This window comes from Haliotis asinina, chromosome 6 (genome assembly GCF_037392515.1).
Source record: "Haliotis asinina isolate JCU_RB_2024 chromosome 6, JCU_Hal_asi_v2, whole genome shotgun sequence".
NCBI classification, from domain to species: domain Eukaryota; kingdom Metazoa; phylum Mollusca; class Gastropoda; order Lepetellida; family Haliotidae; genus Haliotis; species Haliotis asinina.
The window spans coordinates 42,254,098-42,516,021 of NC_090285.1; the positions used below are offsets into that span (position 1 = coordinate 42,254,098).

A 261,924-nucleotide genomic window follows, 5' to 3' on the forward strand; every position below is an offset into this window, starting at 1 on the left:
AATCAAGTGGAGGGGACTGAGAACGGTGTGAGGTTTTGGCGGGAGTAGAAGTAAGTGAAGGGGAGGGTGAGGTAGTGAAAGTAGCTTACAGTCTTTCCTTGAGGGGCGTTTGTCTTTTTGCTGGTCAAGAGGTGGTGTTGAAGTAGATCCTTGGGATGTGAGAATAGGCCTGTCGTTTCGCTTTTGCTGCCGATCTAGGGATAGAGTCCGGTTTCGATTGGAGTGACCGTAGTTTGGACGCCATCTTGGGGTGTAATCGCGGGTGATCTGGGGAAGGTGGGTATCACTTAGGGCCACAGGGGCCAGGCAAATATCCAGAGGAGGTTCAGGAGTCTGTGTTGTAGACACCTGACTCGTAAAAGTATAACAAGATTGTCCAGATAAGACAAGAGGGGCATTCCAATCGCCAGTGATTTTGAACACAACCGCTCTCGGTAACATCGGAAGAATTAGATGATGCCTCTCCCCGACAGCCAGCCCGGGAGGCGCGGACGTCGGAGGTGACACCCTGCATATTCACTCATTCTCACTTAACCGGGACTATTGGGGTCTACTATTGTGAAATCATAAAGTCAAATTAATATGATCCATGTTAACGTTTTCAGTCAGAGGCATATCTGAAGCAAACTCCTGTAAAATTACAACACTCGGGGACAAACAGTTTTTTTCATTATCAACGCCTGAACATGTGTACTCCATTTCTGCTTTGTAATTTACGTTACAGTGCTTAATTACAAAAACTTAACACATAACTTAATTTAAAATTGTGATATCTTCGGTATATCATGGAAACAAACTTTTACATATTTTCATCTAACTATGGAGCGTCATCAATATTCTTAAAATTGGAAAATTAGAAAATCGGAGTAATTTACAAAGTGATATACTTATTCTCAAATATAAATTTCCCACATAAGTAAAATGTCAAATGTCACTTCTAATTTAAAGAACTGTTTAATTATATTTGAATGATCTTTTTCGAATTGTTTAATCCTCTTAATCTTACACTACTGACAGTAGTATATATATTGGAGTTTGCAGTTACCCTGGATTAGGTCATTTGTCTGTAACGTAAATTACTATGCTTACATTGTTTCAACACCGGCAATCAAATTCAACCACATAATTCAACTCTTATTTCAGTCAAAAAACTTTTAATAAATCTTTCAAATGATTCTCAAACGCAACACAAACAGCTTTTGAATCATCACAGTTTTGTTATTTAAATGAATAAACTTTCAGCTCTTTTGATTTTCCGCTTCAGTGTTGTACTTTGTGACATTAGGTTGGTTATCTCTCTGTTCGCCTTTCATACTGCTCTGCTAACTCTCTTTCTAGTTCTGTTCTTGGAAGATAACTGTGGCAACTTCACTACCATGGGAATAACAGCTGTTGTACTGGATACACCGTTGTCATCCTCTACTACGTCACATGTGGTTTGCCTTTCCTTTTGATCTTGATTTGATGCCACAGGAACAACATTTTGATCAATGTCATTTTTTCGAAAGTTTCACCTTTTGCCTGTATTTAGCCACATTCTTTCTTATTCTAATTCTCTTTTTGTTTTTATCAGCTCTTCTCAGATTTGCTGTTGATACGTAGTATCCTTTAACACGCTCTGTTTCCATTTTGAGATACACTGCTCCGAATTTTGCCTTTTTTCTTTCTCTGTAGTCATGCTGCTTTTGAGCCGCAGTTTTCGCCATGGCATCTGTAAAGTAAAAGAGCATTTTAATATTATATGATTTAATGATTTATGAATATGGTTTTTCTTTTAGCTATTTCAGTGTTATTGTCAACAGCTGCAATGGAACATTGGGTATGATTAGGTAATTTACGTTACCATCACGAATGTGCTGACCAAATAATGACCGGAATAATTCCAACATAATAAGTCGGAACATATTATCCTTTTGACAAGTAAATCTGACATTAAAATGTAACATACTGACATTTTCTTACATAAACAGACACTTTTTCTAAACATCACACATAAACTATCAGAAATACAATACGCTGTTCAATGACACGACCCTTTCATTATCCATGCTAAACAGTAATATTTTATGTAAGGTATCACGCTTCTAAATGCTTAAAAGGCAAATAAATTATTTCCCAAAGAAATTATTTCATTTCGATCACATTAAATGGATGTAAATGGATATCAAACCTTTCTTTCACTTTGAAGGTTCAGTAATTTGAGACATGAAAAACCGATGCTACAATGAAAAATCAGATATTTTTTATCTAAAATATGTCAGTTGAAGTATTATTTACCAAACTTACTTCAAGACAATCGTTGATAGCACGTATTTCCTCTCTTCCCAGAATATTTACTGCTTTAATCACTCGGAAAAACTGCCGTGACATGCCGTCTGTGGCCTGCAATGACTGGCATATCTTTGGGGGTTACACCTTTACTTCCAGGCCGTTTCCCAAAAACGGTGGTAACGTAAATTATTTCTGGTAATGAAGAAAATGTTGCTATATGGTATGAACATTCAATGCATGGTTAGGGCCAATGGCTGACATCATTCCACCTGGCTCCAAGTATATCAAGTCGAATACAACTGACAGAAGGCTAGGTTTTGAGTTATAACAGTAACGTATGATTACATCCTTAAAAAATCGGTACTTATGAAGAATATATCTGTCCACGATGGAGGAAAACTTGATGTTGATTAAGCTCATTGTTTGAAACTAATGAAAACATATCATTCGACCCATTGAGAAATGGCGTCTTTATTGATTTTGGCGGTGGTTTATCACAAAAACAGATAGAAACAAACAGAGGGTAACGTAAATTACCCAGTCCCTACCGACAAAATATAAATGCATTTTTTGTTTCATTCACGCGGAAATATGGACAAAGTAATATTTGCAAAAGAAACCACATATATGTTGTTGAATTTATGCCTATTACTATAAGGAAAAGTCTCTTGGTGTAAGTTTTATGCAAGTTCATTTGTATTTGGTCTCGACTGCCGACATTAGAAAAATGGCGTCATTGAACCATATAAATTTGTCTGACGCTTCAAATTGTTTTACTGCAAAGCGTTTGATGCTTGAAAATGACTGTAGATGCTATTATTTGAAATATATGTACATGAAAATATGTATTTATGCTCACATTTTAAAGTACAGCCAGCTATAAAGTAGGCGACAGCAATAGTCCCTCTTAATTGAGAATGCGTGATTGTGGCTGCTACCTGCTAGCTCGGGAGCGTGTGTGCTTTCTCGTGCATTTGTATCCGAATAATCACTTCTTAATCGAGAAAAGTGTCCATTTTAACTTCATGACTGGATGCAAAAATCATCTGGCTACATGTCTGTTACAATAACAACACTCACAGGTGAATGTTGAAGCCACACGGGCTATTTTCAGTGAAGCATCGAGGCAAAAATGTAGACATCGTTTGTTTCAAAAGCACATTTCGAGGCTTTAGACTCAAATTCAATCATTTCAAATGTTGTATGTCGTTTCTCAAGATATCTAACTATGAAGGTAAACCCCAACATCCCTCATTACTGCCTCTCAGACGCTAAAACAAGCACCCAAACAAAGGCAATGAAGCACGTTTATCTGACAAGTTCGCCATTTTGCGAGAGAAAACATTCGACACTATTACTGAACACATGATCTGGGGCACTACATTTACTGTTGAAATTTGCTTTTTGCCTCATAAGTAAGTAAGTTCGATGTTTCTTTCAATGAAATAGTGTTCTAAGACGCAAATCTCGGCACACAAACGGGGCTCGAACCCCAGTATGTAGAGTAAGATGGACATCTATTATACAAGACGCTGTACAGAACGATACCAGCAGTCGATCGTCACAGATTAACTATTTTTGCCTGCCACGATTAACCCGAGTGACGCTTTGTGATGGTTTTAAACTTTCTGTTTTTTTAGGGGGGAGTGACTGTGTCAGTTGACATTCTGTCAGTATCCATGCAATTGCGCACATGCAGGAAGACATCTGGTCATCTTCATTAACTGCCCTCTTAAAAAAAATAATTTCGACTTTGCCACGACCGTCCATTTGTCCATTATAGACTGAGTGTCTGTAAGAATGAGAGTGACTGAATCTACAACTCATTAACATGTGCTTAACTTTCCAAACTGTATTCCTGAAGGAAAAAGAAATAAAAATGTGTTCCTCCCTCGTCACATTTTTTCTATCAAAAATTAAAAATCAAAGTCTTACTCGTCACTTTTGAAAAGAATGTGCCTGAGAAACATATTTTTATGCAGCCTAAGCATTCCACACAAACAGAAAACCACTGAAACATAATGAGACATTTTAATTGTGTAACAGGTCATTTCAAATACATATAATAACATAATAACCTTTAGTTTGCCATTTGGCCATCAGGGCTTGCTGCCACTTGCAGTCTTTAAAGTCTGCATACCCATTTTGTTGAAATCAAACCAATAAAAACAAAATAGTCTTCATTGTAGAGAGTTTCACAGTCCCTACAAAATCCATTAGTGAAGTGTATGGAGCACAGAGAAGTTTACATTAGTTATAGACTGCTGACATTCCTATGCGGCACTGAATATATAATACTATGAGGTGAAACTGGAAGTTATCCTAACATGAGGGATCAAGGATAATTCCTGAACATTAATACAAATTATGGGCACGATGCTAGTTGAAAAGAAATGAGATCTAATTGACAGAAGATCACATGGGCCTGCAGATAACTGAAACTGTTGGCCTGATACATTAACAACCGACGCTGGGCCTCTGGGCTGGCGATCGTTTCGAACGCTGTATCAAAATTGTCACATAAACAGAGAGTCTTTGAACATTAATCCACACATGCATCATTCGGCGACAGGAAGTGTAACCAGCTTGTTGTGACAACATTCAGGGGAGCCTACTCCAATTTACCGAGTATTACTCCGGGAGATGCTGATAGTTTCCGACAGTAAACTGGTTGAAATACTGTTAAGCGCAGCCGATTTGCGCTGAGAACAAACCAAGTCGACGTGTGCAGTGGAGCATGACGATACACACGTTAATTAGTACAAATGGTAAGGAAAGCTAGCGAGTGACCAATCCCTGTTATAGAGTATCCCTGCCAGTATGTAGAGTAAGATGGACATCTATTATACAAGACGCTGTACAGAACGATACCAGCAGTCGATCGTCACAGATTAACTATTTTTGCCTGCCACGATTAACCCGACTTTCTTGACATCACGACAGTATGGGCCGTCATCGTTTTCAAATTAATTTTATTCGAAAAACAACATAGGCTGCATGCACGATCTCTATTGGGCGGGCGAAAACTGGATGTTTGGGGCGAGGGGGCGGGCGAAGTAGTGTGTCCTTTCTCGCAGCAGATGCGCACAGAAACAGCGTTCATATGTATCACAAGTACCAAATACTTGCCAGATACTGTAAAGATAACACTCCAACATGAAAACACATGATTGTGTAAACCCACTGAAAATGCGAGGATGCTGTTTGATCGCAATGTCCCTTCCCCACTACCCCGTGTGTATATGTAGCCGAAGTTTGCCAGTGAGCGTTGTCTACGGCCATACCACGTTGAAAACACCGGTTCTCGTCCGATCACCGAAGTTAAGCAAGGTCGGGCCCGGATAGTACTTGGATGGGTGACCGCCTGGGAACACCGGGTGCAGTAGACATTTTCATTTTCTCCTTTTTTATGTATATTTTTTTTTATTTGTTTGTATTTCCACCACAAGGTGCATGTGTATCATTGACATCGGAAAGTCATGATACATTCTATTTCGTTTTGAATGGGCAAACTCCTGCATGCCTGAATATGCTTGTGAACGATTTGTTCTTACACACTTACATACCGAGGACTTTTCAGTTATGCTTCTCACCATTTTCCCCCGTCAGTTCACTCGACTACTCATCATCTACTCTGAAGGCATGTATGTTTCATTCGCCACATGAAAGTGTCACTGTACTCCGACAATCAAACATGTCATTTACGATCTTACTTTCGTATATTAAAGGCTGCTTATGTCACATCACAATGTTGTTTGTATCAGGTCTCAGCGCACAACTCTTTGCCTATGCAGATGAGATAATAAGGAAAAGGTAAATCGCATTGAACGCCTGTTATAGGATTCACTGGTTTGCTGTAGGAAAATTACTTTCAAATCTGTGACAGCAAGCCCACAGTGATTCCCTGCTTTCTAAACACACATGGCATGACGATGCGGTTGGGTGGTGAATCAGTCAGCTATTTTATGTTTGCAGTTCTAGCTAGGTCACGCAGACGTACTTTACATGTATTAGACAGTATTTCCGTACCTTTACTTTGACACATAACAGCAGTGTTGCAGGCATTGGGGCGAATGTCAAACGCACACGCCTCACACGACCAAGGGTGCACAACTCTTGTCGCCCTAGTCCTGCATAGGCGAGGTGTGTGTCGGTAAAACACCCGGTGGATGTCAACGTGCTTGTGGAGCTACATGTACACACATAAAAGGAAATCTGTATTGACGATATCTGATATCATCAACACTTTACATGATGCATATACAATTTGCATTCTTTGCTTCACATCTTGCTTTGTTTATGTTAAACATTTGTAGTCTTTGCGTTTATTTTCCTTTGTTTATTTTAGGGTCGGGTATCTGGCTTGGGTGTAATGTGTATGTGGGGTTATGTATTTTGATGGGGCTGGATCTAAGTGAAACAAAACAAGACACACCGGCCATTAGATGGGGTAGGGGTTGGAACGCCCACTATCATATCAATGTAGGAACATACTTATCAAATCCTTCTTTGCTCAATGCTGTATATGCTTTTGCTCAATGTATATGGTTTTACCGACACCTTCCTTGGGCAACGGTTTCTTTGCCTCACCTTTACGGTTAAGGCTCATTTTTTAATTATGATCAGTCTAAGCCATCATTCACACTATACCTGCTATCGCTGACACGCATTCTTTGTTATTTCTATGCTGCTGAAATAAATGGCATTGTTTTGTTATCAGTGTTTTCAAGTTTTCTTTTGGGGTATTTGGATGGCCCTGAAAAGGGCCTTTGGACCACAGAAATGTGGAGCGAAGGCGAGACAAAGAGACCTTAGGCCTTCTTTGGCTTGGTGGCCTTCTTCTTGGGGGTCTTGACCTTCTTGGGTTTGGCAGCTGCCTTCTTAGGGGTCTTTGCCTTCTTGGGCTTGGCTGCAGCTTTCACCTTCTTTGGTGACTTGGCGGCCTTCTTAGCGGCTGTCTTTGGCTTCTTGGCAGCAACTGGCTTCTTGACTTTCTTGGGAGATCTGGCAGCCTTCTTTGGCTTGGTAGCAGGCTTAGCCTTCTTGGGTTTTTCGGCTTTCTTCACCTCGCCAAGACGGAAGGACCCAGCAGCTCCAGTTCCCTTTGATTGCTTCAGTGCACCATTCTTGACTCCATTTTTCAAAGCAACCTTGACGCGAGCATTGATGGCGACCTGGTTGTCACCAACTTTGTAGTTGGCCAGGATGTATTTCAGTATAGCCTGTCGGGAAGAACCACCCCTCTCCTTCAAGGATGAAATAGCTTTCTTGATCATATCCACATAGGTGGGATGTGCGGCAACCTTCTTCGGCTTGGCAGCAGCTTTCTTCTTGGGAGTCTTGACAGCAGCGGGGGCAGCAGCAACATCAGCCATAGTGGTAGGTTTGAGTGCAGAAAGTCACGTCAGCTACAAACGGAGCACGGAGAGCGAATGCCTCTCCCCGACAGCCAGCCCGGGTGATACTACAGAGGCGCGGACGTCGGAGGAGACACCCTGCATGTTGTGGCTGCTAGCTGCTAGCTCGGGAGCGTGTGTGCTTTCTCGTGCATTTGTATCCGAATAATCACTTCTTAATCGAGGAAAGTTTCTATTTTAACTTCATGACTGGATGCAAAAATCATTTGGCTACATGTCTGTTACAATAACAACACTCACAGGTGAATGGTGAAGCCACACGGGCTATTTTCAGTGAAGCCATCGAGGCAAAAATGTAGACATCGTTCGTTTCAAAAGCACATTTCGAGGCTTTAGACTCAAATTCAATCATTTCAAATGTTGTATGTCGTTTCTCAAGATATCTAACTATGAAGGTAAACCCCAACATCCCTCATTACTGCCTCTCAGACGTTAAAACAAGCACCCAAACAAAGGCAATGAAGCACGTTTATCTGACAAGTTCGCCATTTTGCGAGAGAAAACATTCGACACTGTTACTGAACACATGATCTGGGGCACTACATTTACTGTTGAAATTTGCTTTTTGCCTCATAAGTAAGTAGCTAGGATGTTTCTTTCAATGAAACGGTGTTCTAAGACGCGAATCTCGGCACACAAACGGGGCGCGAACCCCAGTATGTAGAGTAAGATGGACATCTATTATACAAGACGCTGTACAGAACGATACCAGCAGTCGATCGTCACAGATTAACTATTTTTGCCTGCCACGATTAACCCGACTTTCTTGACATCACGACAGTATGGGCCGTCATCGTTTTCAAATTAATTTTATTCGAAAAACAACATAGGCTGCATGCACGATCTCTATTGGGCGGGCGAAAACTGGATGTTTGGGGCGAGGGGGCGGGCGAAGTAGTGTGTCCTTTCTCGCAGCAGATGCGCACAGAAACAGCGTTCATATGTATCACAAGTACCAAATACTTGCCAGATACTGTAAAGATAACACTCCAACATGAAAACACATGATTGTGTAAACCCACTGAAAATGCGAGGATGCTGTTTGATCGCAATGTCCCTTCCCCACTACCCCGTGTGTATATGTAGCCGAAGTTTGCCAGTGAGCGTTGTCTACGGCCATACCACTTTGAAAACACCGGTTCTCGTCCGATCACCGAAGTTAAGCAAGGTCGGGCCCGGATAGTACTTGGATGGGTGACCGCCTGGGAACACCGGGTGCAGTAGACATTTTCATTTTCTCCTTTTTTATGTATATATTTTTTTTATTTGTTTGTATTTCCACCACAAGGTGCATGTGTATCATTGACATCGGAAAGTCATGATACATTCTATTTCGTTTTGAATGGGCAAACTCCTGCATGCCTGAATATGCTTGTGAACGATTTGTTCTTACACACTTACATACCGAGGACTTTTCAGTTATGCTTCTCACCATTTTCCCCCGTCAGTTCACTCGACTACTCATCATCTACTCTGAAGGCATGTATGTTTCATTCGCCACATGAAAGTGTCACTGTACTCCGACAATCAAACATGTCATTTACGATCTTACTTTCGTATATTAAAGGCTGCTTATGTCACATCACAATGTTGTTTGTATCAGGTCTCAGCGCACAACTCTTTGCCTATGCAGATGAGATAATAAGGAAAAGGTAAATCGCATTGAACGCCTGCTATAGGATTCACTGGTTTGCTGTAGGAAAATTACTTTCAAATCTGTGACAGCAAGCCCACAGTGATTCCCTGCTTTCTAAACACACATGGCATGACGATGCGGTTGGGTGGTGAATCAGTCAGCTATTTTATGTTTGCAGTTCTAGCTAGGTCACGCAGACGTACTTTACATGTATTAGACAGTATTTCCGTACCTTTACTTTGACACATAACAGCAGTGTTGCAGGCATTGGGGCGAATGTCAAACGCACACGCCTCACACGACCAAGGGTGCACAACTCTTGTCGCCCTAGTCCTGCATAGGCGAGGTGTGTGTCGGTAAAACACCCGGTGGATGTCAACGTGCTTGTGGAGCTACATGTACACACATAAAAGGAAATCTGTATTGACGATATCTGATATCATCAACACTTTACATGATGCATATACAATTTGCATTCTTTGCTTCACATCTTGCTTTGTTTATGTTAAACATTTGTAGTCTTTGCGTTTATTTTCCTTTGTTTATTTTAGGGTCGGGTATCTGGCTTGGGTGTAATGTGTATGTGGGGTTATGTATTTTGATGGGGCTGGATCTAAGTGAAACAAAACAAGACACACCGGCCATTAGATGGGGTAGGGGTTGGAACGCCCACTATCATATCAATGTAGGAACATACTTATCAAATCCTTCTTTGCTCAATGCTGTATATGCTTTTGCTCAATGTATATGGTTTTACCGACACCTTCCTTGGGCAACGGTTTCTTTGCCTCACCTTTACGGTTAAGGCTCATTTTTTAATTATGATCAGTCTAAGCCATCATTCACACTATACCTGCTATCGCTGACACGCATTCTTTGTTATTTCTATGCTGCTGAAATAAATGGCATTGTTTTGTTATCAGTGTTTTCAAGTTTTCTTTTGGGGTATTTGGATGGCCCTGAAAAGGGCCTTTGGACCACAGAAATGTGGAGCGAAGGCGAGACAAAGAGACCTTAGGCCTTCTTTGGCTTGGTGGCCTTCTTCTTGGGGGTCTTGACCTTCTTGGGTTTGGCAGCTGCCTTCTTAGGGGTCTTTGCCTTCTTGGGCTTGGCTGCAGCTTTCACCTTCTTTGGTGACTTGGCGGCCTTCTTAGCGGCTGTCTTTGGCTTCTTGGCAGCAACTGGCTTCTTGACTTTCTTGGGAGATCTGGCAGCCTTCTTTGGCTTGGTAGCAGGCTTAGCCTTCTTGGGTTTTTCGGCTTTCTTCACCTCGCCAAGACGGAAGGACCCAGCAGCTCCAGTTCCCTTTGATTGCTTCAGTGCACCATTCTTGACTCCATTTTTCAAAGCAACCTTGACGCGAGCATTGATGGCGACCTGGTTGTCACCAACTTTGTAGTTGGCCAGGATGTATTTCAGTATAGCCTGTCGGGAAGAACCACCCCTCTCCTTCAAGGATGAAATAGCTTTCTTGATCATATCCACATAGGTGGGATGTGCGGCAACCTTCTTCGGCTTGGCAGCAGCTTTCTTCTTGGGAGTCTTGACAGCAGCGGGGGCAGCAGCAACATCAGCCATAGTGGTAGGTTTGAGTGCAGAAAGTCACGTCAGCTACAAACGGAGCACGGAGAGCGAATGCCTCTCCCCGACAGCCAGCCCGGGTGATACTACAGAGGCGCGGACGTCGGAGGAGACACCCTGCATGTTGTGGCTGCTAGCTGCTAGCTCGGGAGCGTGTGTGCTTTCTCGTGCATTTGTATCCGAATAATCACTTCTTAATCGAGGAAAGTTTCTATTTTAACTTCATGACTGGATGCAAAAATCATTTGGCTACATGTCTGTTACAATAACAACACTCACAGGTGAATGGTGAAGCCACACGGGCTATTTTCAGTGAAGCCATCGAGGCAAAAATGTAGACATCGTTCGTTTCAAAAGCACATTTCGAGGCTTTAGACTCAAATTCAATCATTTCAAATGTTGTATGTCGTTTCTCAAGATATCTAACTATGAAGGTAAACCCCAACATCCCTCATTACTGCCTCTCAGACGTTAAAACAAGCACCCAAACAAAGGCAATGAAGCACGTTTATCTGACAAGTTCGCCATTTTGCGAGAGAAAACATTCGACACTGTTACTGAACACATGATCTGGGGCACTACATTTACTGTTGAAATTTGCTTTTTGCCTCATAAGTAAGTAGCTAGGATGTTTCTTTCAATGAAACGGTGTTCTAAGACGCGAATCTCGGCACACAAACGGGGCGCGAACCCCAGTATGTAGAGTAAGATGGACATCTATTATACAAGACGCTGTACAGAACGATACCAGCAGTCGATCGTCACAGATTAACTATTTTTGCCTGCCACGATTAACCCGACTTTCTTGACATCACGACAGTATGGGCCGTCATCGTTTTCAAATTAATTTTATTCGAAAAACAACATAGGCTGCATGCACGATCTCTATTGGGCGGGCGAAAACTGGATGTTTGGGGCGAGGGGGCGGGCGAAGTAGTGTGTCCTTTCTCGCAGCAGATGCGCACAGAAACAGCGTTCATATGTATCACAAGTACCAAATACTTGCCAGATACTGTAAAGATAACACTCCAACATGAAAACACATGATTGTGTAAACCCACTGAAAATGCGAGGATGCTGTTTGATCGCAATGTCCCTTCCCCACTACCCCGTGTGTATATGTAGCCGAAGTTTGCCAGTGAGCGTTGTCTACGGCCATACCACTTTGAAAACACCGGTTCTCGTCCGATCACCGAAGTTAAGCAAGGTCGGGCCCGGATAGTACTTGGATGGGTGACCGCCTGGGAACACCGGGTGCAGTAGACATTTTCATTTTCTCCTTTTTTATGTATATATTTTTTTTATTTGTTTGTATTTCCACCACAAGGTGCATGTGTATCATTGACATCGGAAAGTCATGATACATTCTATTTCGTTTTGAATGGGCAAACTCCTGCATGCCTGAATATGCTTGTGAACGATTTGTTCTTACACACTTACATACCGAGGACTTTTCAGTTATGCTTCTCACCATTTTCCCCCATCAGTTCACTCGACTACTCATCATCTACTCTGAAGGCATGTATGTTTCATTCGCCACATGAAAGTGTCACTGTACTCCGACAATCAAACATGTCATTTACGATCTTACTTTCGTATATTAAAGGCTGCTTATGTCACATCACAATGTTGTTTGTATCAGGTCTCAGCGCACAACTCTTTGCCTATGCAGATGAGATAATAAGGAAAAGGTAAATCGCATTGAACGCCTGCTATAGGATTCACTGGTTTGCTGTAGGAAAATTACTTTCAAATCTGTGACAGCAAGCCCACAGTGATTCCCTGCTTTCTAAACACACATGGCATGACGATGCGGTTGGGTGGTGAATCAGTCAGCTATTTTATGTTTGCAGTTCTAGCTAGGTCACGCAGACGTACTTTACATGTATTAGACAGTATTTCCGTACCTTTACTTTGACACATAACAGCAGTGTTGCAGGCATTGGGGCGAATGTCAAACGCACACGCCTCACACGACCAAGGGTGCACAACTCTTGTCGCCCTAGTCCTGCATAGGCGAGGTGTGTGTCGGTAAAACACCCGGTGGATGTCAACGTGCTTGTGGAGCTACATGTACACACATAAAAGGAAATCTGTATTGACGATATCTGATATCATCAACACTTTACATGATGCATATACAATTTGCATTCTTTGCTTCACATCTTGCTTTGTTTATGTTAAACATTTGTAGTCTTTGCGTTTATTTTCCTTTGTTTATTTTAGGGTCGGGTATCTGGCTTGGGTGTAATGTGTATGTGGGGTTATGTATTTTGATGGGGCTGGATCTAAGTGAAACAAAACAAGACACACCGGCCATTAGATGGGGTAGGGTTTGGAACGCCCACTATCATATCAATGTAGGAACATACTTATCAAATCCTTCTTTGCTCAATGCTGTATATGCTTTTGCTCAATGTATATGGTTTTACCGACACCTTCCTTGGGCAACGGTTTCTTTGCCTCACCTTTACGGTTAAGGCTCATTTTTTAATTATGATCAGTCTAAGCCATCATTCACACTATACCTGCTATCGCTGACACGCATTCTTTGTTATTTCTATGCTGCTGAAATAAATGGCATTGTTTTGTTATCAGTGTTTTCAAGTTTTCTTTTGGGGTATTTGGATGGCCCTGAAAAGGGCCTTTGGACCACAGAAATGTGGAGCGAAGGCGAGACAAAGAGACCTTAGGCCTTCTTTGGCTTGGTGGCCTTCTTCTTGGGGGTCTTGACCTTCTTGGGTTTGGCAGCTGCCTTCTTAGGGGTCTTTGCCTTCTTGGGCTTGGCTGCAGCTTTCACCTTCTTTGGTGACTTGGCGGCCTTCTTAGCGGCTGTCTTTGGCTTCTTGGCAGCAACTGGCTTCTTGACTTTCTTGGGAGATTTGGCAGCCTTCTTTGGCTTGGTAGCAGGCTTAGCCTTCTTGGGTTTTTCGGCTTTCTTCACCTCGCCAAGACGGAAGGACCCAGCAGCTCCAGTTCCCTTTGATTGCTTCAGTGCACCATTCTTGACTCCATTTTTCAAAGCAACCTTGACGCGAGCATTGATGGCGACCTGGTTGTCACCAACTTTGTAGTTGGCCAGGATGTATTTCAGTATAGCCTGTCGGGAAGAACCACCCCTCTCCTTCAAGGATGAAATAGCTTTCTTGATCATATCCACATAGGTGGGATGTGCGGCAACCTTCTTCGGCTTGGCAGCAGCTTTCTTCTTGGGAGTCTTGACAGCAGCGGGGGCAGCAGCAACATCAGCCATAGTGGTAGGTTTGAGTGCAGAAAGTCACGTCAGCTACAAACGGAGCACGGAGAGCGAATGCCTCTCCCCGACAGCCAGCCCGGGTGATACTACAGAGGCGCGGACGTCGGAGGAGACACCCTGCATGTTGTGGCTGCTAGCTGCTAGCTCGGGAGCGTGTGTGCTTTCTCGTGCATTTGTATCCGAATAATCACTTCTTAATCGAGGAAAGTTTCTATTTTAACTTCATGACTGGATGCAAAAATCATTTGGCTACATGTCTGTTACAATAACAACACTCACAGGTGAATGGTGAAGCCACACGGGCTATTTTCAGTGAAGCCATCGAGACAAAAATGTAGACATCGTTCGTTTCAAAAGCACATTTCGAGGCTTTAGACTCAAATTCAATCATTTCAAATGTTGTATGTCGTTTCTCAAGATATCTAACTATGAAGGTAAACCCCAACATCCCTCATTACTGCCTCTCAGACGTTAAAACAAGCACCCAAACAAAGGCAATGAAGCACGTTTATCTGACAAGTTCGCCATTTTGCGAGAGAAAACATTCGACACTGTTACTGAACACATGATCTGGGGCACTACATTTACTGTTGAAATTTGCTTTTTGCCTCATAAGTAAGTAGCTAGGATGTTTCTTTCAATGAAACGGTGTTCTAAGACGCGAATCTCGGCACACAAACGGGGCGCGAACCCCAGTATGTAGAGTAAGATGGACATCTATTATACAAGACGCTGTACAGAACGATACCAGCAGTCGATCGTCACAGATTAACTATTTTTGCCTGCCACGATTAACCCGACTTTCTTGACATCACGACAGTATGGGCCGTCATCGTTTTCAAATTAATTTTATTCGAAAAACAACATAGGCTGCATGCACGATCTCTATTGGGCGGGCGAAAACTGGATGTTTGGGGCGAGGGGGCGGGCGAAGTAGTGTGTCCTTTCTCGCAGCAGATGCGCACAGAAACAGCGTTCATATGTATCACAAGTACCAAATACTTGCCAGATACTGTAAAGATAACACTCCAACATGAAAACACATGATTGTGTAAACCCACTGAAAATGCGAGGATGCTGTTTGATCGCAATGTCCCTTCCCCACTACCCCGTGTGTATATGTAGCCGAAGTTTGCCAGTGAGCGTTGTCTACGGCCATACCACTTTGAAAACACCGGTTCTCGTCCGATCACCGAAGTTAAGCAAGGTCGGGCCCGGATAGTACTTGGATGGGTGACCGCCTGGGAACACCGGGTGCAGTAGACATTTTCATTTTCTCCTTTTTTATGTATATATTTTTTTTATTTGTTTGTATTTCCACCACAAGGTGCATGTGTATCATTGACATCGGAAAGTCATGATACATTCTATTTCGTTTTGAATGGGCAAACTCCTGCATGCCTGAATATGCTTGTGAACGATTTGTTCTTACACACTTACATACCGAGGACTTTTCAGTTATGCTTCTCACCATTTTCCCCCGTCAGTTCACTCGACTACTCATCATCTACTCTGAAGGCATGTATGTTTCATTCGCCACATGAAAGTGTCACTGTACTCCGACAATCAAACATGTCATTTACGATCTTACTTTCGTATATTAAAGGCTGCTTATGTCACATCACAATGTTGTTTGTATCAGGTCTCAGCGCACAACTCTTTGCCTATGCAGATGAGATAATAAGGAAAAGGTAAATCGCATTGAACGCCTGCTATAGGATTCACTGGTTTGCTGTAGGAAAATTACTTTCAAATCTGTGACAGCAAGCCCACAGTGATTCCCTGCTTTCTAAACACACATGGCATGACGATGCGGTTGGGTGGTGAATCAGTCAGCTATTTTATGTTTGCAGTTCTAGCTAGGTCACGCAGACGTACTTTACATGTATTAGACAGTATTTCCGTACCTTTACTTTGACACATAACAGCAGTGTTGCAGGCATTGGGGCGAATGTCAAACGCACACGCCTCACACGACCAAGGGTGCACAACTCTTGTCGCCCTAGTCCTGCATAGGCGAGGTGTGTGTCGGTAAAACACCCGGTGGATGTCAACGTGCTTGTGGAGCTACATGTACACACATAAAAGGAAATCTGTATTGACGATATCTGATATCATCAACACTTTACATGATGCATATACAATTTGCATTCTTTGCTTCACATCTTGCTTTGTTTATGTTAAACATTTGTAGTCTTTGCGTTTATTTTCCTTTGTTTATTTTAGGGTCGGGTATCTGGCTTGGGTGTAATGTGTATGTGGGGTTATGTATTTTGATGGGGCTGGATCTAAGTGAAACAAAACAAGACACACCGGCCATTAGATGGGGTAGGGGTTGGAACGCCCACTATCATATCAATGTAGGAACATACTTATCAAATCCTTCTTTGCTCAATGCTGTATATGCTTTTGCTCAATGTATATGGTTTTACCGACACCTTCCTTGGGCAACGGTTTCTTTGCCTCACCTTTACGGTTAAGGCTCATTTTTTAATTATGATCAGTCTAAGCCATTATTCACACTATACCTGCTATCGCTGACACGCATTCTTTGTTATTTCTATGCTGCTGAAATAAATGGCATTGTTTTGTTATCAGTGTTTTCAAGTTTTCTTTTGGGGTATTTGGATGGCCCTGAAAAGGGCCTTTGGACCACAGAAATGTGGAGCGAAGGCGAGACAAAGAGACCTTAGGCCTTCTTTGGCTTGGTGGCCTTCTTCTTGGGGGTCTTGACCTTCTTGGGTTTGGCAGCTGCCTTCTTAGGGGTCTTTGCCTTCTTGGGCTTGGCTGCAGCTTTCACCTTCTTTGGTGACTTGGCGGCCTTCTTAGCGGCTGTCTTTGGCTTCTTGGCAGCAACTGGCTTCTTGACTTTCTTGGGAGATTTGGCAGCCTTCTTTGGCTTGGTAGCAGGCTTAGCCTTCTTGGGTTTTTCGGCTTTCTTCACCTCGCCAAGACGGAAGGACCCAGCAGCTCCAGTTCCCTTTGATTGCTTCAGTGCACCATTCTTGACTCCATTTTTCAAAGCAACCTTGACGCGAGCATTGATGGCGACCTGGTTGTCACCAACTTTGTAGTTGGCCAGGATGTATTTCAGTATAGCCTGTCGGGAAGAACCACCCCTCTCCTTCAAGGATGAAATAGCTTTCTTGATCATATCCACATAGGTGGGATGTGCGGCAACCTTCTTCGGCTTGGCAGCAGCTTTCTTCTTGGGAGTCTTGACAGCAGCGGGGGCAGCAGCAACATCAGCCATAGTGGTAGGTTTGAGTGCAGAAAGTCACGTCAGCTACAAACGGAGCACGGAGAGCGAATGCCTCTCCCCGACAGCCAGCCCGGGTGATACTACAGAGGCGCGGACGTCGGAGGAGACACCATGCATGTTGTGGCTGCTAGCTGCTAGCTCGGGAGCGTGTGTGCTTTCTCGTGCATTTGTATCCGAATAATCACTTCTTAATCGAGGAAAGTTTCTATTTTAACTTCATGACTGGATGCAAAAATCATTTGGCTACATGTCTGTTACAATAACAACACTCACAGGTGAATGGTGAAGCCACACGGGCTATTTTCAGTGAAGCCATCGAGACAAAAATGTAGACATCGTTCGTTTCAAAAGCACATTTCGAGGCTTTAGACTCAAATTCAATCATTTCAAATGTTGTATGTCGTTTCTCAAGATATCTAACTATGAAGGTAAACCCCAACATCCCTCATTACTGCCTCTCAGACGTTAAAACAAGCACCCAAACAAAGGCAATGAAGCACGTTTATCTGACAAGTTCGCCATTTTGCGAGAGAAAACATTCGACACTGTTACTGAACACATGATCTGGGGCACTACATTTACTGTTGAAATTTGCTTTTTGCCTCATAAGTAAGTAGCTAGGATGTTTCTTTCAATGAAACGGTGTTCTAAGACGCGAATCTCGGCACACAAACGGGGCGCGAACCCCAGTATGTAGAGTAAGATGGACATCTATTATACAAGACGCTGTACAGAACGATACCAGCAGTCGATCGTCACAGATTAACTATTTTTGCCTGCCACGATTAACCCGACTTTCTTGACATCACGACAGTATGGGCCGTCATCGTTTTCAAATTAATTTTATTCGAAAAACAACATAGGCTGCATGCACGATCTCTATTGGGCGGGCGAAAACTGGATGTTTGGGGCGAGGGGGCGAGCGAAGTAGTATGTCCTTTCTCGCAGCAGATGCGCACAGAAACAGCGTTCATATGTATCACAAGTACCAAATACTTGCCAGATACTGTAAAGATAACACTCCAACATGAAAACACATGATTGTGTAAACCCACTGAAAATGCGAGGATGCTGTTTGATCGCAATGTCCCTTCCCCACTACCCCGTGTGTATATGTAGCCGAAGTTTGCCAGTGAGCGTTGTCTACGGCCATACCACGTTGAAAACACCGGTTCTCGTCCGATCACCGAAGTTAAGCAAGGTCGGGCCCGGATAGTACTTGAATGGGTGACCGCCTGGGAACACCGGGTGCAGTAGACATTTTCATTTTCTCCTTTTCTATGTATATTTTTTTTTTATTTGTTTGTATTTCCACCACAAGGTGCATGTGTATCATTGACATCGGAAAGTCATGATACATTCTATTTCGTTTTGAATGGGCAAACTCCTGCATGCCTGAATATGCTTGTGAACGATTTGTTCTTACACACTTACATACCGAGGACTTTTCAGTTATGCTTCTCACCATTTTCCCCCATCAGTTCACTCGACTACTCATCATCTACTCTGAAGGCATGTATGTTTCATTCGCCACATGAAAGTGTCACTGTACTCCGACAATCAAACATGTCATTTACGATCTTACTTTCGTATATTAAAGGCTGCTTATGTCACATCACAATGTTGTTTGTATCAGGTCTCAGCGCACAACTCTTTGCCTATGCAGATGAGATAATAAGGAAAAGGTAAATCGCATTGAACGCCTGCTATAGGATTCACTGGTTTGCTGTAGGAAAATTACTTTCAAATCTGTGACAGCAAGCCCACAGTGATTCCCTGCTTTCTAAACACACATGGCATGACGATGCGGTTGGGTGGTGAATCAGTCAGCTATTTTATGTTTGCAGTTCTAGCTAGGTCACGCAGACGTACTTTACATGTATTAGACAGTATTTCCGTACCTTTACTTTGACACATAACAGCAGTGTTGCAGGCATTGGGGCGAATGTCAAACGCACACGCCTCACACGACCAAGGGTGCACAACTCTTGTCGCCCTAGTCCTGCATAGGCGAGGTGTGTGTCGGTAAAACACCCGGTGGATGTCAACGTGCTTGTGGAGCTACATGTACACACATAAAAGGAAATCTGTATTGACGATATCTGATATCATCAACACTTTACATGATGCATATACAATTTGCATTCTTTGCTTCACATCTTGCTTTGTTTATGTTAAACATTTGTAGTCTTTGCGTTTATTTTCCTTTGTTTATTTTAGGGTCGGGTATCTGGCTTGGGTGTAATGTGTATGTGGGGTTATGTATTTTGATGGGGCTGGATCTAAGTGAAACAAAACAAGACACACCGGCCATTAGATGGGGTAGGGGTTGGAACGCCCACTATCATATCAATGTAGGAACATACTTATCAAATCCTTCTTTGCTCAATGCTGTATATGCTTTTGCTCAATGTATATGGTTTTACCGACACCTTCCTTGGGCAACGGTTTCTTTGCCTCACCTTTACGGTTAAGGCTCATTTTTTAATTATGATCAGTCTAAGCCATCATTCACACTATACCTGCTATCGCTGACACGCATTCTTTGTTATTTCTATGCTGCTGAAATAAATGGCATTGTTTTGTTATCAGTGTTTTCAAGTTTTCTTTTGGGGTATTTGGATGGCCCTGAAAAGGGCCTTTGGACCACAGAAATGTGGAGCGAAGGCGAGACAAAGAGACCTTAGGCCTTCTTTGGCTTGGTGGCCTTCTTCTTGGGGGTCTTGACCTTCTTGGGTTTGGCAGCTGCCTTCTTAGGGGTCTTTGCCTTCTTGGGCTTGGCTGCAGCTTTCACCTTCTTTGGTGACTTGGCGGCCTTCTTAGCGGCTGTCTTTGGCTTCTTGGCAGCAACTGGCTTCTTGACTTTCTTGGGAGATTTGGCAGCCTTCTTTGGCTTGGTAGCAGGCTTAGCCTTCTTGGGTTTTTCGGCTTTCTTCACCTCGCCAAGACGGAAGGACCCAGCAGCTCCAGTTCCCTTTGATTGCTTCAGTGCACCATTCTTGACTCCATTTTTCAAAGCAACCTTGACGCGAGCATTGATGGCGACCTGGTTGTCACCAACTTTGTAGTTGGCCAGGATGTATTTCAGTATAGCCTGTCGGGAAGAACCACCCCTCTCCTTCAAGGATGAAATAGCTTTCTTGATCATATCCACATAGGTGGGATGTGCGGCAACCTTCTTCGGCTTGGCAGCAGCTTTCTTCTTGGGAGTCTTGACAGCAGCGGGGGCAGCAGCAACATCAGCCATAGTGGTAGGTTTGAGTGCAGAAAGTCACGTCAGCTACAAACGGAGCACGGAGAGCGAATGCCTCTCCCCGACAGCCAGCCCGGGTGATACTACAGAGGCGCGGACGTCGGAGGAGACACCATGCATGTTGTGGCTGCTAGCTGCTAGCTCGGGAGCGTGTGTGCTTTCTCGTGCATTTGTATCCGAATAATCACTTCTTAATCGAGGAAAGTTTCTATTTTAACTTCATGACTGGATGCAAAAATCATTTGGCTACATGTCTGTTACAATAACAACACTCACAGGTGAATGGTGAAGCCACACGGGCTATTTTCAGTGAAGCCATCGAGGCAAAAATGTAGACATCGTTCGTTTCAAAAGCACATTTCGAGGCTTTAGACTCAAATTCAATCATTTCAAATGTTGTATGTCGTTTCTCAAGATATCTAACTATGAAGGTAAACCCCAACATCCCTCATTACTGCCTCTCAGACGTTAAAACAAGCACCCAAACAAAGGCAATGAAGCACGTTTATCTGACAAGTTCGCCATTTTGCGAGAGAAAACATTCGACACTGTTACTGAACACATGATCTGGGGCACTACATTTACTGTTGAAATTTGCTTTTTGCCTCATAAGTAAGTAGCTAGGATGTTTCTTTCAATGAAACGGTGTTCTAAGACGCGAATCTCGGCACACAAACGGGGCGCGAACCCCAGTATGTAGAGTAAGATGGACATCTATTATACAAGACGCTGTACAGAACGATACCAGCAGTCGATCGTCACAGATTAACTATTTTTGCCTGCCACGATTAACCCGACTTTCTTGACATCACGACAGTATGGGCCGTCATCGTTTTCAAATTAATTTTATTCGAAAAACAACATAGGCTGCATGCACGATCTCTATTGGGCGGGCGAAAACTGGATGTTTGGGGCGAGGGGGCGGGCGAAGTAGTGTGTCCTTTCTCGCAGCAGATGCGCACAGAAACAGCGTTCATATGTATCACAAGTACCAAATACATGCCAGATACTGTAAAGATAACACTCCAACATGAAAACACATGATTGTGTAAACCCACTGAAAATGCGAGGATGCTGTTTGATCGCAATGTCCCTTCCCCACTACCCCGTGTGTATATGTAGCCGAAGTTTGCCAGTGAGCGTTGTCTACGGCCATACCACGTTGAAAACACCGGTTCTCGTCCGATCACCGAAGTTAAGCAAGGTCGGGCCCGGATAGTACTTGGATGGGTGACCGCCTGGGAACACCGGGTGCAGTAGACATTTTCACTTTCTCCTTTTTTATGTATATTTTTTTTTTATTTGTTTGTATTTCCACCACAAGGTGCATGTGTATCATTGACATCGGAAAGTCATGATACATTCTATTTTGTTTTGAATGGGCAAACTCCTGCATGCCTGAATATGCTTGTGAACGATTTGTTCTTACACACTTACATACCGAGGACTTTTCAGTTATGCTTCTCACCATTTTCCCCCGTCAGTTCACTCGACTACTCATCATCTACTCTGAAGGCATGTATGTTTCATTCGCCACATGAAAGTGTCACTGTACTCCGACAATCAAACATGTCATTTACGATCTTACTTTCGTATATTAAAGGCTGCTTATGTCACATCACAATGTTGTTTGTATCAGGTCTCAGCGCACAACTCTTTGCCTATGCAGATGAGATAATAAGGAAAAGGTAAATCGCATTGAACGCCTGCTATAGGATTCACTGGTTTGCTGTAGGAAAATTACTTTCAAATCTGTGACAGCAAGCCCACAGTGATTCCCTGCTTTCTAAACACACATGGCATGACGATGCGGTTGGGTGGTGAATCAGTCAGCTATTTTATGTTTGCAGTTCTAGCTAGGTCACGCAGACGTACTTTACATGTATTAGACAGTATTTCCGTACCTTTACTTTGACACATAACAGCAGTGTTGCAGGCATTGGGGCGAATGTCAAACGCACACGCCTCACACGACCAAGGGTGCACAACTCTTGTCGCCCTAGTCCTGCATAGGCGAGGTGTGTGTCGGTAAAACACCCGGTGGATGTCAACGTGCTTGTGGAGCTACATGTACACACATAAAAGGAAATCTGTATTGACGATATCTGATATCATCAACACTTTACATGATGCATATACAATTTGCATTCTTTGCTTCACATCTTGCTTTGTTTATGTTAAACATTTGTAGTCTTTGCGTTTATTTTCCTTTGTTTATTTTAGGGTCGGGTATCTGGCTTGGGTGTAATGTGTATGTGGGGTTATGTATTTTGATGGGGCTGGATCTAAGTGAAACAAAACAAGACACACCGGCCATTAGATGGGGTAGGGGTTGGAACGCCCACTATCATATCAATGTAGGAACATACTTATCAAATCCTTCTTTGCTCAATGCTGTATATGCTTTTGCTCAATGTATATGGTTTTACCGACACCTTCCTTGGGCAACGGTTTCTTTGCCTCACCTTTACGGTTAAGGCTCATTTTTTAATTATGATCAGTCTAAGCCATCATTCACACTATACCTGCTATCGCTGACACGCATTCTTTGTTATTTCTATGCTGCTGAAATAAATGGCATTGTTTTGTTATCAGTGTTTTCAAGTTTTCTTTTGGGGTATTTGGATGGCCCTGAAAAGGGCCTTTGGACCACAGAAATGTGGAGCGAAGGCGAGACAAAGAGACCTTAGGCCTTCTTTGGCTTGGTGGCCTTCTTCTTGGGGGTCTTGACCTTCTTGGGTTTGGCAGCTGCCTTCTTAGGGGTCTTTGCCTTCTTGGGCTTGGCTGCAGCTTTCACCTTCTTTGGTGACTTGGCGGCCTTCTTAGCGGCTGTCTTTGGCTTCTTGGCAGCAACTGGCTTCTTGACTTTCTTGGGAGATTTGGCAGCCTTCTTTGGCTTGGTAGCAGGCTTAGCCTTCTTGGGTTTTTCGGCTTTCTTCACCTCGCCAAGACGGAAGGACCCAGCAGCTCCAGTTCCCTTTGATTGCTTCAGTGCACCATTCTTGACTCCATTTTTCAAAGCAACCTTGACGCGAGCATTGATGGCGACCTGGTTGTCACCAACTTTGTAGTTGGCCAGGATGTATTTCAGTATAGCCTGTCGGGAAGAACCACCCCTCTCCTTCAAGGATGAAATAGCTTTCTTGATCATATCCACATAGGTGGGATGTGCGGCAACCTTCTTCGGCTTGGCAGCAGCTTTCTTCTTGGGAGTCTTGACAGCAGCGGGGGCAGCAGCAACATCAGCCATAGTGGTAGGTTTGAGTGCAGAAAGTCACGTCAGCTACAAACGGAGCACGGAGAGCGAATGCCTCTCCCCGTTCGTTCGTTCGTTAGTTTAGTGCTTTTGAGGTCGCCTTCGCCGGTTGGCATGTCGGCAGACCTATCCCTCCTTGGGATGCGTGGGGTGTCCCTCTTTGGGACGCATGGTTGCGGACGTGGTTGTGGCTGCCAAGGGCTGGGGGTGTCCCACTTTGGGACGCATGGGCCGTTGCTGGTGTCGGTGCTTGATGGGGGAGTGGGGTACACAGTGGCCTGTGTAATGGGTTTTTTTTTTTTTTTTTTTTTTTTTTTTTTTTTTTTTTTTTTTTTTTTTTTTTTTTTTTTTCGTACGGGAGTAGACACGGCCACTCCCCTCGCTATTTGCTGGGGAGTAGACACGGCTACTCCCCGACTTCACCCTGGGAGTGGGCACGGCCATTCCCCTCGCTATCTACTGGGGAGTAGGCACGGCTACTCTCCGACTTCACCCTGGGAGTGGGCACGGCCACTCCCCTCGCTATCTGTTGGGGAGTAGACACGGCCACTCCCCGACTTCATCCTGGGAATGGGCACGGCCACTCCCCTCGCTATGTGTTGGGGAGTAGACACGGCCACTCCCCGACTTCATCCTGGGAGAGGGCACGGCCACTCCTCTGGCTATCTGCTGGGGAGTAGACACGGCCACTCTCCGGCTTGACCCTGAGAGCGGGCACGGCCACTCCCTTAGCTCTCTGCCGGGGAGTGGACGCAGCCACTCCCTCCCATACCTGCTTCTGGAGCGGATATGGCCTCTCCATTGTGGTTACCTATGCTTACCTTGTTCTGTTTTTGTCCCTCCTTGGGACGCATGTGGTTGTTAATTGCCGACACACGTGCAATGGTCCCAGACTATGGTGGGGAGTTTCAAACCATGGTGCGGTTGGGTTGAGACCTTGGGGATGGGAGCTTGGGTGCAATAATATCCCTGTGTCTGTAACAAACCGGAGGACTGGCTGATTGATATCATTTCTCTATATATACTGACATAGTTCACTGTCCAGAAGAAAGTTTGCTAGTGGCTTATACATTGAATGGTGCTCCGTGTGAGCCAGCAACTGCTTTGCTGTCAACGTATCTAGTTTGGTTTCTTCTTTAAGTGTCTGCCTGATCGTGTCAAATCGTAGGCAGTCCAGCATGATATGAGGGACGGTGGCCTTGGTGTGGCATGTTTGACAGTCTTTGTATGAGGTTTTGGTGGTACCTAGCCTCAGGCGTGTGATCATAATATCCACTCGCCTGTTTTGTGAGGGGCCTGGTAGCTTCCCTTTCACACTGGGGCGGAGTTGATGTAACCATCTGCCTTTGTCTGAGGTGTCCCATAGCCTCTGCCACTTGCTAGTGATTGAATTCTGGATCATACTTCGGATTTCGCTTTTTGAATAGGGATGTTCCAGTGACACATTCAATTCTAGCGCCTGTCTGGCTAGTTTGTCCGCTCTCTCATTGCCGGGTATACCAACGTGAGATGGTATCCAGCACAGCGTGACCTCCTTCTCATTTTCCTGTCTTAGTTTCTGAATGAGAACCAGGATCTCATGGATGGTGTCGGGTCTACTACTGGAGTGCTTGGTTGCCAGTGACTGTATTGCACTGAGTGAGTCTGAGAGGATAACCACTCTTTTCTCATGTAGGTTGCGACAATACCTAAGTGCATGGTGTATGGCTTCCAGCTCTGCAGTGTAGACCGATTGACCGTCCGGCAGGCGTGCCGAGATTGTGTGGTTGGAGGTGGCTGTGTGGATGAGGATACCGTAGGCGGTTCTGTTTCTCACGGGATCTTTTGATCCGTCAGTATATATGTGCGCCGAGTCCTCGTAAACCGTGTCAATCCTACTGAGCGCTCTGACACGTAGTAGCATTGGATTCTCACTTTTAGGCGGTTCATTTGTGAGAGTGGTGTCGACATTTGGAGACCGGAGTCTCCATGGAGGACATTGCACTGTCATTGGTTGGGTTGGAGGTTCTACCTGGTCGCATCCATGCTCTCGCCTTAGCTGGATGACCCTGAGCCCACCTGGCGTTGTGTTGGGTCTCTTTTTAAGCCACGCTTTGGTTCTACCAGAGTAGAGTTTCTCCTCCCACAACCTAGTGACGAGTGGATTGGAGCAGCGACTCCAATAGTTCAATGTCAGTTTCTCTCGCCTGAGATGGAGTGGTAGCTCCCCAGTTTCCACTAATAGGGCCTGGTGGGAGGTACAGGTCGCCGCGCCTGTGACCAGTTTAAGAGCTTGGTATTGAATGTTTTCAAGCCGGCTCAGAGCCGATTGGGAAGCACTGTGGTAGGCTTCGCACCCATAGTCTATTTTACTCCTGATTAGGGACTTATAGAGGGTCAGGAGTGTTTCACTATTCGCTCCCCATGAGCTGCCGGATACAGCTCTCATAGCGTTGAGGTCCTTCTGACAACTCTGGGTGATATTGTCTATATGTTTGGCCCAGGTGAGATGTTGATCGAAGGTTACCCCGAGAAACTTGGCTGATTTCTCAAATTTGACCTCTTTGCCCTTGAGTTTTAGACAGGGTGTGTGGCTTACACGGCAACCCTTACGCTTGAAAACCACTCCTACTGTTTTCTCAGGCGAGATAGTGAAACCCCATTTGTCGCACCATTGTTCCACCCCATCGAGAGCTTCCCTGAGTTGAGCCTGGATCTTGGATAGCTCTCGATGTCTGACCCATACAGCCCCGTCATCGGCGAACTTAGAGGTGTTGGTGTAACTGTCCCGTGGGACGTGTTCAAATAGGTCGTCAATCATGATATTGAATAGCGTGGGACTGATAATGCTTCCTTGCGGTGTGCCATTATCTAACCTGTGTCGCTCAGACAGGTGGTCCCCGAGGAGGACTGATATCGACCTTTCTTGCAAGAAACTTTGAACGTAATTTGCCATTTTCCCTCGTACACCAACATTCTCTAGTTTAAGGAGGAGTCCATCGTGCCATACCATGTCAAATGCTTTGCTGAAGTCTAGGAAGACAGCAGCTAGGTACTCTTTCTTGACTTGGGCTAATCTTATATCACTTTCCAGTCGGAAAATGTGGTCAAGACATGAGCGGTTTGATCTAAACCCGCTTTGGTCATGAGATAGGTGTCCGTTTGTTTCAAGGTGATGCTTTAGGCGTATATTCACCATTGCCTCCATACTCTTGCACAGATTTGATGTTAGGGATATTGGGCGATATGAGTTGGCGGACGCCTTCTCCTTTCCTGGTTTGAGCAGAGGTATGACTGCCGCATGTTTCCATGCTGCAGGTACCTCCCCCCTATCCCATATCAGATTGTACAATTGTACGACGACTTTGGCTACGCTGTCAGGCAACCTTTTTAGCATCTCATAGCTGACCATGTCCTCTCCGGGACTAGTACCTTTTTTGTGGTGTATGGCAGTTCTGAACTCCTCCACACTGAAGCATTGATTATAGGCATGCTGTTCGCCTGGGGGCTGTTTGGGCCGTTGCGGTGGCTTCTCTGACTTTGTAAACTCTTCAGAGAAGTTGTTGCTGCTACTGACAGAGGCAAAGTGGGTGGCTAAGATACTGGCTTTTTCCGGTATGGAAGTAGCCCCTGTTATCTTGGGATTGCAAGCGGACTTGCGTTTCCCTCTGATAGCATGTATCTTTTGCCAGACCTGTTTACTGTTTGTTTTGTGGTTGAGCGATCCACAGAACTTTTGCCATGAGTCAGCTCTGGCCTGATCAATGAGATCTTTAACTTTTTTCCTGGCTTCTCGGACTTGTCCTACGGCAGATTTGTCCCTTTGTAACCTGTTTAGAGCCTTTTTCCTAATGCGTCTAGCTTTGGCTATTTCCTCATTCCACCATGGGACGGCACGGGAGCCGTGTTTTGGCTGGGTGAGAGGTATTGAAGCCCGGGCCGCTTTGTATATAGCTGACGTTAGGTTGAGGCTGAAGGTTTCGATATCATCAGAGATGATTTCAGACGGGTCCAATTTATTGCATTCCGTACTGAATAGGGACCAATCTGCTTTGGAGAAGTTCCACCGCTCTCTAGGATTTATGTGGTGGTCGCATAGAGGAGGTGTGCCAAGGTGTGTGATGCACGGATAGTGATCACTTCCCATACTGTCATCATGGACCTGCCATTGGCAATCGTGGGCTAGGTCGTTTGTGGCAATAGCAAGATCTAGGCCTGTCCATCCGCCCCTGATGGGACAATGTCTAGTTGGAGAGCCGTCATTCAGAATTATGAGTCCTCGTGACTCCACCCAGTCCTCCACCATCCTGCCGAAGCAGTCTGAGTGTTTGGCTCCTTCGTCCCACAGCGGGCTGTGGGCGTTGAAGTCGCCGAGGATTAGGCCTGAATGCCCGACCAGGTCCATGAGTTTGTTAAGCTCGTGGATGTTGGTGGGTTCGGCAGTCCTGTGATAGACATTTGCGATTTTGATTTCTTTGCTATTTGCCAACGTGACTGAGATGACTTGGGTTTCAAGGCTTCCCACCTCTGATACGACCATACTGGATGTACAATTGTCGGCGACAAAAGTAACCAGTCCACCACCTGTCCGCCCCGTTCTATCTTTGCGGTATTGTATGAAGCCAGGCATGTTAAAGTTTGTTCTCTTCCCCAGTTTCGCTTCTTGAATTAGAATAACGTGGGGTGTCAGTGCCTTTTGCTGAACTAGGGCTTTGAGTTCGTGGCCGTTTGACCTCAGGCCGTTGGCATTCCATTGCAGTATTTTTAGGTACATGATGACAGTATTTGCCCAAGCTTTTTAATTGAGATTGTTAATCTGCTGTTTGAGATAGGTTGCAGATTGCCCGTAGGACAGCAGTTTGGTGGCCAGTTCCCATAGAATAATGAGATTTGACCCCTCATTGCTGTCCTGTCGTGTGCCTAGTTTGAGTAAGGCGGCACAAACGAATTCAACCAGTGTGTCTGGGATTGTCTGGTTGTGGGCTGCTTGGGTGCTGTCTGTACCTGGTCCAGCATGCCTAACGCCGTTTTGTGTGGTCTCAACGGTGTTGGGAGCCACTTTTGTTTGGCCTTTTTTGCCCCGTTTGCCTCTTGGCCTTCTCCGCTTGGGTTTGGTTTTACCCTCACCCTTGACACTGGTTGCCGCAGTGTCGTTTCGATTCTGTGGCTTGGCGGTTGACTTATCCTCATTTCCCGCCTTACCGCTTCCCTTAGCCGCTTGTGCGTGCTTTTTTTGTAAAGTCTCCGTGTTTAGACTTTTTCTTTTAGTCTGCCTGCTCCTGCAGAAGTTCGAGAGGGCTGAGTGCCCTTGAACTTTGCAGTTCCTGCAATAGGGTGAGCAGTTGCCCTTGCAGACACTCTCTGGCTTGGAGCATGTCCTGCATTTTGCCTCGCTGCGACAATTTGCTTTCACACCTCTCCCCGACAGCCAGCCCGGGTGATACTACAGAGGCGCGGACGTCGGAGGAGACACCCTGCATGTTGTGGCTGCTAGCTGCTAGCTCGGGAGCGTGTGTGCTTTCTCGTGCATTTGTATCCGAATAATCACTTCTTAATCGAGGAAAGTTTCTATTTTAACTTCATGACTGGATGCAAAAATCATTTGGCTACATGTCTGTTACAATAACAACACTCACAGGTGAATGGTGAAGCCACACGGGCTATTTTCAGTGAAGCCATCGAGACAAAAATGTAGACATCGTTCGTTTCAAAAGCACATTTCGAGGCTTTAGACTCAAATTCAATCATTTCAAATGTTGTATGTCGTTTCTCAAGATATCTAACTATGAAGGTAAACCCCAACATCCCTCATTACTGCCTCTCAGACGTTAAAACAAGCACCCAAACAAAGGCAATGAAGCACGTTTATCTGACAAGTTCGCCATTTTGCGAGAGAAAACATTCGACACTGTTACTGAACACATGATCTGGGGCACTACATTTACTGTTGAAATTTGCTTTTTGCCTCATAAGTAAGTAGCTAGGATGTTTCTTTCAATGAAACGGTGTTCTAAGACGCGAATCTCGGCACACAAACGGGGCGCGAACCCCAGTATGTAGAGTAAGATGGACATCTATTATACAAGACGCTGTACAGAACGATACCAGCAGTCGATCGTCACAGATTAACTATTTTTGCCTGCCACGATTAACCCGACTTTCTTGACATCACGACAGTATGGGCCGTCATCGTTTTCAAATTAATTTTATTCGAAAAACAACATAGGCTGCATGCACGATCTCTATTGGGCGGGCGAAAACTGGATGTTTGGGGCGAGGGGGCGGGCGAAGTAGTGTGTCCTTTCTCGCAGCAGATGCGCACAGAAACAGCGTTCATATGTATCACAAGTACCAAATACTTGCCAGATACTGTAAAGATAACACTCCAACATGAAAACACATGATTGTGTAAACCCACTGAAAATGCGAGGATGCTGTTTGATCGCAATGTCCCTTCCCCACTACCCCGTGTGTATATGTAGCCGAAGTTTGCCAGTGAGCGTTGTCTACGGCCATACCACGTTGAAAACACCGGTTCTCGTCCGATCACCGAAGTTAAGCAACGTCGGGCCCGGATAGTACTTGGATGGGTGACCGCCTGGGAACACCGGGTGCAGTAGACATTTTCATTTTCTCCTTTTTTATGTATATTTTTTTTTTATTTGTTTGTATTTCCACCACAAGGTGCATGTGTATCATTGACATCGGAAAGTCATGATACATTCTATGTCGTTTTGAATGGGCAAACTCCTGCATGCCTGAATATGCTTGTGAACGATTTGTTCTTACACACTTACATACCGAGGACTTTTCAGTTATGCTTCTCACCATTTTCCCCCGTCAGTTCACTCGACTACACATCATCTACTCTGAAGGCATGTATGTTTCATTCGCCACATGAAAGTGTCACTGTACTCCGACAATCAAACATGTCATTTACGATCTTACTTTCGTATATTAAAGGCTGCTTATGTCACATCACAATGTTGTTTGTATCAGGTCTCAGCGCACAACTCTTTGCCTATGCAGATGAGATAATAAGGAAAAGGTAAATCGCATTGAACGCCTGCTATAGGATTCACTGGTTTGCTGTAGGAAAATTACTTTCAAATCTGTGACAGCAAGCCCACAGTGATTCCCTGCTTTCTAAACACACATGGCATGACGATGCGGTTGGGTGGTGAATCAGTCAGCTATTTTATGTTTGCAGTTCTAGCTAGGTCACGCAGACGTACTTTACATGTATTAGACAGTATTTCCGTACCTTTACTTTGACACATAACAGCAGTGTTGCAGGCATTGGGGCGAATGTCAAACGCACACGCCTCACACGACCAAGGGTGCACAACTCTTGTCGCCCTAGTCCTGCATAGGCGAGGTGTGTGTCGGTAAAACACCCGGTGGATGTCAACGTGCTTGTGGAGCTACATGTACACACATAAAAGGAAATCTGTATTGACGATATCTGATATCATCAACACTTTACATGATGCATATACAATTTGCATTCTTTGCTTCACATCTTGCTTTGTTTATGTTAAACATTTGTAGTCTTTGCGTTTATTTTCCTTTGTTTATTTTAGGGTCGGGTATCTGGCTTGGGTGTAATGTGTATGTGGGGTTATGTATTTTGATGGGGCTGGATCTAAGTGAAACAAAACAAGACACACCGGCCATTAGATGGGGTAGGGGTTGGAACGCCCACTATCATATCAATGTAGGAACATACTTATCAAATCCTTCTTTGCTCAATGCTGTATATGCTTTTGCTCAATGTATATGGTTTTACCGACACCTTCCTTGGGCAACGGTTTCTTTGCCTCACCTTTACGGTTAAGGCTCATTTTTTAATTATGATCAGTCTAAGCCATCATTCACACTATACCTGCTATCGCTGACACGCATTCTTTGTTATTTCTATGCTGCTGAAATAAATGGCATTGTTTTGTTATCAGTGTTTTCAAGTTTTCTTTTGGGGTATTTGGATGGCCCTGAAAAGGGCCTTTGGACCACAGAAATGTGGAGCGAAGGCGAGACAAAGAGACCTTAGGCCTTCTTTGGCTTGGTGGCCTTCTTCTTGGGGGTCTTGACCTTCTTGGGTTTGGCAGCTGCCTTCTTAGGGGTCTTTGCCTTCTTGGGCTTGGCTGCAGCTTTCACCTTCTTTGGTGACTTGGCGGCCTTCTTAGCGGCTGTCTTTGGCTTCTTGGCAGCAACTGGCTTCTTGACTTTCTTGGGAGATTTGGCAGCCTTCTTTGGCTTGGCAGCAGGCTTAGCCTTCTTGGGTTTTTCGGCTTTCTTCACCTCGCCAAGACGGAAGGACCCAGCAGCTCCAGTTCCCTTTGATTGCTTCAGTGCACCATTCTTGACTCCATTTTTCAAAGCAACCTTGACGCGAGCATTGATGGCGACCTGGTTGTCACCAACTTTGTAGTTGGCCAGGATGTATTTCAGTATAGCCTGTCGGGAAGAACCACCCCTCTCCTTCAAGGATGAAATAGCTTTCTTGATCATATCCACATAGGTGGGATGTGCGGCAACCTTCTTCGGCTTGGCAGCAGCTTTCTTCTTGGGAGTCTTGACAGCAGCGGGGGCAGCAGCAACATCAGCCATAGTGGTAGGTTTGAGTGCAGAAAGTCACGTCAGCTACAAACGGAGCACGGAGAGCGAATGCCTCTCCCCGACAGCCAGCCCGGGTGATACTACAGAGGCGCGGACGTCGGAGGAGACACCCTGCATCATGCTGTGGCTGCTAGCTGCTAGCTCGGGAGCGTGTGTGCTTTCTCGTGCATTTGTATCCGAATAATCACTTCTTAATCGAGGAAAGTTTCTATTTTAACTTCATGACTGGATGCAAAAATCATTTGGCTACATGTCTGTTACAATAACAACACTCACAGGTGAATGGTGAAGCCACACGGGCTATTTTCAGTGAAGCCATCGAGGCAAAAATGTAGACATCGTTCGTTTCAAAAGCACATTTCGAGGCTTTAGACTCAAATTCAATCATTTCAAATGTTGTATGTCGTTTCTCAAGATATCTAACTATGAAGGTAAACCCCAACATCCCTCATTACTGCCTCTCAGACGTTAAAACAAGCACCCAAACAAAGGCAATGAAGCACGTTTATCTGACAAGTTCGCCATTTTGCGAGAGAAAACATTCGACACTGTTACTGAACACATGATCTGGGGCACTACATTTACTGTTGAAATTTGCTTTTTGCCTCATAAGTAAGTAGCTAGGATGTTTCTTTCAATGAAACGGTGTTCTAAGACGCGAATCTCGGCACACAAACGGGGCGCGAACCCCAGTATGTAGAGTAAGATGGACATCTATTATACAAGACGCTGTACAGAACGATACCAGCAGTCGATCGTCACAGATTAACTATTTTTGCCTGCCACGATTAACCCGACTTTCTTGACATCACGACAGTATGGGCCGTCATCGTTTTCAAATTAATTTTATTCGAAAAACAACATAGGCTGCATGCACGATCTCTATTGGGCGGGCGAAAACTGGATGTTTGGGGCGAGGGGGCGGGCGAAGTAGTGTGTCCTTTCTCGCAGCAGATGCGCACAGAAACAGCGTTCATATGTATCACAAGTACCAAATACTTGCCAGATACTGTAAAGATAACACTCCAACATGAAAACACATGATTGTGTAAACCCACTGAAAATGCGAGGATGCTGTTTGATCGCAATGTCCCTTCCCCACTACCCCGTGTGTATATGTAGCCGAAGTTTGCCAGTAAGCGTTGTCTACGGCCATACCACGTTGAAAACACCGGTTCTCGTCCGATCACCGAAGTTAAGCAGCGTCGGGCCCGGATAGTACTTGGATGGGTGACCGCCTGGGAACACCGGGTGCAGTAGACATTTTCATTTTCTCCTTTTTTATGTATATTTTTTTTTTATTTGTTTGTATTTCCACCACAAGGTGCATGTGTATCATTGACATCGGAAAGTCATGATACATTCTATTTCGTTTTGAATGGGCAAACTCCTGCATGCCTGAATATGCTTGTGAACGATTTGTTCTTACACACTTACATACCGAGGACTTTTCAGTTATGCTTCTCACCATTTTCCCCCGTCAGTTCACTCGACTACACATCATCTACTCTGAAGGCATGTATGTTTCATTCGCCACATGAAAGTGTCACTGTACTCCGACAATCAAACATGTCATTTACGATCTTACTTTCGTATATTAAAGGCTGCTTATGTCACATCACAATGTTGTTTGTATCAGGTCTCAGCGCACAACTCTTTGCCTATGCAGATGAGATAATAAGGAAAAGGTAAATCGCATTGAACGCCTGCTATAGGATTCACTGGTTTGCTGTAGGAAATTTACTTTCAAATCTGTGACAGCAAGCCCACAGTGATTCCCTGCTTTCTAAACACACATGGCATGACGATGCGGTTGGGTGGTGAATCAGTCAGCTATTTTATGTTTGCAGTTCTAGCTAGGTCACGCAGACGTACTTTACATGTATTAGACAGTATTTCCGTACCTTTACTTTGACACATAACAGCAGTGTTGCAGGCATTGGGGCGAATGTCAAACGCACACGCCTCACACGACCAAGGGTGCACAACTCTTGTCGCCCTAGTCCTGCATAGGCGAGGTGTGTGTCGGTAAAACACCCGGTGGATGTCAACGTGCTTGTGGAGCTACATGTACACACATAAAAGGAAATCTGTATTGACGATATCTGATATCATCAACACTTTACATGATGCATATACAATTTGCATTCTTTGCTTCACATCTTGCTTTGTTTATGTTAAACATTTGTAGTCTTTGCGTTTATTTTCCTTTGTTTATTTTAGGGTCGGGTATCTGGCTTGGGTGTAATGTGTATGTGGGGTTATGTATTTTGATGGGGCTGGATCTAAGTGAAACAAAACAAGACACACCGGCCATTAGATGGGGTAGGGGTTGGAACGCCCACTATCATATCAATGTAGGAACATACTTATCAAATCCTTCTTTGCTCAATGCTGTATATGCTTTTGCTCAATGTATATGGTTTTACCGACACCTTCCTTGGGCAACGGTTTCTTTGCCTCACCTTTACGGTTAAGGCTCATTTTTTAATTATGATCAGTCTAAGCCATCATTCACACTATACCTGCTATCGCTGACACGCATTCTTTGTTATTTCTATGCTGCTGAAATAAATGGCATTGTTTTGTTATCAGTGTTTTCAAGTTTTCTTTTGGGGTATTTGGATGGCCCTGAAAAGGGCCTTTGGACCACAGAAATGTGGAGCGAAGGCGAGACAAAGAGACCTTAGGCCTTCTTTGGCTTGGTGGCCTTCTTCTTGGGGGTCTTGACCTTCTTGGGTTTGGCAGCTGCCTTCTTAGGGGTCTTTGCCTTCTTGGGCTTGGCTGCAGCTTTCACCTTCTTTGGTGACTTGGCGGCCTTCTTAGCGGCTGTCTTTGGCTTCTTGGCAGCAACTGGCTTCTTGACTTTCTTGGGAGATTTGGCAGCCTTCTTTGGCTTGGTAGCAGGCTTAGCCTTCTTGGGTTTTTCGGCTTTCTTCACCTCGCCAAGACGGAAGGACCCAGCAGCTCCAGTTCCCTTTGATTGCTTCAGTGCACCATTCTTGACTCCATTTTTCAAAGCAACCTTGACGCGAGCATTGATGGCGACCTGGTTGTCACCAACTTTGTAGTTGGCCAGGATGTATTTCAGTATAGCCTGTCGGGAAGAACCACCCCTCTCCTTCAAGGATGAAATAGCTTTCTTGATCATATCCACATAGGTGGGATGTGCGGCAACCTTCTTCGGCTTGGCAGCAGCTTTCTTCTTGGGAGTCTTGACAGCAGCGGGGGCAGCAGCAACATCAGCCATAGTGGTAGGTTTGAGTGCAGAAAGTCACGTCAGTTACAAACGGAGCACGGAGAGCGAATGCCTCTCCCCGACAGCCAGCCCGGGTGATACTACAGAGGCGCGGACGTCGGAGGAGACACCCTGCATGTTGTGGCTGCTAGCTGCTAGCTCGGGAGCGTGTGTGCTTTCTCGTGCATTTGTATCCGAATAATCACTTCTTAATCGAGGAAAGTTTCTATTTTAACTTCATGACTGGATGCAAAAATCATTTGGCTACATGTCTGTTACAATAACAACACTCACAGGTGAATGGTGAAGCCACACGGGCTATTTTCAGTGAAGCCATCGAGGCAAAAATGTAGACATCGTTCGTTTCAAAAGCACATTTCGAGGCTTTAGACTCAAATTCAATCATTTCAAATGTTGTATGTCGTTTCTCAAGATATCTAACTATGAAGGTAAACCCCAACATCCCTCATTACTGCCTCTCAGACGTTAAAACAAGCACCCAAACAAAGGCAATGAAGCACGTTTATCTGACAAGTTCGCCATTTTGCGAGAGAAAACATTCGACACTGTTACTGAACACATGATCTGGGGCACTACATTTACTGTTGAAATTTGCTTTTTGCCTCATAAGTAAGTAGCTAGGATGTTTCTTTCAATGAAACGGTGTTCTAAGACGCGAATCTCGGCACACAAACGGGGCGCGAACCCCAGTATGTAGAGTAAGATGGACATCTATTATACAAGACGCTGTACAGAACGATACCAGCAGTCGATCGTCACAGATTAACTATATTTGCCTGCCACGATTAACCCGACTTTCTTGACATCACGACAGTATGGGCCGTCATCGTTTTCAAATTAATTTTATTCGAAAAACAACATAGGCTGCATGCACGATCTCTATTGGGCGGGCGAAAACTGGATGTTTGGGGCGAGGGGGCGGGCGAAGTAGTGTGTCCTTTCTCGCAGCAGATGCGCACAGAAACAGCGTTCATATGTATCACAAGTACCAAATACTTGCCAGATACTGTAAAGATAACACTCCAACATGAAAACACATGATTGTGTAAACCCACTGAAAATGCGAGGATGCTGTTTGATCGCAATGTCCCTTCCCCACTACCCCGTGTGTATATGTAGCCGAAGTTTGCCAGTGAGCGTTGTCTACGGCCATACCACGTTGAAAACACCGGTTCTCGTCCGATCACCGAAGTTAAGCAACGTCGGGCCCGGATAGTACTTGGATGGGTGACCGCCTGGGAACACCGGGTGCAGTAGACATTTTCATTTTCTCCTTTTTTATGTATATTTTTTTTTATTTGTTTGTATTTCCACCACAAGGTGCATGTGTATCATTGACATCGGAAAGTCATGATACATTCTATTTCGTTTTGAATGGGCAAACTCCTGCATGCCTGAATATGCTTGTGAACGATTTGTTCTTACACACTTACATACCGAGGACTTTTCAGTTATGCTTCTCACCATTTTCCCCCGTCAGTTCACTCGACTACACATCATCTACTCTGAAGGCATGTATGTTTCATTCGCCACATGAAAGTGTCACTGTACTCCGACAATCAAACATGTCATTTACGATCTTACTTTCGTATATTAAAGGCTGCTTATGTCACATCACAATGTTGTTTGTATCAGGTCTCAGCGCACAACTCTTTGCCTATGCAGATGAGATAATAAGGAAAAGGTAAATCGCATTGAACGCCTGTTATAGGATTCACTGGTTTGCTGTAGGAAAATTACTTTCAAATCTGTGACAGCAAGCCCACAGTGATTCCCTGCTTTCTAAACACACATGGCATGACGATGCGGTTGGGTGGTGAATCAGTCAGCTATTTTATGTTTGCAGTTCTAGCTAGGTCACGCAGACGTACTTTACATGTATTAGACAGTATTTCCGTACCTTTACTTTGACACATAACAGCAGTGTTGCAGGCATTGGGGCGAATGTCAAACGCACACGCCTCACACGACCAAGGGTGCACAACTCTTGTCGCCCTAGTCCTGCATAGGCGAGGTGTGTGTCGGTAAAACACCCGGTGGATGTCAACGTGCTTGTGGAGCTACATGTACACACATAAAAGGAAATCTGTATTGACGATATCTGATATCATCAACACTTTACATGATGCATATACAATTTGCATTCTTTGCTTCACATCTTGCTTTGTTTATGTTAAACATTTGTAGTCTTTGCGTTTATTTTCCTTTGTTTATTTTAGGGTCGGGTATCTGGCTTGGGTGTAATGTGTATGTGGGGTTATGTATTTTGATGGGGCTGGATCTAAGTGAAACAAAACAAGACACACCGGCCATTAGATGGGGTAGGGGTTGGAACGCCCACTATCATATCAATGTAGGAACATACTTATCAAATCCTTCTTTGCTCAATGCTGTATATGCTTTTGCTCAATGTATATGGTTTTACCGACACCTTCCTTGGGCAACGGTTTCTTTGCCTCACCTTTACGGTTAAGGCTCATTTTTTAATTATGATCAGTCTAAGCCATCATTCACACTATACCTGCTATCGCTGACACGCATTCTTTGTTATTTCTATGCTGCTGAAATAAATGGCATTGTTTTGTTATCAGTGTTTTCAAGTTTTCTTTTGGGGTATTTGGATGGCCCTGAAAAGGGCCTTTGGACCACAGAAATGTGGAGCGAAGGCGAGACAAAGAGACCTTAGGCCTTCTTTGGCTTGGTGGCCTTCTTCTTGGGGGTCTTGACCTTCTTGGGTTTGGCAGCTGCCTTCTTAGGGGTCTTTGCCTTCTTGGGCTTGGCTGCAGCTTTCACCTTCTTTGGTGACTTGGCGGCCTTCTTAGCGGCTGTCTTTGGCTTCTTGGCAGCAACTGGCTTCTTGACTTTCTTGGGAGATCTGGCAGCCTTCTTTGGCTTGGTAGCAGGCTTAGCCTTCTTGGGTTTTTCGGCTTTCTTCACCTCGCCAAGACGGAAGGACCCAGCAGCTCCAGTTCCCTTTGATTGCTTCAGTGCACCATTCTTGACTCCATTTTTCAAAGCAACCTTGACGCGAGCATTGATGGCGACCTGGTTGTCACCAACTTTGTAGTTGGCCAGGATGTATTTCAGTATAGCCTGTCGGGAAGAACCACCCCTCTCCTTCAAGGATGAAATAGCTTTCTTGATCATATCCACATAGGTGGGATGTGCGGCAACCTTCTTCGGCTTGGCAGCAGCTTTCTTCTTGGGAGTCTTGACAGCAGCGGGGGCAGCAGCAACATCAGCCATAGTGGTAGGTTTGAGTGCAGAAAGTCACGTCAGCTACAAACGGAGCACGGAGAGCGAATGCCTCTCCCCGACAGCCAGCCCGGGTGATACTACAGAGGCGCGGACGTCGGAGGAGACACCCTGCATGTTGTGGTGGCTAGCTGCTAGCTCGGGAGCGTGTGTGCTTTCTCGTGCATTTGTATCCGAATAATCACTTCTTAATCGAGGAAAGTTTCTATTTTAACTTCATGACTGGATGCAAAAATCATTTGGCTACATGTCTGTTACAATAACAACACTCACAGGTGAATGGTGAAGCCACACGGGCTATTTTCAGTGAAGCCATCGAGGCAAAAATGTAGACATCGTTCGTTTCAAAAGCACATTTCGAGGCTTTAGACTCAAATTCAATCATTTCAAATGTTGTATGTCGTTTCTCAAGATATCTAACTATGAAGGTAAACCCCAACATCCCTCATTACTGCCTCTCAGACGTTAAAACAAGCACCCAAACAAAGGCAATGAAGCACGTTTATCTGACAAGTTCGCCATTTTGCGAGAGAAAACATTCGACACTGTTACTGAACACATGATCTGGGGCACTACATTTACTGTTGAAATTTGCTTTTTGCCTCATAAGTAAGTAGCTAGGATGTTTCTTTCAATGAAACGGTGTTCTAAGACGCGAATCTCGGCACACAAACGGGGCGCGAACCCCAGTATGTAGAGTAAGATGGACATCTATTATACAAGACGCTGTACAGAACGATACCAGCAGTCGATCGTCACAGATTAACTATTTTTGCCTGCCACGATTAACCCGACTTTCTTGACATCACGACAGTATGGGCCGTCATCGTTTTCAAATTAATTTTATTCGAAAAACAACATAGGCTGCATGCACGATCTCTATTGGGCGGGCGAAAACTGGATGTTTGGGGCGAGGGGGCGGGCGAAGTAGTGTGTCCTTTCTCGCAGCAGATGCGAACAGAAACAGCGTTCATATGTATCACAAGTACCAAATACTTGCCAGATACTGTAAAGGTAACACTCCAACATGAAAACACATGATTGTGTAAACCCACTGAAAATGCGAGGATGCTGTTTGATCGCAATGTCCCTTCCCCACTACCCCGTGTGTATATGTAGCCGAAGTTTGCCAGTGAGCGTTGTCTACGGCCATACCACGTTGAAAACACCGGTTCTCGTCCGATCACCGAAGTTAAGCAACGTCGGGCCCGGATAGTACTTGGATGGGTGACCGCCTGGGAACACCGGGTGCAGTAGACATTTTCATTTTCTCCTTTTTTATGTATATTTTTTTTTTATTTGTTTGTATTTCCACCACAAGGTGCATGTGTATCATTGACATCGGAAAGTCATGATACATTCTATTTCGTTTTGAATGGGCAAACTCCTGCATGCCTGAATATGCTTGTGAACGATTTGTTCTTACACACTTACATACCGAGGACTTTTCAGTTATGCTTCTCACCATTTTCCCCCGTCAGTTCACTCGACTACACATCATCTACTCTGAAGGCATGTATGTTTCATTCGCCACATGAAAGTGTCACTGTACTCCGACAATCAAACATGTCATTTACGATCTTACTTTCGTATATTAAAGGCTGCTTATGTCACATCACAATGTTGTTTGTATCAGGTCTCAGCGCACAACTCTTTGCCTATGCAGATGAGATAATAAGGAAAAGGTAAATCGCATTGAACGCCTGTTATAGGATTCACTGGTTTGCTGTAGGAAAATTACTTTCAAATCTGTGACAGCAAGCCCACAGTGATTCCCTGCTTTCTAAACACACATGGCATGACGATGCGGTTGGGTGGTGAATCAGTCAGCTATTTTATGTTTGCAGTTCTAGCTAGGTCACGCAGACGTACTTTACATGTATTAGACAGTATTTCCGTACCTTTACTTTGACACATAACAGCAGTGTTGCAGGCATTGGGGCGAATGTCAAACGCACACGCCTCACACGACCAAGGGTGCACAACTCTTGTCGCCCTAGTCCTGCATAGGCGAGGTGTGTGTCGGTAAAACACCCGGTGGATGTCAACGTGCTTGTGGAGCTACATGTACACACATAAAAGGAAATCTGTATTGACGATATCTGATATCATCAACACTTTACATGATGCATATACAATTTGCATTCTTTGCTTCACATCTTGCTTTGTTTATGTTAAACATTTGTAGTCTTTGCGTTTATTTTCCTTTGTTTATTATAGGGTCGGGTATCTGGCTTGGGTGTAATGTGTATGTGGGGTTATGTATTTTGATGGGGCTGGATCTAAGTGAAACAAAACAAGACACACCGGCCATTAGATGGGGTAGGGTTTTGAACGCCCACTATCATATCAATGTAGGAACATACTTATCAAATCCTTCTTTGCTCAATGCTGTATATGCTTTTGCTCAATGTATATGGTTTTACCGACACCTTCCTTGGGCAACGGTTTCTTTGCCTCACCTTTACGGTTAAGGCTCATTTTTTAATTATGATCAGTCTAAGCCATCATTCACACTATACCTGCTATCGCTGACACGCATTCTTTGTTATTTCTATGCTGCTGAAATAAATGGCATTGTTTTGTTATCAGTGTTTTCAAGTTTTCTTTTGGGGTATTTGGATGGCCCTGAAAAGGGCCTTTGGACCACAGAAATGTGGAGCGAAGGCGAGACAAAGAGACCTTAGGCCTTCTTTGGCTTGGTGGCCTTCTTCTTGGGGGTCTTGACCTTCTTGGGCTTGGCAGCTGCCTTCTTAGGGGTCTTTGCCTTCTTGGGCTTGGCTGCAGCTTTCACCTTCTTTGGTGACTTGGCGGCCTTCTTAGCGGCTGTCTTTGGCTTCTTGGCAGCAACTGGCTTCTTGACTTTCTTGGGAGATTTGGCAGCCTTCTTTGGCTTGGCAGCAGGCTTAGCCTTTTTGGGTTTTTCGGCTTTCTTCACCTCGCCAAGACGGAAGGACCCAGCAGCTCCAGTTCCCTTTGATTGCTTCAGTGCACCATTCTTGACTCCATTTTTCAAAGCAACCTTGACGCGAGCATTGATGGCGACCTGGTTGTCACCAACTTTGTAGTTGGCCAGGATGTATTTCAGTATAGCCTGTCGGGAAGAACCACCCCTCTCCTTCAAGGATGAAATAGCTTTCTTGATCATATCCACATAGGTGGGATGTGCGGCAACCTTCTTCGGCTTGGCAGCAGCTTTCTTCTTGGGAGTCTTGACAGCAGCGGGGGCAGCAGCAACATCAGCCATAGTGGTAGGTTTGAGTGCAGAAAGTCACGTCAGCTACAAACGGAGCACGGAGAGCGAATGCCTCTCCCCGACAGCCAGCCCGGGTGATACTACAGAGGCGCGGACGTCGGAGGAGACACCCTGCATGTTGTGGTGGCTAGCTGCTAGCTCGGGAGCGTGTGTGCTTTCTCGTGCATTTGTATCCGAATAATCACTTCTTAATCGAGGAAAGTTTCTATTTTAACTTCATGACTGGATGCAAAAATCATTTGGCTACATGTCTGTTACAATAACAACACTCACAGGTGAATGGTGAAGCCACACGGGCTATTTTCAGTGAAGCCATCGAGGCAAAAATGTAGACATCGTTCGTTTCAAAAGCACATTTCGAGGCTTTAGACTCAAATTCAATCATTTCAAATGTTGTATGTCGTTTCTCAAGATATCTAACTATGAAGGTAAACCCCAACATCCCTCATTACTGCCTCTCAGACGTTAAAACAAGCACCCAAACAAAGGCAATGAAGCACGTTTATCTGACAAGTTCGCCATTTTGCGAGAGAAAACATTCGACACTGTTACTGAACACATGATCTGGGGCACTACATTTACTGTTGAAATTTGCTTTTTGCCTCATAAGTAAGTAGCTAGGATGTTTCTTTCAATGAAACGGTGTTCTAAGACGCGAATCTCGGCACACAAACGGGGCGCGAACCCCAGTATGTAGAGTAAGATGGACATCTATTATACAAGACGCTGTACAGAACGATACCAGCAGTCGATCGTCACAGATTAACTATTTTTGCCTGCCACGATTAACCCGACTTTCTTGACATCACGACAGTATGGGCCGTCATCGTTTTCAAATTAATTTTATTCGAAAAACAACATAGGCTGCATGCACGATCTCTATTGGGCGGGCGAAAACTGGATGTTTGGGGCGAGGGGGCGGGCGAAGTAGTGTGTCCTTTCTCGCAGCAGATGCGAACAGAAACAGCGTTCATATGTATCACAAGTACCAAATACTTGCCAGATACTGTAAAGGTAACACTCCAACATGAAAACACATGATTGTGTAAACCCACTGAAAATGCGAGGATGCTGTTTGATCGCAATGTCCCTTCCCCACTACCCCGTGTGTATATGTAGCCGAAGTTTGCCAGTGAGCGTTGTCTACGGCCATACCACGTTGAAAACACCGGTTCTCGTCCGATCACCGAAGTTAAGCAACGTCGGGCCCGGATAGTACTTGGATGGGTGACCGCCTGGGAACACCGGGTGCAGTAGACATTTTCATTTTCTCCTTTTTTATGTATATTTTTTTTTTATTTGTTTGTATTTCCACCACAAGGTGCATGTGTATCATTGACATCGGAAAGTCATGATACATTCTATTTCGTTTTGAATGGGCAAACTCCTGCATGCCTGAATATGCTTGTGAACGATTTGTTCTTACACACTTACATACCGAGGACTTTTCAGTTATGCTTCTCACCATTTTCCCCCGTCAGTTCACTCGACTACACATCATCTACTCTGAAGGCATGTATGTTTCATTCGCCACATGAAAGTGTCACTGTACTCCGACAATCAAACATGTCATTTACGATCTTACTTTCGTATATTAAAGGCTGCTTATGTCACATCACAATGTTGTTTGTATCAGGTCTCAGCGCACAACTCTTTGCCTATGCAGATGAGATAATAAGGAAAAGGTAAATCGCATTGAACGCCTGTTATAGGATTCACTGGTTTGCTGTAGGAAAATTACTTTCAAATCTGTGACAGCAAGCCCACAGTGATTCCCTGCTTTCTAAACACACATGGCATGACGATGCGGTTGGGTGGTGAATCAGTCAGCTATTTTATGTTTGCAGTTCTAGCTAGGTCACGCAGACGTACTTTACATGTATTAGACAGTATTTCCGTACCTTTACTTTGACACATAACAGCAGTGTTGCAGGCATTGGGGCGAATGTCAAACGCACACGCCTCACACGACCAAGGGTGCACAACTCTTGTCGCCCTAGTCCTGCATAGGCGAGGTGTGTGTCGGTAAAACACCCGGTGGATGTCAACGTGCTTGTGGAGCTACATGTACACACATAAAAGGAAATCTGTATTGACGATATCTGATATCATCAACACTTTACATGATGCATATACAATTTGCATTCTTTGCTTCACATCTTGCTTTGTTTATGTTAAACATTTGTAGTCTTTGCGTTTATTTTCCTTTGTTTATTATAGGGTCGGGTATCTGGCTTGGGTGTAATGTGTATGTGGGGTTATGTATTTTGATGGGGCTGGATCTAAGTGAAACAAAACAAGACACACCGGCCATTAGATGGGGTAGGGTTTTGAACGCCCACTATCATATCAATGTAGGAACATACTTATCAAATCCTTCTTTGCTCAATGCTGTATATGCTTTTGCTCAATGTATATGGTTTTACCGACACCTTCCTTGGGCAACGGTTTCTTTGCCTCACCTTTACGGTTAAGGCTCATTTTTTAATTATGATCAGTCTAAGCCATCATTCACACTATACCTGCTATCGCTGACACGCATTCTTTGTTATTTCTATGCTGCTGAAATAAATGGCATTGTTTTGTTATCAGTGTTTTCAAGTTTTCTTTTGGGGTATTTGGATGGCCCTGAAAAGGGCCTTTGGACCACAGAAATGTGGAGCGAAGGCGAGACAAAGAGACCTTAGGCCTTCTTTGGCTTGGTGGCCTTCTTCTTGGGGGTCTTGACCTTCTTGGGCTTGGCAGCTGCCTTCTTAGGGGTCTTTGCCTTCTTGGGCTTGGCTGCAGCTTTCACCTTCTTTGGTGACTTGGCGGCCTTCTTAGCGGCTGTCTTTGGCTTCTTGGCAGCAACTGGCTTCTTGACTTTCTTGGGAGATTTGGCAGCCTTCTTTGGCTTGGCAGCAGGCTTAGCCTTTTTGGGTTTTTCGGCTTTCTTCACCTCGCCAAGACGGAAGGACCCAGCAGCTCCAGTTCCCTTTGATTGCTTCAGTGCACCATTCTTGACTCCATTTTTCAAAGCAACCTTGACGCGAGCATTGATGGCGACCTGGTTGTCACCAACTTTGTAGTTGGCCAGGATGTATTTCAGTATAGCCTGTCGGGAAGAACCACCCCTCTCCTTCAAGGATGAAATAGCTTTCTTGATCATATCCACATAGGTGGGATGTGCGGCAACCTTCTTCGGCTTGGCAGCAGCTTTCTTCTTGGGAGTCTTGACAGCAGCGGGGGCAGCAGCAACATCAGCCATAGTGGTAGGTTTGAGTGCAGAAAGTCACGTCAGCTACAAACGGAGCACGGAGAGCGAATGCCTCTCCCCGACAGCCAGCCCGGGTGATACTACAGAGGCGCGGACGTCGGAGGAGACACCCTGCATGTTGTGGTGGCTAGCTGCTAGCTCGGGAGCGTGTGTGCTTTCTCGTGCATTTGTATCCGAATAATCACTTCTTAATCGAGGAAAGTTTCTATTTTAACTTCATGACTGGATGCAAAAATCATTTGGCTACATGTCTGTTACAATAACAACACTCACAGGTGAATGGTGAAGCCACACGGGCTATTTTCAGTGAAGCCATCGAGGCAAAAATGTAGACATCGTTCGTTTCAAAAGCACATTTCGAGGCTTTAGACTCAAATTCAATCATTTCAAATGTTGTATGTCGTTTCTCAAGATATCTAACTATGAAGGTAAACCCCAACATCCCTCATTACTGCCTCTCAGACGTTAAAACAAGCACCCAAACAAAGGCAATGAAGCACGTTTATCTGACAAGTTCGCCATTTTGCGAGAGAAAACATTCGACACTGTTACTGAACACATGATCTGGGGCACTACATTTACTGTTGAAATTTGCTTTTTGCCTCATAAGTAAGTAGCTAGGATGTTTCTTTCAATGAAACGGTGTTCTAAGACGCGAATCTCGGCACACAAACGGGGCGCGAACCCCAGTATGTAGAGTAAGATGGACATCTATTATACAAGACGCTGTACAGAACGATACCAGCAGTCGATCGTCACAGATTAACTATTTTTGCCTGCCACGATTAACCCGACTTTCTTGACATCACGACAGTATGGGCCGTCATCGTTTTCAAATTAATTTTATTCGAAAAACAACATAGGCTGCATGCACGATCTCTATTGGGCGGGCGAAAACTGGATGTTTGGGGCGAGGGGGCGGGCGAAGTAGTGTGTCCTTTCTCGCAGCAGATGCGAACAGAAACAGCGTTCATATGTATCACAAGTACCAAATACTTGCCAGATACTGTAAAGATAACACTCCAACATGAAAACACATGATTGTGTAAACCCACTGAAAATGCGAGGATGCTGTTTGATCGCAATGTCCCTTCCCCACTACCCCGTGTGTATATGTAGCCGAAGTTTGCCAGTGAGCGTTGTCTACGGCCATACCACGTTGAAAACACCGGTTCTCGTCCGATCACCGAAGTTAAGCAACGTCGGGCCCGGATAGTACTTGGATGGGTGACCGCCTGGGAACACCGGGTGCAGTAGACATTTTCATTTTCTCCTTTTTTATGTATATTTTTTTTTTATTTGTTTGTATTTCCACCACAAGGTGCATGTGTATCATTGACATCGGAAAGTCATGATACATTCTATTTCGTTTTGAGTGGGCAAACTCCTGCATGCCTGAATATGCTTGTGAACGATTTGTTCTTACACACTTACATACCGAGGACTTTTCAGTTATGCTTCTCACCATTTTCCCCCGTCAGTTCACTCGACTACACATCATCTACTCTGAAGGCATGTATGTTTCATTCGCCACATGAAAGTGTCACTGTACTCCGACAATCAAACATGTCATTTACGATCTTACTTTCGTATATTAAAGGCTGCTTATGTCACATCACAATGTTGTTTGTATCAGGTCTCAGCGCACAACTCTTTGCCTATGCAGATGAGATAATAAGGAAAAGGTAAATCGCATTGAACGCCTGTTATAGGATTCACTGGTTTGCTGTAGGAAAATTACTTTCAAATCTGTGACAGCAAGCCCACAGTGATTCCCTGCTTTCTAAACACACATGGCATGACGATGCGGTTGGGTGGTGAATCAGTCAGCTATTTTATGTTTGCAGTTCTAGCTAGGTCACGCAGACGTACTTTACATGTATTAGACAGTATTTCCGTACCTTTACTTTGACACATAACAGCAGTGTTGCAGGCATTGGGGCGAATGTCAAACGCACACGCCTCACACGACCAAGGGTGCACAACTCTTGTCGCCCTAGTCCTGCATAGGCGAGGTGTGTGTCGGTAAAACACCCGGTGGATGTCAACGTGCTTGTGGAGCTACATGTACACACATAAAAGGAAATCTGTATTGACGATATCTGATATCATCAACACTTTACATGATGCATATACAATTTGCATTCTTTGCTTCACATCTTGCTTTGTTTATGTTAAACATTTGTAGTCTTTGCGTTTATTTTCCTTTGTTTATTTTAGGGTCGGGTATCTGGCTTGGGTGTAATGTGTATGTGGGGTTATGTATTTTGATGGGGCTGGATCTAAGTGAAACAAAACAAGACACACCGGCCATTAGATGGGGTAGGGGTTGGAACGCCCACTATCATATCAATGTAGGAACATACTTATCAAATCCTTCTTTGCTCAATGCTGTATATGCTTTTGCTCAATGTATATGGTTTTACCGACACCTTCCTTGGGCAACGGTTTCTTTGCCTCACCTTTACGGTTAAGGCTCACTTTTTAATTATGATCAGTCTAAGCCATCATTCACACTATACCTGCTATCGCTGACACGCATTCTTTGTTATTTCTATGCTGCTGAAATAAATGGCATTGTTTTGTTATCAGTGTTTTCAAGTTTTCTTTTGGGGTATTTGGATGGCCCTGAAAAGGGCCTTTGGACCACAGAAATGTGGAGCGAAGGCGAGACAAAGAGACCTTAGGCCTTCTTTGGCTTGGTGGCCTTCTTCTTGGGGGTCTTGACCTTCTTGGGTTTGGCAGCTGCCTTCTTAGGGGTCTTTGCCTTCTTGGGCTTGGCTGCAGCTTTCACCTTCTTTGGTGACTTGGCGGCCTTCTTAGCGGCTGTCTTTGGCTTCTTGGCAGCAACTGGCTTCTTGACTTTCTTGGGAGATTTGGCAGCCTTCTTTGGCTTGGTAGCAGGCTTAGCCTTCTTGGGTTTTTCGGCTTTCTTCACCTCGCCAAGACGGAAGGACCCAGCAGCTCCAGTTCCCTTTGATTGCTTCAGTGCACCATTCTTGACTCCATTTTTCAAAGCAACCTTGACGCGAGCATTGATGGCGACCTGGTTGTCACCAACTTTGTAGTTGGCCAGGATGTATTTCAGTATAGCCTGTCGGGAAGAACCACCCCTCTCCTTCAAGGATGAAATAGCTTTCTTGATCATATCCACATAGGTGGGATGTGCGGCAACCTTCTTCGGCTTGGCAGCAGCTTTCTTCTTGGGAGTCTTGACAGCAGCGGGGGCAGCAGCAACATCAGCCATAGTGGTAGGTTTGAGTGCAGAAAGTCACGTCAGCTACAAACGGAGCACGGAGAGCGAATGCCTCTCCCCGATCGTTCGTTCGTTAGTTTAGTGCTTTTGAGGTCGCCTTCGCCGGTTGGCATGTCGGCAGACCTATCCCTCCTTGGGATGCGTGGGGTGTCCCTCTTTGGGACGCATGGTTGCGGACGTGGTTGTGGCTGCCAAGGGCTGGGGGTGTCCCACTTTGGGACGCATGGGCCGTTGCTGGTGTCGGTGCTTGATGGGGGAGTGGGGTACACAGTGGCCTGTGTAATGGGTTTTTTTTTTTTTTTTTTTTTTTTTTTTTTTTTTTTTTTTTTTTTTTTTTTTTTCGTACGGGAGTAGACACGGCCACTCCCCTCGCTATTTGCTGGGGAGTAGACACGGCTACTCCCCGACTTCACCCTGGGAGTGGGCACGGCCATTCCCCTCGCTATCTACTGGGGAGTAGGCACGGCTACTCTCCGACTTCACCCTGGGAGTGGGCACGGCCACTCCCCTCGCTATCTGTTGGGGAGTAGACACGGCCACTCCCCGACTTCATCCTGGGAATGGGCACGGCCACTCCCCTCGCTATGTGTTGGGGAGTAGACACGGCCACTCCCCGACTTCATCCTGGGAGTGGGCACGGCCACTCCTCTGGCTATCTGCTGGGGAGTAGACACGGCCACTCTCCGGCTTGACCCTGAGAGCGGGCACGGCCACTCCCTTAGCTCTCTGCCGGGGAGTGGACGCAGCCACTCCCTCCCATACCTGCTTCTGGAGCGGATATGGCCTCTCCATTGTGGTTACCTATGCTTACCTTGTTCTGTTTTTGTCCCTCCTTGGGACGCATGTGGTTGTTAATTGCCGACACACGTGCAATGGTCCCAGACTATGGTGGGGAGTTTCAAACCATGGTGCGGTTGGGTTGAGACCTTGGGGATGGGAGCTTGGGTGCAATAATATCCCTGTGTCTGTAACAAACCGGAGGACTGGCTGATTGATATAATTTCTCTATATATACTGACATAGTTCACTGTCCAGAAGAAAGTTTGCTAGTGGCTTATACATTGAATGGTGCTCCGTGTGAGCCAGCAACTGCTTTGCTGTCAACGTATCTAGTTTGGTTTCTTCTTTAAGTGTCTGCCTGATCGTGTCAAATCGTAGGCAGTCCAGCATGATATGAGGGACGGTGGCCTTGGTGTGGCATGTTGGACAGTCTTTGTATGAGGTTTTGGTGGTACCTAGCCTCAGGCGTGTGATCATAATATCCACTCGCCTGTTTTGTGAGGGGCCTGGTAGCTTCCCTTTCACACTGGGGCGGAGTTGATGTAACCATCTGCCTTTGTCTGAGGTGTCCCATAGCCTCTGCCACTTGCTAGTGATTGAATTCTGGATCATACTTCGGATTTCGCTTTTTGAATAGGGATGTTCCAGTGACACATTCAATTCTAGCGCCTGTCTGGCTAGTTTGTCCGCTCTCTCATTGCCGGGTATACCAACGTGAGATGGTATCCAGCACAGCGTGACCTCCTTCTCATTTTCCTGTCTTAGTTTCTGAATGAGAACCAGGATCTCATGGATGGTGTCGGGTCTACTACTGGAGTGCTTGGTTGCCAGTGACTGTATTGCACTGAGTGAGTCTGAGAGGATAACCACTCTTTTCTCATGTAGGTTGCGACAATACCTAAGTGCATGGTGTATGGCTTCCAGCTCTGCAGTGTAGACCGATTGACCGTCCGGCAGGCGTGCCGAGATTGTGTGGTTGGAGGTGGCTGTGTGGATGAGGATACCGTAGGCGGTTCTGTTTCTCACGGGATCTTTTGATCCGTCAGTATATATGTGCGCCGAGTCCTCGTAAACCGTGTCAATCCTACTGAGCGCTCTGACACGTAGTAGCATTGGATTCTCACTTTTAGGCGGTTCATTTGTGAGAGTGGTGTCGACATTTGGAGACCGGAGTCTCCATGGAGGACATTGCACTGTCATTGGTTGGGTTGGAGGTTCTACCTGGTCGCATCCATGCTCTCGCCTTAGCTGGATGACCCTGAGCCCACCTGGCGTTGTGTTGGGTCTCTTTTTAAGCCACGCTTTGGTTCTACCAGAGTAGAGTTTCTCCTCCCACAACCTAGTGACGAGTGGATTGGAGCAGCGACTCCAATAGTTCAATGTCAGTTTCTCTCGCCTGAGATGGAGTGGTAGCTCCCCAGTTTCCACTAATAGGGCCTGGTGGGAGGTACAGGTCGCCGCGCCTGTGACCAGTTTAAGAGCTTGGTATTGAATGTTTTCAAGCCGGCTCAGAGCCGATTGGGAAGCACTGTGGTAGGCTTCGCACCCATAGTCTATTTTACTCCTGATTAGGGACTTATAGAGGGTCAAGAGTGTTTCACTATTCGCTCCCCATGAGCTGCCGGATACAGCTCTCATAGCGTTGAGGTCCTTCTGACAACTCTGGGTGATATTGTCTATATGTTTGGCCCAGGTGAGATGTTGATCGAAGGTTACCCCGAGAAACTTGGCTGATTTCTCAAATTTGACCTCTTTGCCCTTGAGTTTTAGACAGGGTGTGTGGCTTACACGGCAACCCTTACGCTTGAAAACCACTCCTACTGTTTTCTCAGGCGAGATAGTGAAACCCCATTTGTCGCACCATTGTTCCACCCCATCGAGAGCTTCCCTGAGTTGAGCCTGGATCTTGGATAGCTCTCGATGTCTGACCCATACAGCCCCGTCATCGGCGAACTTAGAGGTGTTGGTGTAACTGTCCCGTGGGACGTGTTCAAATAGGTCGTCAATCATGATATTGAATAGCGTGGGACTGATAATGCTTCCTTGCGGTGTGCCATTATCTAACCTGTGTCGCTCAGACAGGTGGTCCCCGAGGAGGACTGATATCGACCTTTCTTGCAAGAAACTTTGAACATAATTTGCCATTTTCCCTCGTACACCAACATTCTCTAGTTTAAGGAGGAGTCCATCGTGCCATACCATGTCAAATGCTTTGCTGAAGTCTAGGAAGACAGCAGCTAGGTACTCTTTCTTGACTTGGGCTAATCTTATATCACTTTCCAGTCGGAAAATGTGGTCAAGACATGAGCGGTTCGATCTAAACCCGCTTTGGTCATGAGATAGGTGTCCGTTTGTTTCAAGGTGATGCTTTAGGCGTATATTCACCATTGCCTCCATACTCTTGCACAGATTTGATGTTAGGGATATTGGGCGATATGAGTTGGCGGACGCCTTCTCCTTTCCTGGTTTGAGCAGAGGTATGACTGCCGCATGTTTCCATGCTGCAGGTACCTCCCCCCTATCCCATATCAGATTGTACAATTGTACGACGACTTTGGCTACGCTGTCAGGCAACCTTTTTAGCATCTCATAGCTGACCATGTCCTCTCCGGGACTAGTACCTTTTTTGTGGTGTATGGCAGTTCTGAACTCCTCCACACTGAAGCATTGATTATAGGCATGCTGTTCGCCTGGGGGCTGTTTGGGCCGTTGCGGTGGCTTCTCTGACTTTGTAAACTCTTCAGAGAAGTTGTTGCTGCTACTGACAGAGGCAAAGTGGGTGGCTAAGATACTGGCTTTTTCCGGTATGGAAGTAGCCCCTGTTATCTTGGGATTGCAAGCGGACTTGCGTTTCCCTCTGATAGCATGTATCTTTTGCCAGACCTGTTTACTGTTTGTTTTGTGGTTGAGCGATCCACAGAACTTTTGCCATGAGTCAGCTCTGGCCTGATCAATGAGATCTTTAACTTTTTTCCTGGCTTCTCGGACTTGTCCTACGGCAGATTTGTCCCTTTGTAACCTGTTTAGAGCCTTTTTCCTAATGCGTCTAGCTTTGGCTATTTCCTCATTCCACCATGGGACGGCACGGGAGCCGTGTTTTGGCTGGGTGAGAGGTATTGAAGCCCGGGCCGCTTTGTATATAGCTGACGTTAGGTTGAGGCTGAAGGTTTCGATATCATCAGAGATGATTTCAGACGGGTCCAATTTATTGCATTCCGTACTGAATAGGGACCAATCTGCTTTGGAGAAGTTCCACCGCTCTCTAGGATTTATGTGGTGGTCGCATAGAGGAGGTGTGCCAAGGTGTGTGATGCACGGATAGTGATCACTTCCCATACTGTCATCATGGACCTGCCATTGGCAATCGTGGGCTAGGTCGTTTGTGGCAATAGCAAGATCTAGGCCTGTCCATCCGCCCCTGATGGGACAATGTCTAGTTGGAGAGCCGTCATTCAGAATTATGAGTCCTCGTGACTCCACCCAGTCCTCCACCATCCTGCCGAAGCAGTCTGAGTGTTTGGCTCCTTCGTCCCACAGCGGGCTGTGGGCGTTGAAGTCGCCGAGGATTAGGCCTGAATGCCCGACCAGGTCCATGAGTTTGTTAAGCTCGTGGATGTTGGTGGGTTCGGCAGTCCTGTGATAGACATTTGCGATTTTGATTTCTTTGCTATTTGCCAACGTGACTGAGATGACTTGGGTTTCAAGGCTTCCCACCTCTGATACGACCATACTGGATGTACAATTGTCGGCGACAAAAGTAACCAGTCCACCACCTGTCCGCCCCGTTCTATCTTTGCGGTATTGTATGAAGCCAGGCATGTTAAAGTTTGTTCTCTTCCCCAGTTTCGCTTCTTGAATTAGAATAACGTGGGGTGTCAGTGCCTTTTGCTGAACTAGGGCTTTGAGTTCGTGGCCGTTTGACCTCAGGCCGTTGGCATTCCATTGCAGTATTTTTAGGTACATGATGACAGTATTTGCCCAAGCTTTTTAATTGAGATTGTTAATCTGCTGTTTGAGATAGGTTGCAGATTGCCCGTAGGACAGCAGTTTGGTGGCCAGTTCCCATAGAATAATGAGATTTGACCCCTCATTGCTGTCCTGTCGTGTGCCTAGTTTGAGTAAGGCGGCACAAACGAATTCAACCAGTGTGTCTGGGATTGTCTGGTTGTGGGCTGCTTGGGTGCTGTCTGTACCTGGTCCAGCATGCCTAACGCCGTTTTGTGTGGTCTCAACGGTGTTGGGAGCCACTTTTGTTTGGCCTTTTTTGCCCCGTTTGCCTCTTGGCCTTCTCCGCTTGGGTTTGGTTTTACCCTCACCCTTGACACTGGTTGCCGCAGTGTCGTTTCGATTCTGTGGCTTGGCGGTTGACTTATCCTCATTTCCCGCCTTACCGCTTCCCTTAGCCGCTTGTGCGTGCTTTTTTTGTAAAGTCTCCGTGTTTAGACTTTTTCTTTTAGTCTGCCTGCTCCTGCAGAAGTTCGAGAGGGCTGAGTGCCCTTGAACTTTGCAGTTCCTGCAATAGGGTGAGCAGTTGCCCTTGCAGACACTCTCTGGCTTGGAGCATGTCCTGCATTTTGCCTCGCTGCGACAATTTGCTTTCACATGTCCATAGCAGAGGCACTTCACGCACTGCTTGGGTCGCTTGAGGTAGGGTAGTGTTGCCACTACCTTACCTGCCACTCTGATCGTGTCTGGCACCTGTGTGCCTATTATGGTGAGTATTACTACTCTGGTGTTTTGCCCTTGGCTTTTAATCCTATACATGTCGCTGATAATAGGATCGCGCTGGGTTGGGTCGATTAGCTGCTGGTCGCTAATCTTCTTGTCTAGATGCACCGCGCATCTGGCGTGAGAGACCCACCCTGGTACTTTCCATATTACCGTTTCGCCAAGGATTTTGTTGGGGAGGCGTAAGGATTCATTTACGTTGTTGCCGCTGACAACGTATCCCCTGTTTGCTTTATTTATTTTGTGGATGGAGATGGACTTGCTAAGCTCCTCCTTAAGGGCTTGGGCTGTGACCCTGCTGGTGAGGGTGAGGTTGTAGTCTTTACAGTAGACTAGCCTCTCCCACGCCAGCTGTTTTGGAGGGTTAACCTTAGCCGGGGCTTTGGTTTGTTTAGCAGTGTCCTTGGATCTCTTAGAGTTCCTGATCCAAAGCTCATTTATCTGTTCCCTTTCCGACAAGCTGAGCCCGCTGAAACTGATTCCCCCTTCAGGCAATTTCATCGCGGCTTGCGCGTATGAGAAGTTTGCCGTTGCAAACTTTCTCTTTTTAGGGTTCTCAGTTTCTGGGCTGAAGTGCAGCTTTGTCTTCCCGGGACGGAGCTGGGCAAGTTCTCCGTTTTCCAGAGTAGAGCTGTCTCTTATGGGGTTGGGCATTCCCCTCTGAGGGCTGGGCATTCCCTCGGTTTCGGACTCAGAGTCCATTTCTATATTTGGTGGGGTAGTCACGGCTACCCCTATGCGTGTATGTTGGCCCCGAGAGCTGGGCGGGCTCTCGGGCTCGATCCCCGTGGGAGTCGAGTCCTGGCCAGGGGGCGGCATATCCCCATTTAGGCCAGTTGCCTCTCCGGGAGCAGACACGGCTGCTTCCCCCGTTTTGTTGGGAATAGTCACGGCTATTCCCTTTTTGTAACAGCGAGCTCCCCCTCGCTTCTTCTCCCTTCTTTTCTCTCTTTGGGGAGCAGACACGGCCACTCCCCTGCGTTTTGGGGTGGTCACGGCCACTCCCTTCTTATTTGGGGTGGACACGGCCATCCCCTTCCTCTCCTTGCAGGGAGTGTACACGGCCACTCCCTCCTTGTCACCATAGGGAGTGGACACGGCCACTTCCTTTCCTTCACTATTGGGGACGGACACGGCCGTCCCCCTCTTCCTCTCTTTGGGAGTGGACACGGCCACTCCCCCCGTTACACAAAAGGCAGTGGACACGGCCACTTCCTTAGCCTCACCGTGGGGGACGGACACGGCCGTCCCCCTCTTCCTCTCTTTGGGAGTGGACACGGCCACTCCCCCCGTTACACAAAAGGCAGTGGACACGGCCACTTCCTTAGCCTCACCGTGGGGGACGGACACGGCCGTCCCCCTCTTCCTCTCTTTGGGAGTGGACACGGCCACTCCCTTCGTTACCCCGTAGGGAGCGGACACGGCCGCTCCCTTAGCCTCGCCATTGGGGACGGACACGTCCGTCCCCTTTTCCCTCTCTTTGGGAGTGGACACGGCCACTCCCTTCCTCTCCTTCGCTTTATCATGTTTCCTGCTGTGGACCTGGGCGGTCACTAAGAAGGTGTTCCCTTCCATTTCTGGTCGGGAACAGTCCCTGTGAGATCCTCACAGCGACTTGCCTTCTTGGTTTTTTCCTTCTGCTTTCCTCCGAGGTCCTTCTAGCTTCGCAGCTGAGCTGCAGATGCTCTCCCCGACAGCCAGCCCGGGTGATACTACAGAGGCGCGGACGTCGGAGGAGACACCCTGCATCATGCTGTGGCTGCTAGCTGCTAGCTCGGGAGCGTGTGTGCTTTCTCGTGCATTTGTATCCGAATAATCACTTCTTAATCGAGGAAAGTTTCTATTTTAACTTCATGACTGGATGCAAAAATCATTTGGCTACATGTCTGTTACAATAACAACACTCACAGGTGAATGGTGAAGCCACACGGGCTATTTTCAGTGAAGCCATCGAGGCAAAAATGTAGACATCGTTCGTTTCAAAAGTACATTTCGAGGCTTTAGACTCAAATTCAATCATTTCAAATGTTGTATGTCGTTTCTCAAGATATCTAACTATGAAGGTAAACCCCAACATCCCTCATTACTGCCTCTCAGACGTTAAAACAAGCACCCAAACAAAGGCAATGAAGCACGTTTATCTGACAAGTTCGCCATTTTGCGAGAGAAAACATTCGACACTGTTACTGAACACATGATCTGGGGCACTACATTTACTGTTGAAATTTGCTTTTTGCCTCATAAGTAAGTAGCTAGGATGTTTCTTTCAATGAAACGGTGTTCTAAGACGCGAATCTCGGCACACAAACGGGGCGCGAACCCCAGTATGTAGAGTAAGATGGACATCTATTATACAAGACGCTGTACAGAACGATACCAGCAGTCGATCGTCACAGATTAACTATATTTGCCTGCCACGATTAACCCGACTTTCTTGACATCACGACAGTATGGGCCGTCATCGTTTTCAAATTAATTTTATTCGAAAAACAACATAGGCTGCATGCACGATCTCTATTGGGCGGGCGAAAACTGGATGTTTGGGGCGAGGGGGCGGGCGAAGTAGTGTGTCCTTTCTCGCAGCAGATGCGCACAGAAACAGCGTTCATATGTATCACAAGTACCAAATACTTGCCAGATACTGTAAAGATAACACTCCAACATGAAAACACATGATTGTGTAAACCCACTGAAAATGCGAGGATGCTGTTTGATCGCAATGTCCCTTCCCCACTACCCCGTGTGTATATGTAGCCAAAGTTTGCCAGTGAGCGTTGTCTACGGCCATACCACGTTGAAAACACCGGTTCTCGTCCGATCACCGAAGTTAAGCAAGGTCGGGCCCGGATAGTACTTGGATGGGTGACTGCCTGGGAACACCGGGTGCAGTAGACATTTTCATTTTCTCCTTTTTTATGTATATTTTTTTTTATTTGTTTGTATTTCCACCACAAGGTGCATGTGTATCATTGACATCGGAAAGTCATGATACATTCTATTTCGTTTTGAATGGGCAAACTCCTGCATGCCTGAATATGCTTGTGAACGATTTGTTCTTACACACTTACATACCGAGGACTTTTCAGTTATGCTTCTCACCATTTTCCCCCGTCAGTTCACTCGACTACTCATCATCTACTCTGAAGGCATGTATGTTTCATTCGCCACATGAAAGTGTCACTGTACTCCGACAATCAAACATGTCATTTACGATCTTACTTTCGTATATTAAAGGCTGCTTATGTCACATCACAATGTTGTTTGTATCAGGTCTCAGCGCACAACTCTTTGCCTATGCAGATGAGATAATAAGGAAAAGGTAAATCGCATTGAACGCCTGCTATAGGATTCACTGGTTTGCTGTAGGAAAATTACTTTCAAATCTGTGACAGCAAGCCCACAGTGATTCCCTGCTTTCTAAACACACATGGCATGACGATGCGGTTGGGTGGTGAATCAGTCAGCTATTTTATGTTTGCAGTTCTAGCTAGGTCACGCAGACGTACTTTACATGTATTAGACAGTATTTCCGTACCTTTACTTTGACACATAACAGCAGTGTTGCAGGCATTGGGGCGAATGTCAAACGCACACGCCTCACACGACCAAGGGTGCACAACTCTTGTCGCCCTAGTCCTGCATAGGCGAGGTGTGTGTCGGTAAAACACCCGGTGGATGTCAACGTGCTTGTGGAGCTACATGTACACACATAAAAGGAAATCTGTATTGACGATATCTGATATCATCAACACTTTACATGATGCATATACAATTTGCATTCTTTGCTTCACATCTTGCTTTGTTTATGTTAAACATTTGTAGTCTTTGCGTTTATTTTCCTTTGTTTATTATAGGGTCGGGTATCTGGCTTGGGTGTAATGTGTATGTGGGGTTATGTATTTTGATGGGGCTGGATCTAAGTGAAACAAAACAAGACACACCGGCCATTAGATGGGGTAGGGGTTGGAACGCCCACTATCATATCAATGTAGGAACATACTTATCAAATCCTTCTTTGCTCAATGCTGTATATGCTTTTGCTCAATGTATATGGTTTTACCGACACCTTCCTTGGGCAACGGTTTCTTTGCCTCACCTTTACGGTTAAGGCTCATTTTTTAATTATGATCAGTCTAAGCCATCATTCACACTATACCTGCTATCGCTGACACGCATTCTTTGTTATTTCTATGCTGCTGAAATAAATGGCATTGTTTTGTTATCAGTGTTTTCAAGTTTTCTTTTGGGGTATTTGGATGGCCCTGAAAAGGGCCTTTGGACCACAGAAATGTGGAGCGAAGGCGAGACAAAGAGACCTTAGGCCTTCTTTGGCTTGGTGGCCTTCTTCTTGGGGGTCTTGACCTTCTTGGGTTTGGCAGCTGCCTTCTTAGGGGTCTTTGCCTTCTTGGGCTTGGCTGCAGCTTTCACCTTCTTTGGTGACTTGGCGGCCTTCTTAGCGGCTGTCTTTGGCTTCTTGGCAGCAACTGGCTTCTTGACTTTCTTGGGAGATTTGGCAGCCTTCTTTGGCTTGGCAGCAGGCTTAGCCTTTTTGGGTTTTTCGGCTTTCTTCACCTCGCCAAGACGGAAGGACCCAGCAGCTCCAGTTCCCTTTGATTGCTTCAGTGCACCATTCTTGACTCCATTTTTCAAAGCAACCTTGACGCGAGCATTGATGGCGACCTGGTTGTCACCAACTTTGTAGTTGGCCAGGATGTATTTCAGTATAGCCTGTCGGGAAGAACCACCCCTCTCCTTCAAGGATGAAATAGCTTTCTTGATCATATCCACATAGGTGGGATGTGCGGCAACCTTCTTCGGCTTGGCAGCAGCTTTCTTCTTGGGAGTCTTGACAGCAGCGGGGGCAGCAGCAACATCAGCCATAGTGGTAGGTTTGAGTGCAGAAAGTCACGTCAGCTACAAACGGAGCACGGAGAGCGAATGCCTCTCCCCGACAGCCAGCCCGGGTGATACTACAGAGGCGCGGACGTCGGAGGAGACACCCTGCATGTTGTGGTGGCTAGCTGCTAGCTCGGGAGCGTGTGTGCTTTCTCGTGCATTTGTATCCGAATAATCACTTCTTAATCGAGGAAAGTTTCTATTTTAACTTCATGACTGGATGCAAAAATCATTTGGCTACATGTCTGTTACAATAACAACACTCACAGGTGAATGGTGAAGCCACACGGGCTATTTTCAGTGAAGCCATCGAGGCAAAAATGTAGACATCGTTCGTTTCAAAAGCACATTTCGAGGCTTTAGACTCAAATTCAATCATTTCAAATGTTGTATGTCGTTTCTCAAGATATCTAACTATGAAGGTAAACCCCAACATCCCTCATTACTGCCTCTCAGACGTTAAAACAAGCACCCAAACAAAGGCAATGAAGCACGTTTATCTGACAAGTTCGCCATTTTGCGAGAGAAAACATTCGACACTGTTACTGAACACATGATCTGGGGCACTACATTTACTGTTGAAATTTGCTTTTTGCCTCATAAGTAAGTAGCTAGGATGTTTCTTTCAATGAAACGGTGTTCTAAGACGCGAATCTCGGCACACAAACGGGGCGCGAACCCCAGTATGTAGAGTAAGATGGACATCTATTATACAAGACGCTGTACAGAACGATACCAGCAGTCGATCGTCACAGATTAACTATTTTTGCCTGCCACGATTAACCCGACTTTCTTGACATCACGACAGTATGGGCCGTCATCGTTTTCAAATTAATTTTATTCGAAAAACAACATAGGCTGCATGCACGATCTCTATTGGGCGGGCGAAAACTGGATGTTTGGGGCGAGGGGGCGGGCGAAGTAGTGTGTCCTTTCTCGCAGCAGATGCGAACAGAAACAGCGTTCATATGTATCACAAGTACCAAATACTTGCCAGATACTGTAAAGATAACACTCCAACATGAAAACACATGATTGTGTAAACCCACTGAAAATGCGAGGATGCTGTTTGATCGCAATGTCCCTTCCCCACTACCCCGTGTGTATATGTAGCCGAAGTTTGCCAGTGAGCGTTGTCTACGGCCATACCACGTTGAAAACACCGGTTCTCGTCCGATCACCGAAGTTAAGCAACGTCGGGCCCGGATAGTACTTGGATGGGTGACCGCCTGGGAACACCGGGTGCAGTAGACATTTTCATTTTCTCCTTTTTTATGTATATTTTTTTTTTATTTGTTTGTATTTCCACCACAAGGTGCATGTGTATCATTGACATCGGAAAGTCATGATACATTCTATTTCGTTTTGAGTGGGCAAACTCCTGCATGCCTGAATATGCTTGTGAACGATTTGTTCTTACACACTTACATACCGAGGACTTTTCAGTTATGCTTCTCACCATTTTCCCCCGTCAGTTCACTCGACTACACATCATCTACTCTGAAGGCATGTATGTTTCATTCGCCACATGAAAGTGTCACTGTACTCCGACAATCAAACATGTCATTTACGATCTTACTTTCGTATATTAAAGGCTGCTTATGTCACATCACAATGTTGTTTGTATCAGGTCTCAGCGCACAACTCTTTGCCTATGCAGATGAGATAATAAGGAAAAGGTAAATCGCATTGAACGCCTGTTATAGGATTCACTGGTTTGCTGTAGGAAAATTACTTTCAAATCTGTGACAGCAAGCCCACAGTGATTCCCTGCTTTCTAAACACACATGGCATGACGATGCGGTTGGGTGGTGAATCAGTCAGCTATTTTATGTTTGCAGTTCTAGCTAGGTCACGCAGACGTACTTTACATGTATTAGACAGTATTTCCGTACCTTTACTTTGACACATAACAGCAGTGTTGCAGGCATTGGGGCGAATGTCAAACGCACACGCCTCACACGACCAAGGGTGCACAACTCTTGTCGCCCTAGTCCTGCATAGGCGAGGTGTGTGTCGGTAAAACACCCGGTGGATGTCAACGTGCTTGTGGAGCTACATGTACACACATAAAAGGAAATCTGTATTGACGATATCTGATATCATCAACACTTTACATGATGCATATACAATTTGCATTCTTTGCTTCACATCTTGCTTTGTTTATGTTAAACATTTGTAGTCTTTGCGTTTATTTTCCTTTGTTTATTTTAGGGTCGGGTATCTGGCTTGGGTGTAATGTGTATGTGGGGTTATGTATTTTGATGGGGCTGGATCTAAGTGAAACAAAACAAGACACACCGGCCATTAGATGGGGTAGGGGTTGGAACGCCCACTATCATATCAATGTAGGAACATACTTATCAAATCCTTCTTTGCTCAATGCTGTATATGCTTTTGCTCAATGTATATGGTTTTACCGACACCTTCCTTGGGCAACGGTTTCTTTGCCTCACCTTTACGGTTAAGGCTCACTTTTTAATTATGATCAGTCTAAGCCATCATTCACACTATACCTGCTATCGCTGACACGCATTCTTTGTTATTTCTATGCTGCTGAAATAAATGGCATTGTTTTGTTATCAGTGTTTTCAAGTTTTCTTTTGGGGTATTTGGATGGCCCTGAAAAGGGCCTTTGGACCACAGAAATGTGGAGCGAAGGCGAGACAAAGAGACCTTAGGCCTTCTTTGGCTTGGTGGCCTTCTTCTTGGGGGTCTTGACCTTCTTGGGTTTGGCAGCTGCCTTCTTAGGGGTCTTTGCCTTCTTGGGCTTGGCTGCAGCTTTCACCTTCTTTGGTGACTTGGCGGCCTTCTTAGCGGCTGTCTTTGGCTTCTTGGCAGCAACTGGCTTCTTGACTTTCTTGGGAGATTTGGCAGCCTTCTTTGGCTTGGTAGCAGGCTTAGCCTTCTTGGGTTTTTCGGCTTTCTTCACCTCGCCAAGACGGAAGGACCCAGCAGCTCCAGTTCCCTTTGATTGCTTCAGTGCACCATTCTTGACTCCATTTTTCAAAGCAACCTTGACGCGAGCATTGATGGCGACCTGGTTGTCACCAACTTTGTAGTTGGCCAGGATGTATTTCAGTATAGCCTGTCGGGAAGAACCACCCCTCTCCTTCAAGGATGAAATAGCTTTCTTGATCATATCCACATAGGTGGGATGTGCGGCAACCTTCTTCGGCTTGGCAGCAGCTTTCTTCTTGGGAGTCTTGACAGCAGCGGGGGCAGCAGCAACATCAGCCATAGTGGTAGGTTTGAGTGCAGAAAGTCACGTCAGCTACAAACGGAGCACGGAGAGCGAATGCCTCTCCCCGACAGCCAGCCCGGGTGATACTACAGAGGCGCGGACGTCGGAGGAGACACCCTGCATCATGCTGTGGCTGCTAGCTGCTAGCTCGGGAGCGTGTGTGCTTTCTCGTGCATTTGTATCCGAATAATCACTTCTTAATCGAGGAAAGTTTCTATTTTAACTTCATGACTGGATGCAAAAATCATTTGGCTACATGTCTGTTACAATAACAACACTCACAGGTGAATGGTGAAGCCACACGGGCTATTTTCAGTGAAGCCATCGAGGCAAAAATGTAGACATCGTTCGTTTCAAAAGTACATTTCGAGGCTTTAGACTCAAATTCAATCATTTCAAATGTTGTATGTCGTTTCTCAAGATATCTAACTATGAAGGTAAACCCCAACATCCCTCATTACTGCCTCTCAGACGTTAAAACAAGCACCCAAACAAAGGCAATGAAGCACGTTTATCTGACAAGTTCGCCATTTTGCGAGAGAAAACATTCGACACTGTTACTGAACACATGATCTGGGGCACTACATTTACTGTTGAAATTTGCTTTTTGCCTCATAAGTAAGTAGCTAGGATGTTTCTTTCAATGAAACGGTGTTCTAAGACGCGAATCTCGGCACACAAACGGGGCGCGAACCCCAGTATGTAGAGTAAGATGGACATCTATTATACAAGACGCTGTACAGAACGATACCAGCAGTCGATCGTCACAGATTAACTATATTTGCCTGCCACGATTAACCCGACTTTCTTGACATCACGACAGTATGGGCCGTCATCGTTTTCAAATTAATTTTATTCGAAAAACAACATAGGCTGCATGCACGATCTCTATTGGGCGGGCGAAAACTGGATGTTTGGGGCGAGGGGGCGGGCGAAGTAGTGTGTCCTTTCTCGCAGCAGATGCGCACAGAAACAGCGTTCATATGTATCACAAGTACCAAATACTTGCCAGATACTGTAAAGATAACACTCCAACATGAAAACACATGATTGTGTAAACCCACTGAAAATGCGAGGATGCTGTTTGATCGCAATGTCCCTTCCCCACTACCCCGTGTGTATATGTAGCCAAAGTTTGCCAGTGAGCGTTGTCTACGGCCATACCACGTTGAAAACACCGGTTCTCGTCCGATCACCGAAGTTAAGCAAGGTCGGGCCCGGATAGTACTTGGATGGGTGACCGCCTGGGAACACCGGGTGCAGTAGACATTTTCATTTTCTCCTTTTTTATGTATATTTTTTTTTATTTGTTTGTATTTCCACCACAAGGTGCATGTGTATCATTGACATCGGAAAGTCATGATACATTCTATTTCGTTTTGAATGGGCAAACTCCTGCATGCCTGAATATGCTTGTGAACGATTTGTTCTTACACACTTACATACCGAGGACTTTTCAGTTATGCTTCTCACCATTTTCCCCCGTCAGTTCACTCGACTACTCATCATCTACTCTGAAGGCATGTATGTTTCATTCGCCACATGAAAGTGTCACTGTACTCCGACAATCAAACATGTCATTTACGATCTTACTTTCGTATATTAAAGGCTGCTTATGTCACATCACAATGTTGTTTGTATCAGGTCTCAGCGCACAACTCTTTGCCTATGCAGATGAGATAATAAGGAAAAGGTAAATCGCATTGAACGCCTGCTATAGGATTCACTGGTTTGCTGTAGGAAAATTACTTTCAAATCTGTGACAGCAAGCCCACAGTGATTCCCTGCTTTCTAAACACACATGGCATGACGATGCGGTTGGGTGGTGAATCAGTCAGCTATTTTATGTTTGCAGTTCTAGCTAGGTCACGCAGACGTACTTTACATGTATTAGACAGTATTTCCGTACCTTTACTTTGACACATAACAGCAGTGTTGCAGGCATTGGGGCGAATGTCAAACGCACACGCCTCACACGACCAAGGGTGCACAACTCTTGTCGCCCTAGTCCTGCATAGGCGAGGTGTGTGTCGGTAAAACACCCGGTGGATGTCAACGTGCTTGTGGAGCTACATGTACACACATAAAAGGAAATCTGTATTGACGATATCTGATATCATCAACACTTTACATGATGCATATACAATTTGCATTCTTTGCTTCACATCTTGCTTTGTTTATGTTAAACATTTGTAGTCTTTGCGTTTATTTTCCTTTGTTTATTATAGGGTCGGGTATCTGGCTTGGGTGTAATGTGTATGTGGGGTTATGTATTTTGATGGGGCTGGATCTAAGTGAAACAAAACAAGACACACCGGCCATTAGATGGGGTAGGGGTTGGAACGCCCACTATCATATCAATGTAGGAACATACTTATCAAATCCTTCTTTGCTCAATGCTGTATATGCTTTTGCTCAATGTATATGGTTTTACCGACACCTTCCTTGGGCAACGGTTTCTTTGCCTCACCTTTACGGTTAAGGCTCATTTTTTAATTATGATCAGTCTAAGCCATCATTCACACTATACCTGCTATCGCTGACACGCATTCTTTGTTATTTCTATGCTGCTGAAATAAATGGCATTGTTTTGTTATCAGTGTTTTCAAGTTTTCTTTTGGGGTATTTGGATGGCCCTGAAAAGGGCCTTTGGACCACAGAAATGTGGAGCGAAGGCGAGACAAAGAGACCTTAGGCCTTCTTTGGCTTGGTGGCCTTCTTCTTGGGGGTCTTGACCTTCTTGGGTTTGGCAGCTGCCTTCTTAGGGGTCTTTGCCTTCTTGGGCTTGGCTGCAGCTTTCACCTTCTTTGGTGACTTGGCGGCCTTCTTAGCGGCTGTCTTTGGCTTCTTGGCAGCAACTGGCTTCTTGACTTTCTTGGGAGATTTGGCAGCCTTCTTTGGCTTGGCAGCAGGCTTAGCCTTTTTGGGTTTTTCGGCTTTCTTCACCTCGCCAAGACGGAAGGACCCAGCAGCTCCAGTTCCCTTTGATTGCTTCAGTGCACCATTCTTGACTCCATTTTTCAAAGCAACCTTGACGCGAGCATTGATGGCGACCTGGTTGTCACCAACTTTGTAGTTGGCCAGGATGTATTTCAGTATAGCCTGTCGGGAAGAACCACCCCTCTCCTTCAAGGATGAAATAGCTTTCTTGATCATATCCACATAGGTGGGATGTGCGGCAACCTTCTTCGGCTTGGCAGCAGCTTTCTTCTTGGGAGTCTTGACAGCAGCGGGGGCAGCAGCAACATCAGCCATAGTGGTAGGTTTGAGTGCAGAAAGTCACGTCAGCTACAAACGGAGCACGGAGAGCGAATGCCTCTCCCCGTTCGTTCGTTCGTTAGTTTAGTGCTTTTGAGGTCGCCTTCGCCGGTTGGCATGTCGGCAGACCTATCCCTCCTTGGGATGCGTGGGGTGTCCCTCTTTGGGACGCATGGTTGCGGACGTGGTTGTGGCTGCCAAGGGCTGGGGGTGTCCCACTTTGGGACGCATGGGCCGTTGCTGGTGTCGGTGCTTGATGGGGGAGTGGGGTACACAGTGGCCTGTGTAATGGGTTTTTTTTTTTTTTTTTTTTTTTTTTTTTTTTTTTTTTTTTTTTTTTTCGTACGGGAGTAGCCACGGCCACTCCCCTCGCTATTTGCTGGGGAGTAGACACGGCTACTCCCCGACTTCACCCTGGGAGTGGGCACGGCCATTCCCCTCGCTATCTACTGGGGAGTAGGCACGGCTACTCTCCGACTTCACCCTGGGAGTGGGCACGGCCACTCCCCTCGCTATCTGTTGGGGAGTAGACACGGCCACTCCCCGACTTCATCCTGGGAATGGGCACGGCCACTCCCCTCGCTATGTGTTGGGGAGTAGACACGGCCACTCCCCGACTTCATCCTGGGAGTGGGCACGGCCACTCCTCTGGCTATCTGCTGGGGAGTAGACACGGCCACTCTCCGGCTTGACCCTGAGAGCGGGCACGGCCACTCCCTTAGCTCTCTGCCGGGGAGTGGACGCAGCCACTCCCTCCCATACCTGCTTCTGGAGCGGATATGGCCTCTCCATTGTGGTTACCTATGCTTACCTTGTTCTGTTTTTGTCCCTCCTTGGGACGCATGTGGTTGTTAATTGCCGACACACGTGCAATGGTCCCAGACTATGGGGGGGAGTTTCAAACCATGGTGCGGTTGGGTTGAGACCTTGGGGATGGGAGCTTGGGTGCAATAATATCCCTGTGTCTGTAACAAACCGGAGGACTGGCTGATTGATATAATTTCTCTATATATACTGACATAGTTCACTGTCCAGAAGAAAGTTTGCTAGTGGCTTATACATTGAATGGTGCTCCGTGTGAGCCAGCAACTGCTTTGCTGTCAACGTATCTAGTTTGGTTTCTTCTTTAAGTGTCTGCCTGATCGTGTCAAATCGTAGGCAGTCCAGCATGATATGAGGGACGGTGGCCTTGGTGTGGCATGTTTGACAGTCTTTGTATGAGGTTTTGGTGGTACCTAGCCTCAGGCGTGTGATCATAATATCCACTCGCCTGTTTTGTGAGGGGCCTGGTAGCTTCCCTTTCACACTGGGGCGGAGTTGATGTAACCATCTGCCTTTGTCTGAGGTGTCCCATAGCCTCTGCCACTTGCTAGTGATTGAATTCTGGATCATACTTCGGATTTCGCTTTTTGAATAGGGATGTTCCAGTGACACATTCAATTCTAGCGCCTGTCTGGCTAGTTTGTCCGCTCTCTCATTGCCGGGTATACCAACGTGAGATGGTATCCAGCACAGCGTGACCTCCTTCTCATTTTCCTGTCTTAGTTTCTGAATGAGAACCAGGATCTCATGGATGGTGTCGGGTCTACTACTGGAGTGCTTGGTTGCCAGTGACTGTATTGCACTGAGTGAGTCTGAGAGGATAACCACTCTTTTCTCATGTAGGTTGCGACAATACCTAAGTGCATGGTGTATGGCTTCCAGCTCTGCAGTGTAGACCGATTGACCGTCCGGCAGGCGTGCCGAGATTGTGTGGTTGGAGGTGGCTGTGTGGATGAGGATACCGTAGGCGGTTCTGTTTCTCACGGGATCTTTTGATCCGTCAGTATATATGTGCGCCGAGTCCTCGTAAACCGTGTCAATCCTACTGAGCGCTCTGACACGTAGTAGCATTGCCTCTCCCCGACAGCCAGCCCGGGTGATACTACAGAGGCGCGGACGTCGGAGGAGACACCCTGCATGTTGTGGTGGCTAGCTGCTAGCTCGGGAGCGTGTGTGCTTTCTCGTGCATTTGTATCCGAATAATCACTTCTTAATCGAGGAAAGTTTCTATTTTAACTTCATGACTGGATGCAAAAATCATTTGGCTACATGTCTGTTACAATAACAACACTCACAGGTGAATGGTGAAGCCACACGGGCTATTTTCAGTGAAGCCATCGAGGCAAAAATGTAGACATCGTTCGTTTCAAAAGCACATTTCGAGGCTTTAGACTCAAATTCAATCATTTCAAATGTTGTATGTCGTTTCTCAAGATATCTAACTATGAAGGTAAACCCCAACATCCCTCATTACTGCCTCTCAGACGTTAAAACAAGCACCCAAACAAAGGCAATGAAGCACGTTTATCTGACAAGTTCGCCATTTTGCGAGAGAAAACATTCGACACTGTTACTGAACACATGATCTGGGGCACTACATTTACTGTTGAAATTTGCTTTTTGCCTCATAAGTAAGTAGCTAGGATGTTTCTTTCAATGAAACGGTGTTCTAAGACGCGAATCTCGGCACACAAACGGGGCGCGAACCCCAGTATGTAGAGTAAGATGGACATCTATTATACAAGACGCTGTACAGAACGATACCAGCAGTCGATCGTCACAGATTAACTATTTTTGCCTGCCACGATTAACCCGACTTTCTTGACATCACGACAGTATGGGCCGTCATCGTTTTCAAATTAATTTTATTCGAAAAACAACATAGGCTGCATGCACGATCTCTATTGGGCGGGCGAAAACTGGATGTTTGGGGCGAGGGGGCGGGCGAAGTAGTGTGTCCTTTCTCGCAGCAGATGCGAACAGAAACAGCGTTCATATGTATCACAAGTACCAAATACTTGCCAGATACTGTAAAGATAACACTCCAACATGAAAACACATGATTGTGTAAACCCACTGAAAATGCGAGGATGCTGTTTGATCGCAATGTCCCTTCCCCACTACCCCGTGTGTATATGTAGCCGAAGTTTGCCAGTGAGCGTTGTCTACGGCCATACCACGTTGAAAACACCGGTTCTCGTCCGATCACCGAAGTTAAGCAACGTCGGGCCCGGATAGTACTTGGATGGGTGACCGCCTGGGAACACCGGGTGCAGTAGACATTTTCATTTTCTCCTTTTTTATGTATATTTTTTTTTTATTTGTTTGTATTTCCACCACAAGGTGCATGTGTATCATTGACATCGGAAAGTCATGATACATTCTATTTCGTTTTGAATGGGCAAACTCCTGCATGCCTGAATATGCTTGTGAACGATTTGTTCTTACACACTTACATACCGAGGACTTTTCAGTTATGCTTCTCACCATTTTCCCCCGTCAGTTCACTCGACTACTCATCATCTACTCTGAAGGCATGTATGTTTCATTCGCCACATGAAAGTGTCACTGTACTCCGACAATCAAACATGTCATTTACGATCTTACTTTCGTATATTAAAGGCTGCTTATGTCACATCACAATGTTGTTTGTATCAGGTCTCAGCGCACAACTCTTTGCCTATGCAGATGAGATAATAAGGAAAAGGTAAATCGCATTGAACGCCTGCTATAGGATTCACTGGTTTGCTGTAGGAAAATTACTTTCAAATCTGTGACAGCAAGCCCACAGTGATTCCCTGCTTTCTAAACACACATGGCATGACGATGCGGTTGGGTGGTGAATCAGTCAGCTATTTTATGTTTGCAGTTCTAGCTAGGTCACGCAGACGTACTTTACATGTATTAGACAGTATTTCCGTACCTTTACTTTGACACATAACAGCAGTGTTGCAGGCATTGGGGCGAATGTCAAACGCACACGCCTCACACGACCAAGGGTGCACAACTCTTGTCGCCCTAGTCCTGCATAGGCGAGGTGTGTGTCGGTAAAACACCCGGTGGATGTCAACGTGCTTGTGGAGCTACATGTACACACATAAAAGGAAATCTGTATTGACGATATCTGATATCATCAACACTTTACATGATGCATATACAATTTGCATTCTTTGCTTCACATCTTGCTTTGTTTATGTTAAACATTTGTAGTCTTTGCGTTTATTTTCCTTTGTTTATTTTAGGGTCGGGTATCTGGCTTGGGTGTAATGTGTATGTGGGGTTATGTATTTTGATGGGGCTGGATCTAAGTGAAACAAAACAAGACACACCGGCCATTAGATGGGGTAGGGGTTGGAACGCCCACTATCATATCAATGTAGGAACATACTTATCAAATCCTTCTTTGCTCAATGCTGTATATGCTTTTGCTCAATGTATATGGTTTTACCGACACCTTCCTTGGGCAACGGTTTCTTTGCCTCACCTTTACGGTTAAGGCTCATTTTTTAATTATGATCAGTCTAAGCCATCATTCACACTATACCTGCTATCGCTGACACGCATTCTTTGTTATTTCTATGCTGCTGAAATAAATGGCATTGTTTTGTTATCAGTGTTTTCAAGTTTTCTTTTGGGGTATTTGGATGGCCCTGAAAAGGGCCTTTGGACCACAGAAATGTGGAGCGAAGGCGAGACAAAGAGACCTTAGGCCTTCTTTGGCTTGGTGGCCTTCTTCTTGGGGGTCTTGACCTTCTTGGGTTTGGCAGCTGCCTTCTTAGGGGTCTTTGCCTTCTTGGGCTTGGCTGCAGCTTTCACCTTCTTTGGTGACTTGGCGGCCTTCTTAGCGGCTGTCTTTGGCTTCTTGGCAGCAACTGGCTTCTTGACTTTCTTGGGAGATTTGGCAGCCTTCTTTGGCTTGGCAGCAGGCTTAGCCTTCTTGGGTTTTTCGGCTTTCTTCACCTCGCCAAGACGGAAGGACCCAGCAGCTCCAGTTCCCTTTGATTGCTTCAGTGCACCATTCTTGACTCCATTTTTCAAAGCAACCTTGACGCGAGCATTGATGGCGACCTGGTTGTCACCAACTTTGTAGTTGGCCAGGATGTATTTCAGTATAGCCTGTCGGGAAGAACCACCCCTCTCCTTCAAGGATGAAATAGCTTTCTTGATCATATCCACATAGGTGGGATGTGCGGCAACCTTCTTCGGCTTGGCAGCAGCTTTCTTCTTGGGAGTCTTGACAGCAGCGGGGGCAGCAGCAACATCAGCCATAGTGGTAGGTTTGAGTGCAGAAAGTCACGTCAGCTACAAACGGAGCACGGAGAGCGAATGCCTCTCCCCGACAGCCAGCCCGGGTGATACTACAGAGGCGCGGACGTCGGAGGAGACACCCTGCATGTTGTGGCTGCTAGCTGCTAGCTCGGGAGCGTGTGTGCTTTCTCGTGCATTTGTATCCGAATAATCACTTCTTAATCGAGGAAAGTTTCTATTTTAACTTCATAACTGGATGCAAAAATCATTTGGCTACATGTCTGTTACAATAACAACACTCACAGGTGAATGGTGAAGCCACACGGGCTATTTTCAGTGAAGCCATCGAGGCAAAAATGTAGACATCGTTCGTTTCAAAAGCACATTTCGAGGCTTTAGACTCAAATTCAATCATTTCAAATGTTGTATGTCGTTTCTCAAGATATCTAACTATGAAGGTAAACCCCAACATCCCTCATTACTGCCTCTCAGACGTTAAAACAAGCACCCAAACAAAGGCAATGAAGCACGTTTATCTGACAAGTTCGCCATTTTGCGAGAGAAAACATTCGACACTGTTACTGAACACATGATCTGGGGCACTACATTTACTGTCGAAATTTGCTTTTTGCCTCATAAGTAAGTAGCTAGGATGTTTCTTTCAATGAAACGGTGTTCTAAGACGCGAATCTCGGCACACAAACGGGGCGCGAACCCCAGTATGTAGAGTAAGATGGACATCTATTATACAAGACGCTGTACAGAACGATACCAGCAGTCGATCGTCACAGATTAACTGTTTTTGCCTGCCACGATTAACCCGACTTTCTTGACATCACGACAGTATGGGCCGTCATCGTTTTCAAATTAATTTTATTCGAAAAACAACATAGGCTGCATGCACGATCTCTATTGGGCGGGCGAAAACTGGATGTTTGGGGCGAGGGGGCGGGCGAAGTAGTGTGTCCTTTCTCGCAGCAGATGCGCACAGAAACAGCGTTCATATGTATCACAAGTACCAAATACTTGCCAGATACTGTAAAGATAACACTCCAACATGAAAACACATGATTGTGTAAACCCACTGAAAATGCGAGAATGCTGTTTGATCGCAATGTCCCTTCCCCACTACCCCGTGTGTATATGTAGACGAAGTTTGCCAGTAAGCGTTGTCTACGGCCATACCACGTTGAAAACACCGGTTCTCGTCCGATCACAGAAGTTAAGCAAGGTCGGGCCCGGATAGTACTTGGATGGGTGACCGCCTGGGAACACCGGGTGCAGTAGACATTTTCATTTTCTCCTTTTTTATGTATATTTTTTTTTTATTTGTTTGTATTTCCACCACAAGGTGCATGTGTATCATTGACATCGGAAAGTCATGATACATTCTATTTCGTTTTGAATGGGCAAACTCCTGCATGCCTGAATATGCTTGTGAACGATTTGTTCTTACACACTTACATACCGAGGACTTTTCAGTTATGCTTCTCACCATTTTCCCCCGTCAGTTCACTCGACTACTCATCATCTACTCTGAAGGCATGTATGTTTCATTCGCCACATGAAAGTGTCACTGTACTCCGACAATCAAACATGTCATTTACGATCTTACTTTCGTATATTAAAGGCTGCTTATGTCACATCACAATGTTGTTTGTATCAGGTCTCAGCGCACAACTCTTTGCCTATGCAGATGAGATAATAAGGAAAAGGTAAATCGCATTGAACGCCTGCTATAGGATTCACTGGTTTGCTGTAGGAAAATTACTTTCAAATCTGTGACAGCAAGCCCACAGTGATTCCCTGCTTTCTAAACACACATGGCATGACGATGCGGTTGGGTGGTGAATCAGTCAGCTATTTTATGTTTGCAGTTCTAGCTAGGTCACGCAGACGTACTTTACATGTATTAGACAGTATTTCCGTACCTTTACTTTGACACATAACAGCAGTGTTGCAGGCATTGGGGCGAATGTCAAACGCACACGCCTCACACGACCAAGGGTGCACAACTCTTGTCGCCCTAGTCCTGCATAGGCGAGGTGTGTGTCGGTAAAACACCCGGTGGATGTCAACGTGCTTGTGGAGCTACATGTACACACATAAAAGGAAATCTGTATTGACGATATCTGATATCATCAACACTTTACATGATGCATATACAATTTGCATTCTTTGCTTCACATCTTGCTTTGTTTATGTTAAACATTTGTAGTCTTTGCGTTTATTTTCCTTTGTTTATTTTAGGGTCGGGTATCTGGCTTGGGTGTAATGTGTATGTGGGGTTATGTATTTTGATGGGGCTGGATCTAAGTGAAACAAAACAAGACACACCGGCCATTAGATGGGGTAGGGGTTGGAACGCCCACTATCATATCAATGTAGGAACATACTTATCAAATCCTTCTTTGCTCAATGCTGTATATGCTTTTGCTCAATGTATATGGTTTTACCGACACCTTCCTTGGGCAACGGTTTCTTTGCCTCACCTTTACGGTTAAGGCTCATTTTTTAATTATGATCAGTCTAAGCCATCATTCACACTATACCTGCTATCGCTGACACGCATTCTTTGTTATTTCTATGCTGCTGAAATAAATGGCATTGTTTTGTTATCAGTGTTTTCAAGTTTTCTTTTGGGGTATTTGGATGGCCCTGAAAAGGGCCTTTGGACCACAGAAATGTGGAGCGAAGGCGAGACAAAGAGACCTTAGGCCTTCTTTGGCTTGGTGGCCTTCTTCTTGGGGGTCTTGACCTTCTTGGGTTTGGCAGCTGCCTTCTTAGGGGTCTTTGCCTTCTTGGGCTTGGCTGCAGCTTTCACCTTCTTTGGTGACTTGGCGGCCTTCTTAGCGGCTGTCTTTGGCTTCTTGGCAGCAACTGGCTTCTTGACTTTCTTGGGAGATTTGGCAGCCTTCTTTGGCTTGGCAGCAGGCTTAGCCTTCTTGGGTTTTTCGGCTTTCTTCACCTCGCCAAGACGGAAGGACCCAGCAGCTCCAGTTCCCTTTGATTGCTTCAGTGCACCATTCTTGACTCCATTTTTCAAAGCAACCTTGACGCGAGCATTGATGGCGACCTGGTTGTCACCAACTTTGTAGTTGGCCAGGATGTATTTCAGTATAGCCTGTCGGGAAGAACCACCCCTCTCCTTCAAGGATGAAATAGCTTTCTTGATCATATCCACATAGGTGGGATGTGCGGCAACCTTCTTCGGCTTGGCAGCAGCTTTCTTCTTGGGAGTCTTGACAGCAGCGGGGGCAGCAGCAACATCAGCCATAGTGGTAGGTTTGAGTGCAGAAAGTCACGTCAGCTACAAACGGAGCACGGAGAGCGAATGCCTCTCCCCGACAGCCAGCCCGGGTGATACTACAGAGGCGCGGACGTCGGAGGAGACACCCTGCATGTTGTGGCTGCTAGCTGCTAGCTCGGGAGCGTGTGTGCTTTCTCGTGCATTTGTATCCGAATAATCACTTCTTAATCGAGGAAAGTTTCTATTTTAACTTCATAACTGGATGCAAAAATCATTTGGCTACATGTCTGTTACAATAACAACACTCACAGGTGAATGGTGAAGCCACACGGGCTATTTTCAGTGAAGCCATCGAGGCAAAAATGTAGACATCGTTCGTTTCAAAAGCACATTTCGAGGCTTTAGACTCAAATTCAATCATTTCAAATGTTGTATGTCGTTTCTCAAGATATCTAACTATGAAGGTAAACCCCAACATCCCTCATTACTGCCTCTCAGACGTTAAAACAAGCACCCAAACAAAGGCAATGAAGCACGTTTATCTGACAAGTTCGCCATTTTGCGAGAGAAAACATTCGACACTGTTACTGAACACATGATCTGGGGCACTACATTTACTGTCGAAATTTGCTTTTTGCCTCATAAGTAAGTAGCTAGGATGTTTCTTTCAATGAAACGGTGTTCTAAGACGCGAATCTCGGCACACAAACGGGGCGCGAACCCCAGTATGTAGAGTAAGATGGACATCTATTATACAAGACGCTGTACAGAACGATACCAGCAGTCGATCGTCACAGATTAACTATTTTTGCCTGCCACGATTAACCCGACTTTCTTGACATCACGACAGTATGGGCCGTCATCGTTTTCAAATTAATTTTATTCGAAAAACAACATAGGCTGCATGCACGATCTCTATTGGGCGGGCGAAAACTGGATGTTTGGGGCGAGGGGGCGGGCGAAGTAGTGTGTCCTTTCTCGCAGCAGATGCGCACAGAAACAGCGTTCATATGTATCACAAGTACCAAATACTTGCCAGATACTGTAAAGATAACACTCCAACATGAAAACACATGATTGTGTAAACCCACTGAAAATGCGAGAATGCTGTTTGATCGCAATGTCCCTTCCCCACTACCCCGTGTGTATATGTAGACGAAGTTTGCCAGTAAGCGTTGTCTACGGCCATACCACTTTGAAAACACCGGTTCTCGTCCGATCACAGAAGTTAAGCAAGGTCGGGCCCGGATAGTACTTGGATGGGTGACCGCCTGGGAACACCGGGTGCAGTAGACATTTTCATTTTCTCCTTTTTTATGTATATTTTTTTTTTATTTGTTTGTATTTCCACCACAAGGTGCATGTGTATCATTGACATCGGAAAGTCATGATACATTCTATTTCGTTTTGAATGGGCAAACTCCTGCATGCCTGAATATGCTTGTGAACGATTTGTTCTTACACACTTACATACCGAGGACTTTTCAGTTATGCTTCTCACCATTTTCCCCCGTCAGTTCACTCGACTACTCATCATCTACTCTGAAGGCATGTATGTTTCATTCGCCACATGAAAGTGTCACTGTACTCCGACAATCAAACATGTCATTTACGATCTTACTTTCGTATATTAAAGGCTGCTTATGTCACATCACAATGTTGTTTGTATCAGGTCTCAGCGCACAACTCTTTGCCTATGCAGATGAGATAATAAGGAAAAGGTAAATCGCATTGAACGCCTGCTATAGGATTCACTGGTTTGCTGTAGGAAAATTACTTTCAAATCTGTGACAGCAAGCCCACAGTGATTCCCTGCTTTCTAAACACACATGGCATGACGATGCGGTTGGGTGGTGAATCAGTCAGCTATTTTATGTTTGCAGTTCTAGCTAGGTCACGCAGACGTACTTTACATGTATTAGACAGTATTTCCGTACCTTTACTTTGACACATAACAGCAGTGTTGCAGGCATTGGGGCGAATGTCAAACGCACACGCCTCACACGACCAAGGGTGCACAACTCTTGTCGCCCTAGTCCTGCATAGGCGAGGTGTGTGTCGGTAAAACACCCGGTGGATGTCAACGTGCTTGTGGAGCTACATGTACACACATAAAAGGAAATCTGTATTGACGATATCTGATATCATCAACACTTTACATGATGCATATACAATTTGCATTCTTTGCTTCACATCTTGCTTTGTTTATGTTAAACATTTGTAGTCTTTGCGTTTATTTTCCTTTGTTTATTTTAGGGTCGGGTATCTGGCTTGGGTGTAATGTGTATGTGGGGTTATGTATTTTGATGGGGCTGGATCTAAGTGAAACAAAACAAGACACACCGGCCATTAGATGGGGTAGGGGTTGGAACGCCCACTATCATATCAATGTAGGAACATACTTATCAAATCCTTCTTTGCTCAATGCTGTATATGCTTTTGCTCAATGTATATGGTTTTACCGACACCTTCCTTGGGCAACGGTTTCTTTGCCTCACCTTTACGGTTAAGGCTCATTTTTTAATTATGATCAGTCTAAGCCATCATTCACACTATACCTGCTATCGCTGACACGCATTCTTTGTTATTTCTATGCTGCTGAAATAAATGGCATTGTTTTGTTATCAGTGTTTTCAAGTTTTCTTTTGGGGTATTTGGATGGCCCTGAAAAGGGCCTTTGGACCACAGAAATGTGGAGCGAAGGCGAGACAAAGAGACCTTAGGCCTTCTTTGGCTTGGTGGCCTTCTTCTTGGGGGTCTTGACCTTCTTGGGTTTGGCAGCTGCCTTCTTAGGGGTCTTTGCCTTCTTGGGCTTGGCTGCAGCTTTCACCTTCTTTGGTGACTTGGCGGCCTTCTTAGCGGCTGTCTTTGGCTTCTTGGCAGCAACTGGCTTCTTGACTTTCTTGGGAGATTTGGCAGCCTTCTTTGGCTTGGCAGCAGGCTTAGCCTTCTTGGGTTTTTCGGCTTTCTTCACCTCGCCAAGACGGAAGGACCCAGCAGCTCCAGTTCCCTTTGATTGCTTCAGTGCACCATTCTTGACTCCATTTTTCAAAGCAACCTTGACGCGAGCATTGATGGCGACCTGGTTGTCACCAACTTTGTAGTTGGCCAGGATGTATTTCAGTATAGCCTGTCGGGAAGAACCACCCCTCTCCTTCAAGGATGAAATAGCTTTCTTGATCATATCCACATAGGTGGGATGTGCGGCAACCTTCTTCGGCTTGGCAGCAGCTTTCTTCTTGGGAGTCTTGACAGCAGCGGGGGCAGCAGCAACATCAGCCATAGTGGTAGGTTTGAGTGCAGAAAGTCACGTCAGCTACAAACGGAGCACGGAGAGCGAATGCCTCTCCCCGTTCGTTCGTTCGTTAGTTTAGTGCTTTTGAGGTCGCCTTCGCCGGTTGGCATGTCGGCAGACCTATCCCTCCTTGGGATGCGTGGGGTGTCCCTCTTTGGGACGCATGGTTGCGGACGTGGTTGTGGCTGCCAAGGGCTGGGGGTGTCCCACTTTGGGACGCATGGGCCGTTGCTGGTGTCGGTGCTTGATGGGGGAGTGGGGTACACAGTGGCCTGTGTAATGGGTTTTTTTTTTTTTTTTTTTTTTTTTTTTTTTTTTTTTTTTTTCGTACGGGAGTAGACACGGCCACTCCCCTCGCTATTTGCTGGGGAGTAGACTCCTCTCCCCGACAGCCAGCCCGGGTGATACTACAGAGGCGCGGACGTCGGAGGAGACACCCTGCATGTTGTGGCTGCTAGCTGCTAGCTCGGGAGCGTGTGTGCTTTCTCGTGCATTTGTATCCGAATAATCACTTCTTAATCGAGGAAAGTTTCTATTTTAACTTCATAACTGGATGCAAAAATCATTTGGCTACATGTCTGTTACAATAACAACACTCACAGGTGAATGGTGAAGCCACACGGGCTATTTTCAGTGAAGCCATCGAGGCAAAAATGTAGACATCGTTCGTTTCAAAAGCACATTTCGAGGCTTTAGACTCAAATTCAATCATTTCAAATGTTGTATGTCGTTTCTCAAGATATCTAACTATGAAGGTAAACCCCAACATCCCTCATTACTGCCTCTCAGACGTTAAAACAAGCACCCAAACAAAGGCAATGAAGCACGTTTATCTGACAAGTTCGCCATTTTGCGAGAGAAAACATTCGACACTGTTACTGAACACATGATCTGGGGCACTACATTTACTGTTGAAATTTGCTTTTTGCCTCATAAGTAAGTAGCTAGGATGTTTCTTTCAATGAAACGGTGTTCTAAGACGCGAATCTCGGCACACAAACGGGGCGCGAACCCCAGTATGTAGAGTAAGATGGACATCTATTATACAAGACGCTGTACAGAACGATACCAGCAGTCGATCGTCACAGATTAACTATTTTTGCCTGCCACGATTAACCCGACTTTCTTGACATCACGACAGTATGGGCCGTCATCGTTTTCAAATTAATTTTATTCGAAAAACAACATAGGCTGCATGCACGATCTCTATTGGGCGGGCGAAAACTGGATGTTTGGGGCGAGGGGGCGGGCGAAGTAGTGTGTCCTTTCTCGCAGCAGATGCGCACAGAAACAGCGTTCATATGTATCACAAGTACCAAATACTTGCCAGATACTGTAAAGATAACACTCCAACATGAAAACACATGATTGTGTAAACCCACTGAAAATGCGAGAATGCTGTTTGATCGCAATGTCCCTTCCCCACTACCCCGTGTGTATATGTAGACGAAGTTTGCCAGTAAGCGTTGTCTACGGCCATACCACGTTGAAAACACCGGTTCTCGTCCGATCACAGAAGTTAAGCAAGGTCGGGCCCGGATAGTACTTGGATGGGTGACCGCCTGGGAACACCGGGTGCAGTAGACATTTTCATTTTCTCCTTTTTTATGTATATTTTTTTTTTATTTGTTTGTATTTCCACCACAAGGTGCATGTGTATCATTGACATCGGAAAGTCATGATACATTCTATTTCGTTTTGAATGGGCAAACTCCTGCATGCCTGAATATGCTTGTGAACGATTTGTTCTTACACACTTACATACCGAGGACTTTTCAGTTATGCTTCTCACCATTTTCCCCCGTCAGTTCACTCGACTACTCATCATCTACTCTGAAGGCATGTATGTTTCATTCGCCACATGAAAGTGTCACTGTACTCCGACAATCAAACATGTCATTTACGATCTTACTTTCGTATATTAAAGGCTGCTTATGTCACATCACAATGTTGTTTGTATCAGGTCTCAGCGCACAACTCTTTGCCTATGCAGATGAGATAATAAGGAAAAGGTAAATCGCATTGAACGCCTGCTATAGGATTCACTGGTTTGCTGTAGGAAAATTACTTTCAAATCTGTGACAGCAAGCCCACAGTGATTCCCTGCTTTCTAAACACACATGGCATGACGATGCGGCTGGGTGGTGAATCAGTCAGCTATTTTATGTTTGCAGTTGTAGCTAGGTCACGCAGACGTACTTTACATGTATTAGACAGTATTTCCGTACCTTTACTTTGACACATAACAGCAGTGTTGCAGGCATTGGGGCGAATGTCAAACGCACACGCCTCACACGACCAAGGGTGCACAACTCTTGTCGCCCTAGTCCTGCATAGGCGAGGTGTGTGTCGGTAAAACACCCGGTGGATGTCAACGTGCTTGTGGAGCTACATGTACACACATAAAAGGAAATCTGTATTGACGATATCTGATATCATCAACACTTTACATGATGCATATACAATTTGCATTCTTTGCTTCACATCTTGCTTTGTTTATGTTAAACATTTGTAGTCTTTGCGTTTATTTTCCTTTGTTTATTTTAGGGTCGGGTATCTGGCTTGGGTGTAATGTGTATGTGGGGTTATGTATTTTGATGGGGCTGGATCTAAGTGAAACAAAACAAGACACACCGGCCATTAGATGGGGTAGGGTTTGGAACGCCCACTATCATATCAATGTAGGAACATACTTATCAAATCCTTCTTTGCTCAATGCTGTATATGCTTTTGCTCAATGTATATGGTTTTACCGACACCTTCCTTGGGCAACGGTTTCTTTGCCTCACCTTTACGGTTAAGGCTCATTTTTTAATTATGATCAGTCTAAGCCATCATTCACACTATACCTGCTATCGCTGACACGCATTCTTTGTTATTTCTATGCTGCGGAAATAAATGGCATTGTTTTGTTATCAGTGTTTTCAAGTTTTCTTTTGGGGTATTTGGATGGCCCTGAAAAGGGCCTTTGGACCACAGAAATGTGGAGCGAAGGCGAGACAAAGAGACCTTAGGCCTTCTTTGGCTTGGTGGCCTTCTTCTTGGGGGTCTTGACCTTCTTGGGTTTGGCAGCTGCCTTCTTAGGGGTCTTTGCCTTCTTGGGCTTGGCTGCAGCTTTCACCTTCTTTGGTGACTTGGCGGCCTTCTTAGCGGCTGTCTTTGGCTTCTTGGCAGCAACTGGCTTCTTGACTTTCTTGGGAGATTTGGCAGCCTTCTTTGGCTTGGTAGCAGGCTTAGCCTTCTTGGGTTTTTCGGCTTTCTTCACCTCGCCAAGACGGAAGGACCCAGCAGCTCCAGTTCCCTTTGATTGCTTCAGTGCACCATTCTTGACTCCATTTTTCAAAGCAACCTTGACGCGAGCATTGATGGCGACCTGGTTGTCACCAACTTTGTAGTTGGCCAGGATGTATTTCAGTATAGCCTGTCGGGAAGAACCACCCCTCTCCTTCAAGGATGAAATAGCTTTCTTGATCATATCCACATAGGTGGGATGTGCGGCAACCTTCTTCGGCTTGGCAGCAGCTTTCTTCTTGGGAGTCTTGACAGCAGCGGGGGCAGCAGCAACATCAGCCATAGTGGTAGGTTTGAGTGCAGAAAGTCACGTCAGCTACAAACGGAGCACGGAGAGCGAATGCCTCTCCCCGACAGCCAGCCCGGGTGATACTACAGAGGCGCGGACGTCGGAGGAGACACCCTGCATGTTGTGGCTGCTAGCTGCTAGCTCGGGAGCGTGTGTGCTTTCTCGTGCATTTCTATCCGAATAATCACTTCTTAATCGAGGAAAGTTTCTATTTTAACTTCATGACTGGATGCAAAAATCATTTGGCTACATGTCTGTTACAATAACAACACCCACAGGTGAATGGTGAAGCCACACGGGCTATTTTCAGTGAAGCCATCGAGGCAAAAATGTAGACATCGTTCGTTTCAAAAGTACATTTCGAGGCTCTAGACTCAAATTCAATCATTTCAAATGTTGTATGTCGTTTCTCAAGATATCTAACTATGAAGGTAAACCCCAACATAACTCATTACTGCCTCTCAGACGCTAAAACAAGCACCCAAACAAAGGCAATGAAGCACGTTTATCTGACAAGTTCGCCATTTTGCGAGAGAAAACATTCGACACTGTTACTGAACACATGATCTGGGGCACTACATTTACTGTTGAAATTTGCTTTTTGCCTCATAAGTAAGTAGCTAGGATGTTTCTTTCAATGAAACGGTGTTCCAAGACGCGAATCTCGGCACACAAACGGGGCGCGAACCCCAGTATGTAGAGTAAGATGGACATCTATTATACAAGACGCTGTACAGAACGATACCAGCAGTCGATCGTCACAGATTAACTATTTTTGCCTGACATCACGACAGTATGGGCCGTCATCGTTTTCATATTAATTTTATTCGAAAAACAACATAGGCTGCATGCACGATCTCTATTGGGCGGGCGAAAACTGGATGTTTGGGGCGAGGGGGCGGGCGAAGTAGTGTGTCCTTTCTCGCAGCAGATGCGCACAGAAACAGCGTTCATATGTATCACAAGTACCAAATACTTGCCAGATACTGTAAAGATAACACTCCAACATGAAAACACATGATTGTGTAAACCCACTGAAAATGCGAGGATGCTGTTTGATCGCAATGTCCCTTCCCCACTACCCCGTGTGTATATGTAGCCGAAGTTTGCCAGTGAGCGTTGGCTACGGCCATACCACGTTGAAAACACCGGTTCTCGTCCGATCACCGAAGTTAAGCAACGTCGGGCCCGGATAGTACTTGGATGGGTGACCACCTGGGAACACCGGGTGCAGTAGACATTTTCATTTTCTCCTTTTTTATGTATATTTTTTTTTATTTGTTTGTATTTCCACCACAAGGTGCATGTGTATCATTGACATCGGAAAGTCATGATACATTCTATTTCGTTTTGAATGGGCAAACTCCTGCATGCCTGAATATGCTTGTGAACGATTTGTTCTTACACACTTACATACCGAGGACTTTTCAGTTATACTTCTCACCATTTTCCCCCGTCAGTTCCCTCGACTACTCATCATCTACTCTGAAGGCATGTATGTTTCATTCGCCACATGAAAGTGTCACTGTACTCCGACAATCAAACATGTCATTTACGATCTTACTTTCGTATATTAAAGGCTGCTTATGTCACATCACAATGTTGTTTGTATCAGGTCTCAGCGCACAACTCTTTGCCTATGCAGATGAGATAATAAGGAAAAGGTAAATCGCATTGAACGCCTGCTATAGGATTCACTGGTTTGCTGTAGGAAAATTACTTTCAAATCTGTGACAGCAAGCCCACAGTGATTCCCTGCTTTCTAAACACACATGGCATGACGATGCGGCTGGGTGGTGAATCAGTCAGCTATTTTATGTTTGCAGTTCTAGCTAGGTCACGCAGACGTACTTTACATGTATTAGACAGTATTTCCGTACCTTTACTTTGACACATAACAGCAGTGTTGCAGGCATTGGGGCGAATGTCAAACGCACACGCCTCACACGACCAAGGGTGCACAACTCTTGTCGCCCTAGTCCTGCATAGGCGAGGTGTGTGTCGGTAAAACACCCGGTGGATGTCAACGTGCTTGTGGAGCTTCATGTACACACATAAAAGGAAATCTGTATTGACGATATCTGATATCATCAACACTTTACATGATACATATACAATTTGCATTCTTTGCTTCACACCTTGCTTTGTTTATGTTAAACTTTTGTAGTCTTTGCGTTTATTTTCCTTTGTTTATTTTAGGGTCGGGTATCTGGCTTGGGTGTAATGTGTATGTGGGGTTATGTATTTTGATGGGGCTGGATCTAAGTGAAACAAAACAAGACACACCGGCCATTAGATGGGGTAGGGTTTGGAACGCCCACTATCATATCAATGTAGGAACATACTTATCAAATCCTTCTTTGCTCAATGCTGTATATGCTTTTGCTCAATGTATATGGTTTTACCGACACCTTCCTTGGGCAACGGTTTCTTTGCCTCACCTTTACGGTTAAGGCTCATTTTTTAATTATGATCAGTCTAAGCCATCATTCACACTATACCTGCTATCGCTGACACGCATTCTTTGTTATTTCTATGCTGCTGAAATAAATGGCATTGTTTTGTTATCAGTGTTTTCAAGTTTTCTTTTGGGGTATTTGGATGGCCCTGAAAAGGGCCTTTGGACCACAGAAATGTGGAGCGAAGGCGAGACAAAGAGACCTTAGGCCTTCTTTGGCTTGGTGGCCTTCTTCTTGGGGGTCTTGACCTTCTTGGGTTTGGCAGCTGCCTTCTTAGGGGTCTTTGCCTTCTTGGGCTTGGCTGCAGCTTTCACCTTCTTTGGTGACTTGGCGGCCTTCTTAGCGGCTGTCTTTGGCTTCTTGGCAGCAACTGGCTTCTTGACTTTCTTGGGAGATTTGGCAGCCTTCTTTGGCTTGGCAGCAGGCTTAGCCTTCTTGGGTTTTTCGGCTTTCTTCACCTCGCCAAGACGGAAGGACCCAGCAGCTCCAGTTCCCTTTGATTGCTTCAGTGCACCATTCTTGACTCCATTTTTTAAAGCAACCTTGACGCGAGCATTGATGGCGACCTGGTTGTCACCAACTTTGTAGTTGGCCAGGATGTATTTCAGTATAGCCTGTCGGGAAGAACCACCCCTCTCCTTCAAGGATGAAATAGCTTTCTTGATCATATCCACATAGGTGGGATGTGCGGCAACCTTCTTCGGCTTGGCAGCAGCTTTCTTCTTGGGAGTCTTGACAGCAGCGGGGGCAGCAGCAACATCAGCCATAGTGGTAGGTTTGAGTGCAGAAAGTCACGTCAGCTACAAACGGAGCACGGAGAGCGAATGCCTCTCCCCGACAGCCAGCCCGGGTGATACTACAGAGGCGCGGACGTCGGAGGAGACACCCTGCATGTTGTGGCTGCTAGCTGCTAGCTCGGGAGCGTGTGTGCTTTCTCGTGCATTTGTATCCGAATAATCACTTCTTAATCGAGGAAAGTTTCTATTTTAACTTCATGACTGGATGCAAAAATCATTTGGCTACATGTCTGTTACAATAACAACACTCACAGGTGAATGGTGAAGCCACACGGGCTATTTTCAGTGAAGCCATCGAGGCAAAAATGTAGACATCGTTCGTTTCAAAAGTACATTTCGAGGCTTTAGACTCAAATTCAATCATTTCAAATGTTGTATGTCGTTTCTCAAGATATCTAACTATGAAGGTAAACCCCAACATAACTCATTACTGCCTCTCAGACGCTAAAACAAGCACCCAAACAAAGGCAATGAAGCACGTTTATCTGACAAGTTCGCCATTTTGCGAGAGAAAACATTCGACACTGTTACTGAACACATGATCTGGGGCACTACATTTACTGTTGAAATTTGCTTTTGCCTCATAAGTAAGTAGCTAGGATGTTTCTTTCAATGAAACGGTGTTCCAAGACGCGAATCTCGGCACACAAACGGGGCGCGAACCCCAGTATGTAGAGTAAGATGGACATCTATTATACAAGACGCCGTACAGAACGATACCAGCAGTCGATCGTCACAGATTAACTATTTTTGCCTGCCACGATTAACCCGACTTTCTTGACATCACGACAGTATGGGCCGTCATCGTTTTCATATTAATTTTATTCGAAAAACAACATAGGCTGCATGCACGATCTCTATTGGGCGGGCGAAAACTGGATGTTTGGGGCGAGGGGGCGGGCGAAGTAGTGTGTCCTTTCTCGCAGCAGATGCGCACAGAAACAACGTTCATATGTATCACAAGAACCAAATACTTGCCAGATACTGTAAAGATAACACTCCAACATGAAAACACATGATTGTGTAAACCCACTGAAAATGCGAGGATGCTGTTTGATCGCAATGTCCCTTCCCCACTACCCCGTGTGTATATGTAGCCGAAGTTTGCCTGTGAGCGTTGTCTACGGCCATACCACGTTGAAAACACCGGTTCTCGTCCGATCACCGAAGTTAAGCAAGGTCGGGCCCGGATAGTACTTGGATGGGTGACCGCCTGGGAACACCGGGTGCAGTAGACATTTTCATTTTCTCCTTTTTCATGTATATTTTTTTTTATTTGTTTGTATTTCCACCACAAGGTGCATGTGTATCATTGACATCGGAAAGTCATGATACATTCTATTTCGTTTTGAATGGGCAAACTCCTGCATGCCTGAATATGCTTGTGAACGATTTGTTCTTACACACTTACATACCGAGGACTTTTCAGTTATACTTCTCACCATTTTCCCCCGTCAGTTCCCTCGACTACTCATCATCTACTCTGAAGGCATGTATGTTTCATTCGCCACATGAAAGTGTCACTGTACTCCGACAATCAAACATGTCATTTACGATCTTACTTTCGTATATTAAAGGCTGCTTATGTCACATCACAATGTTGTTTGTATCAGGTCTCAGCGCACAACTCTTTGCCTATGCAGATGAGATAATAAGGAAAAGGTAAATCGCATTGAACGCCTGCTATAGGATTCACTGGTTTGCTGTAGGAAAATTACTTTCAAATCTGTGACAGCAAGCCCACAGTGATTCCCTGCTTTCTAAACACACATGGCATGACGATGCGGCTGGGTGGTGAATCAGTCAGCTATTTTATGTTTGCAGTTCTAGCTAGGTCACGCAGACGTACTTTACATGTATTAGACAGTATTTCCGTACCTTTACTTTGACACATAACAGCAGTGTTGCAGGCATTGGGGCGAATGTCAAACGCACACGCCTCACACGACCAAGGGTGCACAACTCTTGTCGCCCTAGTCCTGCATAGGCGAGGTGTGTGTCGGTAAAACACCTGGTGGATGTCAACGTGCTTGTGGAGCTTCATGTACACACATAAAAGGAAATCTGTATTGACGATATCTGATATCATCAACACTTTACATGATACATATACAATTTGCATTCTTTGCTTCACACCTTGCTTTGTTTATGTTAAACTTTTGTAGTCTTTGCGTTTATTTTCCTTTGTTTATTTTAGGGTCGGGTATCTGGCTTGGGTGTAATGTGTATGTGGGGTTATGTATTTTGATGGGGCTGGATCTAAGTGAAACAAAACAAGACACACCGGCCATTAGATGGGGTAGGGTTTGGAACGCCCACTATCATATCAATGTAGGAACATACTTATCAAATCCTTCTTTGCTCAATGCTGTATATGCTTTTGCTCAATGTATATGGTTTTACCGACACCTTCCTTGAGCAACGGTTTCTTTGCCTCACCTTTACGGTTAAGGCTCATTTTTTAATTATGATCAGTCTAAGCCATCATTCACACTATACCTGCTATCGCTGACACGCATTCTTTGTTATTTCTATGCTGCTGAAATAAATGGCATTGTTTTGTTATCAGTGTTTTCAAGTTTTCTTTTGGGGTATTTGGATGGCCCTGAAAAGGGCCTTTGGACCACAGAAATGTGGAGCGAAGGCGAGACAAAGAGACCTTAGGCCTTCTTTGGCTTGGTGGCCTTCTTCTTGGGGGTCTTGACCTTCTTGGGTTTGGCAGCTGCCTTCTTAGGGGTCTTTGCCTTCTTGGGCTTGGCTGCAGCTTTCACCTTCTTTGGTGACTTGGCGGCCTTCTTAGCGGCTGTCTTTGGCTTCTTGGCAGCAACTGGCTTCTTGACTTTCTTGGGAGATTTGGCAGCCTTCTTTGGCTTGGCAGCAGGCTTAGCCTTCTTGGGTTTTTCGGCTTTCTTCACCTCGCCAAGACGGAAGGACCCAGCAGCTCCAGTTCCCTTTGATTGCTTCAGTGCACCATTCTTGACTCCATTTTTTAAAGCAACCTTGACGCGAGCATTGATGGCGACCTGGTTGTCACCAACTTTGTAGTTGGCCAGGATGTATTTCAGTATAGCCTGTCGGGAAGAACCACCCCTCTCCTTCAAGGATGAAATAGCTTTCTTGATCATATCCACATAGGTGGGATGTGCGGCAACCTTCTTCGGCTTGGCAGCAGCTTTCTTCTTGGGAGTCTTGACAGCAGCGGGGGCAGCAGCAACATCAGCCATAGTGGTAGGTTTGAGTGCAGAAAGTCACGTCAGCTACAAACGGAGCACGGAGAGCGAATGCCTCTCCCCGACAGCCAGCCCGGGTGATACTACAGAGGCGCGGACGTCGGAGGAGACACCCTGCATGTTGTGGCTGCTAGCTGCTAGCTCGGGAGCGTGTGTGCTTTCTCGTGCATTTGTATCCGAATAATCACTTCTTAATCGAGGAAAGTTTCTATTTTAACTTCATGACTGGATGCAAAAATCATTTGGCTACATGTCTGTTACAATAACAACACTCACAGGTGAATGGTGAAGCCACACGGGCTATTTTCAGTGAAGCCATCGAGGCAAAAATGTAGACATCGTTCGTTTCAAAAGTACATTTCGAGGCTTTAGACTCAAATTCAATCATTTCAAATGTTGTATGTCGTTTCTCAAGATATCTAACTATGAAGGTAAACCCCAACATAACTCATTACTGCCTCTCAGACGCTAAAACAAGCACCCAAACAAAGGCAATGAAGCACGTTTATCTGACAAGTTCGCCATTTTGCGAGAGAAAACATTCGACACTGTTACTGAACACATGATCTGGGGCACTACATTTACTGTTGAAATTTGCTTTTGCCTCATAAGTAAGTAGCTAGGATGTTTCTTTCAATGAAACGGTGTTCCAAGACGCGAATCTCGGCACACAAACGGGGCGCGAACCCCAGTATGTAGAGTAAGATGGACATCTATTATACAAGACGCCGTACAGAACGATACCAGCAGTCGATCGTCACAGATTAACTATTTTTGCCTGCCACGATTAACCCGACTTTCTTGACATCACGACAGTATGGGCCGTCATCGTTTTCATATTAATTTTATTCGAAAAACAACATAGGCTGCATGCACGATCTCTATTGGGCGGGCGAAAACTGGATGTTTGGGGCGAGGGGGCGGGCGAAGTAGTGTGTCCTTTCTCGCAGCAGATGCGCACAGAAACAACGTTCATATGTATCACAAGAACCAAATACTTGCCAGATACTGTAAAGATAACACTCCAACATGAAAACACATGATTGTGTAAACCCACTGAAAATGCGAGGATGCTGTTTGATCGCAATGTCCCTTCCCCACTACCCCGTGTGTATATGTAGCCGAAGTTTGCCGGTGAGCGTTGTCTACGGCCATACCACGTTGAAAACACCGGTTCTCGTCCGATCACCGAAGTTAAGCAAGGTCGGGCCCGGATAGTACTTGGATGGGTGACCGCCTGGGAACACCGGGTGCAGTAGACATTTTCATTTTCTCCTTTTTCATGTATATTTTTTTTTATTTGTTTGTATTTCCACCACAAGGTGCATGTGTATCATTGACATCGGAAAGTCATGATACATTCTATTTCGTTTTGAATGGGCAAACTCCTGCATGCCTGAATATGCTTGTGAACGATTTGTTCTTACACACTTACATACCGAGGACTTTTCAGTTATACTTCTCACCATTTTCCCCCGTCAGTTCCCTCGACTACTCATCATCTACTCTGAAGGCATGTATGTTTCATTCGCCACATGAAAGTGTCACTGTACTCCGACAATCAAACATGTCATTTACGATCTTACTTTCGTATATTAAAGGCTGCTTATGTCACATCACAATGTTGTTTGTATCAGGTCTCAGCGCACAACTCTTTGCCTATGCAGATGAGATAATAAGGAAAAGGTAAATCGCATTGAACGCCTGCTATAGGATTCACTGGTTTGCTGTAGGAAAATTACTTTCAAATCTGTGACAGCAAGCCCACAGTGATTCCCTGCTTTCTAAACACACGTGGCATGACGATGCGGCTGGGTGGTGAATCAGTCAGCTATTTTATGTTTGCAGTTCTAGCTAGGTCACGCAGACGTACTTTACATGTATTAGACAGTATTTCCGTACCTTTACTTTGACACATAACAGCAGTGTTGCAGGCATTGGGGCGAATGTCAAACGCACACGCCTCACACGACCAAGGGTGCACAACTCTTGTCGCCCTAGTCCTGCATAGGCGAGGTGTGTGTCGGTAAAACACCCGGTGGATGTCAACGTGCTTGTGGAGCTTCATGTACACACATAAAAGGAAATCTGTATTGACGATATCTGATATCATCAACACTTTACATGATACATATACAATTTGCATTCTTTGCTTCACACCTTGCTTTGTTTATGTTAAACTTTTGTAGTCTTTGCGTTTATTTTCCTTTGTTTATTTTAGGGTCGGGTATCTGGCTTGGGTGTAATGTGTATGTGGGGTTATGTATTTTGATGGGGCTGGATCTAAGTGAAACAAAACAAGACACACCGGCCATTAGATGGGGTAGGGTTTGGAACGCCCACTATCATATCAATGTAGGAACATACTTATCAAATCCTTCTTTGCTCAATGCTGTATATGCTTTTGCTCAATGTATATGGTTTTACCGACACCTTCCTTGGGCAACGGTTTCTTTGCCTCACCTTTACGGTTAAGGCTCATTTTTTAATTATGATCAGTCTAAGCCATCATTCACACTATACCTGCTATCGCTGACACGCATTCTTTGTTATTTCTATGCTGCTGAAATAAATGGCATTGTTTTGTTATCAGTGTTTTCAAGTTTTCTTTTGGGGTATTTGGATGGCCCTGAAAAGGGCCTTTGGACCACAGAAATGTGGAGCGAAGGCGAGACAAAGAGACCTTAGGCCTTCTTTGGCTTGGTGGCCTTCTTCTTGGGGGTCTTGACCTTCTTGGGTTTGGCAGCTGCCTTCTTAGGGGTCTTTGCCTTCTTGGGCTTGGCTGCAGCTTTCACCTTCTTTGGTGACTTGGCGGCCTTCTTAGCGGCTGTCTTTGGCTTCTTGGCAGCAACTGGCTTCTTGACTTTCTTGGGAGATTTGGCAGCCTTCTTTGGCTTGGCAGCAGGCTTAGCCTTCTTGGGTTTTTCGGCTTTCTTCACCTCGCCAAGACGGAAGGACCCAGCAGCTCCAGTTCCCTTTGATTGCTTCAGTGCACCATTCTTGACTCCATTTTTTAAAGCAACCTTGACGCGAGCATTGATGGCGACCTGGTTGTCACCAACTTTGTAGTTGGCCAGGATGTATTTCAGTATAGCCTGTCGGGAAGAACCACCCCTCTCCTTCAAGGATGAAATAGCTTTCTTGATCATATCCACATAGGTGGGATGTGCGGCAACCTTCTTCGGCTTGGCAGCAGCTTTCTTCTTGGGAGTCTTGACAGCAGCGGGGGCAGCAGCAACATCAGCCATAGTGGTAGGTTTGAGTGCAGAAAGTCACGTCAGCTACAAACGGAGCACGGAGAGCGAATGCCTCTCCCCGTTCGTTCGTTAGTTTAGTGCTTTTGAGGTCGCCTTCGCCGGTTGGCATGTCGGCAGACCTATCCCTCCTTGGGATGCGTGGGGTGTCCCTCTTTGGGACGCATGGTTGCGGACGTGGTTGTGGCTGCCAAGGGCTGGGGGTGTCCCACTTTGGGACGCATGGGCCGTTGCTGGTGTCGGTGCTTGATGGGGGAGTGGGGTACACAGTGGCCTGTGTAATGGGTTTTTTTTTTTTTTTTTTTTTTTTTTTTTTTTTTTTTTTTTTTTTTCGTACGGGAGTAGACACGGCCACTCCCCTCGCTATTTGCTGGGGAGTAGACACGGCTACTCCCCGACTTCACCCTGGGAGTGGGCACGGCCATTCCCCTCGCTATCTACTGGGGAGTAGGCACGGCTACTCTCCGACTTCACCCTGGGAGTGGGCACGGCCACTCCCCTCGCTATCTGTTGGGGAGTAGACACGGCCACTCCCCGACTTCATCCTGGGAATGGGCACGGCCACTCCCCTCGCTATGTGTTGGGGAGTAGACACGGCCACTCCCCGACTTCATCCTGGGAGTGGGCACGGCCACTCCTCTGGCTATCTGCTGGGGAGTAGACACGGCCACTCTCCGGCTTGACCCTGAGAGCGGGCACGGCCACTCCCTTAGCTCTCTGCCGGGGAGTGGACGCAGCCACTCCCTCCCATACCTGCTTCTGGAGCGGATATGGCCTCTCCATTGTGGTTACCTATGCTTACCTTGTTCTGTTTTTGTCCCTCCTTGGGACGCATGTGGTTGTTAATTGCCGACACACGTGCAATGGTCCCAGACTATGGTGGGGAGTTTCAAACCATGGTGCGGTTGGGTTGAGACCTTGGGGATGGGAGCTTGGGTGCAATAATATCCCTGTGTCTGTAACAAACCGGAGGACTGGCTGATTGATATAATTTCTCTATATATACTGACATAGTTCACTGTCCAGAAGAAAGTTTGCTAGTGGCTTATACATTGAATGGTGCTCCGTGTGAGCCAGCAACTGCTTTGCTGTCAACGTATCTAGTTTGGTTTCTTCTTTAAGTGTCTGCCTGATCGTGTCAAATCGTAGGCAGTCCAGCATGATATGAGGGACGGTGGCCTTGGTGTGGCATGTTTGACAGTCTTTGTATGAGGTTTTGGTGGTACCTAGCCTCAGGCGTGTGATCATAATATCCACTCGCCTGTTTTGTGAGGGGCCTGGTAGCTTCCCTTTCACACTGGGGCGGAGTTGATGTAACCATCTGCCTTTGTCTGAGGTGTCCCATAGCCTCTGCCACTTGCTAGTGATTGAATTCTGGATCATACTTCGGATTTCGCTTTTTGAATAGGGATGTTCCAGTGACACATTCAATTCTAGCGCCTGTCTGGCTAGTTTGTCCGCTCTCTCATTGCCGGGTATACCAACGTGAGATGGTATCCAGCACAGCGTGACCTCCTTCTCATTTTCCTGTCTTAGTTTCTGAATGAGAACCAGGATCTCATGGATGGTGTCGGGTCTACTACTGGAGTGCTTGGTTGCCAGTGACTGTATTGCACTGAGTGAGTCTGAGAGGATAACCACTCTTTTCTCATGTAGGTTGCGACAATACCTAAGTGCATGGTGTATGGCTTCCAGCTCTGCAGTGTAGACCGATTGACCGTCCGGCAGGCGTGCCGAGATTGTGTGGTTGGAGGTGGCTGTGTGGATGAGGATACCGTAGGCGGTTCTGTTTCTCACGGGATCTTTTGATCCGTCAGTATATATGTGCGCCGAGTCCTCGTAAACCGTGTCAATCCTACTGAGCGCTCTGACACGTAGTAGCATTGGATTCTCACTTTTAGGCGGTTCATTTGTGAGAGTGGTGTCGACATTTGGAGACCGGAGTCTCCATGGAGGACATTGCACTGTCATTGGTTGGGTTGGAGGTTCTACCTGGTCGCATCCATGCTCTCGCCTTAGCTGGATGACCCTGAGCCCACCTGGCGTTGTGTTGGGTCTCTTTTTAAGCCACGCTTTGGTTCTACCAGAGTAGAGTTTCTCCTCCCACAACCTAGTGACGAGTGGATTGGAGCAGCGACTCCAATAGTTCAATGTCAGTTTCTCTCGCCTGAGATGGAGTGGTAGCTCCCCAGTTTCCACTAATAGGGCCTGGTGGGAGGTACAGGTCGCCGCGCCTGTGACCAGTTTAAGAGCTTGGTATTGAATGTTTTCAAGCCGGCTCAGAGCCGATTGGGAAGCACTGTGGTAGGCTTCGCACCCATAGTCTATTTTACTCCTGATTAGGGACTTATAGAGGGTCAGGAGTGTTTCACTATTCGCTCCCCATGAGCTGCCGGATACAGCTCTCATAGCGTTGAGGTCCTTCTGACAACTCTGGGTGATATTGTCTATATGTTTGGCCCAGGTGAGATGTTGATCGAAGGTTACCCCGAGAAACTTGGCTGATTTCTCAAATTTGACCTCTTTGCCCTTGAGTTTTAGACAGGGTGTGTGGCTTACACGGCAACCCTTACGCTTGAAAACCACTCCTACTGTTTTCTCAGGCGAGATAGTGAAACCCCATTTGTCGCACCATTGTTCCACCCCATCGAGAGCTTCCCTGAGTTGAGCCTGGATCTTGGATAGCTCTCGATGTCTGACCCATACAGCCCCGTCATCGGCGAACTTAGAGGTGTTGGTGTAACTGTCCCGTGGGACGTGTTCAAATAGGTCGTCAATCATGATATTGAATAGCGTGGGACTGATAATGCTTCCTTGCGGTGTGCCATTATCTAACCTGTGTCGCTCAGACAGGTGGTCCCCGAGGAGGACTGATATCGACCTTTCTTGCAAGAAACTTTGAACATAATTTGCCATTTTCCCTCGTACACCAACATTCTCTAGTTTAAGGAGGAGTCCATCGTGCCATACCATGTCAAATGCTTTGCTGAAGTCTAGGAAGACAGCAGCTAGGTACTCTTTCTTGACTTGGGCTAATCTTATATCACTTTCCAGTCGGAAAATGTGGTCAAGACATGAGCGGTTTGATCTAAACCCGCTTTGGTCATGAGATAGGTGTCCGTTTGTTTCAAGGTGATGCTTTAGGCGTATATTCACCATTGCCTCCATACTCTTGCACAGATTTGATGTTAGGGATATTGGGCGATATGAGTTGGCGGACGCCTTCTCCTTTCCTGGTTTGAGCAGAGGTATGACTGCCGCATGTTTCCATGCTGCAGGTACCTCCCCCCTATCCCATATCAGATTGTACAATTGTACGACGACTTTGGCTACGCTGTCAGGCAACCTTTTTAGCATCTCATAGCTGACCATGTCCTCTCCGGGACTAGTACCTTTTTTGTGGTGTATGGCAGTTCTGAACTCCTCCACACTGAAGCATTGATTATAGGCATGCTGTTCGCCTGGGGGCTGTTTGGGCCGTTGCGGTGGCTTCTCTGACTTTGTAAACTCTTCAGAGAAGTTGTTGCTGCTACTGACAGAGGCAAAGTGGGTGGCTAAGATACTGGCTTTTTCCGGTATGGAAGTAGCCCCTGTTATCTTGGGATTGCAAGCGGACTTGCGTTTCCCTCTGATAGCATGTATCTTTTGCCAGACCTGTTTACTGTTTGTTTTGTGGTTGAGCGATCCACAGAACTTTTGCCATGAGTCAGCTCTGGCCTGATCAATGAGATCTTTAACTCGACAGCCAGCCCGGGTGATACTACAGAGGCGCGGACGTCGGAGGAGACACCCTGCATGTTGTGGCTGCTAGCTGCTAGCTCGGGAGCGTGTGTGCTTTCTCGTGCATTTGTATCCGAATAATCACTTCTTAATCGAGGAAAGTTTCTATTTTAACTTCATGACTGGATGCAAAAATCATTTGGCTACATGTCTGTTACAATAACAACACTCACAGGTGAATGGTGAAGCCACACGGGCTATTTTCAGTGAAGCCATCGAGGCAAAAATGTAGACATCGTTCGTTTCAAAAGTACATTTCGAGGCTTTAGACTCAAATTCAATCATTTCAAATGTTGTATGTCGTTTCTCAAGATATCTAACTATGAAGGTAAACCCCAACATAACTCATTACTGCCTCTCAGACGCTAAAACAAGCACCCAAACAAAGGCAATGAAGCACGTTTATCTGACAAGTTCGCCATTTTGCGAGAGAAAACATTCGACACTGTTACTGAACACATGATCTGGGGCACTACATTTACTGTTGAAATTTGCTTTTGCCTCATAAGTAAGTAGCTAGGATGTTTCTTTCAATGAAACGGTGTTCCAAGACGCGAATCTCGGCACACAAACGGGGCGCGAACCCCAGTATGTAGAGTAAGATGGACATCTATTATACAAGACGCCGTACAGAACGATACCAGCAGTCGATCGTCACAGATTAACTATTTTTGCCTGCCACGATTAACCCGACTTTCTTGACATCACGACAGTATGGGCCGTCATCGTTTTCATATTAATTTTATTCGAAAAACAACATAGGCTGCATGCACGATCTCTATTGGGCGGGCGAAAACTGGATGTTTGGGGCGAGGGGGCGGGCGAAGTAGTGTGTCCTTTCTCGCAGCAGATGCGCACAGAAACAACGTTCATATGTATCACAAGAACCAAATACTTGCCAGATACTGTAAAGATAACACTCCAACATGAAAACACATGATTGTGTAAACCCACTGAAAATGCGAGGATGCTGTTTGATCGCAATGTCCCTTCCCCACTACCCCGTGTGTATATGTAGCCGAAGTTTGCCGGTGAGCGTTGTCTACGGCCATACCACGTTGAAAACACCGGTTCTCGTCCGATCACCGAAGTTAAGCAAGGTCGGGCCCGGATAGTACTTGGATGGGTGACCGCCTGGGAACACCGGGTGCAGTAGACATTTTCATTTTCTCCTTTTTCATGTATATTTTTTTTTATTTGTTTGTATTTCCACCACAAGGTGCATGTGTATCATTGACATCGGAAAGTCATGATACATTCTATTTCGTTTTGAATGGGCAAACTCCTGCATGCCTGAATATGCTTGTGAACGATTTGTTCTTACACACTTACATACCGAGGACTTTTCAGTTATACTTCTCACCATTTTCCCCCGTCAGTTCCCTCGACTACTCATCATCTACTCTGAAGGCATGTATGTTTCATTCGCCACATGAAAGTGTCACTGTACTCCGACAATCAAACATGTCATTTACGATCTTACTTTCGTATATTAAAGGCTGCTTATGTCACATCACAATGTTGTTTGTATCAGGTCTCAGCGCACAACTCTTTGCCTATGCAGATGAGATAATAAGGAAAAGGTAAATCGCATTGAACGCCTGCTATAGGATTCACTGGTTTGCTGTAGGAAAATTACTTTCAAATCTGTGACAGCAAGCCCACAGTGATTCCCTGCTTTCTAAACACACGTGGCATGACGATGCGGCTGGGTGGTGAATCAGTCAGCTATTTTATGTTTGCAGTTCTAGCTAGGTCACGCAGACGTACTTTACATGTATTAGACAGTATTTCCGTACCTTTACTTTGACACATAACAGCAGTGTTGCAGGCATTGGGGCGAATGTCAAACGCACACGCCTCACACGACCAAGGGTGCACAACTCTTGTCGCCCTAGTCCTGCATAGGCGAGGTGTGTGTCGGTAAAACACCCGGTGGATGTCAACGTGCTTGTGGAGCTTCATGTACACACATAAAAGGAAATCTGTATTGACGATATCTGATATCATCAACACTTTACATGATACATATACAATTTGCATTCTTTGCTTCACACCTTGCTTTGTTTATGTTAAACTTTTGTAGTCTTTGCGTTTATTTTCCTTTGTTTATTTTAGGGTCGGGTATCTGGCTTGGGTGTAATGTGTATGTGGGGTTATGTATTTTGATGGGGCTGGATCTAAGTGAAACAAAACAAGACACACCGGCCATTAGATGGGGTAGGGTTTGGAACGCCCACTATCATATCAATGTAGGAACATACTTATCAAATCCTTCTTTGCTCAATGCTGTATATGCTTTTGCTCAATGTATATGGTTTTACCGACACCTTCCTTGGGCAACGGTTTCTTTGCCTCACCTTTACGGTTAAGGCTCATTTTTTAATTATGATCAGTCTAAGCCATCATTCACACTATACCTGCTATCGCTGACACGCATTCTTTGTTATTTCTATGCTGCTGAAATAAATGGCATTGTTTTGTTATCAGTGTTTTCAAGTTTTCTTTTGGGGTATTTGGATGGCCCTGAAAAGGGCCTTTGGACCACAGAAATGTGGAGCGAAGGCGAGACAAAGAGACCTTAGGCCTTCTTTGGCTTGGTGGCCTTCTTCTTGGGGGTCTTGACCTTCTTGGGTTTGGCAGCTGCCTTCTTAGGGGTCTTTGCCTTCTTGGGCTTGGCTGCAGCTTTCACCTTCTTTGGTGACTTGGCGGCCTTCTTAGCGGCTGTCTTTGGCTTCTTGGCAGCAACTGGCTTCTTGACTTTCTTGGGAGATTTGGCAGCCTTCTTTGGCTTGGCAGCAGGCTTAGCCTTCTTGGGTTTTTCGGCTTTCTTCACCTCGCCAAGACGGAAGGACCCAGCAGCTCCAGTTCCCTTTGATTGCTTCAGTGCACCATTCTTGACTCCATTTTTTAAAGCAACCTTGACGCGAGCATTGATGGCGACCTGGTTGTCACCAACTTTGTAGTTGGCCAGGATGTATTTCAGTATAGCCTGTCGGGAAGAACCACCCCTCTCCTTCAAGGATGAAATAGCTTTCTTGATCATATCCACATAGGTGGGATGTGCGGCAACCTTCTTCGGCTTGGCAGCAGCTTTCTTCTTGGGAGTCTTGACAGCAGCGGGGGCAGCAGCAACATCAGCCATAGTGGTAGGTTTGAGTGCAGAAAGTCACGTCAGCTACAAACGGAGCACGGAGAGCGAATGCCTCTCCCCGACAGCCAGCCCGGGTGATACTACAGAGGCGCGGACGTCGGAGGAGACACCCTGCATGTTGTGGCTGCTAGCTGCTAGCTCGGGAGCGTGTGTGCTTTCTCGTGCATTTGTATCCGAATAATCACTTCTTAATCGAGGAAAGTTTCTATTTTAACTTCATGACTGGATGCAAAAATCATTTGGCTACATGTCTGTTACAATAACAACACTCACAGGTGAATGGTGAAGCCACACGGGCTATTTTCAGTGAAGCCATCGAGGCAAAAATGTAGACATCGTTCGTTTCAAAAGTACATTTCGAGGCTTTAGACTCAAATTCAATCATTTCAAATGTTGTATGTCGTTTCTCAAGATATCTAACTATGAAGGTAAACCCCAACATAACTCATTACTGCCTCTCAGACGCTAAAACAAGCACCCAAACAAAGGCAATGAAGCACGTTTATCTGACAAGTTCGCCATTTTGCGAGAGAAAACATTCGACACTGTTACTGAACACATGATCTGGGGCACTACATTTACTGTTGAAATTTGCTTTTGCCTCATAAGTAAGTAGCTAGGATGTTTCTTTCAATGAAACGGTGTTCCAAGACGCGAATCTCGGCACACAAACGGGGCGCGAACCCCAGTATGTAGAGTAAGATGGACATCTATTATACAAGACGCCGTACAGAACGATACCAGCAGTCGATCGTCACAGATTAACTATTTTTGCCTGCCACGATTAACCCGACTTTCTTGACATCACGACAGTATGGGCCGTCATCGTTTTCATATTAATTTTATTCGAAAAACAACATAGGCTGCATGCACGATCTCTATTGGGCGGGCGAAAACTGGATGTTTGGGGCGAGGGGGCGGGCGAAGTAGTGTGTCCTTTCTCGCAGCAGATGCGCACAGAAACAACGTTCATATGTATCACAAGAACCAAATACTTGCCAGATACTGTAAAGATAACACTCCAACATGAAAACACATGATTGTGTAAACCCACTGAAAATGCGAGGATGCTGTTTGATCGCAATGTCCCTTCCCCACTACCCCGTGTGTATATGTAGCCGAAGTTTGCCGGTGAGCGTTGTCTACGGCCATACCACGTTGAAAACACCGGTTCTCGTCCGATCACCGAAGTTAAGCAAGGTCGGGCCCGGATAGTACTTGGATGGGTGACCGCCTGGGAACACCGGGTGCAGTAGACATTTTCATTTTCTCCTTTTTCATGTATATTTTTTTTTATTTGTTTGTATTTCCACCACAAGGTGCATGTGTATCATTGACATCGGAAAGTCATGATACATTCTATTTCGTTTTGAATGGGCAAACTCCTGCATGCCTGAATATGCTTGTGAACGATTTGTTCTTACACACTTACATACCGAGGACTTTTCAGTTATACTTCTCACCATTTTCCCCCGTCAGTTCCCTCGACTACTCATCATCTACTCTGAAGGCATGTATGTTTCATTCGCCACATGAAAGTGTCACTGTACTCCGACAATCAAACATGTCATTTACGATCTTACTTTCGTATATTAAAGGCTGCTTATGTCACATCACAATGTTGTTTGTATCAGGTCTCAGCGCACAACTCTTTGCCTATGCAGATGAGATAATAAGGAAAAGGTAAATCGCATTGAACGCCTGCTATAGGATTCACTGGTTTGCTGTAGGAAAATTACTTTCAAATCTGTGACAGCAAGCCCACAGTGATTCCCTGCTTTCTAAACACACGTGGCATGACGATGCGGCTGGGTGGTGAATCAGTCAGCTATTTTATGTTTGCAGTTCTAGCTAGGTCACGCAGACGTACTTTACATGTATTAGACAGTATTTCCGTACCTTTACTTTGACACATAACAGCAGTGTTGCAGGCATTGGGGCGAATGTCAAACGCACACGCCTCACACGACCAAGGGTGCACAACTCTTGTCGCCCTAGTCCTGCATAGGCGAGGTGTGTGTCGGTAAAACACCCGGTGGATGTCAACGTGCTTGTGGAGCTTCATGTACACACATAAAAGGAAATCTGTATTGACGATATCTGATATCATCAACACTTTACATGATACATATACAATTTGCATTCTTTGCTTCACACCTTGCTTTGTTTATGTTAAACTTTTGTAGTCTTTGCGTTTATTTTCCTTTGTTTATTTTAGGGTCGGGTATCTGGCTTGGGTGTAATGTGTATGTGGGGTTATGTATTTTGATGGGGCTGGATCTAAGTGAAACAAAACAAGACACACCGGCCATTAGATGGGGTAGGGTTTGGAACGCCCACTATCATATCAATGTAGGAACATACTTATCAAATCCTTCTTTGCTCAATGCTGTATATGCTTTTGCTCAATGTATATGGTTTTACCGACACCTTCCTTGGGCAACGGTTTCTTTGCCTCACCTTTACGGTTAAGGCTCATTTTTTAATTATGATCAGTCTAAGCCATCATTCACACTATACCTGCTATCGCTGACACGCATTCTTTGTTATTTCTATGCTGCTGAAATAAATGGCATTGTTTTGTTATCAGTGTTTTCAAGTTTTCTTTTGGGGTATTTGGATGGCCCTGAAAAGGGCCTTTGGACCACAGAAATGTGGAGCGAAGGCGAGACAAAGAGACCTTAGGCCTTCTTTGGCTTGGTGGCCTTCTTCTTGGGGGTCTTGACCTTCTTGGGTTTGGCAGCTGCCTTCTTAGGGGTCTTTGCCTTCTTGGGCTTGGCTGCAGCTTTCACCTTCTTTGGTGACTTGGCGGCCTTCTTAGCGGCTGTCTTTGGCTTCTTGGCAGCAACTGGCTTCTTGACTTTCTTGGGAGATTTGGCAGCCTTCTTTGGCTTGGCAGCAGGCTTAGCCTTCTTGGGTTTTTCGGCTTTCTTCACCTCGCCAAGACGGAAGGACCCAGCAGCTCCAGTTCCCTTTGATTGCTTCAGTGCACCATTCTTGACTCCATTTTTTAAAGCAACCTTGACGCGAGCATTGATGGCGACCTGGTTGTCACCAACTTTGTAGTTGGCCAGGATGTATTTCAGTATAGCCTGTCGGGAAGAACCACCCCTCTCCTTCAAGGATGAAATAGCTTTCTTGATCATATCCACATAGGTGGGATGTGCGGCAACCTTCTTCGGCTTGGCAGCAGCTTTCTTCTTGGGAGTCTTGACAGCAGCGGGGGCAGCAGCAACATCAGCCATAGTGGTAGGTTTGAGTGCAGAAAGTCACGTCAGCTACAAACGGAGCACGGAGAGCGAATGCCTCTCCCCGACAGCCAGCCCGGGTGATACTACAGAGGCGCGGACGTCGGAGGAGACACCCTGCATGTTGTGGCTGCTAGCTGCTAGCTCGGGAGCGTGTGTGCTTTCTCGTGCATTTCTATCCGAATAATCACTTCTTAATCGAGGAAAGTTTCTATTTTAACTTCATGACTGGATGCAAAAATCATTTGGCTACATGTCTGTTACAATAACAACACTCACAGGTGAATGGTGAAGCCACACGGGCTATTTTCAGTGAAGCCATCGAGGCAAAAATGTAGACATCGTTCGTTTCAAAAGTACATTTCGAGGCTTTAGACTCAAATTCAATCATTTCAAATGTTGTATGTCGTTTCTCAAGATATCTAACTATGAAGGTAAACCCCAACATAACTCATTACTGCCTCTCAGACGCTAAAACAAGCACCCAAACAAAGGCAATGAAGCACGTTTATCTGACAAGTTCGCCATTTTGCGAGAGAAAACATTCGACACTGTTACTGAACACATGATCTGGGGCACTACATTTACTGTTGAAATTTGCTTTTGCCTCATAAGTAAGTAGCTAGGATGTTTCTTTCAATGAAACGGTGTTCCAAGACGCGAATCTCGGCACACAAACGGGGCGCGAACCCCAGTATGTAGAGTAAGATGGACATCTATTATACAAGACGCCGTACAGAACGATACCAGCAGTCGATCGTCACAGATTAACTATTTTTGCCTGCCACGATTAACCCGACTTTCTTGACATCACGACAGTATGGGCCGTCATCGTTTTCATATTAATTTTATTCGAAAAACAACATAGGCTGCATGCACGATCTCTATTGGGCGGGCGAAAACTGGATGTTTGGGGCGAGGGGGCGGGCGAAGTAGTGTGTCCTTTCTCGCAGCAGATGCGCACAGAAACAACGTTCATATGTATCACAAGAACCAAATACTTGCCAGATACTGTAAAGATAACACTCCAACATGAAAACACATGATTGTGTAAACCCACTGAAAATGCGAGGATGCTGTTTGATCGCAATGTCCCTTCCCCACTACCCCGTGTGTATATGTAGCCGAAGTTTGCCGGTGAGCGTTGTCTACGGCCATACCACGTTGAAAACACCGGTTCTCGTCCGATCACCGAAGTTAAGCAACGTCGGGCCCGGATAGTACTTGGATGGGTGACCGCCTGGGAACACCGGGTGCAGTAGACATTTTCATTTTCTCCTTTTTCATGTATATTTTTTTTTATTTGTTTGTATTTCCACCACAAGGTGCATGTGTATCATTGACATCGGAAAGTCATGATACATTCTATTTCGTTTTGAATGGGCAAACTCCTGCATGCCTGAATATGCTTGTGAACGATTTGTTCTTACACACTTACATACCGAGGACTTTTCAGTTATACTTCTCACCATTTTCCCCCGTCAGTTCCCTCGACTACTCATCATCTACTCTGAAGGCATGTATGTTTCATTCGCCACATGAAAGTGTCACTGTACTCCGACAATCAAACATGTCATTTACGATCTTACTTTCGTATATTAAAGGCTGCTTATGTCACATCACAATGTTGTTTGTATCAGGTCTCAGCGCACAACTCTTTGCCTATGCAGATGAGATAATAAGGAAAAGGTAAATCGCATTGAACGCCTGCTATAGGATTCACTGGTTTGCTGTAGGAAAATTACTTTCAAATCTGTGACAGCAAGCCCACAGTGATTCCCTGCTTTCTAAACACACGTGGCATGACGATGCGGCTGGGTGGTGAATCAGTCAGCTATTTTATGTTTGCAGTTCTAGCTAGGTCACGCAGACGTACTTTACATGTATTAGACAGTATTTCCGTACCTTTACTTTGACACATAACAGCAGTGTTGCAGGCATTGGGGCGAATGTCAAACGCACACGCCTCACACGACCAAGGGTGCACAACTCTTGTCGCCCTAGTCCTGCATAGGCGAGGTGTGTGTCGGTAAAACACCCGGTGGATGTCAACGTGCTTGTGGAGCTACATGTACACACATAAAAGGAAATCTGTATTGACGATATCTGATATCATCAACACTTTACATGATACATATACAATTTGCATTCTTTGCTTCACATCTTGCTTTGTTTATGTTAAACTTTTGTAGTCTTTGCGTTTATTTTCCTTTGTTTATTTTAGGGTCGGGTATCTGGCTTGGGTGTAATGTGTATGTGGGGTTATGTATTTTGATGGGGCTGGATCTAAGTGAAACAAAACAAGACACACCGGCCATTAGATGGGGTAGGGTTTGGAACGCCCACTATCATATCAATGTAGGAACATACTTATCAAATCCTTCTTTGCTCAATGCTGTATATGCTTTTGCTCAATGTATATGGTTTTACCGACACCTTCCTTGGGCAACGGTTTCTTTGCCTCACCTTTACGGTTAAGGCTCATTTTTTAATTATGATCAGTCTAAGCCATCATTCACACTATACCTGCTATCGCTGACACGCATTCTTTGTTATTTCTATGCTGCTGAAATAAATGGCATTGTTTTGTTATCAGTGTTTTCAAGTTTTCTTTTGGGGTATTTGGATGGCCCTGAAAAGGGCCTTTGGACCACAGAAATGTGGAGCGAAGGCGAGACAAAGAGACCTTAGGCCTTCTTTGGCTTGGTGGCCTTCTTCTTGGGGGTCTTGACCTTCTTGGGTTTGGCAGCTGCCTTCTTAGGGGTCTTTGCCTTCTTGGGCTTGGCTGCAGCTTTCACCTTCTTTGGTGACTTGGCGGCCTTCTTAGCGGCTGTCTTTGGCTTCTTGGCAGCAACTGGCTTCTTGACTTTCTTGGGAGATTTGGCAGCCTTCTTTGGCTTGGTAGCAGGCTTAGCCTTCTTGGGTTTTTCGGCTTTCTTCACCTCGCCAAGACGGAAGGACCCAGCAGCTCCAGTTCCCTTTGATTGCTTCAGTGCACCATTCTTGACTCCATTTTTCAAAGCAACCTTGACGCGAGCATTGATGGCGACCAGGTTGTCACCAACTTTGTAGTTGGCCAGGATGTATTTCAGTATAGCCTGTCGGGAAGAACCACCCCTCTCCTTCAAGGATGAAATAGCTTTCTTGATCATATCCACATAGGTGGGATGTGCGGCAACCTTCTTCGGCTTGGCAGCAGCTTTCTTCTTGGGAGTCTTGACAGCAGCGGGGGCAGCAGCAACATCAGCCATAGTGGTAGGTTTGAGTGCAGAAAGTCACGTCAGCTACAAACGGAGCACGGAGAGCGAATGCCTCTCCCCGACAGCCAGCCCGGGTGATACTACAGAGGCGCGGACGTCGGAGGAGACACCCTGCATGTTGTGGCTGCTAGCTGCTAGCTCGGGAGCGTGTGTGCTTTCTCGTGCATTTGTATCCGAATAATCACTTCTTAATCGAGGAAAGTTTCTATTTTAACTTCATGACTGGATGCAAAAATCATTTGGCTACATGTCTGTTACAATAACAACACTCACAGGTGAATGGTGAAGCCACACGGGCTATTTTCAGTGAAGCCATCGAGGCAAAAATGTAGACATCGTTCGTTTCAAAAGTACATTTCGAGGCTTTAGACTCAAATTCAATCATTTCAAATGTTGTATGTCGTTTCTCAAGATATCTAACTATGAAGGTAAACCCCAACATAACTCATTACTGCCTCTCAGACGCTAAAACAAGCACCCAAACAAAGGCAATGAAGCACGTTTATCTGACAAGTTCGCCATTTTGCGAGAGAAAACATTCGACACTGTTACTGAACACATGATCTGGGGCACTACATTTACTGTTGAAATTTGCTTTTGCCTCATAAGTAAGTAGCTAGGATGTTTCTTTCAATGAAACGGTGTTCCAAGACGCGAATCTCGGCACACAAACGGGGCGCGAACCCCAGTATGTAGAGTAAGATGGACATCTATTATACAAGACGCCGTACAGAACGATACCAGCAGTCGATCGTCACAGATTAACTATTTTTGCCTGCCACGATTAACCCGACTTTCTTGACATCACGACAGTATGGGCCGTCATCGTTTTCATATTAATTTTATTCGAAAAACAACATAGGCTGCATGCACGATCTCTATTGGGCGGGCGAAAACTGGATGTTTGGGGCGAGGGGGCGGGCGAAGTAGTGTGTCCTTTCTCGCAGCAGATGCGCACAGAAACAACGTTCATATGTATCACAAGAACCAAATACTTGCCAGATACTGTAAAGATAACACTCCAACATGAAAACACATGATTGTGTAAACCCACTGAAAATGCGAGGATGCTGTTTGATCGCAATGTCCCTTCCCCACTACCCCGTGTGTATATGTAGCCGAAGTTTGCCGGTGAGCGTTGTCTACGGCCATACCACGTTGAAAACACCGGTTCTCGTCCGATCACCGAAGTTAAGCAACGTCGGGCCCGGATAGTACTTGGATGGGTGACCGCCTGGGAACACCGGGTGCAGTAGACATTTTCATTTTCTCCTTTTTCATGTATATTTTTTTTTATTTGTTTGTATTTCCACCACAAGGTGCATGTGTATCATTGACATCGGAAAGTCATGATACATTCTATTTCGTTTTGAATGGGCAAACTCCTGCATGCCTGAATATGCTTGTGAACGATTTGTTCTTACACACTTACATACCGAGGACTTTTCAGTTATACTTCTCACCATTTTCCCCCGTCAGTTCCCTCGACTACTCATCATCTACTCTGAAGGCATGTATGTTTCATTCGCCACATGAAAGTGTCACTGTACTCCGACAATCAAACATGTCATTTACGATCTTACTTTCGTATATTAAAGGCTGCTTATGTCACATCACAATGTTGTTTGTATCAGGTCTCAGCGCACAACTCTTTGCCTATGCAGATGAGATAATAAGGAAAAGGTAAATCGCATTGAACGCCTGCTATAGGATTCACTGGTTTGCTGTAGGAAAATTACTTTCAAATCTGTGACAGCAAGCCCACAGTGATTCCCTGCTTTCTAAACACACGTGGCATGACGATGCGGCTGGGTGGTGAATCAGTCAGCTATTTTATGTTTGCAGTTCTAGCTAGGTCACGCAGACGTACTTTACATGTATTAGACAGTATTTCCGTACCTTTACTTTGACACATAACAGCAGTGTTGCAGGCATTGGGGCGAATGTCAAACGCACACGCCTCACACGACCAAGGGTGCACAACTCTTGTCGCCCTAGTCCTGCATAGGCGAGGTGTGTGTCGGTAAAACACCCGGTGGATGTCAACGTGCTTGTGGAGCTACATGTACACACATAAAAGGAAATCTGTATTGACGATATCTGATATCATCAACACTTTACATGATACATATACAATTTGCATTCTTTGCTTCACATCTTGCTTTGTTTATGTTAAACTTTTGTAGTCTTTGCGTTTATTTTCCTTTGTTTATTTTAGGGTCGGGTATCTGGCTTGGGTGTAATGTGTATGTGGGGTTATGTATTTTGATGGGGCTGGATCTAAGTGAAACAAAACAAGACACACCGGCCATTAGATGGGGTAGGGTTTGGAACGCCCACTATCATATCAATGTAGGAACATACTTATCAAATCCTTCTTTGCTCAATGCTGTATATGCTTTTGCTCAATGTATATGGTTTTACCGACACCTTCCTTGGGCAACGGTTTCTTTGCCTCACCTTTACGGTTAAGGCTCATTTTTTAATTATGATCAGTCTAAGCCATCATTCACACTATACCTGCTATCGCTGACACGCATTCTTTGTTATTTCTATGCTGCTGAAATAAATGGCATTGTTTTGTTATCAGTGTTTTCAAGTTTTCTTTTGGGGTATTTGGATGGCCCTGAAAAGGGCCTTTGGACCACAGAAATGTGGAGCGAAGGCGAGACAAAGAGACCTTAGGCCTTCTTTGGCTTGGTGGCCTTCTTCTTGGGGGTCTTGACCTTCTTGGGTTTGGCAGCTGCCTTCTTAGGGGTCTTTGCCTTCTTGGGCTTGGCTGCAGCTTTCACCTTCTTTGGTGACTTGGCGGCCTTCTTAGCGGCTGTCTTTGGCTTCTTGGCAGCAACTGGCTTCTTGACTTTCTTGGGAGATTTGGCAGCCTTCTTTGGCTTGGTAGCAGGCTTAGCCTTCTTGGGTTTTTCGGCTTTCTTCACCTCGCCAAGACGGAAGGACCCAGCAGCTCCAGTTCCCTTTGATTGCTTCAGTGCACCATTCTTGACTCCATTTTTCAAAGCAACCTTGACGCGAGCATTGATGGCGACCAGGTTGTCACCAACTTTGTAGTTGGCCAGGATGTATTTCAGTATAGCCTGTCGGGAAGAACCACCCCTCTCCTTCAAGGATGAAATAGCTTTCTTGATCATATCCACATAGGTGGGATGTGCGGCAACCTTCTTCGGCTTGGCAGCAGCTTTCTTCTTGGGAGTCTTGACAGCAGCGGGGGCAGCAGCAACATCAGCCATAGTGGTAGGTTTGAGTGCAGAAAGTCACGTCAGCTACAAACGGAGCACGGAGAGCGAATGCCTCTCCCCGACAGCCAGCCCGGGTGATACTACAGAGGCGCGGACGTCGGAGGAGACACCCTGCATGTTGTGGCTGCTAGCTGCTAGCTCGGGAGCGTGTGTGCTTTCTCGTGCATTTGTATCCGAATAATCACTTCTTAATCGAGGAAAGTTTCTATTTTAACTTCATGACTGGATGCAAAAATCATTTGGCTACATGTCTGTTACAATAACAACACTCACAGGTGAATGGTGAAGCCACACGGGCTATTTTCAGTGAAGCCATCGAGGCAAAAATGTAGACATCGTTCGTTTCAAAAGTACATTTCGAGGCTTTAGACTCAAATTCAATCATTTCAAATGTTGTATGTCGTTTCTCAAGATATCTAACTATGAAGGTAAACCCCAACATAACTCATTACTGCCTCTCAGACGCTAAAACAAGCACCCAAACAAAGGCAATGAAGCACGTTTATCTGACAAGTTCGCCATTTTGCGAGAGAAAACATTCGACACTGTTACTGAACACATGATCTGGGGCACTACATTTACTGTTGAAATTTGCTTTTGCCTCATAAGTAAGTAGCTAGGATGTTTCTTTCAATGAAACGGTGTTCCAAGACGCGAATCTCGGCACACAAACGGGGCGCGAACCCCAGTATGTAGAGTAAGATGGACATCTATTATACAAGACGCCGTACAGAACGATACCAGCAGTCGATCGTCACAGATTAACTATTTTTGCCTGCCACGATTAACCCGACTTTCTTGACATCACGACAGTATGGGCCGTCATCGTTTTCATATTAATTTTATTCGAAAAACAACATAGGCTGCATGCACGATCTCTATTGGGCGGGCGAAAACTGGATGTTTGGGGCGAGGGGGCGGGCGAAGTAGTGTGTCCTTTCTCGCAGCAGATGCGCACAGAAACAACGTTCATATGTATCACAAGAACCAAATACTTGCCAGATACTGTAAAGATAACACTCCAACATGAAAACACATGATTGTGTAAACCCACTGAAAATGCGAGGATGCTGTTTGATCGCAATGTCCCTTCCCCACTACCCCGTGTGTATATGTAGCCGAAGTTTGCCGGTGAGCGTTGTCTACGGCCATACCACGTTGAAAACACCGGTTCTCGTCCGATCACCGAAGTTAAGCAACGTCGGGCCCGGATAGTACTTGGATGGGTGACCGCCTGGGAACACCGGGTGCAGTAGACATTTTCATTTTCTCCTTTTTCATGTATATTTTTTTTTATTTGTTTGTATTTCCACCACAAGGTGCATGTGTATCATTGACATCGGAAAGTCATGATACATTCTATTTCGTTTTGAATGGGCAAACTCCTGCATGCCTGAATATGCTTGTGAACGATTTGTTCTTACACACTTACATACCGAGGACTTTTCAGTTATACTTCTCACCATTTTCCCCCGTCAGTTCCCTCGACTACTCATCATCTACTCTGAAGGCATGTATGTTTCATTCGCCACATGAAAGTGTCACTGTACTCCGACAATCAAACATGTCATTTACGATCTTACTTTCGTATATTAAAGGCTGCTTATGTCACATCACAATGTTGTTTGTATCAGGTCTCAGCGCACAACTCTTTGCCTATGCAGATGAGATAATAAGGAAAAGGTAAATCGCATTGAACGCCTGCTATAGGATTCACTGGTTTGCTGTAGGAAAATTACTTTCAAATCTGTGACAGCAAGCCCACAGTGATTCCCTGCTTTCTAAACACACATGGCATGACGATGCGGCTGGGTGGTGAATCAGTCAGCTATTTTATGTTTGCAGTTGTAGCTAGGTCACGCAGACGTACTTTACATGTATTAGACAGTATTTCCGTACCTTTACTTTGACACATAACAGCAGTGTTGCAGGCATTGGGGCGAATGTCAAACGCACACGCCTCACACGACCAAGGGTGCACAACTCTTGTCGCCCTAGTCCTGCATAGGCGAGGTGTGTGTCGGTAAAACACCCGGTGGATGTCAACGTGCTTGTGGAGCTACATGTACACACATAAAAGGAAATCTGTATTGACGATATCTGATATCATCAACACTTTACATGATACATATACAATTTGCATTCTTTGCTTCACATCTTGCTTTGTTTATGTTAAACTTTTGTAGTCTTTGCGTTTATTTTCCTTTGTTTATTTTAGGGTCGGGTATCTGGCTTGGGTGTAATGTGTATGTGGGGTTATGTATTTTGATGGGGCTGGATCTAAGTGAAACAAAACAAGACACACCGGCCATTAGATGGGGTAGGGTTTGGAACGCCCACTATCATATCAATGTAGGAACATACTTATCAAATCCTTCTTTGCTCAATGCTGTATATGCTTTTGCTCAATGTATATGGTTTTACCGACACCTTCCTTGGGCAACGGTTTCTTTGCCTCACCTTTACGGTTAAGGCTCATTTTTTAATTATCATCAGTCTAAGCCATCATTCACACTATACCTGCTATCGCTGACACGCATTCTTTGTTATTTCTATGCTGCTGAAATAAATGGCATTGTTTTGTTATCAGTGTTTTCAAGTTTTCTTTTGGGGTATTTGGATGGCCCTGAAAAGGGCCTTTGGACCACAGAAATGTGGAGCGAAGGCGAGACAAAGAGACCTTAGGCCTTCTTTGGCTTGGTGGCCTTCTTCTTGGGGGTCTTGACCTACTTGGGTTTGGCAGCTGCCTTCTTAGGGGTCTTTGCCTTCTTGGGCTTGGCTGCAGCTTTCACCTTCTTTGGTGACTTGGCGGCCTTCTTAGCGGCTGTCTTTGGCTTCTTGGCAGCAACTGGCTTCTTGACTTTCTTGGGAGATTTGGCAGCCTTCTTTGGCTTGGTAGCAGGCTTAGCCTTCTTGGGTTTTTCGGCTTTCTTCACCTCGCCAAGACGGAAGGACCCAGCAGCTCCAGTTCCCTTTGATTGCTTCAGTGCACCATTCTTGACTCCATTTTTCAAAGCAACCTTGACGCGAGCATTGATGGCGACCAGGTTGTCACCAACTTTGTAGTTGGCCAGGATGTATTTCAGTATAGCCTGTCGGGAAGAACCACCCCTCTCCTTCAAGGATGAAATAGCTTTCTTGATCATATCCACATAGGTGGGATGTGCGGCAACCTTCTTCGGCTTGGCAGCAGCTTTCTTCTTGGGAGTCTTGACAGCAGCGGGGGCAGCAGCAACATCAGCCATAGTGGTAGGTTTGAGTGCAGAAAGTCACGTCAGCTACAAACGGAGCACGGAGAGCGAATGCCTCTCCCCGACAGCCAGCCCGGGTGATACTACAGAGGCGCGGACGTCGGAGGAGACACCCTGCATGTTGTGGCTGCTAGCTGCTAGCTCGGGAGCGTGTGTGCTTTCTCGTGCATTTGTATCCGAATAATCACTTCTTAATCGAGGAAAGTTTCTATTTTAACTTCATGACTGGATGCAAAAATCATTTGGCTACATGTCTGTTACAATAACAACACTCACAGGTGAATAGTGAAGCCACACGGGCTATTTTCAGTGAAGCCATCGAGGCAAAAATGTAGACATCGTTCGTTTCAAAAGTACATTTCGAGGCTTTAGACTCAAATTCAATCATTTCAAATGTTGTATGTCGTTTCTCAAGATATCTAACTATGAAGGTAAACCCCAACATAACTCATTACTGCCTCTCAGACGCTAAAACAAGCACCCAAACAAAGGCAATGAAGCACGTTTATCTGACAAGTTCGCCATTTTGCGAGAGAAAACATTCGACACTGTTACTGAACACATGATCTGGGGCACTACATTTACTGTTGAAATTTGCTTTTTGCCTCATAAGTAAGTAGCTAGGATGTTTCTTTCAATGAAACGGTGTTCCAAGACGCGAATCTCGGCACACAAACGGGGCGCGAACCCCAGTATGTAGAGTAAGATGGACATCTATTATACAAGACGCCGTACAGAACGATACCAGCAGTCGATCGTCACAGATTAACTATTTTTGCCTGCCACGATTAACCCGACTTTCTTGACATCACGACAGTATGGGCCGTCATCGTTTTCATATTAATTTTATTCGAAAAACAACATAGGCTGCATGCACGATCTCTATTGGGCGGGCGAAAACTGGATGTTTGGGGCGAGGGGGCGGGCGAAGTAGTGTGTCCTTTCTCGCAGCAGATGCGCACAGAAACAGCGTTCATATGTATCACAAGTACCAAATACTTGCCAGATACTGTAAAGATAACACTCCAACATGAAAACACATGATTGTGTAAACCCACTGAAAATGCGAGGATGCTGTTTGATCGCAATGTCCCTTCCCCACTACCCCGTGTGTATATGTAGCCGAAGTTTGCCGGTGAGCGTTGTCTACGGCCATACCACGTTGAAAACACCGGTTCTCGTCCGATCACCGAAGTTACGCAACGTCGGGCCCGGATAGTACTTGGATGGGTGACCGCCTGGGAACACCGGGTGCAGTAGACATTTTCATTTTCTCCTTTTTTATGTATATTTTTTTTTATTTGTTTGTATTTCCACCACAAGGTGCATGTGTATCATTGACATCGGAAAGTCATGATACATTCTATTTCGTTTTGAATGGGCAAACTCCTGCATGCCTGAATATGCTTGTGAACGATTTGTTCTTACACACTTACATACCGAGGACTTTTCAGTTATACTTCTCACCATTTTCCCCCGTCAGTTCACTCGACTACTCATCATCTACTCTGAAGGCATGTATGTTTCATTCGCCACATGAAAGTGTCACTGTACTCCGACAAACAAACATGTCATTTACGATCTTACTTTCGTATATTAAAGGCTGCTTATGTCACATCACAATGTTGTTTGTATCAGGTCTCAGCGCACAACTCTTTGCCTATGCAGATGAGATAATAAGGAAAAGGTAAATCGCATTGAACGCCTGCTATAGGATTCACTGGTTTGCTGTAGGAAAATTACTTTCAAATCTGTGACAGCAAGCCCACAGTGATTCCCTGCTTTCTAAACACACATGGCATGACGATGCGGCTGGGTGGTGAATCAGTCAGCTATTTTATGTTTGCAGTTGTAGCTAGGTCACGCAGACGTACTTTACATGTATTAGACAGTATTTCCGTACCTTTACTTTGACACATAACAGCAGTGTTGCAGGCATTGGGGCGAATGTCAAACGCACACGCCTCACACGACCAAGGGTGCACAACTCTTGTCGCCCTAGTCCTGCATAGGCGAGGTGTGTGTCGGTAAAACACCCGGTGGATGTCAACGTGCTTGTGGAGCTACATGTACACACATAAAAGGAAATCTGTATTGACGATATCTGATATCATCAACACTTTACATGATACATATACAATTTGCATTCTTTGCTTCACATCTTGCTTTGTTTATGTTAAACTTTTGTAGTCTTTGCGTTTATTTTCCTTTGTTTATTTTAGGGTCGGGTATCTGGCTTGGGTGTAATGTGTATGTGGGGTTATGTATTTTGATGGGGCTGGATCTAAGTGAAACAAAACAAGACACACCGGCCATTAGATGGGGTAGGGTTTGGAACGCCCACTATCATATCAATGTAGGAACATACTTATCAAATCCTTCTTTGCTCAATGCTGTATATGCTTTTGCTCAATGTATATGGTTTTACCGACACCTTCCTTGGGCAACGGTTTCTTTGCCTCACCTTTACGGTTAAGGCTCATTTTTTAATTATCATCAGTCTAAGCCATCATTCACACTATACCTGCTATCGCTGACACGCATTCTTTGTTATTTCTATGCTGCTGAAATAAATGGCATTGTTTTGTTATCAGTGTTTTCAAGTTTTCTTTTGGGGTATTTGGATGGCCCTGAAAAGGGCCTTTGGACCACAGAAATGTGGAGCGAAGGCGAGACAAAGAGACCTTAGGCCTTCTTTGGCTTGGTGGCCTTCTTCTTGGGGGTCTTGACCTTCTTGGGTTTGGCAGCTGCCTTCTTAGGGGTCTTTGCCTTCTTGGGCTTGGCTGCAGCTTTCACCTTCTTTGGTGACTTGGCGGCCTTCTTAGCGGCTGTCTTTGGCTTCTTGGCAGCAACTGGCTTCTTGACTTTCTTGGGAGATTTGGCAGCCTTCTTTGGCTTGGCAGCAGGCTTAGCCTTCTTGGGTTTTTCGGCTTTCTTCACCTCGCCAAGACGGAAGGACCCAGCAGCTCCAGTTCCCTTTGATTGCTTCAGTGCACCATTCTTGACTCCATTTTTCAAAGCAACCTTGACGCGAGCATTGATGGCGACCTGGTTGTCACCAACTTTGTAGTTGGCCAGGATGTATTTCAGTATAGCTGTCGGGAAGAACCACCCCTCTCCTTCAAGGATGAAATAGCTTTCTTGATCATATCCACATAGGTGGGATGTGCGGCAACCTTCTTCGGCTTGGCAGCAGCTTTCTTCTTGGGAGTCTTGACAGCAGCGGGGGCAGCAGCAACATCAGCCATAGTGGTAGGTTTGAGTGCAGAAAGTCACGTCAGCTACAAACGGAGCACGGAGAGCGAATGCCTCTCCCCGACAGCCAGCCCGGGTGATACTACAGAGGCGCGGACGTCGGAGGAGACACCCTGCATGTTGTGGCTGCTAGCTGCTAGCTCGGGAGCGTGTGTGCTTTCTCGTGCATTTGTATCCGAATAATCACTTCTTAATCGAGGAAAGTTTCTATTTTAACTTCATGACTGGATGCAAAAATCATTTGGCTACATGTCTGTTACAATAACAACACTCACAGGTGAATGGTGAAGCCACACGGGCTATTTTCAGTGAAGCCATCGAGGCAAAAATGTAGACATCGTTCGTTTCAAAAGTACATTTCGAGGCTTTAGACTCAAATTCAATCATTTCAAATGTTGTATGTCGTTTCTCAAGATATCTAACTATGAAGGTAAACCCCAACATAACTCATTACTGCCTCTCAGACGCTAAAACAAGCACCCAAACAAAGGCAATGAAGCACGTTTATCTGACAAGTTCGCCATTTTGCGAGAGAAAACATTCGACACTGTTACTGAACACATGATCTGGGGCACTACATTTACTGTTGAAATTTGCTTTTTGCCTCATAAGTAAGTAGCTAGGATGTTTCTTTCAATGAAACGGTGTTCCAAGACGCGAATCTCGGCACACAAACGGGGCGCGAACCCCAGTATGTAGAGTAAGATGGACATCTATTATACAAGACGCTGTACAGAACGATACCAGCAGTCGATCGTCACAGATTAACTATTTTTGCCTGACATCACGACAGTATGGGCCGTCATCGTTTTCATATTAATTTTATTCGAAAAACAACATAGGCTGCATGCACGATCTCTATTGGGCGGGCGAAAACTGGATGTTTGGGGCGAGGGGGCGGGCGAAGTAGTGTGTCCTTTCTCGCAGCAGATGCGCACAGAAACAGCGTTCATATGTATCACAAGTACCAAATACTTGCCAGATACTGTAAAGATAACACTCCAACATGAAAACACATGATTGTGTAAACCCACTGAAAATGCGAGGATGCTGTTTGATCGCAATGTCCCTTCCCCACTACCCCGTGTGTATATGTAGCCAAAGTTTGCCTTTGAGCGTTGTCTACGGCCATACCACGTTGAAAACACCGGTTCTCGTCCGATCACCGAAGTTAAGCAACGTCGGGCCCGGATAGTACTTGGATGGGTGACCGCCTGGGAACACCGGGTGCAGTAGACATTTTCATTTTCTCCTTTTTCATGTATATATTTTTTTATTTGTTTGTATTTCCACCACAAGGTGCATGTGTATCATTGACATCGGAAAGTCATGATACATTCTATTTCGTTTTGAATGGGCAAACTCCTGCATGCCTGAATATGCTTGTGAACGATTTGTTCTTACACACTTACATACCGAGGACTTTTCAGTTATACTTCTCACCATTTTCCCCCGTCAGTTCACTCGACTACTCATCATCTACTCTGAAGGCATGTATGTTTCATTCGCCACATGAAAGTGTCACTGTACTCCGACAAACAAACATGTCATTTACGATCTTACTTTCGTATATTAAAGGCTGCTTATGTCACATCACAATGTTGTTTGTATCAGGTCTCAGCGCACAACTCTTTGCCTATGCAGATGAGATAATAAGGAAAAGGTAAATCGCATTGAACGCCTGCTATAGGATTCACTGGTTTGCTGTAGGAAAATTACTTTCAAATCTGTGACAGCAAGCCCACAGTGATTCCCTGCTTTCTAAACACACATGGCATGACGATGCGGCTGGGTGGTGAATCAGTCAGCTATTTTATGTTTGCAGTTGTAGCTAGGTCACGCAGACGTACTTTACATGTATTAGACAGTATTTCCGTACCTTTACTTTGACACATAACAGCAGTGTTGCAGGCATTGGGGCGAATGTCAAACGCACACGCCTCACACGACCAAGGGTGCACAACTCTTGTCGCCCTAGTCCTGCATAGGCGAGGTGTGTGTCGGTAAAACACCCGGTGGATGTCAACGTGCTTGTGGAGCTACATGTACACACATAAAAGGAAATCTGTATTGACGATATCTGATATCATCAACACTTTACATGATACATATACAATTTGCATTCTTTGCTTCACATCTTGCTTTGTTTATGTTAAACTTTTGTAGTCTTTGCGTTTATTTTCCTTTGTTTATTTTAGGGTCGGGTATCTGGCTTGGGTGTAATGTGTATGTGGGGTTATGTATTTTGATGGGGCTGGATCTAAGTGAAACAAAACAAGACACACCGGCCATTAGATGGGGTAGGGTTTGGAACGCCCACTATCATATCAATGTAGGAACATACTTATCAAATCCTTCTTTGCTCAATGCTGTATATGCTTTTGCTCAATGTATATGGTTTTACCGACACCTACCTTGGGCAACGGTTTCTTTGCCTCACCTTTACGGTTAAGGCTCATTTTTTAATTATGATCAGTCTAAGCCATCATTCACACTATACCTGCTATCGCTGACACGCATTCTTTGTTATTTCTATGCTGCTGAAATAAATGGCATTGTTTTGTTATCAGTGTTTTCAAGTTTTCTTTTGGGGTATTTGGATGGCCCTGAAAAGGGCCTTTGGACCACAGAAATGTGGAGCGAAGGCGAGACAAAGAGACCTTAGGCCTTCTTTGGCTTGGTGGCCTTCTTCTTGGGGGTCTTGACCTTCTTGGGTTTGGCAGCTGCCTTCTTAGGGGTCTTTGCCTTCTTGGGCTTGGCTGCAGCTTTCACCTTCTTTGGTGACTTGGCGGCCTTCTTAGCGGCTGTCTTTGGCTTCTTGGCAGCAACTGGCTTCTTGACTTTCTTGGGAGATTTGGCAGCCTTCTTTGGCTTGGCAGCAGGCTTAGCCTTCTTGGGTTTTTCGGCTTTCTTCACCTCGCCAAGACGGAAGGACCCAGCAGCTCCAGTTCCCTTTGATTGCTTCAGTGCACCATTCTTGACTCCATTTTTCAAAGCAACCTTGACGCGAGCATTGATGGCGACCTGGTTGTCACCAACTTTGTAGTTGGCCAGGATGTATTTCAGTATAGCCTGTCGGGAAGAACCACCCCTCTCCTTCAAGGATGAAATAGCTTTCTTGATCATATCCACATAGGTGGGATGTGCGGCAACCTTCTTCGGCTTGGCAGCAGCTTTCTTCTTGGGAGTCTTGACAGCAGCGGGGGCAGCAGCAACATCAGCCATAGTGGTAGGTTTGAGTGCAGAAAGTCACGTCAGCTACAAACGGAGCACGGAGAGCGAATGCCTCTCCCCGACAGCCAGCCCGGGTGATACTACAGAGGCGCGGACGTCGGAGGAGACACCCTAGTAGTATAGGGAATGACAGTTCTGGACCACTTTCAAGAAATGTCTCTACAAAGCCTTATTTAATAAATAAGGCTTTGGTTGGGTCATTAGCTCTTGCTACTGTTACCCCTACTACAAAAATGTTGGCGGTAATTACTATGCCTACTTTGTGTTGGTTGGAGGTAACACTGTGCCGTACGGTACGATCAATAATTCTTCTCTTACAAACCCCCTACCCGGCCCATCCCTCAAGTAGTACAAGTTAGGTTCGTCGGCTTTCATATCCACTTTATCTATGTTGTAAGTTTTGACTGACCATATAGGATCGGTGGCTCGCTTACGACTATCGCCCTCGTGTTCCCCCTACTACTTAACGTCTGTGCCTATGTCACGTTTATATCGATGAAACAGTTTAACGTGAACCGCCTACGATCTCTTTGGTGTTCATAATAAAGGCTTGCTGGGCTTTTTGTATCCCCTGTTCTATGTACTTTTTCTTCTCGTCCTTGCTGATAGCAGACTTACGAGACTTGGATCGAATATCTTGTTTCATTCCGTTATATTTTTTGAGTTCAGAGAGGATTGAACGAAACTCCTCTTCTGAGATCTTACTGTCAGAGAGTGCCGTGGAAATTCGCTCACTCACTGTGTTCAGCTTTGCTTCGGCCAGAACCCTGATCTCGTCATGTTTCAATGCCTTACGATTAAGTCTGCGTGATACTAACTTAAGCGCCAACCCTGCCAACCCTGCCACCCCAGCTGTTATTTCAATACCTAGCACTATAGGTGCGGCCACGATGGTAGCTAACAACCCAACGCCTGCCGCCCCTAGTCCCATGCTGGTTGCCATAAGGGTAGTGTCAGCCCCGTCCACGATATTGAAAGCTCTATTATATTTTTTACATAGTGCTTTCCGCGTGTCACGGTCTTGTTCTAGTTGACGTTTCACATCACATAACTGCCTCAAGCGGAACCCATCTACGGTTTCCAGCGTCTTCGCTACTTCCTCTACGACTGGGTACAGACCCATCTATAATATATATTTTGAAAAATATTTTAATTGGGTTTCAGTTAATATTTCACGAATGAATTTGAAGCCTACAAGGGATAGATCATAATTAATGATAATAGGTGTGAAGCCAATAGACTTTTCTGTTGTAATAAAAACCCCAGGGAGGCTTATGAAGCGGTTTATAGGACCCCCCGGGTTATTCCGTTGTATAACAATACGGCAATATTGACCTACGTGTTCGTTATACCAGTGTATTGTCAACCCGGGTAAAATTTGGCGTCCTTTCGAGGAGTTTTCCTGGTTAAAATACGTAAAGACGACTTCTATGATGATTGTGTAGAGGTAGTTTATTTGATCAAGATGCTCCTTGGGTAAAAAAAACTTACTGCTAAATGTTAATTTACTTTCTGTGTCAGAACTTAACCCACTTTTTTCTCCAATACGAGAATCTATCGAGACTGTTGCTTTATTTTCCGTATTGAAATCCCCGGGCCAGATACCGTTATTCCTAATCTTAGAGATGTACCCCCACTTTTCTTCTTTTAATGTGATATAAGGTGAGGTGATTGTTAAGTTGAGCAGCCATTTAGGCTCTTTTAAATCTGATAACGACACCCGTCTGTACACGTTGTCTTTGAAGTGCAGGATGTATAATTCATCTTCCTCACCAGGCTGATCGAAGCCCTCCGTGTCTCCTAGGTCGTTAAGCGTAGTGTTGGGACGATGACTGGTCATTATTATACTATTACGATATAATTTCCAACTGGTTTTTTGATAATAATTCAGGGGTTAACTTCATACCCATGAAGTGTATGTTGTCAGGCAGGAAGATCTTGGTTAGTGATATCTTGTTTTCCACGATCACGTTGACCCCCTCCATACTGGTGTCGGCTCCAACACCCACCCGCACGTAAACGTTGCAAACTTGATACTGGTGTCGTTTCACCCACCCGAGTTTGATTCCCTTCACGATCTCGACATCATTCCCCGATGGTTCCCCTAGGTAGACTTTGATGATCAGTGTTGAGTTTGCCGGTAGACTCTCTAGTATCTTGACCACGCCTTCGAATTCAGACACCAACTGCAATGTCACGTTTTGTATGGCCGGTTTACTCGATAGCATGTGGGCTGCCATAGTGTTGACTGGGCTGACGACTACGCTACGTCTCTGAGTTGGGACATAAGCCACGAGCAGGGTTCCATTGTTCACGACTTTGTTTAGGTGGTTGTCTTTGTTATCCGTAAACACGTAAGGGGAGACGAGTCTAATATTGAGAAACCAGTCGTCGTTATCGGGTAACAACACCCACTTGTTATCTTCGGTGAAGACGAGCATATATGGTTTGTTTTGGACGACGGTAGTGCTCTCAACATCGTCTAAGTCGAACAGTTTACCACCGAACGATGGGTATATTATCCAATTATTATCACCGGTGTTGACAAGGGCGTACTTAGTGTTGACTGTTGCTCTTGTGGTATCTATCATATCACTTAGGGTTCCACCGGAGGGGATTTCAACGCGTTTGTAAATGTTGTTTTTCAGTTGCAAGGCGTACGATTTACCATCTACTCCGGGAGCGTCGAAACCGCGCGTGTCTCCGAGGTCGGAGATCCCGATATTGACGCATTTTTTTACTCCGGGCCCTTGTGCGCTGGTCATTTTACATGAAGCGTTAAGCTGAGGTATCCTATATTTACAGGATTATGATTTATATCTAACACCGATATTGTCAGCTCAGGTATGTTGCCCTGGGTTAATCTCTTATACTGCCGTGGTGAAAATGACTCGGTTCTACCGTCGTTGAATTTCTCAGTTTTCACCGGCACTGCTCTCAGTATAGTGGAAGGGTGACCTCCTTGAATGTTGTACGTTGTGCTCACCTGACCGAGATGAATGTACAGCTCTCGGTACGGTACCGTGCCTGTGACAGTTGTTGTTGGTTTTATCTCGTCAGGAGACATACCGAGTATCCTCGCTAATGGTCGGCCGAGCCTCAAGGAGGTTCTTCCGTTGTTGATTAACACCACTGTGCCGTTTGAGTCGTTCATCTTGAGTTCGGCTCCCAGGGGTTTGAAGACCTCGTCGTTTAGAGAGCACACGCTGTAGTAGCCGTCAGTTATCTGGCTGCGAGTTCCACTAACGAACAGCTTATTGTTGCTGATATTGATGTCCATTGCGGTAGGTAGGTGATATCGCAGAGTGCGACTTCGAGTTGGCCTGACGTGTTATCGATCGCGTGCGTCAGCTGAACGGCCTCACCGCTCGTTATTCCTGGAAGTGTTATGTACATATTATAATATATGAATTATATATTATAATATGGATTTAGCACACTTGAAAATCGTGGTGAATGCAGATGGTACGGGGTTTAAAACAACCTTTATTGATATCTTTGAAAACTATATCGTGTCCGTTAATAACGCGCAGGCAGTGGTAAACTGGAATCAAAACCCAATGCAGTTTTGGCAGAACCAACTCAACTTTGCTGTGTGGTGTGCGACGACAGGGTCGGGTGTGACACCAGACTACGGTATAGACGAACTGAGTAAGGCGGTTATTTTGTTTCATATTTATTATCAAACGAGACGAATATTGAAGGAAATAAGTGCTCCTCTTCCCCAAGATAAAGCGTGGAGTATGACGAATAACCCCTATGATAGGCGCGCTTATGAACGTGTTTGTGGGGAGTTTGAGATTCCAACGAATAAAGACTTTCGCCTTCCTGGTGTGAACCATGGTCTCGGTATAGTTCTCGTGTACTTCTACAGGTCCGGAACATATTATGCCGGTTCTAAAGATGGTTCATACAACCCAAACCGGCATACATTTACAGGCCCTACAACGAATGAAAAGATCCATGTCAGCTGTATAAAGCAAACCAATCCTGATGCAGCCACAGCCTGGACTAAAATGATCTCAAAAACATCTAAAGAATTCACTTGTGCTGGTACAATACGCTTGAACGACTCGATTCGAACGTACGTGTGGGCGCTGTTGGGTGCGCAGTCGATGACGCGTTCCAACATCCTCGGTAAGGGAACTGCTTACGACGCTCAGAAACAGTTCGTTTCCAACGTTGATGATGCTATCAATTCTCCAGTTGATCTCCCGAGGGCCATCGACCGTTACCAAAACGTGTTAGAATACGCCAGATCGAAAGTCAATTACGTGTTCGGCGTGGGGTTGTACATGGCTCCGAGTGATATGCAACTGAGAATAAAAAAAGTGGTGGGTTATAACAACAAAATAGTCATAGCCACGGCGGACCAAAAATTGGGTATCAACCCCGATATTAACACCCCCTATATCCCACACATCCCACCACGTGAAACGGGTATAGTTGCGCCGCCCCCGGAGCCTAAAGTTCAACCAACACCACACCCCCATATGCATGTGGGGGTACCCCCCTATCAGCAGCATATTGATAATAAAACAGCCTTAGTGGTTGGTGGGGTAACTGTGGGACTTATTTGGTTAAAGATTTCTTAGCCGCTACGTACACCAGACCCGCCACGGCGACGATGGCTGCCCACAGGTTTTGACTGAGCCACATGGCAGTTTTAGACAGAGCGCTCAACAACCACGAGACGATGCTACCCAGGATGCCGGGAAGGGCTTCGGCGGCTTTACCAGCCAGTTTAGCTAGGCCTTCCCCGAGTTTTTTTATCCAGTCTTTAATACCCCCACCGGGGGGTGTGGGGGGAACTCCCCCACTGGCAGGCCCCACAGGGGTTCCTCCCACCAGTGACACCACCAGGGTTGATATGATGAAACCCAATGCAGTCAGAATACTGGCGATGGTGATCCCTTGCTCCCGGAACAATATCCGAATCCTGTTGGCTAAAGTTGTATCCTCATTCAGTATTCTATCGATTGTTTCCCGAATACGACTGATCTGGGATCGAAGCTGTTCACGATTCGAGGAAGCGGATTCCAATCGTGTACGTCTCTCGTCTTCTAAATCGCGTAGTCGTTCATTGATACGGCGCTTCATATCATCGTTTTCAGTTTCGTTGAGTTTGGTTTTTTCCCTAGCGATGTGCTCGTCGATTTCGTTCAGTTTCCCCATGTTGTTCATGAGTTCTCCACGCACGCGTTTCACGGCTTCGTCTAAGCCGCGCAGTTCCCTTACCGGAAAGTCAAACCCCGGTAACGGTTTGTCCCAGTAGGTGCTCAACAGTTTTTCTATGCTGTCTGAGGCTTCTGTAGCACGCTGTGGTGTCATTTCATCTCTAGTGGTGAGGTGGGATCTGGTAGCTTGCAGATCTTCTTTAACGACCTTAGGTATTGCACCACCGTAATCATTCATGTTTAGATTTGTACGGATAAATTCAACACCATGGCGGCTGGCTAGAGTTGACAAGGCCAGTGGTTTTTTATTGCTCTTGTTAAAGAGGTCAACCCCTGGGTCAGACTTAAGGCGTAGAACACCCTTTGTATCAATAAAAAAATTCTTATGGTATCGACCCTGTGGTTCAACGTAGTTTTTATCTCTTCTTAAACTTTCGTAATAATCATTTACCGTTGTTTCCAAGAGTTCTTGGTTCAATGGTGAACTAGTAAATGAGGTCTCCTGCTCATCATCGAATGCCTGGGCACTAGCGCCCGGCATCTCCGTCATATCTATGTCTTCATCCATTAGTATTAAAAATATATTTCTTTTATATAACAATGTACGGCAGAAAATTAGATCCTTTCAGAAGATTGAGAGAGCCATTAGGAGCCAGAGCTGTGCACCAGTCGGTGACCATCACCAACAATCCCAGCAAGATAGACCAGAATCAAACTCTGCTGGTTAGATTTCCAAACCTTGGTGAGAATGACCTCATTGTACCAGGCACTGTTCGACTGGCGTTCAATATCACGTTGACCTCCGACAACGACAAACGCGAGCTAGTGCGGAACGTGGGTCGAGCTATCATCAAGAAAACGACCGTCAAGATCAGCGGTAACGAGGTGCTGAGCATCGACGACAGCGACGTGTTTCACTGCTACAAGGATCTCTGGAAAAGCGAGAGAGAACGAGTCAATGATGTGTACCAGGGCATCAGTAAATCAACCCGGGCGCGCATAGGGTATGTCTTCACGCAAGACCAGCAAGACAAGCTATCGGACGGTGAAAAGGCCATCGCTCGAGCATACGGGAATCGATTCTGCGTGCCGCTCGACTTCGAGTTGCTCACGGGACACGCGCCGTTTTACCAGGCCGCGCTGGGTGATAGGCTCGAATACAAGCTCACGTTTAACGACTATAGCAAAGTAGTGCGTACGCCGAACGGTGATGAGGCTAGTTATGCCATAGACAACATCTCTCTGGAGTTCGACATGGTCACTAGCCCGGAGCTGGCCAGGCAGGTTCGAAGCCAGTACTCTGGGAAGATGGCTATCCTGTACGATCGCGTACTGAGGCATAGATCAGTCGTGCGAGATAAGAGCGACACTGTGTGGAATATCAACCTGAACGTGCCGGCGCGATCGATGAAAGGTATCCTGGTCGTCCCCGTGGAGGATTACGATCCATTCCGGAGGGACAGCGAGAAGTTTTTCAACCCCGAGATTGAAAAGGTGGAAGTTACCATCGAGGGCGTGCCCAACCAGCTGTTCAGTCATGGTATGAGACCACACCAGCAGTGGGATGAGATAAAAAAGCTACCAGTGGGGGATTACATAACAAAGGACCTGGACCTCGGCTCCGTGCAGATCGGTGAATACCTGACCACCAAGTACGCCCTATGGTTGGACATGCGATCCACGGATGATGATAAACTGCACGGTAGCGGGCGCCGTATAGATAACGGCAGCGAAGGGATAACCATCCAGATTACTAAGAAGGCTCAAACCGCTGGTAAGTTGAAATTATATCTGTACGTTATTATGGACGCGCAACTTAATATAGACAATGGGAGATTCGTGCAAGCCATCTACTAGTGGGGGAGACCCCCGGGGGTACCCCCAACTGCCCACTGACCCACACTGCGCTATAGTGTGCGGGCAGACTGGCTGTGGGAAGACCGTTTTCGTGTTGGATATGTTGGAGGGTTACTACAAGGATGTGTTCGATAACATCGTTATCATGTGCCCTACTCTGAGCATGAATAAAACGTACGCGCGACCTTGGGTGATGACGGACCCGGACGTACACAAAATCGACCCTGGAACACGTCTGCAGGACTGGTTGAAAGCTCTTCACGAGAAATTTAAAGGGGAACCGACGCTGTTCATACTGGACGACTGCAGCGCTAATCGCGAGATAACAAAAAAGAGAGACATGCTATCGTACCTGGCCTTCTCCGGCCGGCATGCAAATCACAGCGTCTGGGTGCTAACGCAGAAGTTCAACTCGGTGTTGAAAGACCTCAGGGAGCAGACGCGATGGGTGGCCTTATTTCACTGCAAGGACAGGGATTCGTTTGAGGAGTGTTTGAGAGAGAACGATGTGATGAGTAAATTAGAACGGGAACGGGTGAAGAAACAGCTCGCTGAAACTAAACACGCTAAGCTCGTTCTAAAAACCGACCAACCAGTAGCATATAGAGTATGCTAAAGCTAAGCAAAGCTAAGCAAAGCTAAGCTAAAGCTAAGCAAATGCTAAGCATAGCTATGATATTTGAAGTATTTGTCGTGTGCAACTTAACCTTCATTTCTCTGTGTTTTGTCTGTATCGGGTATTATATAGTTAAAACTAAATCTTACTTGTTATATTATAAGATGGAGTGTGAGGAATTGCTCGAACAGTTGGGGGGTACCCCCACGCCGCCGGCAGGCCCCACTGTGGGGGATTCCCCCAAGCGAGAGAAACTGGTGGCGTTGGCTGTTGGCGGCAAAGCCAAACATTACTTTGGAGACTACACTCCAGATAAAATTCACAAAATGTCAGCCGAAGAAATAGATAAGCTGTACGCTAGATACGAGTCCCGGCTCGGAGCAGAAATGACAAAGACAATAGGATCGGCTATGACCCAGATATACACCGGTATTGTATCATACTTCTTTCCCATTCCACCAGAGCGCCGACTTTACCTGTGGGAGGACCTCGAGAAAGACCCTTTTATCGAACACGCTGTGAGCTCTATCAGCTGCGGGCTGTACCACAAATATGGTATGTTGTTGGCTCCAGTGACGGCGGCGATTATCACGGCAAAACATTGTCAATTTGAGAGAAAGAATAATAATAATAGTATAGATGGATGCTGCACAGGAAACCCCAGTGGAGGTACCCCCAACAGTGATGGAGGAGACCCCACCCCCAACAGTGACGGTGGAAACCCCTTCAGTGGGGGTACCCCCCACAGTAACCAGGCAGAAGAATCCTAAGAGAGTAGCTGCCGGTGAAAAACGGTGGTGTAACCAACATAAAGTGACCAACCCAACCCGACTGTTGTTGGCTGTAGGCGTAACTGCTGCCGTGGTTATAACATGGTTATACGTGGGGGTACCCTCCCACAGTGAGCCACCACCCAACAGTGAGGTAACCCCCACCCCCACTATTGACCCGCATATCATGTTATAATTTTAATATTTTATATCATATACATAATGTCTGAGGGGAAAACGTTCGTCAACGACGCATACCACGCCACAGTGGTCGCCAGTCTAGCCGTAGGGTACGCTCGGTTGACTAAAATGGTGCTTAAACAACCAACTATCAAGCTAGATTTCAACCTGCAGGATATGGGTATGCTCATAATGAACCTTGGTATGGCGATGGCCACAAAAGACATCCTAGTAAAACAAGGAATAATACCTGATAATATAATGAAATAAATATAGGGATGGCCACGATAGCTATGATGGTCGGTGGGGCGTTAGTGAATGCCCTGGCATTTTCCGGGAGTAATTTCCTCTTCTCGAAACTACGAGATGATCACGCGGCTGAAATACAGGAAGAAAGGAAGCGACACGATCTCGCTACTGAGAAATTACAAAGAGCACAGGACGAGTACGTTAAAAAACGCCTCCAGAGGATCGATTTTATTAACGAACAACTCAAGCGTGAAAACCATGCCATTAAAACATTCAACGATGTCGATGAAGCAATGAAAGAATACTATCTACTAACTGGTAAACAATTGGAACCGCTCAATAAACCCACACTCGCTCAGTACTACACACCATCCAAGGGACAAATGAATCGTGAACTGGGCTTCATAGTGTTGGGTATAGCAGCTACTGCGTTGGTTGCGAAGCAATTAAATTAAAATACCTATATAAGTAAACATGAGACCCGCTCCATACCGATGCGAATACATACTTATGGGGAAGACCGAGGCCTGTGGTAGGAAATGCAGGAATCAGGGGTTCTGTTGTTTCCATATGGGAAGTCCTAACTACACGTGTTCTGTGTGTGGCATCGGGGTTAAAGGGCACTACTGTCTATGTAAAGCTCACGGAGCGAACGTAGTCAGACATCAACTCATCTACGAGAATAAAAAAGGCTACATAAAAGAACGTAGGCGACTGCTCAAGATAGACTCCAGTGTGTGAAAGGGTTACCTCCCCTTACTGTGAACCAATTAGACATTGGTTCTCTTAGGTGTAAACACGATGTCTACTGTAAGCGAGCTCAAGCGGGTCGCAAAACAGAGAGGTGTGATCGGGTATTCTCGAATGCGGAAGTCAGCATTGTTGAGATTACTAGGTTTAGAAGCCCCTCCTACAGTAAAACAATTAAAAGCTCAAGCAAAACAGCTTGGATACACGGGTTATTCAAACCTGGGGAGAGCCGGGTTAACCGCATTGTTATCACATGCCCCCGTAGCACGTCCCACTGTAAAACAACTGAAAGTCGAGGCACATGATTTGGGTTTAGGCGGGTATTCCCGTATGAGAAAACCACAGCTTGTAGAATTATTACGACAGAATAGAGCTATTGACCTACAGTTCGTGCGCACTGAGCGCGCTGTAGGCAACTATTTGAGAGGTTGGCGCATGCACGTTGATAGAAACATAGACATTACAGATATCAAGCCTCTGATAGCTGATAAGGTCAACCAGGAACTAAATAACCTAGGAAGTATCAAGTTTCAGATCACAGTGAAAATGTCGCTCGATAAGCAGGTTGGGCGCCCCACAGGGGCCACTGAATATGTTCAGCCTTACTTCCGAGGTCAACAAGAGGTCGCCACACATACAGAGACCATTGATACATCAATCGATACCAGTTTTCAGCAGATACGAGAATACCTAGAACGCTACACACACTTGGGGTCTGGGTGGGCTGTAGATAAAATCGATAATGTCTATCTAGACATAGCTAACTACGTGCCGTTCAGAGGCGGGTCATACCTAGCCTTGCCTCCCTACTATAGGAATAAACATGCCATAGTAAACGTTAAGAATAGAGGAAACGATTGCCTGAGGTTAGCTATCAGGTCAGCCTTATTTCCAGCTGGCACTCATTCAGATAGGCTTTCTAGCTATCCCCAAGACGATGGGCTCAACTGGGATGGTATAGATGAACCCACCCCCATATCCCAGATCACTAAAGTAGAAAAACAGAATAATCTGGCTATAAATGTCTTTGGGCACGAAGGTAACACAACAATAGTACACAGGGTCAGCCCCGTGAAGGATCGCCAAGTTATCAATATATTCATGATCCAACGAGGTGAAAAGTATCACTACACGTGGATAAAACATCTCAGCCGGTTGTTGCACGACCAGTCGAAACACGATGGGGAAAAACACTTTTGTGTACGATGCCTACATGGCTTCACCCGAGCTGATTTATTAGAATCCCACCGGGAGGATTGTCAAGGTGTGGGGCAGACGGCCATACGAGTCGACATGCCTAAGGAAGGTGACAATATCCTAAAATTCAGTAACCACAAGAATCAAATGTCTGTGCCTTATATTATATACGCCGACTTCGAAGCCTTGGTTGTGGGTGGGGATTCCCCCAGTGGTAGCTTCACCCACAAGACACAAGAGCATAAAGCCTGTTCGTTTGGATACATTGTCGTCCGTTGTGACGGGGAAACGAAAGCTCCGGTAGTGTATAGGGGGCCTGACGCGGCTGAAAGGTTTCTAAAGTGTTTGCAGGAGGAAGAAAAAATTATTAGGAATGCATTGTATAAAATCGCTCCCATGCGTCTGACCCGAGTCGACAGGCTAGCCCACGCTAGTAGCACTAACTGTCACGTGTGTGAATCACCACTTAACGGTGATTTGGTGAGAGATCACTGTCACATAACTGGTAAGTATAGAGGCGCCGCTCACAACACGTGCAACCTCAAGCTTAAAATCAACCCTAAGACAATAAACATCCCCGTTGTCTTTCACAACTTGAGAGGGTACGACTCACACTTGATCATGCAGGCCATCGCGAAAATCGATGGTAATATAACGTGCATCCCCAACAACATGGAGAGATACATCTCCTTCAGCTTAAACGGACTTAGGTTCATTGACTCGTTTCAGTTCCTCCGGTCGTCAGTCGACAATCTGGTCAAGGCCAACAATACCTTCCCTATCACCGATCGATACACAGACGCCGAGACTAGACCCATGCTTATGAGAAAGGGTGTGTACCCCTATGAGTACATGGATAGTTGGACCAAGTTCACCGAGACCAGACTACCCCCTATTGACTGCTTTTATAGCAAGCTGAATGAGGCGTCCGTCTCACGAGATGATTACTCGCACGCGACTAACGTATGGAATAAACTGGGTTGTAAGAACCTGGGTGATTATCACGACCTGTACTTGAGGACAGATGTACTGCTGTTAGCCGACGTGTTTGAAACGTTTAGGCGGACATGTTTCAAGCAGTATAAACTCGACCCCGCATGGTATTACACCAGCCCAGGTCTGTCGTGGGACGCCTTGCTTAAAAAGACCGGAGTTAATTTGGAATTGCTCACAGATTACGACATGCACCTATTCATTGAGAAAGGTTTGCGAGGTGGGATTTCCATGGCATCCAAACGATACGCGAAAGCAAATAATCAATACGTGAAAGGTTACGATCCTAACAAACCAACCAATCACATTCTCTACCTCGACGCAAACAACCTGTACGGCTGGGCCATGAGTCAGTATCTACCTACAGGGGGATTCGAATGGGTACCCCACGTTGATGTTATGGGGGTTGCACCAGATTCGAACAAAGGTTATATCCTCGAGGTTGACTTAGAGTATCCCAAGGAATTACACACATCGCACAACAGCTACCCCCTGGCCCCCGAACGTATGAGGGTTAACCCAGACTGGATGTCTGAGTACCAACATAACTTGTCAGGTGGGCGTGTGACAGACGTTGAAAAACTCGTGCCTAACTTAATGAATAAGACCAAGTACATCGTTCACTATCGCAACCTACAGCTGTACCTGTCGTTGGGTATGAGGCTGACCAAAATACACAGGGTGCTCATGTTCGACCAGAGTCCATGGATGGAGCCCTACATCAGAATGAACACAGACCTACGAAAAAAAGCCACCAGTGATTTTGAGAAAAATCTCTACAAGCTCATGAACAACTCGGTGTTTGGTAAGACTATGGAGAACCTGAGGAAACGCGTGACCGTGAAGCTGGTTCGGTCGAGTGAGGAAGACAAGCTCAGGAGATTGATAGCCAGTCCGGCATTCAACCGTAGTAAGATATTCACAGACAACCTGGTTGCCCTACACATGAAGAAAAGTCACATAAAATTCAACCGGCCTGTTTACGTGGGGATGAGCATCCTCGATTTATCCAAACACCTGATGTACGACTTTTACTACAACGAGCTCAAGAAACAGTACGGTGCCAGGTGTGAAGTGCTGTACACTGACACGGATTCCCTGCTGATGGAGATTCGAACCGAGGACGTGTACGAGGACATGAAAAAACACCTCGATTTATACGACACCAGCGACTACCCTAAGACCCATGCCATACATAGTACGGTAAATAAAAAGGTCCTATGTAAGATGAAGGACGAGTGTGCTGGCACGCCCATAGCCGAGTACATAGGTTTGAGACCTAAGATGTACTCCATACTGAAAGCCGACAATAGTGAGATCCGGAAGGCTAAGGGGGTTAAGAAGTATGTGGTGAAACAACACATCAAACACGCCAGATTCAAGGAAGCCCTGTTCAAGACCCATACCTTTAGACATAAAATGAACACACTTAGAAGTGATGGACATAAGATATACGGACTGACTATAAACAAGACGTCCCTGTCGCCTATGGACACTAAACGTTGGATAGCTATTGATGGGATAAACACATACGCGTATGGACCTGAAAAAATTTGAGGCTATTTACTACAGCCCGCGTGGGTACTGGAAAGGAGCTAGCGCAGTAGATAAGCTAGCTAAAATAGCGCGAGTACCCCCGGAGGAAGCCAAAGCGTGGCTTGAAAAACAAGCCCTGTGGCAGATCTATTTGCCGGCACCACGCTACGTGCCTAGAAGGAGGTTCGGTATTAACATACCTAATAGCGTTCACCAGGCAGACCCACTGTTCCTACCCCACGACAAGAGGTACAAGTATGCCTTAACCGTAGTGGACGTAGCCAGTCGTTACAAGGAAGCCGAACCCTTGACCACGAAAGATTCGGCCCAGGTAGCCAGAGGATTCGAACGCATATACAAACGCAGCCCGCTGACGTGGCCAACAGAGCTGCAAGTTGACCCCGGACGGGAGTTCATGGGTGCCGTGTCACAACTGCTAGCCAAACACGATACAAAGGTCAGGCGTGGCACGGCCGGAGCCCATCGCAGCCAAGCCATAGTTGAGAGATTTAATAGGACTTTGGCTGAGCGCTTGTTCGGCCATCAGTATGCTAGGGAGATGGTCACCCCTGGAAAACGATCGACTGAATGGGTCACGAGGTTACCCAAGGTGGTGTCGGCAATCAACCATGAAGTCACCCGTCTCACCGGTAAGAAACCGGCAGACGCTATCAAACTAAAATCAATAGTTGCAGAGTCGGCCGCTCCATTGCGTGGGAAAGAGAAACAGATACCAGATAGGGCCCTAGTGAGGTATCTATACCAGCCGGGGGAACACGAGGGTGATAGCCGTAAGCGGGCCACCGATCCTATATGGTCAGTCAAAACTTACAACATAGATAAAGTGGATATGAAAGCCGACGAACCTAATTTGTACTACTTGAGGGATGGGCCGGGTAGGGGGTTTGTAAGAGAAGAATTATTGATCGTACCGTACGGCACAGTGTTACCTCCAACCAACACAAAGTAGGCATAGTAATCACCGCCAACTTTTTTGTAGTAGGGGTAATAGTAGCAAGAGCTAATGACCCAACCAAAGCCTTATTTATTAAATAAGGCTTTGTAGAGACATTTCTCGAAAGTGGTCCAGAACTGTCATTCAAAATACTACTCACCCTGCATGTTGTGGCTGCTAGCTGCTAGCTCGGGAGCGTGTGTGCTTTCTCGTGCATTTGTATCCGAATAATCACTTCTTAATCGAGGAAAGTTTCTATTTTAACTTCATGACTGGATGCAAAAATCATTTGGCTACATGTCTGTTACAATAACAACACTCACAGGTGAATGGTGAAGCCACACGGGCTATTTTCAGTGAAGCCATCGAGGCAAAAATGTAGACATCGTTCGTTTCAAAAGTACATTTCGAGGCTTTAGACTCAAATTCAATCATTTCAAATGTTGTATGTCGTTTCTCAAGATATCTAACTATGAAGGTAAACCCCAACATAACTCATTACTGCCTCTCAGACGCTAAAACAAGCACCCAAACAAAGGCAATGAAGCACGTTTATCTGACAAGTTCGCCATTTTGCGAGAGAAAACATTCGACACTGTTACTGAACACATGATCTGGGGCACTACATTTACTGTTGAAATTTGCTTTTTGCCTCATAAGTAAGTAGCTAGGATGTTTCTTTCAATGAAACGGTGTTCCAAGACGCGAATCTCGGCACACAAACGGGGCGCGAACCCCAGTATGTAGAGTAAGATGGACATCTATTATACAAGACGCTGTACAGAACGATACCAGCAGTCGATCGTCACAGATTAACTATTTTTGCCTGCCACGATTAACCCGACTTTCTTGACATCACGACAGTATGGGCCGTCATCGTTTTCATATTAATTTTATTCGAAAAACAACATAGGCTGCATGCACGATCTCTATTGGGCGGGCGAAAACTGGATTTTTGGGGCGAGGTGGCGGGCGAAGTAGTGTGTCCTTTCTCGCAGCAGATGCGCACAGAAACAGCGTTCATATGTATCACAAGTACCAAATACTTGCCAGATACTGTAAAGATAACACTCCAACATGAAAACACATGATTGTGTAAACCCACTGAAAATGCGAGGATGCTGTTTGATCGCAATGTCCCTTCCCCACTACCCCGTGTGTATATGTAGCCGAAGTTTACCGGTGAGCGTTGTCTACGGCCATACCACGTTGAAAACACCGGTTCTCGTCCGATCACCGAAGTTACGCAACGTCGGGCCCGGATAGTACTTGGATGGGTGACCGCCTGGGAACACCGGGTGCAGTAGACATTTTCATTTTCTCCTTTTTTATGTATATTTTTTTTTATTTGTTTGTATTTCCACCACAAGGTGCATGTGTATCATTGACATCGGAAAGTCATGATACATTCTATTTCGTTTTGAATGGGCAAACTCCTGCATGCCTGAATATGCTTGTGAACGATTTGTTCTTACACACTTACATACCGAGGACTTTTCAGTTATACTTCTCACCATTTTCCCCCGTCAGTTCACTCGACTACTCATCATCTACTCTGAAGGCATGTATGTTTCATTCGCCACATGAAAGTGTCACTGTACTCCGACAATCAAACATGTCATTTACGATCTTACTTTCGTATATTAAAGGCTGCTTATGTCACATCACAATGTTGTTTGTATCAGGTCTCAGCGCACAACTCTTTGCCTATGCAGATGAGATAATAAGGAAAAGGTAAATCGCATTGAACGCCTGCTATAGGATTCACTGGTTTGCTGTAGGAAAATTACTTTCAAATCTGTGACAGCAAGCCCACAGTGATTCCCTGCTTTCTAAACACACATGGCATGACGATGCGGCTGGGTGGTGAATCAGTCAGCTATTTTATGTTTGCAGTTCTAGCTAGGTCACGCAGACGTACTTTACATGTATTAGACAGTATTTCCGTACCTTTACTTTGACACATAACAGCAGTGTTGCAGGCATTGGGGCGAATGTCAAACGCACACGCCTCACACGACCAAGGGTGCACAACTCTTGTCGCCCTAGTCCTGCATAGGCGAGGTGTGTGTCGGTAAAACACCCGGTGGATGTCAACGTGCTTGTGGAGCTACATGTACACACATAAAAGGAAATCTGTATTGACGATATCTGATATCATCAACACTTTACATGATACATATACAATTTGCATTCTTTGCTTCACATCTTGCTTTGTTTATGTTAAACTTTTGTAGTCTTTGCGTTTATTTTCCTTTGTTTATTTTAGGGTCGGGTATCTGGCTTGGGTGTAATGTGTATGTGGGGTTATGTATTTTGATGGGGCTGGATCTAAGTGAAACAAAACAAGACACACCGGCCATTAGATGGGGTAGGGTTTGGAACGCCCACTATCATATCAATGTAGGAACATACTTATCAAATCCTTCTTTGCTCAATGCTGTATATGCTTTTGCTCAATGTATATGGTTTTACCGACACCTTCCTTGGGCAACGGTTTCTTTGCCTCACCTTTACGGTTAAGGCTCATTTTTTAATTATGATCAGTCTAAGCCATCATTCACACTATACCTGCTATCGCTGACACGCATTCTTTGTTATTTCTATGCTGCTGAAATAAATGGCATTGTTTTGTTATCAGTGTTTTCAAGTTTTCTTTTGGGGTATTTGGATGGCCCTGAAAAGGGCCTTTGGACCACAGAAATGTGGAGCGAAGGCGAGACAAAGAGACTTTAGGCCTTCTTTGGCTTGGTGGCCTTCTTCTTGGGGGTCTTGACCTTCTTGGGTTTGGCAGCTGCCTTCTTAGGGGTCTTTGCCTTCTTGGGCTTGGCTGCAGCTTTCACCTTCTTTGGTGACTTGGCGGCCTTCTTAGCGGCTGTCTTTGGCTTCTTGGCAGCAACTGGCTTCTTGACTTTCTTGGGAGATTTGGCAGCCTTCTTTGGCTTGGCAGCAGGCTTAGCCTTCTTGGGTTTTTCGGCTTTCTTCACCTCGCCAAGACGGAAGGACCCAGCAGCTCCAGTTCCCTTTGATTGCTTCAGTGCACCATTCTTGACTCCATTTTTCAAAGCAACCTTGACGCGAGCATTGATGGCGACCTGGTTGTCACCAACTTTGTAGTTGGCCAGGATGTATTTCAGTATAGCCTGTCGGGAAGAACCACCCCTCTCCTTCAAGGATGAAATAGCTTTCTTGATCATATCCACATAGGTGGGATGTGCGGCAACCTTCTTCGGCTTGGCAGCAGCTTTCTTCTTGGGAGTCTTGACAGCAGCGGGGGCAGCAGCAACATCAGCCATAGTGGTAGGTTTGAGTGCAGAAAGTCACGTCAGCTACAAACGGAGCACGGAGAGCGAATGCCTCTCCCCGACAGCCAGCCCGGGTGATACTGCAGAGGCGCGGACGTCGGAGGAGACACCCTGCATGTTGTGGCTGCTAGCTGCTAGCTCGGGAGCGTGTGTGCTTTCTCGTGCATTTGTATCCGAATAATCACTTCTTAATCGAGGAAAGTTTCTATTTTAACTTCATGACTGGATGCAAAAATCATTTGGCTACATGTCTGTTACAATAACAACACTCACAGGTGAATGGTGAAGCCACACGGGCTATTTTCAGTGAAGCCATCGAGGCAAAAATGTAGACATCGTTCGTTTCAAAAGTACATTTCGAGGCTTTAGACTCAAATTCAATCATTTCAAATGTTGTATGTCGTTTCTCAAGATATCTAACTATGAAGGTAAACCCCAACATAACTCATTACTGCCTCTCAGACGCTAAATCAAGCACCCAAACAAAGGCAATGAAGCACGTTTATCTGACAAGTTCGCCATTTTGCGAGAGAAAACATTCGACACTGTTACTGAACACATGATCTGGGGCACTACATTTACTGTTGAAATTTGCTTTTTGCCTCATAAGTAAGTAGCTAGGATGTTTCTTTCAATGAAACGGTGTTCCAAGACGCGAATCTCGGCACACAAACGGGGCGCGAACCCCAGTATGTAGAGTAAGATGGACATCTATTATACAAGACGCTGTACAGAACGATACCAGCAGTCGATCGTCACAGATTAACTATTTTTGCCTGCCACGATTAACCCGACTTTCTTGACATCACGACAGTATGGGCCGTCATCGTTTTCATATTAATTTTATTCGAAAAACAACATAGGCTGCATGCACGATCTCTATTGGGCGGGCGAAAACTGGATGTTTGGGGCTAGGTGGCGGGCGAAGTAGTGTGTCCTTTCTCGCAGCAGATGCGCACAGAAACAGCGTTCATATGTATCACAAGTACCAAATACTTGCCAGATACTGTAAAGATAACACTCCAACATGAAAACACATGATTGTGTAAACCCACTGAAAATGCGAGGATGCTGTTTGATCGCAATGTCCCTTCCCCACTACCCCGTGTGTATATGTAGCCGAAGTTTACCGGTGAGCGTTGTCTACGGCCATACCACGTTGAAAACACCGGTTCTCGTCCGATCACCGAAGTTACGCAACGTCGGGCCCGGATAGTACTTGGATGGGTGACCGCCTGGGAACACCGGGTGCAGTAGACATTTTCATTTTCTCCTTTTTTATGTATATTTTTTTTTATTTGTTTGTATTTCCACCACAAGGTGCATGTGTATCATTGACATCGGAAAGTCATGATACATTCTATTTCGTTTTGAATGGGCAAACTCCTGCATGCCTGAATATGCTTGTGAACGATTTGTTCTTACACACTTACATACCGAGGACTTTTCAGTTATACTTCTCACCATTTTCCCCCGTCAGTTCACTCGACTACTCATCATCTACTCTGAAGGCATGTATGTTTCATTCGCCACATGAAAGTGTCACTGTACTCCGACAATCAAACATGTCATTTACGATCTTACTTTCGTATATTAAAGGCTGCTTATGTCACATCACAATGTTGTTTGTATCAGGTCTCAGCGCACAACTCTTTGCCTATGCAGATGAGATAATAAGGAAAAGGTAAATCGCATTGAACGCCTGCTATAGGATTCACTGGTTTGCTGTAGGAAAATTACTTTCAAATCTGTGACAGCAAGCCCACAGTGATTCCCTGCTTTCTAAACACACATGGCATGACGATGCGGCTGGGTGGTGAATCAGTCAGCTATTTTATGTTTGCAGTTCTAGCTAGGTCACGCAGACGTACTTTACATGTATTAGACAGTATTTCCGTACCTTTACTTTGACACATAACAGCAGTGTTGCAGGCATTGGGGCGAATGTCAAACGCACACGCCTCACACGACCAAGGGTGCACAACTCTTGTCGCCCTAGTCCTGCATAGGCGAGGTGTGTGTCGGTAAAACACCCGGTGGATGTCAACGTGCTTGTGGAGCTACATGTACACACATAAAAGGAAATCTGTATTGACGATATCTGATATCATCAACACTTTACATGATACATATACAATTTGCATTCTTTGCTTCACATCTTGCTTTGTTTATGTTAAACTTTTGTAGTCTTTGCGTTTATTTTCCTTTGTTTATTTTAGGGTCGGGTATCTGGCTTGGGTGTAATGTGTATGTGGGGTTATGTATTTTGATGGGGCTGGATCTAAGTGAAACAAAACAAGACACACCGGCCATTAGATGGGGTAGGGTTTGGAACGCCCACTATCATATCAATGTAGGAACATACTTATCAAATCCTTCTTTGCTCAATGCTGTATATGCTTTTGCTCAATGTATATGGTTTTACCGACACCTTCCTTGGGCAACGGTTTCTTTGCCTCACCTTTACGGTTAAGGCTCATTTTTTAATTATGATCAGTCTAAGCCATCATTCACACTATACCTGCTATCGCTGACACGCATTCTTTGTTATTTCTATGCTGCTGAAATAAATGGCATTGTTTTGTTATCAGTGTTTTCAAGTTTTCTTTTGGGGTATTTGGATGGCCCTGAAAAGGGCCTTTGGACCACAGAAATGTGGAGCGAAGGCGAGACAAAGAGACTTTAGGCCTTCTTTGGCTTGGTGGCCTTCTTCTTGGGGGTCTTGACCTTCTTGGGTTTGGCAGCTGCCTTCTTAGGGGTCTTTGCCTTCTTGGGCTTGGCTGCAGCTTTCACCTTCTTTGGTGACTTGGCGGCCTTCTTAGCGGCTGTCTTTGGCTTCTTGGCAGCAACTGGCTTCTTGACTTTCTTGGGAGATTTGGCAGCCTTCTTTGGCTTGGCAGCAGGCTTAGCCTTCTTGGGTTTTTCGGCTTTCTTCACCTCGCCAAGACGGAAGGACCCAGCAGCTCCAGTTCCCTTTGATTGCTTCAGTGCACCATTCTTGACTCCATTTTTCAAAGCAACCTTGACGCGAGCATTGATGGCGACCTGGTTGTCACCAACTTTGTAGTTGGCCAGGATGTATTTCAGTATAGCCTGTCGGGAAGAACCACCCCTCTCCTTCAAGGATGAAATAGCTTTCTTGATCATATCCACATAGGTGGGATGTGCGGCAACCTTCTTCGGCTTGGCAGCAGCTTTCTTCTTGGGAGTCTTGACAGCAGCGGGGGCAGCAGCAACATCAGCCATAGTGGTAGGTTTGAGTGCAGAAAGTCACGTCAGCTACAAACGGAGCACGGAGAGCGAATGCCTCTCCCCGACAGCCAGCCCGGGTGATACTACAGAGGCGCGGACGTCGGAGGAGACACCCTGCATGTTGTGGCTGCTAGCTGCTAGCTCGGGAGCGTGTGTGCTTTCTCGTGCATTTGTATCCGAATAATCACTTCTTAATCGAGGAAAGTTTCTATTTTAACTTCATGACTGGATGCAAAAATCATTTGGCTACATGTCTGTTACAATAACAACACTCACAGGTGAATGGTGAAGCCACACGGGCTATTTTCAGTGAAGCCATCGAGGCAAAAATGTAGACATCGTTCGTTTCAAAAGTACATTTCGAGGCTTTAGACTCAAATTCAATCATTTCAAATGTTGTATGTCGTTTCTCAAGATATCTAACTATGAAGGTAAACCCCAACATAACTCATTACTGCCTCTCAGACGCTAAAACAAGCACCCAAACAAAGGCAATGAAGCACGTTTATCTGACAAGTTCGCCATTTTGCGAGAGAAAACATTCGACACTGTTACTGAACACATGATCTGGGGCACTACATTTACTGTTGAAATTTGCTTTTTGCCTCATAAGTAAGTAGCTAGGATGTTTCTTTCAATGAAACGGTGTTCCAAGACGCGAATCTCGGCACACAAACGGGGCGCGAACCCCAGTATGTAGAGTAAGATGGACATCTATTATACAAGACGCTGTACAGAACGATACCAGCAGTCGATCGTCACAGATTAACTATTTTTGCCTGCCACGACTAACCCGACTTTCTTGACATCACGACAGTATGGGCCGTCATCGTTTTCATATTAATTTTATTCGAAAAACAACATAGGCTGCATGCACGATCTCTATTGGGCGGGCGAAAACTGGATGTTTGGGGCGAGGGGGCGGGCGAAGTAGTGTGTCCTTTCTCGCAGCAGATGCGCACAGAAACAGCGTTCATATGTATCACAAGTACCAAATACTTGCCAGATACTGTAAAGATAACACTCCAACATGAAAACACATGATTGTGTAAACCCACTGAAAATGCGAGGATGCTGTTTGATCGCAATGTCCCTTCCCCACTACCCCGTGTGTATATGTAGCCGAAGTTTGCCTGTGAGCGTTGTCTACGGCCATACCACGTTGAAAACACCGGTTCTCGTCCGATCACCGAAGTTAAGCAACGTCGGGCCCGGATAGTACTTGGATGGGTGACCGCCTGGGAACACCGGGTGCAGTAGACATTTTCATTTTCTCCTTTTTTATGTATATTTTTTTTATTTGTTTGTATTTCCACCACAAGGTGCATGTGTATCATTGACATCGGAAAGTCATGATACATTCTATTTCGTTTTGAATGGGCAAACTCCTGCATGCCTGAATATGCTTGTGAACGATTTGTTCTTACACACTTACATACCGAGGACTTTTCAGTTATACTTCTCACCATTTTCCCCCGTCAGTTCACTCGACTACTCATCATCTACTCTGAAGGCATGTATGTTTCATTCGCCACATGAAAGTGTCACTGTACTCCGACAATCAAACATGTCATTTACGATCTTACTTTCGTATATTAAAGGCTGCTTATGTCACATCACAATGTTGTTTGTATCAGGTCTCAGCGCACAACTCTTTGCCTATGCAGATGAGATAATAAGGAAAAGGTAAATCGCATTGAACGCCTGCTATAGGATTCACTGGTTTGCTGTAGGAAAATTACTTTCAAATCTGTGACAGCAAGCCCACAGTGATTCCATGCTTTCTAAACACACATGGCATGACGATGTGGCTGGGTGGTGAATCAGTCAGCTATTTTATGTTTGCAGTTCTAGCTAGGTCACGCAGACGTACTTTACATGTATTAGACAGTATTTCCGTACCTTTACTTTGACACATAACAGCAGTGTTGCAGGCATTGGGGCGAATGTCAAACGCACACGCCTCACACGACCAAGGGTGCACAACTCTTGTCGCCCTAGTCCTGCATAGGCGAGGTGTGTGTCGGTAAAACACCCGGTGGATGTCAACGTGCTTGTGGAGCTACATGTACACACATAAAAGGAAATCTGTATTGACGATATCTGTTATCATCAACACTTTACATGATACATATACAATTTGCATTCTTTGCTTCACATCTTGCTTTGTTTATGTTAAACTTTTGTAGTCTTTGCGTTTATTTTCCTTTGTTTATTTTAGGGTCGGGTATCTGGCTTGGGTGTAATGTGTATGTGGGGTTATGTATTTTGATGGGGCTGGATCTAAGTGAAACAAAACAAGACACACCGGCCATTAGATGGGGTAGGGTTTGGAACGCCCACTATCATATCAATGTAGGAACATACTTATCAAATCCTTCTTTGCTCAATGCTGTATATGCTTTTGCTCAATTTATATGGTTTTACCGACACCTACCTTGGACAACGGTTTCTTTGCCTCACCTTTACGGTTAAGGCTCATTTTGTAATTATGATCAGTCTAAGCCATCATTCACACTATACCTGCTATCGCTGACACGCATTCTTTGTTATTTCTATGCTGCTGAAATAAATGGCATTGTTTTGTTATCAGTGTTTTCAAGTTTTCTTTTGGGGTATTTGGATGGCCCTGAAAAGGGCCTTTGGACCACAGAAATGTGGAGCGAAGGCGAGACAAAGAGACCTTAGGCCTTCTTTGGCTTGGTGGCCTTCTTCTTGGGGGTCTTGACCTTCTTGGGTTTGGCAGCTGCCTTCTTAGGGGTCTTTGCCTTCTTGGGCTTGGCTGCAGCTTTCACCTTCTTTGGTGACTTGGCGGCCTTCTTAGCGGCTGTCTTTGGCTTCTTGGCAGCAACTGGCTTCTTGACTTTCTTGGGAGATTTGGCAGCCTTCTTTGGCTTGGCAGCAGGCTTAGCCTTCTTGGGTTTTTCGGCTTTCTTCACCTCGCCAAGACGGAAGGACCCAGCAGCTCCAGTTCCCTTTGATTGCTTCAGTGCACCATTCTTGACTCCATTTTTCAAAGCAACCTTGACGCGAGCATTGATGGCGACCTGGTTGTCACCAACTTTGTAGCTGGCCAGGATGTATTTCAGTATAGCCTGTCGGGAAGAACCACCCCTCTCCTTCAAGGATGAAATAGCTTTCTTGATCATATCCACATAGGTGGGATGTGCGGCAACCTTCTTCGGCTTGGCAGCAGCTTTCTTCTTGGGAGTCTTGACAGCAGCGGGGGCAGCAGCAACATCAGCCATAGTGGTAGGTTTGAGTGCAGAAAGTCACGTCAGCTACAAACGGAGCACGGAGAGCGAATGCCTCTCCCCGTTCGTTCGTTAGTTTAGTGCTTTTGAGGTCGCCTTCGCCGGTTGGCATGTCGGCAGACCTATCCCTCCTTGGGATGCGTGGGGTGTCCCTCTTTGGGACGCATGGTTGCGGACGTGGTTGTGGCTGCCAAGGGCTGGGGGTGTCCCACTTTGGGACGCATGGGCCGTTGCTGGTGTCGGTGCTTGATGGGGGAGTGGGGTACACAGTGGCCTGTGTAATGGGTTTTTTTTTTTTTTTTTTTTTTTTTTTTTTTTTCGTACGGGAGTAGACACGGCCACTCCCCTCGCTATTTGCTGGGGAGTAGACACGGCTACTCCCCGACTTCACCCTGGGAGTGGGCACGGCCATTCCCCTCGCTATCTACTGGGGAGTAGGCACGGCTACTCTCCGACTTCACCCTGGGAGTGGGCACGGCCACTCCCCTCGCTATCTGTTGGGGAGTAGACACGGCCACTCCCCGACTTCATCCTGGGAGTGGGCACGGCCACTCCCCTCGCTATCTGTTGGGGAGTAGACACGGCCACTCCCCGACTTCATCCTGGGAGTGGGCACGGCCACTCCTCTGGCTATCTGCTGGGGAGTAGACACAGCCACTCTCCGGCTTGACCCTGGGAGCGGGCACGGCCACTCCCTTAGCTCTCTGCCGGGGAGTGGACGCAGCCACTCCCTCCCATACCTGCTTCTGGAGCGGATATGGCCTCTCCATTGTGGTTACCTATGCTTACCTTGTGCTGTTTTTGTCCCTCCTTGGGACGCATGTGGTTGTTAATTGCCGACGGTTGTGTTGCACACGTGCAATGGTCCCAGACTATGGTGGGGAGTTTCAAACCATGGTGCGGTTGGGTTGAGACCTTGGGGATGGGAGCTTGGGTGCAATAATATCCCTGTGTATGTAACAAACCGGAGGACTGGCTGATTGATATAATTTCTCTATATATACTGACATAGTTCACTGTCCAGAAGAAAGTTTGCTAGTGGCTTATACATTGAATGGTGCTCCGTGTGAGCCAGCAACTGCTTTGCTGTCAACGTATCTAGTTTGGTTTCTTCTTTAAGTGTCTGCCTGATCGTGTCAAATCGTAGGCAGTCCAGCATGATATGAGGGACGGTGGCCTTGGTGTGGCATGTTGGACAGTCTTTGTATGAGGTTTTGGTGGTACCTAGCCTCAGGCGTGTGATCATAATATCCACTCGCCTGTTTTGTGAGGGGCCTGGTAGCTTCCCTTTCACACTGGGGCGGAGTTGATGTAACCATCTGCCTTTGTCTGAGGTGTCCCATAGCCTCTGCCACTTGCTAGTGATTGAATTCTGGATCATACTTCGGATTTCGCTTTTTGAATAGGGATGTTCCAGTGACACATTCAATTCTAGCGCCTGTCTGGCTAGTTTGTCCGCTCTCTCATTGCCGGGTATACCAACGTGAGATGGTATCCAGCACAGCGTGACCTCCTTCTCATTTTCCTGTCTTAGTTTCTGAATGAGAACCAGGATCTCATGGATGGTGTCGGGTCTGCTACTGGAGTGCTTGGTTGCCAGTGACTGTATTGCACTGAGTGAGTCTGAGAGGATAACCACTCTTCTCTCATGTAGGTTGCGACAATACCTAAGTGCATGGTGTATGGCTTCCAGCTCTGCAGTGTAGACCGATTGACCGTCCGGCAGGCGTGCCGAGATTGTGTGGTTGGAGGTGGCTGTGTGGATGAGGATACCGTAGGCGGTTCTGTTTCTCACGGGATCTTTTGATCCGTCAGTATATATGTGCGCCGAGTCCTCGTAAACCGTGTCAATCCTACTGAGCGCTCTGACACGTAGTAGCATTGGATTCTCACTTTTAGGCGGTTCATTTGTGAGAGTGGTGTCGACATTTGGAGACCGGAGTCTCCATGGAGGACATTGCACTGTCATTGGTTGGGTTGGAGGTTCTACCTGGTCGCATCCATGCTCTCGCCTTAGCTGGATGACCCTGAGCCCACCTGGCGTTGTGTTGGGTCTCTTTTTAAGCCACGCTTTGGTTCTACCAGAGTAGAGTTTCTCCTCCCACAACCTAGTGACGAGTGGATTGGAGCAGCGACTCCAATAGTTCAATGTCAGTTTCTCTCGCCTGAGATGGAGTGGTAGCTCCCCAGTTTCCACTAATAGGGCCTGGTGGGAGGTACAGGTCGCCGCGCCTGTGACCAGTTTAAGAGCTTGGTATTGAATGTTTTCAAGCCGGCTCAGAGCCGATTGGGAAGCACTGTGGTAGGCTTCGCACCCATAGTCTATTTTACTTCTGATTAGGGACTTATAGAGGGTCAAGAGTGTTTCACTATTGGCTCCCCATGAGCTGCCGGATACAGCTCTCATAGCGTTGAGGTCCTTCTGACAACTCTGGGTGATATTGTCTATATGTTTGGCCCAGGTGAGATGTTGATCGAAGGTTACCCCGAGAAACTTGGCTGATTTCTCAAATTTGACCTCTTTGCCCTTGAGTTTTAGACAGGGTGTGTGGCTTACACGGCAACCCTTACGCTTGAAAACCACTCCTACTGTTTTCTCAGGCGAGATAGTGAAACCCCATTTGTCGCACCATTGTTCCACCCCATCGAGAGCTTCCCTGAGTTGAGCCTGGATCTTGGATAGCTCTCGATGTCTGACCCATACAGCCCCGTCATCGGCGAACTTAGAGGTGTTGGTGTAACTGTCCCGTGGGACGTGTTCAAATAGGTCGTCAATCATGATATTGAATAGCGTGGGACTGATAATGCTTCCTTGCGGTGTGCCATTATCTAACCTGTGTCGCTCAGACAGGTGGTCCCCGAGGAGGACTGATATCGACCTTTCTTGCAAAAAACTTTGAACATAATTTGCCATTTTCCCTCGTACACCAACATTCTCTAGTTTAAGGAGGAGTCCATCGTGCCATACCATGTCAAATGCTTTGCTGAAGTCTAGGAAGACAGCAGCTAGGTACTCTTTCTTGACTTGGGCTAATCTTATATCACTTTCCAGTCGGAAAATGTGGTCAAGACATGAGCGGTTTGATCTAAACCCGCTTTGGTCGTGAGATAGGTGTCCGTTTGTTTCAAGGTGATGCTTTAGGCGTACATTCACCATTGCCTCCATACTCTTGCACAGATTTGATGTTAGGGATATTGGACGATATGAGTTGGCGGACGCCTTCTCCTTTCCTGGTTTGAGCAGAGGTATGACTGCCGCATGTTTCCATGCTGCAGGTACCTCCCCCCTATCCCATATCAGATTGTACAATTGTACGACGACTTTGGCTACGCTGTCAGGCAACCTTTTTAGCATCTCATAGCTGACCATGTCCTCTCCGGGACTAGTACCTTTTTTGTGGTGTATGGCAGTTCTGAACTCCTCCACACTGAAGCATTGATTATAGGCATGCTGTTCGCCTGGGGGCTGTTTGGGCCGTTGCGGTGGCTTCTCTGACTTTGTAAACTCTTCAGAGAAGTTGTTGCTGCTACTGACAGAGGCAAAGTGGGTGGCTAAGATACTGGCTTTTTCCGGTATGGAAGTAGCCCCTGTTATCTTGGGATTGCAAGCGGACTTGCGTTTCCCTCTGATAGCATGTATCTTTTGCCAGACCTGTTTACTGTTTGTTTTGTGGTTGAGCGATCCACAGAACTTTTGCCATGAGTCAGCTCTGGCCTGATCAATGAGATCTTTAACTTTTTTCCTGGCTTCTCGGACTTGTCCTACGGCAGATTTGTCCCTTTGTAACCTGTTTAGAGCCTTTTTCCTAATGCGTCTAGCTTTGGCTATTTCCTCATTCCACCATGGGACGGCACGGGAGCCGTGTTTTGGCTGGGTGAGAGGTATTGAAGCCCGGGCCGCTTTGTATATAGCTGACGTTAGGTTGAGGCTGAAGGTTTCGATATCATCAGAGATGATTTCAGACGGGTCCAATTTATTGCATTCCGTACTGAATAGGGACCAATCTGCTTTGGAGAAGTTCCACCGCTCTCTAGGATTTATGTGGTGGTCGCATAGAGGAGGTGTGCCAAGGTGTGTGATGCACGGATAGTGATCACTTCCCATACTGTCATCGTGGACCTGCCATTGGCAATCGTGGGCTAGGTCGTTTGTGGCAATAGCAAGATCTAGGCCTGTCCATCCGCCCCTGATGGGACAATGTCTAGTTGGAGAGCCGTCATTCAGAATTATGAGTCCTCGTGACTCCACCCAGTCCTCCACCATCCTGCCGAAGCAGTCTGAGTGTTTGGCTCCTTCGTCCCACAGCGGGCTGTGGGCGTTGAAGTCGCCAAGGATTAGGCCTGAATGCCCGACCAGGTCCATGAGTTTGTTAAGCTCGTGGATGTTGGTGGGTTCGGCAGTCCTGTGATAGACATTTGCGATTTTGATTTCTTTGCTATTTGCCAACGTGACTGAGATGACTTGGGTTTCAAGGCTTCCCACCTCTGATACGACCATACTGGATGTACAATTGTCGGCGACAAAAGTAACCAGTCCACCACCTGTCCGCCCCGTTCTATCTTTGCGGTATTGTATGAAGCCAGGCATGTTAAAGTTTGTTCTCTTCCCCAGTTTCGCTTCTTGAATTAGAATAACGTGGGGTGTCAGTGCCTTTTGCTGAACTAGGGCTTTGAGTTCGTGGCCGTTTGACCTCAGGCCGTTGGCATTCCATTGCAGTATTTTTAGGTACATGATGACAGTATTTGCCCAAGCTTTTTAATTGAGATTGTTAATCTGCTGTTTGAGATAGGTTGCAGATTGCCCGTAGGAGCCTCTCCCCGACAGCCAGCCCGGGTGATACTACAGAGGCGCGGACGTCGGAGGAGACACCCTGCATGTTGTGGCTGCTAGCTGCTAGCTCGGGAGCGTGTGTGCTTTCTCGTGCATTTGTATCCGAATAATCACTTCTTAATCGAGGAAAGTTTCTATTTTAACTTCATGACTGGATGCAAAAATCATTTGGCTACATGTCTGTTACAATAACAACACTCACAGGTGAATGGTGAAGCCACACGGGCTATTTTCAGTGAAGCCATCGAGGCAAAAATGTAGACATCGTTCGTTTCAAAAGTACATTTCGAGGCTTTAGACTCAAATTCAATCATTTCAAATGTTGTATGTCGTTTCTCAAGATATCTAACTATGAAGGTAAACCCCAACATAACTCATTACTGCCTCTCAGACGCTAAAACAAGCACCCAAACAAAGGCAATGAAGCACGTTTATCTGACAAGTTCGCCATTTTGCGAGAGAAAACATTCGACACTGTTACTGAACACATGATCTGGGGCACTACATTTACTGTTGAAATTTGCTTTTTGCCTCATAAGTAAGTAGCTAGGATGTTTCTTTCAATGAAACGGTGTTCCAAGACGCGAATCTCGGCACACAAACGGGGCGCGAACCCCAGTATGTAGAGTAAGATGGACATCTATTATACAAGACGCTGTACAGAACGATACCAGCAGTCGATCGTCACAGATTAACTATTTTTGCCTGCCACGACTAACCCGACTTTCTTGACATCACGACAGTATGGGCCGTCATCGTTTTCATATTAATTTTATTCGAAAAACAACATAGGCTGCATGCACGATCTCTATTGGGCGGGCGAAAACTGGATGTTTGGGGCGAGGGGGCGGGCGAAGTAGTGTGTCCTTTCTCGCAGCAGATGCGCACAGAAACAGCGTTCATATGTATCACAAGTACCAAATACTTGCCAGATACTGTAAAGATAACACTCCAACATGAAAACACATGATTGTGTAAACCCACTGAAAATGCGAGGATGCTGTTTGATCGCAATGTCCCTTCCCCACTACCCCGTGTGTATATGTAGCCGAAGTTTGCCTGTGAGCGTTGTCTACGGCCATACCACGTTGAAAACACCGGTTCTCGTCCGATCACCGAAGTTAAGCAGCGTCGGGCCCGGATAGTACTTGGATGGGTGACCGCCTGGGAACACCGGGTGCAGTAGACATTTTCATTTTCTCCTTTTTTATGTATATTTTTTTTATTTGTTTGTATTTCCACCACAAGGTGCATGTGTATCATTGACATCGGAAAGTCATGATACATTCTATTTCGTTTTGAATGGGCAAACTCCTGCATGCCTGAATATGCTTGTGAACGATTTGTTCTTACACACTTACATACCGAGGACTTTTCAGTTATACTTCTCACCATTTTCCCCCGTCAGTTCACTCGACTACTCATCATCTACTCTGAAGGCATGTATGTTTCATTCGCCACATGAAAGTGTCACTGTACTCCGACAATCAAACATGTCATTTACGATCTTACTTTCGTATATTAAAGGCTGCTTATGTCACATCACAATGTTGTTTGTATCAGGTCTCAGCGCACAACTCTTTGCCTATGCAGATGAGATAATAAGGAAAAGGTAAATCGCATTGAACGCCTGCTATAGGATTCACTGGTTTGCTGTAGGAAAATTACTTTCAAATCTGTGACAGCAAGCCCACAGTGATTCCCTGCTTTCTAAACACACATGGCATGACGATGTGGCTGGGTGGTGAATCAGTCAGCTATTTTATGTTTGCAGTTCTAGCTAGGTCACGCAGACGTACTTTACATGTATTAGACAGTATTTCCGTACCTTTACTTTGACACACAACAGCAGTGTTGCAGGCATTGGGGCGAATGTCAAACGCACACGCCTCACACGACCAAGGGTGCACAACTCTTGTCGCCCTAGTCCTGCATAGGCGAGGTGTGTGTCGGTAAAACACCCGGTGGATGTCAACGTGCTTGTGGAGCTACATGTACACACATAAAAGGAAATCTGTATTGACGATATCTGTTATCATCAACACTTTACATGATACATATACAATTTGCATTCTTTGCTTCACATCTTGCTTTGTTTATGTTAAACTTTTGTAGTCTTTGCGTTTATTTTCCTTTGTTTATTTTAGGGTCGGGTATCTGGCTTGGGTGTAATGTGTATGTGGGGTTATGTATTTTGATGGGGCTGGATCTAAGTGAAACAAAACAAGACACACCGGCCATTAGATGGGGTAGGGTTTGGAACGCCCACTATCATATCAATGTAGGAACATACTTATCAAATCCTTCTTTGCTCAATGCTGTATATGCTTTTGCTCAATTTATATGGTTTTACCGACACCTACCTTGGGCAACGGTTTCTTTGCCTCACCTTTACGGTTAAGGCTCATTTTGTAATTATGATCAGTCTAAGCCATCATTCACACTATACCTGCTATCGCTGACACGCATTCTTTGTTATTTCTATGCTGCTGAAATAAATGGCATTGTTTTGTTATCAGTGTTTTCAAGTTTTCTTTTGGGGTATTTGGATGGCCCTGAAAAGGGCCTTTGGACCACAGAAATGTGGAGCGAAGGCGAGACAAAGAGACCTTAGGCCTTCTTTGGCTTGGTGGCCTTCTTCTTGGGGGTCTTGACCTTCTTGGGTTTGGCAGCTGCCTTCTTAGGGGTCTTTGCCTTCTTGGGCTTGGCTGCAGCTTTCACCTTCTTTGGTGACTTGGCGGCCTTCTTAGCGGCTGTCTTTGGCTTCTTGGCAGCAACTGGCTTCTTGACTTTCTTGGGAGATTTGGCAGCCTTCTTTGGCTTGGCAGCAGGCTTAGCCTTCTTGGGTTTTTCGGCTTTCTTCACCTCGCCAAGACGGAAGGACCCAGCAGCTCCAGTTCCCTTTGATTGCTTCAGTGCACCATTCTTGACTCCATTTTTCAAAGCAACCTTGACGCGAGCATTGATGGCGACCTGGTTGTCACCAACTTTGTAGCTGGCCAGGATGTATTTCAGTATAGCCTGTCGGGAAGAACCACCCCTCTCCTTCAAGGATGAAATAGCTTTCTTGATCATATCCACATAGGTGGGATGTGCGGCAACCTTCTTCGGCTTGGCAGCAGCTTTCTTCTTGGGAGTCTTGACAGCAGCGGGGGCAGCAGCAACATCAGCCATAGTGGTAGGTTTGAGTGCAGAAAGTCACGTCAGCTACAAACGGAGCACGGAGAGCGAATGCCTCTCCCCGACAGCCAGCCCGGGTGATACTACAGAGGCGCGGACGTCGGAGGAGACACCCTGCATGTTGTGGCTGCTAGCTGCTAGCTCGGGAGCGTGTGTGCTTTCTCGTGCATTTGTATCCGAATAATCACTTCTTAATCGAGGAAAGTTTCTATTTTAACTTCATGACTGGATGCAAAAATCATTTGGCTACATGTCTGTTACAATAACAACACTCACAGGTGAATGGTGAAGCCACACGGGCTATTTTCAGTGAAGCCATCGAGGCAAAAATGTAGACATCGTTCGTTTCAAAAGTACATTTCGAGGCTCTAGACTCAAATTCAATCATTTCAAATGTTGTATGTCGTTTCTCAAGATATCTAACTATGAAGGTAAACCCCAACATAACTCATTACTGCCTCTCAGACGCTAAAACAAGCACCCAAACAAAGGCAATGAAGCACGTTTATCTGACAAGTTCGCCATTTTGCGAGAGAAAACATTCGACACTGTTACTGAACACATGATCTGGGGCACTACATTTACTGTTGAAATTTGCTTTTTGCCTCATAAGTAAGTAGCTAGGATGTTTCTTTCAATGAAACGGTGTTCCAAGACGCGAATCTCGGCACACAAACGGGGCGCGAACCCCAGTATGTAGAGTAAGATGGACATCTATTATACAAGACGCTGTACAGAACGATACCAGCAGTCGATCGTCACAGATTAACTATTTTTGCCTGCCACGATTAACCCGACTTTCTTGACATCACGACAGTATGGGCCGTCATCGTTTTCATATTAATTTTATTCGAAAAACAACATAGGCTGCATGCACGATCTCTATTGGGCGGGCGAAAACTGGATGTTTGGGGCGAGGGGGCGGGCGAAGTAGTGTGTCCTTTCTCGCAGCAGATGCGCACAGAAACAGCGTTCATATGTATCACAAGTACCAAATACTTGCCAGATACTGTAAAGATAACACTCCAACATGAAAACACATGATTGTGTAAACCCACTGAAAATGCGAGGATGCTGTTTGATCGCAATGTCCCTTCCCCACTACCCCGTGTGTATATGTAGCCGAAGTTTGCCTGTGAGCGTTGTCTACGGCCATACCACGTTGAAAACACCGGTTCTCGTCCGATCACCGAAGTTAAGCAGCGTCGGGCCCGGATAGTACTTGGATGGGTGACCGCCTGGGAACACCGGGTGCCGTAGACATTTTCATTTTCTCCTTTTTTATGTATATTTTTTTTTATTTGTTTGTATTTCCACCACAAGGTGCATGTGTATCATTGACATCGGAAAGTCATGATACATTCTATTTCGTTTTGAATGGGCAAACTCCTGCATGCCTGAATATGCTTGTGAACGATTTGTTCTTACACACTTACATACCGAGGACTTTTCAGTTATACTTCTCACCATTTTCCCCCGTCAGTTCACTCGACTACTCATCATCTACTCTGAAGGCATGTATGTTTCATTCGCCACATGAAAGTGTCACTGTACTCCGACAATCAAACATGTCATTTACGATCTTACTTTCGTATATTAAAGGCTGCTTATGTCACATCACAATGTTGTTTGTATCAGGTCTCAGCGCACAACTCTTTGCCTATGCAGATGAGATAATAAGGAAAAGGTAAATCGCATTGAACGCCTGCTATAGGATTCACTGGTTTGCTGTAGGAAAATTACTTTCAAATCTGTGACAGCAAGCCCACAGTGATTCCCTGCTTTCTAAACACACATGGCATGACGATGCGGCTGGGTGGTGAATCAGTCAGCTATTTTATGTTTGCAGTTCTAGCTAGGTCACGCAGACGTACTTTACATGTATTAGACAGTATTTCCGTACCTTTACTTTGACACATAACAGCAGTGTTGCAAGCATTGGGGCGAATGTCAAACGCACACGCCTCACACGACCAAGGGTGCACAACTCTTGTCGCCCTAGTCCTGCATAGGCGAGGTGTGTGTCGGTAAAACACCCGGTGGATGTCAACGTGCTTGTGGAGCTACATGTACACACATAAAAGGAAATCTGTATTGACGATATCTGATATCATCAACACTTTACATGATACATATACAATTTGCATTCTTTGCTTCACATCTTGCTTTGTTTATGTTAAACTTTTGTAGTCTTTGCGTTTATTTTCCTTTGTTTATTTTAGGGTCGGGTATCTGGCTTGAGTGTAATGTGTATGTGGGGTTATGTATTTTGATGGGGCTGGATCTAAGTGAAACAAAACAAGACACACCGGCCTTTAGATGGGGTAGGGTTTGGAACGCCCTCTATCATATCAATGTAGGAACATACTTATCAAATCCTTCTTTGCTCAATGCTGTATATGCTTTTGCTCAATGTATATGGTTTTACCGACACCTACCTTGGGCAACGGTTTCTTTGCCTCACCTTTACGGTTAAGGCTCATTTTGTAATTATGATCAGTCTAAGCCATCATTCACACTATACCTGCTATCGCTGACACGCATTCTTTGTTATTTCTATGCTGCTGAAATAAATGGCATTGTTTTGTTATCAGTGTTTTCAAGTTTTCTTTTGGGGTATTTGGATGGCCCTGAAAAGGGCCTTTGGACCACAGAAATGTGGAGCGAAGGCGAGACAAAGAGACCTTAGGCCTTCTTTGGCTTGGTGGCCTTCTTCTTGGGGGTCTTGACCTTCTTGGGTTTGGCAGCTGCCTTCTTAGGGGTCTTTGCCTTCTTGGGCTTGGCTGCAGCTTTCACCTTCTTTGGTGACTTGGCGGCCTTCTTAGCGGCTGTCTTTGGCTTCTTGGCAGCAACTGGCTTCTTGACTTTCTTGGGAGATTTGGCAGCCTTCTCTGGCTTGGCAGCAGGCTTAGCCTTCTTGGGTTTTTCGGCTTTCTTCACCTCGCCAAGACGGAAGGACCCAGCAGCTCCAGTTCCCTTTGATTGCTTCAGTGCACCATTCTTGACTCCATTTTTCAAAGCAACCTTGACGCGAGCATTGATGGCGACCTGGTTGTCACCAACTTTGTAGTTGGCCAGGATGTATTTCAGTATAGCCTGTCGGGAAGAACCACCCCTCTCCTTCAAGGATGAAATAGCTTTCTTGATCATATCCACATAGGTGGGATGTGCGGCAACCTTCTTCGGCTTGGCAGCAGCTTTCTTCTTGGGAGTCTTGACAGCAGCGGGGGCAGCAGCAACATCAGCCATAGTGGTAGGTTTGAGTGCAGAAAGTCACGTCAGCTACAAACGGAGCACGGAGAGCGAATGCCTCTCCCCGACAGCCAGCCCGGGTGATACTACAGAGGCGCGGACGTCGGAGGAGACACCCTGCATGTTGTGGCTGCTAGCTGCTAGCTCGGGAGCGTGTGTGCTTTCTCGTGCATTTGTATCCGAATAATCACTTCTTAATCGAGGAAAGTTTCTATTTGAACTTCATGACTGGATGCAAAAATCATTTGGCTACATGTCTGTTACAATAACAACACTCACAGGTGAATGGTGAAGCCACACGGGCTATTTTCAGTGAAGCCATCGAGGCAAAAATGTAGACATCGTTCGTTTCAAAAGTACATTTCGAGGCTCTAGACTCAAATTCAATCATTTCAAATGTTGTATGTCGTTTCTCAAGATATCTAACTATGAAGGTAAACCCCAACATAACTCATTACTGCCTCTCAGACGCTAAAACAAGCACCCAAACAAAGGCAATGAAGCACGTTTATCTGACAAGTTCGCCATTTTGCGAGAGAAAACATTCGACACTGTTACTGAACACATGATCTGGGGCACTACATTTACTGTTGAAATTTGCTTTTTGCCTCATAAGTAAGTAGCTAGGATGTTTCTTTCAATGAAACGGTGTTCCAAGACGCGAATCTCGGCACACAAACGGGGCGCGAACCCCAGTATGTAGAGTAAGATGGACATCTATTATACAAGACGCTGTACAGAACGATACCAGCAGTCGATCGTCACAGATTAACTATTTTTGCCTGCCACGACTAACCCGACTTTCTTGACATCACGACAGTATGGGCCGTCATCGTTTTCATATTAATTTTATTCGAAAAACAACATAGGCTGCATGCACGATCTCTATTGGGCGGGCGAAAACTGGATGTTTGGGGCGAGGGGGCGGGCGAAGTAGTGTGTCCTTTCTCGCAGCAGATGCGCACAGAAACAGCGTTCATATGTATCACAAGTACCAAATACTTGCCAGATACTGTAAAGATAACACTCCAACATGAAAACACATGATTGTGTAAACCCACTGAAAATGCGAGGATGCTGTTTGATCGCAATGTCCCTTCCCCACTACCCCGTGTGTATATGTAGCCGAAGTTTGCCTGTGAGCGTTGTCTACGGCCATACTACGTTGAAAACACCGGTTCTCGTCCGATCACCGAAGTTAAGCAGCGTCGGGCCCGGATAGTACTTGGATGGGTGACCGCCTGGGAACACCGGGTGCAGTAGACATTTTCATTTTCTCCTTTTTTATGTATATTTTTTTTTATTTGTTTGTATTTCCACCACAAGGTGCATGTGTATCATTGACATCGGAAAGTCATGATACATTCTATTTCGTTTTGAATGGGCAAACTCCTGCATGCCTGAATATGCTTGTGAACGATTTGTTCTTACACACTTACATACCGAGGACTTTTCAGTTATACTTCTCACCATTTTCCCCCGTCAGTTCACTCGACTACTCATCATCTACTCTGAAGGCATGTATGTTTCATTCGCCACATGAAAGTGTCACTGTACTCCGACAATCAAACATGTCATTTACGATCTTACTTTCGTATATTAAAGGCTGCTTATGTCACATCACAATGTTGTTTGTATCAGGTCTCAGCGCACAACTCTTTGCCTATGCAGATGAGATAATAAGGAAAAGGTAAATCGCATTGAACGCCTGCTATAGGATTCACTGGTTTGCTGTAGGAAAATTACTTTCAAATCTGTGACAGCAAGCCCACAGTGATTCCCTGCTTTCTAAACACACATGGCATGACGATGTGGCTGGGTGGTGAATCAGTCAGCTATTTTATGTTTGCAGTTCTAGCTAGGTCACGCAGACGTACTTTACATGTATTAGACAGTATTTCCGTACCTTTACTTTGACACATAACAGCAGTGTTGCAAGCATTGGGGCGAATGTCAAACGCACACGCCTCACACGACCAAGGGTGCACAACTCTTGTCGCCCTAGTCCTGCATAGGCGAGGTGTGTGTCGGTAAAACACCCGGTGGATGTCAACGTGCTTGTGGAGCTACATGTACACACATAAAAGGAAATCTGTATTGACGATATCTGATATCATCAACACTTTACATGATACATATACAATTTGCATTCTTTGCTTCACATCTTGCTTTGTTTATGTTAAACTTTTGTAGTCTTTGCGTTTATTTTCCTTTGTTTATTTTAGGGTCGGGTATCTGGCTTGAGTGTAATGTGTATGTGGGGTTATGTATTTTGATGGGGCTGGATCTAAGTGAAACAAAACAAGACACACCGGCCTTTAGATGGGGTAGGGTTTGGAACGCCCTCTATCATATCAATGTAGGAACATACTTATCAAATCCTTCTTTGCTCAATGCTGTATATGCTTTTGCTCAATGTATATGGTTTTACCGACACCTACCTTGGGCAACGGTTTCTTTGCCTCACCTTTACGGTTAAGGTTCATTTTGTAATTATGATCAGTCTAAGCCATCATTCACACTATACCTGCTATCGCTGACACGCATTCTTTGTTATTTCTATGCTGCTGAAATAAATGGCATTGTTTTGTTATCAGTGTTTTCAAGTTTTCTTTTGGGGTATTTGGATGGCCCTGAAAAGGGCCTTTGGACCACAGAAATGTGGAGCGAAGGCGAGACAAAGAGACCTTAGGCCTTCTTTGGCTTGGTGGCCTTCTTCTTGGGGGTCTTGACCTTCTTGGGTTTGGCAGCTGCCTTCTTAGGGGTCTTTGCCTTCTTGGGCTTGGCTGCAGCTTTCACCTTCTTTGGTGACTTGGCGGCCTTCTTAGCGGCTGTCTTTGGCTTCTTGGCAGCAACTGGCTTCTTGACTTTCTTGGGAGATTTGGCAGCCTTCTTTGGCTTGGCAGCAGGCTTAGCCTTCTTGGGTTTTTCGGCTTTCTTCACCTCGCCAAGACGGAAGGACCCAGCAGCTCCAGTTCCCTTTGATTGCTTCAGTGCACCATTCTTGACTCCATTTTTCAAAGCAACCTTGACGCGAGCATTGATGGCGACCTGGTTGTCACCAACTTTGTAGTTGGCCAGGATGTATTTCAGTATAGCCTGTCGGGAAGAGCCACCCCTCTCCTTCAAGGATGAAATAGCTTTCTTGATCATATCCACATAGGTGGGATGTGCGGCAACCTTCTTCGGCTTGGCAGCAGCTTTCTTCTTGGGAGTCTTGACAGCAGCGGGGGCAGCAGCAACATCAGCCATAGTGGTAGGTTTGAGTGCAGAAAGTCACGTCAGCTACAAACGGAGCACGGAGAGCGAATGCCTCTCCCCGACAGCCAGCCCGGGTGATACTACAGAGGCGCGGACGTCGGAGGAGACACCCTGCATGTTGTGGCTGCTAGCTGCTAGCTCGGGAGCGTGTGTGCTTTCTCGTGCATTTGTATCCGAATAATCACTTCTTAATCGAGGAAAGTTTCTATTTGAACTTCATGACTGGATGCAAAAATCATTTGGCTACATGTCTGTTACAATAACAACACTCACAGGTGAATGGTGAAGCCACACGGGCTATTTTCAGTGAAGCCATCGAGGCAAAAATGTAGACATCGTTCGTTTCAAAAGTACATTTCGAGGCTCTAGACTCAAATTCAATCATTTCAAATGTTGTATGTCGTTTCTCAAGATATCTAACTATGAAGGTAAACCCCAACATAACTCATTACTGCCTCTCAGACGCTAAAACAAGCACCCAAACAAAGGCAATGAAGCACGTTTATCTGACAAGTTCGCCATTTTGCGAGAGAAAACATTCGACACTGTTACTGAACACATGATCTGGGGCACTACATTTACTGTTGAAATTTGCTTTTTGCCTCATAAGTAAGTAGCTAGGATGTTTCTTTCAATGAAACGGTGTTCCAAGACGCGAATCTCGGCACACAAACGGGGCGCGAACCCCAGTATGTAGAGTAAGATGGACATCTATTATACAAGACGCTGTACAGAACGATACCAGCAGTCGATCGTCACAGATTAACTATTTTTGCCTGCCACGACTAACCCGACTTTCTTGACATCACGACAGTATGGGCCGTCATCGTTTTCATATTAATTTTATTCGAAAAACAACATAGGCTGCATGCACGATCTCTATTGGGCGGGCGAAAACTGGATGTTTGGGGCGAGGGGGCGGGCGAAGTAGTGTGTCCTTTCTCGCAGCAGATGCGCACAGAAACAGCGTTCATATGTATCACAAGTACCAAATACTTGCCAGATACTGTAAAGATAACACTCCAACATGAAAACACATGATTGTGTAAACCCACTGAAAATGCGAGGATGCTGTTTGATCGCAATGTCCCTTCCCCACTACCCCGTGTGTATATGTAGCCGAAGTTTGCCTGTGAGCGTTGTCTACGGCCATACTACGTTGAAAACACCGGTTCTCGTCCGATCACCGAAGTTAAGCAGCGTCGGGCCCGGATAGTACTTGGATGGGTGACCGCCTGGGAACACCGGGTGCAGTAGACATTTTCATTTTCTCCTTTTTTATGTATATTTTTTTTTATTTGTTTGTATTTCCACCACAAGGTGCATGTGTATCATTGACATCGGAAAGTCATGATACATTCTATTTCGTTTTGAATGGGCAAACTCCTGCATGCCTGAATATGCTTGTGAACGATTTGTTCTTACACACTTACATACCGAGGACTTTTCAGTTATACTTCTCACCATTTTCCCCCGTCAGTTCACTCGACTACTCATCATCTACTCTGAAGGCATGTATGTTTCATTCGCCACATGAAAGTGTCACTGTACTCCGACAATCAAACATGTCATTTACGATCTTACTTTCGTATATTAAAGGCTGCTTATGTCACATCACAATGTTGTTTGTATCAGGTCTCAGCGCACAACTCTTTGCCTATGCAGATGAGATAATAAGGAAAAGGTAAATCGCATTGAACGCCTGCTATAGGATTCACTGGTTTGCTGTAGGAAAATTACTTTCAAATCTGTGACAGCAAGCCCACAGTGATTCCCTGCTTTCTAAACACACATGGCATGACGATGTGGCTGGGTGGTGAATCAGTCAGCTATTTTATGTTTGCAGTTCTAGCTAGGTCACGCAGACGTACTTTACATGTATTAGACAGTATTTCCGTACCTTTACTTTGACACATAACAGCAGTGTTGCAAGCATTGGGGCGAATGTCAAACGCACACGCCTCACACGACCAAGGGTGCACAACTCTTGTCGCCCTAGTCCTGCATAGGCGAGGTGTGTGTCGGTAAAACACCCGGTGGATGTCAACGTGCTTGTGGAGCTACATGTACACACATAAAAGGAAATCTGTATTGACGATATCTGATATCATCAACACTTTACATGATACATATACAATTTGCATTCTTTGCTTCACATCTTGCTTTGTTTATGTTAAACTTTTGTAGTCTTTGCGTTTATTTTCCTTTGTTTATTTTAGGGTCGGGTATCTGGCTTGAGTGTAATGTGTATGTGGGGTTATGTATTTTGATGGGGCTGGATCTAAGTGAAACAAAACAAGACACACCGGCCTTTAGATGGGGTAGGGTTTGGAACGCCCTCTATCATATCAATGTAGGAACATACTTATCAAATCCTTCTTTGCTCAATGCTGTATATGCTTTTGCTCAATGTATATGGTTTTACCGACACCTACCTTGGGCAACGGTTTCTTTGCCTCACCTTTACGGTTAAGGTTCATTTTGTAATTATGATCAGTCTAAGCCATCATTCACACTATACCTGCTATCGCTGACACGCATTCTTTGTTATTTCTATGCTGCTGAAATAAATGGCATTGTTTTGTTATCAGTGTTTTCAAGTTTTCTTTTGGGGTATTTGGATGGCCCTGAAAAGGGCCTTTGGACCACAGAAATGTGGAGCGAAGGCGAGACAAAGAGACCTTAGGCCTTCTTTGGCTTGGTGGCCTTCTTCTTGGGGGTCTTGACCTTCTTGGGTTTGGCAGCTGCCTTCTTAGGGGTCTTTGCCTTCTTGGGCTTGGCTGCAGCTTTCACCTTCTTTGGTGACTTGGCGGCCTTCTTAGCGGCTGTCTTTGGCTTCTTGGCAGCAACTGGCTTCTTGACTTTCTTGGGAGATTTGGCAGCCTTCTTTGGCTTGGCAGCAGGCTTAGCCTTCTTGGGTTTTTCGGCTTTCTTCACCTCGCCAAGACGGAAGGACCCAGCAGCTCCAGTTCCCTTTGATTGCTTCAGTGCACCATTCTTGACTCCATTTTTCAAAGCAACCTTGACGCGAGCATTGATGGCGACCTGGTTGTCACCAACTTTGTAGTTGGCCAGGATGTATTTCAGTATAGCCTGTCGGGAAGAGCCACCCCTCTCCTTCAAGGATGAAATAGCTTTCTTGATCATATCCACATAGGTGGGATGTGCGGCAACCTTCTTCGGCTTGGCAGCAGCTTTCTTCTTGGGAGTCTTGACAGCAGCGGGGGCAGCAGCAACATCAGCCATAGTGGTAGGTTTGAGTGCAGAAAGTCACGTCAGCTACAAACGGAGCACGGAGAGCGAATGCCTCTCCCCGACAGCCAGCCCGGGTGATACTACAGAGGCGCGGACGTCGGAGGAGACACCCTGCATGTTGTGGCTGCTAGCTGCTAGCTCGGGAGCGTGTGTGCTTTCTCGTGCATTTGTATCCGAATAATCACTTCTTAATCGAGGAAAGTTTCTATTTGAACTTCATGACTGGATGCAAAAATCATTTGGCTACATGTCTGTTACAATAACAACACTCACAGGTGAATGGTGAAGCCACACGGGCTATTTTCAGTGAAGCCATCGAGGCAAAAATGTAGACATCGTTCGTTTCAAAAGTACATTTCGAGGCTCTAGACTCAAATTCAATCATTTCAAATGTTGTATGTCGTTTCTCAAGATATCTAACTATGAAGGTAAACCCCAACATAACTCATTACTGCCTCTCAGACGCTAAAACAAGCACCCAAACAAAGGCAATGAAGCACGTTTATCTGACAAGTTCGCCATTTTGCGAGAGAAAACATTCGACACTGTTACTGAACACATGATCTGGGGCACTACATTTACTGTTGAAATTTGCTTTTTGCCTCATAAGTAAGTAGCTAGGATGTTTCTTTCAATGAAACGGTGTTCCAAGACGCGAATCTCGGCACACAAACGGGGCGCGAACCCCAGTATGTAGAGTAAGATGGACATCTATTATACAAGACGCTGTACAGAACGATACCAGCAGTCGATCGTCACAGATTAACTATTTTTGCCTGCCACGACTAACCCGACTTTCTTGACATCACGACAGTATGGGCCGTCATCGTTTTCATATTAATTTTATTCGAAAAACAACATAGGCTGCATGCACGATCTCTATTGGGCGGGCGAAAACTGGATGTTTGGGGCGAGGGGGCGGGCGAAGTAGTGTGTCCTTTCTCGCAGCAGATGCGCACAGAAACAGCGTTCATATGTATCACAAGTACCAAATACTTGCCAGATACTGTAAAGATAACACTCCAACATGAAAACACATGATTGTGTAAACCCACTGAAAATGCGAGGATGCTGTTTGATCGCAATGTCCCTTCCCCACTACCCCGTGTGTATATGTAGCCGAAGTTTGCCTGTGAGCGTTGTCTACGGCCATACCACGTTGAAAACACCGGTTCTCGTCCGATCACCGAAGTTAAGCAGCGTCGGGCCCGGATAGTACTTGGATGGGTGACCGCCTGGGAACACCGGGTGCAGTAGACATTTTCATTTTCTCCTTTTTTATGTATATTTTTTTTTATTTGTTTGTATTTCCACCACAAGGTGCATGTGTATCATTGACATCGGAAAGTCATGATACATTCTATTTCGTTTTGAATGGGCAAACTCCTGCATGCCTGAATATGCTTGTGAACGATTTGTTCTTACACACTTACATACCGAGGACTTTTCAGTTATACTTCTCACCATTTTCCCCCGTCAGTTCACTCGACTACTCATCATCTACTCTGAAGGCATGTATGTTTCATTCGCCACATGAAAGTGTCACTGTACTCCGACAATCAAACATGTCATTTACGATCTTACTTTCGTATATTAAAGGCTGCTTATGTCACATCACAATGTTGTTTGTATCAGGTCTCAGCGCACAACTCTTTGCCTATGCAGATGAGATAATAAGGAAAAGGTAAATCGCATTGAACGCCTGCTATAGGATTCACTGGTTTGCTGTAGGAAAATTACTTTCAAATCTGTGACAGCAAGCCCACAGTGATTCCCTGCTTTCTAAACACACATGGCATGACGATGCGGCTGGGTGGTGAATCAGTCAGCTATTTTATGTTTGCAGTTCTAGCTAGGTCACGCAGACGTACTTTACATGTATTAGACAGTATTTCCGTACCTTTACTTTGACACATAACAGCAGTGTTGCAAGCATTGGGGCGAATGTCAAACGCACACGCCTCACACGACCAAGGGTGCACAACTCTTGTCGCCCTAGTCCTGCATAGGCGAGGTGTGTGTCGGTAAAACACCCGGTGGATGTCAACGTGCTTGTGGAGCTACATGTACACACATAAAAGGAAATCTGTATTGACGATATCTGATATCATCAACACTTTACATGATACATATACAATTTGCATTCTTTGCTTCACATCTTGCTTTGTTTATGTTAAACTTTTGTAGTCTTTGCGTTTATTTTCCTTTGTTTATTTTAGGGTCGGGTATCTGGCTTGAGTGTAATGTGTATGTGGGGTTATGTATTTTGATGGGGCTGGATCTAAGTGAAACAAAACAAGACACACCGGCCTTTAGATGGGGTAGGGTTTGGAACGCCCTCTATCATATCAATGTAGGAACATACTTATCAAATCCTTCTTTGCTCAATGCTGTATATGCTTTTGCTCAATGTATATGGTTTTACCGACACCTACCTTGGGCAACGGTTTCTTTGCCTCACCTTTACGGTTAAGGTTCATTTTGTAATTATGATCAGTCTAAGCCATCATTCACACTATACCTGCTATCGCTGACACGCATTCTTTGTTATTTCTATGCTGCTGAAATAAATGGCATTGTTTTGTTATCAGTGTTTTCAAGTTTTCTTTTGGGGTATTTGGATGGCCCTGAAAAGGGCCTTTGGACCACAGAAATGTGGAGCGAAGGCGAGACAAAGAGACCTTAGGCCTTCTTTGGCTTGGTGGCCTTCTTCTTGGGGGTCTTGACCTTCTTGGGTTTGGCAGCTGCCTTCTTAGGGGTCTTTGCCTTCTTGGGCTTGGCTGCAGCTTTCACCTTCTTTGGTGACTTGGCGGCCTTCTTAGCGGCTGTCTTTGGCTTCTTGGCAGCAACTGGCTTCTTGACTTTCTTGGGAGATTTGGCAGCCTTCTTTGGCTTGGCAGCAGGCTTAGCCTTCTTGGGTTTTTCGGCTTTCTTCACCTCGCCAAGACGGAAGGACCCAGCAGCTCCAGTTCCCTTTGATTGCTTCAGTGCACCATTCTTGACTCCATTTTTCAAAGCAACCTTGACGCGAGCATTGATGGCGACCTGGTTGTCACCAACTTTGTAGTTGGCCAGGATGTATTTCAGTATAGCCTGTCGGGAAGAGCCACCCCTCTCCTTCAAGGATGAAATAGCTTTCTTGATCATATCCACATAGGTGGGATGTGCGGCAACCTTCTTCGGCTTGGCAGCAGCTTTCTTCTTGGGAGTCTTGACAGCAGCGGGGGCAGCAGCAACATCAGCCATAGTGGTAGGTTTGAGTGCAGAAAGTCACGTCAGCTACAAACGGAGCACGGAGAGCGAATGCCTCTCCCCGTTCGTTCGTTAGTTTAGTGCTTTTGAGGTCGCCTTCGCCGGTTGGCATGTCGGCAGACCTATCCCTCCTTGGGATGCGTGGGGTGTCCCTCTTTGGGACGCATGGTTGCGGACGTGGTTGTGGCTGCCAAGGGCTGGGGGTGTCCCACTTTGGGACGCATGGGCCGTTGCTGGTGTCGGTGCTTGATGGGGGAGTGGGGTACACAGTGGCCTGTGTAATGGGTTTTTTTTTTTTTTTTTTTTTTTTTTTTTTTTTTTTTTTTTTTTTCGTACGGGAGTAGACACGGCCACTCCCCTCGCTATTTGCTGGGGAGTAGACACGGCTACTCCCCGACTTCACCCTGGGAGTGGGCACGGCCATTCCCCTCGCTATCTACTGGGGAGTAGGCACGGCTACTCTCCGACTTCACCCTGGGAGTGGGCACGGCCACTCCCCTCGCTATCTGTTGGGGAGTAGACACGGCCACTCCCCGACTTCATCCTGGGAATGGGCACGGCCACTCCCCTCGCTATGTGTTGGGGAGTAGACACGGCCACTCCCCGACTTCATCCTGGGAGTGGGCACGGCCACTCCTTGGCTATCTGCTGGGGAGTAGACACGGCCACTCTCCGGCTTGACCCTGAGAGCGGGCACGGCCACTCCCTTAGCTCTCTGCCGGGGAGTGGACGCAGCCACTCCCTCCCATACCTGCTTCTGGAGCGGATATGGCCTCTCCATTGTGGTTACCTATGCTTACCTTGTTCTGTTTTTGTCCCTCCTTGGGACGCATGTGGTTGTTAATTGCCGACACACGTGCAATGGTCCCAGACTATGGTGGGGAGTTTCAAACCATGGTGCGGTTGGGTTGAGACCTTGGGGATGGGAGCTTGGGTGCAATAATATCCCTGTGTCTGTAACAAACCGGAGGACTGGCTGATTGATATAATTTCTCTATATATACTGACATAGTTCACTGTCCAGAAGAAAGTTTGCTAGTGGCTTATACATTGAATGGTGCTCCGTGTGAGCCAGCAACTGCTTTGCTGTCAACGTATCTAGTTTGGTTTCTTCTTTAAGTGTCTGCCTGATCGTGTCAAATCGTAGGCAGTCCAGCATGATATGAGGGACGGTGGCCTTGGTGTGGCATGTTTGACAGTCTTTGTATGAGGTTTTGGTGGTACCTAGCCTCAGGCGTGTGATCATAATATCCACTCGCCTGTTTTGTGAGGGGCCTGGTAGCTTCCCTTTCACACTGGGGCGGAGTTGATGTAACCATCTGCCTTTGTCTGAGGTGTCCCATAGCCTCTGCCACTTGCTAGTGATTGAATTCTGGATCATACTTCGGATTTCGCTTTTTGAATAGGGATGTTCCAGTGACACATTCAATTCTAGCGCCTGTCTGGCTAGTTTGTCCGCTCTCTCATTGCCGGGTATACCAACGTGAGATGGTATCCAGCACAGCGTGACCTCCTTCTCATTTTCCTGTCTTAGTTTCTGAATGAGAACCAGGATCTCATGGATGGTGTCGGGTCTACTACTGGAGTGCTTGGTTGCCAGTGACTGTATTGCACTGAGTGAGTCTGAGAGGATAACCACTCTTTTCTCATGTAGGTTGCGACAATACCTAAGTGCATGGTGTATGGCTTCCAGCTCTGCAGTGTAGACCGATTGACCGTCCGGCAGGCGTGCCGAGATTGTGTGGTTGGAGGTGGCTGTGTGGATGAGGATACCGTAGGCGGTTCTGTTTCTCACGGGATCTTTTGATCCGTCAGTATATATGTGCGCCGAGTCCTCGTAAACCGTGTCAATCCTACTGAGCGCTCTGACACGTAGTAGCATTGGATTCTCACTTTTAGGCGGTTCATTTGTGAGAGTGGTGTCGACATTTGGAGACCGGAGTCTCCATGGAGGACATTGCACTGTCATTGGTTGGGTTGGAGGTTCTACCTGGTCGCATCCATGCTCTCGCCTTAGCTGGATGACCCTGAGCCCACCTGGCGTTGTGTTGGGTCTCTTTTTAAGCCACGCTTTGGTTCTACCAGAGTAGAGTTTCTCCTCCCACAACCTAGTGACGAGTGGATTGGAGCAGCGACTCCAATAGTTCAATGTCAGTTTCTCTCGCCTGAGATGGAGTGGTAGCTCCCCAGTTTCCACTAATAGGGCCTGGTGGGAGGTACAGGTCGCCGCGCCTGTGACCAGTTTAAGAGCTTGGTATTGAATGTTTTCAAGCCGGCTCAGAGCCGATTGGGAAGCACTGTGGTAGGCTTCGCACCCATAGTCTATTTTACTCCTGATTAGGGACTTATAGAGGGTCAAGAGTGTTTCACTATTCGCTCCCCATGAGCTGCCGGATACAGCTCTCATAGCGTTGAGGTCCTTCTGACAACTCTGGGTGATATTGTCTATATGTTTGGCCCAGGTGAGATGTTGATCGAAGGTTACCCCGAGAAACTTGGCTGATTTCTCAAATTTGACCTCTTTGCCCTTGAGTTTTAGACAGGGTGTGTGGCTTACACGGCAACCCTTACGCTTGAAAACCACTCCTACTGTTTTCTCAGGCGAGATAGTGAAACCCCATTTGTCGCACCATTGTTCCACCCCATCGAGAGCTTCCCTGAGTTGAGCCTGGATCTTGGATAGCTCTCGATGTCTGACCCATACAGCCCCGTCATCGGCGAACTTAGAGGTGTTGGTGTAACTGTCCCGTGGGACGTGTTCAAATAGGTCGTCAATCATGATATTGAATAGCGTGGGACTGATAATGCTTCCTTGCGGTGTGCCATTATCTAACCTGTGTCGCTCAGACAGGTGGTCCCCGAGGAGGACTGATATCGACCTTTCTTGCAAGAAACTTTGAACATAATTTGCCATTTTCCCTCGTACACCAACATTCTCTAGTTTAAGGAGGAGTCCATCGTGCCATACCATGTCAAATGCTTTGCTGAAGTCTAGGAAGACAGCAGCTAGGTACTCTTTCTTGACTTGGGCTAATCTTATATCACTTTCCAGTCGGAAAATGTGGTCAAGACATGAGCGGTTTGATCTAAACCCGCTTTGGTCATGAGATAGGTGTCCGTTTGTTTCAAGGTGATGCTTTAGGCGTATATTCACCATTGCCTCCATACTCTTGCACAGATTTGATGTTAGGGATATTGGGCGATATGAGTTGGCGGACGCCTTCTCCTTTCCTGGTTTGAGCAGAGGTATGACTGCCGCATGTTTCCATGCTGCAGGTACCTCCCCCCTATCCCATATCAGATTGTACAATTGTACGACGACTTTGGCTACGCTGTCAGGCAACCTTTTTAGCATCTCATAGCTGACCATGTCCTCTCCGGGACTAGTACCTTTTTTGTGGTGTATGGCAGTTCTGAACTCCTCCACACTGAAGCATTGATTATAGGCATGCTGTTCGCCTGGGGGCTGTTTGGGCCGTTGCGGTGGCTTCTCTGACTTTGTAAACTCTTCAGAGAAGTTGTTGCTGCTACTGACAGAGGCAAAGTGGGTGGCTAAGATACTGGCTTTTTCCGGTATGGAAGTAGCCCCTGTTATCTTGGGATTGCAAGCGGACTTGCGTTTCCCTCTGATAGCATGTATCTTTTGCCAGACCTGTTTACTGTTTGTTTTGTGGTTGAGCGATCCACAGAACTTTTGCCATGAGTCAGCTCTGGCCTGATCAATGAGATCTTTAACTTTTTTCCTGGCTTCTCGGACTTGTCCTACGGCAGATTTGTCCCTTTGTAACCTGTTTAGAGCCTTTTTCCTAATGCGTCTAGCTTTGGCTATTTCCTCATTCCACCATGGGACGGCACGGGAGCCGTGTTTTGGCTGGGTGAGAGGTATTGAAGCCCGGGCCGCTTTGTATATAGCTGACGTTAGGTTGAGGCTGAAGGTTTCGATATCATCAGAGATGATTTCAGACGGGTCCAATTTATTGCATTCCGTACTGAATAGGGACCAATCTGCTTTGGAGAAGTTCCACCGCTCTCTAGGATTTATGTGGTGGTCGCATAGAGGAGGTGTGCCAAGGTGTGTGATGCACGGATAGTGATCACTTCCCATACTGTCATCATGGACCTGCCATTGGCAATCGTGGGCTAGGTCGTTTGTGGCAATAGCAAGATCTAGGCCTGTCCATCCGCCCCTGATGGGACAATGTCTAGTTGGAGAGCCGTCATTCAGAATTATGAGTCCTCGTGACTCCACCCAGTCCTCCACCATCCTGCCGAAGCAGTCTGAGTGTTTGGCTCCTTCGTCCCACAGCGGGCTGTGGGCGTTGAAGTCGCCGAGGATTAGGCCTGAATGCCCGACCAGGTCCATGAGTTTGTTAAGCTCGTGGATGTTGGTGGGTTCGGCAGTCCTGTGATAGACATTTGCGATTTTGATTTCTTTGCTATTTGCCAACGTGACTGAGATGACTTGGGTTTCAAGGCTTCCCACCTCTGATACGACCATACTGGATGTACAATTGTCGGCGACAAAAGTAACCAGTCCACCACCTGTCCGCCCCGTTCTATCTTTGCGGTATTGTATGAAGCCAGGCATGTTAAAGTTTGTTCTCTTCCCCAGTTTCGCTTCTTGAATTAGAATAACGTGGGGTGTCAGTGCCTTTTGCTGAACTAGGGCTTTGAGTTCGTGGCCGTTTGACCTCAGGCCGTTGGCATTCCATTGCAGTATTTTTAGGTACATGATGACAGTATTTGCCCAAGCTTTTTAATTGAGATTGTTAATCTGCTGTTTGAGATAGGTTGCAGATTGCCCGTAGGACAGCAGTTTGGTGGCCAGTTCCCATAGAATAATGAGATTTGACCCCTCATTGCTGTCCTGTCGTGTGCCTAGTTTGAGTAAGGCGGCACAAACGAATTCAACCAGTGTGTCTGGGATTGTCTGGTTGTGGGCTGCTTGGGTGCTGTCTGTACCTGGTCCAGCATGCCTAACGCCGTTTTGTGTGGTCTCAACGGTGTTGGGAGCCACTTTTGTTTGGCCTTTTTTGCCCCGTTTGCCTCTTGGCCTTCTCCGCTTGGGTTTGGTTTTACCCTCACCCTTGACACTGGTTGCCGCAGTGTCGTTTCGATTCTGTGGCTTGGCGGTTGACTTATCCTCATTTCCCGCCTTACCGCTTCCCTTAGCCGCTTGTGCGTGCTTTTTTTGTAAAGTCTCCGTGTTTAGACTTTTTCTTTTAGTCTGCCTGCTCCTGCAGAAGTTCGAGAGGGCTGAGTGCCCTTGAACTTTGCAGTTCCTGCAATAGGGTGAGCAGTTGCCCTTGCAGACACTCTCTGGCTTGGAGCATGTCCTGCATTTTGCCTCGCTGCGACAATTTGCTTTCACATGTCCATAGCAGAGGCACTTCACGCACTGCTTGGGTCGCTTGAGGTAGGGTAGTGTTGCCACTACCTTACCTGCCACTCTGATCGTGTCTGGCACCTGTGTGCCTATTATGGTGAGTATTACTACTCTGGTGTTTTGCCCTTGGCTTTTAATCCTATACATGTCGCTGATAATAGGATCGCGCTGGGTTGGGTCGATTAGCTGCTGGTCGCTAATCTTCTTGTCTAGATGCACCGCGCATCTGGCGTGAGAGACCCACCCTGGCACTTTCCATATTACCGTTTCGCCAAGGATTTTGTTGGGGAGGCGTAAGGATTCATTTACGTTGTTGCCGCTGACAACGTATCCCCTGTTTGCTTTATTTATTTTGTGGATGGAGATGGACTTGCTAAGCTCCTCCTTAAGGGCTTGGGCTGTGACCCTGCTGGTGAGGGTGAGGTTGTAGTCTTTACAGTAGACTAGCCTCTCCCACGCCAGCTGTTTTGGAGGGTTAACCTTAGCCGGGGCTTTGGTTTGTTTAGCAGTGTCCTTGGATCTCTTAGAGTTCCTGATCCAAAGCTCATTTATCTGTTCCCTTTCCGACAAGCTGAGCCCGCTGAAACTGATTCCCCCTTCAGGCAATTTCATCGCGGCTTGCGCGTATGAGAAGTTTGCCGTTGCAAACTTTCTCTTTTTAGGGTTCTCAGTTTCTGGGCTGAAGTGCAGCTTTGTCTTCCCGGGACGGAGCTGGGCAAGTTCTCCGTTTTCCAGAGTAGAGCTGTCTCTTATGGGGTTGGGCATTCCCCTCTGAGGGCTGGGCATTCCCTCGGTTTCGGACTCAGAGTCCATTTCTATATTTGGTGGGGTAGTCACGGCTACCCCTATGCGTGTATGTTGGCCCCGAGAGCTGGGCGGGCTCTCGGGCTCGATCCCCGTGGGAGTCGAGTCCTGGCCAGGGGGCGGCATATCCCCATTTAGGCCAGTTGCCTCTCCGGGAGCAGACACGGCTGCTTCCCCCGTTTTGTTGGGAATAGTCACGGCTATTCCCTTTTTGTAACAGCGAGCTCCCCCTCGCTTCTTCTCCCTTCTTTTCTCTCTTTGGGGAGCAGACACGGCCACTCCCCTGCGTTTTGGGGTGGTCACGGCCACTCCCTTCTTATTTGGGGTGGACACGGCCATCCCCTTCCTCTCCTTGCAGGGAGTGTACACGGCCACTCCCTCCTTGTCACCATAGGGAGTGGACACGGCCACTTCCTTTCCTTCACTATTGGGGACGGACACGGCCGTCCCCCTCTTCCTCTCTTTGGGAGTGGACACGGCCACTCCCCCCGTTACACAAAAGGCAGTGGACACGGCCACTTCCTTAGCCTCACCGTGGGGGACGGACACGGCCGTCCCCCTCTTCCTCTCTTTGGGAGTGGACACGGCCACTCCCCCCGTTACACAAAAGGCAGTGGACACGGCCACTTCCTTAGCCTCACCGTGGGGGACGGACACGGCCGTCCCCCTCTTCCTCTCTTTGGGAGTGGACACGGCCACTCCCTTCGTTACCCCGTAGGGAGCGGACACGGCCGCTCCCTTAGCCTCGCCATTGGGGACGGACACGTCCGTCCCCTTTTCCCTCTCTTTGGGAGTGGACACGGCCACTCCCTTCCTCTCCTTCGCTTTATCATGTTTCCTGCTGTGGACCTGGGCGGTCACTAAGAAGGTGTTCCCTTCCATTTCTGGTCGGGAACAGTCCCTGTGAGATCCTCACAGCGACTTGCCTTCTTGGTTTTTTCCTTCTGCTTTCCTCCGAGGTCCTTCTAGCTTCGCAGCTGAGCTGCAGATGACCTCTCCCCGACAGCCAGCCCGGGTGATACTACAGAGGCGCGGACGTCGGAGGAGACACCCTGCATGTTGTGGCTGCTAGCTGCTAGCTCGGGAGCGTGTGTGCTTTCTCGTGCATTTGTATCCGAATAATCACTTCTTAATCGAGGAAAGTTTCTATTTGAACTTCATGACTGGATGCAAAAATCATTTGGCTACATGTCTGTTACAATAACAACACTCACAGGTGAATGGTGAAGCCACACGGGCTATTTTCAGTGAAGCCATCGAGGCAAAAATGTAGACATCGTTCGTTTCAAAAGTACATTTCGAGGCTCTAGACTCAAATTCAATCATTTCAAATGTTGTATGTCGTTTCTCAAGATATCTAACTATGAAGGTAAACCCCAACATAACTCATTACTGCCTCTCAGACGCTAAAACAAGCACCCAAACAAAGGCAATGAAGCACGTTTATCTGACAAGTTCGCCATTTTGCGAGAGAAAACATTCGACACTGTTACTGAACACATGATCTGGGGCACTACATTTACTGTTGAAATTTGCTTTTTGCCTCATAAGTAAGTAGCTAGGATGTTTCTTTCAATGAAACGGTGTTCCAAGACGCGAATCTCGGCACACAAACGGGGCGCGAACCCCAGTATGTAGAGTAAGATGGACATCTATTATACAAGACGCTGTACAGAACGATACCAGCAGTCGATCGTCACAGATTAACTATTTTTGCCTGCCACGACTAACCCGACTTTCTTGACATCACGACAGTATGGGCCGTCATCGTTTTCATATTAATTTTATTCGAAAAACAACATAGGCTGCATGCACGATCTCTATTGGGCGGGCGAAAACTGGATGTTTGGGGCGAGGGGGCGGGCGAAGTAGTGTGTCCTTTCTCGCAGCAGATGCGCACAGAAACAGCGTTCATATGTATCACAAGTACCAAATACTTGCCAGATACTGTAAAGATAACACTCCAACATGAAAACACATGATTGTGTAAACCCACTGAAAATGCGAGGATGCTGTTTGATCGCAATGTCCCTTCCCCACTACCCCGTGTGTATATGTAGCCGAAGTTTGCCTGTGAGCGTTGTCTACGGCCATACCACGTTGAAAACACCGGTTCTCGTCCGATCACCGAAGTTAAGCAGCGTCGGGCCCGGATAGTACTTGGATGGGTGACCGCCTGGGAACACCGGGTGCAGTAGACATTTTCATTTTCTCCTTTTTTATGTATATTTTTTTTTATTTGTTTGTATTTCCACCACAAGGTGCATGTGTATCATTGACATCGGAAAGTCATGATACATTCTATTTCGTTTTGAATGGGCAAACTCCTGCATGCCTGAATATGCTTGTGAACGATTTGTTCTTACACACTTACATACCGAGGACTTTTCAGTTATACTTCTCACCATTTTCCCCCGTCAGTTCACTCGACTACTCATCATCTACTCTGAAGGCATGTATGTTTCATTCGCCACATGAAAGTGTCACTGTACTCCGACAATCAAACATGTCATTTACGATCTTACTTTCGTATATTAAAGGCTGCTTATGTCACATCACAATGTTGTTTGTATCAGGTCTCAGCGCACAACTCTTTGCCTATGCAGATGAGATAATAAGGAAAAGGTAAATCGCATTGAACGCCTGCTATAGGATTCACTGGTTTGCTGTAGGAAAATTACTTTCAAATCTGTGACAGCAAGCCCACAGTGATTCCCTGCTTTCTAAACACACATGGCATGACGATGCGGCTGGGTGGTGAATCAGTCAGCTATTTTATGTTTGCAGTTCTAGCTAGGTCACGCAGACGTACTTTACATGTATTAGACAGTATTTCCGTACCTTTACTTTGACACATAACAGCAGTGTTGCAAGCATTGGGGCGAATGTCAAACGCACACGCCTCACACGACCAAGGGTGCACAACTCTTGTCGCCCTAGTCCTGCATAGGCGAGGTGTGTGTCGGTAAAACACCCGGTGGATGTCAACGTGCTTGTGGAGCTACATGTACACACATAAAAGGAAATCTGTATTGACGATATCTGATATCATCAACACTTTACATGATACATATACAATTTGCATTCTTTGCTTCACATCTTGCTTTGTTTATGTTAAACTTTTGTAGTCTTTGCGTTTATTTTCCTTTGTTTATTTTAGGGTCGGGTATCTGGCTTGAGTGTAATGTGTATGTGGGGTTATGTATTTTGATGGGGCTGGATCTAAGTGAAACAAAACAAGACACACCGGCCTTTAGATGGGGTAGGGTTTGGAACGCCCTCTATCATATCAATGTAGGAACATACTTATCAAATCCTTCTTTGCTCAATGCTGTATATGCTTTTGCTCAATGTATATGGTTTTACCGACACCTACCTTGGGCAACGGTTTCTTTGCCTCACCTTTACGGTTAAGGCTCATTTTGTAATTATGATCAGTCTAAGCCATCATTCACACTATACCTGCTATCGCTGACACGCATTCTTTGTTATTTCTATGCTGCTGAAATAAATGGCATTGTTTTGTTATCAGTGTTTTCAAGTTTTCTTTTGGGGTATTTGGATGGCCCTGAAAAGGGCCTTTGGACCACAGAAATGTGGAGCGAAGGCGAGACAAAGAGACCTTAGGCCTTCTTTGGCTTGGTGGCCTTCTTCTTGGGGGTCTTGACCTTCTTGGGTTTGGCAGCTGCCTTCTTAGGGGTCTTTGCCTTCTTGGGCTTGGCTGCAGCTTTCACCTTCTTTGGTGACTTGGCGGCCTTCTTAGCGGCTGTCTTTGGCTTCTTGGCAGCAACTGGCTTCTTGACTTTCTTGGGAGATTTGGCAGCCTTCTTTGGCTTGGCAGCAGGCTTAGCCTTCTTGGGTTTTTCGGCTTTCTTCACCTCGCCAAGACGGAAGGACCCAGCAGCTCCAGTTCCCTTTGATTGCTTCAGTGCACCATTCTTGACTCCATTTTTCAAAGCAACCTTGACGCGAGCATTGATGGCGACCTGGTTGTCACCAACTTTGTAGTTGGCCAGGATGTATTTCAGTATAGCCTGTCGGGAAGAGCCACCCCTCTCCTTCAAGGATGAAATAGCTTTCTTGATCATATCCACATAGGTGGGATGTGCGGCAACCTTCTTCGGCTTGGCAGCAGCTTTCTTCTTGGGAGTCTTGACAGCAGCGGGGGCAGCAGCAACATCAGCCATAGTGGTAGGTTTGAGTGCAGAAAGTCACGTCAGCTACAAACGGAGCACGGAGAGCGAATGCCTCTCCCCGACAGCCAGCCCGGGTGATACTACAGAGGCGCGGACGTCGGAGGAGACACCCTGCATGTTGTGGCTGCTAGCTGCTAGCTCGGGAGCGTGTGTGCTTTCTCGTGCATTTGTATCCGAATAATCACTTCTTAATCGAGGAAAGTTTCTATTTGAACTTCATGACTGGATGCAAAAATCATTTGGCTACATGTCTGTTACAATAACAACACTCACAGGTGAATGGTGAAGCCACACGGGCTATTTTCAGTGAAGCCATCGAGGCAAAAATGTAGACATCGTTCGTTTCAAAAGTACATTTCGAGGCTCTAGACTCAAATTCAATCATTTCAAATGTTGTATGTCGTTTCTCAAGATATCTAACTATGAAGGTAAACCCCAACATAACTCATTACTGCCTCTCAGACGCTAAAACAAGCACCCAAACAAAGGCAATGAAGCACGTTTATCTGACAAGTTCGCCATTTTGCGAGAGAAAACATTCGACACTGTTACTGAACACATGATCTGGGGCACTACATTTACTGTTGAAATTTGCTTTTTGCCTCATAAGTAAGTAGCTAGGATGTTTCTTTCAATGAAACGGTGTTCCAAGACGCGAATCTCGGCACACAAACGGGGCGCGAACCCCAGTATGTAGAGTAAGATGGACATCTATTATACAAGACGCTGTACAGAACGATACCAGCAGTCGATCGTCACAGATTAACTATTTTTGCCTGCCACGACTAACCCGACTTTCTTGACATCACGACAGTATGGGCCGTCATCGTTTTCATATTAATTTTATTCGAAAAACAACATAGGCTGCATGCACGATCTCTATTGGGCGGGCGAAAACTGGATGTTTGGGGCGAGGGGGCGGGCGAAGTAGTGTGTCCTTTCTCGCAGCAGATGCGCACAGAAACAGCGTTCATATGTATCACAAGTACCAAATACTTGCCAGATACTGTAGAGATAACACTCCAACATGAAAACACATGATTGTGTAAACCCACTGAAAATGCGAGGATGCTGTTTGATCGCAATGTCCCTTCCCCACTACCCCGTGTGTATATGTAGCCGAAGTTTGCCTGTAAGCGTTGTCTACGGCCATACCACGTTGAAAACACCGGTTCTCGTCCGATCACCGAAGTTAAGCAGCGTCGGGCCCGGATAGTACTTGGATGGGTGACCGCCTGGGAACACCGGGTGCAGTAGACATTTTCATTTTCTCCTTTTTTATGTATATTTTTTTTTATTTGTTTGTATTTCCACCACAAGGTGCATGTGTATCATTGACATCGGAAAGTCATGATACATTCTATTTCGTTTTGAATGGGCAAACTCCTGCATGCCTGAATATGCTTGTGAACGATTTGTTCTTACACACTTACATACCGAGGACTTTTCAGTTATACTTCTCACCATTTTCCCCCGTCAGTTCACTCGACTACTCATCATCTACTCTGAAGGCATGTATGTTTCATTCGCCACATGAAAGTGTCACTGTACTCCGACAATCAAACATGTCATTTACGATCTTACTTTCGTATATTAAAGGCTGCTTATGTCACATCACAATGTTGTTTGTATCAGGTCTCAGCGCACAACTCTTTGCCTATGCAGATGAGATAATAAGGAAAAGGTAAATCGCATTGAACGCCTGCTATAGGATTCACTGGTTTGCTGTAGGAAAATTACTTTCAAATCTGTGACAGCAAGCCCACAGTGATTCCCTGCTTTCTAAACACACATGGCATGACGATGCGGCTGGGTGGTGAATCAGTCAGCTATTTTATGTTTGCAGTTCTAGCTAGGTCACGCAGACGTACTTTACATGTATTAGACAGTATTTCCGTACCTTTACTTTGACACATAACAGCAGTGTTGCAAGCATTGGGGCGAATGTCAAACGCACACGCCTCACACGACCAAGGGTGCACAACTCTTGTCGCCCTAGTCCTGCATAGGCGATGGATGTCAACGTGCTTGTGGAGCTACATGTACACACATAAAAGGAAATCTGTATTGACGATATCTGATATCATCAACACTTTACATGATACATATACAATTTGCATTCTTTGCTTCACATCTTGCTTTGTTTATGTTAAACTTTTGTAGTCTTTGCGTTTATTTTCCTTTGTTTATTTTAGGGTCGGGTATCTGGCTTGAGTGTAATGTGTATGTGGGGTTATGTATTTTGATGGGGCTGGATCTAAGTGAAACAAAACAAGACACACCGGCCTTTAGATGGGGTAGGGTTTGGAACGCCCTCTATCATATCAATGTAGGAACATACTTATCAAATCCTTCTTTGCTCAATGCTGTATATGCTTTTGCTCAATGTATATGGTTTTACCGACACCTACCTTGGGCAACGGTTTCTTTGCCTCACCTTTACGGTTAAGGCTCATTTTGTAATTATGATCAGTCTAAGCCATCATTCACACTATACCTGCTATCGCTGACACGCATTCTTTGTTATTTCTATGCTGCTGAAATAAATGGCATTGTTTTGTTATCAGTGTTTTCAAGTTTTCTTTTGGGGTATTTGGATGGCCCTGAAAAGGGCCTTTGGACCACAGAAATGTGGAGCGAAGGCGAGACAAAGAGACCTTAGGCCTTCTTTGGCTTGGTGGCCTTCTTCTTGGGGGTCTTGACCTTCTTGGGTTTGGCAGCTGCCTTCTTAGGGGTCTTTGCCTTCTTGGGCTTGGCTGCAGCTTTCACCTTCTTTGGTGACTTGGCGGCCTTCTTAGCGGCTGTCTTTGGCTTCTTGGCAGCAACTGGCTTCTTGACTTTCTTGGGAGATTTGGCAGCCTTCTTTGGCTTGGCAGCAGGCTTAGCCTTCTTGGGTTTTTCGGCTTTCTTCACCTCGCCAAGACGGAAGGACCCAGCAGCTCCAGTTCCCTTTGATTGCTTCAGTGCACCATTCTTGACTCCATTTTTCAAAGCAACCTTGACGCGAGCATTGATGGCGACCTGGTTGTCACCAACTTTGTAGTTGGCCAGGATGTATTTCAGTATAGCCTGTCGGGAAGAGCCACCCCTCTCCTTCAAGGATGAAATAGCTTTCTTGATCATATCCACATAGGTGGGATGTGCGGCAACCTTCTTCGGCTTGGCAGCAGCTTTCTTCTTGGGAGTCTTGACAGCAGCGGGGGCAGCAGCAACATCAGCCATAGTGGTAGGTTTGAGTGCAGAAAGTCACGTCAGCTACAAACGGAGCACGGAGAGCGAATGCCTCTCCCCGACAGCCAGCCCGGGTGATACTACAGAGGCGCGGACGTCGGAGGAGACACCCTGCATGTTGTGGCTGCTAGCTGCTAGCTCGGGAGCGTGTGTGCTTTCTCGTGCATTTGTATCCGAATAATCACTTCTTAATCGAGGAAAGTTTCTATTTGAACTTCATGACTGGATGCAAAAATCATTTGGCTACATGTCTGTTACAATAACAACACTCACAGGTGAATGGTGAAGCCACACGGGCTATTTTCAGTGAAGCCATCGAGGCAAAAATGTAGACATCGTTCGTTTCAAAAGTACATTTCGAGGCTCTAGACTCAAATTCAATCATTTCAAATGTTGTATGTCGTTTCTCAAGATATCTAACTATGAAGGTAAACCCCAACATAACTCATTACTGCCTCTCAGACGCTAAAACAAGCACCCAAACAAAGGCAATGAAGCACGTTTATCTGACAAGTTCGCCATTTTGCGAGAGAAAAAATTCGACACTGTTACTGAACACATGATCTGGGGCACTACATTTACTGTTGAAATTTGCTTTTTGCCTCATAAGTAAGTAGCTAGGATGTTTCTTTCAATGAAACGGTGTTCCAAGACGCGAATCTCGGCACACAAACGGGGCGCGAACCCCAGTATGTAGAGTAAGATGGACATCTATTATACAAGACGCTGTACAGAACGATACCAGCAGTCGATCGTCACAGATTAACTATTTTTGCCTGCCACGACTAACCCGACTTTCTTGACATCACGACAGTATGGGCCGTCATCGTTTTCATATTAATTTTATTCGAAAAACAACATAGGCTGCATGCACGATCTCTATTGGGCGGGCGAAAACTGGATGTTTGGGGCGAGGGGGCGGGCGAAGTAGTGTGTCCTTTCTCGCAGCAGATGCGCACAGAAACAGCGTTCATATGTATCACAAGTACCAAATACTTGCCAGATACTGTAAAGATAACACTCCAACATGAAAACACATGATTGTGTAAACCCACTGAAAATGCGAGGATGCTGTTTGATCGCAATGTCCCTTCCCCACTACCCCGTGTGTATATGTAGCCGAAGTTTGCCTGTGAGCGTTGTCTACGGCCATACCACGTTGAAAACACCGGTTCTCGTCCGATCACCGAAGTTAAGCAGCGTCGGGCCCGGATAGTACTTGGATGGGTGACCGCCTGGGAACACCGGGTGCAGTAGACATTTTCATTTTCTCCTTTTTTATGTATATTTTTTTTTATTTGTTTGTATTTCCACCACAAGGTGCATGTGTATCATTGACATCGGAAAGTCATGATACATTCTATTTCGTTTTGAATGGGCAAACTCCTGCATGCCTGAATATGCTTGTGAACGATTTGTTCTTACACACTTACATACCGAGGACTTTTCAGTTATACTTCTCACCATTTTCCCCCGTCAGTTCACTCGACTACTCATCATCTACTCTGAAGGCATGTATGTTTCATTCGCCACATGAAAGTGTCACTGTACTCCGACAATCAAACATGTCATTTACGATCTTACTTTCGTATATTAAAGGCTGCTTATGTCACATCACAATGTTGTTTGTATCAGGTCTCAGCGCACAACTCTTTGCCTATGCAGATGAGATAATAAGGAAAAGGTAAATCGCATTGAACGCCTGCTATAGGATTCACTGGTTTGCTGTAGGAAAATTACTTTCAAATCTGTGACAGCAAGCCCACAGTGATTCCCTGCTTTCTAAACACACATGGCATGACGATGCGGCTGGGTGGTGAATCAGTCAGCTATTTTATGTTTGCAGTTCTAGCTAGGTCACGCAGACGTACTTTACATGTATTAGACAGTATTTCCGTACCTTTACTTTGACACATAACAGCAGTGTTGCAAGCATTGGGGCGAATGTCAAACGCACACGCCTCACACGACCAAGGGTGCACAACTCTTGTCGCCCTAGTCCTGCATAGGCGAGGTGTGTGTCGGTAAAACACCCGGTGGATGTCAACGTGCTTGTGGAGCTACATGTACACACATAAAAGGAAATCTGTATTGACGATATCTGATATCATCAACACTTTACATGATACATATACAATTTGCATTCTTTGCTTCACATCTTGCTTTGTTTATGTTAAACTTTTGTAGTCTTTGCGTTTATTTTCCTTTGTTTATTTTAGGGTCGGGTATCTGGCTTGAGTGTAATGTGTATGTGGGGTTATGTATTTTGATGGGGCTGGATCTAAGTGAAACAAAACAAGACACACCGGCCTTTAGATGGGGTAGGGTTTGGAACGCCCTCTATCATATCAATGTAGGAACATACTTATCAAATCCTTCTTTGCTCAATGCTGTATATGCTTTTGCTCAATGTATATGGTTTTACCGACACCTACCTTGGGCAACGGTTTCTTTGCCTCACCTTTACGGTTAAGGCTCATTTTGTAATTATGATCAGTCTAAGCCATCATTCACACTATACCTGCTATCGCTGACACGCATTCTTTGTTATTTCTATGCTGCTGAAATAAATGGCATTGTTTTGTTATCAGTGTTTTCAAGTTTTCTTTTGGGGTATTTGGATGGCCCTGAAAAGGGCCTTTGGACCACAGAAATGTGGAGCGAAGGCGAGACAAAGAGACCTTAGGCCTTCTTTGGCTTGGTGGCCTTCTTCTTGGGGGTCTTGACCTTCTTGGGTTTGGCAGCTGCCTTCTTAGGGGTCTTTGCCTTCTTGGGCTTGGCTGCAGCTTTCACCTTCTTTGGTGACTTGGCGGCCTTCTTAGCGGCTGTCTTTGGCTTCTTGGCAGCAACTGGCTTCTTGACTTTCTTGGGAGATTTGGCAGCCTTCTTTGGCTTGGCAGCAGGCTTAGCCTTCTTGGGTTTTTCGGCTTTCTTCACCTCGCCAAGACGGAAGGACCCAGCAGCTCCAGTTCCCTTTGATTGCTTCAGTGCACCATTCTTGACTCCATTTTTCAAAGCAACCTTGACGCGAGCATTGATGGCGACCTGGTTGTCACCAACTTTGTAGTTGGCCAGGATGTATTTCAGTATAGCCTGTCGGGAAGAGCCACCCCTCTCCTTCAAGGATGAAATAGCTTTCTTGATCATATCCACATAGGTGGGATGTGCGGCAACCTTCTTCGGCTTGGCAGCAGCTTTCTTCTTGGGAGTCTTGACAGCAGCGGGGGCAGCAGCAACATCAGCCATAGTGGTAGGTTTGAGTGCAGAAAGTCACGTCAGCTACAAACGGAGCACGGAGAGCGAATGCCTCTCCCCGACAGCCAGCCCGGGTGATACTACAGAGGCGCGGACGTCGGAGGAGACACCCTGCATGTTGTGGCTGCTAGCTGCTAGCTCGGGAGCGTGTGTGCTTTCTCGTGCATTTGTATCCGAATAATCACTTCTTAATCGAGGAAAGTTTCTATTTGAACTTCATGACTGGATGCAAAAATCATTTGGCTACATGTCTGTTACAATAACAACACTCACAGGTGAATGGTGAAGCCACACGGGCTATTTTCAGTGAAGCCATCGAGGCAAAAATGTAGACATCGTTCGTTTCAAAAGTACATTTCGAGGCTCTAGACTCAAATTCAATCATTTCAAATGTTGTATGTCGTTTCTCAAGATATCTAACTATGAAGGTAAACCCCAACATAACTCATTACTGCCTCTCAGACGCTAAAACAAGCACCCAAACAAAGGCAATGAAGCACGTTTATCTGACAAGTTCGCCATTTTGCGAGAGAAAACATTCGACACTGTTACTGAACACATGATCTGGGGCACTACATTTACTGTTGAAATTTGCTTTTTGCCTCATAAGTAAGTAGCTAGGATGTTTCTTTCAATGAAACGGTGTTCCAAGACGCGAATCTCGGCACACAAACGGGGCGCGAACCCCAGTATGTAGAGTAAGATGGACATCTATTATACAAGACGCTGTACAGAACGATACCAGCAGTCGATCGTCACAGATTAACTATTTTTGCCTGCCACGACTAACCCGACTTTCTTGACATCACGACAGTATGGGCCGTCATCGTTTTCATATTAATTTTATTCGAAAAACAACATAGGCTGCATGCACGATCTCTATTGGGCGGGCGAAAACTGGATGTTTGGGGCGAGGGGGCGGGCGAAGTAGTGTGTCCTTTCTCGCAGCAGATGCGCACAGAAACAGCGTTCATATGTATCACAAGTACCAAATACTTGCCAGATACTGTAAAGATAACACTCCAACATGAAAACACATGATTGTGTAAACCCACTGAAAATGCGAGGATGCTGTTTGATCGCAATGTCCCTTCCCCACTACCCCGTGTGTATATGTAGCCGAAGTTTGCCTGTAAGCGTTGTCTACGGCCATACCACGTTGAAAACACCGGTTCTCGTCCGATCACCGAAGTTAAGCAGCGTCGGGCCCGGATAGTACTTGGATGGGTGACCGCCTGGGAACACCGGGTGCAGTAGACATTTTCATTTTCTCCTTTTTTATGTATATTTTTTTTTATTTGTTTGTATTTCCACCACAAGGTGCATGTGTATCATTGACATCGGAAAGTCATGATACATTCTATTTCGTTTTGAATGGGCAAACTCCTGCATGCCTGAATATGCTTGTGAACGATTTGTTCTTACACACTTACATACCGAGGACTTTTCAGTTATACTTCTCACCATTTTCCCCCGTCAGTTCACTCGACTACTCATCATCTACTCTGAAGGCATGTATGTTTCATTCGCCACATGAAAGTGTCACTGTACTCCGACAATCAAACATGTCATTTACGATCTTACTTTCGTATATTAAAGGCTGCTTATGTCACATCACAATGTTGTTTGTATCAGGTCTCAGCGCACAACTCTTTGCCTATGCAGATGAGATAATAAGGAAAAGGTAAATCGCATTGAACGCCTGCTATAGGATTCACTGGTTTGCTGTAGGAAAATTACTTTCAAATCTGTGACAGCAAGCCCACAGTGATTCCCTGCTTTCTAAACACACATGGCATGACGATGCGGCTGGGTGGTGAATCAGTCAGCTATTTTATGTTTGCAGTTCTAGTTAGGTCACGCAGACGTACTTTACATGTATTAGACAGTATTTCCGTACCTTTACTTTGACACATAACAGCAGTGTTGCAAGCATTGGGGCGAATGTCAAACGCACACGCCTCACACGACCAAGGGTGCACAACTCTTGTCGCCCTAGTCCTGCATAGGCGATGGATGTCAACGTGCTTGTGGAGCTACATGTACACACATAAAAGGAAATCTGTATTGACGATATCTGATATCATCAACACTTTACATGATACATATACAATTTGCATTCTTTGCTTCACATCTTGCTTTGTTTATGTTAAACTTTTGTAGTCTTTGCGTTTATTTTCCTTTGTTTATTTTAGGGTCGGGTATCTGGCTTGAGTGTAATGTGTATGTGGGGTTATGTATTTTGATGGGGCTGGATCTAAGTGAAACAAAACAAGACACACCGGCCTTTAGATGGGGTAGGGTTTGGAACGCCCTCTATCATATCAATGTAGGAACATACTTATCAAATCCTTCTTTGCTCAATGCTGTATATGCTTTTGCTCAATGTATATGGTTTTACCGACACCTACCTTGGGCAACGGTTTCTTTGCCTCACCTTTACGGTTAAGGCTCATTTTGTAATTATGATCAGTCTAAGCCATCATTCACACTATACCTGCTATCGCTGACACGCATTCTTTGTTATTTCTATGCTGCTGAAATAAATGGCATTGTTTTGTTATCAGTGTTTTCAAGTTTTCTTTTGGGGTATTTGGATGGCCCTGAAAAGGGCCTTTGGACCACAGAAATGTGGAGCGAAGGCGAGACAAAGAGACCTTAGGCCTTCTTTGGCTTGGTGGCCTTCTTCTTGGGGGTCTTGACCTTCTTGGGTTTGGCAGCTGCCTTCTTAGGGGTCTTTGCCTTCTTGGGCTTGGCTGCAGCTTTCACCTTCTTTGGTGACTTGGCGGCCTTCTTAGCGGCTGTCTTTGGCTTCTTGGCAGCAACTGGCTTCTTGACTTTCTTGGGAGATTTGGCAGCCTTCTTTGGCTTGGCAGCAGGCTTAGCCTTCTTGGGTTTTTCGGCTTTCTTCACCTCGCCAAGACGGAAGGACCCAGCAGCTCCAGTTCCCTTTGATTGCTTCAGTGCACCATTCTTGACTCCATTTTTCAAAGCAACCTTGACGCGAGCATTGATGGCGACCTGGTTGTCACCAACTTTGTAGTTGGCCAGGATGTATTTCAGTATAGCCTGTCGGGAAGAGCCACCCCTCTCCTTCAAGGATGAAATAGCTTTCTTGATCATATCCACATAGGTGGGATGTGCGGCAACCTTCTTCGGCTTGGCAGCAGCTTTCTTCTTGGGAGTCTTGACAGCAGCGGGGGCAGCAGCAACATCAGCCATAGTGGTAGGTTTGAGTGCAGAAAGTCACGTCAGCTACAAACGGAGCACGGAGAGCGAATGCCTCTCCCCGACAGCCAGCCCGGGTGATACTACAGAGGCGCGGACGTCGGAGGAGACACCCTGCATGTTGTGGCTGCTAGCTGCTAGCTCGGGAGCGTGTGTGCTTTCTCGTGCATTTGTATCCGAATAATCACTTCTTAATCGAGGAAAGTTTCTATTTGAACTTCATGACTGGATGCAAAAATCATTTGGCTACATGTCTGTTACAATAACAACACTCACAGGTGAATGGTGAAGCCACACGGGCTATTTTCAGTGAAGCCATCGAGGCAAAAATGTAGACATCGTTCGTTTCAAAAGTACATTTCGAGGCTCTAGACTCAAATTCAATCATTTCAAATGTTGTATGTCGTTTCTCAAGATATCTAACTATGAAGGTAAACCCCAACATAACTCATTACTGCCTCTCAGACGCTAAAACAAGCACCCAAACAAAGGCAATGAAGCACGTTTATCTGACAAGTTCGCCATTTTGCGAGAGAAAACATTCGACACTGTTACTGAACACATGATCTGGGGCACTACATTTACTGTTGAAATTTGCTTTTTGCCTCATAAGTAAGTAGCTAGGATGTTTCTTTCAATGAAACGGTGTTCCAAGACGCGAATCTCGGCACACAAACGGGGCGCGAACCCCAGTATGTAGAGTAAGATGGACATCTATTATACAAGACGCTGTACAGAACGATACCAGCAGTCGATCGTCACAGATTAACTATTTTTGCCTGCCACGACTAACCCGACTTTCTTGACATCACGACAGTATGGGCCGTCATCGTTTTCATATTAATTTTATTCGAAAAACAACATAGGCTGCATGCACGATCTCTATTGGGCGGGCGAAAACTGGATGTTTGGGGCGAGGGGGCGGGCGAAGTAGTGTGTCCTTTCTCGCAGCAGATGCGCACAGAAACAGCGTTCATATGTATCACAAGTACCAAATACTTGCCAGATACTGTAAAGATAACACTCCAACATGAAAACACATGATTGTGTAAACCCACTGAAAATGCGAGGATGCTGTTTGATCGCAATGTCCCTTCCCCACTACCCCGTGTGTATATGTAGCCGAAGTTTGCCTGTAAGCGTTGTCTACGGCCATACCACGTTGAAAACACCGGTTCTCGTCCGATCACCGAAGTTAAGCAGCGTCGGGCCCGGATAGTACTTGGATGGGTGACCGCCTGGGAACACCGGGTGCAGTAGACATTTTCATTTTCTCCTTTTTTATGTATATTTTTTTTAATTTGTTTGTATTTCCACCACAAGGTGCATGTGTATCATTGACATCGGAAAGTCATGATACATTCTATTTCGTTTTGAATGGGCAAACTCCTGCATGCCTGAATATGCTTGTGAACGATTTGTTCTTACACACTTACATACCGAGGACTTTTCAGTTATACTTCTCACCATTTTCCCCCGTCAGTTCACTCGACTACTCATCATCTACTCTGAAGGCATGTATGTTTCATTCGCCACATGAAAGTGTCACTGTACTCCGACAATCAAACATGTCATTTACGATCTTACTTTCGTATATTAAAGGCTGCTTATGTCACATCACAATGTTGTTTGTATCAGGTCTCAGCGCACAACTCTTTGCCTATGCAGATGAGATAATAAGGAAAAGGTAAATCGCATTGAACGCCTGCTATAGGATTCACTGGTTTGCTGTAGGAAAATTACTTTCAAATCTGTGACAGCAAGCCCACAGTGATTCCCTGCTTTCTAAACACACATGGCATGACGATGCGGCTGGGTGGTGAATCAGTCAGCTATTTTATGTTTGCAGTTCTAGCTAGGTCACGCAGACGTACTTTACATGTATTAGACAGTATTTCCGTACCTTTACTTTGACACATAACAGCAGTGTTGCAAGCATTGGGGCGAATGTCAAACGCACACGCCTCACACGACCAAGGGTGCACAACTCTTGTCGCCCTAGTCCTGCATAGGCGATGGATGTCAACGTGCTTGTGGAGCTACATGTACACACATAAAAGGAAATCTGTATTGACGATATCTGATATCATCAACACTTTACATGATACATATACAATTTGCATTCTTTGCTTCACATCTTGCTTTGTTTATGTTAAACTTTTGTAGTCTTTGCGTTTATTTTCCTTTGTTTATTTTAGGGTCGGGTATCTGGCTTGAGTGTAATGTGTATGTGGGGTTATGTATTTTGATGGGGCTGGATCTAAGTGAAACAAAACAAGACACACCGGCCTTTAGATGGGGTAGGGTTTGGAACGCCCTCTATCATATCAATGTAGGAACATACTTATCAAATCCTTCTTTGCTCAATGCTGTATATGCTTTTGCTCAATGTATATGGTTTTACCGACACCTACCTTGGGCAACGGTTTCTTTGCCTCACCTTTACGGTTAAGGCTCATTTTGTAATTATGATCAGTCTAAGCCATCATTCACACTATACCTGCTATCGCTGACACGCATTCTTTGTTATTTCTATGCTGCTGAAATAAATGGCATTGTTTTGTTATCAGTGTTTTCAAGTTTTCTTTTGGGGTATTTGGATGGCCCTGAAAAGGGCCTTTGGACCACAGAAATGTGGAGCGAAGGCGAGACAAAGAGACCTTAGGCCTTCTTTGGCTTGGTGGCCTTCTTCTTGGGGGTCTTGACCTTCTTGGGTTTGGCAGCTGCCTTCTTAGGGGTCTTTGCCTTCTTGGGCTTGGCTGCAGCTTTCACCTTCTTTGGTGACTTGGCGGCCTTCTTAGCGGCTGTCTTTGGCTTCTTGGCAGCAACTGGCTTCTTGACTTTCTTGGGAGATTTGGCAGCCTTCTTTGGCTTGGCAGCAGGCTTAGCCTTCTTGGGTTTTTCGGCTTTCTTCACCTCGCCAAGACGGAAGGACCCAGCAGCTCCAGTTCCCTTTGATTGCTTCAGTGCACCATTCTTGACTCCATTTTTCAAAGCAACCTTGACGCGAGCATTGATGGCGACCTGGTTGTCACCAACTTTGTAGTTGGCCAGGATGTATTTCAGTATAGCCTGTCGGGAAGAGCCACCCCTCTCCTTCAAGGATGAAATAGCTTTCTTGATCATATCCACATAGGTGGGATGTGCGGCAACCTTCTTCGGCTTGGCAGCAGCTTTCTTCTTGGGAGTCTTGACAGCAGCGGGGGCAGCAGCAACATCAGCCATAGTGGTAGGTTTGAGTGCAGAAAGTCACGTCAGCTACAAACGGAGCACGGAGAGCGAATGCCTCTCCCCGTTCGTTCGTTAGTTTAGTGCTTTTGAGGTCGCCTTCGCCGGTTGGCATGTCGGCAGACCTATCCCTCCTTGGGATGCGTGGGGTGTCCCTCTTTGGGACGCATGGTTGCGGACGTGGTTGTGGCTGCCAAGGGCTGGGGGTGTCCCACTTTGGGACGCATGGGCCGTTGCTGGTGTCGGTGCTTGATGGGGGAGTGGGGTACACAGTGGCCTGTGTAATGGGTTTTTTTTTTTTTTTTTTTTTTTTTTTTTTTTTTTTTTTCGTACGGGAGTAGACACGGCCACTCCCCTCGCTATTTGCTGGGGAGTAGACACGGCTACTCCCCGACTTCACCCTGGGAGTGGGCACGGCCATTCCCCTCGCTATCTACTGGGGAGTAGGCACGGCTACTCTCCGACTTGACCCTGGGAGTGGGCACGGCCACTCCCCTCGCTATCTGTTGGGGAGTAGACACGGCCACTCCCCGACTTCATCCTGGGAATGGGCACGGCCACTCCCCTCGCTATATGTTGGGGAGTAGACACGGCCACTCCCCGACTTCATCCTGGGAGTGGGCACGGCCACTCCTCTGGCTATCTGCTGGGGAGTAGACACGGCCACTCTCCGGCTTGACCCTGAGAGCGGGCACGGCCACTCCCTTAGCTCTCTGCCGGGGAGTGGACGCAGCCACTCCCTCCCATACCTGCTTCTGGAGCGGATATGGCCTCTCCATTGTGGTTACCTATGCTTACCTTGTTCTGTTTTTGTCCCTCCTTGGGACGCATGTGGTTGTTAATTGCCGACACACGTGCAATGGTCCCAGACTATGGTGGGGAGTTTCAAACCATGGTGCGGTTGGGTTGAGACCTTGGGGATGGGAGCTTGGGTGCAATAATATCCCTGTGTCTGTAACAAACCGGAGGACTGGCTGATTGATATCATTTCTCTATATATACTGACATAGTTCACTGTCCAGAAGAAAGTTTGCTAGTGGCTTATACATTGAATGGTGCTCCGTGTGAGCCAGCAACTGCTTTGCTGTCAACGTATCTAGTTTGGTTTCTTCTTTAAGTGTCTGCCTGATCGTGTCAAATCGTAGGCAGTCCAGCATGATATGAGGGACGGTGGCCTTGGTGTGGCATGTTTGACAGTCTTTGTATGAGGTTTTGGTGGTACCTAGCCTCAGGCGTGTGATCATAATATCCACTCGCCTGTTTTGTGAGGGGCCTGGTAGCTTCCCTTTCACACTGGGGCGGAGTTGATGTAACCATCTGCCTTTGTCTGAGGTGTCCCATAGCCTCTGCCACTTGCTAGTGATTGAATTCTGGATCATACTTCGGATTTCGCTTTTTGAATAGGGATGTTCCAGTGACACATTCAATTCTAGCGCCTGTCTGGCTAGTTTGTCCGCTCTCTCATTGCCGGGTATACCAACGTGAGATGGTATCCAGCACAGCGTGACCTCCTTCTCATTTTCCTGTCTTAGTTTCTGAATGAGAACCAGGATCTCATGGATGGTGTCGGGTCTACTACTGGAGTGCTTGGTTGCCAGTGACTGTATTGCACTGAGTGAGTCTGAGAGGATAACCACTCTTTTCTCATGTAGGTTGCGACAATACCTAAGTGCATGGTGTATGGCTTCCAGCTCTGCAGTGTAGACCGATTGACCGTCCGGCAGGCGTGCCGAGATTGTGTGGTTGGAGGTGGCTGTGTGGATGAGGATACCGTAGGCGGTTCTGTTTCTCACGGGATCTTTTGATCCGTCAGTATATATGTGCGCCGAGTCCTCGTAAACCGTGTCAATCCTACTGAGCGCTCTGACACGTAGTAGCATTGGATTCTCACTTTTAGGCGGTTCATTTGTGAGAGTGGTGTCGACATTTGGAGACCGGAGTCTCCATGGAGGACATTGCACTGTCATTGGTTGGGTTGGAGGTTCTACCTGGTCGCATCCATGCTCTCGCCTTAGCTGGATGACCCTGAGCCCACCTGGCGTTGTGTTGGGTCTCTTTTTAAGCCACGCTTTGGTTCTACCAGAGTAGAGTTTCTCCTCCCACAACCTAGTGACGAGTGGATTGGAGCAGCGACTCCAATAGTTCAATGTCAGTTTCTCTCGCCTGAGATGGAGTGGTAGCTCCCCAGTTTCCACTAATAGGGCCTGGTGGGAGGTACAGGTCGCCGCGCCTGTGACCAGTTTAAGAGCTTGGTATTGAATGTTTTCAAGCCGGCTCAGAGCCGATTGGGAAGCACTGTGGTAGGCTTCGCACCCATAGTCTATTTTACTCCTGATTAGGGACTTATAGAGGGTCAGGAGTGTTTCACTATTCGCTCCCCATGAGCTGCCGGATACAGCTCTCATAGCGCTGAGGTCCTTCTGACAACTCTGGGTGATATTGTCTATATGTTTGGCCCAGGTGAGATGTTGATCGAAGGTTACCCCGAGAAACTTGGCTGATTTCTCAAATTTGACCTCTTTGCCCTTGAGTTTTAGACAGGGTGTGTGGCTTACACGGCAACCCTTACGCTTGAAAACCACTCCTACTGTTTTCTCAGGCGAGATAGTGAAACCCCATTTGTCGCACCATTTTTCCACCCCATCGAGAGCTTCCCTGAGTTGAGCCTGGATCTTGGATAGCTCTCGATGTCTGACCCATACAGCCCCGTCATCGGCGAACTTAGAGGTGTTGGTGTAACTGTCCCGTGGGACGTGTTCAAATAGGTCGTCAATCATGATATTGAATAGCGTGGGACTGATAATGCTTCCTTGCGGTGTGCCATTATCTAACCTGTGTCGCTCAGACAGGTGGTCCCCGAGGAGGACTGATATCGACCTTTCTTGCAAGAAACTTTGAACATAATTTGCCATTTTCCCTCGTACACCAACATTCTCTAGTTTAAGGAGGAGTCCATCGTGCCATACCATGTCAAATGCTTTGCTGAAGTCTAGGAAGACAGCAGCTAGGTACTCTTTCTTGACTTGGGCTAATCTTATATCACTTTCCAGTCGGAAAATGTGGTCAAGACATGAGCGGTTTGATCTAAACCCGCTTTGGTCATGAGATAGGTGTCCGTTTGTTTCAAGGTGATGCTTTAGGCGTATATTCACCATTGCCTCCATACTCTTGCACAGATTTGATGTTAGGGATATTGGGCGATATGAGTTGGCGGACGCCTTCTCCTTTCCTGGTTTGAGCAGAGGTATGACTGCCGCATGTTTCCATGCTGCAGGTACCTCCCCCCTATCCCATATCAGATTGTACAATTGTACGACGACTTTGGCTACGCTGTCAGGCAACCTTTTTAGCATCTCATAGCTGACCATGTCCTCTCCGGGACTAGTACCTTTTTTGTGGTGTATGGCAGTTCTGAACTCCTCCACACTGAAGCATTGATTATAGGCATGCTGTTCGCCTGGGGGCTGTTTGGGCCGTTGCGGTGGCTTCTCTGACTTTGTAAACTCTTCAGAGAAGTTGTTGCTGCTACTGACAGAGGCAAAGTGGGTGGCTAAGATACTGGCTTTTTCCGGTATGGAAGTAGCCCCTGTTATCTTGGGATTGCAAGCGGACTTGCGTTTCCCTCTGATAGCATGTATCTTTTGCCAGACCTGTTTACTGTTTGTTTTGTGGTTGAGCGATCCACAGAACTTTTGCCATGAGTCAGCTCTGGCCTGATCAATGAGATCTTTAACTTTTTTCCTGGCTTCTCGGACTTGTCCTACGGCAGATTTGTCCCTTTGTAACCTGTTTAGAGCCTTTTTCCTAATGCGTCTAGCTTTGGCTATTTCCTCATTCCACCATGGGACGGCACGGGAGCCGTGTTTTGGCTGGGTGAGAGGTATTGAAGCCCGGGCCGCTTTGTATATAGCTGACGTTAGGTTGAGGCTGAAGGTTTCGATATCATCAGAGATGATTTCAGACGGGTCCAATTTATTGCATTCCGTACTGAATAGGGACCAATCTGCTTTGGAGAAGTTCCACCGCTCTCTAGGATTTATGTGGTGGTCGCATAGAGGAGGTGTGCCAAGGTGTGTGATGCACGGATAGTGATCACTTCCCATACTGTCATCATGGACCTGCCATTGGCAATCGTGGGCTAGGTCGTTTGTGGCAATAGCAAGATCTAGGCCTGTCCATCCGCCCCTGATGGGACAATGTCTAGTTGGAGAGCCGTCATTCAGAATTATGAGTCCTCGTGACTCCACCCAGTCCTCCACCATCCTGCCGAAGCAGTCTGAGTGTTTGGCTCCTTCGTCCCACAGCGGGCTGTGGGCGTTGAAGTCGCCGAGGATTAGGCCTGAATGCCCGACCAGGTCCATGAGTTTGTTAAGCTCGTGGATGTTGGTGGGTTCGGCAGTCCTGTGATAGACATTTGCGATTTTGATTTCTTTGCTATTTGCCAACGTGACTGAGATGACTTGGGTTTCAAGGCTTCCCACCTCTGATACGACCATACTGGATGTACAATTGTCGGCGACAAAAGTAACCAGTCCACCACCTGTCCGCCCCGTTCTATCTTTGCGGTATTGTATGAAGCCAGGCATGTTAAAGTTTGTTCTCTTCCCCAGTTTCGCTTCTTGAATTAGAATAACGTGGGGTGTCAGTGCCTTTTGCTGAACTAGGGCTTTGAGTTCGTGGCCGTTTGACCTCAGGCCGTTGGCATTCCATTGCAGTATTTTTAGGTACATGATGACAGTATTTGCCCAAGCTTTTTAATTGAGATTGTTAATCTGCTGTTTGAGATAGGTTGCAGATTGCCCGTAGGACAGCAGTTTGGTGGCCAGTTCCCATAGAATAATGAGATTTGACCCCTCATTGCTGTCCTGTCGTGTGCCTAGTTTGAGTAAGGCGGCACAAACGAATTCAACCAGTGTGTCTGGGATTGTCTGGTTGTGGGCTGCTTGGGTGCTGTCTGTACCTGGTCCAGCATGCCTAACGCCGTTTTGTGTGGTCTCAACGGTGTTGGGAGCCACTTTTGTTTGGCCTTTTTTGCCCCGTTTGCCTCTTGGCCTTCTCCGCTTGGGTTTGGTTTTACCCTCACCCTTGACACTGGTTGCCGCAGTGTCGTTTCGATTCTGTGGCTTGGCGGTTGACTTATCCTCATTTCCCGCCTTACCGCTTCCCTTAGCCGCTTGTGCGTGCTTTTTTTGTAAAGTCTCCGTGTTTAGACTTTTTCTTTTAGTCTGCCTGCTCCTGCAGAAGTTCGAGAGGGCTGAGTGCCCTTGAACTTTGCAGTTCCTGCAATAGGGTGAGCAGTTGCCCTTGCAGACACTCTCTGGCTTGGAGCATGTCCTGCATTTTGCCTCGCTGCGACAATTTGCTTTCACATGTCCATAGCAGAGGCACTTCACGCACTGCTTGGGTCGCTTGAGGTAGGGTAGTGTTGCCACTACCTTACCTGCCACTCTGATCGTGTCTGGCACCTGTGTGCCTATTATGGTGAGTATTACTACTCTGGTGTTTTGCCCTTGGCTTTTAATCCTATACATGTCGCTGATAATAGGATCGCGCTGGGTTGGGTCGATTAGCTGCTGGTCGCTAATCTTCTTGTCTAGATGCACCGCGCATCTGGCGTGAGAGACCCACCCTGGCACTTTCCATATTACCGTTTCGCCAAGGATTTTGTTGGGGAGGCGTAAGGATTCATTTACGTTGTTGCCGCTGACAACGTATCCCCTGTTTGCTTTATTTATTTTGTGGATGGAGATGGACTTGCTAAGCTCCTCCTTAAGGGCTTGGGCTGTGACCCTGCTGGTGAGGGTGAGGTTGTAGTCTTTACAGTAGACTAGCCTCTCCCACGCCAGCTGTTTTGGAGGGTTAACCTTAGCCGGGGCTTTGGTTTGTTTAGCAGTGTCCTTGGATCTCTTAGAGTTCCTGATCCAAAGCTCATTTATCTGTTCCCTTTCCGACAAGCTGAGCCCGCTGAAACTGATTCCCCCTTCAGGCAATTTCATCGCGGCTTGCGCGTATGAGAAGTTTGCCGTTGCAAACTTTCTCTTTTTAGGGTTCTCAGTTTCTGGGCTGAAGTGCAGCTTTGTCTTCCCGGGACGGAGCTGGGCAAGTTCTCCGTTTTCCAGAGTAGAGCTGTCTCTTATGGGGTTGGGCATTCCCCTCTGAGGGCTGGGCATTCCCTCGGTTTCGGACTCAGAGTCCATTTCTATATTTGGTGGGGTAGTCACGGCTACCCCTATGCGTGTATGTTGGCCCCGAGAGCTGGGCGGGCTCTCGGGCTCGATCCCCGTGGGAGTCGAGTCCTGGCCAGGGGGCGGCATATCCCCATTTAGGCCAGTTGCCTCTCCGGGAGCAGACACGGCTGCTTCCCCCGTTTTGTTGGGAATAGTCACGGCTATTCCCTTTTTGTAACAGCGAGCTCCCCCTCGCTTCTTCTCCCTTCTTTTCTCTCTTTGGGGAGCAGACACGGCCACTCCCCTGCGTTTTGGGGTGGTCACGGCCACTCCCTTCTTATTTGGGGTGGACACGGCCATCCCCTTCCTCTCCTTGCAGGGAGTGTACACGGCCACTCCCTCCTTGTCACCATAGGGAGTGGACACGGCCACTTCCTTTCCTTCACTATTGGGGACGGACACGGCCGTCCCCCTCTTCCTCTCTTTGGGAGTGGACACGGCCACTCCCCCCGTTGCACAAAAGGCAGTGGACACGGCCACTTCCTTAGCCTCACCGTGGGGGACGGACACGGCCGTCCCCCTCTTCCTCTCTTTGGGAGTGGACACGGCCACTCCCCCCGTTACACAAAAGGCAGTGGACACGGCCACTTCCTTAGCCTCACCGTGGGGGACGGACACGGCCGTCCCCCTCTTCCTCTCTTTGGGAGTGGACACGGCCACTCCCCCCGTTACACAAAAGGCAGTGGACACGGCCACTTCCTTAGCCTCACCGTGGGGGACGGACACGGCCGTCCCCCTCTTCCTCTCTTTGGGAGTGGACACGGCCACTCCCTTCGTTACCCCGTAGGGAGCGGACACGGCCGCTCCCTTAGCCTCGCCATTGGGGACGGACACGTCCGTCCCCTTTTCCCTCTCTTTGGGAGTGGACACGGCCACTCCCTTCCTCTCCTTCGCTTTATCATGTTTCCTGCTGTGGACCTGGGCGGTCACTAAGAAGGTGTTCCCTTCCATTTCTGGTCGGGAACAGTCCCTGTGAGATCCTCACAGCGACTTGCCTTCTTGGTTTTTTCCTTCTGCTTTCCTCCGAGGTCCTTCTAGCTTCGCAGCTGAGCTGCAGATGGCCTCTCCCCGACAGCCAGCCCGGGTGATACTACAGAGGCGCGGACGTCGGAGGAGACACCCTGCATGTTGTGGCTGCTAGCTGCTAGCTCGGGAGCGTGTGTGCTTTCTCGTGCATTTGTATCCGAATAATCACTTCTTAATCGAGGAAAGTTTCTATTTGAACTTCATGACTGGATGCAAAAATCATTTGGCTACATGTCTGTTACAATAACAACACTCACAGGTGAATGGTGAAGCCACACGGGCTATTTTCAGTGAAGCCATCGAGGCAAAAATGTAGACATCGTTCGTTTCAAAAGTACATTTCGAGGCTCTAGACTCAAATTCAATCATTTCAAATGTTGTATGTCGTTTCTCAAGATATCTAACTATGAAGGTAAACCCCAACATAACTCATTACTGCCTCTCAGACGCTAAAACAAGCACCCAAACAAAGGCAATGAAGCACGTTTATCTGACAAGTTCGCCATTTTGCGAGAGAAAACATTCGACACTGTTACTGAACACATGATCTGGGGCACTACATTTACTGTTGAAATTTGCTTTTTGCCTCATAAGTAAGTAGCTAGGATGTTTCTTTCAATGAAACGGTGTTCCAAGACGCGAATCTCGGCACACAAACGGGGCGCGAACCCCAGTATGTAGAGTAAGATGGACATCTATTATACAAGACGCTGTACAGAACGATACCAGCAGTCGATCGTCACAGATTAACTATTTTTGCCTGCCACGACTAACCCGACTTTCTTGACATCACGACAGTATGGGCCGTCATCGTTTTCATATTAATTTTATTCGAAAAACAACATAGGCTGCATGCACGATCTCTATTGGGCGGGCGAAAACTGGATGTTTGGGGCGAGGGGGCGGGCGAAGTAGTGTGTCCTTTCTCGCAGCAGATGCGCACAGAAACAGCGTTCATATGTATCACAAGTACCAAATACTTGCCAGATACTGTAAAGATAACACTCCAACATGAAAACACATGATTGTGTAAACCCACTGAAAATGCGAGGATGCTGTTTGATCGCAATGTCCCTTCCCCACTACCCCGTGTGTATATGTAGCCGAAGTTTGCCTGTGAGCGTTGTCTACGGCCATACCACGTTGAAAACACCGGTTCTCGTCCGATCACCGAAGTTAAGCAGCGTCGGGCCCGGATAGTATTTGGATGGGTGACCGCCTGGGAACACCGGGTGCAGTAGACATTTTCATTTTCTCCTTTTTTATGTATATTTTTTTTAATTTGTTTGTATTTCCACCACAAGGTGCATGTGTATCATTGACATCGGAAAGTCATGATACATTCTATTTCGTTTTGAATGGGCAAACTCCTGCATGCCTGAATATGCTTGTGAACGATTTGTTCTTACACACTTACATACCGAGGACTTTTCAGTTATACTTCTCACCATTTTCCCCCGTCAGTTCACTCGACTACTCATCATCTACTCTGAAGGCATGTATGTTTCATTCGCCACATGAAAGTGTCACTGTACTCCGACAATCAAACATGTCATTTACGATCTTACTTTCGTATATCAAAGGCTGCTTATGTCACATCACAATGTTGTTTGTATCAGGTCTCAGCGCACAACTCTTTGCCTATGCAGATGAGATAATAAGGAAAAGGTAAATCGCATTGAACGCCTGCTATAGGATTCACTGGTTTGCTGTAGGAAAATTACTTTCAAATCTGTGACAGCAAGCCCACAGTGATTCCCTGCTTTCTAAACACACATGGCATGACGATGCGGCTGGGTGGTGAATCAGTCAGCTATTTTATGTTTGCAGTTCTAGCTAGGTCACGCAGACGTACTTTACATGTATTAGACAGTATTTCCGTACCTTTACTTTGACACATAACAGCAGTGTTGCAAGCATTTGGGCGAATGTCAAACGCACACGCCTCACACGACCAAGGGTGCACAACTCTTGTCGCCCTAGTCCTGCATAGGCGAGGTGTGTGTCGGTAAAACACCCGGTAGATGTCAACGTGCTTGTGGAGCTACATGTACACACATAAAAGGAAATCTGTATTGACGATATCTGATATCATCAACACTTTACATGATACATATACAATTTGCATTCTTTGCTTCACATCTTGCTTTGTTTATGTTAAACTTTTGTAGTCTTTGCGTTTATTTTCCTTTGTTTATTTTAGGGTCGGGTATCTGGCTTGAGTGTAATGTGTATGTGGGGTTATGTATTTTGATGGGGCTGGATCTAAGTGAAACAAAACAAGACACACCGGCCTTTAGATGGGGTAGGGTTTGGAACGCCCTCTATCATATCAATGTAGGAACATACTTATCAAATCCTTCTTTGCTCAATGCTGTATATGCTTTTGCTCAATGTATATGGTTTTACCGACACCTACCTTGGGCAACGGTTTCTTTGCCTCACCTTTACGGTTAAGGCTCATTTTGTAATTATGATCAGTCTAAGCCATCATTCACACTATACCTGCTATCGCTGACACGCATTCTTTGTTATTTCTATGCTGCTGAAATAAATGGCATTGTTTTGTTATCAGTGTTTTCAAGTTTTCTTTTGGGGTATTTGGATGGCCCTGAAAAGGGCCTTTGGACCACAGAAATGTGGAGCGAAGGCGAGACAAAGAGACCTTAGGCCTTCTTTGGCTTGGTGGCCTTCTTCTTGGGGGTCTTGACCTTCTTGGGTTTGGCAGCTGCCTTCTTAGGGGTCTTTGCCTTCTTGGGCTTGGCTGCAGCTTTCACCTTCTTTGGTGACTTGGCGGCCTTCTTAGCGGCTGTCTTTGGCTTCTTGGCAGCAACTGGCTTCTTGACTTTCTTGGGAGATTTGGCAGCCTTCTTTGGCTTGGCAGCAGGCTTAGCCTTCTTGGGTTTTTCGGCTTTCTTCACCTCGCCAAGACGGAAGGACCCAGCAGCTCCAGTTCCCTTTGATTGCTTCAGTGCACCATTCTTGACTCCATTTTTCAAAGCAACCTTGACGCGAGCATTGATGGCGACCTGGTTGTCACCAACTTTGTAGTTGGCCAGGATGTATTTCAGTATAGCCTGTCGGGAAGAGCCACCCCTCTCCTTCAAGGATGAAATAGCTTTCTTGATCATATCCACATAGGTGGGATGTGCGGCAACCTTCTTCGGCTTGGCAGCAGCTTTCTTCTTGGGAGTCTTGACAGCAGCGGGGGCAGCAGCAACATCAGCCATAGTGGTAGGTTTGAGTGCAGAAAGTCACGTCAGCTACAAACGGAGCACGGAGAGCGAATGCCTCTCCCCGACAGCCAGCCCGGGTGATACTACAGAGGCGCGGACGTCGGAGGAGACACCCTGCATGTTGTGGCTGCTAGCTGCTAGCTCGGGAGCGTGTGTGCTTTCTCGTGCATTTGTATCCGAATAATCACTTCTTAATCGAGGAAAGTTTCTATTTGAACTTCATGACTGGATGCAAAAATCATTTGGCTACATGTCTGTTACAATAACAACACTCACAGGTGAATGGTGAAGCCACACGGGCTATTTTCAGTGAAGCCATCGAGGCAAAAATGTAGACATCGTTCGTTTCAAAAGTACATTTCGAGGCTCTAGACTCAAATTCAATCATTTCAAATGTTGTATGTCGTTTCTCAAGATATCTAACTATGAAGGTAAACCCCAACATAACTCATTACTGCCTCTCAGACGCTAAAACAAGCACCCAAACAAAGGCAATGAAGCACGTTTATCTGACAAGTTCGCCATTTTGCGAGAGAAAACATTCGACACTGTTACTGAACACATGATCTGGGGCACTACATTTACTGTTGAAATTTGCTTTTTGCCTCATAAGTAAGTAGCTAGGATGTTTCTTTCAATGAAACGGTGTTCCAAGACGCGAATCTCGGCACACAAACGGGGCGCGAACCCCAGTATGTAGAGTAAGATGGACATCTATTATACAAGACGCTGTACAGAACGATACCAGCAGTCGATCGTCACAGATTAACTATTTTTGCCTGCCACGACTAACCCGACTTTCTTGACATCACGACAGTATGGGCCGTCATCGTTTTCATATTAATTTTATTCGAAAAACAACATAGGCTGCATGCACGATCTCTATTGGGCGGGCGAAAACTGGATGTTTGGGGCGAGGGGGCGGGCGAAGTAGTGTGTCCTTTCTCGCAGCAGATGCGCACAGAAACAGCGTTCATATGTATCACAAGTACCAAATACTTGCCAGATACTGTAAAGATAACACTCCAACATGAAAACACATGATTGTGTAAACCCACTGAAAATGCGAGGATGCTGTTTGATCGCAATGTCCCTTCCCCACTACCCCGTGTGTATATGTAGCCGAAGTTTGCCTGTGAGCGTTGTCTACGGCCATACCACGTTGAAAACACCGGTTCTCGTCCGATCACCGAAGTTAAGCAGCGTCGGGCCCGGATAGTACTTGGATGGGTGACCGCCTGGGAACACCGGGTGCAGTAGACATTTTCATTTTCTCCTTTTTTATGTATATTTTTTTTAATTTGTTTGTATTTCCACCACAAGGTGCATGTGTATCATTGACATCGGAAAGTCATGATACATTCTATTTCGTTTTGAATGGGCAAACTCCTGCATGCCTGAATATGCTTGTGAACGATTTGTTCTTACACACTTACATACCGAGGACTTTTCAGTTATACTTCTCACCATTTTCCCCCGTCAGTTCACTCGACTACTCATCATCTACTCTGAAGGCATGTATGTTTCATTCGCCACATGAAAGTGTCACTGTACTCCGACAATCAAACATGTCATTTACGATCTTACTTTCGTATATCAAAGGCTGCTTATGTCACATCACAATGTTGTTTGTATCAGGTCTCAGCGCACAACTCTTTGCCTATGCAGATGAGATAATAAGGAAAAGGTAAATCGCATTGAACGCCTGCTATAGGATTCACTGGTTTGCTGTAGGAAAATTACTTTCAAATCTGTGACAGCAAGCCCACAGTGATTCCCTGCTTTCTAAACACACATGGCATGACGATGCGGCTGGGTGGTGAATCAGTCAGCTATTTTATGTTTGCAGTTCTAGCTAGGTCACGCAGACGTACTTTACATGTATTAGACAGTATTTCCGTACCTTTACTTTGACACATAACAGCAGTGTTGCAAGCATTTGGGCGAATGTCAAACGCACACGCCTCACACGACCAAGGGTGCACAACTCTTGTCGCCCTAGTCCTGCATAGGCGAGGTGTGTGTCGGTAAAACACCCGGTAGATGTCAACGTGCTTGTGGAGCTACATGTACACACATAAAAGGAAATCTGTATTGACGATATCTGATATCATCAACACTTTACATGATACATATACAATTTGCATTCTTTGCTTCACATCTTGCTTTGTTTATGTTAAACTTTTGTAGTCTTTGCGTTTATTTTCCTTTGTTTATTTTAGGGTCGGGTATCTGGCTTGAGTGTAATGTGTATGTGGGGTTATGTATTTTGATGGGGCTGGATCTAAGTGAAACAAAACAAGACACACCGGCCTTTAGATGGGGTAGGGTTTGGAACGCCCTCTATCATATCAATGTAGGAACATACTTATCAAATCCTTCTTTGCTCAATGCTGTATATGCTTTTGCTCAATGTATATGGTTTTACCGACACCTACCTTGGGCAACGGTTTCTTTGCCTCACCTTTACGGTTAAGGCTCATTTTGTAATTATGATCAGTCTAAGCCATCATTCACACTATACCTGCTATCGCTGACACGCATTCTTTGTTATTTCTATGCTGCTGAAATAAATGGCATTGTTTTGTTATCAGTGTTTTCAAGTTTTCTTTTGGGGTATTTGGATGGCCCTGAAAAGGGCCTTTGGACCACAGAAATGTGGAGCGAAGGCGAGACAAAGAGACCTTAGGCCTTCTTTGGCTTGGTGGCCTTCTTCTTGGGGGTCTTGACCTTCTTGGGTTTGGCAGCTGCCTTCTTAGGGGTCTTTGCCTTCTTGGGCTTGGCTGCAGCTTTCACCTTCTTTGGTGACTTGGCGGCCTTCTTAGCGGCTGTCTTTGGCTTCTTGGCAGCAACTGGCTTCTTGACTTTCTTGGGAGATTTGGCAGCCTTCTTTGGCTTGGCAGCAGGCTTAGCCTTCTTGGGTTTTTCGGCTTTCTTCACCTCGCCAAGACGGAAGGACCCAGCAGCTCCAGTTCCCTTTGATTGCTTCAGTGCACCATTCTTGACTCCATTTTTCAAAGCAACCTTGACGCGAGCATTGATGGCGACCTGGTTGTCACCAACTTTGTAGTTGGCCAGGATGTATTTCAGTATAGCCTGTCGGGAAGAGCCACCCCTCTCCTTCAAGGATGAAATAGCTTTCTTGATCATATCCACATAGGTGGGATGTGCGGCAACCTTCTTCGGCTTGGCAGCAGCTTTCTTCTTGGGAGTCTTGACAGCAGCGGGGGCAGCAGCAACATCAGCCATAGTGGTAGGTTTGAGTGCAGAAAGTCACGTCAGCTACAAACGGAGCACGGAGAGCGAATGCCTCTCCCCGACAGCCAGCCCGGGTGATACTACAGAGGCGCGGACGTCGGAGGAGACACCCTGCATGTTGTGGCTGCTAGCTGCTAGCTCGGGAGCGTGTGTGCTTTCTCGTGCATTTGTATCCGAATAATCACTTCTTAATCGAGGAAAGTTTCTATTTGAACTTCATGACTGGATGCAAAAATCATTTGGCTACATGTCTGTTACAATAACAACACTCACAGGTGAATGGTGAAGCCACACGGGCTATTTTCAGTGAAGCCATCGAGGCAAAAATGTAGACATCGTTCGTTTCAAAAGTACATTTCGAGGCTCTAGACTCAAATTCAATCATTTCAAATGTTGTATGTCGTTTCTCAAGATATCTAACTATGAAGGTAAACCCCAACATAACTCATTACTGCCTCTCAGACGCTAAAACAAGCACCCAAACAAAGGCAATGAAGCACGTTTATCTGACAAGTTCGCCATTTTGCGAGAGAAAACATTCGACACTGTTACTGAACACATGATCTGGGGCACTACATTTACTGTTGAAATTTGCTTTTTGCCTCATAAGTAAGTAGCTAGGATGTTTCTTTCAATGAAACGGTGTTCCAAGACGCGAATCTCGGCACACAAACGGGGCGCGAACCCCAGTATGTAGAGTAAGATGGACATCTATTATACAAGACGCTGTACAGAACGATACCAGCAGTCGATCGTCACAGATTAACTATTTTTGCCTGCCACGACTAACCCGACTTTCTTGACATCACGACAGTATGGGCCGTCATCGTTTTCATATTAATTTTATTCGAAAAACAACATAGGCTGCATGCACGATCTCTATTGGGCGGGCGAAAACTGGATGTTTGGGGCGAGGGGGCGGGCGAAGTAGTGTGTCCTTTCTCGCAGCAGATGCGCACAGAAACAGCGTTCATATGTATCACAAGTACCAAATACTTGCCAGATACTGTAAAGATAACACTCCAACATGAAAACACATGATTGTGTAAACCCACTGAAAATGCGAGGATGCTGTTTGATCGCAATGTCCCTTCCCCACTACCCCGTGTGTATATGTAGCCGAAGTTTGCCTGTGAGCGTTGTCTACGGCCATACCACGTTGAAAACACCGGTTCTCGTCCGATCACCGAAGTTAAGCAGCGTCGGGCCCGGATAGTACTTGGATGGGTGACCGCCTGGGAACACCGGGTGCAGTAGACATTTTCATTTTCTCCTTTTTTATGTATATTTTTTTTAATTTGTTTGTATTTCCACCACAAGGTGCATGTGTATCATTGACATCGGAAAGTCATGATACATTCTATTTCGTTTTGAATGGGCAAACTCCTGCATGCCTGAATATGCTTGTGAACGATTTGTTCTTACACACTTACATACCGAGGACTTTTCAGTTATACTTCTCACCATTTTCCCCCGTCAGTTCACTCGACTACTCATCATCTACTCTGAAGGCATGTATGTTTCATTCGCCACATGAAAGTGTCACTGTACTCCGACAATCAAACATGTCATTTACGATCTTACTTTCGTATATCAAAGGCTGCTTATGTCACATCACAATGTTGTTTGTATCAGGTCTCAGCGCACAACTCTTTGCCTATGCAGATGAGATAATAAGGAAAAGGTAAATCGCATTGAACGCCTGCTATAGGATTCACTGGTTTGCTGTAGGAAAATTACTTTCAAATCTGTGACAGCAAGCCCACAGTGATTCCCTGCTTTCTAAACACACATGGCATGACGATGCGGCTGGGTGGTGAATCAGTCAGCTATTTTATGTTTGCAGTTCTAGCTAGGTCACGCAGACGTACTTTACATGTATTAGACAGTATTTCCGTACCTTTACTTTGACACATAACAGCAGTGTTGCAAGCATTTGGGCGAATGTCAAACGCACACGCCTCACACGACCAAGGGTGCACAACTCTTGTCGCCCTAGTCCTGCATAGGCGAGGTGTGTGTCGGTAAAACACCCGGTAGATGTCAACGTGCTTGTGGAGCTACATGTACACACATAAAAGGAAATCTGTATTGACGATATCTGATATCATCAACACTTTACATGATACATATACAATTTGCATTCTTTGCTTCACATCTTGCTTTGTTTATGTTAAACTTTTGTAGTCTTTGCGTTTATTTTCCTTTGTTTATTTTAGGGTCGGGTATCTGGCTTGAGTGTAATGTGTATGTGGGGTTATGTATTTTGATGGGGCTGGATCTAAGTGAAACAAAACAAGACACACCGGCCTTTAGATGGGGTAGGGTTTGGAACGCCCTCTATCATATCAATGTAGGAACATACTTATCAAATCCTTCTTTGCTCAATGCTGTATATGCTTTTGCTCAATGTATATGGTTTTACCGACACCTACCTTGGGCAACGGTTTCTTTGCCTCACCTTTACGGTTAAGGCTCATTTTGTAATTATGATCAGTCTAAGCCATCATTCACACTATACCTGCTATCGCTGACACGCATTCTTTGTTATTTCTATGCTGCTGAAATAAATGGCATTGTTTTGTTATCAGTGTTTTCAAGTTTTCTTTTGGGGTATTTGGATGGCCCTGAAAAGGGCCTTTGGACCACAGAAATGTGGAGCGAAGGCGAGACAAAGAGACCTTAGGCCTTCTTTGGCTTGGTGGCCTTCTTCTTGGGGGTCTTGACCTTCTTGGGTTTGGCAGCTGCCTTCTTAGGGGTCTTTGCCTTCTTGGGCTTGGCTGCAGCTTTCACCTTCTTTGGTGACTTGGCGGCCTTCTTAGCGGCTGTCTTTGGCTTCTTGGCAGCAACTGGCTTCTTGACTTTCTTGGGAGATTTGGCAGCCTTCTTTGGCTTGGCAGCAGGCTTAGCCTTCTTGGGTTTTTCGGCTTTCTTCACCTCGCCAAGACGGAAGGACCCAGCAGCTCCAGTTCCCTTTGATTGCTTCAGTGCACCATTCTTGACTCCATTTTTCAAAGCAACCTTGACGCGAGCATTGATGGCGACCTGGTTGTCACCAACTTTGTAGTTGGCCAGGATGTATTTCAGTATAGCCTGTCGGGAAGAGCCACCCCTCTCCTTCAAGGATGAAATAGCTTTCTTGATCATATCCACATAGGTGGGATGTGCGGCAACCTTCTTCGGCTTGGCAGCAGCTTTCTTCTTGGGAGTCTTGACAGCAGCGGGGGCAGCAGCAACATCAGCCATAGTGGTAGGTTTGAGTGCAGAAAGTCACGTCAGCTACAAACGGAGCACGGAGAGCGAATGCCTCTCCCCGACAGCCAGCCCGGGTGATACTACAGAGGCGCGGACGTCGGAGGAGACACCCTGCATGTTGTGGCTGCTAGCTGCTAGCTCGGGAGCGTGTGTGCTTTCTCGTGCATTTGTATCCGAATAATCACTTCTTAATCGAGGAAAGTTTCTATTTGAACTTCATGACTGGATGCAAAAATCATTTGGCTACATGTCTGTTACAATAACAACACTCACAGGTGAATGGTGAAGCCACACGGGCTATTTTCAGTGAAGCCATCGAGGCAAAAATGTAGACATCGTTCGTTTCAAAAGTACATTTCGAGGCTCTAGACTCAAATTCAATCATTTCAAATGTTGTATGTCGTTTCTCAAGATATCTAACTATGAAGGTAAACCCCAACATAACTCATTACTGCCTCTCAGACGCTAAAACAAGCACCCAAACAAAGGCAATGAAGCACGTTTATCTGACAAGTTCGCCATTTTGCGAGAGAAAACATTCGACACTGTTACTGAACACATGATCTGGGGCACTACATTTACTGTTGAAATTTGCTTTTTGCCTCATAAGTAAGTAGCTAGGATGTTTCTTTCAATGAAACGGTGTTCCAAGACGCGAATCTCGGCACACAAACGGGGCGCGAACCCCAGTATGTAGAGTAAGATGGACATCTATTATACAAGACGCTGTACAGAACGATACCAGCAGTCGATCGTCACAGATTAACTATTTTTGCCTGCCACGACTAACCCGACTTTCTTGACATCACGACAGTATGGGCCGTCATCGTTTTCATATTAATTTTATTCGAAAAACAACATAGGCTGCATGCACGATCTCTATTGGGCGGGCGAAAACTGGATGTTTGGGGCGAGGGGGCGGGCGAAGTAGTGTGTCCTTTCTCGCAGCAGATGCGCACAGAAACAGCGTTCATATGTATCACAAGTACCAAATACTTGCCAGATACTGTAAAGATAACACTCCAACATGAAAACACATGATTGTGTAAACCCACTGAAAATGCGAGGATGCTGTTTGATCGCAATGTCCCTTCCCCACTACCCCGTGTGTATATGTAGCCGAAGTTTGCCTGTGAGCGTTGTCTACGGCCATACCACGTTGAAAACACCGGTTCTCGTCCGATCACCGAAGTTAAGCAACGTCGGGCCCGGATAGTACTTGGATGGGTGACCGCCTGGGAACACCGGGTGCAGTAGACATTTTCATTTTCTCCTTTTTTATGTATATTTTTTTTTATTTGTTTGTATTTCCACCACAAGGTGCATGTGTATCATTGACATCGGAAAGTCATGATACATTCTATTTCGTTTTGAATGGGCAAACTCCTGCATGCCTGAATATGCTTGTGAACGATTTGTTCTTACACACTTACATACCGAGGACTTTTCAGTTATACTTCTCACCATTTTCCCCCGTCAGTTCACTCGACTACTCATCATCTACTCTGAAGGCATGTATGTTTCATTCGCCACATGAAAGTGTCACTGTACTCCGACAATCAAACATGTCATTTACGATCTTACTTTCGTATATTAAAGGCTGCTTATGTCACATCACAATGTTGTTTGTATCAGGTCTCAGCGCACAACTCTTTGCCTATGCAGATGAGATAATAAGGAAAAGGTAAATCGCATTGAACGCCTGCTATAGGATTCACTGGTTTGCTGTAGGAAAATTACTTTCAAATCTGTGACAGCAAGCCCACAGTGATTCCCTGCTTTCTAAACACACATGGCATGACGATGCGGCTGGGTGGTGAATCAGTCAGCTATTTTATGTTTGCAGTTCTAGCTAGGTCACGCAGACGTACTTTACATGTATTAGACAGTATTTCCGTACCTTTACTTTGACACATAACAGCAGTGTTGCAGGCATTGGGGCGAATGTCAAACGCACACGCCTCACACGACCAAGGGTGCACAACTCTTGTCGCCCTAGTCCTGCATAGGCGAGGTGTGTGTCGGTAAAACACCCGGTGGATGTCAACGTGCTTGTGGAGCTACATGTACACACATAAAAGGAAATCTGTATTGACGATATCTGATATCATCAACACTTTACATGATACATATACAATTTGCATTCTTTGCTTCACATCTTGCTTTGTTTATGTTAAACTTTTGTAGTCTTTGCGTTTATTTTCCTTTGTTTATTTTAGGGTCGGGTATCTAGCTTGAGTGTAATGTGTATGTGGGGTTATGTATTTTGATGGGGCTGGATCTAAGTGAAACAAAACAAGACACACCGGCCATTAGATGGGGTAGGGTTTTGAACGCCCACTATCATATCAATGTAGGAACATACTTATCAAATCCTTCTTTGCTCAATGCTGTATATGCTTTTGCTCAATGTATATGGTTTTACCGACACCTACCTTGGGCAACGGTTTCTTTGCCTCACCTTTACGGTTAAGGCTCATTTTGTAATTATGATCAGTCTAAGCCATCATTCACACTATACCTGCTATCGCTGACACGCATTCTTTGTTATTTCTATGCTGCTGAAATAAATGGCATTGTTTTGTTATCAGTGTTTTCAAGTTTTCTTTTGGGGTATTTGGATGGCCCTGAAAAGGGCCTTTGGACCACAGAAATGTGGAGCGAAGGCGAGACAAAGAGACCTTAGGCCTTCTTTGGCTTGGTGGCCTTCTTCTTGGGGGTCTTGACCTTCTTGGGTTTGGCAGCTGCCTTCTTAGGGGTCTTTGCCTTCTTGGGCTTGGCTGCAGCTTTCACCTTCTTTGGTGACTTGGCGGCCTTCTTAGCGGCTGTCTTTGGCTTCTTGGCAGCAACTGGCTTCTTGACTTTCTTGGGAGATTTGGCAGCCTTCTTTGGCTTGGCAGCAGGCTTAGCCTTCTTGGGTTTTTCGGCTTTCTTCACCTCGCCAAGACGGAAGGACCCAGCAGCTCCAGTTCCCTTTGATTGCTTCAGTGCACCATTCTTGACTCCATTTTTCAAAGCAACCTTGACGCGAGCATTGATGGCGACCTGGTTGTCACCAACTTTGTAGTTGGCCAGGATGTATTTCAGTATAGCCTGTCGGGAAGAACCACCCCTCTCCTTCAAGGATGAAATAGCTTTCTTGATCATATCCACATAGGTGGGATGTGCGGCAACCTTCTTCGGCTTGGCAGCAGCTTTCTTCTTGGGAGTCTTGACAGCAGCGGGGGCAGCAGCAACATCAGCCATAGTGGTAGGTTTGAGTGCAGAAAGTCACGTCAGCTACAAACGGAGCACGGAGAGCGAATGCCTCTCCCCGACAGCCAGCCCGGGTGATACTACAGAGGCGCGGACGTCGGAGGAGACACCCTGCATGTTGTGGCTGCTAGCTGCTAGCTCGGGAGCGTGTGTGCTTTCTCGTGCATTTGTATCCGAATAATCACTTCTTATTCGAGGAAAGTTTCTATTTTAACTTCATGACTGGATGCAAAAATCATTTGGCTACATGTCTGTTACAATAACAACACTCACAGGTGAATGGTGAAGCCACACGGGCTATTTTCAGTGAAGCCATCGAGGCAAAAATGTAGACATCGTTCGTTTCAAAAGTACATTTCGAGGCTTTAGACTCAAATTCAATCATTTCAAATGTTGTATGTCGTTTCTCAAGATATCTAACTATGAAGGTAAACCCCAACATAACTCATTACTGCCTCTCAGACGCTAAAACAAGCACCCAAACAAAGGCAATGAAGCACGTTTATCTGACAAGTTCGCCATTTTGCGAGAGAAAACATTCGACACTGTTACTGAACACATGATCTGGGGCACTACATTTACTGTTGAAATTTGCTTTTTGCCTCATAAGTAAGTAGCTAGGATGTTTCTTTCAATGAAACGGTGTTCCAAGACGCGAATCTCGGCACACAAACGGGGCGCGAACCCCAGTATGTAGAGTAAGATGGACATCTATTATACAAGACGCTGTACAGAACGATACCAGCAGTCGATCGTCACAGATTAACTATTTTTGCCTGCCACGACTAACCCGACTTTCTTGACATCACGACAGTATGGGCCGTCATCGTTTTCATATTAATTTTATTCGAAAAACAACATAGGCTGCATGCACGATCTCTATTGGGCGGGCGAAAACTGGATGTTTGGGGCGAGGGGACGGGCGAAGTAGTGTGTCCTTTCTCGCAGCAGATGCGCACAGAAACAGCGTTCATATGTATCACAAGTACCAAATACTTGCCAGATACTGTAAAGATAACACTCCAACATGAAAACACATGATTGTGTAAACCCACTGAAAATGCGAGGATGCTGTTTGATCGCAATGTCCCTTCCCCACTACCCCGTGTGTATATGTAGCCGAAGTTTGCCTGTGAGCGTTGTCTACGGCCATACCACGTTGAAAACACCGGTTCTCGTCCGATCACCGAAGTTAAGCAGCGTCGGGCCCGGATAGTACTTGGATGGGTGACCGCCTGGGAACACCGGGTGCAGTAGACATTTTCATTTTCTCCTTTTTTATGTATATTTTTTTTATTTGTTTGTATTTCCACCACAAGGTGCATGTGTATCATTGACATCGGAAAGTCATGATACATTCTATTTCGTTTTGAATGGGCAAACTCCTGCATGCCTGAATATGCTTGTGAACGATTTGTTCTTACACACTTACATACCGAGGACTTTTCAGTTATACTTCTCACCATTTTCCCCCGTCAGTTCACTCGACTACTCATCATCTACTCTGAAGGCATGTATGTTTCATTCGCCACATGAAAGTGTCACTGTACTCCGACAATCAAACATGTCATTTACGATCTTACTTTCGTATATTAAAGGCTGCTTATGTCACATCACAATGTTGTTTGTATCAGGTCTCAGCGCACAACTCTTTGCCTATGCAGATGAGATAATAAGGAAAAGGTAAATCGCATTGAACGCCTGCTATAGGATTCACTGGTTTGCTGTAGGAAAATTACTTTCAAATCTGTGACAGCAAGCCCACAGTGATTCCCTGCTTTCTAAACACACATGGCATGACGATGCGGCTGGGTGGTGAATCAGTCAGCTATTTTATGTTTGCAGTTCTAGCTAGGTCACGCAGACGTACTTTACATGTATTAGACAGTATTTCCGTACCTTTACTTTGACACATAACAGCAGTGTTGCAGGCATTGGGGCGAATGTCAAACGCACACGCCTCACACGACCAAGGGTGCACAACTCTTGTCGCCCTAGTCCTGCATAGGCGAGGTGTGTGTCGGTAAAACACCCGGTGGATGTCAACGTGCTTGTGGAGCTACATGTACACACATAAAAGGAAATCTGTATTGACGATATCTGATATCATCAACACTTTACATGATACATATACAATTTGCATTCTTTGCTTCACATCTTGCTTTGTTTATGTTAAACTTTTGTAGTCTTTGCGTTTATTTTCCTTTGTTTATTTTAGGGTCGGGTATCTGGCTTGAGTGTAATGTGTATGTGGGGTTATGTATTTTGATGGGGCTGGATCTAAGTGAAACAAAACAAGACACACCGGCCATTAGATGGGGTAGGGTTTTGAACGCCCACTATCATATCAATGTAGGAACATACTTATCAAATCCTTCTTTGCTCAATGCTGTATATGCTTTTGCTCAATGTATATGGTTTTACCGACACCTACCTTGGGCAACGGTTTCTTTGCCTCACCTTTACGGTTAAGGCTCATTTTGTAATTATGATCAGTCTAAGCCATCATTCACACTATACCTGCTATCGCTGACACGCATTCTTTGTTATTTCTATGCTGCTGAAATAAATGGCATTGTTTTGTTATCAGTGTTTTCAAGTTTTCTTTTGGGGTATTTGGATGGCCCTGAAAAGGGCCTTTGGACCACAGAAATGTGGAGCGAAGGCGAGACAAAGAGACCTTAGGCCTTCTTTGGCTTGGTGGCCTTCTTCTTGGGGGTCTTGACCTTCTTGGGTTTGGCAGCTGCCTTCTTAGGGGTCTTTGCCTTCTTGGGCTTGGCTGCAGCTTTCACCTTCTTTGGTGACTTGGCGGCCTTCTTAGCGGCTGTCTTTGGCTTCTTGGCAGCAACTGGCTTCTTGACTTTCTTGGGAGATTTGGCAGCCTTCTTTGGCTTGGCAGCAGGCTTAGCCTTCTTGGGTTTTTCGGCTTTCTTCACCTCGCCAAGACGGAAGGACCCAGCAGCTCCAGTTCCCTTTGATTGCTTCAGTGCACCATTCTTGACTCCATTTTTCAAAGCAACCTTGACGCGAGCATTGATGGCGACCTGGTTGTCACCAACTTTGTAGTTGGCCAGGATGTATTTCAGTATAGCCTGTCGGGAAGAACCACCCCTCTCCTTCAAGGATGAAATAGCTTTCTTGATCATATCCACATAGGTGGGATGTGCGGCAACCTTCTTCGGCTTGGCAGCAGCTTTCTTCTTGGGAGTCTTGACAGCAGCGGGGGCAGCAGCAACATCAGCCATAGTGGTAGGTTTGAGTGCAGAAAGTCACGTCAGCTACAAACGGAGCACGGAGAGCGAATGCCTCTCCCCGTTTCGTTCGTTAGTTTAGTGCTTTTGAGGTCGCCTTCGCCGGTTGGCATGTCGGCAGACCTATCCCTCCTTGGGATGCGTGGGGTGTCCCTCTTTGGGACGCATGGTTGCGGACGTGGTTGTGGCTGCCAAGGGCTGGGGGTGTCCCACTTTGGGACGCATGGGCCGTTGCTGGTGTCGGTGCTTGATGGGGGAGTGGGGTACACAGTGGCCTGTGTAATGGGTTTTTTTTTTTTTTTTTTTTTTTTTTTTTTTTTTTTTTTCGTACGGGAGTAGACACGGCCACTCCCCTCGCTATTTGCTGGGGAGTAGACACGGCTACTCCCCGACTTCACCCTGGGAGTGGGCACGGCCATTCCCCTCGCTATCTACTGGGGAGTAGGCACGGCTACTCTCCGACTTCACCCTGGGAGTGGGCACGGCCACTCCCCTCGCTATCTGTTGGGGAGTAGACACGGCCACTCCCCGACTTCATCCTGGGAATGGGCACGGCCACTCCCCTCGCTATATGTTGGGGAGTAGACACGGCCACTCCCCGACTTCATCCTGGGAGTGGGCACGGCCACTCCTCTGGCTATCTGCTGGGGAGTAGACACGGCCACTCTCCGGCTTGACCCTGAGAGCGGGCACGGCCACTCCCTTAGCTCTCTGCCGGGGAGTGGACGCAGCCACTCCCTCCCATACCTGCTTCTGGAGCGGATATGGCCTCTCCATTGTGGTTACCTATGCTTACCTTGTTCTGTTTTTGTCCCTCCTTGGGACGCATGTGGTTGTTAATTGCCGACACACGTGGCCTCTCCCCGACAGCCAGCCCGGGTGATACTACAGAGGCGCGGACGTCGGAGGAGACACCCTGCATGTTGTGGCTGCTAGCTGCTAGCTCGGGAGCGTGTGTGCTTTCTCGTGCATTTGTATCCGAATAATCACTTCTTATTCGAGGAAAGTTTCTATTTTAACTTCATGACTGGATGCAAAAATCATTTGGCTACATGTCTGTTACAATAACAACACTCACAGGTGAATGGTGAAGCCACACGGGCTATTTTCAGTGAAGCCATCGAGGCAAAAATGTAGACATCGTTCGTTTCAAAAGTACATTTCGAGGCTTTAGACTCAAATTCAATCATTTCAAATGTTGTATGTCGTTTCTCAAGATATCTAACTATGAAGGTAAACCCCAACATAACTCATTACTGCCTCTCAGACGCTAAAACAAGCACCCAAACAAAGGCAATGAAGCACGTTTATCTGACAAGTTCGCCATTTTGCGAGAGAAAACATTCGACACTGTTACTGAACACATGATCTGGGGCACTACATTTACTGTTGAAATTTGCTTTTTGCCTCATAAGTAAGTAGCTAGGATGTTTCTTTCAATGAAACGGTGTTCCAAGACGCGAATCTCGGCACACAAACGGGGCGCGAACCCCAGTATGTAGAGTAAGATGGACATCTATTATACAAGACGCTGTACAGAACGATACCAGCAGTCGATCGTCACAGATTAACTATTTTTGCCTGCCACGACTAACCCGACTTTCTTGACATCACGACAGTATGGGCCGTCATCGTTTTCATATTAATTTTATTCGAAAAACAACATAGGCTGCATGCACGATCTCTATTGGGCGGGCGAAAACTGGATGTTTGGGGCGAGGGGACGGGCGAAGTAGTGTGTCCTTTCTCGCAGCAGATGCGCACAGAAACAGCGTTCATATGTATCACAAGTACCAAATACTTGCCAGATACTGTAAAGATAACACTCCAACATGAAAACACATGATTGTGTAAACCCACTGAAAATGCGAGGATGCTGTTTGATCGCAATGTCCCTTCCCCACTACCCCGTGTGTATATGTAGCCGAAGTTTGCCTGTGAGCGTTGTCTACGGCCATACCACGTTGAAAACACCGGTTCTCGTCCGATCACCGAAGTTAAGCAGCGTCGGGCCCGGATAGTACTTGGATGGGTGACCGCCTGGGAACACCGGGTGCAGTAGACATTTTCATTTTCTCCTTTTTTATGTATATTTTTTTTATTTGTTTGTATTTCCACCACAAGGTGCATGTGTATCATTGACATCGGAAAGTCATGATACATTCTATTTCGTTTTGAATGGGCAAACTCCTGCATGCCTGAATATGCTTGTGAACGATTTGTTCTTACACACTTACATACCGAGGACTTTTCAGTTATACTTCTCACCATTTTCCCCCGTCAGTTCACTCGACTACTCATCATCTACTCTGAAGGCATGTATGTTTCATTCGCCACATGAAAGTGTCACTGTACTCCGACAATCAAACATGTCATTTACGATCTTACTTTCGTATATTAAAGGCTGCTTATGTCACATCACAATGTTGTTTGTATCAGGTCTCAGCGCACAACTCTTTGCCTATGCAGATGAGATAATAAGGAAAAGGTAAATCGCATTGAACGCCTGCTATAGGATTCACTGGTTTGCTGTAGGAAAATTACTTTCAAATCTGTGACAGCAAGCCCACAGTGATTCCCTGCTTTCTAAACACACATGGCATGACGATGCGGCTGGGTGGTGAATCAGTCAGCTATTTTATGTTTGCAGTTCTAGCTAGGTCACGCAGACGTACTTTACATGTATTAGACAGTATTTCCGTACCTTTACTTTGACACATAACAGCAGTGTTGCAGGCATTGGGGCGAATGTCAAACGCACACGCCTCACACGACCAAGGGTGCACAACTCTTGTCGCCCTAGTCCTGCATAGGCGAGGTGTGTGTCGGTAAAACACCCGGTGGATGTCAACGTGCTTGTGGAGCTACATGTACACACATAAAAGGAAATCTGTATTGACGATATCTGATATCATCAACACTTTACATGATACATATACAATTTGCATTCTTTGCTTCACATCTTGCTTTGTTTATGTTAAACTTTTGTAGTCTTTGCGTTTATTTTCCTTTGTTTATTTTAGGGTCGGGTATCTGGCTTGAGTGTAATGTGTATGTGGGGTTATGTATTTTGATGGGGCTGGATCTAAGTGAAACAAAACAAGACACACCGGCCATTAGATGGGGTAGGGTTTTGAACGCCCACTATCATATCAATGTAGGAACATACTTATCAAATCCTTCTTTGCTCAATGCTGTATATGCTTTTGCTCAATGTATATGGTTTTACCGACACCTACCTTGGGCAACGGTTTCTTTGCCTCACCTTTACGGTTAAGGCTCATTTTGTAATTATGATCAGTCTAAGCCATCATTCACACTATACCTGCTATCGCTGACACGCATTCTTTGTTATTTCTATGCTGCTGAAATAAATGGCATTGTTTTGTTATCAGTGTTTTCAAGTTTTCTTTTGGGGTATTTGGATGGCCCTGAAAAGGGCCTTTGGACCACAGAAATGTGGAGCGAAGGCGAGACAAAGAGACCTTAGGCCTTCTTTGGCTTGGTGGCCTTCTTCTTGGGGGTCTTGACCTTCTTGGGTTTGGCAGCTGCCTTCTTAGGGGTCTTTGCCTTCTTGGGCTTGGCTGCAGCTTTCACCTTCTTTGGTGACTTGGCGGCCTTCTTAGCGGCTGTCTTTGGCTTCTTGGCAGCAACTGGCTTCTTGACTTTCTTGGGAGATTTGGCAGCCTTCTTTGGCTTGGCAGCAGGCTTAGCCTTCTTGGGTTTTTCGGCTTTCTTCACCTCGCCAAGACGGAAGGACCCAGCAGCTCCAGTTCCCTTTGATTGCTTCAGTGCACCATTCTTGACTCCATTTTTCAAAGCAACCTTGACGCGAGCATTGATGGCGACCTGGTTGTCACCAACTTTGTAGTTGGCCAGGATGTATTTCAGTATAGCCTGTCGGGAAGAACCACCCCTCTCCTTCAAGGATGAAATAGCTTTCTTGATCATATCCACATAGGTGGGATGTGCGGCAACCTTCTTCGGCTTGGCAGCAGCTTTCTTCTTGGGAGTCTTGACAGCAGCGGGGGCAGCAGCAACATCAGCCATAGTGGTAGGTTTGAGTGCAGAAAGTCACGTCAGCTACAAACGGAGCACGGAGAGCGAATGCCTCTCCCCGTTTCGTTCGTTAGTTTAGTGCTTTTGAGGTCGCCTTCGCCGGTTGGCATGTCGGCAGACCTATCCCTCCTTGGGATGCGTGGGGTGTCCCTCTTTGGGACGCATGGTTGCGGACGTGGTTGTGGCTGCCAAGGGCTGGGGGTGTCCCACTTTGGGACGCATGGGCCGTTGCTGGTGTCGGTGCTTGATGGGGGAGTGGGGTACACAGTGGCCTGTGTAATGGGTTTTTTTTTTTTTTTTTTTTTTTTTTTTTTTTTTTTTTTCGTACGGGAGTAGACACGGCCACTCCCCTCGCTATTTGCTGGGGAGTAGACACGGCTACTCCCCGACTTCACCCTGGGAGTGGGCACGGCCATTCCCCTCGCTATCTACTGGGGAGTAGGCACGGCTACTCTCCGACTTCACCCTGGGAGTGGGCACGGCCACTCCCCTCGCTATCTGTTGGGGAGTAGACACGGCCACTCCCCGACTTCATCCTGGGAATGGGCACGGCCACTCCCCTCGCTATATGTTGGGGAGTAGACACGGCCACTCCCCGACTTCATCCTGGGAGTGGGCACGGCCACTCCTCTGGCTATCTGCTGGGGAGTAGACACGGCCACTCTCCGGCTTGACCCTGAGAGCGGGCACGGCCACTCCCTTAGCTCTCTGCCGGGGAGTGGACGCAGCCACTCCCTCCCATACCTGCTTCTGGAGCGGATATGGCCTCTCCATTGTGGTTACCTATGCTTACCTTGTTCTGTTTTTGTCCCTCCTTGGGACGCATGTGGTTGTTAATTGCCGACACACGTGGCCTCTCCCCGACAGCCAGCCCGGGTGATACTACAGAGGCGCGGACGTCGGAGGAGACACCCTGCATGTTGTGGCTGCTAGCTGCTAGCTCGGGAGCGTGTGTGCTTTCTCGTGCATTTGTATCCGAATAATCACTTCTTATTCGAGGAAAGTTTCTATTTTAACTTCATGACTGGATGCAAAAATCATTTGGCTACATGTCTGTTACAATAACAACACTCACAGGTGAATGGTGAAGCCACACGGGCTATTTTCAGTGAAGCCATCGAGGCAAAAATGTAGACATCGTTCGTTTCAAAAGTACATTTCGAGGCTTTAGACTCAAATTCAATCATTTCAAATGTTGTATGTCGTTTCTCAAGATATCTAACTATGAAGGTAAACCCCAACATAACTCATTACTGCCTCTCAGACGCTAAAACAAGCACCCAAACAAAGGCAATGAAGCACGTTTATCTGACAAGTTCGCCATTTTGCGAGAGAAAACATTCGACACTGTTACTGAACACATGATCTGGGGCACTACATTTACTGTTGAAATTTGCTTTTTGCCTCATAAGTAAGTAGCTAGGATGTTTCTTTCAATGAAACGGTGTTCCAAGACGCGAATCTCGGCACACAAACGGGGCGCGAACCCCAGTATGTAGAGTAAGATGGACATCTATTATACAAGACGCTGTACAGAACGATACCAGCAGTCGATCGTCACAGATTAACTATTTTTGCCTGCCACGACTAACCCGACTTTCTTGACATCACGACAGTATGGGCCGTCATCGTTTTCATATTAATTTTATTCGAAAAACAACATAGGCTGCATGCACGATCTCTATTGGGCGGGCGAAAACTGGATGTTTGGGGCGAGGGGACGGGCGAAGTAGTGTGTCCTTTCTCGCAGCAGATGCGCACAGAAACAGCGTTCATATGTATCACAAGTACCAAATACTTGCCAGATACTGTAAAGATAACACTCCAACATGAAAACACATGATTGTGTAAACCCACTGAAAATGCGAGGATGCTGTTTGATCGCAATGTCCCTTCCCCACTACCCCGTGTGTATATGTAGCCGAAGTTTGCCTGTGAGCGTTGTCTACGGCCATACCACGTTGAAAACACCGGTTCTCGTCCGATCACCGAAGTTAAGCAGCGTCGGGCCCGGATAGTACTTGGATGGGTGACCGCCTGGGAACACCGGGTGCAGTAGACATTTTCATTTTCTCCTTTTTTATGTATATTTTTTTTATTTGTTTGTATTTCCACCACAAGGTGCATGTGTATCATTGACATCGGAAAGTCATGATACATTCTATTTCGTTTTGAATGGGCAAACTCCTGCATGCCTGAATATGCTTGTGAACGATTTGTTCTTACACACTTACATACCGAGGACTTTTCAGTTATACTTCTCACCATTTTCCCCCGTCAGTTCACTCGACTACTCATCATCTACTCTGAAGGCATGTATGTTTCATTCGCCACATGAAAGTGTCACTGTACTCCGACAATCAAACATGTCATTTACGATCTTACTTTCGTATATTAAAGGCTGCTTATGTCACATCACAATGTTGTTTGTATCAGGTCTCAGCGCACAACTCTTTGCCTATGCAGATGAGATAATAAGGAAAAGGTAAATCGCATTGAACGCCTGCTATAGGATTCACTGGTTTGCTGTAGGAAAATTACTTTCAAATCTGTGACAGCAAGCCCACAGTGATTCCCTGCTTTCTAAACACACATGGCATGACGATGCGGCTGGGTGGTGAATCAGTCAGCTATTTTATGTTTGCAGTTCTAGCTAGGTCACGCAGACGTACTTTACATGTATTAGACAGTATTTCCGTACCTTTACTTTGACACATAACAGCAGTGTTGCAAGCATTGGGGCGAATGTCAAACGCACACGCCTCACACGACCAAGGGTGCACAACTCTTGTCGCCCTAGTCCTGCATAGGCGAGGTGTGTGTCGGTAAAACACCCGGTGGATGTCAACGTGCTTGTGGAGCTACATGTACACACATAAAAGGAAATCTGTATTGACGATATCTGATATCATCAACACTTTACATGATACATATACAATTTGCATTCTTTGCTTCACATCTTGCTTTGTTTATGTTAAACTTTTGTAGTCTTTGCGTTTATTTTCCTTTGTTTATTTTAGGGTCGGGTATCTGGCTTGAGTGTAATGTGTATGTGGGGTTATGTATTTTGATGGGGCTGGATCTAAGTGAAACAAAACAAGACACACCGGCCTTTAGATGAGGTAGGGTTTGGAACGCCCACTATCATATCAATGTAGGAACATACTTATCAAATCCTTCTTTGCTCAATGCTGTATATGCTTTTGCTCAATGTATATGGTTTTACCGACACCTACCTTGGGCAACGGTTTCTTTGCCTCACCTTTACGGTTAAGGCTCATTTTGTAATTATGATCAGTCTAAGCCATCATTCACACTATACCTGCTATCGCTGACACGCATTCTTTGTTATTTCTATGCTGCTGAAATAAATGGCATTGTTTTGTTATCAGTGTTTTCAAGTTTTCTTTTGGGGTATTTGGATGGCCCTGAAAAGGGCCTTTGGACCACAGAAATGTGGAGCGAAGGCGAGACAAAGAGACCTTAGACCTTCTTTGGCTTGGTGGCCTTCTTCTTGGGGGTCTTGACCTTCTTGGGTTTGGCAGCTGCCTTCTTAGGGGTCTTTGCCTTCTTGGGCTTGGCTGCAGCTTTCACCTTCTTTGGTGACTTGGCGGCCTTCTTAGCGGCTGTCTTTGGCTTCTTGGCAGCAACTGGCTTCTTGACTTTCTTGGGAGATTTGGCAGCCTTCTTTGGCTTGGCAGCAGGCTTAGCCTTCTTGGGTTTTTCGGCTTTCTTCACCTCGCCAAGACGGAAGGACCCAGCAGCTCCAGTTCCCTTTGATTGCTTCAGTGCACCATTCTTGACTCCATTTTTCAAAGCAACCTTGACGCGAGCATTGATGGCGACCTGGTTGTCACCAACTTTGTAGTTGGCCAGGATGTATTTCAGTATAGCCTGTCGGGAAGAACCACCCCTCTCCTTCAAGGATGAAATAGCTTTCTTGATCATATCCACATAGGTGGGATGTGCGGCAACCTTCTTCGGCTTGGCAGCAGCTTTCTTCTTGGGAGTCTTGACAGCAGCGGGGGCAGCAGCAACATCAGCCATAGTGGTAGGTTTGAGTGCAGAAAGTCACGTCAGCTACAAACGGAGCACGGAGAGCGAATGCCTCTCCCCGACAGCCAGCCCGGGTGATACTACAGAGGCGCGGACGTCGGAGGAGACACCCTGCATGTTGTGGCTGCTAGCTGCTAGCTCGGGAGCGTGTGTGCTTTCTCGTGCATTTGTATCCGAATAATCACTTCTTAATCGAGGAAAGTTTCTATTTGAACTTCATGACTGGATGCAAAAATCATTTGGCTACATGTCTGTTACAATAACAACACTCACAGGTGAATGGTGAAGCCACACGGGCTATTTTCAGTGAAGCCATCGAGGCAAAAATGTAGACATCGTTCGTTTCAAAAGTACATTTCGAGGCTCTAGACTCAAATTCAATCATTTCAAATGTTGTATGTCGTTTCTCAAGATATCTAACTATGAAGGTAAACCCCAACATAACTCATTACTGCCTCTCAGACGCTAAAACAAGCACCCAAACAAAGGCAATGAAGCACGTTTATCTGACAAGTTCGCCATTTTGCGAGAGAAAACATTCGACACTGTTACTGAACACATGATCTCGGGCACTACATTTACTCTTGAAATTTGCTTTTTGCCTCATAAGTAAGTAGCTAGGATGTTTCTTTCAATGAAACGGTGTTCCAAGACGCGAATCTCGGCACACAAACGGGGCGCGAACCCCAGTATGTAGAGTAAGATGGACATCTATTATACAAGACGCTGTACAGAACGATACCAGCAGTCGATCGTCACAGATTAACTATTTTTGCCTGCCACGACTAACCCGACTTTCTTGACATCACGACAGTATGGGCCGTCATCGTTTTCATATTAATTTTATTCGAAAAACAACATAGGCTGCATGCACGATCTCTATTGGGCGGGCGAAAACTGGATGTTTGGGGCGAGGGGGCGGGCGAAGTAGTGTGTCCTTTCTCGCAGCAGATGCGCACAGAAACAGCGTTCATATGTATCACAAGTACCAAATACTTGCCAGATACTGTAAAGATAACACTCCAACATGAAAACACATGATTGTGTAAACCCACTGAAAATGCGAGGATGCTGTTTGATCGCAATGTCCCTTCCCCACTACCCCGTGTGTATATGTAGCCGAAGTTTGCCTGTGAGCGTTGTCTACGGCCATACCACGTTGAAAACACCGGTTCTCGTCCGATCACCGAAGTTAAGCAGCGTCGGGCCCGGATAGTACTTGGATGGGTGACCGCCTGGGAACACCGGGTGCAGTAGACATTTTCATTTTCTCCTTTTTTATGTATATTTTTTTTTATTTGTTTGTATTTCCACCACAAGGTGCATGTGTATCATTGACATCGGAAAGTCATGATACATTCTATTTCGTTTTGAATGGGCAAACTCCTGCATGCCTGAATATGCTTGTGAACGATTTGTTCTTACACACTTACATACCGAGGACTTTTCAGTTATACTTCTCACCATTTTCCCCCGTCAGTTCACTCGACTACTCATCATCTACTCTGAAGGCATGTATGTTTCATTCGCCACATGAAAGTGTCACTGTACTCCGACAATCAAACATGTCATTTACGATCTTACTTTCGTATATTAAAGGCTGCTTATGTCACATCACAATGTTGTTTGTATCAGGTCTCAGCGCACAACTCTTTGCCTATGCAGATGAGATAATAAGGAAAAGGTAAATCGCATTGAACGCCTGCTATAGGATTCACTGGTTTGCTGTAGGAAAATTACTTTCAAATCTGTGACAGCAAGCCCACAGTGATTCCCTGCTTTCTAAACACACATGGCATGACGATGCGGCTGGGTGGTGAATCAGTCAGCTATTTTATGTTTGCAGTTCTAGCTAGGTCACGCAGACGTACTTTACATGTATTAGACAGTATTTCCGTACCTTTACTTTGACACATAACAGCAGTGTTGCAAGCATTGGGGCGAATGTCAAACGCACACGCCTCACACGACCAAGGGTGCACAACTCTTGTCGCCCTAGTCCTGCATAGGCGAGGTGTGTGTCGGTAAAACACCCGGTGGATGTCAACGTGCTTGTGGAGCTACATGTACACACATAAAAGGAAATCTGTATTGACGATATCTGATATCATCAACACTTTACATGATACATATACAATTTGCATTCTTTGCTTCACATCTTGCTTTGTTTATGTTAAACTTTTGTAGTCTTTGCGTTTATTTTCCTTTGTTTATTTTAGGGTCGGGTATCTGACTTGAGTGTAATGTGTATGTGGGGTTATGTATTTTGATGGGGCTGGATCTAAGTGAAACAAAACAAGACACACCGGCCTTTAGATGGGGTAGGGTTTGGAACGCCCACTATCATATCAATGTAGGAACATACTTATCAAATCCTTCTTTGCTCAATGCTGTATATGCTTTTGCTCAATGTATATGGTTTTACCGACACCTACCTTGGGCAACGGTTTCTTTGCCTCACCTTTACGGTTAAGGCTCATTTTGTAATTATGATCAGTCTAAGCCATCATTCACACTATACCTGCTATCGCTGACACGCATTCTTTGTTATTTCTATGCTGCTGAAATAAATGGCATTGTTTTGTTATCAGTGTTTTCAAGTTTTCTTTTGGGGTATTTGGATGGCCCTGAAAAGGGCCTTTGGACCACAGAAATGTGGAGCGAAGGCGAGACAAAGAGACCTTAGGCCTTCTTTGGCTTGGTGGCCTTCTTCTTGGGGGTCTTGACCTTCTTGGGTTTGGCAGCTGCCTTCTTAGGGGTCTTTGCCTTCTTGGGCTTGGCTGCAGCTTTCACCTTCTTTGGTGACTTGGCGGCCTTCTTAGCGGCTGTCTTTGGCTTCTTGGCAGCAACTGGCTTCTTGACTTTCTTGGGAGATTTGGCAGCCTTCTTTGGCTTGGCAGCAGGCTTAGCCTTCTTGGGTTTTTCGGCTTTCTTCACCTCGCCAAGACGGAAGGACCCAGCAGCTCCAGTTCCCTTTGATTGCTTCAGTGCACCATTCTTGACTCCATTTTTCAAAGCAACCTTGACGCGAGCATTGATGGCGACCTGGTTGTCACCAACTTTGTAGTTGGCCAGGATGTATTTCAGTATAGCCTGTCGGGAAGAACCACCCCTCTCCTTCAAGGATGAAATAGCTTTCTTGATCATATCCACATAGGTGGGATGTGCGGCAACCTTCTTCGGCTTGGCAGCAGCTTTCTTCTTGGGAGTCTTGACAGCAGCGGGGGCAGCAGCAACATCAGCCATAGTGGTAGGTTTGAGTGCAGAAAGTCACGTCAGCTACAAACGGAGCACGGAGAGCGAATGCCTCTCCCCGACAGCCAGCCCGGGTGATACTACAGAGGCGCGGACGTCGGAGGAGACACCCTGCATGTTGTGGCTGCTAGCTGCTAGCTCGGGAGCGTGTGTGCTTTCTCGTGCATTTGTATCCGAATAATCACTTCTTAATCGAGGAAAGTTTCTATTTTAACTTCATGACTGGATGCAAAAATCATTTGGCTACATGTCTGTTACAATAACAACACTCACAGGTGAATGGTGAAGCCACACGGGCTATTTTCAGTGAAGCCATCGAGGCAAAAATGTAGACATCGTTCGTTTCAAAAGTACATTTCGAGGCTTTAGACTCAAATTCAATCATTTCAAATGTTGTATGTCGTTTCTCAAGATATCTAACTATGTAGGTAAACCCCAACATAACTCATTACTGCCTCTCAGACGCTAAAACAAGCACCCAAACAAAGGCAATGAAGCACGTTTATCTGACAAGTTCGCCATTTTGCGAGAGAAAACATTCGACACTGTTACTGAACACATGATCTGGGGCACTACATTTACTGTTGAAATTTGCTTTTTGCCTCATAAGTAAGTAGCTAGGATGTTTCTTTCAATGAAACGGTGTTCCAAGACGCGAATCTCGGCACACAAACGGGGCGCGAACCCCAGTAAGTAGAGTAAGATGGACATCTATTATACAAGACGCTGTACAGAACGATACCAGCAGTCGATCGTCACAGATTAACTATTTTTTCCTGCCACGATTAACCCGACTTTCTTGACATCACGACAGTATGGGCCGTCATCGTTTTCATATTAATTTTATTCGAAAAACAACATAGGCTGCATGCACGATCTCTATTGGGCGGGCGAAAACTGGATGTTTGGGGCGAGGGGGCGGGCGAAGTAGTGTGTCCTTTCTCGCAGCAGATGCGCACAGAAACAGCGTTCATATGTATCACAAGTACCAAATACTTGCCAGATACTGTAAAGATAACACTCCAACATGAAAACACATGATTGTGTAAACCCACTGAAAATGCGAGGATGCTGTTTGATCGCAATGTCCCTTCCCCACTACCCCGTGTGTATATGTAGCCGAAGTTTGCCTGTGAGCGTTGTCTACGGCCATACCACGTTGAAAACACCGGTTCTCGTCCGATCACCGAAGTTAAGCAACGTCTGGCCCGGATAGTACTTGGATGGGTGACCGCCTGGGAACACCGGGTGCAGTAGACATTTTCATTTTCTCCTTTTTTATGTATATTTTTTTTTATTTGTTTGTATTTCCACCACAAGGTGCATGTGTATCATTGACATCGGAAAGTCATGATACATTCTATTTCGTTTTGAATGGGCAAACTCCTGCATGCCTGAATATGCTTGTGAACGATTTGTTCTTACACACTTACATACCGAGGACTTTTCAGTTATACTTCTCACCATTTTCCCCCGTCAGTTCACTCGACTACTCATCATCTACTCTGAAGGCATGTATGTTTCATTCGCCACATGAAAGTGTCACTGTACTCCGACAATCAAACATGTCATTTACGATCTTACTTTCGTATATTAAAGGCTGCTTATGTCACATCACAATGTTGTTTGTATCAGGTCTCAGCGCACAACTCTTTGCCTATGCAGATGAGATAATAAGGAAAAGGTAAATCGCATTGAACGCCTGCTATAGGATTCACTGGTTTGCTGTAGGAAAATTACTTTCAAATCTGTGACAGCAAGCCCACAGTGATTCCCTGCTTTCTAAACACACATGGCATGACGATGTGGCTGGGTGGTGAATCAGTCAGCTATTTTATGTTTGCAGTTCTAGCTAGGTCACGCAGACGTACTTTACATGTATTAGACAGTATTTCCGTACCTTTACTTTGACACATAACAGCAGTGTTGCAGGCATTGGGGCGAATGTCAAACGCACACGCCTCACACGACCAAGGGTGCACAACTCTTGTCGCCCTAGTCCTGCATAGGCGAGGTGTGTGTCGGTAAAACACCCGGTGGATGTCAACGTGCTTGTGGAGCTACATGTACACACATAAAAGGAAATCTGTATTGACGATATCTGATATCATCAACACTTTACATGATACATATACAATTTGCATTCTTTGCTTCACATCTTGCTTTGTTTATGTTAAACTTTTGTAGTCTTTGCGTTTATTTTCCTTTGTTTATTTTAGGGTCGGGTATCTGGCTTGAGTGTAATGTGTATGTGGGGTTATGTATTTTGATGGGGCTGGATCTAAGTGAAACAAAACAAGACACACCGGCCATTAGATGGGGTAGGGTTTGGAACGCCCACTATCATATCAATGTAGGAACATACTTATCAAATCCTTCTTTGCTCAATGCTGTATATGCTTTTGCTCAATATATATGGTTTTACCGACACCTACCTTGGGCAACGGTTTCTTTGCCTCACCTTTACGGTTAAGGCTCATTTTGTAATTATGATCAGTCTAAGCCATCATTCACACTATACCTGCTATCGCTGACACGCATTCTTTGTTATTTCTATGCTGCTGAAATAAATGGCATTGTTTTGTTATCAGTGTTTTCAAGTTTTCTTTTGGGGTATTTGGATGGCCCTGAAAAGGGCCTTTGGACCACAGAAATGTGGAGCGAAGGCGAGACAAAGAGACCTTAGGCCTTCTTTGGCTTGGTGGCCTTCTTCTTGGGGGTCTTGACCTTCTTGGGTTTGGCAGCTGCCTTCTTAGGGGTCTTTGCCTTCTTGGGCTTGGCTGCAGCTTTCACCTTCTTTGGTGACTTGGCGGCCTTCTTAGCGGCTGTCTTTGGCTTCTTGGCAGCAACTGGCTTCTTGACTTTCTTGGGAGATTTGGCAGCCTTCTTTGGCTTGGCAGCAGGCTTAGCCTTCTTGGGTTTTTCGGCTTTCTTCACCTCGCCAAGACGGAAGGACCCAGCAGCTCCAGTTCCCTTTGATTGCTTCAGTGCACCATTCTTGACTCCATTTTTCAAAGCAACCTTGACGCGAGCATTGATGGCGACCTGGTTGTCACCAACTTTGTAGTTGGCCAGGATGTATTTCAGTATAGCCTGTCGGGAAGAACCACCCCTCTCCTTCAAGGATGAAATAGCTTTCTTGATCATATCCACATAGGTGGGATGTGCGGCAACCTTCTTCGGCTTGGCAGCAGCTTTCTTCTTGGGAGTCTTGACAGCAGCGGGGGCAGCAGCAACATCAGCCATAGTGGTAGGTTTGAGTGCAGAAAGTCACGTCAGCTACAAACGGAGCACGGAGAGCGAATGCCTCTCCCCGATTCGTTCGTTAGTTTAGTGCTTTTGAGGTCGCCTTCGCCGGTTGGCATGTCGGCAGACCTATCCCTCCTTGGGATGCGTGGGGTGTCCCTCTTTGGGACGCATGGTTGCGGACGTGGTTGTGGCTGCCAAGGGCTGGGGGTGTCCCACTTTGGGACGCATGGGCCGTTGCTGGTGTCGGTGCTTGATGGGGGAGTGGGGTACACAGTGGCCTGTGTAATGGGTTTTTTTTTTTTTTTTTTTTTTTTTTTTTTTTTTTTTCGTACGGGAGTAGACACGGCCACTCCCCTCGCTATTTGCTGGGGAGTAGACACGGCTACTCCCCGACTTCACCCTGGGAGTGGGCACGGCCATTCCCCTCGCTATCTACTGGGGAGTAGGCACGGCTACTCTCCGACTTCACCCTGGGAGTGGGCACGGCCACTCCCCTCGCTATCTGTTGGGGAGTAGACACGGCCACTCCCCGACTTCATCCTGGGAGTGGGCACGGCCACTCCCCTCGCTATCTGTTGGGGAGTAGACACGGCCACTCCCCTACTTCATCCTGGGAGTGGGCACGGCCACTCCTCTGGTTATCTGCTGGGGAGTAGACACGGCCACTCTCCGGCTTGACCCTGGGAGCGGGCACGGCCACTCCCTTAGCTCTCTGCCGGGGAGTGGACGCAGCCACTCCCTCCCATACCTGCTTCTGGAGCGGATATGGCCTCTCCATTGTGGTTACCTATGCTTACCTTGTTCTGTTTTTGTCCCTCCTTGGGACGCATGTGGTTGTTAATTGCCGACGGTTGTGTTGCACACGTGCAATGGTCCCAGACTATGGTGGGGAGTTTCAAACCATGGTGCGGTTGGGTTGAGACCTTGGGGATGGGAGCTTGGGTGCAATAATATCCCTGTGTATGTAACAAACCGGAGGACTGGCTGATTGATATAATTTCTCTATATATACTGACATAGTTCACTGTCCAGAAGAAAGTTTGCTAGTGGCTTATACATTGAATGGTGCTCCGTGTGAGCCAGCAACTGCTTTGCTGTCAACGTATCTAGTTTGGTTTCTTCTTTAAGTGTCTGCCTGATCGTGTCAAATCGTAGGCAGTCCAGCATGATATGAGGGACGGTGGCCTTGGTGTGGCATGTTGGACAGTCTTTGTATGAGGTTTTGGTGGTACCTAGCCTCAGGCGTGTGATCATAATATCCACTCGCCTGTTTTGTGAGGGGCCTGGTAGCTTCCCTTTCACACTGGGGCGGAGTTGATGTAACCATCTGCCTTTGTCTGAGGTGTCCCATAGCCTCTGCCACTTGCTAGTGATTGAATTCTGGATCATACTTCGGATTTCGCTTTTTGAATAGGGATGTTCCAGTGACACATTCAATTCTAGCGCCTGTCTGGCTAGTTTGTCCGCTCTCTCATTGCCGGGTATACCAACGTGAGATGGTATCCAGCACAGCGTGACCTCCTTCTCATTTTCCTGTCTTAGTTTCTGAATGAGAACCAGGATCTCATGGATGGTGTCGGGTCTACTACTGGAGTGCTTGGTTGCCAGTGACTGTATTGCACTGAGTGAGTCTGAGAGGATAACCACTCTTCTCTCATGTAGGTTGCGACAATACCTAAGTGCATGGTGTATGGCTTCCAGCTCTGCAGTGTAGACCGATTGACCGTCCGGCAGGCGTGCCGAGATTGTGTGGTTGGAGGTGGCTGTGTGGATGAGGATACCGTAGGCGGTTCTGTTTCTCACGGGATCTTTTGATCCGTCAGTATATATGTGCGCCGAGTCCTCGTAAACCGTGTCAATCCTACTGAGCGCTCTGACACGTAGTAGCATTGGATTCTCACTTTTAGGCGGTTCATTTGTGAGAGTGGTGTCGACATTTGGGGACCGGAGTCTCCATGGAGGACATTGCACTGTCATTGGTTGGGTTGGAGGTTCTACCTGGTCGCATCCATGCTCTCGCCTTAGCTGGATGACCCTGAGCCCACCTGGCGTTGTGTTGGGTCTCTTTTTAAGCCACGCTTTGGTTCTACCAGAGTAGAGTTTCTCCTCCCACAACCTAGTGACGAGTGGATTGGAGCAGCGACTCCAATAGTTCAATGTCAGTTTCTCTCGCCTGAGATGGAGTGGTAGCTCCCCAGTTTCCACTAATAGGGCCTGGTGGGAGGTACAGGTCGCCGCGCCTGTGACCAGTTTAAGAGCTTGGTATTGAATGTTTTCAAGCCGGCTCAGAGCCGATTGGGAAGCACTGTGGTAGGCTTCGCACCCATAGTCTATTTTACTCCTGATTAGGGACTTATAGAGGGTCAAGAGTGTTTCACTATTCGCTCCCCATGAGCTGCCGGATACAGCTCTCATAGCGTTGAGGTCCTTCTGACAACTCTGGGTGATATTGTCTATATGTTTGGCCCAGGTGAGATGTTGATCGAAGGTTACCCCGAGAAACTTGGCTGATTTCTCAAATTTGACCTCTTTGCCCTTGAGTTTTAGACAGGGTGTGTGGCTTACACGGCAACCCTTACGCTTGAAAACCACTCCTACTGTTTTCTCAGGCGAGATAGTGAAACCCCATTTGTCGCACCATTGTTCCACCCCATCGAGAGCTTCCCTGAGTTGAGCCTGGATCTTGGATAGCTCTCGATGTCTGACCCATACAGCCCCGTCATCGGCGAACTTAGAGGTGTTGGTGTAACTGTCCCGTGGGACGTGTTCAAATAGGTCGTCAATCATGATATTGAATAGCGTGGGACTGATAATGCTTCCTTGCGGTGTGCCATTATCTAACCTGTGTCGCTCAGACAGGTGGTCCCCGAGGAGGACTGATATCGACCTTTCTTGCAAAAAACTTTGAACATAATTTGCCATTTTCCCTCGTACACCAACATTCTCTAGTTTAAGGAGGAGTCCATCGTGCCATACCATGTCAAATGCTTTGCTGAAGTCTAGGAAGACAGCAGCTAGGTACTCTTTCTTGACTTGGGCTAATCTTATATCACTTTCCAGTCGGAAAATGTGGTCAAGACATGAGCGGTTTGATCTAAACCCGCTTTGGTCATGAGATAGGTGTCCGTTTGTTTCAAGGTGATGCTTTAGGCGTATATTCACCATTGCCTCCATACTCTTGCACAGATTTGATGTTAGGGATATTGGGCGATATGAGTTGGCGGACGCCTTCTCCTTTCCTGGTTTGAGCAGAGGTATGACTGCCGCATGTTTCCATGCTGCAGGTACCTCCCCCCTATCCCAGCCTCTCCCCGACAGCCAGCCCGGGTGATACTACAGAGGCGCGGACGTCGGAGGAGACACCCTGCATGTTGTGGCTGCTAGCTGCTAGCTCGGGAGCGTGTGTGCTTTCTCGTGCATTTGTATCCGAATAATCACTTCTTAATCGAGGAAAGTTTCTATTTTAACTTCATGACTGGATGCAAAAATCATTTGGCTACATGTCTGTTACAATAACAACACTCACAGGTGAATGGTGAAGCCACACGGGCTATTTTCAGTGAAGCCATCGAGGCAAAAATGTAGACATCGTTCGTTTCAAAAGTACATTTCGAGGCTTTAGACTCAAATTCAATCATTTCAAATGTTGTATGTCGTTTCTCAAGATATCTAACTATGAAGGTAAACCCCAACATAACTCATTACTGCCTCTCAGACGCTAAAACAAGCACCCAAACAAAGGCAATGAAGCACGTTTATCTGACAAGTTCGCCATTTTGCGAGAGAAAACATTCGACACTGTTACTGAACACATGATCTGGGGCACTACATTTACTGTTGAAATTTGCTTTTTGCCTCATAAGTAAGTAGCTAGGATGTTTCTTTCAATGAAACGGTGTTCCAAGACGCGAATCTCGGCACACAAACGGGGCGCGAACCCCAGTATGTAGAGTAAGATGGACATCTATTATACAAGACGCTGTACAGAACGATACCAGCAGTCGATCGTCACAGATTAACTATTTTTTCCTGCCACGATTAACCCGACTTTCTTGACATCACGACAGTATGGGCCGTCATCGTTTTCATATTAATTTTATTCGAAAAACAACATAGGCTGCATGCACGATCTCTATTGGGCGGGCGAAAACTGGATGTTTGGGGCGAGGGGGCGGGCGAAGTAGTGTGTCCTTTCTCGCAGCAGATGCGCACAGAAACAGCGTTCATATGTATCACAAGTACCAAATACTTGCCAGATACTGTAAAGATAACACTCCAACATGAAAACACATGATTGTGTAAACCCACTGAAAATGCGAGGATGCTGTTTGATCGCAATGTCCCTTCCCCACTACCCCGTGTGTATATGTAGCCGAAGTTTGCCTGTGAGCGTTGTCTACGGCCATACCACGTTGAAAACACCGGTTCTCGTCCGATCACCGAAGTTAAGCAACGTCGGGCCCGGATAGTACTTGGATGGGTGACCGCCTGGGAACACCGGGTGCAGTAGACATTTTTATTTTCTCCTTTTTTATGTATATTTTTTTTATTTGTTTGTATTTCCACCACAAGGTGCATGTGTATCATTGACATCGGAAAGTCATGATACATTCTATTTCGTTTTGAATGGGCAAACTCCTGCATGCCTGAATATGCTTGTGAACGATTTGTTCTTACACACTTACATACCGAGGACTTTTCAGTTATACTTCTCACCATTTTCCCCCGTCAGTTCACTCGACTACTCATCATCTACTCTGAAGGCATGTATGTTTCATTCGCCACATGAAAGTGTCACTGTACTCCGACAATCAAACATGTCATTTACGATCTTACTTTCGTATATTAAAGGCTGCTTATGTCACATCACAATGTTGTTTGTATCAGGTCTCAGCGCACAACTCTTTGCCTATGCAGATGAGATAATAAGGAAAAGGTAAATCGCATTGAACGCCTGCTATAGGATTCACTGGTTTGCTGTAGGAAAATTACTTTCAAATCTGTGACAGCAAGCCCACAGTGATTCCCTGCTTTCTAAACACACATGGCATGACGATGCGGCTGGGTGGTGAATCAGTCAGCTATTTTATGTTTGCAGTTCTAGCTAGGTCACGCAGACGTACTTTACATGTATTAGACAGTATTTCCGTACCTTTACTTTGACACATAACAGCAGTGTTGCAGGCATTGGGGCGAATGTCAAACGCACACGCCTCACACGACCAAGGGTGCACAACTCTTGTCGCCCTAGTCCTGCATAGGCGAGGTGTGTGTCGGTAAAACACCCGGTGGATGTCAACGTGCTTGTGGAGCTACATGTACACACATAAAAGGAAATCTGTATTGACGATATCTGATATCATCAACACTTTACATGATACATATACAATTTGCATTCTTTGCTTCACATCTTGCTTTGTTTATGTTAAACTTTTGTAGTCTTTGCGTTTATTTTCCTTTGTTTATTTTAGGGTCGGGTATCTGGCTTGAGTGTAATGTGTATGTGGGGTTATGTATTTTGATGGGGCTGGATCTAAGTGAAACAAAACAAGACACACCGGCCATTAGATGGGGTAGGGTTTGGAACGCCCACTATCATATCAATGTAGGAACATACTTATCAAATCCTTCTTTGCTCAATGCTGTATATGCTTTTGCTCAATATATATGGTTTTACCGACACCTACCTTGGACAACGGTTTCTTTGCCTCACCTTTACGGTTAAGGCTCATTTTGTAATTATGATCAGTCTAAGCCATCATTCACACTATACCTGCTATCGCTGACACGCATTCTTTGTTATTTCTATGCTGCTGAAATAAATGGCATTGTTTTGTTATCAGTGTTTTCAAGTTTTCTTTTGGGGTATTTGGATGGCCCTGAAAAGGGCCTTTGGACCACAGAAATGTGGAGCGAAGGCGAGACAAAGAGACCTTAGGCCTTCTTTGGCATGGTGGCCTTCTTCTTGGGGGTCTTGACCTTCTTGGGTTTGGCAGCTGCCTTCTTAGGGGTCTTTGCCTTCTTGGGCTTGGCTGCAGCTTTCACCTTCTTTGGTGACTTGGCGGCCTTCTTAGCGGCTGTCTTTGGCTTCTTGGCAGCAACTGGCTTCTTGACTTTCTTGGGAGATTTGGCAGCCTTCTTTGGCTTGGCAGCAGGCTTAGCCTTCTTGGGTTTTTCGGCTTTCTTCACCTCGCCAAGACGGAAGGACCCAGCAGCTCCAGTTCCCTTTGATTGCTTCAGTGCACCATTCTTGACTCCATTTTTCAAAGCAACCTTGACGCGAGCATTGATGGCGACCTGGTTGTCACCAACTTTGTAGTTGGCCAGGATGTATTTCAGTATAGCCTGTCGGGAAGAACCACCCCTCTCCTTCAAGGATGAAATAGCTTTCTTGATCATATCCACATAGGTGGGATGTGCGGCAACCTTCTTCGGCTTGGCAGCAGCTTTCTTCTTGGGAGTCTTGACAGCAGCGGGGGCAGCAGCAACATCAGCCATAGTGGTAGGTTTGAGTGCAGAAAGTCACGTCAGCTACAAACGGAGCACGGAGAGCGAATGCCTCTCCCCGACAGCCAGCCCGGGTGATACTACAGAGGCGCGGACGTCGGAGGAGACACCCTGCATGTTGTGGCTGCTAGCTGCTAGCTCGGGAGCGTGTGTGCTTTCTCGTGCATTTGTATCCGAATAATCACTTCTTAATCGAGGAAAGTTTCTATTTTAACTTCATGACTGGATGCAAAAATCATTTGGCTACATGTCTGTTACAATAACAACACTCACAGGTGAATGGTGAAGCCACACGGGCTATTTTCAGTGAAGCCATCGAGGCAAAAATGTAGACATCGTTCGTTTCAAAAGTACATTTCGAGGCTTTAGACTCAAATTCAATCATTTCAAATGTTGTATGTCGTTTCTCAAGATATCTAACTATGAAGGTAAACCCCAACATAACTCATTACTGCCTCTCAGACGCTAAAACAAGCACCCAAACAAAGGCAATGAAGCACGTTTATCTGACAAGTTCGCCATTTTGCGAGAGAAAACATTCGACACTGTTACTGAACACATGATCTGGGGCACTACATTTACTGTTGAAATTTGCTTTTTGCCTCATAAGTAAGTAGCTAGGATGTTTCTTTCAATGAAACGGTGTTCCAAGACGCGAATCTCGGCACACAAACGGGGCGCGAACCCCAGTATGTAGAGTAAGATGGACATCTATTATACAAGACGCTGTACAGAACGATACCAGCAGTCGATCGTCACAGATTAACTATTTTTTCCTGCCACGATTAACCCGACTTTCTTGACATCACGACAGTATGGGCCGTCATCGTTTTCATATTAATTTTATTCGAAAAACAACATAGGCTGCATGCACGATCTCTATTGGGCGGGCGAAAACTGGATGTTTGGGGCGAGGGGGCGGGCGAAGTAGTGTGTCCTTTCTCGCAGCAGATGCGCACAGAAACAGCGTTCATATGTATCACAAGTACCAAATACTTGCCAGATACTGTAAAGATAACACTCCAACATGAAAACACATGATTGTGTAAACCCACTGAAAATGCGAGGATGCTGTTTGATCGCAATGTCCCTTCCCCACTACCCCGTGTGTATATGTAGCCGAAGTTTGCCTGTGAGCGTTGTCTACGGCCATACCACGTTGAAAACACCGGTTCTCGTCCGATCACCGAAGTTAAGCAACGTCGGGCCCGGATAGTACTTGGATGGGTGACCGCCTGGGAACACCGGGTGCAGTAGACATTTTCATTTTCTCCTTTTTTATGTATATTTTTTTTTATTTGTTTGTATTTCCACCACAAGGTGCATGTGTATCATTGACATCGGAAAGTCATGATACATTCTATTTCGTTTTGAATGGGCAAACTCCTGCATGCCTGAATATGCTTGTGAACGATTTGTTCTTACACACTTACATACCGAGGACTTTTCAGTTATACTTCTCACCATTTTCCCCCGTCAGTTCACTCGACTACTCATCATCTACTCTGAAGGCATGTATGTTTCATTCGCCACATGAAAGTGTCACTGTACTCCGACAATCAAACATGTCATTTACGATCTTACTTTCGTATATTAAAGGCTGCTTATGTCACATCACAATGTTGTTTGTATCAGGTCTCAGCGCACAACTCTTTGCCTATGCAGATGAGATAATAAGGAAAAGGTAAATCGCATTGAACGCCTGCTATAGGATTCACTGGTTTGCTGTAGGAAAATTACTTTCAAATCTGTGACAGCAAGCCCACAGTGATTCCCTGCTTTCTAAACACACATGGCATGACGATGCGGCTGGGTGGTGAATCAGTCAGCTATTTTATGTTTGCAGTTCTAGCTAGGTCACGCAGACGTACTTTACATGTATTAGACAGTATTTCCGTACCTTTACTTTGACACATAACAGCAGTGTTGCAGGCATTGGGGCGAATGTCAAACGCACACGCCTCACACGACCAAGGGTGCACAACTCTTGTCGCCCTAGTCCTGCATAGGCGAGGTGTGTGTCGGTAAAACACCCGGTGGATGTCAACGTGCTTGTGGAGCTACATGTACACACATAAAAGGAAATCTGTATTGACGATATCTGATATCATCAACACTTTACATGATACATATACAATTTGCATTCTTTGCTTCACATCTTGCTTTGTTTATGTTAAACTTTTGTAGTCTTTGCGTTTATTTTCCTTTGTTTATTTTAGGGTCGGGTATCTGGCTTGAGTGTAATGTGTATGTGGGGTTATGTATTTTGATGGGGCTGGATCTAAGTGAAACAAAACAAGACACACCGGCCATTAGATGGGGTAGGGTTTGGAACGCCCACTATCATATCAATGTAGGAACATACTTATCAAATCCTTCTTTGCTCAATGCTGTATATGCTTTTGCTCAATATATATGGTTTTACCGACACCTACCTTGGACAACGGTTTCTTTGCCTCACCTTTACGGTTAAGGCTCATTTTGTAATTATGATCAGTCTAAGCCATCATTCACACTATACCTGCTATCGCTGACACGCATTCTTTGTTATTTCTATGCTGCTGAAATAAATGGCATTGTTTTGTTATCAGTGTTTTCAAGTTTTCTTTTGGGGTATTTGGATGGCCCTGAAAAGGGCCTTTGGACCACAGAAATGTGGAGCGAAGGCGAGACAAAGAGACCTTAGGCCTTCTTTGGCATGGTGGCCTTCTTCTTGGGGGTCTTGACCTTCTTGGGTTTGGCAGCTGCCTTCTTAGGGGTCTTTGCCTTCTTGGGCTTGGCTGCAGCTTTCACCTTCTTTGGTGACTTGGCGGCCTTCTTAGCGGCTGTCTTTGGCTTCTTGGCAGCAACTGGCTTCTTGACTTTCTTGGGAGATTTGGCAGCCTTCTTTGGCTTGGCAGCAGGCTTAGCCTTCTTGGGTTTTTCGGCTTTCTTCACCTCGCCAAGACGGAAGGACCCAGCAGCTCCAGTTCCCTTTGATTGCTTCAGTGCACCATTCTTGACTCCATTTTTCAAAGCAACCTTGACGCGAGCATTGATGGCGACCTGGTTGTCACCAACTTTGTAGTTGGCCAGGATGTATTTCAGTATAGCCTGTCGGGAAGAACCACCCCTCTCCTTCAAGGATGAAATAGCTTTCTTGATCATATCCACATAGGTGGGATGTGCGGCAACCTTCTTCGGCTTGGCAGCAGCTTTCTTCTTGGGAGTCTTGACAGCAGCGGGGGCAGCAGCAACATCAGCCATAGTGGTAGGTTTGAGTGCAGAAAGTCACGTCAGCTACAAACGGAGCACGGAGAGCGAATGCCTCTCCCCGTTCGTTCGTTCGTTAGTTTAGTGCTTTTGAGGTCGCCTTCGCCGGTTGGCATGTCGGCAGACCTATCCCTCCTTGGGATGCGTGGGGTGTCCCTCTTTGGGACGCATGGTTGCGGACGTGGTTGTGGCTGCCAAGGGCTGGGGGTGTCCCACTTTGGGACGCATGGGCCGTTGCTGGTGTCGGTGCTTGATGGGGGAGTGGGGTACACAGTGGCCTGTGTAATGGGTTTTTTTTTTTTTTTTTTTTTTTTTTTCGTACGGGAGTAGACACGGCCACTCCCCTCGCTATTTGCTGGGGAGTAGACACGGCTACTCCCCGACTTCACCCTGGGAGTGGGCACGGCCATTCCCCTCGCTATCTACTGGGGAGTAGGCACGGCTTCTCTCCGACTTCACCCTGGGAGTGGGCACGGCCACTCCCCTCGCTATCTGTTGGGGAGTAGACACGGCCACTCCCCGACTTCATCCTGGGAGTGGGACGGCCACTCCCCTCGCTATCTGTTGGGGAGTAGACACGGCCACTCCCCGACTTCATCCTGGGAGTGGGCACGGCCACTCCTCTGGCTATCTGCTGGGGAGTAGACACAGCCACTCTCCGGCTTGACCCTGGGAGCGGGCACGGCCACTCCCTTAGCTCTCTGCCGGGGAGTGGACGCAGCCACTCCCTCCCATACCTGCTTCTGGAGCGGATATGGCCTCTCCATTGTGGTTACCTATGCTTACCTTGTGCTGTTTTTGTCCCTCCTTGGGACGCATGTGGTTGTTAATTGCCGACGGTTGTGTTGCACACGTGCAATGGTCCCAGACTATGGTGGGGAGTTTCAAACCATGGTGCGGTTGGGTTGAGACCTTGGGGATGGGAGCTTGGGTGCAATAATATCCCTGTGTATGTAACAAACCGGAGGACTGGCTGATTGATATAATTTCTCTATATATACTGACATAGTTCACTGTCCAGAAGAAAGTTTGCTAGTGGCTTATACATTGAATGGTGCTCCGTGTGAGCCAGCAACTGCTTTGCTGTCAACGTATCTAGTTTGGTTTCTTCTTTAAGTGTCTGCCTGATCGTGTCAAATCGTAGGCAGTCCAGCATGATATGAGGGACGGTGGCCTTGGTGTGGCATGTTGGACAGTCTTTGTATGAGGTTTTGGTGGTACCTAGCCTCAGGCGTGTGATCATAATATCCACTCGCCTGTTTTGTGAGGGGCCTGGTAGCTTCCCTTTCACACTGGGGCGGAGTTGATGTAACCATCTGCCTTTGTCTGAGGTGTCCCATAGCCTCTGCCACTTGCTAGTGATTGAATTCTGGATCATACTTCGGATTTCGCTTTTTGAATAGGGATGTTCCAGTGACACATTCAATTCTAGCGCCTGTCTGGCTAGTTTGTCCGCTCTCTCATTGCCGGGTATACCAACGTGAGATGGTATCCAGCACAGCGTGACCTCCTTCTCATTTTCCTGTCTTAGTTTCTGAATGAGAACCAGGATCTCATGGATGGTGTCGGGTCTGCTACTGGAGTGCTTGGTTGCCAGTGACTGTATTGCACTGAGTGAGTCTGAGAGGATAACCACTCTTCTCTCATGTAGGTTGCGACAATACCTAAGTGCATGGTGTATGGCTTCCAGCTCTGCAGTGTAGACCGATTGACCGTCCGGCAGGCGTGCCGAGATTGTGTGGTTGGAGGTGGCTGTGTGGATGAGGATACCGTAGGCGGTTCTGTTTCTCACGGGATCTTTTGATCCGTCAGTATATATGTGCGCCGAGTCCTCGTAAACCGTGTCAATCCTACTGAGCGCTCTGACACGTAGTAGCATTGGATTCTCACTTTTAGGCGGTTCATTTGTGAGAGTGGTGTCGACATTTGGAGACCGGAGTCTCCATGGAGGACATTGCACTGTCATTGGTTGGGTTGGAGGTTCTACCTGGTCGCATCCATGCTCTCGCCTTAGCTGGATGACCCTGAGCCCACCTGGCGTTGTGTTGGGTCTCTTTTTAAGCCACGCTTTGGTTCTACCAGAGTAGAGTTTCTCCTCCCACAACCTAGTGACGAGTGGATTGGAGCAGCGACTCCAATAGTTCAATGTCAGTTTCTCTCGCCTGAGATGGAGTGGTAGCTCCCCAGTTTCCACTAATAGGGCCTGGTGGGAGGTACAGGTCGCCGCGCCTGTGACCAGTTTAAGAGCTTGGTATTGAATGTTTTCAAGCCGGCTCAGAGCCGATTGGGAAGCACTGTGGTAGGCTTCGCACCCATAGTCTATTTTACTTCTGATTAGGGACTTATAGAGGGTCAAGAGTGTTTCACTATTGGCTCCCCATGAGCTGCCGGATACAGCTCTCATAGCGTTGAGGTCCTTCTGACAACTCTGGGTGATATTGTCTATATGTTTGGCCCAGGTGAGATGTTGATCGAAGGTTACCCCGAGAAACTTGGCTGATTTCTCAAATTTGACCTCTTTGCCCTTGAGTTTTAGACAGGGTGTGTGGCTTACACGGCAACCCTTACGCTTGAAAACCACTCCTACTGTTTTCTCAGGCGAGATAGTGAAACCCCATTTGTCGCACCATTGTTCCACCCCATCGAGAGCTTCCCTGAGTTGAGCCTGGATCTTGGATAGCTCTCGATGTCTGACCCATACAGCCCCGTCATCGGCGAACTTAGAGGTGTTGGTGTAACTGTCCCGTGGGACGTGTTCAAATAGGTCGTCAATCATGATATTGAATAGCGTGGGACTGATAATGCTTCCTTGCGGTGTGCCATTATCTAACCTGTGTCGCTCAGACAGGTGGTCCCCGAGGAGGACTGATATCGACCTTTCTTGCAAAAAACTTTGAACATAATTTGCCATTTTCCCTCGTACACCAACATTCTCTAGTTTAAGGAGGAGTCCATCGTGCCATACCATGTCAAATGCTTTGCTGAAGTCTAGGAAGACAGCAGCTAGGTACTCTTTCTTGACTTGGGCTAATCTTATATCACTTTCCAGTCGGAAAATGTGGTCAAGACATGAACGGTTTGATCTAAACCCGCTTTGGTCGTGAGATAGGTGTCCGTTTGTTTCAAGGTGATGCTTTAGGCGTATATTCACCATTGCCTCCATACTCTTGCACAGATTTGATGTTAGGGATATTGGACGATATGAGTTGGCGGACGCCTTCTCCTTTCCTGGTTTGAGCAGAGGTATGACTGCCGCATGTTTCCATGCTGCAGGTACCTCCCCCCTATCCCATATCAGATTGTACAATTGTACGACGACTTTGGCTACGCTGTCAGGCAACCTTTTTAGCATCTCATAGCTGACCATGTCCTCTCCGGGACTAGTACCTTTTTTGTGGTGTATGGCAGTTCTGAACTCCTCCACACTGAAGCATTGATTATAGGCATGCTGTTCGCCTGGGGGCTGTTTGGGCCGTTGCGGTGGCTTCTCTGACTTTGTAAACTCTTCAGAGAAGTTGTTGCTGCTACTGACAGAGGCAAAGTGGGTGGCTAAGATACTGGCTTTTTCCGGTATGGAAGTAGCCCCTGTTATCTTGGGATTGCAAGCAGACTTGCGTTTCCCTCTGATAGCATGTATCTTTTGCCAGACCTGTTTACTGTTTGTTTTGTGGTTGAGCGATCCACAGAACTTTTGCCATGAGTCAGCTCTGGCCTGATCAATGAGATCTTTAACTTTTTTCCTGGCTTCTCGGACTTGTCCTACGGCAGATTTGTCCCTTTGTAACCTGTTTAGAGCCTTTTTCCTAATGCGTCTAGCTTTGGCTATTTCCTCATTCCACCATGGGACGGCACGGGAGCCGTGTTTTGGCTGGGTGAGAGGTATTGAAGCCCGGGCCGCTTTGTATATAGCTGACGTTAGGTTGAGGCTGAAGGTTTCGATATCATCAGAGATGATTTCAGACGGGTCCAATTTATTGCATTCCGTACTGAATAGGGACCAATCTGCTTTGGAGAAGTTCCACCGCTCTCTAGGATTTATGTGGTGGTCGCATAGAGGAGGTGTGCCAAGGTGTGTGATGCACGGATAGTGATCACTTCCCATACTGTCATCGTGGACCTGCCATTGGCAATCGTGGGCTAGGTCGTTTGTGGCAATAGCAAGATCTAGGCCTGTCCATCCGCCCCTGATGGGACAATGTCTAGTTGGAGAGCCGTCATTCAGAATTATGAGTCCTCGTGACTCCACCCAGTCCTCCACCATCCTGCCGAAGCAGTCTGAGTGTTTGGCTCCTTCGTCCCACAGCGGGCTGTGGGCGTTGAAGTCGCCAAGGATTAGGCCTGAATGCCCGACCAGGTCCATGAGTTTGTTAAGCTCGTGGATGTTGGTGGGTTCGGCAGTCCTGTGATAGACATTTGCGATTTTGATTTCTTTGCTATTTGCCAACGTGACTGAGATGACTTGGGTTTCAAGGCTTCCCACCTCTGATACGACCATACTGGATGTACAATTGTCGGCGACAAAAGTAACCAGTCCACCACCTGTCCGCCCCGTTCTATCTTTGCGGTATTGTATGAAGCCAGGCATGTTAAAGTTTGTTCTCTTCCCCAGTTTCGCTTCTTGAATTAGAATAACGTGGGGTGTCAGTGCCTTTTGCTGAACTAGGGCTTTGAGTTCGTGGCCGTTTGACCTCAGGCCGTTGGCATTCCATTGCAGTATTTTTAGGTACATGATGACAGTATTTGCCCAAGCTTTTTAATTGAGATTGTTAATCTGCTGTTTGAGATAGGTTGCAGATTGCCCGTAGGACAGCAGTTTGGTGGCCAGTTCCCATAGAATAATGAGATTTGACCCCTCATTGCTGTCCTGTCGTGTGCCTAGTTTGAGTAAGGCGGCACAAACGAATTCAACCAGTGTGTCTGGGATTGTCTGGTTGTGGGCTGCTTGGGTGCTGTCTGTACCTGGTCCAGCATGCCTAACGCCGTTTTGTGTGGTCTCAACGGTGTTGGGAGCCACTTTTGTTTGGCCTTTTTTGCCCCGTTTGCCTCTTGGCCTTCTCCGCTTGGGTTTGGTTTTACCCTCACCCTTGACACTGGTTGCCGCAGTGTCGTTTCGATTCTGTGGCTTGGCGGTTGACTTATCCTCATTTCCCGCCTTACCGCTTCCCTTAGCCGCTTGTGCGTGCTTTTTTTGTAAAGTCTCCGTGTTTAGACTTTTTCTTTTAGTCTGCCTGCTCCTGCAGAAGTTCGAGAGGGCTGAGTGCCCTTGAACTTTGCAGTTCCTGCAATAGGGTGAGCAGTTGCCCTTGCAGACACTCTCTGGCTTGGAGCATGTCCTGCATTTTGCCTCGCTGCGACAATTTGCTTTCACATGTCCATAGCAGAGGCACTTCACGCCCTGCTTGGGTCGCTTGAGGTAGGGTAGTGTTGCCACTACCTTACCTGCCACTCTAATCGTGTCTGGCACCTGTGTGCCTATTATGGTGAGTATTACTACTCTGGTGTTTTGCCCTTGGCTTTTAATCCTATACATGTCGCTGATAATAGGATCGCGCTGGGTTGGGTCGATTAGCTGCTGGTCGCTAATCTTCTTGTCTAGATGCACCGCGCATCTGGTGTGAGAGACCCACCCTGGCACTTTCCATATTACCGTTTCGCCAAGGATTTTGTTGGGGAGGCGTAAGGATTCATTTACGTTGTTGCCGCTAACAACGTATCCCCTGTTTGCTTTATTTATTTTGTGGATGGAGATGGACTTACTAAGCTCCTCCTTAAGGGCTTGGGCAGTGACCCTGCTGGTGAGGGTGAGGTTGTAGTCTTTACAGTAGACTAGCCTCTCCCACGCCAGCTGTTTTGGAGGGTTAACCTTAGCCGGGGCTTTGGTTTGTTTAGCAGTGTCCTTGGATCTCTTAGAGTTCCTGATCCAAAGCTCATTTATCTGTTCCCTTTCCGACAAGCTGAGCCCGCTGAAACTGATTCCCCCTTCAGGCAATTTCATCGCGGCTTGCGCGTATGAGAAGTTTGCCGTTGCAAACTTTCTCTTTTTAGGGTTCTCAGTTTCTGGGCTGAAGTGCAGCTTTGTCTTCCCGGGACGGAGCTGGGCAAGTTCTCCGTTTTCCAGAGTAGAGCTGTCTCTTATGGGGTTGGGCATTCCCCTCTGAGGGCTGGGCATTCCCTCGGTTTCGGACTCAGAGTCCATTTCTATATTTGGTGGGGTAGTCACGGCTACCCCTATGTGTGTATGTTGGCCCCGAGAGCTGGGCGGGCTCTCGGGCTCGATCCCCGTGGGAGTCGAGTCCTGGCCAGGGGGCGGCATATCCCCATTTAGGCCAGTTGCCTCTCCGGGAGCAGACACGGCTGCTTCCCCCGCTTTGTTGGGAATAGTCACGGCTATTCCCTTTTTATAACAGCGAGCTCCCCCTCGCTTCCTCTCCCTTCTTTTCTCTCTTTGGGGAGCAGACACGGCCACTCCCCTGCGTTTTGGGGTGGTCACGGCCACTCCCTTCTTATTTGGGGTGGACACGGCCATCCCCTTCCTCTCCTTGCAGGGAGTGGACATGGCCACTCCCTCCTTGTCACCATAGGGAGTGGACACGGCCACTTCCTTTCCTTCACTATTGGGGACGGACACGGCCGTCCCCCTCTTCCTCTCTTTGGGAGTGGACACGGCCACTCCCCCCGTTACACAAAAGGCAGTGGACACGGCCACTTCCTTAGCCTCACCGTGGGGGACGGACACGGCCGTCCCCCTCTTCCTCTCTTTGGGAGTGGACACGGCCACTCCCCCCGTTACACAAAAGGCAGTGGACACGGCCACTTCCTTAGCCTCACCGTGGGGGACGGACACGGCCGTCCCCCTCTTCCTCTCTTTGGGAGTGGACACGGCCACTCCCTTCGTTACCCCGTAGGGAGCGGACAAGGCCGCTCCCTTAGCCTCGCCATTGGGGACGGACACGGCCGTCCCCTTTTCCCTCTCTTTGGGAGTGGACACGGCCACTCCCTTCCTCTCCTTCGCTTTATCATGTTTCCTGCTGTGGACCTGGGCGGTCACTAAGAAGGTGTTCCCTTCCATTTCTGGTCGGGAACAGTCCCTGTGAGATCCTCACAGCGACTTGCCTTCTTGGTTTTTTCCTTCTGCTTTCCTCCGAGGTCCTTCTAGCTTCGCAGCTGAGCTGCAGATGCGCCTCTCCCCGACAGCCAGCCCGGGTGATACTACAGAGGCGCGGACGTCGGAGGAGACACCCTGCATGTTGTGGCTGCTAGCTGCTAGCTCGGGAGCGTGTGTGCTTTCTCGTGCATTTGTATCCGAATAATCACTTCTTAATCGAGGAAAGTTTCTATTTTAACTTCATGACTGGATGCAAAAATCATTTGGCTACATGTCTGTTACAATAACAACACTCACAGGTGAATGGTGAAGCCACACGGGCTATTTTCAGTGAAGCCATCGAGGCAAAAATGTAGACATCGTTCGTTTCAAAAGTACATTTCGAGGCTTTAGACTCAAATTCAATCATTTCAAATGTTGTATGTCGTTTCTCAAGATATCTAACTATGAAGGTAAACCCCAACATAACTCATTACTGCCTCTCAGACGCTAAAACAAGCACCCAAACAAAGGCAATGAAGCACGTTTATCTGACAAGTTCGCCATTTTGCGAGAGAAAACATTCGACACTGTTACTGAACACATGATCTGGGGCACTACATTTACTGTTGAAATTTGCTTTTTGCCTCATAAGTAAGTAGCTAGGATGTTTCTTTCAATGAAACGGTGTTCCAAGACGCGAATCTCGGCACACAAACGGGGCGCGAACCCCAGTATGTAGAGTAAGATGGACATCTATTATACAAGACGCTGTACAGAACGATACCAGCAGTCGATCGTCACAGATTAACTATTTTTGCCTGCCACGATTAACCCGACTTTCTTGACATCACGACAGTATGGGCCGTCATCGTTTTCATATTAATTTTATTCGAAAAACAACATAGGCTGCATGCACGATCTCTATTGGGCGGGCGAAAACTGGATGTTTGGGGCGAGGGGGCGGGCGAAGTAGTGTGTCCTTTCTCGCAGCAGATGCGCACAGAAACAGCGTTCATATGTATCACAAGTACCAAATACTTGCCAGATACTGTAAAGATAACACTCCAACATGAAAACACATGATTGTGTAAACCCACTGAAAATGCGAGGATGCTGTTTGATCGCAATGTCCCTTCCCCACTACCCCGTGTGTATATGTAGCCGAAGTTTGCCTGTGAGCGTTGTCTACGGCCATACCACGTTGAAAACACCGGTTCTCGTCCGATCACCGAAGTTAAGCAACGTCGGGCCCGGAGAGTACTTGGATGGGTGACCGCCTGGGAACACCGGGTGCAGTAGACATTTTCATTTTCTCCTTTTTTATGTATATTTTTTTTTATTTGTTTGTATTTCCACCACAAGGTGCATGTGTATCATTGACATCGGAAAGTCATGATACATTCTATTTCGTTTTGAATGGGCAAACTCCTGCATGCCTGAATATGCTTGTGAACGATTTGTTCTTACACACTTACATACCGAGGACTTTTCAGTTATACTTCTCACCATTTTCCCCCGTCAGTTCACTCGACTACTCATCATCTACTCTGAAGGCATGTATGTTTCATTCGCCACATGAAAGTGTCACTGTACTCCGACAATCAAACATGTCATTTACGATCTTACTTTCGTATATTAAAGGCTGCTTATGTCACATCACAATGTTGTTTGTATCAGGTCTCAGCGCACAACTCTTTGCCTATGCAGATGAGATAATAAGGAAAAGGTAAATCGCATTGAACGCCTGCTATAGGATTCACTGGTTTGCTGTAGGAAAATTACTTTCAAATCTGTGACAGCAAGCCCACAGTGATTCCCTGCTTTCTAAACACACATGGCATGACGATGCGGCTGGGTGGTGAATCAGTCAGCTATTTTATGTTTGCAGTTCTAGCTAGGTCACGCAGACGTACTTTACATGTATTAGACAGTATTTCCGTACCTTTATTTTGACACATAACAGCAGTGTTGCAGGCATTGGGGCGAATGTCAAACGCACACGCCTCACACGACCAAGGGTGCACAACTCTTGTCGCCCTAGTCCTGCATAGGCGAGGTGTGTGTCGGTAAAACACCCGGTGGATGTCAACGTGCTTGTGGAGCTACATGTACACACATAAAAGGAAATCTGTATTGACGATATCTGATATCATCAACACTTTACATGATACATATACAATTTGCATTCTTTGCTTCACATCTTGCTTTGTTTATGTTAAACTTTTGTAGTCTTTGCGTTTATTTTCCTTTGTTTATTTTAGGGTCGGGTATCTGGCTTGAGTGTAATGTGTATGTGGGGTTATGTATTTTGATGGGGCTGGATCTAAGTGAAACAAAACAAGACACACCGGCCATTAGATGGGGTAGGGTTTGGAACGCCCACTATCATATCAATGTAGGAACATACTTATCAAATCCTTCTTTGCTCAATGCTGTATATGCTTTTGCTCAATGTATATGGTTTTACCGACACCTACCTTGGGCAACGGTTTCTTTGCCTCACCTTTACGGTTAAGGCTCATTTTGTAATTATGATCAGTCTAAGCCATCATTCACACTATACCTGCTATCGCTGACACGCATTCTTTGTTATTTCTATGCTGCTGAAATAAATGGCATTGTTTTGTTATCAGTGTTTTCAAGTTTTCTTTTGGGGTATTTGGATGGCCCTGAAAAGGGCCTTTGGACCACAGAAATGTGGAGCGAAGGCGAGACAAAGAGACCTTAGGCCTTCTTTGGCTTGGTGGCCTTCTTCTTGGGGGTCTTGACCTTCTTGGGTTTGGCAGCTGCCTTCTTAGGGGTCTTTGCCTTCTTGGGCTTGGCTGCAGCTTTCACCTTCTTTGGTGACTTGGCGGCCTTCTTAGCGGCTGTCTTTGGCTTCTTGGCAGCAACTGGCTTCTTGACTTTCTTGGGAGATTTGGCAGCCTTCTTTGGCTTGGCAGCAGGCTTAGCCTTCTTGGGTTTTTCGGCTTTCTTCACCTCGCCAAGACGGAAGGACCCAGCAGCTCCAGTTCCCTTTGATTGCTTCAGTGCACCATTCTTGACTCCATTTTTCAAAGCAACCTTGACGCGAGCATTGATGGCGACCTGGTTGTCACCAACTTTGTAGTTGGCCAGGATGTATTTCAGTATAGCCTGTCGGGAAGAACCACCCCTCTCCTTCAAGGATGAAATAGCTTTCTTGATCATATCCACATAGGTGGGATGTGCGGCAACCTTCTTCGGCTTGGCAGCAGCTTTCTTCTTGGGAGTCTTGACAGCAGCGGGGGCAGCAGCAACATCAGCCATAGTGGTAGGTTTGAGTGCAGAAAGTCACGTCAGCTACAAACGGAGCACGGAGAGCGAATGCCTCTCCCCGACAGCCAGCCCGGGTGATACTACAGAGGCGCGGACGTCGGAGGAGACACCCTGCATGTTGTGGCTGCTAGCTGCTAGCTCGGGAGCGTGTGTGCTTTCTCGTGCATTTGTATCCGAATAATCACTTCTTAATCGTGGAAAGTTTCTATTTTAACTTCATGACTGGATGCAAAAATCATTTGGCTACATGTCTGTTACAATAACAACACTCACAGGTGAATGGTGAAGCCACACGGGCTATTTTCAGTGAAGCCATCGAGGCAAAAATGTAGACATCGTTCGTTTCAAAAGTACATTTCGAGGCTTTAGACTCAAATTCAATCATTTCAAATGTTGTATGTCGTTTCTCAAGATATCTAACTATGAAGGTAAACCCCAACATAACTCATTACTGCCTCTCAGACGCTAAAACAAGCACCCAAACAAAGGCAATGAAGCACGTTTATCTGACAAGTTCGCCATTTTGCGAGAGAAAACATTCGACACTGTTACTGAACACATGATCTGGGGCACTACATTTACTGTTGAAATTTGCTTTTTGCCTCAAAAGTAAGTAGCTAGGATGTTTCTTTCAATGAAACGGTGTTCCAAGACGCGAATCTCGGCACACAAACGGGGCGCGAACCCCAGTATGTAGAGTAAGATGGACATCTATTATACAAGACGCTGTACAGAACGATACCAGCAGTCGATCGTCACAGATTAACTATTTTTGCCTGCCACGATTAACCCGACTTTCTTGACATCACGACAGTATGGGCCGTCATCGTTTTCATATTAATTTTATTCGAAAAACAACATAGGCTGCATGCACGATCTCTATTGGGCGGGCGAAAACTGGATGTTTGGGGCGAGGGGGCGGGCGAAGTAGTGTGTCCTTTCTCGCAGCAGATGCGCACAGAAACAGCGTTCATATGTATCACAAGTACCAAATACTTGCCAGATACTGTAAAGATAACACTCCAACATGAAAACACATGATTGTGTAAACCCACTGAAAATGCGAGGATGCTGTTTGATCGCAATGTCCCTTCCCCACTACCCCGTGTGTATATGTAGCCGAAGTTTGCCTGTGAGCGTTGTCTACGGCCATACCACGTTGAAAACACCGGTTCTCGTCCGATCACCGAAGTTAAGCAACGTCGGGCCCGGAGAGTACTTGGATGGGTGACCGCCTGGGAACACCGGGTGCAGTAGACATTTTCATTTTCTCCTTTTTTATGTATATTTTTTTTTATTTGTTTGTATTTCCACCACAAGGTGCATGTGTATCATTGACATCGGAAAGTCATGATACATTCTATTTCGTTTTGAATGGGCAAACTCCTGCATGCCTGAATATGCTTGTGAACGATTTGTTCTTACACACTTACATACCGAGGACTTTTCAGTTATACTTCTCACCATTTTCCCCCGTCAGTTCACTCGACTACTCATCATCTACTCTGAAGGCATGTATGTTTCATTCGCCACATGAAAGTGTCACTGTACTCCGACAATCAAACATGTCATTTACGATCTTACTTTCGTATATTAAAGGCTGCTTATGTCACATCACAATGTTGTTTGTATCAGGTCTCAGCGCACAACTCTTTGCCTATGCAGATGAGATAATAAGGAAAAGGTAAATCGCATTGAACGCCTGCTATAGGATTCACTGGTTTGCTGTAGGAAAATTACTTTCAAATCTGTGACAGCAAGCCCACAGTGATTCCCTGCTTTCTAAACACACATGGCATGACGATGCGGCTGGGTGGTGAATCAGTCAGCTATTTTATGTTTGCAGTTCTAGCTAGGTCACGCAGACGTACTTTACATGTATTAGACAGTATTTCCGTACCTTTACTTTGACACATAACAGCAGTGTTGCAGGCATTGGGGCGAATGTCAAACGCACACGCCTCACACGACCAAGGGTGCACAACTCTTGTCGCCCTAGTCCTGCATAGGCGAGGTGTGTGTCGGTAAAACACCCGGTGGATGTCAACGTGCTTGTGGAGCTACATGTACACACATAAAAGGAAATCTGTATTGACGATATCTGATATCATCAACACTTTACATGATACATATACAATTTGCATTCTTTGCTTCACATCTTGCTTTGTTTATGTTAAACTTTTGTAGTCTTTGCGTTTATTTTCCTTTGTTTATTTTAGGGTCGGGTATCTGGCTTGAGTGTAATGTGTATGTGGGGTTATGTATTTTGATGGGGCTGGATCTAAGTGAAACAAAACAAGACACACCGGCCATTAGATGGGGTAGGGTTTGGAACGCCCACTATCATATCAATGTAGGAACATACTTATCAAATCCTTCTTTGCTCAATGCTGTATATGCTTTTGCTCAATGTATATGGTTTTACCGACACCTACCTTGGGCAACGGTTTCTTTGCCTCACCTTTACGGTTAAGGCTCATTTTGTAATTATGATCAGTCTAAGCCATCATTCACACTATACCTGCTATCGCTGACACGCATTCTTTGTTATTTCTATGCTGCTGAAATAAATGGCATTGTTTTGTTATCAGTGTTTTCAAGTTTTCTTTTGGGGTATTTGGATGGCCCTGAAAAGGGCCTTTGGACCACAGAAATGTGGAGCGAAGGCGAGACAAAGAGACCTTAGGCCTTCTTTGGCTTGGTGGCCTTCTTCTTGGGGGTCTTGACCTTCTTGGGTTTGGCAGCTGCCTTCTTAGGGGTCTTTGCCTTCTTGGGCTTGGCTGCAGCTTTCACCTTCTTTGGTGACTTGGCGGCCTTCTTAGCGGCTGTCTTTGGCTTCTTGGCAGCAACTGGCTTCTTGACTTTCTTGGGAGATTTGGCAGCCTTCTTTGGCTTGGCAGCAGGCTTAGCCTTCTTGGGTTTTTCGGCTTTCTTCACCTCGCCAAGACGGAAGGACCCAGCAGCTCCAGTTCCCTTTGATTGCTTCAGTGCACCATTCTTGACTCCATTTTTCAAAGCAACCTTGACGCGAGCATTGATGGCGACCTGGTTGTCACCAACTTTGTAGTTGGCCAGGATGTATTTCAGTATAGCCTGTCGGGAAGAACCACCCCTCTCCTTCAAGGATGAAATAGCTTTCTTGATCATATCCACATAGGTGGGATGTGCGGCAACCTTCTTCGGCTTGGCAGCAGCTTTCTTCTTGGGAGTCTTGACAGCAGCGGGGGCAGCAGCAACATCAGCCATAGTGGTAGGTTTGAGTGCAGAAAGTCACGTCAGCTACAAACGGAGCACGGAGAGCGAATGCCTCTCCCCGACAGCCAGCCCGGGTGATACTACAGAGGCGCGGACGTCGGAGGAGACACCCTGCATGTTGTGGCTGCTAGCTGCTAGCTCGGGAGCGTGTGTGCTTTCTCGTGCATTTGTATCCGAATAATCACTTCTTATTCGAGGAAAGTTTCTATTTGAACTTCATGACTGGATGCAAAAATCATTTGGCTACATGTCTGTTACAATAACAACACTCACAGGTGAATGGTGAAGCCACACGGGCTATTTTCAGTGAAGCCATCGAGGCAAAAATGTAGACATCGTTCGTTTCAAAAGTACATTTCGAGGCTTTAGACTCAAATTCAATCATTTCAAATGTTGTATGTCGTTTCTCAAGATATCTAACTATGAAGGTAAACCCCAACATAACTCATTACTGCCTCTCAGACGCTAAAACAAGCACCCAAACAAAGGCAATGAAGCACGTTTATCTGACAAGTTCGCCATTTTGCGAGAGAAAACATTCGACACTGTTACTGAACACATGATCTGGGGCACTACATTTACTGTTGAAATTTGCTTTTTGCCTCATAAGTAAGTAGCTAGGATGTTTCTTTCAATGAAACGGTGTTCCAAGACGCGAATCTCGGCACACAAACGGGGCGCGAACCCCAGTATGTAGAGTAAGATGGACATCTATTATACAAGACGCTGTACAGAACGATACCAGCAGTCGATCGTCACAGATTAACTATTTTTGCCTGCCACGATTAACCCGACTTTCTTGACATCACGACAGTATGGGCCGTCATCGTTTTCATATTAATTTTATTCGAAAAACAACATAGGCTGCATGAACGATCTCTATTGGGCGGGCGAAAACTGGATGTTTGGGGCGAGGGGGCGGGCGAAGTAGTGTGTCCTTTCTCGCAGCAGATGCGCACAGAAACAGCGTTCATATGTATCACAAGTACCAAATACTTGCCAGATACTGTAAAGATAACACTCCAACATGAAAACACATGATTGTGTAAACCCACTGAAAATGCGAGGATGCTGTTTGATCGCAATGTCCCTTCCCCACTACCCCGTGTGTATATGTAGCCGAAGTTTGCCTGTGAGCGTTGTCTACGGCCATACCACGTTGAAAACACCGGTTCTCGTCCGATCACCGAAGTTAAGCAACGTCGGGCCCGGAGAGTACTTGGATGGGTGACCGCCTGGGAACACCGGGTGCAGTAGACATTTTCATTTTCTCCTTTTTTATGTATATTTTTTTTTATTTGTTTGTATTTCCACCACAAGGTGCATGTGTATCATTGACATCGGAAAGTCATGATACATTCTATTTCGTTTTGAATGGGCAAACTCCTGCATGCCTGAATATGCTTGTGAACGATTTGTTCTTACACACTTACATACCGAGGACTTTTCAGTTATACTTCTCACCATTTTCCCCCGTCAGTTCACTCGACTACTCATCATCTACTCTGAGGGCATGTATGTTTCATTCGCCACATGAAAGTGTCACTGTACTCCGACAATCAAACATGTCATTTACGATCTTACTTTCGTATATTAAAGGCTGCTTATGTCACATCACAATGTTGTTTGTATCAGGTCTCAGCGCACAACTCTTTGCCTATGCAGATGAGATAATAAGGAAAAGGTAAATCGCATTGAACGCCTGCTATAGGATTCACTGGTTTGCTGTAGGAAAATTACTTTCAAATCTGTGACAGCAAGCCCACAGTGATTCCCTGCTTTCTAAACACACATGGCATGACGATGCGGCTGGGTGGTGAATCAGTCAGCTATTTTATGTTTGCAGTTCTAGCTAGGTCACGCAGACGTACTTTACATGTATTAGACAGTATTTCCGTACCTTTACTTTGACACATAACAGCAGTGTTGCAGGCATTGGGGCGAATGTCAAACGCACACGCCTCACACGACCAAGGGTGCACAACTCTTGTCGCCCTAGTCCTGCATAGGCGAGGTGTGTGTCGGTAAAACACCCGGTGGATGTCAACGTGCTTGTGGAGCTACATGTACACACATAAAAGGAAATCTGTATTGACGATATCTGATATCATCAACACTTTACATGATACATATACAATTTGCATTCTTTGCTTCACATCTTGCTTTGTTAAACTTTTGTAGTCTTTGCGTTTATTTTCCTTTGTTTATTTTAGGGTCGGGTATCTGGCTTGAGTGTAATGTGTATGTGGGGTTATGTATTTTGATGGGTCTAAGTGAAACAAAACAAGACACACCGGCCATTAGATGGGGTAGGGTTTGGAACGCCCACTATCATATCAATGTAGGAACATACTTATCAAATCCTTCTTTGCTCAATGCTGTATATGCTTTTGCTCAATGTATATGGTTTTACCGACACCTACCTTGGGCAACGGTTTCTTTGCCTCACCTTTACGGTTAAGGCTCATTTTGTAATTATGATCAGTCTAAGCCATCATTCACACTATACCTGCTATCGCTGACACGCATTCTTTGTTATTTCTATGCTGCTGAAATAAATGGCATTGTTTTGTTATCAGTGTTTTCAAGTTTTCTTTTGGGGTATTTGGATGGCCCTGAAAAGGGCCTTTGGACCACAGAAATGTGGAGCGAAGGCGAGACAAAGAGACCTTAGGCCTTCTTTGGCTTGGTGGCCTTCTTCTTGGGGGTCTTGACCTTCTTGGGTTTGGCAGCTGCCTTCTTAGGGGTCTTTGCCTTCTTGGGCTTGGCTGCAGCTTTCACCTTCTTTGGTGACTTGGCGGCCTTCTTAGCGGCTGTCTTTGGCTTCTTGGCAGCAACTGGCTTCTTGACTTTCTTGGGAGATTTGGCAGCCTTCTTTGGCTTGGCAGCAGGCTTAGCCTTCTTGGGTTTTTCGGCTTTCTTCACCTCGCCAAGACGGAAGGACCCAGCAGCTCCAGTTCCCTTTGATTGCTTCAGTGCACCATTCTTGACTCCATTTTTCAAAGCAACCTTGACGCGAGCATTGATGGCGACCTGGTTGTCACCAACTTTGTAGTTGGCCAGGATGTATTTCAGTATAGCCTGTCGGGAAGAACCACCCCTCTCCTTCAAGGATGAAATAGCTTTCTTGATCATATCCACATAGGTGGGATGTGCGGCAACCTTCTTCGGCTTGGCAGCAGCTTTCTTCTTGGGAGTCTTGACAGCAGCGGGGGCAGCAGCAACATCAGCCATAGTGGTAGGTTTGAGTGCAGAAAGTCACGTCAGCTACAAACGGAGCACGGAGAGCGAATGCCTCTCCCCGACAGCCAGCCCGGGTGATACTACAGAGGCGCGGACGTCGGAGGAGACACCCTGCATGTTGTGGCTGCTAGCTGCTAGCTCGGGAGCGTGTGTGCTTTCTCGTGCATTTGTATCCGAATAATCACTTCTTATTCGAGGAAAGTTTCTATTTTAACTTCATGACTGGATGCAAAAATCATTTGGCTACATGTCTGTTACAATAACAACACTCACAGGTGAATGGTGAAGCCACACGGGCTATTTTCAGTGAAGCCATCGAGGCAAAAATGTAGACATCGTTCGTTTCAAAAGTACATTTCGAGGCTTTAGACTCAAATTCAATCATTTCAAATGTTGTATGTCGTTTCTCAAGATATCTAACTATGAAGGTAAACCCCAACATAACTCATTACTGCCTCTCAGACGCTAAAACAAGCACCCAAACAAAGGCAATGAAGCACGTTTATCTGACAAGTTCGCCATTTTGCGAGAGAAAACATTCGACACTGTTACTGAACACATGATCTGGGGCACTACATTTACTGTTGAAATTTGCTTTTTGCCTCATAAGTAAGTAGCTAGGATGTTTCTTTCAATGAAACGGTGTTCCAAGACGCGAATCTCGGCACACAAACGGGGCGCGAACCCCAGTATGTAGAGTAAGATGGACATCTATTATACAAGACGCTGTACAGAACGATACCAGCAGTCGATCGTCACAGATTAACTATTTTTGCCTGCCACGATTAACCCGACTTTCTTGACATCACGACAGTATGGGCCGTCATCGTTTTCATATTAATTTTATTCGAAAAACAACATAGGCTGCATGCACGATCTCTATTGGGCGGGCGAAAACTGGATGTTTGGGGCGAGGGGGCGGGCGAAGTAGTGTGTCCTTTCTCGCAGCAGATGCGCACAGAAACAGCGTTCATATGTATCACAAGTACCAAATACTTGCCAGATACTGTAAAGATAACACTCCAACATGAAAACACATGATTGTGTAAACCCACTGAAAATGCGAGGATGCTGTTTGATCGCAATGTCCCTTCCCCACTACCCCGTGTGTATATGTAGCCGAAGTTTGCCTGTGAGCGTTGACTACGGCCATACCACGTTGAAAACACCGGTTCTCGTCCGATCACCGAAGTTAAGCAACGTCGGGCCCGGATAGTACTTGGATGGGTGACCGCCTGGGAACACCGGGTGCAGTAGACATTTTCATTTTCTCCTTTTTTATGTATATTTTTTTTTATTTGTTTGTATTTCCACCACAAGGTGCATGTGTATCATTGACATCGGAAAGTCATGATACATTCTATTTCGTTTTGAATGGGCAAACTCCTGCATGCCTGAATATGCTTGTGAACGATTTGTTCTTACACACTTACATACCGAGGACTTTTCAGTTATACTTCTCACCATTTTCCCCCGTCAGTTCACTCGACTACTCATCATCTACTCTGAAGGCATGTATGTTTCATTCGCCACATGAAAGTGTCACTGTACTCCGACAATCAAACATGTCATTTACGATCTTACTTTCGTATATTAAAGGCTGCTTATGTCACATCACAATGTTGTTTGTATCAGGTCTCAGCGCACAACTCTTTGCCTATGCAGATGAGATAATAAGGAAAAGGTAAATCGCATTGAACGCCTGCTATAGGATTCACTGGTTTGCTGTAGGAAAATTACTTTCAAATCTGTGACAGCAAGCCCACAGTGATTCCCTGCTTTCTAAACACACATGGCATGACGATGCGGCTGGGTGGTGAATCAGTCAGCTATTTTATGTTTGCAGTTCTAGCTAGGTCACGCAGACGTACTTTACATGTATTAGACAGTATTTCCGTACCTTTACTTTGACACATAACAGCAGTGTTGCAGGCATTGGGGCGAATGTCAAACGCACACGCCTCACACGACCAAGGGTGCACAACTCTTGTCGCCCTAGTCCTGCATAGGCGAGGTGTGTGTCGGTAAAACACCCGGTGGATGTCAACGTGCTTGTGGAGCTACATGTACACACATAAAAGGAAATCTGTATTGACGATATCTGATATCATCAACACTTTACATGATACATATACAATTTGCATTCTTTGCTTCACATCTTGCTTTGTTTATGTTAAACTTTTGTAGTCTTTGCGTTTATTTTCCTTTGTTTATTTTAGGGTCGGGTATCTGGCTTGAGTGTAATGTGTATGTGGGGTTATGTATTTTGATGGGTCTAAGTGAAACAAAACAAGACACACCGGCCATTAGATGGGGTAGGGTTTGGAACGCCCACTATCATATCAATGTAGGAACATACTTATCAAATCCTTCTTTGCTCAATGCTGTATATGCTTTTGCTCAATGTATATGGTTTTACCGACACCTACCTTGGGCAACGGTTTCTTTGCCTCACCTTTACGGTTAAGGCTCATTTTGTAATTATGATCAGTCTAAGCCATCATTCACACTATACCTGCTATCGCTGACACGCATTCTTTGTTATTTCTATGCTGCTGAAATAAATGGCATTGTTTTGTTATCAGTGTTTTCAAGTTTTCTTTTGGGGTATTTGGATGGCCCTGAAAAGGGCCTTTGGACCACAGAAATGTGGAGCGAAGGCGAGACAAAGAGACCTTAGGCCTTCTTTGGCTTGGTGGCCTTCTTCTTGGGGGTCTTGACCTTCTTGGGTTTGGCAGCTGCCTTCTTAGGGGTCTTTGCCTTCTTGGGCTTGGCTGCAGCTTTCACCTTCTTTGGTGACTTGGCGGCCTTCTTAGCGGCTGTCTTTGGCTTCTTGGCAGCAACTGGCTTCTTGACTTTCTTGGGAGATTTGGCAGCCTTCTTTGGCTTGGCAGCAGGCTTAGCCTTCTTGGGTTTTTCGGCTTTCTTCACCTCGCCAAGACGGAAGGACCCAGCAGCTCCAGTTCCCTTTGATTGCTTCAGTGCACCATTCTTGACTCCATTTTTCAAAGCAACCTTGACGCGAGCATTGATGGCGACCTGGTTGTCACCAACTTTGTAGTTGGCCAGGATGTATTTCAGTATAGCCTGTCGGGAAGAACCACCCCTCTCCTTCAAGGATGAAATAGCTTTCTTGATCATATCCACATAGGTGGGATGTGCGGCAACCTTCTTCGGCTTGGCAGCAGCTTTCTTCTTGGGAGTCTTGACAGCAGCGGGGGCAGCAGCAACATCAGCCATAGTGGTAGGTTTGAGTGCAGAAAGTCACGTCAGCTACAAACGGAGCACGGAGAGCGAATGCCTCTCCCCGACAGCCAGCCCGGGTGATACTACAGAGGCGCGGACGTCGGAGGAGACACCCTGCATGTTGTGGCTGCTAGCTGCTAGCTCGGGAGCGTGTGTGCTTTCTCGTGCATTTGTATCCGAATAATCACTTCTTATTCGAGGAAAGTTTCTATTTTAACTTCATGACTGGATGCAAAAATCATTTGGCTACATGTCTGTTACAATAACAACACTCACAGGTGAATGGTGAAGCCACACGGGCTATTTTCAGTGAAGCCATCGAGGCAAAAATGTAGACATCGTTCGTTTCAAAAGTACATTTCGAGGCTTTAGACTCAAATTCAATCATTTCAAATGTTGTATGTCGTTTCTCAAGATATCTAACTATGAAGGTAAACCCCAACATAACTCATTACTGCCTCTCAGACGCTAAAACAAGCACCCAAACAAAGGCAATGAAGCACGTTTATCTGACAAGTTCGCCATTTTGCGAGAGAAAACATTCGACACTGTTACTGAACACATGATCTGGGGCACTACATTTACTGTTGAAATTTGCTTTTTGCCTCATAAGTAAGTAGCTAGGATGTTTCTTTCAATGAAACGGTGTTCCAAGACGCGAATCTCGGCACACAAACGGGGCGCGAACCCCAGTATGTAGAGTAAGATGGACATCTATTATACAAGACGCTGTACAGAACGATACCAGCAGTCGATCGTCACAGATTAACTATTTTTGCCTGCCACGATTAACCCGACTTTCTTGACATCACGACAGTATGGGCCGTCATCGTTTTCATATTAATTTTATTCGAAAAACAACATAGGCTGCATGCACGATCTCTATTGGGCGGGCGAAAACTGGATGTTTGGGGCGAGGGGGCGGGCGAAGTAGTGTGTCCTTTCTCGCAGCAGATGCGCACAGAAACAGCGTTCATATGTATCACAAGTACCAAATACTTGCCAGATACTGTAAAGATAACACTCCAACATGAAAACACATGATTGTGTAAACCCACTGAAAATGCGAGGATGCTGTTTGATCGCAATGTCCCTTCCCCACTACCCCGTGTGTATATGTAGCCGAAGTTTGCCTGTGAGCGTTGTCTACGGCCATACCACGTTGAAAACACCGGTTCTCGTCCGATCACCGAAGTTAAGCAACGTCGGGCCCGGATAGTACTTGGATGGGTGACCGCCTGGGAACACCGGGTGCAGTAGACATTTTCATTTTCTCCTTTTTTATGTATATTTTTTTTTATTTGTTTGTATTTCCACCACAAGGTGCATGTGTATCATTGACATCGGAAAGTCATGATACATTCTATTTCGTTTTGAATGGGCAAACTCCTGCATGCCTGAATATGCTTGTGAACGATTTGTTCTTACACACTTACATACCGAGGACTTTTCAGTTATACTTCTCACCATTTTCCCCCGTCAGTTCACTCGACTACTCATCATCTACTCTGAAGGCATGTATGTTTCATTCGCCACATGAAAGTGTCACTGTACTCCGACAATCAAACATGTCATTTACGATCTTACTTTCGTATATTAAAGGCTGCTTATGTCACATCACAATGTTGTTTGTATCAGGTCTCAGCGCACAACTCTTTGCCTATGCAGATGAGATAATAAGGAAAAGGTAAATCGCATTGAACGCCTGCTATAGGATTCACTGGTTTGCTGTAGGAAAATTACTTTCAAATCTGTGACAGCAAGCCCACAGTGATTCCCTGCTTTCTAAACACACATGGCATGACGATGCGGCTGGGTGGTGAATCAGTCAGCTATTTTATGTTTGCAGTTCTAGCTAGGTCACGCAGACGTACTTTACATGTATTAGACAGTATTTCCGTACCTTTACTTTGACACATAACAGCAGTGTTGCAGGCATTGGGGCGAATGTCAAACGCACACGCCTCACACGACCAAGGGTGCACAACTCTTGTCGCCCTAGTCCTGCATAGGCGAGGTGTGTGTCGGTAAAACACCCGGTGGATGTCAACGTGCTTGTGGAGCTACATGTACACACATAAAAGGAAATCTGTATTGACGATATCTGATATCATCAACACTTTACATGATACATATACAATTTGCATTCTTTGCTTCACATCTTGCTTTGTTTATGTTAAACTTTTGTAGTCTTTGCGTTTATTTTCCTTTGTTTATTTTAGGGTCGGGTATCTGGCTTGAGTGTAATGTGTATGTGGGGTTATGTATTTTGATGGGTCTAAGTGAAACAAAACAAGACACACCGGCCATTAGATGGGGTAGGGTTTGGAACGCCCACTATCATATCAATGTAGGAACATACTTATCAAATCCTTCTTTGCTCAATGCTGTATATGCTTTTGCTCAATGTATATGGTTTTACCGACACCTACCTTGGGCAACGGTTTCTTTGCCTCACCTTTACGGTTAAGGCTCATTTTGTAATTATGATCAGTCTAAGCCATCATTCACACTATACCTGCTATCGCTGACACGCATTCTTTGTTATTTCTATGCTGCTGAAATAAATGGCATTGTTTTGTTATCAGTGTTTTCAAGTTTTCTTTTGGGGTATTTGGATGGCCCTGAAAAGGGCCTTTGGACCACAGAAATGTGGAGCGAAGGCGAGACAAAGAGACCTTAGGCCTTCTTTGGCTTGGTGGCCTTCTTCTTGGGGGTCTTGACCTTCTTGGGTTTGGCAGCTGCCTTCTTAGGGGTCTTTGCCTTCTTGGGCTTGGCTGCAGCTTTCACCTTCTTTGGTGACTTGGCGGCCTTCTTAGCGGCTGTCTTTGGCTTCTTGGCAGCAACTGGCTTCTTGACTTTCTTGGGAGATTTGGCAGCCTTCTTTGGCTTGGCAGCAGGCTTAGCCTTCTTGGGTTTTTCGGCTTTCTTCACCTCGCCAAGACGGAAGGACCCAGCAGCTCCAGTTCCCTTTGATTGCTTCAGTGCACCATTCTTGACTCCATTTTTCAAAGCAACCTTGACGCGAGCATTGATGGCGACCTGGTTGTCACCAACTTTGTAGTTGGCCAGGATGTATTTCAGTATAGCCTGTCGGGAAGAACCACCCCTCTCCTTCAAGGATGAAATAGCTTTCTTGATCATATCCACATAGGTGGGATGTGCGGCAACCTTCTTCGGCTTGGCAGCAGCTTTCTTCTTGGGAGTCTTGACAGCAGCGGGGGCAGCAGCAACATCAGCCATAGTGGTAGGTTTGAGTGCAGAAAGTCACGTCAGCTACAAACGGAGCACGGAGAGCGAATGCCTCTCCCCGACAGCCAGCCCGGGTGATACTACAGAGGCGCGGACGTCGGAGGAGACACCCTGCATGTTGTGGCTGCTAGCTGCTAGCTCGGGAGCGTGTGTGCTTTCTCGTGCATTTGTATCCGAATAATCACTTCTTAATCGAGGAAAGTTTCTATTTTAACTTCATGACTGGATGCAAAAATCATTTGGCTACATGTCTTTTACAATAACAACACTCACAGGTGAATGGTGAAGCCACACGGGCTATTTTCAGTGAAGCCATCGAGGCAAAAATGTAGACATCGTTCGTTTCAAAAGTACATTTCGAGGCTTTAGACTCAAATTCAATCATTTCAAATGTTGTATGTCGTTTCTCAAGATATCTAACTATGAAGGTAAACCCCAACATAACTCATTACTGCCTCTCAGACGCTAAAACAAGCACCCAAACAAAGGCAATGAAGCACGTTTATCTGACAAGTTCGCCATTTTGCGAGAGAAAACATTCGACACTGTTACTGAACACATGATCTGGGGCACTACATTTACTGTTGAAATTTGCTTTTTGCCTCATAAGTAAGTAGCTAGGATGTTTCTTTCAATGAAACGGTGTTCCAAGACGCGAATCTCGGCACACAAACGGGGCGCGAACCCCAGTATGTAGAGTAAGATGGACATCTATTATACAAGACGCTGTACAGAACGATACCAGCAGTCGATCGTCACAGATTAACTATTTTTGCCTGCCACGATTAACCCGACTTTCTTGACATCACGACAGTATGGGCCGTCATCGTTTTCATATTAATTTTATTCGAAAAACAACATAGGCTGCATGCACGATCTCTATTGGGCGGGCGAAAACTGGATGTTTGGGGCGAGGGGGCGGGCGAAGTAGTGTGTCCTTTCTCGCAGCAGATGCGCACAGAAACAGCGTTCATATGTATCACAAGTACCAAATACTTGCCAGATACTGTAAAGATAACACTCCAACATGAAAACACATGATTGTGTAAACCCACTGAAAATGCGAGGATGCTGTTTGATCGCAATGTCCCTTCCCCACTACCCCGTGTGTATATGTAGCCGAAGTTTGCCTGTGAGCGTTGTCTACGGCCATACCACGTTGAAAACACCGGTTCTCGTCCGATCACCGAAGTTAAGCAACGTCGGGCCCGGATAGTACTTGGATGGGTGACCGCCTGGGAACACCGGGTGCAGTAGACATTTTCATTTTCTCCTTTTTTATGTATATTTTTTTTTATTTGTTTGTATTTCCACCACAAGGTGCATGTGTATCATTGACATCGGAAAGTCATGATACATTCTATTTCGTTTTGAATGGGCAAACTCCTGCATGCCTGAATATGCTTGTGAACGATTTGTTCTTACACACTTACATACCGAGGACTTTTCAGTTATACTTCTCACCATTTTCCCCCGTCAGTTCACTCGACTACTCATCATCTACTCTGAAGGCATGTATGTTTCATTCGCCACATGAAAGTGTCACTGTACTCCGACAATCAAACATGTCATTTACGATCTTACTTTCGTATATTAAAGGCTGCTTATGTCACATCACAATGTTGTTTGTATCAGGTCTCAGCGCACAACTCTTTGCCTATGCAGATGAGATAATAAGGAAAAGGTAAATCGCATTGAACGCCTGCTATAGGATTCACTGGTTTGCTGTAGGAAAATTACTTTCAAATCTGTGACAGCAAGCCCACAGTGATTCCCTGCTTTCTAAACACACATGGCATGACGATGCGGCTGGGTGGTGAATCAGTCAGCTATTTTATGTTTGCAGTTCTAGCTAGGTCACGCAGACGTACTTTACATGTATTAGACAGTATTTCCGTACCTTTACTTTGACACATAACAGCAGTGTTGCAGGCATTGGGGCGAATGTCAAACGCACACGCCTCACACGACCAAGGGTGCACAACTCTTGTCGCCCTAGTCCTGCATAGGCGAGGTGTGTGTCGGTAAAACACCCGGTGGATGTCAACGTGCTTGTGGAGCTACATGTACACACATAAAAGGAAATCTGTATTGACGATATCTGATATCATCAACACTTTACATGATACATATACAATTTGCATTCTTTGCTTCACATCTTGCTTTGTTTATGTTAAACTTTTGTAGTCTTTGCGTTTATTTTCCTTTGTTTATTTTAGGGTCGGGTATCTGGCTTGAGTGTAATGTGTATGTGGGGTTATGTATTTTGATGGGTCTAAGTGAAACAAAACAAGACACACCGGCCATTAGATGGGGTAGGGTTTGGAACGCCCACTATCATATCAATGTAGGAACATACTTATCAAATCCTTCTTTGCTCAATGCTGTATATGCTTTTGCTCAATGTATATGGTTTTACCGACACCTACCTTGGGCAACGGTTTCTTTGCCTCACCTTTACGGTTAAGGCTCATTTTGTAATTATGATCAGTCTAAGCCATCATTCACACTATACCTGCTATCGCTGACACGCATTCTTTGTTATTTCTATGCTGCTGAAATAAATGGCATTGTTTTGTTATCAGTGTTTTCAAGTTTTCTTTTGGGGTATTTGGATGGCCCTGAAAAGGGCCTTTGGACCACAGAAATGTGGAGCGAAGGCGAGACAAAGAGACCTTAGGCCTTCTTTGGCTTGGTGGCCTTCTTCTTGGGGGTCTTGACCTTCTTGGGTTTGGCAGCTGCCTTCTTAGGGGTCTTTGCCTTCTTGGGCTTGGCTGCAGCTTTCACCTTCTTTGGTGACTTGGCGGCCTTCTTAGCGGCTGTCTTTGGCTTCTTGGCAGCAACTGGCTTCTTGACTTTCTTGGGAGATTTGGCAGCCTTCTTTGGCTTGGCAGCAGGCTTAGCCTTCTTGGGTTTTTCGGCTTTCTTCACCTCGCCAAGACGGAAGGACCCAGCAGCTCCAGTTCCCTTTGATTGCTTCAGTGCACCATTCTTGACTCCATTTTTCAAAGCAACCTTGACGCGAGCATTGATGGCGACCTGGTTGTCACCAACTTTGTAGTTGGCCAGGATGTATTTCAGTATAGCCTGTCGGGAAGAACCACCCCTCTCCTTCAAGGATGAAATAGCTTTCTTGATCATATCCACATAGGTGGGATGTGCGGCAACCTTCTTCGGCTTGGCAGCAGCTTTCTTCTTGGGAGTCTTGACAGCAGCGGGGGCAGCAGCAACATCAGCCATAGTGGTAGGTTTGAGTGCAGAAAGTCACGTCAGCTACAAACGGAGCACGGAGAGCGAATGCCTCTCCCCGACAGCCAGCCCGGGTGATACTACAGAGGCGCGGACGTCGGAGGAGACACCCTGCATGTTGTGGCTGCTAGCTGCTAGCTCGGGAGCGTGTGTGCTTTCTCGTGCATTTGTATCCGAATAATCACTTCTTATTCGAGGAAAGTTTCTATTTTAACTTCATGACTGGATGCAAAAATCATTTGGCTACATGTCTGTTACAATAACAACACTCACAGGTGAATGGTGAAGCCACACGGGCTATTTTCAGTGAAGCCATCGAGGCAAAAATGTAGACATCGTTCGTTTCAAAAGTACATTTCGAGGCTTTAGACTCAAATTCAATCATTTCAAATGTTGTATGTCGTTTCTCAAGATATCTAACTATGAAGGTAAACCCCAACATAACTCATTACTGCCTCTCAGACGCTAAAACAAGCACCCAAACAAAGGCAATGAAGCACGTTTATCTGACAAGTTCGCCATTTTGCGAGAGAAAACATTCGACACTGTTACTGAACACATGATCTGGGGCACTACATTTACTGTTGAAATTTGCTTTTTGCCTCATAAGTAAGTAGCTAGGATGTTTCTTTCAATGAAACGGTGTTCCAAGACGCGAATCTCGGCACACAAACGGGGCGCGAACCCCAGTATGTAGAGTAAGATGGACATCTATTATACAAGACGCTGTACAGAACGATACCAGCAGTCGATCGTCACAGATTAACTATTTTTGCCTGCCACGATTAACCCGACTTTCTTGACATCACGACAGTATGGGCCGTCATCGTTTTCATATTAATTTTATTCGAAAAACAACATAGGCTGCATGCACGATCTCTATTGGGCGGGCGAAAACTGGATGTTTGGGGCGAGGGGGCGGGCGAAGTAGTGTGTCCTTTCTCGCAGCAGATGCGCACAGAAACAGCGTTCATATGTATCACAAGTACCAAATACTTGCCAGATACTGTAAAGATAACACTCCAACATGAAAACACATGATTGTGTAAACCCACTGAAAATGCGAGGATGCTGTTTGATCGCAATGTCCCTTCCCCACTACCCCGTGTGTATATGTAGCCGAAGTTTGCCTGTGAACGTTGTCTACGGCCATACCACGTTGAAAACACCGGTTCTCGTCCGATCACCGAAGTTAAGCAACGTCGGGCCCGGATAGTACTTGGATGGGTGACCGCCTGGGAACACCGGGTGCAGTAGACATTTTCATTTTCTCCTTTTTTATGTATATATTTTTTTATTTGTTTGTATTTCCACCACAAGGTGCATGTGTATCATTGACATCGGAAAGTCATGATACATTCTATTTCGTTTTGAATGGGCAAACTCCTGCATGCCTGAATATGCTTGTGAACGATTTGTTCTTACACACTTACATACCGAGGACTTTTCAGTTATACTTCTCACCATTTTCCCCCGTCAGTTCACTCGACTACTCATCATCTACTCTGAAGGCATGTATGTTTCATTCGCCACATGAAAGTGTCACTGTACTCCGACAATCAAACATGTCATTTACGATCTTACTTTCGTATATTAAAGGCTGCTTATGTCACATCACAATGTTGTTTGTATCAGGTCTCAGCGCACAACTCTTTGCCTATGCAGATGAGATAATAAGGAAAAGGTAAATCGCATTGAACGCCTGCTATAGGATTCACTGGTTTGCTGTAGGAAAATTACTTTCAAATCTGTGACAGCAAGCCCACAGTGATTCCCTGCTTTCTAAACACACATGGCATGACGATGCGGCTGGGTGGTGAATCAGTCAGCTATTTTATGTTTGCAGTTCTAGCTAGGTCACGCAGACGTA

General features: G+C 46.0%; 25 protein-coding genes and 60 non-coding genes across 85 annotated transcripts; 60 read left to right on the forward strand and 25 right to left on the reverse strand.

The window, feature by feature from the left end:
• The first annotated feature begins 5,541 nt into the window (after positions 1-5,541).
• Positions 5,542-5,660, forward strand: LOC137288304 (5S ribosomal RNA). Its single transcript, XR_010957083.1, has one exon. It is a non-coding gene; the product is annotated as a 5S ribosomal RNA (ribosomal RNA).
• A 1,443-nt stretch (positions 5,661-7,103) lies between these two features.
• Positions 7,104-7,646, reverse strand: LOC137288193 (histone H1-delta-like; the record flags this gene model as incomplete). Its single annotated transcript, XM_067820627.1, has 1 exon — positions 7,104-7,646. A coding segment is annotated over exon 1 (543 nt), but the record flags the coding sequence as incomplete, so codon positions are not given.
• A 1,150-nt stretch (positions 7,647-8,796) lies between these two features.
• On the forward strand, positions 8,797-8,915 carry LOC137288386 (5S ribosomal RNA). The gene has a single exon (XR_010957160.1). It is a non-coding gene; the product is annotated as a 5S ribosomal RNA (ribosomal RNA).
• Positions 8,916-10,359: 1,444 nt separating this feature from the next.
• On the reverse strand, positions 10,360-10,902 carry LOC137288192 (histone H1-delta-like; the record flags this gene model as incomplete). Its single annotated transcript, XM_067820626.1, has 1 exon — positions 10,360-10,902. A coding segment is annotated over exon 1 (543 nt), but the record flags the coding sequence as incomplete, so codon positions are not given.
• A 1,150-nt stretch (positions 10,903-12,052) lies between these two features.
• LOC137288387 (5S ribosomal RNA) lies at positions 12,053-12,171 on the forward strand. Its single transcript, XR_010957161.1, has one exon. It is a non-coding gene; the product is annotated as a 5S ribosomal RNA (ribosomal RNA).
• Positions 12,172-13,615: 1,444 nt separating this feature from the next.
• On the reverse strand, positions 13,616-14,158 carry LOC137288208 (histone H1-delta-like; the record flags this gene model as incomplete). Its single annotated transcript, XM_067820648.1, has 1 exon — positions 13,616-14,158. A coding segment is annotated over exon 1 (543 nt), but the record flags the coding sequence as incomplete, so codon positions are not given.
• A 1,150-nt stretch (positions 14,159-15,308) lies between these two features.
• On the forward strand, positions 15,309-15,427 carry LOC137288388 (5S ribosomal RNA). The gene has a single exon (XR_010957162.1). It is a non-coding gene; the product is annotated as a 5S ribosomal RNA (ribosomal RNA).
• Positions 15,428-16,871: 1,444 nt separating this feature from the next.
• Positions 16,872-17,414, reverse strand: LOC137288209 (histone H1-delta-like; the record flags this gene model as incomplete). The annotated part of the gene is made up of 1 exon (XM_067820649.1): positions 16,872-17,414. A coding segment is annotated over exon 1 (543 nt), but the record flags the coding sequence as incomplete, so codon positions are not given.
• A 1,150-nt stretch (positions 17,415-18,564) lies between these two features.
• LOC137288320 (5S ribosomal RNA) lies at positions 18,565-18,683 on the forward strand. Its single transcript, XR_010957098.1, has one exon. It is a non-coding gene; the product is annotated as a 5S ribosomal RNA (ribosomal RNA).
• Positions 18,684-20,127: 1,444 nt separating this feature from the next.
• On the reverse strand, positions 20,128-20,670 carry LOC137288207 (histone H1-delta-like; the record flags this gene model as incomplete). Its single annotated transcript, XM_067820647.1, has 1 exon — positions 20,128-20,670. A coding segment is annotated over exon 1 (543 nt), but the record flags the coding sequence as incomplete, so codon positions are not given.
• Positions 20,671-21,820: 1,150 nt separating this feature from the next.
• On the forward strand, positions 21,821-21,939 carry LOC137288305 (5S ribosomal RNA). The gene has a single exon (XR_010957084.1). It is a non-coding gene; the product is annotated as a 5S ribosomal RNA (ribosomal RNA).
• Positions 21,940-23,383: 1,444 nt separating this feature from the next.
• LOC137288205 (histone H1-delta-like) lies at positions 23,384-23,926 on the reverse strand (the record flags this gene model as incomplete). Its single annotated transcript, XM_067820646.1, has 1 exon — positions 23,384-23,926. A coding segment is annotated over exon 1 (543 nt), but the record flags the coding sequence as incomplete, so codon positions are not given.
• A 6,489-nt stretch (positions 23,927-30,415) lies between these two features.
• Positions 30,416-30,534, forward strand: LOC137288367 (5S ribosomal RNA). Its single transcript, XR_010957141.1, has one exon. It is a non-coding gene; the product is annotated as a 5S ribosomal RNA (ribosomal RNA).
• Positions 30,535-31,978: 1,444 nt separating this feature from the next.
• On the reverse strand, positions 31,979-32,521 carry LOC137288230 (histone H1-delta-like; the record flags this gene model as incomplete). The annotated part of the gene is made up of 1 exon (XM_067820675.1): positions 31,979-32,521. A coding segment is annotated over exon 1 (543 nt), but the record flags the coding sequence as incomplete, so codon positions are not given.
• A 1,153-nt stretch (positions 32,522-33,674) lies between these two features.
• LOC137288391 (5S ribosomal RNA) lies at positions 33,675-33,793 on the forward strand. Its single transcript, XR_010957164.1, has one exon. It is a non-coding gene; the product is annotated as a 5S ribosomal RNA (ribosomal RNA).
• Positions 33,794-35,237: 1,444 nt separating this feature from the next.
• On the reverse strand, positions 35,238-35,780 carry LOC137288204 (histone H1-delta-like; the record flags this gene model as incomplete). The annotated part of the gene is made up of 1 exon (XM_067820645.1): positions 35,238-35,780. A coding segment is annotated over exon 1 (543 nt), but the record flags the coding sequence as incomplete, so codon positions are not given.
• A 1,150-nt stretch (positions 35,781-36,930) lies between these two features.
• Positions 36,931-37,049, forward strand: LOC137288378 (5S ribosomal RNA). The gene has a single exon (XR_010957152.1). It is a non-coding gene; the product is annotated as a 5S ribosomal RNA (ribosomal RNA).
• A 1,443-nt stretch (positions 37,050-38,492) lies between these two features.
• LOC137288189 (histone H1-delta-like) lies at positions 38,493-39,035 on the reverse strand (the record flags this gene model as incomplete). Its single annotated transcript, XM_067820625.1, has 1 exon — positions 38,493-39,035. A coding segment is annotated over exon 1 (543 nt), but the record flags the coding sequence as incomplete, so codon positions are not given.
• Positions 39,036-40,185: 1,150 nt separating this feature from the next.
• On the forward strand, positions 40,186-40,304 carry LOC137288389 (5S ribosomal RNA). Its single transcript, XR_010957163.1, has one exon. It is a non-coding gene; the product is annotated as a 5S ribosomal RNA (ribosomal RNA).
• A 1,444-nt stretch (positions 40,305-41,748) lies between these two features.
• Positions 41,749-42,291, reverse strand: LOC137288228 (histone H1-delta-like; the record flags this gene model as incomplete). Its single annotated transcript, XM_067820673.1, has 1 exon — positions 41,749-42,291. A coding segment is annotated over exon 1 (543 nt), but the record flags the coding sequence as incomplete, so codon positions are not given.
• A 1,150-nt stretch (positions 42,292-43,441) lies between these two features.
• Positions 43,442-43,560, forward strand: LOC137288401 (5S ribosomal RNA). The gene has a single exon (XR_010957174.1). It is a non-coding gene; the product is annotated as a 5S ribosomal RNA (ribosomal RNA).
• Positions 43,561-45,004: 1,444 nt separating this feature from the next.
• Positions 45,005-45,547, reverse strand: LOC137288229 (histone H1-delta-like; the record flags this gene model as incomplete). The annotated part of the gene is made up of 1 exon (XM_067820674.1): positions 45,005-45,547. A coding segment is annotated over exon 1 (543 nt), but the record flags the coding sequence as incomplete, so codon positions are not given.
• A 1,150-nt stretch (positions 45,548-46,697) lies between these two features.
• LOC137288292 (5S ribosomal RNA) lies at positions 46,698-46,816 on the forward strand. The gene has a single exon (XR_010957071.1). It is a non-coding gene; the product is annotated as a 5S ribosomal RNA (ribosomal RNA).
• Positions 46,817-48,260: 1,444 nt separating this feature from the next.
• LOC137288203 (histone H1-delta-like) lies at positions 48,261-48,803 on the reverse strand (the record flags this gene model as incomplete). Its single annotated transcript, XM_067820644.1, has 1 exon — positions 48,261-48,803. A coding segment is annotated over exon 1 (543 nt), but the record flags the coding sequence as incomplete, so codon positions are not given.
• An 8,293-nt stretch (positions 48,804-57,096) lies between these two features.
• LOC137288334 (5S ribosomal RNA) lies at positions 57,097-57,215 on the forward strand. Its single transcript, XR_010957111.1, has one exon. It is a non-coding gene; the product is annotated as a 5S ribosomal RNA (ribosomal RNA).
• A 1,443-nt stretch (positions 57,216-58,658) lies between these two features.
• Positions 58,659-59,201, reverse strand: LOC137288227 (histone H1-delta-like; the record flags this gene model as incomplete). The annotated part of the gene is made up of 1 exon (XM_067820672.1): positions 58,659-59,201. A coding segment is annotated over exon 1 (543 nt), but the record flags the coding sequence as incomplete, so codon positions are not given.
• Positions 59,202-60,351: 1,150 nt separating this feature from the next.
• Positions 60,352-60,470, forward strand: LOC137288303 (5S ribosomal RNA). Its single transcript, XR_010957082.1, has one exon. It is a non-coding gene; the product is annotated as a 5S ribosomal RNA (ribosomal RNA).
• A 1,444-nt stretch (positions 60,471-61,914) lies between these two features.
• LOC137288202 (histone H1-delta-like) lies at positions 61,915-62,457 on the reverse strand (the record flags this gene model as incomplete). The annotated part of the gene is made up of 1 exon (XM_067820643.1): positions 61,915-62,457. A coding segment is annotated over exon 1 (543 nt), but the record flags the coding sequence as incomplete, so codon positions are not given.
• Positions 62,458-63,610: 1,153 nt separating this feature from the next.
• On the forward strand, positions 63,611-63,729 carry LOC137288306 (5S ribosomal RNA). Its single transcript, XR_010957085.1, has one exon. It is a non-coding gene; the product is annotated as a 5S ribosomal RNA (ribosomal RNA).
• Positions 63,730-65,172: 1,443 nt separating this feature from the next.
• Positions 65,173-65,715, reverse strand: LOC137288226 (histone H1-delta-like; the record flags this gene model as incomplete). The annotated part of the gene is made up of 1 exon (XM_067820671.1): positions 65,173-65,715. A coding segment is annotated over exon 1 (543 nt), but the record flags the coding sequence as incomplete, so codon positions are not given.
• A 1,008-nt stretch (positions 65,716-66,723) lies between these two features.
• LOC137287885 (uncharacterized) lies at positions 66,724-67,611 on the reverse strand. Its single transcript, XM_067820263.1, has one exon. The coding sequence runs from the start codon at positions 67,609-67,611 to the stop codon at positions 66,724-66,726; it is 888 nt and encodes a 295-aa protein (XP_067676364.1).
• A 1,092-nt stretch (positions 67,612-68,703) lies between these two features.
• On the forward strand, positions 68,704-68,822 carry LOC137288314 (5S ribosomal RNA). Its single transcript, XR_010957093.1, has one exon. It is a non-coding gene; the product is annotated as a 5S ribosomal RNA (ribosomal RNA).
• Positions 68,823-70,266: 1,444 nt separating this feature from the next.
• Positions 70,267-70,809, reverse strand: LOC137288223 (histone H1-delta-like; the record flags this gene model as incomplete). The annotated part of the gene is made up of 1 exon (XM_067820667.1): positions 70,267-70,809. A coding segment is annotated over exon 1 (543 nt), but the record flags the coding sequence as incomplete, so codon positions are not given.
• Positions 70,810-71,959: 1,150 nt separating this feature from the next.
• LOC137288336 (5S ribosomal RNA) lies at positions 71,960-72,078 on the forward strand. The gene has a single exon (XR_010957113.1). It is a non-coding gene; the product is annotated as a 5S ribosomal RNA (ribosomal RNA).
• Positions 72,079-73,522: 1,444 nt separating this feature from the next.
• On the reverse strand, positions 73,523-74,065 carry LOC137288224 (histone H1-delta-like; the record flags this gene model as incomplete). The annotated part of the gene is made up of 1 exon (XM_067820668.1): positions 73,523-74,065. A coding segment is annotated over exon 1 (543 nt), but the record flags the coding sequence as incomplete, so codon positions are not given.
• A 1,150-nt stretch (positions 74,066-75,215) lies between these two features.
• LOC137288335 (5S ribosomal RNA) lies at positions 75,216-75,334 on the forward strand. The gene has a single exon (XR_010957112.1). It is a non-coding gene; the product is annotated as a 5S ribosomal RNA (ribosomal RNA).
• A 1,444-nt stretch (positions 75,335-76,778) lies between these two features.
• LOC137288225 (histone H1-delta-like) lies at positions 76,779-77,321 on the reverse strand (the record flags this gene model as incomplete). Its single annotated transcript, XM_067820670.1, has 1 exon — positions 76,779-77,321. A coding segment is annotated over exon 1 (543 nt), but the record flags the coding sequence as incomplete, so codon positions are not given.
• Positions 77,322-78,801: 1,480 nt separating this feature from the next.
• LOC137288337 (5S ribosomal RNA) lies at positions 78,802-78,920 on the forward strand. The gene has a single exon (XR_010957114.1). It is a non-coding gene; the product is annotated as a 5S ribosomal RNA (ribosomal RNA).
• Positions 78,921-80,364: 1,444 nt separating this feature from the next.
• On the reverse strand, positions 80,365-80,907 carry LOC137288201 (histone H1-delta-like; the record flags this gene model as incomplete). Its single annotated transcript, XM_067820642.1, has 1 exon — positions 80,365-80,907. A coding segment is annotated over exon 1 (543 nt), but the record flags the coding sequence as incomplete, so codon positions are not given.
• Positions 80,908-82,034: 1,127 nt separating this feature from the next.
• On the forward strand, positions 82,035-82,153 carry LOC137288302 (5S ribosomal RNA). Its single transcript, XR_010957081.1, has one exon. It is a non-coding gene; the product is annotated as a 5S ribosomal RNA (ribosomal RNA).
• Positions 82,154-83,596: 1,443 nt separating this feature from the next.
• On the reverse strand, positions 83,597-84,139 carry LOC137288210 (histone H1-delta-like; the record flags this gene model as incomplete). Its single annotated transcript, XM_067820651.1, has 1 exon — positions 83,597-84,139. A coding segment is annotated over exon 1 (543 nt), but the record flags the coding sequence as incomplete, so codon positions are not given.
• Positions 84,140-85,288: 1,149 nt separating this feature from the next.
• LOC137288307 (5S ribosomal RNA) lies at positions 85,289-85,407 on the forward strand. The gene has a single exon (XR_010957086.1). It is a non-coding gene; the product is annotated as a 5S ribosomal RNA (ribosomal RNA).
• Positions 85,408-86,850: 1,443 nt separating this feature from the next.
• LOC137288221 (histone H1-delta-like) lies at positions 86,851-87,393 on the reverse strand (the record flags this gene model as incomplete). Its single annotated transcript, XM_067820665.1, has 1 exon — positions 86,851-87,393. A coding segment is annotated over exon 1 (543 nt), but the record flags the coding sequence as incomplete, so codon positions are not given.
• A 1,149-nt stretch (positions 87,394-88,542) lies between these two features.
• Positions 88,543-88,661, forward strand: LOC137288308 (5S ribosomal RNA). The gene has a single exon (XR_010957087.1). It is a non-coding gene; the product is annotated as a 5S ribosomal RNA (ribosomal RNA).
• A 1,443-nt stretch (positions 88,662-90,104) lies between these two features.
• LOC137288222 (histone H1-delta-like) lies at positions 90,105-90,647 on the reverse strand (the record flags this gene model as incomplete). The annotated part of the gene is made up of 1 exon (XM_067820666.1): positions 90,105-90,647. A coding segment is annotated over exon 1 (543 nt), but the record flags the coding sequence as incomplete, so codon positions are not given.
• A 1,002-nt stretch (positions 90,648-91,649) lies between these two features.
• Positions 91,650-100,832, reverse strand: LOC137287886 (uncharacterized). Its single transcript, XM_067820264.1, has 3 exons — positions 100,314-100,832; positions 97,036-97,146; positions 91,650-94,250 (listed from the first exon to the last, which is right to left on the reverse strand). Exons 1-3 carry the CDS (start codon positions 100,830-100,832, stop codon positions 91,650-91,652), a joined length of 3,231 nt encoding a protein of 1,076 aa, XP_067676365.1.
• LOC137288309 (5S ribosomal RNA) lies at positions 95,474-95,592 on the forward strand. Its single transcript, XR_010957088.1, has one exon. It is a non-coding gene; the product is annotated as a 5S ribosomal RNA (ribosomal RNA).
• LOC137288310 (5S ribosomal RNA) lies at positions 98,728-98,846 on the forward strand. The gene has a single exon (XR_010957089.1). It is a non-coding gene; the product is annotated as a 5S ribosomal RNA (ribosomal RNA).
• A 1,149-nt stretch (positions 100,833-101,981) lies between the features above and the next one.
• Positions 101,982-102,100, forward strand: LOC137288326 (5S ribosomal RNA). The gene has a single exon (XR_010957104.1). It is a non-coding gene; the product is annotated as a 5S ribosomal RNA (ribosomal RNA).
• Positions 102,101-105,235: 3,135 nt separating this feature from the next.
• LOC137288338 (5S ribosomal RNA) lies at positions 105,236-105,354 on the forward strand. Its single transcript, XR_010957115.1, has one exon. It is a non-coding gene; the product is annotated as a 5S ribosomal RNA (ribosomal RNA).
• A 3,135-nt stretch (positions 105,355-108,489) lies between these two features.
• On the forward strand, positions 108,490-108,608 carry LOC137288350 (5S ribosomal RNA). The gene has a single exon (XR_010957125.1). It is a non-coding gene; the product is annotated as a 5S ribosomal RNA (ribosomal RNA).
• A 3,136-nt stretch (positions 108,609-111,744) lies between these two features.
• On the forward strand, positions 111,745-111,863 carry LOC137288322 (5S ribosomal RNA). Its single transcript, XR_010957100.1, has one exon. It is a non-coding gene; the product is annotated as a 5S ribosomal RNA (ribosomal RNA).
• Positions 111,864-114,975: 3,112 nt separating this feature from the next.
• Positions 114,976-115,094, forward strand: LOC137288360 (5S ribosomal RNA). Its single transcript, XR_010957135.1, has one exon. It is a non-coding gene; the product is annotated as a 5S ribosomal RNA (ribosomal RNA).
• A 17,466-nt stretch (positions 115,095-132,560) lies between these two features.
• LOC137288323 (5S ribosomal RNA) lies at positions 132,561-132,679 on the forward strand. Its single transcript, XR_010957101.1, has one exon. It is a non-coding gene; the product is annotated as a 5S ribosomal RNA (ribosomal RNA).
• Positions 132,680-135,815: 3,136 nt separating this feature from the next.
• LOC137288324 (5S ribosomal RNA) lies at positions 135,816-135,934 on the forward strand. The gene has a single exon (XR_010957102.1). It is a non-coding gene; the product is annotated as a 5S ribosomal RNA (ribosomal RNA).
• Positions 135,935-139,070: 3,136 nt separating this feature from the next.
• LOC137288363 (5S ribosomal RNA) lies at positions 139,071-139,189 on the forward strand. Its single transcript, XR_010957138.1, has one exon. It is a non-coding gene; the product is annotated as a 5S ribosomal RNA (ribosomal RNA).
• A 7,892-nt stretch (positions 139,190-147,081) lies between these two features.
• LOC137288392 (5S ribosomal RNA) lies at positions 147,082-147,200 on the forward strand. The gene has a single exon (XR_010957165.1). It is a non-coding gene; the product is annotated as a 5S ribosomal RNA (ribosomal RNA).
• Positions 147,201-150,335: 3,135 nt separating this feature from the next.
• LOC137288285 (5S ribosomal RNA) lies at positions 150,336-150,454 on the forward strand. Its single transcript, XR_010957065.1, has one exon. It is a non-coding gene; the product is annotated as a 5S ribosomal RNA (ribosomal RNA).
• Positions 150,455-153,590: 3,136 nt separating this feature from the next.
• On the forward strand, positions 153,591-153,709 carry LOC137288318 (5S ribosomal RNA). Its single transcript, XR_010957096.1, has one exon. It is a non-coding gene; the product is annotated as a 5S ribosomal RNA (ribosomal RNA).
• A 3,136-nt stretch (positions 153,710-156,845) lies between these two features.
• LOC137288319 (5S ribosomal RNA) lies at positions 156,846-156,964 on the forward strand. The gene has a single exon (XR_010957097.1). It is a non-coding gene; the product is annotated as a 5S ribosomal RNA (ribosomal RNA).
• A 3,136-nt stretch (positions 156,965-160,100) lies between these two features.
• Positions 160,101-160,219, forward strand: LOC137288393 (5S ribosomal RNA). Its single transcript, XR_010957166.1, has one exon. It is a non-coding gene; the product is annotated as a 5S ribosomal RNA (ribosomal RNA).
• Positions 160,220-170,483: 10,264 nt separating this feature from the next.
• On the forward strand, positions 170,484-170,602 carry LOC137288394 (5S ribosomal RNA). The gene has a single exon (XR_010957167.1). It is a non-coding gene; the product is annotated as a 5S ribosomal RNA (ribosomal RNA).
• A 3,136-nt stretch (positions 170,603-173,738) lies between these two features.
• LOC137288395 (5S ribosomal RNA) lies at positions 173,739-173,857 on the forward strand. The gene has a single exon (XR_010957168.1). It is a non-coding gene; the product is annotated as a 5S ribosomal RNA (ribosomal RNA).
• A 3,112-nt stretch (positions 173,858-176,969) lies between these two features.
• Positions 176,970-177,088, forward strand: LOC137288396 (5S ribosomal RNA). The gene has a single exon (XR_010957169.1). It is a non-coding gene; the product is annotated as a 5S ribosomal RNA (ribosomal RNA).
• A 3,136-nt stretch (positions 177,089-180,224) lies between these two features.
• Positions 180,225-180,343, forward strand: LOC137288397 (5S ribosomal RNA). The gene has a single exon (XR_010957170.1). It is a non-coding gene; the product is annotated as a 5S ribosomal RNA (ribosomal RNA).
• Positions 180,344-183,455: 3,112 nt separating this feature from the next.
• LOC137288398 (5S ribosomal RNA) lies at positions 183,456-183,574 on the forward strand. Its single transcript, XR_010957171.1, has one exon. It is a non-coding gene; the product is annotated as a 5S ribosomal RNA (ribosomal RNA).
• A 10,343-nt stretch (positions 183,575-193,917) lies between these two features.
• LOC137288321 (5S ribosomal RNA) lies at positions 193,918-194,036 on the forward strand. Its single transcript, XR_010957099.1, has one exon. It is a non-coding gene; the product is annotated as a 5S ribosomal RNA (ribosomal RNA).
• Positions 194,037-197,172: 3,136 nt separating this feature from the next.
• LOC137288399 (5S ribosomal RNA) lies at positions 197,173-197,291 on the forward strand. The gene has a single exon (XR_010957172.1). It is a non-coding gene; the product is annotated as a 5S ribosomal RNA (ribosomal RNA).
• A 3,136-nt stretch (positions 197,292-200,427) lies between these two features.
• On the forward strand, positions 200,428-200,546 carry LOC137288400 (5S ribosomal RNA). The gene has a single exon (XR_010957173.1). It is a non-coding gene; the product is annotated as a 5S ribosomal RNA (ribosomal RNA).
• Positions 200,547-203,682: 3,136 nt separating this feature from the next.
• On the forward strand, positions 203,683-203,801 carry LOC137288365 (5S ribosomal RNA). Its single transcript, XR_010957139.1, has one exon. It is a non-coding gene; the product is annotated as a 5S ribosomal RNA (ribosomal RNA).
• Positions 203,802-206,937: 3,136 nt separating this feature from the next.
• Positions 206,938-207,056, forward strand: LOC137288402 (5S ribosomal RNA). Its single transcript, XR_010957175.1, has one exon. It is a non-coding gene; the product is annotated as a 5S ribosomal RNA (ribosomal RNA).
• Positions 207,057-210,993: 3,937 nt separating this feature from the next.
• On the forward strand, positions 210,994-211,112 carry LOC137288403 (5S ribosomal RNA). The gene has a single exon (XR_010957176.1). It is a non-coding gene; the product is annotated as a 5S ribosomal RNA (ribosomal RNA).
• A 3,937-nt stretch (positions 211,113-215,049) lies between these two features.
• Positions 215,050-215,168, forward strand: LOC137288404 (5S ribosomal RNA). Its single transcript, XR_010957177.1, has one exon. It is a non-coding gene; the product is annotated as a 5S ribosomal RNA (ribosomal RNA).
• A 3,135-nt stretch (positions 215,169-218,303) lies between these two features.
• On the forward strand, positions 218,304-218,422 carry LOC137288405 (5S ribosomal RNA). The gene has a single exon (XR_010957178.1). It is a non-coding gene; the product is annotated as a 5S ribosomal RNA (ribosomal RNA).
• Positions 218,423-221,558: 3,136 nt separating this feature from the next.
• Positions 221,559-221,677, forward strand: LOC137288327 (5S ribosomal RNA). The gene has a single exon (XR_010957105.1). It is a non-coding gene; the product is annotated as a 5S ribosomal RNA (ribosomal RNA).
• A 2,991-nt stretch (positions 221,678-224,668) lies between these two features.
• LOC137287887 (uncharacterized) lies at positions 224,669-226,840 on the reverse strand. Its single transcript, XM_067820265.1, has one exon. The coding sequence runs from the start codon at positions 226,838-226,840 to the stop codon at positions 224,669-224,671; it is 2,172 nt and encodes a 723-aa protein (XP_067676366.1).
• A 1,220-nt stretch (positions 226,841-228,060) lies between these two features.
• LOC137288366 (5S ribosomal RNA) lies at positions 228,061-228,179 on the forward strand. The gene has a single exon (XR_010957140.1). It is a non-coding gene; the product is annotated as a 5S ribosomal RNA (ribosomal RNA).
• A 3,135-nt stretch (positions 228,180-231,314) lies between these two features.
• LOC137288368 (5S ribosomal RNA) lies at positions 231,315-231,433 on the forward strand. Its single transcript, XR_010957142.1, has one exon. It is a non-coding gene; the product is annotated as a 5S ribosomal RNA (ribosomal RNA).
• Positions 231,434-241,695: 10,262 nt separating this feature from the next.
• Positions 241,696-241,814, forward strand: LOC137288288 (5S ribosomal RNA). Its single transcript, XR_010957068.1, has one exon. It is a non-coding gene; the product is annotated as a 5S ribosomal RNA (ribosomal RNA).
• Positions 241,815-244,950: 3,136 nt separating this feature from the next.
• On the forward strand, positions 244,951-245,069 carry LOC137288289 (5S ribosomal RNA). Its single transcript, XR_010957069.1, has one exon. It is a non-coding gene; the product is annotated as a 5S ribosomal RNA (ribosomal RNA).
• Positions 245,070-248,205: 3,136 nt separating this feature from the next.
• LOC137288291 (5S ribosomal RNA) lies at positions 248,206-248,324 on the forward strand. Its single transcript, XR_010957070.1, has one exon. It is a non-coding gene; the product is annotated as a 5S ribosomal RNA (ribosomal RNA).
• A 3,124-nt stretch (positions 248,325-251,448) lies between these two features.
• Positions 251,449-251,567, forward strand: LOC137288301 (5S ribosomal RNA). Its single transcript, XR_010957080.1, has one exon. It is a non-coding gene; the product is annotated as a 5S ribosomal RNA (ribosomal RNA).
• Positions 251,568-254,697: 3,130 nt separating this feature from the next.
• LOC137288369 (5S ribosomal RNA) lies at positions 254,698-254,816 on the forward strand. Its single transcript, XR_010957143.1, has one exon. It is a non-coding gene; the product is annotated as a 5S ribosomal RNA (ribosomal RNA).
• A 3,130-nt stretch (positions 254,817-257,946) lies between these two features.
• On the forward strand, positions 257,947-258,065 carry LOC137288370 (5S ribosomal RNA). The gene has a single exon (XR_010957144.1). It is a non-coding gene; the product is annotated as a 5S ribosomal RNA (ribosomal RNA).
• A 3,130-nt stretch (positions 258,066-261,195) lies between these two features.
• Positions 261,196-261,314, forward strand: LOC137288371 (5S ribosomal RNA). Its single transcript, XR_010957145.1, has one exon. It is a non-coding gene; the product is annotated as a 5S ribosomal RNA (ribosomal RNA).
• Positions 261,315-261,924: the final 610 nt, after the last annotated feature.

What these genes read in the sequence shown, in the direction of transcription:
- LOC137287885 (XM_067820263.1), bottom strand. Translation starts at nt 67,611, where the DNA reads ATGCTACTACGTGTCAGAGCGCTCAGTAGGATTGACACGGTTTACGAG.
- LOC137287886 (XM_067820264.1), bottom strand. Translation starts at nt 100,832, where the DNA reads ATGGCTGATGTTGCTGCTGCCCCCGCTGCTGTCAAGACTCCCAAGAAG. An exon ending in CAGCTGCCAAACCCAAGAAG is followed by an intron (nt 97,147 to 100,313) that starts GTCAAGACCCCC and finishes GCCGCTAAGAAG; the next exon opens with GCCGCCAAGTCACCAAAGAA. An exon ending in AGACCCCCAAGAAGAAGGCC is followed by an intron (nt 94,251 to 97,035) that starts ACCAAGCCAAAG and finishes TGCAATCCCAAG; the next exon opens with ATAACAGGGGCTACTTCCAT.
- LOC137287887 (XM_067820265.1), bottom strand. Translation starts at nt 226,840, where the DNA reads ATGGAGGCAATGGTGAATATACGCCTAAAGCATCACCTTGAAACAAAC.